At 46.1% G+C, this 288,358-nt stretch overlaps 4 protein-coding genes, 2 non-coding genes and 1 pseudogene across 7 annotated transcripts; 4 read left to right on the plus strand and 3 right to left on the minus strand.

Annotated features, from left to right (window-relative positions):
• Positions 1-7,989: 7,989 nt before the first annotated feature.
• On the minus strand, positions 7,990-8,193 carry LOC130034294 (small nucleolar RNA SNORA73 family). The gene has a single exon (XR_008794069.1). It is a non-coding gene; the product is annotated as a small nucleolar RNA SNORA73 family (small nucleolar RNA).
• A 29,308-nt stretch (positions 8,194-37,501) lies between these two features.
• Positions 37,502-37,608, minus strand: LOC130034353 (U6 spliceosomal RNA). Its single transcript, XR_008794118.1, has one exon. It is a non-coding gene; the product is annotated as a U6 spliceosomal RNA (small nuclear RNA).
• A 13,798-nt stretch (positions 37,609-51,406) lies between these two features.
• SEPTIN6 (septin 6) lies at positions 51,407-174,408 on the plus strand. 2 transcript variants are annotated; one of them, XM_056125730.1, is made up of 11 exons: positions 51,407-51,636; positions 83,461-83,575; positions 97,245-97,440; positions 122,544-122,730; positions 126,207-126,368; positions 135,257-135,353; positions 144,130-144,298; positions 153,463-153,595; positions 158,443-158,633; positions 162,035-162,079; positions 169,551-170,200. In XM_056125730.1, exons 1-10 carry the CDS (start codon positions 51,607-51,609, stop codon positions 162,036-162,038), a joined length of 1,284 nt encoding a protein of 427 aa, XP_055981705.1. In that variant the 5' UTR covers positions 51,407-51,606; the 3' UTR covers positions 162,039-162,079; positions 169,551-170,200. The 2 variants fall into 2 exon arrangements, with proteins under 2 accessions (XP_055981705.1, XP_055981704.1); XM_056125729.1 differs by lacking the exons at positions 162,035-162,079; positions 169,551-170,200 and adding an exon at positions 173,404-174,408 and having other exon boundaries at positions 51,416-51,636.
• On the plus strand, positions 99,292-99,410 carry LOC130034290 (uncharacterized; annotated as a pseudogene).
• A 13,342-nt stretch (positions 174,409-187,750) lies between the features above and the next one.
• Positions 187,751-206,741, plus strand: NKRF (NFKB repressing factor). The gene is made up of 3 exons (XM_056125753.1): positions 187,751-188,050; positions 202,177-202,310; positions 203,748-206,741. Exons 1-3 carry the CDS (start codon positions 187,785-187,787, stop codon positions 205,703-205,705), a joined length of 2,358 nt encoding a protein of 785 aa, XP_055981728.1. The 5' UTR covers positions 187,751-187,784; the 3' UTR covers positions 205,706-206,741.
• An 8,571-nt stretch (positions 206,742-215,312) lies between these two features.
• Positions 215,313-231,125, minus strand: UBE2A (ubiquitin conjugating enzyme E2 A). The gene is made up of 6 exons (XM_056125806.1): positions 230,942-231,125; positions 230,671-230,751; positions 230,161-230,186; positions 220,474-220,563; positions 218,110-218,198; positions 215,313-216,634 (listed from the first exon to the last, which is right to left on the minus strand). The coding sequence occupies exons 1-6, from the start codon at positions 230,983-230,985 to the stop codon at positions 216,506-216,508; spliced, it is 459 nt and encodes a 152-aa protein (XP_055981781.1). The 5' UTR covers positions 230,986-231,125; the 3' UTR covers positions 215,313-216,505.
• A 23,212-nt stretch (positions 231,126-254,337) lies between these two features.
• Positions 254,338-273,550, plus strand: STEEP1 (STING1 ER exit protein 1). Its single transcript, XM_056125807.1, has 7 exons — positions 254,338-254,536; positions 256,394-256,511; positions 264,309-264,350; positions 266,073-266,211; positions 268,300-268,389; positions 270,830-270,922; positions 272,986-273,550. The coding sequence occupies exons 1-7, from the start codon at positions 254,413-254,415 to the stop codon at positions 273,046-273,048; spliced, it is 669 nt and encodes a 222-aa protein (XP_055981782.1). The 5' UTR covers positions 254,338-254,412; the 3' UTR covers positions 273,049-273,550.
• Positions 273,551-288,358: the final 14,808 nt, after the last annotated feature.

Genomic DNA, 288,358 nt, shown 5'->3' on the forward strand with positions numbered 1-288,358 from the left:
AATGAAAGGTGTTTGGGACTGGAAGGATAGGAGAGGGGTAAAATGTTTTCCTTGCATGTGACCAACCCCAATTGATCCCTGGCAACCCATATGGTTCCCTGAGAATTGCCAGGTGTGATCTCAGCTATTAGAAGTAAGTCCTGATTACTGCACAGTATAGTCCACAAACAAGACATTTCTTTTGTTGGTGGGGGGAGCCCACACCTGACAGTACTAAAGTGCTGCTCCTGGTGCTGTACTCAGAAGTGACACCTGGAAGTGTTTGGGGGACCATATGTGGTGCTGGGGATCAAACATCTTACCCACTGCACTATATCTCCAGCCTAAATCACTTCTTTTTGTTTGTCTTTACACCCTACAGTAGTTTTTGTTTGTTTTTATTCCCTACACTACTCAGGAGTTAACTCCTGGCTTTGCACTCAGAAATTACTCCTGGTGGTGCACAGGGGACTATATGGGTTGCCAGGATTGAACACGGGTCAGCTGTGTGCAAGGCAAGCACCTTATGTGCTGTACTATCTCTCCAGCCTCCAGGATCAATTTTTATTTTATTTTATTTTATTTTTTTGCTTTTTGGGTCACACCCAGCCGATGCTCAGGGGTTACTCCTGGCTCTGCACTCAGGAATCACTCCTGGCGGTGCTTGGGGGACCATATGGGATGCTGGGAATCGAACCCGGGTCGGCCGCATGCAAGGCAAATGCCCTACCCGCTGTGCTATTGCTCCAGCCCCCAGGATCAATTTTTAAAGGCTGCACAGTATTCCATTGTATGAAGACACCATGCTTTATTGAACTAATACCCTGTTGGCCATTTAGGTTGTTTTCAACCTTTCATTACATACTGTTTCAATACATTTCTTCCTGTTTATACCATTATGTGTGAGTGATTCTTTTCTTGAAACAAATCTTCATGGGTAGAATTATGGGTTCCAGCAGTATAAACATTTAAATTGTGTTTTCCCTCACAAAAGGCACAGGACTTTGTCCAGAAAGGACCCCCCACTATCACCTCAGCCCTAGAAAGTATAAGAGCTCTCACTTTCTTTCATCCTTGTCCACATCGGGCATTTTTAATCTTTTTAACCTTTGCCAATCTACAAGTCCAACAGGGTAAAATACTGTTTCTTTAATTAGCACTTAAAACTGTTCTCAAGGTTTAAACATTCATGTGGCAAATACAAATAGAATTCAAGATTTACTAGGTGCCAAATGCTGAATCAAGCAGCAGGGAGACAATTGTGAATAAAAGTGGCCACAGACTTTGATCTTCGGGGGAGCTTCCGGTCTCATGGAAGAGACAGACATTCCTTACACAATACCGGAAAGAAAGCTACAACTGCAATGGTGAAAAGGTCATGAAGAAGTACAAAGACCTCCAAGAACATGAGATAGGGGAGGGGAGCAGCTGTCCGCAAGGGCTTCCTGAGGAATTAATTGATGAAGTGAGTCATGGAAGACAGTGTGGAGCCACTAGGAGAAGGAGAGAGAGAAACATTCCAGAGAGGCAATGGCCTGTCCGTGCACAGAGTCTTAGGTAAGAAGGAGCATGACCTGGCAATAGAAAGCATTGCTGTAGGCTCTGAGTTCAGAGACATCCAGGGGTCAAGGCAATCTGACCACTCTAATGGATGAAGGCTTTTGATCATTGTCTTGAATCCAAAGGGAACTCATTGAAGGGTTGAAAGAGAAGGGTGATATGATTGGATTGGCAGTAGGAAAAGATCACTGTGGTTTTGTTAGCATGAACGTGTATTTTCTTGTGCTCGTGGATTCTTGAGAATTGTGTGGAAGATTTACATACAAAACTCAGAAGATTAAAAGTTAGTTTATTTTACAGATAAAAGTTTAGCAGTCTGGGTCCCTTCCCAGATTCCCAGGCCTCTCCTTTACCCATGAACAATGTCACGAGTCCTGTCCCATGCAGTCTACTTCCTCTCGTGAATGATGGCCAGGTCCTCTCTCTTTGCTTCTCTATCTCATGTATGCTTTCCTAAGTCTCCAGCCATGGCCACATGTATGTGGGTGAGACCCCTTGATCAGTACCTTGTCACTACCTGGATGCTCAAGCCCTGCCTGAACCTGAGCTTTCTTGGGCTTCTATCTGAATCCTGCCTATATTCTGCCCCTGTCTGACCCCGAGGGTCCCATATCTTGATCCCTGCCTAACCTGATCCAGGATGTCAAGGGACAGAGAAGAGTCCAGAGTGTGTGGGAGAGAGGGGAAGAAGGGGAGAAGGGGAGAAGAGGAGAGGGGGAGAGGGGAAAAGAGATGGGTGGTCTGTGGAGTTTTCTTTTATATGGTGCCAAGTCCAACCCCAGCTATCCTATTATCTATTCTGATTGGCTACCTGTTCCATGAGCAGAGATTTAAAGTGACTGACCTGGTGTTCCACACACCTTAGCTCCCGCTATATAGACTCTAGGGTAAAGAACAGATTGGTGTGGAATTTCAGTACACACAGCTCGCCATCCAAGAGGGTGGCGACTGAGATGCTAACTGTGGCTGAGGTTTTGTTGTTGTTCTTTTGGGCCACACCTGGCAGTTCTCAGGGGTTATGCCTGGCTCTGTACTCAGGAATCACTTCTGGCATGGTCGGGGATTGAACCCTGGTTGGCTGTGTACAAGGAAAGCACCTTACTCACTGTATTATCAATCCAGCCCCCATGGCTGAAATCAATGTAGTAATCTTGTAGATGGAGCTCCACACATTGTCATAAATTCTGGGATTTCAAGGCACATACCTTTGAACTAAGAACAAGGAAAAGATGAACCATCCCTTGCATGCGACTGACTTGCATTCAATCTCTGGCATCCCATATGGTTCAGAGCACTACCAGGAGTAATTCCTGAGTTCAGAGACAGGAGTAACCCCTGAGCATCACCAATTGTGATCCCAAAAGCAAAAAAAAAAAGAACCAAAAGCAAAAATGAACCATCTCCCTGGGCCAGAGTGCAATAGGTAGGGGCACTTGCCTTGCACATGGCTGATCTTGGTTCAATCCTCAGCACCCCCTAGGGTCCCCTGAGACCTGCCAGGAGTGTTCCTTGAGAGAAGAGCCAGGAGTAAGCTCTGAGCACTGCCATGTGTGGCCCAAAAACCAAAGGGAAAAAAACCAAAATATGTATGAGTACAATGAACAGCATGTGAAACTATTTTGTTGTTGTTGGGGGGAGGGTGTGGCACACCCAGAGCTGTTCAGGGGTTATTCCTTACTGAACTCAGGAATCAGTACGAATAGAGGTTGGGGGACCATATGGGACAACAGGACTCAAATCAGGGTCGGCTGCTTGTACTATCTTTGGACCTAGCAAGTGGAAACTCTGGTGAGCCCATATGCGGACACCACAGCCACATTCAGTGGAGTCCACACAGTAAATAGTGTGCCTCAGACCCAGAGAACACATGCAAGAATCTGATTAGACGAGCACCGCCACCTTCAGGGCACCTCCCTTTCATGAATCCCACCAAGAGGGATGTGCCTGCACCTCAGACTGGGGTGTATGTCACCTTACATCACCCTGATATAATCAACAACAGTGATAGGAGGGGAAGGAGAGAGGAATATAAATGGATTTGTTAATGTATCACGTTTATAAAGGGGGAATCTGGCTCCTTAGCTGAAAATAGAAAATTAGAATCATGCAATTTGTGCTTTATGTTTTATAACTGACTTCTCTCCCTTAGGATAATGTGTTTAAAATTCATATGTGGTTAGCACCTATCAGAACTTCATAATATAAAAAAATTTTTTGTTTTGTTTTTTGGGTCACACCCGGCAATGCATAGAAGTTATTCCTGGCTCATGCACTCAGGAATCACTCCTGGCGGCACTCAGGGGACCATATGGGATGCTGGGAATTGAACCCGGGTCAGCGGCATGCAAGGCAAATGCATCACCCACTGTGCTATCGCTCCAGCCCCCAGAACTTTATAATTTTTACATATTTCATTTTCTAATTTTTAATTGTGTTTTTGAGTCACACCAAGTGGTGCTCAGGGGTTACTCCAGGCTCTGGACTCATGAATCACTCTTAACTGTGCTTGGAGGACCAGATGGATGCCGGGGATCAAACCCACATCGACTGTGTCCCCTACCCGCTGTACTATTGTTCCAGCACCAAGTTGTAGGATTTTTGTTGTTGTTCTTGGGTCACACCTAGCTATGCTCAGGGTTCACACCTGGCTCTACACTCAGCAATCACTCCTGTAAGTGCTCAGGGAATCGTATGGGATGCTGGTGATGAAACCTGGGTTGGCCACGTGCAAGGCAATTGCCCTACCTGCTGCTTTGTAGCTCTGGCACCTTTATGACTTTTTATTGCAGAATATTCCATGTCTACCACAACTTATTTATTCATTCATCCCTTGAGGGATGTTTGGGCGGTGCCTATGTTTTTAACTATCACGATTGATGCTGGTAGGAGCATTCAGGTACATGTTTGGAGATATTGCCTAATGCCAACTGGATTGGCACCTTCGACCTCCATCCAACAGGGATTGGTGGCAGAGAATGAGACAGACACAAAAGGACTGTCTTTTAGGTTTAGGGTCACCTCAGCAGCTAAGACTGGTCTCATAGGCAGGCCATTTATTTAATGCCATATTGCTCCCAGACCTGAGGTCTCAATATTTGAGCTGATAGAGACATTAAGGAAAATTACCAAGTACATCAACATACAATAGGTACATGAAGAGTGGGGTATTTTACAGTCAATCAGCAAGCACCCTTAAATTATAAAAGTCTTTTTAATTTTTTAAAATTAATTTTTAATTTTTTTTTGCTTTTTGGGTCACACCTGGCGATGCATAGGGTTTCTCCTGGCTCATGCACTCAGGAATTACTCCTGGCGGTGCTCAGGGGACCATATGGGATGCTGGGAATCGAACCCGGGTCGGCCGCGTGCAAGGCAAATGCCCTACCTGCTGTGCTATCAATCATTCCAGCTCCAAGTCTTTTTAATTTTTTTTCTTTTTGGGTCACACCCAGCAATGCACAGGGGTTACTCCTGGCTCCGCACTCAGGAATTACCCCTGGTGGTGCTGGGGGGGTGCCCATATGGGATGCTGGGAATTGAACCCGAGTCGGTCGCGTGCAAGGCAAATGCCCTACCTGCTGTGCTCCAGCCCCTCCCCCTGCTTCTAAAAGACCCTAAACAGTCTTATTCTATGCTTGACTGGTGCTGATGGACTGGGGAGGGGGGGGGGAATATAACCTGGTTTGGCCATGTGGAAGGCAACCGCCCTCCAATGTACTAGCCCTCCAGCCCTATCTATTCTATTCTTTCCTGCACATTTGCAAACCCTTTGTATTCTAAAACCTAAACTATTTTACCTAGGGGAATATCCCAATCTCTGGGATTTTTTGTTAGGGGAATGATTTATCACACGATATTTTCATTTTTTCTGGGACAGACAGCTAGGAAATTGCTGGATCCTATGGTAACTCTATGCTCACAGCTGGAGGAATTGCCAGGCTCCTTGCCAAAGCACACACACGCATACCTTCTAGTCCACCTGGGAATGAGGCCGTCTACTTTCTTGTCACGGTTTTTCAGTGTCCCTCTCTTGCATTATAGCCATTTTGGAGTTGTGAAGAAATTACAAGGCATGCTTTTTCATATACCTCTTCCTTTAGGTTAATGGACATTTTCATACACTTTCCTTTTTTTGGAAATAGATATTCAAATATGTTGTCTATTGGGGTAGGGGAAGTTCCCTAGGAGTGCCTAGAGCCTCTCCTGATACCACATGACCAGCCAGGCCAGGTGGTTCAGTGTGGTGACCAGAGAATGTGGAGCTGCGCTCAGACCCTGCATGATGTTGGTGAGGCAGGTGGGTAGATAGGAAAGGGCCCCCATGCCAATGGCATTCCTGTAAAATAATAAAACCTATATCCTGAAGGCTGCAAAAAGCCCACCACTTGAGGAACACAGGAACAAAGGCCTGGTAAGACCTTCCTAGTGCCAGAAACAGACCCTGAGGTGGCTGGACCCAGAGAGACTAAGATAAGGACTTGAAGGAGATTCACCAAAAACTTCAAAGTCCTTCTTTTATGATAATATCTAATCAACTATCACCTCCAGCAGAAAACTCCAGATGAAGGCAAATCCTAATATTATCCAATAAAAGCCGGTATTAAGCATCATTTAAGGATCTCTCCATTTTTGGAGAAGTCGGCCCAGCTTTCTCTCTTGAACACATTACTCCATCTTTCTCCCTCCTTCCCTTCCTCAAAAGGCCTCCAAATAAAATCTGTTTTTACTTCACTGCACATCTCCTGGAATTATTTTCTGTGGGAAAGACAAGAACCTGGAAGCCCTGGGTAAGGCATAGGGCTGTTTTTTGTTTCTCGTGCAAAGAGCAAATCCTTGCTGCAGCCTGAATCCACAGCTCCCCCAAAAATCAGGTGGTAGGGATTAACTCCCATGCTGAGGATAAGTAAAAATCAAGAGTGGCTAGATAGCTACCTAGCGGGGTTGGCAGGACTCTGGTTCATGGTGCACTGGGGCTCATTGCAGATTTTATCAGTCCTAGACTTCCCAGCCAGACGCAGAGTGGCAGAAGTTGATCAGGAGAAAGTGTTATCTCTCCTCTCCACTTCACGTAAGTCACCTAGGGGGCCCATGGACTTCACTGGGGATACAGGGTCACATCCAGCCCTGCTTGGGGGCTGCCTGTAGCCTGGTTTGAACAGATATCACACATGTAAAACAGGCTTCAAGGACTGTAATGCAGACTCTGCATGCAGGAGCCCCAGGTTTGATCCCTGGCATCACATGTTCCCAAGATCATGGCCAGGTGTGACTCCCAAGGATCATGACCACTGCCATGGTCGACTCCAAAAGAAGTAAACAAATCACTGGGTTATCTTCAAGTCCCTTTTTGGGTCACACCTCGCAATGCTCAGGGATTACTCGTGGCCCTACACTCAGGAATTAATCCTGGTGGTGCTTGGGGGAACATATGGGATGCCATGGAATAAACCTTGTCGGTCGCATGCAAGGCAATATCCTACCCACTGTACTATCCCTCTGGCCCCGCAGTCCCTTTTTGGACCAATTTTTTTAAATTGAATAACCGTGAGATACAGTTACAAAGCTTTCATGATTGAGTTTCAGTCACACAGTGATCGAAAACCCAGTGTACATTTTCCACCACTAGTGTCCCCAATATCCTTCCCATCACCCCCATCCCATCCCAGTCCCTGCCTCTATGGCGAGCACTTTTCTTTTCTCTCTCCTTTTGGGTATTATGGTTTGCAATACAGATAATGAGAGGCCATCATGGTTTTGGACCAATTTTTATGGTGCTGGTAATTGAACCCGGGATTCATACATGCAAGGCAAGTGCTCTACCACAGAGTCCCAAGACCGGCCATACTGAGGCTCATTTTATTTTATTATTTGTTTGTTTGTTTTTGAGTCACACCCAGTGATGCTCAGGTATTACTCCTGGCTCTGTGCTCAGGAATTACTCCTGGAGGTGCTCGGAGACCATATGGGATGTTGGGGATCAAACCCAGGTTGGCTGCATGCAAGGAAAACACCGTACCCACTGTACTATTGCCACATTACTCGACGAAATAAACTTCTGTCCTACTCCCCTTCTGTTTTTTGACTATCTCATTCTGTTATAATAAACTCAAGTTGTAACAACCTCGTATGGTATCCCCAGTCCACCACAATTGATCCCTGAGTGCAGAGTCAGGAGCAAGACTTGAGCATCATTGGGTGTGGTCCCCAAACCAAAAATGTAAATAAAAATGAGCTTAACTAAATATTGTCTCTTTGAAAAAAATCCAGAAAAGTGACAAATCTCTGGACCAGAGAGGGCTTAACAGCCTGAGTACAGGTTACTCAGGTAGTGGGCCCAAGTTTCATTTCTGGCATTGTGTGGTCCACTGAGCACTGTCAGGAGTCACCCCCACTCTTTGCCCCCTGCACAGAGCCAGATGCAAAATCAAGCACACAAAATATAGGGTTCCCACCTTCTTCCTGAGTGCTTTGTCTCCCCAGTCATCTTCCAGAAGACTCTGAGAAGCTGTAGGAATATGCAGGTGCAGACTCAAGGCTGGTTTGATGTCCAATGGTGTGGAAAGGAACTGTAAAACACAGGATAGAGCCCTATACTCCTCTGTAATACCTGGAGAGTGCCCAGGGAAGAGTGACCTCCTAGGATATCCGTGTTGGAAAGAGTTTTGTGGCTTTGGTACTTACCTTTAAACACTTGATTCTTTTTAGGAGGTGGGAAAATACACGATTACGCTAACAGAACCACAGTGATCTTTTCCTACTGCCAATCCAATCATATCACCCTTCTCTTTCTACCCTCAATTAGTTCCCTTTGGATTCAAGACAATGATCAAAAGCCTTCATCCATTAGAGTGGTCAGATTGCCTTGACCCCTGGATGCCTCTGAACTCAGAGCCCACTGCAATGCTTTCTATTGCCAGGCCATGCTCCTTCCTACCTAAGACTCTGTGCATGGACAGGCCATTGCCTCTCTGGAATATTTCCCTCTCTCTTTCTCCTAGTGACTCCACACTATCTACCATGACTCACTTCATCAGTTCCTCAGGAAGCACTTGCTGAGGGCTGCCCCCTCCCCTATATCAGGCTCTTGGAGCACTTTGTACTTCTTCATGACCTTTTCACCATTGCAGTTTTATGTAGCCCAGAGATCACTCCTGGTGGTAGCTAACCAACAGTTCAGTCCTAGGGCCCAAGGTGCTGTTTAGATCCTGTAATGCCAGGGGACCATCTGGGGTCACCTAGCAGTGCTTTGGGACCTCCAGGGTTACACCCACTGATGCTCAGGGGCTCTGAGGATGCACCAGGAAGATTCTGGACACCATATGTTGCCAAGGATAGAACCTAGCCTGAGCATATTCAAGGCAGGCTCCTTACCTCTGTCTATCTTGCAGTCTCCCAGGCTACTACATTTGATTTTATTTGGGTCTTGGGCCACATCAGGGTATACTCAGGGGTTTCTTCTAGATCTACACTCAGGAATCACTCCTGATGGTGCTTGGGGGACCATATGAGATGCTGGAGATCAAAATTCTTTCGGTCACATGCCAAAGCATGCACCCTACCTAAGTTTAATTCTTTTAAAGTCCCTTTTTATAGATTCTAAGTGGGAGAACTCCTACTTTTCTTTCTTTATTTTGCTGATTATACCCAGTTACCCAAGTTTAATTTGTTGTTTTTTGTTTTGGGGGTCACACCAGGAGGTGCTTAGGGTTTACTCCTAGCTCTGTGCCCAGGGATTATTTCTGGTCATGTGGAGTGTTGGGGATCAAACCTGTGTTGGCTGCATGCAAGGCAAGAGCTTATCTTGTTTTGCTGGTGCGAGCCATGAATGAACAGAGAGAGACACCTCAGGACAGGATAGTAAGTTTGTTAGAAGCTCAGCGCTGAGGACCCCAAGTCAGAAAAGAAAGAGATGTTTTGCTGAGTAAAAAGAGCCCTGTTTGCTGAGAGGGTCTCTCTTTTATCCTCTTAGAGTGGACTAGAGTCTACATAGCTTCTTATCAGTGATACAGGAGATAAAGAGATAATCGGTAAAAGATCCAATCAAGTTCCGTCTATAGTCTACTCTCATCATGATTGCTACTCAATGTCTCTTTTGCAAACCACAGCACTCAAAAGCAGAGAGAGTACAAAAGGGAATGCCCTGCCACAGAGGTAGGGTGGGATGGGGGGATGGAATGGGAGGGATACTGGGACCAGTGGTGGTAGAGAATGGGCACTGGTGGAGGGATGGGTATTCGATCATTATATAACTGAAACCTAAGCACAAAAATTTTTAAGTCTACAACTGTACCTCACGGTGTTTCACTAATAAAAATTTAAGAAAAAAAATAAAATCAATCTTCCATTCCCCCCCCCCCCCGCAAAAAAAAGATCCAATCAAAGCGTCTTTTCCCTATGGTATGGCCTTCAGGCACCAAAAGCAAAACAGTCCGTGACAGTATCTCCTACCCATTTTGCGCCACCCTCAGGTGTCATCTCTGGGCATTCCAGTAAATTCATCAGGTCAATACACTCCCATAAATCTGGTGGCCTGGAGGGAGTAAAAGGAATCTTTCTTCCTCCTTTCTCTTGTTTAAGGTAGGCTTCTGTTTCCTGTTTCCCAGTCCCCATTATATTTTCTTAGTTCACATTACAGTTTCATCGGCCATGTTGGCCACGTGCAAGGCAGACGCCCTACCCGCTGTGCTATCGCTCCAGCCCCTTTGCAGTTTCGTAATTCTTATTAAATTTAGTTTCTTACTTATCATTACATACCCTTTGTATTATCTCTCTGGCCCCTCAAGCTCTGTTTGTTAAAAGGACTATCTATCTATCTATCTATCTATCTATCTATCTATCTATCTATCCCTATGTATTTTTCCATCAAACCAAGGGCCTCACACATGTATGTTCTACCACTGAATCACATCCCCAACCTTTAAGACTATTCTTATTCTTGGCACTTCATTGCTTCATCTTGACACACTTCTTGAAAATCCATTCACTATAAATGAGAGGGTTTATTTCTGTCCTCTTAATATATTCCATTGATCTATTTATGTCCTTCTATCATGACCCAGCTGTCTTCATCGCATAACTTTGTTTTTTAAAAAAGCTTTAAAATAGGGAAGTGTGAGTCATTCAACTTTATTTTTTCTTTTTCAGGACTATTCTGGGTTTTTTGTATTTTCTTCTGAATTTTAGGACTAGCTTATCAATTTTGGTTCCCAAAAGGCAGCTGGAATTTGGATAAGGATTTTATTGAATTTTTAGATTAGCATGGGGAATATTGTCATTGTAATAATATCATCTCCAAACTTATGCTCTTGATTAACAAAAGCATATTTTCATTTATGTAGATCATCTTTAATTTCTTTCAGTAATGTTTTGTAGTTTGCAGTATATAAGCCTGACACTTCTTTTGTTAAATGTATTTCTAATTATTTCATTCTTTTTTATGTGCTTCCAAATGGAATTATTCTCTTTAATTTCAGTCTCTTATTGTTTGAGTGTATAAAAACACAACTACATTTCTGTGTTCTTGCATCCTTCAGCCACCAATAAAAGAATCTTCTAGAGCCTGGAGAGAGAGATAACGCTGTAGTTAAGGCTTTTGCCTGTGTGTGACCAGGTCAACTCTGATTCAATAGCACACTGCATATAGTCCCTTAAGCATCTGTGCACGGCCCAGGACTAATCCCTGAGCACTGAGGTTGTGGCCCAAATACTCCCAAATAACCCACTTACTTCTCATACCTATCTCTCCTTTTTCTCTGGTAAGCACCATAGTTTTCACTGAATAAAAGAGTTTTGTTACTTTTTGCTAGTTTGTTTATCTTAGTAATTCATATTCCACATATACTCATCTAATAATTGTTTTTCACTTTTGTACTCTTTTTACCTAGCATAGTCACCTCATAGTCTATTTGTTTTGTCCCAAATTATGTGATTTCATCTTTAGTAGTGGCAGAGTAGTATTCCATTGGCTATCTGTACCACAACTTCCTAATCTAGTTATAACTTGGCCAAATGGATTCATTAGCTACAAAAGTTTCTAGTAGGTTCAGATTTCCTGCATATTATATCATATCTTCAGTACATAGAGTTTGAACTTTTCCATTTCTGATCTATATGTTTTTTTGCTTAATTGCTCTGACAAGTACAATGTTGAATAAAAGTAATGATGGCATTGGGAACTCTTTTCATTGGAAGTTTTTGGATTACTGATTCAAATGCTTTCTTTATTATCTTTATATTCATATTTTCACTTTTCCTTTGGGGTGGGTTGTTGGGCCACACACAGTGGTGCTCAGGCTATACTTCTGTCTCAGGGATCACTCCCGGCAGGACTCAGGACTGTATGGGGTGCTGAGGATTGAACCCTGATTGGTCGTGTGCTAGGCAAGTGCCATACATGCTGTACTATTGCCCTGAACCCCCAGATTTCCATTTTTTCTTGGAAAAAAACTTTTATAGTTTGTGCTTTCCTGGGAATTTTCCCAATGACCTAAGTTACCTAATATATTCAAATACTGTTCATAGTGGGCTGGAGTGATAGCACAGCGGTAGGTGTTTGCCTTGCCCGCGGCCAGCCCGGATGAGCTGGGTTTGATTCCTTGGCCCCTCTCGGAGAGCCAGGCAAGCCACCGAGAGTATCTTGCCCGCACGGCAAAGCCTGGCAAGCTACCCATGACATATTTGATATGCCAAACACAGTAGCAACAAGTCTCACAATGGAGATGTTACTGGGCCCTCTGGAGGAAATCGATGGACAACGGGAGGGCAGTGCTACGGTGCTACTGTTCATAATATTTCCTTATACTTTTTTAATTTGGGGGTTATACCCAGAAATGCTCAGGAATTACTACTGGATTTGCACTTTGGAATTACTCCTGGGGGGTGAGGGATAGTATTGGAGCCAAGAATTGAACCCAGATTGGCAGAATGAAAGGCAAGCACCCTACCTGCTGTGCTATCTCTAATATCCATAATCATCTTTTTTTAGGTTTTGGGGTCACACCTGACAATACTAAGGAGTTAGTCCTTGCTCTGTGCTCAGGAATCATTTCTGGTGAACTCTTTGGATCATATGGGATGCTGGGGAGACTGGGCAAATGCCCTACCCATTGCAGCAAGGCAAATGCCCTACCCATTGTAGTTTCTCTCTGGCATGGACCCATGATCTTTTAATTTTTTTAATCTTGACAGTAATGTCCCCTCTTTCACTCCTGTTTTCAGTAAGACATAAAAACACAATTTTAAAAGAAACAAACAAAAAAACACTTTGTGGGGCTGGAGTAATAGCACAGCAGGTAGGGCATTTGTCTTGCATGTGGCCGACCTGGCTTCGATTCCCAGCATCCCATATGGCCCACCTAGCATAGCCAGGAGTAATTCCTGAGTGCATGAGCCAGGAAAAACCCCTGTGCATCACCGGGTGTGACACACACACACAAAAAAAACCTCAACACTTTCTCTCTTTTCTCTTAGTCTTGCTGAATGTGAGTTTTGTTGAACTTCTCAAAGAAACAACTTTTGGTTTCATTGATTTTTTTTGTTGTGATGAAACTAAACTAAACTTGACTTCTTCTTTAAGACCCTGAACGATCGGTTTGAGGCTCTTCATGTTCCTAGAACGAACAGACGCCATTGGGCTACACTAGCACGCGACAGGGACAAATGGAGATGTTACTGGCGCCCGCTTGAGCAAATCGATGATTAACGGGAAGTCAAGTGATCAATGAAACTATTTATTGAAAACTTCAAACTTCCAAAATTTACCCCAAATAACATAGATAAGGGCTGGAGCGATAGCACAGTGGTAGGGCGTTTGCCTTGCACGCAGCCAACATGGCCGACCCGAGTTCGATTCCTCCGCCCCTCTCGGAGAGCCCGGCAAGCTACCGAGATACAGAGCCTGGCAAGCTCCCCGTGACGTATTCTATATGCCAGACACAATAACAACAAAGTCTCCAATGGAGACGTTACTGGGCCCGCTCGAGCAAATCAATGATCAACGGGAGGGCCTTTACTTACTTTACTAACATAGATAAACTGAAGAATCCAAAACGTTATTTTTTCCACAGAGAAATAAGATCAGTTAGAAAAAACTAAATATAAATTTTAGAACTGAAAACTATAATATCTGAAATTTAAAACTACAAAAAAATCAAACAGTTGTAACAAGAAAATAATTATTAAACTTGAAATTGGGGTACCCAAGCCAGAGATATAGATATATAGTGGGTAGGGCACTTGACTTACTTGTGGCTGGCCCAGGTTTGAGCCCTAGTAACCTCATATGGTCCCTGAGCCCTGCCAGGAGTGATCTCTGAGCAAAGAGCCAGGAGTAAACCCTGGCAGCTGCAGTTTATGATCCAAAAACAAACTAGAAAATTATTTTCCTGGATGGAGAGAGAGTACAAGGTCTAAGGTTCTTGATTGCATACTGGTGACCTGGTTCCATTCTGAACAACACAGGGATTGCTCCTGAACACAGAGCCAGGGATAGCTCCTGAGCACCTCCTGGTGTGACTCAAAGGGCACTCCCACACCCTAGTAAAATCTTGTCCCTATTCATCCTATTCATTTTTGACAGGTACATAGGGAGATTTTTTAGGTTTTTTTTTGTTTCTTTTTCTATTTGGGGGCCACACTCAGCTTGTGTTCAAGGCTGACTTATGGCTTTGCTGAGATCACTACTGACTTAGGGAACCATATGGGATGCCGGGGACTGAATCCGGGTCAGTTGTGTGCAAGGCAAACATCTTACCTTTCATACTATCTCTGTGGCTCCACATAGCAATATATTTTTGAATTATCAAAACATAGATCAACAAAAGTCAATTTCTGATAATTGTTATATCTCAAAATGGTGTTACTGAAATCATTGTCAGGATTTACTGAGCTGGTTGGTGCTAGTTGAGAATTCTGTGTTACTGTTTTTGTTCATTGAGCGTGGTAGTCTTTTTTTTTCTTAGTTTTTTTTTTTTTTTGTTCATTGAGCATGGCAGTCTTTTTTTTTTTTTAGTTTTTTTTTTAATTTTTATTAGCGAAAAACAATGAACGATCAGTTTGAGGCTCTTCATGTTCCCAGAGCGAACAGATGCCACTGGGCTACACTGGCACGTGACTGGGACGAATGGAGACGTTACTGGCGCCCGCTCGAGCAAATCGACGACTAACGGGAAGTTAAGTGATTAAGTGATTAAGCGAAACACCATGGGGTACAGTTGTAGACTTACAAATTTTTGTGCTTGAATTTCAATTATACAATGATCGAGTACCCATCCGTCCACCAGTGCCCATTTTCCACCACCACTGATCCCAGTATCCCTCCCACCCCCAATCCCCCCATCCCACTCTGCCTCTGTGGCATGGCATTCCCTATTGTTCTATATCTCCTTTTGGGTGCTGTGGTTTGCAAAAGAGGCATTGAGTGGCAATCATGTTCAGTCTATAGTCTACTTTCAGCATGCATCTCCAATACTTGGAGGATCCTCCCAACACCCTTTATTTGGTGCTCCCTTCTCATGTGAGCTCCCTTTTCCCCTAGCATGTGCTGCTGGCCTCCAAGCCATGGAGCAAACCTCCTGGTACTTATCTCGGCTATTCTTGGGTGTTTGTCTTCTATTTTGTTACTTTATGTTCCCCAGATGAATGCAATCATTCTATGTCTGTCCCTCTCTTTCTGACTGATTTCGCTTAGCATGATACTTTCCATGTAGTACCACTTGTATGTAAATTTCATGACTTCATCTTTTCTAACAGCTACATAGTACTCCATAGTGTAGATGTACCAAAGTTTCTTGAACCAGTCATCTGTTAACAGGCACTCAGGTTTTTTTCAGATTCTGGATATTGTAAAGAGTGCTGCAATGAACAAACAAGTACCAACGTCACTTCGACTACACTTTTTTGCTTCTCTGGGATATATTCCCAGGAGTGGTATTTCTGGGTTAAATGGGAGCTCAATTTCTAATTTTTTGAGAATCATCCCTACTGTTTTCCAAAAGGACTGAACCAGTCGGCATTCCCATCAGTAGTGAAGGAGGGTCCCTTTCTCGCCACATCCGCGCCAACTCTGGTTGCTTTTGTTCTCTTGGATGTGGGCCAGTTTCTGTGGTGTGAGATGATATCTCATTGTGGTTTTGATCTGCATCTCCCTGATGATTAATGATGTAGAGCATTTTCTCATGTGCCTTTTAGCCATTTGGATTTCTTCTTTGAGAAAGTTTCTGTTCATTTCATTGCCCCATTTTTTGATGGGGTTGGATGTTTTCTTCTTGTGGAGTTCAACCAGTACTTTGTATATCCTTGATATCAACCTCTTGTCGGATGGGTATTGGGCAAATATCCTTTCCCATTCTGTAGACTGTCTTTGTATTTTGCTCACTGTTTCTTTTGAGGTGCAAAAGCTTCTTAGTTTAAGATAGTCCCATTTGTCTATATCTGTTTTCACTTGCTTGGCCAGAGGGTGACATCTTTGAAGATACCATTAGCTTCAATGTCATGGAGGGTTTTGCCAACTTTGTCTTCAGGGTACCTTATGGATTCCGGTCTGATGTTGAGGTCTTTGATCCATTTTGATCTTACTTTTGTACTGGTGTTAGGCAGAGATCTGAGCCCATTTTTTGCATGTATCTGTCCAGTTTTGCCAGCACAATTTGTTAAAGAGGCTTTCCTTGCTCCACTTCACATTTCTTGTGCCCTTATCAAAGATTAGATAAGAGTGTGGTAGTCTTTGATGCAACTTTTCCATAAGATTTGCTGTGATACTACTGGGCTGACAATACTCTGAAATTTGGTGGTATCACACAGCCAAATATGTCCCTTGCATGGCTGAGAACTATGAACTGGAAAGATTTGGTGGCTTGGCAGCTTGATGAGGTTCAGTTATGGATCTGGATTGTTTCTATGGTGGATGGTATTGAATGTGGCTTCAGGCTACTATGCCTTTAGACAGAAAGAACAATTTGCCCTCACCCATTCAGAAAAGGCCCCAGAGTTGTGAGTCTGGACTGGTCTAACTGGGAAGATTCAGAATTTTTAAAAAATATTTCAGAACTGATTTTATTTTATTAGATTTGGATATCTTTGCTCTTCAGTACCAGGAGATAGAGAAGACTCTTACTGGCAAGTTCCATTTTTGTCGAATTCTGACCTTAGATTACACTGAATGTCTTAGCATCCTTGAATACACGGTGCTTTTTGCTTTCTTTCAGTCTTTGTAGAGAACACAGATCTTCCATGATGTACGATGGCCTTATAGTCTGATAAACCCATATTAAGTTGAAAATAAGATGGGTTTGTTTCTCTTGTTTTTGCTTTGTGGTGGGGGGACACAACAGGTAGTGCTCAGGGGGCTCAAAGAACTTTGTGTGGTGCTGGGGATTGAATCCATGTCAGTTGTGTGCAAGTCAAGCACCCATCCCCACTGTTTTATCTTTCCAGACCCTAAAAATATGGACTTTAATTGAATGCTTTTCTTTTGTGGGAGGGGGCCACACTTAGTGGTGCTCAGGGCTTAATCCTAACTCTGTGCTCAGAGGTTATTTTGACAGGACTCAGGTGATATTATGGGGTGCCTGGGTAGAACCTGGGTCAGCTGTGTGCAAGCCAGGTATGCTACCCGCTGGATTATTGCTCCTCCAGCCCCTCAATTGTAATGCTTTTAACACGCCTGACTTACTGAAAATTCTAGCTTTGCTTAGCCCTCCTTAAACATGCTCCAAACACTTAAATTAGCTTAAAATTGCGCAAAATCGGGGGACACAAACATCCATTTTAGAACAAAGCTTTGGCTATCTCCTGTCATTTATTGAATGTTGGACTGAAAGTGGGAAAACCAGAATGGTTGGACAGGTTTTCATCAGTAATGTACATAGATGAAAGCACACTGAGCTGGAAGAATGTTTGAACATTGAACTAAAAATTGCTAGATGACAGACATGTTACAGCCAAAGGAGCCTTTCTTTCTCTTTTGTCTGATGCTCCAAATAGCTATTAGGAGGTGGTTTAGCCCCTGGATTGCATGACTGACTGAGCGCTATGGCTGGCAGCTGCTGCTCAGCATTGTGAAAGAATACAGACCTGGTGATTGCTAGTCTGGGTAAAGAGTCCATCTCCAAGTCTGCTTTGCACTCATTGTGTTTCGTTTTTACACCATAGCAGCATCCAAAAGTAGTAGGTTGACGCCACCTGTACTCTTTTAAGGTGTACAGAACCACCTGTACTCTTTTAAGTATCTCAAATATCACATCATAGGGATGGCAACAGTGGGTAAGGCTTCTATGCATCTGACCCAGGAATGATTCTCTGGCACCCCATAGAATTCCCCCAACCTCCGGGGGTATGGTGCCACCAGCAGGTCAATCTGTACCTGTGAGGTGATTGCATCAGCAGCCTGATGGCACCTTCAGACTTCCAGATACCCCCAAATTGCTGCTGTGCCTTTGGCCAGACCCCCAAAACTTGGGGCAAACTTTACCAAGAAAGTAAATGGCCAAAAATTAGGTATGTGGGAAACACAGCCACAAACCACCTCCGGCTCAGCTTTATAATTGGAGGCATGGCCTCTCTGGTTCCTGATTGAACTGCTTAATGGCCATGATCCCAGACACTCAGAAACAAATCTTGAAACCCAGCGGCTTTTGGCAGAAATGCGTCTGGTCCCTGCAATAGGTTAGCAGTGCTGGGCCAACCCTGGTGGGAATAGGTTTCCTGCCTTGGCCTGTTCCCCTGGCGGCCCGGTGGCGCCATCGTCCAGAGGCCAATGGACAGTCAGGTTTGGGCCCGCAGCGACGAGACATGCAGGGTCTCACGGGATGGGGGTAGAGCCGGTCCTGTCCTCCCCACCCCAACGAGACCCCAAGTCATCGCTCACGAACAACCTCTCTGGCTCCTGATCAAGCTGCTTAATGGCCATGATCCCAGAGACTCAGAAACAAATCTCAAAACCCAGTGGCTTTTGGCAGAAATGCGTCCATCCAGACCATGCAGCAGGTTACTGTCGCCGGGCCACCCCAGGGGGGAAAGGGTGTTGTCCCTCCGCCTGCTTCCCCCTGGCGGCTCGGTGGCCATCAACCTCCAGAGGCCATCGGACAGTCAGGTTTGGGCCCACAGTGACAAGACATTTTGGGCCTCACGGGATGGGGGTGGAGCCGATCCTGTCCTCCCCACCCCAACGAGACCCCAAGTCATCGTCCACGAATGACCTCTCTGGCTCCTGATCAAGCTGCTTAACGGCCATGATCCCAGAGACTCAGGAGCAAATCTTGGAACCCAGCAGGTTTTGGCAGAAATCCCTCCAGATTTAAGTGTTAAAATTTCGGAATTTTAAAATTGCACAGCCACTACTGCAGCCACGCAACATCATAAGTTATTCATAACTAGCAATAGAAAACAAATTGTCTACTGTTGCCTTTTCAGCAGATCTGAGTGTTGGGGTAAAATCTCAAATAATAATGGTGGGCCTGGTGTCAAAATATTGAATGTGATCAAAGTAGAGAGAGAATAATGTGGAAATCATCTGCCCAACAGGTAGGGGGAGGGTGTGGGATGGGGGTATACTGGGGTTGTTTGGGGTGGAGAATGGGCACTGGTGAAGGTGTTTCATTGTATGACCGAGACTTAGACCCGAAAGCTTTGTAACTGCTCTCACGGTGATTCAATAAATAAAATTATAAAAAATGAAAAAAAAAGAATCCCCCTCCCCGCCAACCTCACCAGGAAAGATCCTTGAGCTCAGAACTAGGAGAAAGCCCTGAGAACCCCCTGGATAGAGGCTCAGAAAACAAAGAAAAGGGGACTGGAATAATTAATACAGTGGATAGGGTGTTTGCCTTGCACATATCTGACCTGGGTTCAATCCCTGGCATCCCATATGGTCCCCTGCGTGCAGAGACTGGAGTAAATCCTGAGCAATGCCAGATGTGGTCCTTCCCCCCACCCCTGCAAAAGAAAAACAGACAGACAGACCGGAAGAGGAAGGAAGGAAGGAAGGAAGGAAGGAAGGAAGGAAGGAAGGAAGGAAGGAGGGACGGAGGGGAGGGAAAGATGGAGGGAGGGGGGAGGGAAGGGAGGGAGGGAGGGAGGGAAAGGAGGGAGGGAGGGAGGAATGGAAGGGAAGGGAGGAAGGGAAGAAAGGAGGGAGGGAGGGAGGGAGGAAAAACACAGCTGTGGGGCTGGGCATTTGGCTTGCATGCAGGAGACCCAGGTTTGATCCCCACAGTGGAAAACAACAACAGCAAAACCACATGTGTTGTGCCATAAGTAGCTTAATGGGAGAACACAGGTTTCCAATACATGTGGACCTGTGTTCAATCCCCAGCATCCAGAACCAAAAACAATGCCAGACATTGGAAATTGGAGAGTTAGGAGGGAAATGGACTGAGCAGCATATTGATCTTGTTGTTGGGGGAGAGGTGGTTCTCAAGGCTTATTTCTGGCTCTACGTTCAGAGGTCACTCCTGGTGGTGCTCAGGAGAACCTTATATGGTGCCAGTGATCAAATCGGGGTCATCTGCCTGGCAAGGCTAATGCCTTTACCCAGTACCTCTAGCCCCCTAACTTTTTTGGCTAATCCCCAGGAGTTTGTAGGATGCAACCAGCTCAAAGGACTTTACAAGAGTTTTCAACATGGAAAAGTGCACTCAGATTTCCATGAAGCATCTGCATTTGAAAGGCAAACAGGATTTAAACAATGTCTTGGAGCCAAGAGAGATTTGGTGAACACAGCTGTCATTGTCTGCCGCCTCCTGCCAGGCGGTTTGCAAGTTGTGTTTACTGCAGGATGTAACAGAGTGAGCCATGAAGATCTTGTATTTTCTCTGCACTCATACCTTTATTTGTTTTTGGTTTGGGGGCCACACTCAATAGGGATCACTCCTGGCGGACTTGTAGTGGGATGGAGTGGGAGGGTATGCAATCCTGGGATTGAACCCGGGTCAGCCACGTGCAAGGCAAGTGCCCTACCCACTGTATAATCATTTTGGCCCCTCCACACTCATGCCTTTTAACCACGAGCAATTTATGAGCTCCTTAGATGAGACTTATTTCAAATATGGAGATTTATTATGATGCCATCTCCCATCAAGGACATTGTGAAATAAAGAAGTCTCCCAATCCAATTGCTCAGCCCTCCAGTGATTCAAAAGATTCTATTTTCTTACAGCTGTAACAAGACATCTGAACACATTGAACTCAAAACCGCGGGGGACAAACAAAAGCTCTCTTGATATGTTCAAGGAAGTGCAGGCTCCAACGAGATATGCGGATGAGGCAGATGGTAAGGAAAAACCACCCATTTTCCATTGCCTAGATCACTGGGGCTCAAAGCATTCATAGATTTTGAAGAATGCTGCACTATGCTTGGTGGAAATGAAGTCTCCATTCTGCCAGGGTTCCGTTTCCTGGATGCTGTGAGAGGGCTGCAGAGGACATCAACATACACATGCGCAACCAAACTGGATCTGAAAGCCAAAGAGCACAGGTTGTAACAGTTCTGATAACAGCAGAATCAAGTTTCTGGTATGAGATCTGTTGGGCAGGTATCAAACATGGTTGATTGTCCTGCATTTTGCCTACCAGCCTTCACAGATTATGGAAGGTCCAGCTGAGTTTGAAGCACAGGCATGGGATGGTCAGAAGAGGTTGGTAGACTGTGTTCTTTTGATTTGGGGGAAAAAGCACGGGACCACAATCAGCAGTGCTCTGGGGCTCTTCCTGGCCCTGTGAATGGAACTGACCTCTGGCAGTAATCAGGAGACCGTAGTCAGTTTCAAGAATTGAACCTGCAGGGCCAGAGCAATAGCACTTACACGTGACCGACACTGGCATCCCATATGGTTCTCCCACGCACTGCAGGAATGATTCCTGAGTGCAGAGCCAGGAGTAACCCCTGAGCATTACTGGGTGTGACCCAAAAAGCATAAAGAAAAAAGAAAGAATTGAACCTGGATCAATGACATGCAATGCGAGCAACTTGCCCCTTGTTACTATCTCTCTGACCTTCTTCTAGAAAAACAGGTTTTATTTTGGTTTGGGGCCACACCCGGTGGTGCTTAGAGCTTACTCCTGGCTCTGTGCTTAGGGATCCCACCTGGTTGGCTCAGGGGATCGTATGGGTGCTGGAGTGAAACCCCAGTCAGTCATGTGCAAGGCAAGTGCCCAACTCACAATATTTTCTCTCCTACCCCAGAAAAGTTTTATTAAGCCTGGCAAGCTCCCCGTGACGTATTCGATATGCCAAACACTGTAACAACAAAGTCTCCAATGGAGACGTTACTGGGCCCGCTCGAGCTCGAGCAAAAGATAGATGCTGGAGTGGCTGGAGTGATAGCACAGTGGGTAGGGTGTTCTCCTTGTACGCGCCTGACTAAGGTTCGATTCCCAGCATCCCATATGGTCCTCTGAGTACCGCCAGGAGTAATTCCTGAGTGCATGAACCAGGAGTAACCCCTATGCATCGCCGGGTGTGATCCCCCCACCCTCACAAAAAGCCAAAAAAAAAAAAGACAGATGCTGGGGAGTATAGTATAGGAGGGAAGGAAATGTCTCTTTTGTTTTTCATTTGGGCCTCATCCAGGGGCGCTCAGAGTTTACTTCTGGCCCTCAGGAATTCCTGAGTGTAAGAGCCATGGGGGAGTATATGAAATACCAGGGATTGAACTTGGGTCGCTGCATCAAGGTAAGTGCCCTATTCGCTGTACTATCAATCAGCCTTCGAAGGCATTGTCTTGCATGCCGCAGACCACAGTTTGATCTCTGGCATTGCCCAAGGTTCACTGAGCACTGACAAGAGTGAACCCTGAGCACAGAGCCAGGAGAAGCCCCTGAGCATTACTGGTTGTGACCCAAGGTAAAAAAAAATCTGGGTAAGTTACCTGATTTACAGGTTTTAATTACCATGATTCAGTCATTAACGATAGACATTTTGTTATTTTCATAAACAAGCAGACTTTTTTTTGGTCACACCCGGAAATGCACAGGGGTTACTCCTGGCTCACGCACTCAGGAATTACTCCTGGCAGTGCTCAGGGGACCATATAGGAAGCTGGGAATCGAACCTGGGTCAGCCGCGTGAAAGGCAAATGCCCTACCCACTGTGCTATTGCTCTAGCCCTAGCAAACTATATTTGATGTTTTCACGATTGTCTTAGGAATACAGATCCTAAGTTATTCTTCATTTATTAATGCCCTGCCTTTGAAGACCTGACCACTTCCATTTGTGTGTGTCCAAATTGAGCTCCGTAAACTGAGTCCACTAAGAGCTATCCAGGTGCAGATATAGTAACTTCCCAGGAGAGATAGTACAGTGGGTAAAGAATTTGCTTTACATGTGACTGACTGTGGGCTGGAGCGATAACACAGCGGGTAGGGTGTTTGCCTTGCACGCAGCCAACATGGCCGACCAGAGTTCGAGTCCTCCGCCCCTCTCGGAGAGCCCCGCAAGCTACCGAGAGTAGAGCCTGGCAAGCTACCAGTGATGTATTCGATATGCCAAACACAGTAACAAGTCTCACAATGTTACTGGGCCTGCTGGAGCAAATGGATGAACAATGGGAGGACATTGATACAGTGTGTACAGTGACTGATTGGGGTTTGATCCCTGACACACAAATAGTCACCTAAGCTCTGCCAGGAGTAATCCCTGAGTACAGAGCCAGGAGTAAGCCCTGAGCCTTGCCAAGTGTGGACCCCAAACCAAACCAAGCAAAAAACAGAAACAAGAGTTCTCCAGGTGCATATTATCAGAACTTCTTGGATTGCCTTGCCAAGGTTAAGTCGTTTTGAAAGGGGTTTCTCTTTCTTGGAGCAGCCAAATTAGAAACTTCTTTCTGGAGGCTATGTCTGGAGTCAGCAGGAGTAGGGCTCACCTTGAAGAGCTTCAGTGATTCCAGTGTATTTGGTCAATAGTCGTGTTCTGCCCACATGGCAGAGCCGGGCAAGCTATCCGTGGTGTATTCGATATGCCAAAACCAGTAAATACAATGGCTCTCATTCCCCTGACCCTGAAAGAGCCACCAATACGGCAGCGTTAAGAAGGATGAGGAAGGAGAGGCTGATAAAATCTCAGGGCTGACTAGGCTGCCAAAACAAAGAAGGACAAAAATGACTGTCTGCACTTTCAATGCATCTATGCTGGCATCGGTTGCATCCATCGAGGACCTGCGTGAAAGATCAAGTATGACATTATTGGTCTGACTGAGACGAGAAGGCATCAATCACATCACGCCATTTTCGACACTGGGGAAGAACTGTTCCTCAGAACATGTGACAGAGGAGGCATTGGTAGTGTTGGTGACTTTGTCAACACGAACTTGGCCATAAACATTGATTCATTCAAATGCCTAACAACCCGAATCAGACGATTACACTTGAATAGATGTGGCTCACTGCCAGCAGTTTCTATCTTTGTTGTCTACACACCAACATCCAATTATGATGAAGGAGAAATTGAGAAGTTCTACATGGAGCTGGAAAAGTTCTATAAAGAAGACCACACCTTCTACAAGATCATTGTCAGTGATTTTAATGCCAAGATAGGACCGAGAAGATCAGCTGAAGAACTCCACATCAGGACCCATGGCCTAGAATAGAACAACCAGGGTGAGAGACTGAGTTCATCATGTCAACCAAGACCATCCATGGTAACTAACAATTCCAGAAGGCCGAATCTAAACATTGGACATGAGAGTCTGCCGGTGGATGGTTCCACAATGAAATTAAAAACATCATATTCAATCGACGGTCTTGCCTGATCAATGTCGCTGTTGTCCCAAAATTCTCTTTGTGCAAAATTCTACTTCACAGAGCAGGGAGAAAGGGCTTAAAAGTTTAAGAAGAGAACTCACAGAATGACCACCAATTGGGAGTTCTTTGGCACTATTGCGACAACATGGGTAGATGCCGTCTTTGACAACATTGATGAGGAATACAATTGACTGTTCAGCACCTCCATGATTGTGTGAAAAATGCCAAGAGAGAGATAGCCACAAAAAGACGCTTGTCCATCACTGGACGGGTACATGCAAAAAAATAGGCTCAGAACTCTGCCTAACACCATGTACAAAAGTAAGATCAAAATGGATTAAAGACCTCAACATCAGACCAGAAACCATAAGGTACATTGAAGATAAAGTTGGCAAAACCCTCCATGACATTGAAGCTAATGGTATCTTCAAAGATGCCAAGCCACTGGCCGAGCAAGTGAAAACAGAGATAGATAAATGGGACTATCTTAAACTAAGAAGCTTCTGCATCTCCAAAGAAACAGTGACCAAAATACAAAGACAGTCTACAGAATGGGAAAGGATATTCACCGAATACACATCTGACAAGGGGTTGATATCCAGGATATACAAAATACTGGTTGAACTCCACAAGAAGAAAACATCCAACCCCATCCAAAAATGGGGCAATGAAATGAACAGAAACTTTCTCAAAGAAGAAATCCGAATGGCAAAAAAGCACATGAGAAAATGCTCTACATCATTAATCATCAGGGAGATGCAGATCAAAACCACAATGAGATACCATCTCACACCTCAGAGACTGGCCCACATTCAAAAGAACAAAAGCAACCGATGCTGGCGTGGATGTGGCGAGAAAGGGACACTCCTTCACTGTTGGTGGGAATGTCGACTGGTTCAGCCCTTCTGGAAAACAGTATGGACGATTCTCAAAAAATTAGAAATTGAGCTCCCATTTGACCCAGCAATACCACTCCTGGGAATATATCACAGAGAGGCAAAAATGTATAGTCGAAGTGACATCTGCACTTGTTTGTTCATTGCAGCACCCTTTACAATAGCCAGAAACTGGAAGAAACCTGAATGCCCAAGAACAGATGACTGGTTAAAGAAACTTTGGTACATCTACACAATGGAGTACTATGTAGCTCTTAGAAAAGATGAAGTCATGAAATTTACATACAAGTGGTACAATATGGAAAGTATCATGCTAAGCGAAATGAGTCAGAAAGAGAGGGATAGACATAGAAAGATTGCATTCATCTGGGGGATATAAAGTAACAAAGTATGAGATTAATACCCAAGAATAGCTGAGATCAGCACCAGGAGGATTACTCCATAACTTAGAGGCCAGCCGGATATCCTAGAGAAAAGGGCAGTTCAGATAGAGAAGGGAGCACCAAATAAAGGATGTTTGGAGGATCCTCCCAGGAGGGGAGATGCATGTCGAAAGTAGACTATGGACTGAACATGTTTGCCACTCAATGCCTCTTTTGCAGACCACAACACCCAAAAGGAGAGAGAGAATACAGGGGATTGCCCTGCCACAGAGACAGGGGGGATGGGGGGATGGGGGTGGGAGGGATATTATCCATGGTGGTGGAAAATGGGCACTGGTGGAGGGATGGGTATCTGATCATTGTATAATTGAAGCCAAAGCACAAAAAATTGTAAATCTACAACTTTAAAAAAAAATAAAATAAAGGGGGAAAAAAAAGACGCCTGTCTTCGAAAACTCTCGAGCTCATTCACCAACGTGGCTTGGTGTAAGCCTCAGGCAACCGCAAGAAAATGTCCGAGCTCGCAAAGCAGTGCAGAGAAATGATAGAGGAGGACCTGAAAGAGAGAAGAGCAGCAGTGCTGGCAGATGTGGCAGAAGCTGGGAAAAGCATTCGCAACGCCTGTCCTTTGCCAACTACAAGACCAAGATAACTGCCCTCCTACGTCCTGATGGATCTATCACATCTTCCAGAAGGGCGATAGAGAAGATTATCCATGATTTCTACTCGGATCTCTTCGATAACACGTCCACCAGTCCACATACCAAATTCTGCAGAATGGATATATTGTTCCCAATGTTCTCCCTTCCGAAATCTGCACTCCATTTTGTCGGTAAAGAAGTGAACAGCACCGGGCCAGACAAGGTCAGACCCGAACACCTGAAGAACCTGCCGTCAGTACTCATCAATACACTGGCTTGGCTCTTCACAGGCTATCTGTCTGAATGCAAGTTTCCATCCCAATGGAAAACCAGCAGGACTGTACTACTGTACAAGAAGAGAGACATCCACGGCATTGGCAAGTATTGCCCAATCTTTCTGTTGTCTGTCGTCTACAAGCTATCGACTCGAGTCATCCTGAACAGGATTGGCAGAACACTAGATGAAGGACAACCATGAGAGCAAGCCGGTTTCCAAAAAAGATTCATCATAATCGACCATATCCACACGATAATCAAGCTGGTCGTGGTCCTGACGATAATCAGCCCCTGCGCCTGGCTGTTCCTCGCCGGGGTCCCTTGGAGGGGAGCGGGTTGAGCTTTCCTCCCCGCCCCGACCAGGGCTCCGGCAGCAGAAGACCTCCAGGACCAGCCACCACCATGCCGAGACCACTCTCCGCACACATGAAGGTACTGGCAGAGGGACAAAGCCACGCGGGTTCCAGGACCGAGATCTCCAAGCCTACTCGGATTGGAGTTGAGCATCCTCCACCCAGATCCTCCAAATTCCAGTAGGCGGGGGTCACACCCACCACCTGGCCCCCTAGCGCCATGTAATCCCATCAGTGGCCAAGACTCAGAGACTATAAAATTCAGCTCCCGGAACCGCGCGGCCGCATTTGTGGCTGTGCGACATCTTATCAGGACATCTTTTTATGACATCTTATTATCTCATTCCTACTTTGGACAAACTTGCAGGCTATCGAATGTAGTCTGCCCACAGGGCAGAGTCTGGCAAACTCCCCGTGGCGTACCAAATATGCCAAATACCAGTAACAATGATGGGTCTCACTCTCCTAAAGAGCCTTGAATATAATCTCAGGGCTAGGATGAAAGAGACGTTACTGGGGCCTGCTCGAGGCAATCGACGAATAACAGGATGAATGAATGAATGAATGAATGAATCAAGCTCATTGAAGTTTCTCGGGATTTCAAGATGCCTCTCTGTCTAATGTTCATTGATTTAAAGAAGGCCTTTGAATCTGATGAGACTGAAGCGGTCATCGAGGCCCTAGACAAACAGGGCGTTCAAACTCAATACATCAAGATCCTCTGTGAGCTGTATTGCGGATTCACTACCAGGATCTTACCATTCTACAGGGAGGTGACTATTGATGTCAAGAGAGGTGTTCAGCAGGGTGATACCATTTCACCGAAACTCTTCAGTGCTACCCTCGAGAATGTCATGTGACAACTGGAATAGGAAGGAATGGGGGTGAAGATAGACGGTCGGCAACTACACCACCTCCGCTTCGCTGATCCCATCGTTCTAATAACACCAAACATCAGCCAAGTGGCACAAATGCTGGCAGACTTTGACCATGAGTGTGGAAAGGTCGGACTACAGATGAATCTCACAAAGACAATGTTTATGAGAAATGGTTTCATTCCTGACGTTCCATTCGCTCTGAATGGGATAAACATCTCCGAATGCAACAATTATGTGTACCTAGGTCGAGAAGTTAACATGACAAATGACCTGGCACCCCAGTTGCGCAGGAGGAAGAGAGCGGCTTGGAATGCCTTCAAGAGCATTGAAGAAATAACTAAAAAGAACCTCCAGCTACGAGCACATCTCTTTGATTCCACTGTTCTTCCTTCATTAACATATGCCTCAGAGACCTGGATCCTACGAAAACAGGATGAGAACGCTATTCGGGTCTCTCAAAGAGGAATCGAAAGAACTATGCTTGGAATATCACAATTCACTCAAATGAGAGATAGAATCCGGAGTTCTGATCTTCGTCAATGCTCAAGAATCAGGGACGCTGTCTCATTTGCCAAGACATCAAAAATCAGATGGGCTGGACACGTAATGAGGTTTACAGACAACCGCTGGACTAGAGCCATTACTGATTGGATTCCACGGGACATCAAAAGATCACGTGGACGCCCACCTACAAGATGGTCAGACTTCTTCGTCAAGACCCTGAATGATCGGTTTGAGGCTCTGCATGTTCCTAGAACGAACAGATACCATTGGGCTACGCTAGCATGCAACCGGGATGAATGGAGACGTTACTGGCACCCGCTTGAGTAAATCGATGAATAACGGGGATTAAGTGATTAAGTGACTAAGTGATTTCTTGGGTTGGGGAAATAGTACAGGAGTTCAGATACTTGCCTTGTATGTGATCGATTCTAGTTTAATTTCAGTCACAACAAGGTCCCCTGAGTAACACCTTATGTGGCTCCAATCCTCCCTAAAATAGTTTTTTTTTAATTTGGTTTTTGGCCACACCCAGGTGTGATTAGGGTTTATCCTTGCTCTGTGCTCAGGGATTACTCCTGGCAGGGTTCAGGCTGTGTGTAAGACAAGTGCCCTACCAGCTATACTATCTCTCCAGCCCCTGAAATAGTTTTCTTGATTTGATTTATGACCCTAATGATAGGGCAGCAACTTGTCACCTTTGTGAAGGTCTTAGAGAACCAGTAGTCTTAGTGCCATTGTCTATTGAAGGCTAATCCCATTATTTTGGAACTCATCATTATTTTGACTTGGAGAGTTCAGAAGGTGGACCTTTGGTATCTTCTAAATAGGAGATTTGAGAACCTAGGTCATGGACACCCCCATAGGCTAGGCACCACACACCACAAGTGCTTCTGGGAGTCTGTGCTCCACAATACGGTGTCTGACATTCACCAGTTAACTTGCCATGGACATAAAAAAACCCTCATTGCTCATCCAGCTCCCTCAACAGTCCATGAACCCTTGCTGGGGAGTAGGTGGGGCATGCCATAAGGATGTCGACTACCATGGAGGCGATTTGTCTTTTCTAGCAAAATCCACCTGCATGGATATTTGGGCTTTTCATCCTTTCGATATCTCTTCATAGTTCCCAGGCATTAAATATCTGAGGGGAGAAATAAAGGCTCTTTATGTGGGAATCCTTTCCCACTCCCTGCCCTACTCATTACAACCTGGCCTGTAAGTATAGCCAGGCTCACTCTCAGTTTTGTTGTTGTTATTGTTTGTTTTGGGGCCAGACCCAGCACTGCTCAGGGCTTAATACTGGCTTTGCACTCAGAGATCACTCCTGGAAGGCTTGGAGGATATTCTAGGGTGCCAGGGATTGAACCCCATCAGTTACATGCAAGGTAAGAGCACTGAGATAGTGGATTCACACCCCTGAGCCTTTGTTAATTGATTGGCCTTTCTCGATCCATTTTCAGTTCTGTGGACTTTCTCCTTTGTGGTGCTACTGTTGCATTGCTGGCAATCAGGCCCAGGGGTGCCAGGTATTACATCCTGGGGTCACAGTCCAGGCCATTCTTGGCTTTGATTCTTTGACCTCATCCTGAGTTTTCTTAAGTCCAACTCACCCAACCCACCCTTTAATTTTTTTTATTGAATCACTATGAATGACAGCTTTACAAAATTCCTCAGGATTGAATTTCAGGCATACAATATTCTAGCATTAATCCCTTCCCTTCAACAATGTCCTCAATTTCTCTCCTGTACTGTAGTACTCTATGGCATGCACTATTTGTTTGTTTTGGGCCATACCCAGCCATGCTCAGAGGTTACTCCCGATTCTGCACTCGGGAATCCTGGTGGTGCTCTGGGGACCATATGGGATGCCAAGGTCAGTCACGTGGAAGGTAAGCGTCCTGTCTACTGTATTATCTCTGCAGCCCAGCAACGGCAGGCACTTTTTTCTTTTTATCTTTCCCCACTCATTAGACACTGTGGTTTACAATTACAATGCCTCCTTTCAGCACCTAGTCTGGTCTAGAGTGACCACTTCCTTCTATCATTTTTGTAGTTCACCCAATCCACTCTTAACTGCCATTTAGACCTCAATTTAGTGATCAGCACCTTTGGAAAGTCCTGCTCAATTCAATTACCTGAGTCTGAATTAGGTTTCCCTCCCTGAGGGTGCCAGAACTTTCCATCTTCTTTAGATCAGTCAGGATAATAAGGATTTGTATGTCTCACTCTCTCCACTCCAGCTTCTAGTTTCAGTTCCTTACCAGTACTGGTTCCTGTAACCCCATAAACTACAGCCTGGGATGGGGGTGACACCTGGGTCCCCTCAACTAGACTTGGGAGGTTCCCCCAGCAGTTCCCATGGCATCAGTTTCCAGCTCAAGAATCAAGTATTGTACGCCACGGTACAACTCTATGCAATGCACGCTCAACCCTTCTGGAAGAAATCCACTGTAGCACTGTCCTCCCGTTGCTCATCGATTTGCTCGAGCAGGCCCAGTAATGTCTCTATTGTGAGACTTTGTTGTTAATGTGTTTGGCATATCTAATACGTCACGGGTATCTTGCCAGGGTTTGCCGTGCAGGCAAGATACTCTCGGTAGCTTGCCGGGCTCTCCGAGAGGGGTGGAGTAATTGAACTCGGGTTGGCCGGGTCGGCCGGAAGAAATGAATTAAGTGAATTTATTTCACTGGCTTACCCCATCCACTTCAGTAAACCCTGGATGGCTCCTTGTTTTGTTTAGTTTTGTGGGCACACTGGAAGTGCTCAGGGTTTCCTCCTGGGATCACTCAGGGATCACTCCTGGTGATCCTAGGGGCACCAGGAATGCAGGATGCCAGGGATCGGACCTGGGTTGGCTTCGCTCAAAGCAAACACCTCACGTGCAATGCAAAGACTCTGCCTTCTGTACTATCTCTCCAGGCCCCAGGCTAGTATTTTAGTACTAAGGCCCAAAGATGAGGTGCTGCTAAGGATCTGCAGTGTTGGGGACTACCTAGGTTACTCTGGTTGTGCTTGAGGAGGCCTCCAGTGCCACACTCAGCAATGACCCTGGGGACCATGTGGTATGGGGCAGATCAAATACCTGTATAACCTCACCAGCACCTGAGTTTTTTTTTTTTTTGAGAGAGAGATTGGGTCACACTAGGTGGTGTTCAGAGAACTATTCTTTTTGTTTGTTTTTCAGCCATGCCCAGCAATTTTCACGTTTTATTCTTGACTCTGTGCTCAGGGACTACTCCTGGTGGGCAGTGCAGGGGACCCCAAGGGGTATAGGGGATTGAACCTGAGTCTGTCGCGTGTAAGGCAGGAACCCTACCCACTGTACATTGCTCTGGCCCCTCTGGAGCTATTCTTTTTTTTTTTTTAGTTCACACCCAGTGATGAACAGGAGTTACTCCTGGCTTTTCACTCAGGAATTCCTCCTGGCAGTGCTCAGGGGACCATATGGGATGCTGAGAATCGAACCTAGGTCAGCCATGTGCAAGGCAAATGCCCTACCCACTGTAATATTGCTCCAGCACCACTCTGGAGAGCTCAGATTCTTGACTTTGTGCTCAGGAGTAACTCCTGGAAGTCTTTAGGAGACCTTATGTGGTTCCAGAGAGGGAACCCCAGGACGTGGCTTTGTGCTAGGCAAGTTCCTTAAGTACTGGCCCCCCACCTCAATTTTTTATTAAAATACTTTTGTTTGTATTTTAGGCCACACCTGGTGCTGTTCAGGGGTTACTTCTAGCTCTGCCATCAGGAATCACTCAGCAGTACCCGGGAGTCCATACGAAGTGCTAAGGATCGAATCGAATCTGGGTCAGCTGTGTGCAAGGCAAAGAGCTCTGGCCCCTCAAACTTTCTTTCTTTTCTTTAATTTTTAGGTCACATCCAGAGTTGAGTTGCTCAGGGGTTACTCCTGGCTGTGCCTGGAGGACCATATGGGATTCCGGGCATTGAACCTGGGTCGGCCGCGTGCAAGGTGAATGCCTTACCCACTGTACTATCACTCTGGCTCTCAAACTTTCTTTTATTTGAAGAGGGGGAAGTGCTTGCTGTGGTGCTCTGGGAAGGGAGTGCTGGGGATGGAACCCAGGACCCCACACACGCAAGGCTTGTGTTTGCCTTTGGTGGCTGTGAAATGGCTGATTTTTCAGTAACACAACTTTCTGGGGAGTCAGAGTGGGAATTAGTTGTCAGGCAATAGAGACCCTTCGTGACTGAACTGACGTTATTAAGGTATTTCTTATTGACCAGTTGAATATGAAAAATACATGTCAAAGTCAACAGTGTCCCTTTTTATCTCAATTATTTTAATAAAAACAAGTGCTGTTGCTGATTCTCTTTGGTGGTCCCTCTTGGCAGAGATGAGAGAATCATGCCATGGGCTTATTAAAGGCACATGTGTCTGTTTCTCAGATCAGGAAGACAGTCCAAGTGGTGGAAATGAAGATTCCAAAGGATAGGAGAAGGGGCTGGGTTGATAGTAGAGTGGCTAAGGTGCATGCCTTGCATATGGTTGACCCAGGTTCAATCCCCAGCACTTTATATGGTCCCCTGAGCCTGATTCCTGAATGCAGAGCCAGAACTATCCCCTGAGCATTGCTAGGTGTGGCTCCCCACAAACAAATATAAAAGGATGGTAGGAGAAACTTTAAAAGCCCAGGGAGGAGGAAGAGTCAGACTCTATTCAAGGATCTTGTTATAATATTTGCAATAATCATTCTCAAAGATGTGAGAGGGGTTACCAGGCCACCAAGAGTACTTGTAAGAGGCGAGTTCCCTGGTGAATGAACTGCCATCTCTTCTTCGGCTTTGTAATTTAGCAAGGCAAGCTCATTCATTAGAGTCAAATTCACATTCATCAAAGCAGAGTGCCAATTTGCTGATCTACAATGAAATGTAGAACCTTCAGGGAAAAATAATAAAAGGAAATTGAGAATTTGACTGTAGAAAAATATTATGTCCTTCTGTATGTGTGTTGTGGAGATATACACTCAATAGTGCTTAGGGGCTGCTCCCAGCAGTGCCTGGGGGATCATATGGGGCTCAGACTCAAATTCAGAAATTCTGCACGCAAAGCATACGTTCAGTCCACTGAGCTCTCTTTCCCTTCTCTGTCTCTCTGTCTGTCCCTCTCTCTCTCTGGACCCTTGACTACATAATTTTTAAATTTATTTACTTACTAGGGGCTGGAGTGATAGTACAGAGGGTAGGGCATTTTCCTTCATGCGGCCGACCCGGGTTCAATCCCCAGCATCCCATATGGTCCCCCAAGCACCACCAGGAGTAATTCCTGAGCACAGAGCCACGAGTAACCCCTGAGCATCGCTGGGTGTGACCCAAAAAACCAAACAAACAAACAAAACCCTTACTAATGCCCTGCCACAGAGGCAGGGTGGGATGTGGGGGATGGGTGTGGGAGGAATACTGGGATCCGTGGTGGTGGAAAATGGGCCCTGGTGGAGGGATGGGTATTTGATCATTGTATAATCGAAACCCAAGCACAAAAATTTCTGAGTCTACAACTGTACCTCATGGTATTTCACTAAAAAAATATATAAAAAAGAGTAGATATAATAAAATAATAATTTTAATAGCATAAAAGTTTGTCAATAAAATCCTGACTCAGTACATTAAAACAACAACAACAACAACAACAACAACAAAAAACCCTTATAACCTTATTATTTGGGTGATCTCCCAAGTGTTGCCCAGGGGATTCAAGGTCCCTTCTATTGATTCTCTCTTTGTCAAATGGTGGGTAAACGTAAGGGCCCAAGGATATAGTATAGTTGTGGCCCTGCATGTGGGGGATTGTCCAGGCTACTCTTCAGTAGTGTTTGGGGGCGCCCAGGGACTCATTCTTTTACACACAGGGTGACAACTTGGTGCTGGGTCTTGGACTGGGATTGGCTGCATACGAAGTACGTGCTTTAACCCTTTAACTATTTTATTGACTTTATTTTACTTTTATGGCTTTTAGATCTTATCTGATTGTGCTCAGGCCTTAGTTTTGGCTCTGCGCTCAGGGTTCACTCCTAGCGGTGCTTGGGGGAACATATGGGGTGCCAGAGATGGAATCTAGGTTAGTTGCATGCAGAGCAAGTATCCTGCCTACTGTACTATCTCTTTGGTCCCAACTGACTTTAACTTGGGAGGTCACCCCCAGGTGGGTCTCTCCCTGTGGTTATTGGGGATCACGTAACTCCAGGGTTCAATCCTGGGCTTCCTGCATACAAAGCATGAGCTCAGTCCTTTGGCATATTTTATTCTTTTTATTTTTTCTTTTTGTATTTTGGGTCACAACTGGTAGTTTTCAGTGCTTACACTTTGCTCTGCACTCAGAGGTCACTCCTGATCGGGTCAAGGAACCAAATGGAGTGTTAAGGTTTGGGTTGGCTGTCTGTAGGACAAAGACAAATTCCTTACCCACTGTACATTTTAACTATTTCTTCGCCCTATATAAATATTTTAAATTTCTCCCCCTCTCTTCTATTTTTTGTTTGTTTGTTTGTATGCGGGCAGCACCTGGAGATGCTCAAGGCTTACTCCTGGCTCTGTGCTCAGAGATCACTCCTGGTAGTGCTCAGGACAGACACCATGCCAGTGATTGAATAGGGGTCATGTGCAAGGCAAGTGCTGTACTACCTCTCAGGCTCCTCCCTTTTGTTGTGGTGGTGGTAGTTCTAGGAGGCATCACACACTTGATTGCAGTACTTGCTCAGACTTGGTTTGTCATGCACCAGAGATCATACACTTTGTTGTAACACCAGGTATCACCAATGGCTGTTTTGTTTCGACTGCATTCAACGCATGGGGCAGTGCCAAGGCTCAGCTCTTGGCTTCATGCCTGCAAGGCAGGTGCTCTACCACTGAGCTGTCCCCAGGCTCCTATTCAAATTTTTTTCCTCAAGACCCACCACAAATGACAAGGGATGAATGCCAATAGTATAGCAAGCATTTATATAAATTAACAAGCAAAACAGCATTTTACTATGAAAGGACACCTAGACGATGTTCATAAAAGGAGAGTACAATTGGTTGAGCATTTTAATCTTTTATTCTCCTGTCAGTGGTATGCTGGAACCTCTGTATAGGCCTTGAGACCTCCTACGGGAACTTGAAACCAATCATGGTGAGAGTATTTTATATCATGGAAATCAGCAAATGCTTCCTATCAGGGTTGCTATTTTTTTACTCAGAGAGCCATTTGTTAAACAATCACCAGCACACTACTGTGTGTATTCAATCATTCCCTATCAACCTGGATTCTTTCCAACTGCATTTAAGTAGTCTCAGTTCTTCTCTGCCATCTTTAAAGAAGCCCCATTTTTTGTATCCTTTTCCAGCTACCCTAACTCTCTGCCTCCATTCACAGCAAAACCTCTTCAAAGAATTGCCTCCTTACTGCTTCTACTTTCTTCTTTCCTTATTGTTCATCAACACTTGCAAGTCCCCTCCCTTTGGGTGGGGCACACTCAACTGGGCTCAGAGCTTTCTCCTGGCTGTGTGCTTGGGATCACTCCAGGCAGGGCTCAGGGAACGGTATGTGGTGTCAGGGATAAAATACATGCAAGGCAAACAGCCTATTCGCTGGCTGTACTAAGTCTCCAGGCCCTAGTAACCTCCATCTTAATAGCTTGCACCACTAGAGAGAAGACAGGATCTTAAATATGAACTTTGGTATCTCTGTCCTTCTCATCAGAAATGCTGAGTTGTTCTCACCTTTGATATTGCCCACTCTTGATGAGTCTTCTCTCCTTTATTTCCATTTCCACCATCTTAGTGCAAGCCTCCATGGTCTTTCTGCTGAAATAGTTGCTATTCTGCTCACTATCTTCTGTCTCGACCCTTTCCTCTCTCTCTTCAATCTGCTCCATACTAAAGCCAAGTGAATTTTTCCCTTTTTGCTTTGATTTGGTGGTCACACCCCGCAGTGTTCCCTGACTAGTCCTGACTTAGTGCTTGGAGGTCGCTCTCAGACGTGATCAGTGGACCCAGCGGTGCTCAGGGTTATACATGAGACTCTTTCCTGCATGCAAAACCAGTGCTCACCACTGAGCCTCTTTGAGTCATCTCCTTACTCCAACACAAAGGCAGTTTACAAAACACCAGTGTGATCACAACATACTCCTGTATTCACTTTATTCCCTCCCTGGCCTTTGTATATTTATAGGTAGAGGTCATAAATGGTAGTGCCATATGGACCACTGGGCCAAATCACACAGTGCTGGGGACATATAGTGCTGGGGTGTGTATTTTCCTAAGGGCATCAATGTTCTATCTTTCTTGCCGCTTGCATTCGGTGGTCTCTGCTTCCCCCTCCCCAGGGAAGCCAACGGCGATGGGCAGGCAAATGAAGGAATGAGGGCCAGGCTGGTCGGTATCAACTGCAGTTTACTCCAATCTCCTCTCCCTTTTCCTCTGATTCCCCTCCTGTTTCTCCCTCTCTCAAGCCCCCTTCATTCTCCTTCATTCTCCTTCTGGCTACTGAACCTGACTCTGCCCCCTTCCACTCTTACAGTTTTAGTTTATATAGCAATCATGTAGGGTGGGGATACAAAAGCGGTGTTGAACATTAACAAATCAACAACAAATCAACAAAGAGAGGTAAGGCCACTCATCCAGGACAAATTCTCATCTAAGGAGATTTCTCCAGATTACTAGGAGATCTACTCAAGGGTGGGATACCATTCAGGGTATGTTGCTTTCTTCTTTCCTCAGCTAGTATTCCACTTAAATAGTTGTAGTAAATCTACTAGCACAGCGGTAGGGCATTTGCCTTGCGCACAGCCAGCCTGGCCTAGCCAGATTCGATTCCTCCGCCCCTCTTGGAGAGCCTGGCAAGCTACCGAGAGTATTCAATATGCCAAACACAGTAACAAGAAGTGTCACAATGGAGATGTTACTGGGCCCGCTCGAGCAAATCGATAAACAACGGGAGGGCAGACAGTGGACAATATTTCTAGCAATATCATTCTGTATGAGCACAGTAAGAAATATAAATTTAAGGTTTGGTTCTTCCTGAAGACATCGCACTTTATGTTCCAGACCACAGACCTCAGGTCAGGTTAGTCTTCCTAACCCCAGCAGGGTCCTAATCTCATTATTACTTTTGGGTTATGACAGCATTTGTCCATGATCATGCCCTCAACTTATAGTTGAGTATTGTGGTGTTTTGGCCTGGCCAACTTCTTTTTTCTTATTAGTGAAACACCATGAGGTACAGTTGTAGACTCACAAACTTTCATGCTTGGGTTTCAGTTATACAATGATCGAGTACCCATCCCTCCACCAGTGCCCATTCTAAAAATATGGAACGCTTCATGAATTTGTGTGTCATCCTTGCACAGGGGCCATGTTAATCTTCTCTGTATCGTTCTAATTTTAGTAGATGTGTTGCAAAAGCGACCACTGGCCTGGCCTATTTCGATGCCACGGTAGCTCACAGCTTTCCCTGGGTCCATTCAGTCCCTCATTGGGACCCTGCTTTTGGGGTGCTAGGAACTAAGGGCAACTAAGTCAAGAAAGCAGATGCCCAGGAATAAATATTGTTAGGAGTCAATCAACTCCCTAGTTAAAAAGCATAATATTAACTGTCTTCCTGTGTCCATACAGAAAGAATGTTGCTTTAAGGTAAACTATGTTAAAGACATAACTTACAAGTTCAGTGTCCTTAGAAGGATCTGATCTTACAGGTTAACAGAATCTGATTGGTGGGAAAGGTGATTAGCTGGTTGGGGAGGAGAGCACAGAGAAGAGTTTACAGATGAACACAGAGGAATGGGAGTGACTCAGGAGCACTGTGATGGGTATAACCCGATAAACCTAAGCTCCCTGTGGCAAGGGATAAAGGATAAACCAATGTTATCCTACACTGGGGATCCAAATCAAGGACTTGTACATGCTAAGCATGTGCTCTTGAACACATCTCCCCAGACCACTTTTCTTCTTTTTTAAATAGAGGGTGCTCCATCTTTTTTTTTGCGGGGGACAGGTAGGCCACACACAACTGTGCTCAGGGCTTTGGCTTGGCCCTGTGTTCAGGAATCAATTCTGGCAGATCTTGGGGGAAGCTATGTGGTGTCAGAGATGCAACTGAGGTCAATCTTTGCACCCATCCACATGAGCACATTTATAACAAGTTAGCTGGCACACAGGTGCACTCTCTCTCTTTGTCTTTCTCTCTCACATGCATGCACACATACACATCTTATTCTAATTTTGGTTTCATGGGCCAATAAACTAGGACTAAAACATGAGGAGCCAAAGAGAGAATTCAAGTATGCTATTTCGGGTGGGAGGAGATAATTGCGGTGATTAAGTTTTAACTATGATTCTTAGCTTCCTGGAAGCTGGAACAAAAGGACAAAAAGATTAGCAGGCCTAGGGTTATGTCATTCCCAGAGGGATTCATGAATCTCAGGGTTAATGCAGTTAACCCTGGGCACGCAGTCATAGATTTGACTAACTGCTAGAGAACATCAGTGAAAATTCAAAGATGATTTGACTCCCATCTTGATGAAACGGGCTAGAGCGATAACACAGCGGTAGGGCGTTTGCCTTGCACACAGCCAACATGGCCGACCCGAGTTCGATTCCTCCGCTCCTCTCGGAGAGCCCGGCAAGCTACCGAGAATATCTCGCCCGCGCGGCAGAGCCTGGCAAGCTCCCCGTGACGTATTCGATATGCCAAACACAGTAACAACAAAGTCTCCAATGGAGACGTTACTGGGCCCGCTCGAGCAAATCGATGATCAATGGGAGGGCCTTTACTTTACTTTACTTTACTTACTTTACTTGATGAAACACAAGAGCTAGTTGAAGAGAGAGTTGGCAATCAAATGCAGGGGTGGGGGGGGGAAATCTATAATAAGAGCAGAGAAAGAAATATTTATTGGTGTCCTTAGAATCTAGAAGAGTATGCAGTGGGAATGCAGGATGCACTTCATCTACTGTAGTTGTGGTGGTGGGGTAGACGTTACATGGAATAAAGTGCTGTTTGCATGGAGATTTGAAGATGAACTAGGAGTCAGCAAGATGAAGGGAAGACAGGAGCAAGAAGAGGGTTACTGGCCAAGGGAAGAACATGCATGATGGCTCTGCTCCAGAAACAGAAAGATGGACTGGTCTACTCTGAACTGAGGATATGTGCCTGGAGCAAGATCACTCAGGGCTTGTCCCTGAAAGAAGGTGTTTTCCGATGCTAAACAATAGGAACCACTGAGCAGATCACTCTCACTCCTTGGCAAAGTGCCTGTCTTACACGTGTGAGGCCTAAACTTCAATCCCTTAGCCCTGCCTCCATGTGCAATAAAGCATGTTCCTGGGATTATTGCTTGATTGGGACTCCCTGGGCCACAACAAAGTGTGCTAACTCTGGGGTGCCATGATGAAATGTAGGACCCCCCTCCCCCACTTCAGCAAACACGTGTGCAAGAACTACAACCAGGTGTGTGTGACCTCTGGTCATTTCCACAGTAAAAATAAGGATCCCTGGCATCCCACATAGTCCCCTGAGCCTGCCAGGAGTGATTCCTGAGTGCAGAATCAGGCGGTACCCCCTGAGGACTGCCAGGTGAGACCCTAAAAGAATAATGCAAATAATAATAATGTGCCAAGTGTTGAGTGATTGATATAAACCAAGATGTCCTGTCAATGATCAATGGTTAATGAGGGTGAACAGCAGCTTGGAAAGTATCATTGTCATCTTTCTTCTATCTCCATGTCTCAATTGAATCCACCGAAGGGCCTTAAGTTTGGCTGTCTGGACACCTTGTTTTCCTAGATTTCCTTGTTCCCTGTCTTTAGGTTGTTGAATATTTGGTGTCCTTAGAATCTAGAAGAGTATGCAGTGGGAATGCAGGATGAGAGAATTTACTTTCAGAGAATTTATTTTCTTCTTTACCTTTAGGAAGGTTTTGTGGGGGGTGGAGAGTGGGGTGGAGCGATGATACAGAGGTGAGAGTAATTGCCTTGCACATGGCCAATCCGGATTGGATCCCCAGAATCCCAAATGGTCCTCCAAAGCCCTCTAAGAGTGGTTCCTGAGAGTCAATCCAGGAGTATCCCCTGAGCACTGGTGGGTGCAACAACAAAGTCATGTGGGGCCATAGATATGGCTCAAGTAATAAAAATAATGCCTAGCTTGTGTGAGACCCTGAACTGAATCCCTGGTACCTCATGCCTTGACTCTCTTGAACCCCCAGAAGTTGCCCTGGTGGCCTCAAGCACTGCCAACAGTGGTCTTTGTGATTTTGTGTGTGTATATACATGTGTGTGTGGTTGGGGATATGGCTTAGAGGCAGAGCCCTTGTCTTGTATGTTTGAAAATCAAGGTTTGATCCCCAGCAATGCCCCACCTCCCACTTAAAAAAGTTTTTGTGGGTAGGAGAGATAGTCCGGTGGGTGAGACATGCAAGTTTGAGCTACAGCAACCCATAGGGTAACCCGAGTCCCACCTGGAGTGATCTCTGAGCACAGAGCCAGGAGGAAGCCCTGTGCACAGCCAGGTGTGGCCTCCAACCCCCCAAGCAATCAAAATGAAAATTGTTGTAAAATCTAGCACTCCTCCAGGAGAGTATCAGCTGCTTTTTTTTTTCTTTTTCTTATTTTTTTGGGGCTTTTTGGGTCACACTCAGTGATGCACAAGGGTTACTCCTGGCTCTGCATTCAGGAATTACCCCTGGCGGTGCTTAGGGGACCATATGGGATGCTGGGAATGCAAGACAAACGTCCTACCCACTGTGCTATTGCTCCAGCCTCTTCAACTGTTTTGTGACATAGCAAACTCAGTATTTACATAGCCAATATCCACATGACCACCAGCAGGTTAAAAAGTAAAGCCTTGGGGACCGAGGTTACAGCTAGGTGATAAAACATGTGTGTCATATGAATGAGGCCCTGGGTTTGATTCCCTGACCCCACAAAAAGGGAAATAGAGAACTTTTCTCAGGTTACAGGACACCCAGGGTCTCCAAGCCTGAAACTAGACTGACAGGGGTCCTGGGGGAGGATAAGCTAAGCTTCCCCTTCCCCTTTACAATAAAGTTATTTATTGTTCCCTGTCTTTAGGCCAAAGAACAAAAAGATCAGTCACAGTCCTCCCGTTGTTCATCGATTTTCTCGAGTGGGCCCAGTAACGTCTCCATCGTGAGACTTGTTACTGTGTTTGGAATATCGAGTACATCAAGGGTGGCTTGCCAGGCTCTGCCGTGTGGGCGAGATACTCTCGGTAGCTTGCCGGGCTCTCCGAGAGGGGCGGAGGAATCGAACTCCGGTCGGCCATATTGGCTGCGTGCAAGGCAAACGCCCTACCGCTGTGCTATCGCTCTAGCCCAAAGAACAAAAAGGAAAAGAAAATTTATATTTCTTGTTTTTTTTTCTCCATGAAGGTTTTTTTTTGGCTACACCTGGTGATACTCATGGGTTACTTCTGGCGTTATACTCAGGAATTACTCCTGGCAAGCTTGGGGGACCATCTGATGTGCTGTGAATAGAGCCTAAGTCCGCTGCATGCAAGGCAAATGTTCTACTCACTGTACTATCTCTCCAGCCCTGGTATTTCTTGTCCATACTGAGTACTGGATGCTGTGTTTTGACATTGTTGATATTACTGCTTGACCATTAGTGCTTAGATAAATGGTCTTGCCTGTTAAATAGTAATTTCTTTAAGAAAGGCATCCACATTCTTTTGTTCTTTTTTGGGGGGTGGGTCATGAGCTTGGGCCACATCCAACAGTTCTCAGGGCTTATGTGGTCAGAATCCACACATTGGTGATTCTTGGGGGACCATACTCAGAGCCAGGGATCAAATTGGGGTTAGCCACATGCAGAGCAAGCACCTTAACCACTGTACTTTCTTTTTTGACCCTCAATATTTCTTTATATGCTCTGCACATGCAGTGCCTTAGGTGCAGTAGGTGTTCAGTTAGTTTAAGGACTATTATATTATCCCAGATAGTAATTGCCACCCCATGATCACTGTATCCTTTTATATTTTTGTTTTATTTGCTTTGGTTTGATTTGGGGGCCACACTCAGCGTGCTCGGGGGCTATTCCTGGCTCTGTGCTCAGGACTCACTACTGGCAGTGCTTAAGGAACTATACACTTTCAGGGGTTGTACCCAAGCCTCCTATAGGCACAGTACAAGTTCAGCACATGAGTCATCTCTCTGACCCCCCGCCCCAACACATCCTGTTCTTAAGTAATACCAGTACAATTTTTTAAAAAAGCTTTGCAAGTGCTTGACCCCACCTTTTGCCAAAAATGGCCTTTGTCATAAAATCTGTGCCATGGGGGACAGAGAGATAATACAATGTGTAGGTGTTTTCCTTGCAATCAGCTGACCCAGACACCCCAGGTGTTCCCCCAAAGGAGTGATTCCTGAACATAGAGCCAGGACTAAACTCTGAGCACAGCCTGGTCTGGGCCAGAAAACAACAACAACCTGTGCCCGATTATGTGGTAAAATGCAGTATTTCCTGTGACCCTGACAAAACCACCCAGGAAGAATTTGGAAAAACAAGAATTGCTGGAAGAAATACAAAAATCATCTCATTTGTCTAAAGCATGTGTACAAATTAGGAGATTCAGTAGTATATCATGAGGTGAGCAGGCAGCACAGCCTTCCCTAGTGTTCCAGCTCTTGTCCAATGTGTAAGGGCAGCCTGGGTCCAAACTCACCTGTCAGTTTCCCTATTCTTACTTTTGCACTCATCATCCACTCAGGTCTTCCTGAGGCGACTCCTCGATCAGTGTAAACAGATCTCACCATCAGTGCCACTGGAATGGGCTTCAGAAACAACCTAGCAAGCTTGCTACAAACTCACATGCAAACATTCTGATTTGGGGACCAAAGCATCTGTGAATGTAAGAATGACTAAAGGAGCTCTGACACAGTTGGTTTCAGAAACCAATTCATTAAGAAACCTAATGACTCTCCCTGCTAGAGCACCTGTCTCAAGTATTTAAGGCTCAGGGTTCTATCTCTAGCCCCATTTCCCCCTCCCCGATAAAGGAAACCCAACTCCAAAGTCTCTCTATTCCTACGGGTTGAAACTGCTGCATCCTTAGGATGGCAGAGAAAGCCCATAATGGATGATTCTTTTTAATGCTGACTCCGTCTTCTCTAGGTCACTCCACTCCAGTGTCAATGTCACCACCATATCTTTCTTGAATGATTATAATAGAGTTTCAACTCTCATGTTTCAACTACCTTTTTAAGAGGGAAGTGGGTATGAGGGGCTGGGTCACAACCCGCAGTGCTCAGGGTTTCCTCCTTCCTTTGTAGCTAAAACCCTGTAGTATCTCTCTGGTCCCCCAACTGCCTTGTATTTTGGTTTTTATTTTAGGCTGTGACTGTAGTCAGGGCTTACTCATTACTTTGCACCCATGCATTACTCTTGGCAGGGCTCTGATGATGCTGTTTGGTTCCAGGGATGGAGCCTGGGTTGGCCTTGTGTAAGGCAAGCACCTTACGCACAGAACTATCTCTCTACCCCCCAAATGCATTTTATTTTAAAATTTTACTTTTTTGTGAAGAGCTCATCTGGCAATGTTCAGGGGTCGCTCCTGGGCTGTGCACTCAGGAATAACTCCTGGCAGTGCTTGGGGATCCATATGGGATGTGAGGGACTGAACCCAAGTGGGCTCTGTGGAAAGCAAGCGCCCTATCCTTTATGCTGTCTCTCTGCTACCCCCAGCATCACCAGCTGCCTTTTATCATCAACCTCTGATTCATTCTTTTCCGCAAGCTGGAGCCAGAGTGAACATTTCAAAATTGCAATTTGCGGGCCAGAATAATAGTACAGCAGGTGAGTTGTTTCCCTTGCATGGTGCTGACTTGGGTTCGACCCCTACTATGGTCTTCTAAGCACCACTAAAGTGATTCCTGAGTGCAGAGCCAAGAATACCCCGCCCCCCCCCCCCCGAGCATTTCCAGGTGTGGCCCCCAAACAGAAAAAATTGTGATTTGGGGAGCCAGGTAGAGATAGCTCAAAAGGACTGATTGCATGTCACGCTTGCAGAACCTTGGCACCCCACGAGCCCAAAGGTGCACAAAGAGTGATTCTTCCAATACTGACACAGTCAGGGCACTGTTGGATATAATCACTAAATGACAACAAAATAAATAAAACAAATAAAATTGCAAGTATGTTCACATACTTACCACTCAAAAATTTTTCATTGGCTCCTTGCTGTTTAAGAGATGTTTTCAGCCAGCTGACCACAGAGCCCCAGCGTGGGAATGTCAGGATGTTTTTGACAGAGGAAATCGTGCCCTATGCAATAAAACACCTTTCCAAAGAACACTGGTGCCAGCAGAAAATATGTTTGCATTATGTGTGTGAGATGTGCAATCAGAGTCTCAAGCCCAGATGTCCATGAAGCGCACACACACACACACACACACACACACACACACACACGTATACTCACAAATGAAACTTGTGTAATTAATCATGATCAGTCCTGGGCCAGGCTGCTTAATATTCATCGGCTACTTGTTCATTTGTTGTGTGGCTTGTGAACAGAGAAGCAGGATCATCTGTTAAAGATTGAGAGAAAACGATAGTTAAAAATCTATTAAAACAGAAACATGTCTACCCATTAACAGATTTGTGTGTGAGCTTGGTGTGAGCATCCACTCTATTTGTGCTTGGCACGGTTCCAGACAGAGCAGGCACTGTCCCAGGAGTGCACAACTTGAAAACCCCCACTATTGAGCATATAAGCAGAGCTCTTGGACATGGCAAACACAAACCCTTCCCAGTCTGACCCCATCTCATCTTCGGCCTCAGTGAGAGCCACTGTTCTCTCCTCCACCACTCCCTTAGGCTGGAAATTCTCTGAATGCTTTGTTTCCCCTCCGTGATTTTAGTTTCCTCTGTTGCCCCACCCCACATTCCCCAATAAAATCCTGCCTCACACAGTCCGAGTCAATTAGTTCTTGGACACTTTGACTTGATGAGACACACTACAGAGCAACACAAGATTTCAGTTGTGGAACATTGGTTGTTCAACTTTCTCCCCTCTCCAACTTCTTTTTACTTCTCATTGTTTTGAGAAAACTCAGTCTAACTGCCTGACCTCCCCTCTCCTCCCCTCCCCTCCCCTTCCCTGTCCTCTCCTCTGTTCTTTGAGCTACATCTGGCAATGTTTAGGACTTACTCCTGGCTCTCTTTTGAGGGATCACTCCTGGAGGAACTTGGGGAATCCTATGAGATGCTGGGGACTGAATCGGGCTGACTTAGTGGAAGGCAAACACCTTACCCACTGCACTATTACTTTGGCTCCATTTTTTCTTACCTTACCCTTTCTTTTTTCCTTTTGTCTTCTTTTCATTTCATTTTGGGTCCACTCCCAGGGTGCTGAGGGCCTCCTCCTGGCGGAGCTGGAGATCCAATAGGTGTTGGCCCACATGTGAGGCTTAAGCTGTTCTTTGGACCACACCCAGCAATGCTCAGGGCTTACTCCTGTCTCTGTACTCAGGTATTACTCTTGGCAGTGCTTGGGGGACTATAGGGGAACCTGGGAATCAAATGTGCAAGGCAAGCACTGTACTATTGCTCCAGCCCCAGTGGATCTTCTTTAAGGTGCCCTTTTCCACACTCTGGGTCTCTTCTACCCCAATGTCTGACTGATTATATTACTCCCACATTACTTGTTTGGGGTGGAGGGGCTACCTGGCAGTTCCCTTAGGTGATAGTAAAGGTTCTTATCATCAGCTCTTTCTGGAATCCCGAGACTTTTAGCATCAAGGCTAATATGAGCGAGGGCTCCCTGCTATTTGGAAGACAAAGAAGTCAAACTGCAAAGGAGGCAGTTTCTTTTTAGAACCTGTCAGTTCCCTAGAGGGAGCCCTCTCCACCTTGCTGTTGGATGTCACACCGCAATCTCAGCCACTCTGGACTCTGAGGATGCCCTCTGTACAAATCCGCAAGGATATACCACTAATTGCTATGCACTAGGCTGCTAAACCTTGCCAGTCCAAGTGCCATTCTCCAGCATACATTAGAATTCCCTGGAGAAAATGTCCAAACTTAGACTACTAGGTTCCAGTCACACAGGCTAGGATTCTTTAGGTTGGTGGGTGAGAATTTGTGTTGCTAATAATTTCCCAGGCAATGCAGTTGCAGACAGACAACGATGGCCTTTGGGGAACCATTGGAATAGACCATTGGAAAAAATGAGGGGAGAAGGTGGGGGAGGCAGCAGGAAAAAATAGAGAAAGGAATCCTGGGTTCTTCTGGACTCAGCCCCTTAACCGAGTTCCTGATTCTATGAATGCAATCTGGATTGGGATCTCCTCACCCCCTTTTTATCCCTGTCAGTTTCATTTCATTCTTCTCCGCCAAAGTGCTGCTGTTACTTTTGCGAGGGTTTGCAGAATTTCTCCACTTTAGATCACCTCTAACAGCCTTCCCTTTCTCCTCTCATAAAGTCCACGATTTCAGGACCAAGCCCTTTCCGGAGCTCTTAGCTCACGGCCCTTTTCCTCCTCTCTGCACCCCCTCCCCACCCCCAACGCAGGCCGCCATCCAGTTTTCGCAACCCCTCCCCCTCAAGCGGTGAGCGACCTTTTGAAGCTTGGCTCCAATTAGGGGCCACTCCTATTGAGCCAAGTTGCCATTTCCCTTCCCCAGGGAGCGTGGTTCCACAAACACCATTAGCATGCTAATTACAGTCACCTGCTGACCCTGGGAAGTCGCTGCTGGCTCTGGCTTCCTTACGGCCAGTGAAAACCCTGCAAACACACTGACATGCTTCCGTTCATTCATTCACGCAACCAACCAACTCTTTGAGCATCTGCGCTGTGCTGGGCGGGAGACACCGATCCGATCCGGAGAGCTCACAACACCTCTTTGTTTTGGTGTGAATAGCCGGCAGTGCTCCCGGCTATCTCCAGGTTCTGTGGTCATGGGCCACTCCCGGCAGTGGTCTGGGGGCAGTAAATGGTGCGGAATTTGAATCTAGATTGGCCACATGCAAGGCAAACACCTGTCCTGTTTCTCCAACACCCCTCATCTGTTGAGTTTTTTGGAGGGTGTGGTCATATTCAGCAATTTTCAGGGCTTACCTCTGGCTTTGTGTTTTCTCCAGGATCATGCTTGGCAGGGCTTTGGGAATCAGATAGTGCTGGGAATTGAACTGGGGTTGGCCATGTGCAGGGCAAAGGCTGAACTCCTGTACTATCTCTCAGACTCACTACACTTCTTCAGCAAAATGCCACTCATCCACAGGATCCTTAAGGAAGAAACTGATCACAAGTGAGCCTTCTTGCCACAGTTGCCTGGGCAGTTAACCTGTATTCACAGTCCATGGGCAGTTGACCTGAGAACAGAAATGGGCAGACACTGACCCAGCATGTCTTCAAGCCTCTTTGTTGGAATAAGCATTAGACTCCTCACCTCACTGTCCTGACAAAGGTAAGGTGCTTAAAGGCTAGAGCACAGCGAGCTAAAACCTCCCCACCACAGATACAATGACACATATACCAATACATATTAATATGCATATGTGGACATCACCTCTCCATGTACACTACTTGGCACGCAAAGCAACACACACCAAAAAAATGACACACACACAGTGACCCAGCTAAACTGAAACACACAAACAAAGACTATCTAGGAGTACCAGAGCGGTAAAGCCTGGCAAGCTACCGTGACGTATTTGATATGCCAAAAACAGTAACAAGTCTCACAATTTGTTGTGAGACGTTACTGGTGCCTGCTCGAGAAAAATCGATGAATAGTCGGAGGACAGTACTACAGTGCTGTGCTACCAGAGCGGTAGCACATAGGGGGGAAGTGTTTGCCTTGCCTTGCAGTCCATCCTGCTTCAATCCCTAGCATCACCTATGATGCACACTAGGAACAGTCCTTGAGTACAGAGCCAGTAGTAAGCCCTGAGCACCGCTGAGTGTGCCTCAAAATCCAAAAGTGAAAAAAAGGGAAACAAAGGAATACATCAGACTAAGTATATGCCAATACACACATGGACACACACTGAGTCACAGAGACACAGAGCAGACACATACAAATGACACACAGAAATGCCCAAGTGGTCGCAAGTTATCATCAACCCACATCATGTGGAAATGTAAACACCTGGGCCCCAGAAGGGGCTGATAGTCATGGAGTATAAGGAGTACAGATGTTGGAGGGACCCGTGGTCACATGAGACTTGAATTACATGTGGTTGCAGTCTGTGAGTCCAGGACTTGGGGGAGGAAAATTCCAGGTGAACTAGAAAGGAGTTCATCCAGACAAACAGTCGGAGGAGGGGTTATGAGCGGGACACCAGCATTCTATCATCAGCTATCCTCCACCAGTGCTGGGGGCAAAAGCTATGCAGTCCTGCTGGGTACTGAGCGCCAAGCTCTGAGGGTCATTGTGTACTGCAGGCAGGTTGCCCAGGGCTCCCCATTGGTGCTCCCGTGCCACCTTTCTCCCTTTCCAGCATCCCATGCTTCCCCCATCCACAGGTAGCAACGTTCAGCTCTGGTTTCACGATACATGCATTCTGTTCTCCCTCCATTTAAACCTCAGGGCTGGGGATCCTTGACCCTTCACTGTTCACATCATGCCCCCAAGTCAACGAGGAATGGGGGCCTGAGATATTTATAGCATAGCAGGTAGGGTGTTTGCCTTGCACACGACCAAGACAGGTTCCATCCCTGGCATTCCATGTTGTCTCCTGAGAACAGCCAGGAGCGATCCCTGAGCATCACTGGGGTGGTCCAAAACCAAACAAATGAACAAACAACACCTGCCTCCCTGGTAAATTCCCCCCTCAGTCTGAAGCAGACCCTAGTCTCTACTACCTGTCCCCATCAGGTCCTTAACAAGCCTTTGAGCTCATCTCCTCATCCCAGGTGTCCATGCCACACCCCCAAACCAGAGTTGGGTGCTTCTCCCAGTTCCCGTGCCCCATCCCAGTCATCTCCTAGACATCCCTTCCCTGTTACCACCATCTGCCCTGCTGATCTGAGCCCTCAATGTCAAGGCCCATGTCTCTGATCATATCAGACTCTTCTTTCAGCCCCACCTCCACTCCCTCCAACAACTGGGGGCTCACAAAGATGAGAGTGTAGTGGGGCACCCTCAATATTTTGCTCTTCTTGGGGACAGAGTGATAGTACAGTGGGTAGGATGTTGTCTTGCATTTGTCCTACCTGGGTTCTATCCCTTGAATCCCATATGGTTCCCAAGTATCACCAGGAATAATTTCTGAATGCAAAGCCAGAAGTAAACCCTGAGCATCATTAGGTATGGTCCAAAAGCCAAAAAGAAAATTGTTCCCCTGGACTTCTCCCTTTAACCTCTTTCTTTTGTCCTCTTCCTCTCCTCCCCCACCCCACCATTCTATCCTCTGCATCTGTCTCTGTTCAGAAAATGCTTCACTGGTGCCTTTTTTTTCTTTTTTGCGTCACATCCGGTGATGCTTAGGGGTTACACATGGCTCTGCACTCAGGAATCACTCCTGGCAGTGCTCGGGGACCATATGGGATGCTGGGAATCGAACCTGGGTTGGCTGCGTGCAAGGCAAATGCCCTACCCGCTGTGCTATTGCTCCAGTCCCCTCACTGGTTGCCTTTTGGGTGCGAGATCAGGGAGTATGGGCATCTAGAAACGCACAAATGGGGTGTGCGTTTTGTGGCATCCTTAATCTCTATGGAAAGAGCTCCCAGATTAAGGCCGAGATTGGGGCTGGAGGGCAGGCTTCACCCACTGAGTTGAATGCTCTGCACTACCTGGTCCTGCCACTCGCCCTCCCGATACCCTCGAATAATCGCTGAGGCCAGAATTCTCCTCTCCCTGGGCTTCTCCACTCAGGGTCACCTCCCATGCACACTTCATCTGGGCATCCTTGAGGGCGCTTTTTTATTTTTATTTTTTTAGCCACAACAACGATGCTCAGGGATAACTCCTGGCTCTGCACTCAGGAATTACTCCCCACGGTGCTGGGGAGTGGGGGATGTCATATGGAATGCCAGAATGCCAAGGATGGAACCCAGGTCCTCCTCGTGCAAGGCAAGCGCCCTCCCCGCTGTACTCTAGCTCCAGCACCGGTTGATTTTTTTAGCACAAAATACCCCCTCCCGCGGTTCGGGATCCCCCACTCTACGTTACTCTTGGAGAACAGGGTACCCGCCTTTTGTGGGCAGCCTGGGGAGTGGAGGGTCCCAAGCCTTCGGGTTTTATTCATATCATCTCCGTCTGCAGAATGCTGAGCAAGGGACCACTTCCTGGGGCGAGGGGGGGAGGGTCAGGGCTGCGGGTGTGGGTCGGGCGAAGGGGCAAGGAGAGTCCCCGCGACCAGCCTGGAGTAAAGGAAGCAGGAGGAACGACACCCGCCTATGGAAGTGTCCGCCCTGTCCTGAAGGTTATGTAGAGGGACAGCTGAGAGCAGCACAGGTCCACTGCGCGCCATCTCGCTCCAAAGATCCAGGGAAGCTTGGCTCCCAAGCCTTAAGAGGCTTCCTCTGACGCCCCAGTAGGCTGGGTGTCTAGGGCTAAGTGGGTAGAGGAGGCGAGGGATCCGTGTCTATTAAGTACCCAACGGGCATGAGTCGACCTCCCACTACAGCCCGCAGCGCCAGACACAGAACACAGGACGCAGAGGACACTCTTCAGGATCCCTGGACTCTGCCTGTTACAGTTCAGTTGCAGAGCCGCAGTGCGGCTGTCCCCGCCAAGCACCCCGTTCCTAAGCTCCCCAGTGGAGTGGCAGGTGCTGCAGCTTCGCGCTCCTCGAAACCCTTCAGACCTCAGCAGCCTTCCAAGGAGTGGGGTGGGGGGTGTGTGCAGAAGCATCAGCACCCAGTGATCGGCGTTCCTATCTGTGAGCGCACAGATGTCGGTGGAGAAGGGGAACCGGGGGCGCGGGATGGGGAGAGGGATCCGAGGACCGCGGGGCCTCACCGCCCGCAGTGCGCGCTAAGGGGGAGAGGCGGGGTCTCTCTCCCTGACTCTGGGGTCTGGGGACTTGGGGATGTAAAGCGAGAGCAGGGGGGGGGTGTGACAATTCCGCAGAGGTCGGGATGTACCACGGAGCCCAGTGGAGGGGGGGGTCGGCGGCGGCAGAGGACGTGGTCACCGAGGGGAGCCCCTGCCCCCCTTCGCCCAGGCCTCGGGCTGAGGTTCGATGGAGAACTGGAAGTCGGTTCGCGGTGGGGACAATCAGCGCGTTCAATCGGCCCCCTCTCCGCATCCCCGAGGGGGTGGGCGATAGGAGGGGAGTTTGGGGTTGGCGCCGCGGCGAGGGGGCCCCTCCCTTGCACCTCCCCCCCACGGACTTGGTCGCGCCCGAAGTGTAACACTTTCTCTTTGTCGGAGGAGCTCCGCTGTTTCCTGTGCTTGGCTCTCAGCGGTGCCGGTGGTAGCCCTGGAGGACGCAGGAGCGATGGCAGCGACCGATATAGCTCGCCAGGTGGTGAGTTGCGGGGCTTGGGTGCCCGCACCCAGGCCGGGGCGGGCGGTCTGTTGGGGGGTGGGGAAGCCTAGGAAGGGACCGAAGTGATTTGATCGCCGGCGCCGCGGTGGCGGCGCTGGCTGCGGAGAGTGGGCCAGTGGGCAACATCCCGGAGCCTAGGTACCCCGGGACTTAAGCTCCTGGGAGTGAGCGGCTTTCGCCCTCACCAGACCCCCGTGCCTGTCCCAGGGATCAGTAGTGGCAGGCGGGTGGCGGGGTGTGGTGGTGGCACGGGGCAAAGGCTGCGGGCCCCGGTGGTTGAACTTGCAGTGCCCGAAGAACTGCAGCCTCGCTAGCTGCATTTTGCGGCGCCGCGGCTGGGGCGTTGCCGAATGAATGGCCTCACGAGCCGCTGAACATTCGGGAATCGCCGGGCACATTGGCCTGGTTTTCTCCCCTGAGGGCCCCGTCGCACCCCTGCGCACCACTGCCTGCTGCCGGCGCCGGGGACAGCTGGCTGGGAGGGTCTCGGGGCTAGGGTTAGCCCTGGGCAAGTGTCGAAGGGGGCGGGGAGGTGAGTGGCAGGGGGAGGGCTCCTCCATATGTATTACATATGTGACTGCGTCTGTGTGTGTGTGTGTGTGTGTGTGTTTTACTGGATGCGTCGGAGTGCAAGCGGCGCACGAGGGCCTCAGCGGGCGGGCACCGCCACCCCTGGGCGCCTGCGACCCCACACGAGTCCGCGTGTTTCTTTGCGTGGGCTCGCCCCCACCCTGAGTGTCCCTGTCCTCTGGACCTGTGTGCCTCTGGGTCCCGTGTGTGCGTCTTTGCGGGGTGCCCGCCTATTGGTGGCAGGCTGTTTATTTTGGCACAACTCTGAGCACCTGACCTAGGTTTGGCCAGCCTCTCACGGGGGTGGGGGCGGTTTGGATGTGGTGGGGGGAATCTGTTCTAGTTCTGGGTTCAGTGTAACTGGACTTGTGTGGCTAAACCTGTGAAGCTGGCTTCTTTCTCTGGGAAAAAAATTAAATGTGACTTTAGCAAAGGCGGTACTTATCTTTTGGTGTTGGCAACTGGTGTCGAGGGAGGGTGTTTTTTATTTAAACAACTTAAGTTTTCCAGCCTGAATGCAGAGAAGTAACAGCTGAAGTTGACCTGAGACTCCATGCTTGTTTGCTTGGGTTTTTTTTGTGTGTGTGGGGGGCACACCCAGCATTGCTCAGGGCTCACTCTTGGCTCTGCTCAGACATCATTCCTGGTGGTGCTTGGGGGACCTATGGGATGCCAGAGATTCAACCTGGGTCAGTACAAGGCAAAGGCTCTACCCACTGTACTATCAGTCTAACCACTGCTTGTGTCTATTTTTTACCTTTTAGGACAGGGGTGGTTGCTTTATTGGGGGAGAGGGGCAGCCTTGGCAACTTAGCCTTTCTACTCATATGCAGAAGTATGTGGGATTTAAAGAAGCCAACCCCTCCACCCCCACCTTGAGGCGGGAAGGAGAGTGAGTTGGAGGTAGGTCAAAACACATGACACCGAAGATTGCTGAATGGAAATTTCAGAAACGCAGACACACACATGTTTTTATACCTTGTGACTTGCTTATTTTTAGAGAAATCGTTTCTGCAGGGCAACTCTAGTGCCCCCAAAATAAATTAGCCTCTAGGTATTTGATGTAATTGAAATGGATTGGTTTGCATACAGGATCCACAGGATCTGTATCCACAGAGCATTTGTAGGCACTTAGCCCATTCTGTCCATGTGCAAGGAAAGCAGGGTTATTTCTTTGGAACCTCCTACAGCCCCTCAGATCTCAGCTCAGAGCTCCTGATGCTGGGGAAGTACCAAGAGAAGAGAGAGCAGGCAATGCTTTGTCTACTGAAATTTAAACGAACTCTCTTCCCCTGCAAATGAGCCCTGTAATATTTATTGCTTTAGTGTTTTGAGGGTTCCCAGAGTGCTTTTCTGCTCCTCGATACCTGTGTTTAAGAGATGCCATGGCATAAGTAGATGAGTAAGTCTCTCGGATTACACTTGCTGCATATTCAGTGACCAAAAATGACATGAACCCTTTTCTCCCCCTTGTTTGCTAATGAATTTGCTTCGACCTGTCTGTCTTGTGTCCCCAGTCGTCTTGGTCCAGATTAGGACAGATGTTGCAAGGGAAACCGTACTGGGCTGCTTTACCTCCCCCATAGCTCTGCTGCTCCGAGATCCCCCTTTGTTTTGCAAAATGGTGGGGGGAGTGGGGGTGTTCGGGGACTACTGCTTTTGCTCTGGCAGGCCTCACAGTAGTGTCAGATGAAGAACATTATTGTGTGCCAGATTCTGAAGCTGACGAGCAGCCCCAGCCCCAGCACTTGAGACCTTGTTATTGTGATAAATGGATTTCTGGGAAAACTGACGTCAGGCTCTATGCCCCCCTCCTCCAGCCTGTGAAGCACTTGTTTATGTGTCGTTTGTCTCAGCTCTCCTTTGTTGACTGCTAGAAGTTGTAATTCACCAGAGGAAGATGAAATTAATATATATAAGACCCTGGTACCCTGGCAGCTGGCTTCCTTCTGAGGAACGTGTTTCCAAGGTGTGAGCAGAGAAACCTGGAGGCCAACTCTCGCAGACCTTGCTTTTAGTTCTTTTTTTAATGAGCACTGACTAAGCCATGGCGACAAGCACTTTGGGCTCTGATATGTGCCGAGTAAGAAGAGGCTGTGGTTTCTGTGTCAGTGGTGCGGCTCTCTGGCCAGTAAGGTTGCATCATTAGTGACCAAAGCAGCCTTTAGAGGACTTATATGGACTCACATGCACCTTGAGAGGTTTAAAAAAAATTTTTTTTCATTGAATCACCATGAGATAGACCCTTACAAAGCTGTTTATGATTAGGTTTCAGTCACCAGTGTTCCAATACCCATCCCTCCACCAGTGTACATTTCCTAGCACTAGTGTCCCCAGTTTCCCTCCCATCATCCTCAAACCCTCACCCCAAGCCTGCCTCTATGATAGGCACTTTTCTTCTCTGTCTTTCTCTCCTTTTTTTGGGCATTGTGGTTTTCAATGCAGTTACTGAAAGGTTATCAGCACCTTGAAAGTTGAGCTCCTGTATACAGAGCAAAATCTGATCCCATTTGAATGAGCATGACCTAGAATTTGGGTAACAAAACCTTTTCTCCATTGTGTCCATGAGCTGTTTATTTGAATTGACCAAAAAAGCATCTGGCACTGTGATTAGCCATGGGCAACTAAAGAGTGGGTGAGCGGCTGGACTGATAGTACAGTGAGTAGTATGCTTGCCTTTCGGACAACCGTCCTGGATTCAATCCCTCTCACTATCAGGAGTGATCCCTGAGCACAGAGCCAGGAATAAGCCCTGAGCACCGCCAGATTTGTCCCCAACACCCTCATCCCCCAAAAAATTCAACAGTGGGGGAAAAGGTACACATAGTTGTTGGATCTTAAGTAGTCACATTGGGAGACTTAAATGGTGGCCCCTGAAATAATTTGCCAGCTATGGACAATTGGGGGTGCTTTCACCCTGCACTTTGTCTGAGAAGTAGGCTGCTACTCATTCATACCTACCCCTCAGAGGCCTCATGAATTGTCCCAGATAACCTAGTAAGGTGCAGAGAAGATCCCGGAGATGGCAGCTCCTGATAATTTGTTTGTTTTGGGGTCACACCTAGCAGCACTCAGGGCTTACTCCTGGATTTCTGCTCAGGGATCACTTCTAGTGGAGCTTGGGGTACCATTTAGAGTTCCTGGGACCAAACCTGGGTTGTCTTCATGCAAGGCAAGCATACTACCTGCTGTACTATCACCTCTCCAGCCCCACATTTCCTGATTATTGCATTTAAACTGTTTTGGTGTAACTTTTCTTTTTGGGTCATACCCGGCAACGTACAGGGGTTACTCCTGGCTCTGTGGTCAGGAATTATTCCTGGAGGTGCTCGGGGGACTCTATGGGATGCTGGGAATTGAACCCGGGTCGGCCGCGTGCAAGGCAAATACCCTTCCCTCTGTGCCATCGCTCCAGCCCCTGGTGTAGCTTCTGAAAGCCAGGGAGATAACTCAAGGGGCTGGAGGACATGTTTTGCATGCAGGGGGTCTGGATTTGATTCCTAACACTGTGTGGTCCTCTAGCATAACTAGTATAGACAAAGCACTGTTGGAGTGCCCCCCAACAAAACAAATCAGTGACATTTTTGGGTCCACATAGGAAGTACTGGCCCATAGAGAGAATAGCACATTGATTCTGGCACAATCCAATCCCTCAATATAGACAATAAAGCTTTTTCTGTTGAAAGCCAGGTCACATTCATTCTCCCTGATAAAAGAGCTTCTGCAGGCTAACTCTGTCCTAGTTCTGGTGAGCCTTGGTGACTGTTCCAGACTGGCTGTCGACACTCAGGGAGGACCCTGCAGCTGTATCTGTTCCAACTTCTGGTGCCTACACTTTGGTTCCCCCAGGAACTCTCTAGCCATCTCCACTGCCTGATACTAAATGTAATGTTAGACCTTGAGCATAAAACAACCTCCTAAACTTCACATATATCAACTGCAGATACAGCACAGATTCAGATGCTTGGAGATAGAGCAGCAGGTAGGGCACTTGATTTGCTTGCAGCTGATCCAGGTTTGAATCCTGGTACATATATGGTCCCTTGAGCTCCACCAGGAGTGACTCCTGAGCACACAGCCACGAGTAAGCCCTGAGCACATGTGTGGTCCAAAAAGCAGACAGACATATTCAGAGAGATGAGGCAGAGGGGTCAGGCAGCACTTACCTTGCATGCAGCTGAGCCTCGTTCAATTCCCTGAGGATCGCTGGCATCGCAAAAGGTCCCATGAGCCTCACCAGGAGTGATCCTTGAGCACAGAATCAGGAGTAAGCCTGGACCAGAGTCAGGTGTGGCCTAATCCTCCCAAAAGTCCATGGCATCAAGTATTAAAAATTCTTGAATATGGGCCAGAGAGATAGTATAGCAGGTAAGGCATTTGCCTTGCATGTGACTGACCTGAGTTCCATCCCTGATGCTGCATATGATCCCTGAGCACTGCCAGGATTGATCCCTGAATACTGTTCTAGGAGTAATCCTTGAACTCTGCTGGGTGTGGCCCCCCCACAAAAGAAATTCGGGGGCTGGAGCGATAGCACAGCAATTAGGGCCTTTGCATGTAGCTGACCTAGGTTTGATCCCCAGCATCCTATATGGTCACCCTGAGCCCTGCAAGGGGACTTATGTTGAGTGCAGAGCCAGAAATGACCCTTGAGTGACATGGGTGTGGCCCCCCAAACAAAACAATACAAAACAAAAAACCAAGAAAAGCAAAAAAAATTATTAAAGAGCCATGATTTACAAAGTTATTGATAGTTGCACTTAAGGCATACAGTAATCCAACACCAATCTCTTCACCAGTGTCAACTTCCCTCCAGCAGTGTTCCCAATTCCATCCCCATCCCAACTCCCACTCCACCGCACTGCCTGTCAACTTGACAGGCACATTACAAAGTTTCAGTGGTTGCTGCTTAGGTCTCATGTGTTGAGTTTTGTTCAATTTGTGTTGTGGATATATGGTTATACTAATCACTATTATCACTAGTATAACTGAAGCTCTGATACTTATTTGCCCATTGCTTCTCGTCCTCTTCTTCCCCTTTGATTTCTTTCCTTCTTTCTGTCTCCTTTCTAAACACTGGAGTGAAGGGTGATCTAGACATCCCCCTTTTACTGCGATACATTTTCTCATCCAATATTTTATATTTCACAGATAAATGACATTCTGTCTTTCTTCCTCTGGCTTACTTCACTCAACAAGATATCTTCATCTAGGTCAAGTATCTCTGAATGATCATGATACAACATCAAACTTTTCTGCGCATTGGGAACTCTTTAAAATGAAAACTTGGGGCTGGAATGATAGCACAGTGGGTAGGGCGTTTGCCCTGCACATGGCAACCCGGGTTCGATTCCCAGCATCCCATATGGTCCCCTGAGCACCGCCAGGATTAATTCCTGAGTGCAGAACCAGGAGTAAGCCCTGAGCATTGCCGGGTGTGACCCAAAAAGCAAAAAAAAAAAAAAAAGAAAAAAAAAAGAAAAAGAAAACTTGGAAGGCCAGAGAGGTAGGAGAGGGGTTAAGGCACTTGATTTGCATGTAGTTGATCCTGGTTTGGTCCTTGGCACTGGCACTGCAGAGTCTTCTGAGCACTGCGGGAGTTGATCCATGAGAACAGAGCCAGGGATAAGCCCTGAGTGCTGTAGCGTATGGCCCCCAAACCAAAGTAAGCTAACCAAACTTCCCAAATAAAACTTGGGGGATCAGTACACATGACCACTTCTGTGGAGGGCCTCCCCAACCTAGATGTTGAAGAAGATACAATTGACTAGGTAATTATTGTGATTCGTGTTGCTCTGCACCCTTCTCTAGTCACCTAGTAATGATCAATAATAAATAAATAAATGTGAGGAGCAGGAAGGTGAGCAGGGTCCTGAGGGATTCAACTCTAAGAAGGGTAGGGGTGAGTATGTACAGATTGACCTGTGTTACTGGAATGTGCCTTTTTTACTTGTTTGTGGGCCACACCCAGTGCTGCTCAGGGCTTACTCCTGGCCCTGCGCTCAGGCGTCATTCCTGGCAGGTGCAGGGAACCATATGGGGTGACAGGGATCGAACCTTCATCTGCTTCATGCAAGGCAAGCACCCTTACCTGCTGTACTATGCTTGGGCCCCTGCGCTGTGTATATTTCATTTGGTAATTAACACACTGGTGTGTTCGTGCACTTCCTAAACTTGTGTTTACTGGGCATTGATTCTGCCAGGCCTCGTGCCAGGGGCTGAAGATAGAATGGTGGCCAAGGCACACAGGGATAAATTCTATTTCCTTTTCCTACCCTCAATCCTGGAAATATGTGAGTGGTGTTATTGCAAAACTGCATTCTGGCCAAGAACTTTGTCCCTGTAGCATAAAGAGATTTGGATCTGCTTTCCTGTACATTGCCTGTACTTCATGAAGTCCCTGTTATACATTGCCCGTTAATTGTTGGCTTTTTTACCCAGCAGGCCTCTCCTTTGTACAAACTGGTTGCATTAACTTGAATAACATAAATTAGGAAGATAAGCCCCTGGAAAAAGGTGTTCCAAAATGAAATAGGACTGATTTCTGCGTTTGGCTGGGGTTCTCGATGACCAAGCTAAGCCATGGCTTAGCTTTAGCAGGAACAGATGAAAATGTGCTATCGCTGCATGTACAGTGAAACTCTGTTCCAAGGGCTGGGGAAATGGCTTAAGAGGCTGAGCACAGGAGGCCTGGGTTCAATCCCCAGTATGCACGATCCATGGAATACCACTGAGAGCGACTTCCCTAAGCCCCCTGCCTGGATTTGCCCCTGAGCATCACCGGATGTGGTTTGACTCTCATCCAAATATCATTCATATACAGAAATGAAAGAGATAGGAGAAAGAGAAAAAAGAAAAATAACATGGATAACATAATAAATGCAGCATGTTTCTTTTGAATCTTCATCTGTGTGATTTCAATTTCCCTAGGAGGTTGCTGGACAATGAGTATTGTTTTCATTTTGAGGGTGCAGGGAAACCAGGTGACTTAATTCCAAAATTCATTGCTGTTGGGGGCGACACAAAATACCTTCCAGGGGACACATTTTCAGCACTTTTTTTTTTTTGCTTTTTGGGTCACACCCGGCGATGCACAGGGGTTACCTGGCTCATGCACTTAGGAATTACTCCTGGCGTTGCTCGGGGGACCATATGGGGGATGCTGGGAATCGAACCCAGGTAGGCAGCATGCAAGGCTAACACCCTACCCACTGTGCTATCACTCCAGCCCCTCAGCATTCTTTTAAAAAATAATATTACAAAATATTTAGGCAGTCATTTATAATTCTGTTCACTGTAGGGTACATGCATAAAATGTTCCAGCACTGGGTATAATACTTCGCCAGAATGTCCATTTCTCTCCAACGTTGTTCCAGTGTCCCCCTACCCTTGTCATCCCCCTCCTCTGGTCCTCCGATGGAAAGCTCAGTTCGGTAGACCAGTTCTCAAATTCTGTTGCCTTTAACTACTTGTTATTTCTTTCTTTACTATGTTTTTTTTTCTTTTCGGGTCACACCCGGTGATGCTCGGGGTTACTCCTGGCTTTGCACTCAGGAATCACTTCTGTCGGTGCTCGGGGGACCATATGGGATGATGGGAATCGAACCCGGGTCAGCCGCGTACAAGGCAAACACCCTACCTGCTGTGCTATTGCTCCAGCCCCCTTTACTATGTTTCTTTATATTCCACTTATGAGAATAATTACTTTGTATCTTCTTCTCACTTGCTTCACTCAGTATGATACTCTCCAAATCCATCCTACCAAAAGAATTAATTATACAGATTCAGTGCAGTCCCTCTAAAATACTCGGATTTTTAAAAGGTATAGACTAATTTTTTAATTGAATTACTGTGATATACACAGCTACAAAGTTTTTTAACATTGGATTTTTAGTCATACAATGTTCCAACACACATCCGTTCACCAGTGTACATTTCCCACCATCGGTGTCCCCAGTTTCCCTCCTGTTACCACCCCCACTTGTCTGCCTCTATGACTCTATCACAGACAATTTTCTTCTCTCTCTCTCATTTTCTTTTTAGGCACTAATGTTTGTAATGGGCTGGAGCGATAGCACAGAGGGTAGGGCGTTTGCCTTGCAAGCGACCAAAATGCCCGACCCGAGTTCCATTACTCCACCCCTCTCGGAGAGCCCGGCAAGCTACCGAGAGTATCATACCCGCACGGCAAAGCCTGGCAGCTACCCGTGATGTATTGGATATGCCAAACACAGTAACAGTTTTCACAATGGAGACATTACCGGGTCCGCTTGAGCAAATCGATGAACAAGGGGAGGACAGTGTCAGTGACAGTGATGGTTTGTAATATAAGTATTAAAAGGTTATTATGCATATCACTTTACCTCTTTTCAGTACTCAGTTCTTGTCAAGAGTGATCATTTCCAACTATGTGGAAATCTATATGTCACAATAAAATCCCCAGAATAGCCAACACAAGTCTAGAAAAAAAAGATGGGAAGCATCTTTTTCCTCAACTTTATAATTTTTGTTTGGTTTTTAGGCCACACCCAGTGATACTCAGAATTACTCCTGGCTCTGTACTCAGAAATTATTCCTGGCAGTGCTCGGGAGACCATACGGGATGTCGGGGATTGAACCCAGGTCTGCTGCATGCAAGGCAAATGCCCTATTTGCTGTAATATCGCTTCGGCCCCAGCACTTTGTTTTTTGTAGTGCTGGCGTCTGATCTGTAGAGATGGCTCATTGGACAGGAGTGTAGGCTTTGCATATAGGAGGTGTGAGTTTGATCCCTAGCACTACATGGTCTCCCAAGTACCACCTGGAGTTACCCAAGCACAGATCTGGGAGTAGTACCTGAGCATCATGAGGTGTGCCCGCCACTCCCGAAGCCCCCAAATACTGGCTTCATGATATCGTTTTTGTTTGTTTTGGGATCACACCTGATGTTACTCGGCTTTCTCCTGGCTCTGTGCTTAGAAATCACTCCTGGCAGGATTTCGGGCATCATATGGGGTACTATGTATCAAGCCTGGGTCAGTCAGGTGCAATGCAAGTGGTGTACATGCTCTACTATCTCTCCAACACCTGTCTTCATGATATTTCTTTTTTTAAGTTGGGGAATACACTGGCAATGCTCAAGCGTTACTCCTGGTTCTGTGCTCAGGAATTACTCCTGTTGGTGCTCAGGGGATCATATTGGATGCTGGGAATTGAACCCCGGACTGGCCAGGTGCAAGGCAAGCGCCCTGCCCTGCTCTATTGTCACGTCAGCTCCTGGTTTCATGATATTTCTTTTTGTTTGTTTGTTTTTTGGGTCACACCTGGCATTGCACAGGGGTTACTCCTGGCTCATGCACTCAGGAGTCACTCCTGGAGGTGCTTAGGGGACCATATGGGATGTTGGGAATCGAACCCGGGTCGGCTGCGTGCAAGGCAAACGCCCTTCCCGCTGTACTATCGCTCCAGCTCCTACTATTTCTAAGAAATCAAAAATTTTCCGTGTCTTCTCTCTTCCCTCCTTTGACTCCACCCCCTCCTCTATATTCATGGGTCCAGGGCTTTGGCATTTCTTTTGGTCTTTATTATTTTAGTAGTTGCAGGATCACAGATACTAAAGCATCTCTCCTTGAATCCCAGTGAACACAAGCACGGGCTGTGTGGGTTTTCTTTCTTATTTTTCCCTCCCCTATTGCTTTAAATAAAATTCTTGGCGCCACCATCCATATAATGATGGATTTTATGTAACGCCGGGAAGGAGGGGATATGGAAGAAATGAGAAATACAGACCCTTCCTCCCAGGTTTGGCAGGAGGAGACTGAGGAGGGGATTTGAAAGTGTGTTTCTCTGCTCCCTTAGCCACAGGCCCGGAGGCCAAGACTAATGGAGCTGCTGCTTCTTGTCTAAGTCTGAGCAGGCTCCCCTGGGCTCCTTCCTCAAAGGTGACTGGGAAGGAGCTTCTCAAGCCGTTCTCTCGGACTCAGGTTTCTCAGGCTGGGCCCACTCTGACCCCAAGGGAAGGGCCCAGGGGGAACAGGAGCAGACTAGGCCCCCCGATGAGGTGTGAGGTGGTGTTGGATTTCTTTCCTAGCCAGAGGCCCCCAGCCCTGCCTGCTGGCGCGGAGGCAGGAACTGGTTTTTTTTTTTCACATCCCCATTAAACGAGACCAGATGGAGGCAGAGGCAAATTCAGGCTCCCCAGAGGACACTTGGGCATTCATCCAGAGGCCTGTGAGTCAACCTTCTTTTTCTTTCTTCCTTTCTTCCTTTCCTTTTCTTTCTTTCTTCCTTTCTTTCTTTCTTTCTTCCTTTCTTTCTTTCTTTCTTTCTTTCTTTCTTTCTTTCTTTCTTTCTTTCGTTTATGTAAAACACAAATGGGAGATAACAATGACCAGCACACCTCCACCACTCAGTTTCAGTAGCCTGATTTGAAAGAGAACGGAGGCATTTTTTATTTTGCAGCAAAAGAGGAGCCTCCCTTAAGCAGGGCTTGACCTTGGCCGAAGTTGAAGATATTTTACGTAGAATTGGCCTTTTTGGGCTCAGGATTCCTGGAGCTCTTGAGCAGAGCTAAGCAGTGGGCCAGGCTGCGGTGCAGGCCAGTTGGAAGAGGAAAATGGGAGGAAGAATGCAGAAGAGGAACCTCCATGGCTTGGACCACCTCCGTTGCCTTCTTGAGTGCAGCCACTGTATTGAGCTGACCATTTCCGGGGTTCTCTTCTGGGGTTGTCTTCTGGGACCCTTGGGCCTAGAACTTGTATAACTGTCCCACGTCCCACCAGCCCAACCTTCCCGAATGTTCATAGCAGAGAGAAGCAGCCTCTGGAGTCACTTTTTCCATGGGAGGGTAGCAGTCGATTTGACAGGCCAGTGGCTGCCACTAAATCACCCTGGGACTTGGACAACTCACTTCCTCCCTCAGAATTCTCCATTTCCCCTTTTGCAGAGCAGGCGGGTTGGATTGAGGTGCTCTGTGAGGGCGTTTCCTGCTCTCAACATTGTACGACTCTAAAGTTGCCTTGTTTTCCAGCCTAATTATTTCTTTTAGGTCCTTGCCTACTTCTGCTTCTGAATGAGGTGGCAGAATTCCACTCCACCCCTTCCCTGCTTTGCCTTCATGACCTGGGTGGGGAGAGCAGGGTAGGGAAGGAGTGTCTATGCTTTTAGCTCAGCAGGCCCTGTCAGGAGACTTGAAACAACCCATCATACTGCAGTGCGTCTGCTGTGTAGGTGTGTGTGGCTATGGTCTTCCTATAAAGACACAGGACGGCTGCATTTTCGTCTATTGAATCCTGTTTTAAATGTACGGGGAAAAGTGGCTATTTCATGCAAGCCTGCTGTGAATCCTTTCTTAGAATGGAAGGCTATTCCGGAATTGATCACATGTATTAAAATTGAGAATTTCATCTGTTGGATTAGCTCCAAATGGGCATTTCTCCTGTGTGGCAAGTAAGATCTTTTGGGGGCTTCTGCAGCATCCACTAAAGTGCTCCCCCATTGAAGGTCATAGTTCTGAGTCACTTAAGGTGTACCACAAGCTTTGGCAAACTTTATTTGTCCCTAGAAAGCCCTCCTCCCAAGTTCTTTCTTCCCAAATTCTTTCTCCCAGTTCAAGGCATCACTTCTTTTGTCATAATGTCAGCCCCTCCTTCTCCCTCTCCTCCCCGTTCCCCCTCCCTCCTCTTCCTTCTCCTCCTCCTCCCCCATCTCCACCTCCTTCCCCTTCTCCTCCTTCACCTCCTCCTCCTTCCCCTTCTCCTTCTACTCCCCCTTCTTCTCCTCCTCCCCCTTCTCCTCCTCCTCTCCTCCTCCTCCTCCCCCTCCTTTCCCTTCTTCCCCCTTCCCCCTTCTTCCTTCCTTGTCATCCATCTCCTCTTTTGTTTTGGGCCACACCTGCTGGTACTCCTGGCTCTGCACTCAGGAATCACTCCTGATAGCCTCAGTGGAACCATATGGATGCCAGGGATGGAATCCAGATCAGGCATGTGCAAGGCAAGCGCCCGACCTGCTGCATTATCTCTCTAGCCCCTGTCAGTTTCTTCTTCTTTTTTAAAATTTAATTTAGTTTTATAAAGTTGTTCACAGTAATTCATTACATTTAATATTCAAACACCAATCCCACCACCATTGCACATCCCCACCACCATATTTCGAATGTTTCCACCCCAAATCCCAAACCTTGTCCCCCAAAGCAGAACAGTTTCTTCTTTTTAAAATTTTCTAAAGTTAAATCACAGTGAGATACACAGTTACAGAGATGTTCATGACTGGATTTCATGTTCCAACACCATTCCATCACCAGTGTATGTTTCCCACCACCAATGTAATATCCCCAATCTTCCTCCTGCCCCTGTCACACGCTCCCATGGCTGGTACACTCTCTCTCTCTCTTTCTCTCTCTCTCTCTCCCCTCCCTCCCCTCCCTTCTTCCCTCTACCCCCTCTCTCAGTCTCTCTCCTTTTGAACATTATGGTTTACAACAGATACTGAAAGGCTATCATGTAGGGAAAAAAGAAAAGGCCAGGACGACTGGTCAGTGGTTGAAAGCTACCACAAGTGTGACAGGGGCAGAAGGCAGTTATGATAAAGAAGGGACTAGTATGACAATAATAGATGTCAGTTTCTTCTTAACCTGACTTAATCAGTCCAAAAGAAATCCTGACACGTGGTGGGTTGGGCATGTGGGAGAGTTTTTATTTCACCTCTGAGAATTTATCAGTGCTGTTGTGTTTGTTTTTTTTTTTTATAAGTTATTTCTTTATTGAATCACTGTGGGAAAAGTTACAGAGCTTTCGGGTTTAGGTCTCAGTCATGTAAATATCAAACACATTTCCCTTTACCAATACTTATTTTTAACCGCGAACCCCAATAGAACCCCACCTCCCACCCCTCCCAATTCCTGTGAGTTCTAGTTAATACTCTATCTACTTTGACTAGATACATTGTTTCGATAGAAGATGCACAATTATTGTTTAGAGTTTACGACCCCCCCCCAATCAGACATGCTGAAACAGCGTTGTGAAATGATTTGCTTTCTACAGCTTGCTTTATGAATAAAATGATGTCCCGCGGCCGCAATAGCGGCCGCGTGGTTTTGGATTTCTGCTATTTTACTTATTAACCCTGGAAGAATTTCTATTAAAAGTTAGATAGTTAAGAGATTGGTTTCTGTGCTCTGGAGTCGTGGCCGTGCTGGAGAGCCGCTCGTGGGGGGCAGCTGGCGACCTCGGTCGGGTGTGAAGGACGGCCCCTTACGCCCCCCTTCCCATGAGGTCCCTGCCGCTCCCACCACCCCCGGCTCAAACCTGCTGTCCACAAGGCTCCCGTGCGGCCGTCATCTTTCTTTCCAGAGAGGAGCGGGTGGGTGGATCAACACCCTTTCCCCTCCGGGCAGGCATGCTGGTGCGGTTTAACACATAGTCCATTTGCTTTTCTGCTCCAAGCGGGTGGCTCTCTGTGCTAAGTCCTTGTGCCTCCGGGGCCGTGGCCGTGCTAGAGATGTTGTGTTTTTTTAAAAGTGATTTTTTAACTTTTCTTTTTTAATTGAATCACTGTGAGATACACAGTTACAAATTTGTTCATGATTGGGTTTCAGTGGTACAATGTTCCAACACCCATCCCTTCACCAGTGTACATTTTCCACTACCAGTGTCCCTAGTTTCCGTCCTGCCACCCCCATGACCTCAGCCTGCCTCTATGGCAGCACTTTTCTCTGTCTCTGTCTCTCTTTACTTCTGGGTATTATGGTTTTCAATACAGGTATTGAAAGATTATTATGTATATAACTTTACTTCATTTCAGCACTCAGTTCTTATCCAGAGTGATCATTTCCAACTACCGTTGTCATAGTGGTCCATTCTCTATCCTAACTTCCCTCCTCTCCCTCTACTTGGTCCACAACATTACAGCTGTGGGCCAGGCTTCTGGACCCTTGTCGTTGGGTATTAGAATCATACTATGTTTTTTTTTAATATTCCACAAATGAGTGCGATTATTTTTTCTGTCCCTCTCCTTGGGACTCATTTCACTTAGCATGATACTTATTCTCCATGCTTGTATGGCTCTTAAGATTAATGCAGTGGCTCTGCTGATGGGTTTCTCTCCATTTGATGGTTTCATCAAGACTTTTTTTTTTTTGCTTTTTGGGTCACACCCGGCGATGCACAGGGGTACGCCTGGCTCATGCACTCAGGAATTACACCTGGCGGTGCTCCGGGGACCATATGGGATGCTGGGAATCGAACCTGGGTCAGCCACATGCAAGGCAAATGCCCTACCCATTGTGCTATCACTCCAGCCCCACATCAAAACTTTTTACTCTATAAAAGGAATCTGATTTGACCTCTGCTTCATAAATCCTTATGAGGAGAAGTTGTACTCTACAGTAGTAGGCTATGTATACAAACTACTCATGATTTGATTATAGTCTTGGTAAAATAAATGTTCCATGTACAATAAAAGTGCCTGAAAGCTGGGAAGTTAACTGAATATTCTGATTATCTGCAGCTAAAGTATCTTTTTGGTTGTATAGAGAATCCTTACTTAAGGTAACTAATGGGTTCCTTGAGATATTGTGCCTTGAAGCTAAATGAGGTGTCTCAAAAGCAGGTCTTTGAATAACTTAATGCTGTTTGGCATCATGCAGCTTCCACACCCTTTCCCCCCTTAAAATGTTATAAGAAAACAACCCTGGGGCTGGAGCGATAGAACATCGGGTAGAGCGTTTGCCTTGCAAGCGGCCGACCCGGGTTCAATTTCAATTCCCAGCATCCCATATATCCCTGAGCACCGCCAGGAGTAATTCCTGAGTGCATGAGCCAGGAGTAATCCCTGTGCATCGCTGGGTGTGACCCAAAAAAGCAATAAAAAATAGAAAGAAAACAACTCTGAACATAACAACTTATTGGAGGACCTTTGGTAACTGAGATTTTGTAGGGCGTTTGTCTTGCACGCAGCCAACATGGCCGACCCGGGTTCGATTCCTCCGCCCCTCTCGGAGAGCCCGGCAAGCTACCGAGAGTATCTCGTCCTCAGGGCAGAGCCTGGCAAGCTCCCCGGGACGTATTGGATATGCCAAACACAGTAACAACAAGTCTCATGATGGAGACGTTACTGGGCCCGCTCGAGCAAATCAGAATGCACATTCCTGCTTAGGAAAGTATCACTACAGAATCCTTTTCTTAAAAATACGCCTGTCAGGGCCAGAGCGATAGTATAGCAGGTAGGGCATTTGCCTTGCACACGGCTGACCCAGGTTCAATTCCCGGCATACCATATGGTTCCCTGAACACCGTGAGGAGTAATTACTGAGTGCAGAGCCAGAAAAAACTCCTGAGCATCACCAGGTGTGACCCAAAAAGACAAAAAAAACCCTCAAAAATGTGCCTATCAAGGTGGTAGATGGGGGGATGGAGGGGTGGGTGGGAAAGAACCTGGAAACACAGGTGGAGGGAATTTATAATGTTGGTAGGGTTGATGTTGGACCATTGTCTGTCTAAATATCAGCTATGAATGACTCTGTAAATCATGGTACTTTAATAAAGTGTAAAAAATAATTGGACACTGGAGAGATAGTATAGTGGGTAGGGCTTCCCTTGCATACTTACCTTTCATAGGGCCAATCCAGGTTTGATCACTGGCACCTGATATCGTTCTCCAAGCCCTGCTAGGAGGAATCCCTGAGCCCAGATCCAGGAGTAAGCCCTGAGCATGCTGCCAGGTCTGGCCCAATTATCAAAATATAAAAATAAGTACAAGAAAATAAAACTAGGCCGGCTGAGTTAGCAGCACTCACTCAGAAAGATGAAACCAAAACCGAAGTTGAACACTTAACAGGCAATGATGGGCTCAGAATTCAACTTTCTTCTCTGGCCACGACATGAAGATTCCAGCAAAGGGCAGGAACACTCAAGAACACCAAAGGATTCTTTTCAGTGGTTCCATGTATTCTTGCTTAAAGTTCCCTCATGGTGTGATTTGGGGAAACCCTGAGTGGTGCCAGGAATTAATTAATTAATTAATTCCAGGATTAATTCGGGGTCAGCCATGTGCATGGGAAGTCCTTAGCCTCTGTCCTATCTCTCTGGCCCAGTCAGCCTAGTTTTAAAAGGAGGCATGGGGAGCTCGGGATGTGACTCAGCAGTGGAGGACTTTCTTTGCCTGTGTGAGGCCTGGTGTTTTCTTTTTGTTTTGGGCCCACACCTGTCCGTATTCAAAGGTTACTCTTGACTCTGCCCTCAGGAATGACTCCTGGAGTGTTCTGGGGACCATGTGGGATACCAGGGATCAAACCTGGGTCGGCCGCATGTAAGATAAGCACTTTACTCGCTGTTCTGTCTCTCCAGTCCCAGAGTTTGGATTGATCCCTGCCTCCCCACCCCCATCTCTCTCTCTCTCTCTCTCTCTCTCTCTCTCTCTTTCTCTCTCTCTCTCTCACACACACACACACACACACACACATACACACACTAAAATAGAGGCTGGGGAGATGTCTCAAAGGGCTGGAACAATGCTTTGCATGAGGAAGCTCAGACTCCAATCTCCCTTAAGAATAAACAAAACTGGGGCTGGAGCGATATCACAGCGGGTAGGGCATTTTCTTTGCACGTGGCTGACCCGGGTTCGATTCCCAGCACCCCATATGGTCCGCCAGGACCGCCAGGAGTAATTCCTGAGTGCAGAGCCAGGAGTAATCCCTGTGCATTGCCAGATGTGACCCCAAAAGCAAAAAAAAATAAAGAATAAACAAAAGGGAAGACTGGGTACAGCTTATGAACTCAAATGTGCCTTGACTTCTCAATGGCCTTGACCACTGCTTGCTTTCCTGTGCCTCAGTGAGTAAGTAAGTTGTCAGAGGATGGGCCAGGGATGTGGCTTTGTGGTGGGGTGCTGAACTTTACTGCATGAGGCCTTGGGTTTGACCCTCAGTAGCCTCCTTCCACACACACACACAAACACACACACACTCACTCACACACACTCACACATATGTCATCAGGTGGGGGTTATACATAAGGTTTGGACACTCTTTTGTTTAGTTTTTTTTTAAATTTTTTGTCCACACGTGGCAATTCTCGGGTTACTACAGGTCCTGTGCTCAGGGGTGATGCCTAGCAGACAATATGGGCTGGCTGCGTGCAAGGCCCTTACCGGTTGTACTATGGTTCAGGTCCTGGCTTTGGCCACTCTTAGGCATTTTTGACTGTCTGTCAGAATAACAACTATGAAGAAAGATGAATAATTGGAACCGCCTTTCCTCGCTCTTCAGCATGGGACCTTCTGAATATTCAATTAGCACAACGAAATTGGTGTGTGTGCGTAGGGGGAGGAGGCGGAAGGGAAAGAGCAGGGCTTCTGCCTGTGATATGAAATGTGGTATAACGCATTTCAAAACCGCAGGTGACTGCAGATGAGGCGCAAACAGGAAATGTAATTGGGGAGGGGAGGGGGGCCTCTCCCAGTTCTGAGGAACAGTCTTTCATTTTGCCCACCTTTTAGCTCCTCTTAGACTCCCTGAATCCAAATTGCCTCTGCTACCAAACCAGGTGCCATTTCTCTTTTCTTGTATTCTAGGTGTTTTGTTTGTTTGTTTTGGGTCCACACTCAGCGGTACTCAGGGGGTTACTCCTGGCTTTACACTCAGGAATCACTTCTGTCGGTGCTCATGGGATCCTATGGGATGCCGGGGATTGAACCTAGGTCGTCCACTTGCAAGGGAAGCACCTTACCTGCTGTACTATTGCTCCTGCTCCTCAAAGTGTTTTTGAATCATCCAGACACAGTGTGGGTACATTCATGCTGTGGGAGGATCAAACCCTGTAGAAACATAGTGGTGATAGAGAAAAGCAAGAGACAGAAACGCAACATCTATAGCCCCTCCACCAAAAGTCATCACGGTCACCATTTACTGCAATCATTGGCATGAGCCTCCATAGTCAGTGTTTTAGGGATTTTTTGGGCCAGACCTGGCAGTGTTCAGGGCTTCCTCCTGGCTCTGTGTTCAGGGATGATGCCGGATGGGGTTCTGGGGACTCTATAGGGTTCTGGGGATTGAATCTGGGTTGACCATGTGCAAGGAAAGAGCTCACCCTCTGCATGAACTCTCCGTGTTCAGGAAACCCTTATATTTCTATTCATCTGCCTGGAGGTATCCAAGTTCTTGGTTTGATGGCTGTCTTTTTTTTTTTCAGTACCTCCTGTCAATCCCTTCATGTACAGCTTACTCAAATAAACACATATAACAAAGTTTTCTACATATATAGGTTCATATTATGCCTTTTCTTCTACAAGATCTCTTTTCTACATTTTAATCAGTCTCGGGCTGGAGCGATAGCACAGTGGTAGGGTGTTCGCCTTACAAGTGGCCAACATGGCCGACCTGAGTTCGATTCCTTCTCCCCTCTCGGAGAGCCCAGCAAGCTACGAGAGTATCTCGCCCACACGGCAGGGCCTTTCAAGCTCCCCGTGACGTATTCGATATGCCAGACACAGTAACAACAAAGTCTCCAATGGAGACGTTACTGGGCCCACTCGAGCAAATGAATGATCAACGGGAGGGCCTTTAACTTTAACTTAACTTTTAATCAGTCTCAGAGTTGGTCACATATGTAACTGGAGACTTATCGCTTTCTTCTTTGTTTTGGGGGCCACATCTTGTGGTGTTCAGGGTTTACTCTGGCTCTGCACTCAGAAATCACTCCTGGCGGGGCTCAGGGGTCCACTTGTGGTGCTGGGGATTGAACCCACACCAATCAGGCAAATGCCTTACTTCCTATACTATCTCTCTGCTCCCGATTCTTCTTTTCTGTTGCAGACTTCTAGAATAAACATGTACCTTCGCCCTGGGAGGGGAAGGGTGTCTGTCCCTCCACCTGTCCCCCTTTGCAGCGGCAACATGGTGGCCTGCATATTTTAAAACCTAATGAACAGCCAGGTATGAGACTGCATTCACAAGGCACATGGGGCTTCATGGGATGGGGGTGGAATCGGCCCTGCTCCCTGCCATGACAATGCTTCAGGTTGCCACCCTCAAACACCTCCTCCGGCTTCTGACCGACCATGATCCCAGAAGCACACATACCAATCTCGGAACCCAGGGGCTTCTGGCAGTAATCCCTCTTGTTTATTACTAAAATATCCGAAATCCAAATTCACGTGGCCGTTATTGTGGCCACACGACATCATATGCTCTTCATAATCAGCAATAGAAAACAAATTTTCTAAAGATGTCTTTGTGGCAGGTCTGAATATTGAGGAAAATTCCAAATAACAGTGTTGTGCTTTTTGTCATAATATTGAATGTGATCAACGTAGAGAGAGAGAGAAAGTGGAAATCTGCCACAAAGGCAGGGGGTGGGTGGGAGGGGGGTTATACTGGGGTTCTTGGTGGTGGAAAATGTGCACTGGTGAAGGGACGGGTATTTGATCATTGTATGACCAACTGAGACTTGAACTGAAAGGCTTTGAGACTGTTCTCACGGTGATTCAATTAAAAAAAAAGAATGAGCATGTACTCTCATTCAGTGAAATATTTTACTTTTGTTAGACATTTCGGTCCCCTCCTTCCCCCTAGTTTCCCAGTCTTTGCAGTAGTGAATGTTAGTTACAGATGTGAATTTCTACAGAAGATGTTTGGGAGAGAAGTTACAGAAGTCCCACATAACAGTTTGGCATGTGTGGTCTTTTTAATGTCAATTTGAAGCCCTAAACATGGTATAATGATGGCTAATGATGAAGATTACCTGAAAGTTTATTGTTTTTCTGCTTCTGGGACTTCAAGCCACAGTTTCATCTATTCAAGTCTTGAACCTCATCCCCTAAAACTTGAAGTTTTAGAATCCAAATGTGCCGGGCCAAGATGTCAGTTCCACCTCCTCTTGCACACATTGTAATCCAGGGAGCATTTAGGGCTGGATTCAGCATTTGATTGCATAAACTGAAAATCAAATACAATCAAATAGTTAAACTGCAGTTTATAAGGGCACCTTTTGGAGAGGGGAAAAAATTGATAAGGTATCAGAGAAGTGTAGCGAGGGGCAGGGGCAGAAACTTCAGGAGTCCGTCATGGGGTTAGTGTACATTCAGTCTAATGTGATGTCCTTTCTACCTCTATTTATTTAACTTTGAACAATGAGGAATGATTTTTCATAACAATGACCTTGGCATTTTATAAGATTCATTAGCCAAAAGTGAATGGTGCTTGCTGGACAGGATTTCCTCTTGTGGAAAATGCATTTTTTAGCCTTATTCCACACTATATACAAATGCCTTTTTTGAGCCCTATTACACGGTAAGTCTTAAGATCAGAACTTTGCTGCTTAAAAATCTTGGCTAGCAAGAAACTCATATTAGCCAAATCCTTCCACCCCTCAGTCTCTAATCCTGCCAGTTGATGGGGGGTGATTAGACACTGGGAGGAAAACATAAGAATTCTGAAAGTCACCACTGACCTTCCCTAAATCCAGATTAATAACTGTCATCATAATTCTTCCTAATTTTTTTTGGGGGGGGCATGTTTGGGCCACACCCAAATGTGCTCATGATCTATTCTTGGCTCTGTGCTCAAAGTGAGCCCAGCTGGTGCTTGGGAACCATATGTGGTATTGTGAGTTCCAACTAGTGTTATCAGGATGCAAGGCAAGAGCCTTAACTCATGTATTATCTCTCCAGTCTGCCCTACTTTCAACTTTGATGTCTGGTGACAAAATGGTTGGGCCATGTCACACTTTTCTAATCATTTAACCCCTCTTGGAAGAATCCTTTTCAATTTCTCATTCCTGACTCATGGCTATTGCCTATGTTCTGTCTGTAGCACTTTTCACGCATCCAGTTTCGTTCCTCTCACATCTAATTTTATTCCTCAGTTCTGATTTCCCCAAGCCTATAACCCCATATTGCTAAGTACTTTCTCATTGTAAAATGAAAATTATAAGGGCCAGAGAGCTAGCACAGGAATAAGGTGCCTCTCTTTCATGCAACCAAGCCTGGTTCCATCCCTGGCACTGCTAGGGATCACTGCTGAGCACAAAACCAGGAATAGCTCCTGAGCACTGCTGGGTTTAGTCCAAAAAGCAAAAAGCAAAAAAGATTAAAATGATATCATTTCCCTTAATATATAACAATGTTTTCTTTTATAAATCTGGAAATCCAGATAAGAAAAACAGACATTCACCTTTTCAAAAATAAACAAGGGCATTAATAGCAACTCACCATATGTTACCTAAATATACTTGATCACTTGATATCCCGTTACTCATCGATTTGTTCGAGCGGGCGCCAGTAATGTCTCCATTCGGCCCTGTCGGGTGCTAGTGTAGCCCAATGGCATCTGCTCTTTCTATGAACACGAAGATCCTCAAACTGATCGTTCAGGGTCTTGACGAAGAAGTCTGACCATCTTGTAGGTGGGCGGCCACGCGACCTTTTGACATCCCATGGAATCCAATCAATAATGGCTCTAGTCCAGCGGTCGTCTCCAAATCTCATTATGTGTCCAGCCCATATGATTTTTTTTTTGCCTTGGCAAACGAGACAGTGTCCCTGATTCTTGAGCGTTGACGGAGGTCGGAACTCTGGGTTCTATCTCTCATTTGAGTGAAGCATGATACTCCAAGCATAGCTCTTTTGATTCTTCTTTGAGAGACCCGAATAGCGTTCTCATCCTGTTTTCGTAGGGCCCAGGTCTCTGAGGCGTATGTTAATGCAGGAAGAACAGTGGAATCGAAAAGATGTGCCCGGAGCCGGAGGTTCTTCGTCCTCTTAGCTATTTCTTCGATGCCCTTGAAGGCGTTCCAAGCCACTCTCTTTCTCTTGCGCAACTCGGGTGCCAGGTCATTCATCATGTTGACTTCTCGACCTAGATACACATAATTGTTGCATTCGGAGATGGTCGTTCTGTTGAGAGTGAATGGAACGTCAGGAACAAGACTGTTTCTCATGAACATTGTCTTTGTGAGATTCAGCTGTAAGCCAACCTTTCCACATTCATGGTCGAAGTCAGTCAGCATTTGTGCCACTTGCCTAATGTTTGGTGTTATTAGAACGATGTCATCGGCAAAACGGAGGTGGTGTAGTTGCCGACCATCTATCTTCACTCCCATTCCTTGCCATTCCAGTTGTCACACGACGTTCTTGAGGGTGGCACTGAAGAGTTTCGGTGAAACCTACATATACATACATGCACATATGCATGTGCACAATAAATATATAGTTGGTGTTTACCCTCATTAATATGATGCAAATGAAGGGATTGGATGTTCCTTTCCAGTGGTTCAATTCGTAGTTGTTTCTCTTTTTGTTTGTTTTATTTTGGGACCACACCCCACTGTACTTAGGGCTTACTCCTGGCTCTGTGCTGGTAGTGCTCACGGGACCCATTGTGGTGTTGGGGACTGAACTAGGGCCAACTGCCTACAAGACAAGTGTCTTATAGTCATGTACCATGTCTCTGGCCTCCAGTTTTTTGTTGGTTGGTGTTGGGCCACTCCTGGCAGTGTTCAGGCCTTATTCCTGGTTCTGAGCTCAGGGATCACTCTTGGCGAACCCTCCCTGGCCTTTTCCCTTCCTGTCCCAGTGACAAGCTTCCTACTAAGCACCAGTTTAGCTCTTTATTCCCATTGATTTGGGGTTTTAGTTATTCCCCTAAAATGTTTCTTTTTAAAAAAAATGTAGGAGAACTGCTATTTATTTAGCCATTGATTGAATTGGGCATGAACTCCACTTCTTTTTATTTATTGAATCACTATGAGATAGTTACAAAGCTTTCATGTTCGATATTTAGTCGTACAATGATTGACCATCCATCCCTCCACCAGTACACACTTTCCACCACCAGAGTCCCCAGTATATTCCCCTCCCCCCATCCCAGTCCTCACCCTGTCTCCATGGCAGACAATTTCCCTAATACTCTCTCTCTACTTTTGGGCATTATATTTTGCTTCTTTCACCACTACCATTCAAGCCTTCCTGCCAGGGACAGATGCTAGATAATTTATTGTCTCTTGCTCATTTTTAATATCATGGATGTCCCGGCCAAGCACTTCTGGAATCCTAGATTGTAAATGGTTGGGTTCCAGAGACATTTCTGTATGGCAGTAATCTATTTTGGGATTCAGCTGGGCATCTCTGGACCAGAGCTGTTGGTGTACCAAAATAGGAGGCACATAGTGGGCATGACAGCCAGGGAAGGGACATCCTGGCGCCTTTGGCGCGATTCGGTGTGGAGATTTAATCCTGAAACCTACATACCTGGGCCTTGCTTGTGGAAGTTCTTGGTTGCCGTGATTCCATCTGGAGTAGGCGAATATGTGTCTTTATATCCCACATATAAATGATATTATTCTATACCTCCTTCTGACTCATTTCACTTAGCATGATAGTCTTCAAATCCATGCAGTATTAGGAAATTGCACGACTTCATCTCTTCTTATGTATTCCATAGTGTATATGTACCATACTTTATTTTTTTAATTTTTAAAAAATAATGTAGGAGTACTGCTATTTGTTTAGCCATTGATTACGTTGATTGGATTGGGCATGAACTCCACATTATTTATTTATTTTATTGTATCACCGTGAGATAGAGTTACAAAGCTTTCATGTTTGAGATTCAGCCATACAATGATGGAACACCCATCCCTCCACCCATGCACATTTTCTACCACTGGTGTCCCAAGTATCCCCTGCCACATCCCATACCTAATCCTGACTCTATGGCAGACAATTTCCCCAATACTCTGTCTCTAATTTTGGGCATTATGTTTTGTTTGAATTTTCCCACCACCATTCATGCCTACCTGCCAGGGGCAGATGCTACTTAATATATTTTCCATAGTTCATTTTGAATATCACAAGAGCTCTCACAGCCATGATTGTAAATGATTCAGTTCCAGAGACATCTCTGTATGGCACTAATCCATTTTGGGATTCAGGTGGGCGTCTCTGGACCAGGGCTATTGGTGTGCTATTATGGCGACTGGAGGCACATTGCGGGAGTGACAGCCAGGCTGATGAGTTGGCCGGGACCCGGAGAGGGACAGCCCAGGTCCTCTGCCACCATGCAGCCTAGAGATTCAGTCCTGGAACCTGCATACCTGGACCTTGCTTGTGGAAGCTCTTGGTCACCATGATTCCATCTGAAATAGGCAGGGAGACTGCACCTGCTCCATTTGGGGTGCCCCAGTGAAATTGGCCTGGTACGGGTCTGTAAGAGATCTTCGGCACTGTGGTGTCTTCTGGGACTGGCTGCTGTGCTCTGGGCCAGGGCTGTTGGTGCGCTAAGATGGTGCCTGGAGGCAGATTGTGGGTGTGACAGGCAGTATCCTGGGTGGACGGGGACTGAGTTATCAGCCTCCATGCAACCTGGAGATTCAGTCCTGGAACCCGCATACCTGGGCCTTGCTTGTGGAAGCTCTTGGTCACCAGGATTCCATCTGGAGTAGGTGGGTAGAGCACACCTGTTCCATCTGGAGTGCCCTGGTGAAATTTGCTCGACCATTTTTTTAAAACTTCTTTATCCTTTATCCAGTCATCTGTTTTTGGTACTTGGGTTGTTTTCAGATATTGATTATTGTGAATAGTGCTGTGGTGAACATAGAAGTCCTGTCATTATATAAAAACAACTCTGTTTCTTTTTTTGGGGGGGCACACCTGTCTGTGATCACTGGTTACTCCTGGCTCTGTACTCAGGAATTACTCCTGGCCTTGTTTAGGGGACCATATGGGATACTGAGAATTGAATCCTGGTCAGCCGCATGCAAGGCAAGCACCCTATCCATTGTACTATTACTCTGAGCCCTAAAGATGATATTTTAAAATAACTGTAAGTCACCTGCTCATGTTCAGGTACCAAGGTTGCACCCAGTGGTGTACAGGAACACCATCCGCTACTGGAGTTTGAACTTAGTACTTTGCTAAGCATGCACTTTACTACTGGAGCTATTTCCTATGCCTTTTTTTTAAATTTTTCCATTTTCTTTTCATAAGATTATTCACATTAATTGATTACATTCAATATTTCAACACCAGTTCCGCCAGCACTACACCTTCCCACCACCATTATTTCAGATTTTCTCACCACCGTTCAAGCCTGCCTGCTATAGGCAGATGCTAGATAATTTATTTTCTATTGCTTATTATGAATATCATGAGAGGTCTGTAATTCTAAAATTGTAAATGGTTTGGGTCTGGAGACATCTCTATAGGGAGCTAATCCATTTTGAGATTCATTTGTGAGTCTCTGGATCAAGGTCAGGACCCCAAAGTGGTGGGGAGACAGGAAGGGACGAATCGTCCTCGCCTTTACCATGTGGCCTGGAGTCTTCAGTCCCTGGTCCCCGCGTACCTGGGGTTTTCTTCTGGAAGTTTGTGGCAATTGGGGCTTCATCTTGAGTGGGCAGAGCTCATACACTCTCCATCCCTGAGGTGCCCCCCCCATGAAATAGGCATGTCACGAGCTGCTGTCTTCTGGGATTCACTGCTTCTTTCACTGCTGAGTCTCTCCGAAGCCTTTTTTATTATTAAAAAATTTTTTAATAGTGAGAGAGCATGAGGTACAGTTGCAGACTTACACATTTTTGTGCTTGGGTTTCAATTATACAATGATCAAATACCCATACATTCTTTTCTTGTTTGTATTGAGCCACACCAGGTGTTGCTTTGGGGTTCCTCCTTCATGGGGTGCTCAGGAGTTGCTTCTTTGTGATGATCAGTGGACCATGAGGTGTTGGAAATCAAACCCAGGCTTATTGCACGCAAAATATGATACTCGATCCCCTTTTCTTTGGGTGGGGGCACACTTGGCTGTGTTCAGGAGTTACTCCTGGCTTTGCACTCAGGGATCACTCCTGGAAAGCTTATGGAACCATGTGGGGTGCTGGGTATCGAACCTGGTTTGGCCGTGTTCAAGGCAAGTGCCCCACCTGCTGTACTATCACTATGACCCAATACTCTACTTTGATTTATCTCCCCAGCCCTAAATGACCTCTTTCTGTTCATAGTGCCATCAATTCCAGGCATAGAAGCTGGAGTCCTAGGCAGGAGTGATAGTACAATAAGTAGGGCTTTTGCCTTGCATATGGCTGACCCAGGTTTGATCCCTGTCATCCCCTATGCCCCCCCCAAGCACCGTCAGGAGTAATTCCTGACTGCAGAGCCCTGAGCATCACCAGATGTGACCCAAAAAGCAAAAAAAAGAGAAGCAGCTGGCCTCCTCTGTTCAGTCCCTCAGTAAGTCTCATTACTTCCTTTCAGGCATGTCCTGGGGGGGGGGGATGTGGGTGTTTCATTCACACCCAGTGGTGCTCAGAGCTTACTCCAATCTCTGTACTCAGAGAGCTTGAGATTCCTGGCAGGGTCAGGGGACCCTACATACATAGTGCTTGGAATCAAAGGCAATGCAGGGCAAGTACCTCAACCCTTGGACTATCCCTGCAACTGAACAATTTAGTAAATCTTTAAGAATAAGGTATCTGGAGCCAGAGCCATAAGACAGTGGGTAGGGCACTTGCCTTGCATGTGGTCAACAGGGTTTGATGCCTGGCCCTACCAGGAGTGATCTCTGAATGCAGAGCCAAGTATAACCCCTGAACATTGCTGGGTGTGGCCCTAAAACAAACAAAAAATAAGATATGAGGAAGCAGAGGTGGGTGAAGTGTTGGAGAGTTCATGCTTTTTATGTGGCAGACGCTAGTTCAATTTCCAGCACTGCACAGTCACTGGAGCACCACTGGGAATGACCCCAAGCGCAGAGCTGGGAGTAACCCCTGAGCACCACTAGGTGTGGCCAGACACTCCCCTCTGCTCCCCAAAGAGAGTAAGGTGTGGCACTCTGTTCATTGCCCTTCAGGGTCTGCAGTTTCAAACTTCCCTTTCCTCTCCTTGTGGCACTTGGACCACTTGCAGTTTCCTGGTGCTGAATTTGGAGACAGGAAGAGGCAGCCGGGGCGATAAAATATGGCTTAGGAAACCTCCGCTCTGCGGCGGTTGCAGTTTCCGATGCCTGCTATGTAGGAGGCGCAGCCGAGAAAGCATCTTGGCTCTGCACGTCTCCAGCTCCCCTACTGGGTGGAGCAGCAGGAAGACACAGTGGGATACTTGGATTGGAGCGTGCTTTTATGAAAAATGAGGTGCGTGGGGGGGGGAGGGGCAGGAAGGGCTGCCTGGCCAAGATTCCCCATGGGTGTATGCTAGGGGCAATTTAGCCATCTTCAGCTGTCTCCCTCCCAGAACCCTGAAGATGCCAACCTGGGCAGATGGTTGTCTGTCAAGAATCTTCCACTGGGAGTGTGTGGGGCGAGATGTGTGAGGATAATGAACTTGCCAGATGGCATTCACCGGCAGAGCCGCTTGGAGTTTCTGACGACACCAAGGAGAGTAGGACCCCCAAACTTGCTTGGGGCCTCTCTAGGAACCAAGTTTGACATCACGCTCTGAGAAGTTCCCTCAATCCCCTCTTTTCTCCCCATCACAGCTCACCTCTTTAAACATGTCGTCTCTCCCCTCCCTTCCTCTCCCCTTCCCTCCCCTCCCCATTTTTATCCTCCTTCCCATCCTTTCCCCTCCCTTTCCCTTTTGGTTTTTGGGTCACCCAACTGTGCTCAGGACTTCTTCATAGTCCAGACTCAGGGATGACTCCTGATGTAGCTCAGGGGACCCTCTGCAGTGCTGGGGATCGAACCCAGGTCTGCTGTATGCAAAACAAGTGCATAACTGGCATGGGCTATCTCCAGCCCTGAAACACTTATTTTCATGGACCTTATCTCCAACCAGGTCTAGTCCTGCCAGAGAGCTGGCTGGTGACACAGCCCAGGGTGCGGGCGCAGGCCTCCTGCACTAGCCACGTCCTTCCTGAATTGCTGTTGGCATGTTTCCGCCTATGGAAACCTTTGAGGCACCCTACGCAACGGAAACTCTGACTCCCTCCAGAGACTTTAGGCCAGCTCCATACGCCCTTCTTCTTTTCCCCCCACTTTATGGCTGTTGGCAGTTAGCACACTTTTAGGGGGTAGGAATGAGGGGCGTTTGGACCACACTCGTCGGTGCTCAGAGACTGCTTGAAGCTCATAGCTTGCCAGTTACTCCCAGTGGTGCTCAGGGGACTGGGCGGTGCTGGGAATAGAATCCAGGGATCCCACATGCAAAGCCTGTGCAATCTCTTTATGCCATCCTTATGCCATCTTCTCCCCCACACCACTCAGTTCATTTATTTTTCTTCTATTTTTCTTTTTTTTTTTTTTGCTTTGGGGGCCATGCCTGGTGGTACTAAGGGCTTATTCCTGGCTTTTCGCTCAAAAGTTACTCCTGGCAGTGCTTGGAGGACATTATATGGTACCCAGATTGACTGTATGAAAAGCAGGTGTCTTAGATGCTATACTATCTCTCCAGCCCTCTTTTGTTTTATTTTTAGGCAGTACCCAGCAGTACTCAGGGTTTACTCTTGTCTCTGTGCTCATGAGTGATCCTTGGTAGTCCTCAGAAGACCCTCTGTGGTGCTGGGGATTGAACTCGTGTTGGCCATTTGCAAGGCAAACACCTTAACCCCTGTACTATCTCCCCAGCCCACTTAGCAACTTGTTTTTTGTTTGTTTGGGGACCACACCTGGTTGTGCTCAGGGCTTACTCCTGGCTTTGCACTCATGCATCACTACTGATAGTCTTGGGTGACCATATGGGGTACCTGGAATTGAACTGGGGTCAGATGCATACAAGGCAAGTGCCCTACCCACTGTTCAATCTCTTTGCCCCCCTTCACTTTTTTTTAAAATTTGGTTTTGGAGCCACAGTGGGTGGTGCCCAAAGCTCTGTACTTAGGAATCATTCCTGGTGGGACTCAAGACCCTTTGAACCCAAGCACCTTCCTCACTGGATGACCCATGTAACACACTTCTTGAGAACATGCACGGCCCCTTTATTCCTCTTCCGGATCCTTGGAGTTATGCTCCTGTTGGTTTTGCCTGGTCTTTTAATATATTTACTAGTAAGAAGCCTTGGGACTTGCCTATGAAGTGCAAGGCCCTTTACTTTCCAGGACTGAGAGGTAGGGAGTGGGAGTGGGGGCAACTTGGCTGATTGTTGTGGAGACAAGGCAGCTGAGGGAGCATGAAGGCAGCTCTTGATGGGTCTCAGTGTCCCGTGGCATCCTGGTTTCTTCTGGGGGATTCTAAGTGCAAGGTTGCTTTCTGGATGGGGTTAGGTTTCCTGCCTGTGATGCAGCAGCCAGTGCTTCAGAATAGCTTGTGTCATCCTCATTCTAGTTTTTCAGATTATAGACAGGGAACATGACCCCTATTAGAGTTCCAAGGACCAGGGGCCAGAGCTATAGTCCAGTGGGTAGGGGATTTCCCTTTCACATAGCCAACTTGAGCTCAATCCCCAGCATCCCATATGGTCCTCCAAGCACCTCCAAGAGTAATTCCTGAGTGCAAAGCCAGGAGTAACCCTTGAGCATCACTTGGTGTGACCCAAAAAACAAAAAAAAGAGTTCCAAGGAGCCTGGGACCCATGCAGGGGCCAGAGGCCCTAAGATGGAAGGAGGCAGGATACAGACCCTGACTACTTGATTTCAAAATCATTGTTTTCTGGTAATACCCATTTATTTTGTTGATTTTCTATTTCAGTAAATATTTAGGGAAAATAAAGTCTCCATTTAACATTTAATTATTTTTCATTTTGACTTTTGGACCATATTCAGCAGAGCTCAGAGGTGACTCCTGGCTCTATGCTCAGGGATCACTCCTGGCAGTGTTTTGGGGACCATATGGAATGGCAGGAATTGAATCTGGGTTGGATATGTGCAAGGCAAGTGCTTTAACTGCTGTACAATCCCTCTGACTCCTCCATTTAGTTCAAATTTTGGTCACACCTGGGATGCTCAGGGTTTACTTCTGGCTCTGCACTCAGGAATCACTCCTGGGAGTGCTCAGGGGACCATGTGGGATGCTGGTGATCAAACTCTGGTCAGCTGCATGCAAGTTAAATGTTCTACCTGCTGTACTATCCCCCGGGTTCTCTTTCATTTAATTTTTTAAAGAAAAATTTTTAGAGGCTGGAGAGATAATACAGCTGCTAGGGTTCTTGCTTTGGACGCGACTAGCCCAAGTTTGGTCTCTGCATCCCATATGGTCCCCTAAACACTGCCAGGAATAATTCTTGAGTGGAGAGCTGGGAGTATTCCCTGAGCACTTCTGGGTATGGCCCAAAAACCAAAATAATTTTGTTTTAAATTTAGGCACCGTGATTTACAAAGTTACTTATTTTGGGTTTCTCTTCGAGAAAGGATACTTAGTGATGTTTGGGGTGGGGGGGGTCACTTCTGGTGGTGCTTGAAAGACCACGAGGTCCTGTGGATCAAACCTCAGATTCCTGCAATAGAAACCCGCCCTTCATCCAGCCCATTTCACTCTTTCTCCAGAGCCCCTGAATTCAAAATATCTCATTTCTAAGCTCTCCTACCTTTAACAAGTCCCAGAAGCTCCTAGTGAGGACAGTATCACCTCCCTTTAACGTGAGTATGATGGGTTCAGTGAGTTGGATGCTTGCCTTGAATGTGGCTAATCCAAGTTCAGTCAATCCCCCTCTCCACACTAATCAAGTCTCCTGTGTCCCCCAGGAGTGATCCCTGAGTCCAGAGCCAGGAATAAGCCCCGAGCACTGCTGGGTTTGGGGAGACTACTCCTAGTTCAGTGCTTGAGTGGTGTTCCCATTGGTTCTTGAGTAGTAGGTGTTGCCAGGAATCCAACCTGGGGCTCCTCCATGCACAACATGTGCTCCAGCATATTCAGTTTTGTCCCTGACACCTGCCTCCTTTTCAAGTCCCTTTTGATATTTACCCAACACTTTTGACTGTACTGGGCAATGTGCACCCATATCAGACTGTGGGCAGCTCCCAGTGCCCCTGTCGGATAGGTCAGATTCTCTCTGAGGACAGATGAGGGAGGAAACTGAGTCTCCAGGAGGTTTGCCAGCTTAAAAGACATTGATTTGACAGTCCAGCCAAGTCTGTGAAACATCAGTGCCAGCATGACCATCCTGGCCCCTCCCATCCGCCCCTGCATTTGCTCCATCTGTCATTTGCTCCATCTGCACGTCTGGGGACTTTCATCATGGAATCTCATTCATCCATGACCGAACTGGAAGCTGGGAGGCGCTAAGCAGAAGCTGAGCTCCTCAACCTGCGTGGATGTCACTTCCCAGCACCGAGAGTCTTTGCTTGGAGAAGCGAGCCCTAATGTTCTCCCTTTCCTCTCCCCTCCACATTAGGGTGAAGGTTGCCGAACTGTCCCCCTGGCTGGACATGTGGGGTTTGACAGCTTGCCTGACCAGCTGGTGAATAAGTCAGTGAGCCAGGGCTTCTGCTTCAACATCCTGTGTGTGGGTGAGTATTTCCATAGCAGGAAATTCTATTCCAGAAGATGGATCCTTAATGGCGGGATGTGGCATTGCAGGTAATTAGGTTAAATAATGTGTCATTCACATCTATTGGTAAGACTGTTTCTCTCACCTCCACCCCTCCTTTGATCCCTCAATGTGTTGTTTTTATTTTCCTTTCTGTCTGGCAGTGCCTGGGAGATGTGCACAGGGCCTCTGAAGGCACAGCTGCAGAGCAAACACCCTACTGTTGAGCTCCATTCCTGTCTCTACCTCTGGTTATTATTATTTTTGGGGGCTTGGGGGGGTCACATCTGGTGGGGCTCAGGGCTTACTCCTGGCTTTGTGCTCAGGGATCACTCCTGGAATGACTCAAGAGAGCATATGTGGTGCCAGGGATAGAACCTGGGTCAGCTACTTGCGAGGCAGACACTCTACGCACTGTACTATTCTCCAGTGACAACCCCTTTTTTGGCTTTTGGGCCACACTCTGTGGCACTCAGGGGGCTTACTCCTGGCCTAGGGATCATTCCTACTGGGGCTCAGGGGATTATGTATAATGCTAGCAATCGAATCCGGGTCAGCTATGTGCAAGGCAATTGTCCTATTATTGCTCCAGCCCCTGGGTTTTTTTTTTTTCGTCTTTTTGGGTCACACCCGGCGGTGCTCAGGTGCTACTCCTGGCTCTGCACACAGGAATTACTCCTGGCGGTGCTTGGGGGACCGTATGGGATGCCGGGGATTGGACCTGGGTCAGCTGCATGTAAATCAAACACCCTCCCCACTGTATTATTGCTCCGTCCGCCCTTTTTTGGTAAGTTATCATGATATTTTTTTCTGACCGGACTGTACCTTCAGGGCAGCTAAGTTGTGTGCAACCCAGTGGAAATTTGGGGAGGGAACTGGCTGGTTTAACGCCCACTGTTAAGTTCATTTCAACTGCAGGAAATGGGGAGCCAGAGTAGAATTGGGAGGGGAGAGTGTGTATGTGCCAACATGTGTGCCCAGCAGCTGTGGGTAGTGGCTGGAACTGGATTTCCTTTGCCCCCACCCCCTGGTGCAATGATCGCCTGGCAAAGTTCTTTCTTCCCTTTAAGTACATCTTGCCTGGATCTTTAGTCACAAGTGTGGGGCTCCCCACGTTCCCCACTGCTGTGCTGATCATGGTACAAAGAGAATGCACTACTGTTTGCCAAGTGAACGAATGACTTAACCTCACAAGACCCACTTATAATTGACATTTTACCACGTGAGTCCTTTTGCTTCTCCCTGGAGCCTGTGAAGTGTGCCAGAGTGAATGGCATTGGAGACCTAAAGACACGGGTGAGAGAAGACTCTGTCTGGAGCTTGAGGCCCAAGGAGGATCTAGGTCTGGCTGACTCTTTTGTCCCTCCATTGTTTTTCCAATCGATGCCCAGCAACATTATTTGAGTGCAGAAGAACACTTTGGAAACGGTCAAGCACCAATTGAACAAATAAGAGGGACGCTGGTCCTTGACAATTTTGCATGCATTTGTGCATGTGTTGTCCAGGATGTAACCCAGAGGACTCATGCATGCAAAGCATACTCTGGACAGCAGAGCCACATCCTAGGCCTTTTCATGACTGTCACTGTCACTGTCCTCCCGTTGTTCATCGATTTGCTCAAGCGGGCCCAGTAACATTTCCATTGGAGACTTTGTTGTTACTGTGTTTGGCATATCAGTACGTCACGGGTAGCTTGCCAGGCTCTGCCGTGTGGGCGAGATACTCTTGGTAGCTTGCCGGGCTCTCCGAGAGGGGCAGAGGAATCGAACTCGGGTCGGCCATGCATGCAAGGCAAATGCCCTGCTGCTATGCTATCGCTCCAGCCCCTCAAATCTTTCATAATCCCACACCTGAAAAAACTCCAGATTTGCTTATCATTTTTCCCTATACAGTGCAGTAAAGTCATAACCTGCGTGTTGTCTTATTTATTTATTTATTTATTTATTTATCTATCTATCTATCTATTTATTTATTTATTTATTGGCAATGGCAAACCCAGTGGTGGTCAGGGCTTATTCCTGGCCCTGAACTTAGGGATCAGGGGTAAGGGATGCATGAGATTGAACCCAGGCTTGTTGCCTGTAAGGTAAGCACCTTACCCTTTGCGCTATCTTTCCAGCCCCATACCTGCATATTTCAGTGACTTCTAAACCTTAATAACTGTATAAATACACGAATAAAGTTGGCTTTCACGCTGGCTGGAACACTCAAACACTTTTGCTAATTGCCCTTTCTTATTTTTGTTAGAACATATGGGGAACTCATTCATGGCGCTGCTCCGCTTCACAGCAGAATTGGCTATTTTTCACTCTTGAATGCAGTCTAGATTTCTGTTTTCTAAGTAGGGCAGCTCATTTTTTTGGACTTTTTGATTTTTGTCTTCTTTTCTGTCCCCAGCATTCATTTATAGATCATTTTGTTTCCCTGTAGGAGAATAAGGTCACACGCTAGGACAAATAGAGAACAATAAAGCCACATCTAAATAAGGATGACAGGCAGTCAGCTAGGCATAACCGTGGGCTAAATAGTCCTGTCCTACATGCTCTAGAACCTCTGCGATGAACACATGGGCTCCCCCAAATTCCACATTAGGTGTTCTTAGCATCCAGATCTCAGCTGTTTGTTCTTGTAGTACCAGATGTCTACTCTCGATCCTGATTAGCCGCTACTAGGAGAGGGAGAGAAAAATAAGTAGAAGTCATGATGTTCAACTCGAAGATCAAATGTGATCTGCCCCAACATTTGTGCAGCCATATCTCCCATCTAAAACACACAAAGCTTCCATTTTGGGCTGAGAGCCAACAAATTGCACGTAATATTTGATTACCGAAAACTTGCCACACAAACATATTGGCTTCCTTTGGCATTCTTCCCAGAGCCCAGTGTGACATATACTTCCGTAGAGATGAAAACTGAAATGACAGACTCCTTGAAGCTGCCTTTTCTCCCAGTGCAGTGGTGGTGCTCTAGGCCTGCTAGTAGAGGAAGGCTGTGCAAATTCTCCTAGCTTTCTTCCTCTCTCTATAATCAGGCACAAGTACGAGCTCCATCCACACATCATTGGATGTGTGGGCTCCTCTTGCGGCCCAGAAAAAGAGGCAGCCATGTCCAAGTGGCAAAGTGAGTGGGAACAATAATCAACTTTGTGTTGTTTCTATTTGCATAGACTGAGATGGAATTGGCTCAGTTCCTTGGATAGGGGTGGGGAAGAGACCCTGCCACACCCCCCGCAAAGAAGTCACTTCTTTTTTCTCTCCCTTTGTGTCAAGTTTTAGGAATCAGCAACCCTCCTGGTTCTGCAACCATTGAAGGCACCAGGCTTGACTGGGTAAAAGACTTTTCCCCAGCTCCCTGCTGAAACAGCTTACAGCCTGCTGCATCTTGTTCTCTGGCTTTGTTCACCATCCTGTCACTTCTCTCACAGGCCTGATTTGGGGTCAAGGTCAAGTGTGGCTTCGACTTTGAGTGGTTCTAAGTCTGTAAGCTTAACCCAGCCTTGACCCTGGAGCCTGTCACCACCTGGGTGAGGACAGGCTTAGTGTTGGGCTGATGAAGCTGACCTCTGTTTCAGGAGTAGGGGTGACCACTGTTTGATGCCTACTGCCTGTCCAGTCACCTATACGAACGTAACACGTCTATAAAACGATTCTCTATATGTATATGCTTGTATACATACATCTAAGGGGAACTGTTTTCTCCAAGTTAAAGTTATGTCAATTATAGGGGCTGGAGCGATAGCACAGCGGGTAGGGTGTTTGCCTTGCATGCAGCCAACCCGGGTTCTATTCCCAGCATCCCATATGGTCCCCCGAGCACCACCAGGAGTAATTCCTGAGTGCATGAGTCAGGAATAACCCCTGTGCAATGCTGGGTGTGACCCAAAAAGCAAAAAAAAAGTTATGTCAATTATATATGTCAATATAAATAGGTAAAGGCCCAGCGGGTAGGGCGTTCGCCTTACAAGCGGCCAACATGGCCGACCCGAGTTCGATTCCTCCGCCCCTCTCGGAGAGCCCGGCAAGCTACCGAGAGTACTCGATATGCCAGACACAGTAACAACAAAGTCTCCAATGGAGACGTTACTGGGCCCGCTCGAGCAAATCGACGATCAACGGGAGGGCCTTTACCTTTACCTTAATATAAATAGAACAAGTTTAAGATGGCATATAAAAGCATATGTTTATAGACTATCATTTATAGAAAATACATAATAAAGAAAATCAAGATTCAAATATTCAGAATCAAAATTTAGATATGCAATCTAAAGTACAGACATTTACTCTTGATTTGGGGGTTCATTCAGTAGTGCTTGAAGGTTACTCTAGGTGTGGTTTTGAGGGGTCACTCCTGGCTGTGCTCTGGGGACCATGTGTTGGGGATGGAATCCAGGACTCTGGCATGCAAAGCATGTGCTCCAGCCCTTTGAACCATCTCCCTGACCCTAAAAGAGTTCTCTTTAGGGATACATTATATATCCTCAAAGGATGTTTTCTATTCCTGATAGGGCATTTCAGTGTAAAATTTTGGTCTCTGGTTTTGATTATTAAAAAAACTAAGGGTGGGGCCAGGCTGATAGTACAGCTGGTGAAGCAATTTTCTTGCATGCCAACAACTGAGTTCTGTCCGTGAAACCACATGTGATCCCCTGAGCTTGACATTAGTGATGCCTGAGTGCTGGGGACCAAACCTAGGTAAACAGGTCTGAAGATAGGGCACCACAAGGATTAATGAGACAGACATAAAAGAGGAAAAAAAGCATGGGGTCATGGGATTCACTGAGAGCCCTGATTCTTCATCACATTCTATATTTATTCTCTTAGACCAACAATCTTAGGAAGAGCAAGCGTAAACACTTACAGACAGTTGCCCGTCTATGGTAATCTAACAAAGTTAAGCTTTTGCATATCAAAAGGGACAGAGCAGAAATGTTCTATAGTGCATTTATCTCAAAGAAATCTTCTCTGCAAGAGGTAGCAGAGATAAAAGCTGTTACAGGACCCCCACCAAGGGAGCTGCCCCCACTGTGGTGCTGGCTTTCCAGGAAGTAAAGTTCTCATAATCTATTTATTGAGCCCCTCTGCTTAGTCTAACTAATCCTTTAAACTAAATGTAATCATATTTGGGACTGGAGTGATAGCACAGTGGGTAGGGCATTTGCCATGCATGCGGCTGATCCGGGTTCGATTCCCAGCATTCCATATGGTCCCCCGAGCACCTCCAGGAGTAATTTATGAGTGAAAGATCCAGGAATAACCCCTGTGCAACACCGGGTGTGAACCAAAAAGATAAATAAATAAATAAAAAGAAGTGCAATCATATTTATATTCCAGTATATGCATATTTGACACCTGAGCACAGAGTAAGAAATGAGCCCTGAGCATAGCTGGATGTGTCCCAAAACAAAATACAAACAAAAAGACTAGAAATATTTGGGGAGGAGTTTGAACCACACCAGGAGCTACTCCTGGCTTTGTGCTCAGGGCTCACTTCTGCTAATGCTTAGCGGACCATGTGGTGCTGTTGAATCTGGGTTCGCTGCTAGTAAGGTGAGTATCTTAACCCCTGCACTATGTCTCTGGCCCTGACCGAGAGTACTGTTACCTCGATAATGTTTATTCTGTGCTGAGCTGCTGTTCGTAGACCCTAGCCTGGCAGAGAGAATCCCCCACATTCATATGTGCTTACCTGCATTTATGCTATTGTGTGACTGCAGGTATTAAGAGAGACTGTTTATGAGACAGAGCCCAATTTGTAAGATAGTGTCCATAAATGGCACCCACTGTGATTATTTTTAGATAGTTGGGTACAACGGTGTGATCATCTTATCACAAAATCTCATCAACAAAATCTCTGGTGTTGATAACAATTAGTGAATAGACTGAGGTTCCTCTCTCCCTATTAAGGAACACTATCTGATTGGAATTATAGTACAGTGGGTAGGGCCCTTGCTTTGCATGTGACATCCCCATCCCCCTTAAAAAAACACTAACAGTGGCTTGAGAGATAGTACAGGGGTTAAGGCTTTTGACTTGTATGTGTCCAACCTGGGTTCAGTCCCTGTCATAGAGCCTTGTAAGCACTGAGTACAGCCTCATGTGTCCCAGGAACTAGAACAAAAGTACTATGGACTAGAGCGATAGAACAGCAGGTTGGGCACTTGCTTTCATGCAGGCCCACCCACGTTCAAGCCCCAGCATCACCTATGATCCCATGAGCCCTACCAGAAATGAAGAGCCAGGAGTAACTCTTGAGCACAGTGGCCGAAAATCCAAAACCCAAAACCAAACCACCCCCCAACAGTCACTCTTAGCCCCTGAGCTTAGGAGATCACTAGGATAGAGCATATACCCAGATTTTGGAGAACTGGGCACCCCTGGAACCAGCAGTACCAATGTTCTGGGGCCCTTTGCTTTGACCTGTTTGGAGAGAACCCTGGGGGGACTTTGTTCTCTGAGTATGCCAGCTGCCTGGAATGCCTGAGAGCAGCACAAAGGGTCACAATGATAATATTTACTTTGAAGCTGCTTGGAATTCCAGGCTCAATTGAGCTCTGTTGAACTTGGGATGGCGGGGGGGGGGGGAGTGGGGGGATTGTGGGGGTTGTGGAAGGCCTACAAGACAAGGTATTGTTGGGGGTTTTGGGGACCCCATAATCAAGTGTCAGGGGCTATAACTGAACATATATATAGCTGCTTTTCCTCCTCTTTCTCCTCCTCTTCTTCCTCTCCCTCTCTCCCCCTACTCTCCTTCCTCTCACCTCCTCCTACTTCTGCCTTCTCTTCTTCTTATTTTTTTCTCCTCCTCCTCCTCCTCCTCCTCCTCTCTCTCTCTCTCTATATATATATATATATATATGCTATAATATAACATAACCCCTTAACCCTTGCTCAATACTGGGGTGGGGGCATTGCTTTTCATAGTGCTCAAGGGAGACCAAATAATGCCAGGGATGGAATCCGGGGCTCCTGCTTGCAAAGCTCCGTGCTCCAGCACACTGAGCTATTTCCTGGCCTGGGAGAAGAGGCAGTAAGGTCAGTCAGTGGTGGAGGATGGGCAGAATGGCTGGATCCTCTGTGGATCAGGGCTGCATGGCTCTGTATCTTCGGGGAATGCAACTGCTGCACATGTGTTGGAAGACAGTCTACGTGTGGTGATGTGCGGGAGAGGCCCTGACAACCTGCTCTTAGGAATCCAATCATCACAGTCGGGACATTGTCAGTTCCCATGGTATTATCACTCCCACCACAGGTGTTGGGAAGGATGCTGCTGAGAAGGGCAGCAAGGAACTGGGAGTGCTGGCTATAGCCTGCCACATTTCACAAGTCCAAGCAGAAGAGGGCAAGGAGACAAACTAAAGCATGACCTTGTCCCTCCCCAGAGCTAGCGCTTTCCTTTTCTTCCTCTTTCTCCTCCTTCTCCTTCTCCTCCTCTTCTCCTCTTCCTCCTCCTCCTCTTCCTCTTCCTACTTTTCCTCCTATTCGTCTTCCTTCTCTTACTCTTCCTACTCTTCTTCCCCTTCCTCCTCCACCTCTTCTTCCTCTTCCTCGTCCTCTTCCTCCTATTTCTCTTACTCTCCTCTCCCCCTCCTCTCCTTCTCTCCCTGCTCCTCCTCCTCCTTCCTTCTCTCCTTCTTATTCTTTTTGTCCTCCTCCTCCTCATCCTCGTCCTCCTCCTCCTCGTCCTTGTCCTCCTCGTCCTCCTCCTCCTCATCCTCATCCTCTTCCTCCTCCTCCTCCTCCTCGTCCATCCCCGTTGAACTTGAAAGTATTTCTCTCAGTTCATTCTAGCTTTCAGAGCTGAAGAGACTGTTTTTTTTTGCTTTTTTGGGTCACACCCAGCGTTGCACAGGGGTTACTCCTGGCTCATGCACTCAGGAATTACTCCTGGCAGTGCTCAGGGGACCATATGGGATGCTGGGAATCGAATCCGGGTCAGCCGCATGCACAGCAAATACCCTACCCGCTGTGCTATCGCTCCAGCCCTGAAAGCTGAAGAGACTTTAGCGGCAGGTCACCCTGGAGAGCAGGGCCAGGGGCTGTTCTAGTGCATGGCTGAACTGTGCCTGGCTCATCTTAGGTGCCTTCTCAGTGCCTGGTGAATGCCTGAACCAACCAATCTAGCATGCCTATGAGGACACACTGCAGCATTTTGGTTAGAAACCCGGCCTCCAGCGCCAGACTGCATGGGTGCAAATGGTGACCCAGTCACATACTACTTTGTGGCCCTGCACTAGAGTGACATTAGATGTGGAATATAGATGCCCAGAGACCCAAGAGCTGAGCCAACTCACATAACTAGAAATTGGCTTGGCAAATCCATTTGTAAATCAAGGAAAAATAATAGTATCTACCTCTTAGGTTCATTGCGGGGTATAAGGGAGAAAATCTCTGCCAACTATTGGTGGCAGAGTGTGGCACACAGCAAGAACATCACAGCAGTTGCTATTTTATTTTGGTTTGAGTTTTGGAATACTCCTGGCTCTGTGCTCAGGGAATCACCCTCCTGGAGGAACTCAAGGGACCCTCTGGAGTGCCAGGAATCAAACTGGGGTTGACTGTGTGCAAGGCCAGTTAGTGCCTTAACCCCTGTACTCTCACTCCATGGTTTTGTTTTATTTTATTTTTATTTTTCGGGCAACACTCAACAGTGATCAGGGCTAACTCCTGCTGCTCTATCACTCCGGCCCTTCCATGTTGTAAATGTAAATTCTTTTCAAATAGGGTGCTTGAAGCACTGCCTGCTTGAAGCCAGGGGAGAACACTTGGCGGAAATGACATAAGAAGGGTTAAGAAGTCCTGGGGGTGGGGAGGAGAAAGATTGACTGCTGGAGACTCCTCAGAGTTCCTGCTGGGATCTGTTTCCAAGTGTTTCCACCTTCTAGGGCGGAAGAATTTGCTGCTCCATCCATGTTAGTGACCAGCAACACCCTCACAAACATACTGGCCCCAAGGCAGTATGGGAGAGGACAGCATCCTCGGCTCAGGCTGGATCTGTGCCATCCATGCAGAGGGGTGCCCTCCCCCCACACTGATGGCACAGCAAACCTGGAGCAGCCTAGAGCCAGAGCCTGAGTTCGGGGGATTCTCTGCAAGCCTCTTCCTACCTGCTGTTCCCCTGGACCTTTGCACTGGCAGGTTTGCCCACGGGGCCTTTCTCCTGCTGCCAGCTTGCTGTGCCCTGCCCTCCAGAAGGGGCCTCTCTGGCTCCAGCTGTGCAAACATGGTGAGCCCCTCAACTCTACATGGATGTTTATGAGACAGCACCCCTTCCATGCCCTGGTGTGTTATGAGAGAGAGAGAGAGAGAGAGAGAGAGAGAGAGAGAGAGAACCACACAGACACAGACATATTCCTTATCTTGCTTAAGTCTGTCCCTTTCCATACCGATAGATCCAGCTCACCTACTTTGCTTTGCTTTGTTCTTTTTTTTTGCTCTCTCTCTCTCTCTCTCTCTCTCTCTCTCTCTCTCTCTCCCACCACGCACACCTCCCCTGCTCCACTACACTATTCTCTTTTCTTTTTCGGTCTTGGTTTTGGGACCACGCCCAGTGATGCCCAGGAGTTACTCCTGGCTCTGCACTCAGGAGTTACTCCTGGCAGTGCTCAGAGGACCATATGAGATGCCAGGAATTGAACCCGGGTTGCTTTGTGTCCAGCCCCTCACCTAGCTTTTCTTTCTTTGGACACAAACACACTCCCATCCCATTCCTTTAGGGAGAAAAAAAGGGGGGACTCTATTCTGGGAAAACACTTGCTAGGTTGAGCAGTCCATGAGTCACGTGATGGGATAAGGAGGAACCTTTGCCAGCATCCCAGCGGTGAGCCACATGAGTCAGACCTGGCTATGATTTGTGTGTGTGTGTGTGTGTGTGTGTTTGGGTGTGTGTGTGTGTGGATAGCCAAACCCAGTTGAATGTTTTCCTTGTTCTCTCACTCCTGCTCTCTTCCTCTCCTCTCCGCCTCTCCCCTCTCTCCCTCTCTCCCTTTTCCCTCACTCTCTCCCTTTTTTTGTGGATCACACCCAGCGATGCTCAGGGGTTGCTCCTGGCTCTGCACTCTGGAATTACTCCTGGCAATGCTCAGGGGACCATATGGGATGTCGGGGATAGAACCCGGGTCAGCCGCGTGCTAGGCAAACGCCCTACCCGCTGTGCTATTGCTCTGCCCAACTCCCTTTCTTTTTTTAAATTGAGTCACCATGAATGTGAATTAAAATCTCCTTTCTTCTATGTCCCCTCCTTGATATTGTCACACCGTCCTCCCCACTCTCTTCTCTCTCCCTCTCTTCCCTTCCCTTCCCCCTCTCTCTACCTCTCCCCTCTTTTTTCTTATTTTTATTTAATTGGGGGTCTCCCAAACTGTGCTCAGGATGCCTTAGGGGGCCCTTTCAACAATTTTCAGCCAACTGGGCAGTTGATTCAGGACCTGAGTATTTATTGCTATTTGAGGCCCTGCAATGCCAGGCAGGGAAACCTGGGAGGTGCTGGGGGGTCTCAAGGGTGAGACCCAGAGATACTCAAGGGACCATGTAATGCCAGGAATCAAACACAGATGCATGTTAGACACGTGCCTAGCCACTGTACCATCTCTTGGCTGTTTTCTCTGGTGCTTATCTCCCCCATCTCCTTCCTCCTTTCCCCTCCCTCCTTTCTTCATTACTCTCTTCTCTCTGCCCCTGCCCCTCTTCACTCCACCCCTCTTTTCAGGGTGCCGCCTCCAAGCTCTTCACCATAGACACATCTTTTCAAAATAGGGGCCAGAGAGGTGGTACAGTGGGTAGCGCACTTACCTTGCACGTGACTGACCTGGATTCACACCATACGAGTACCCTAGCCCTGCCAGGAGTGAAGCCTGGCATAGAGCCAGGAGTAAGCCCTGAACATTGCTGGGTGTGGCCCCAAAACAAAACAAAACAAAATATATCACTTCCATAGGGAGTGGGGCAGGCGTAGAATGATCGCAGTCATTTGTGGTATCTAAAGAAACAATAGGAGAATAATACGCAAAGACAATAGAAATGAAACCAGGAGAATTGGTTCTTAGAAGGGAACCTGTCACAATGGTGGGGAAGTAGGGCGGATATTGCAGAGAAGAGACCTCTATGACAAGATAGTGGGATGTGATCATTGTGGATGAGAACTGCGTGCTGAAAGGAGGTAAAGTGATATGCATGATACCTTTTCAGTAAAAGTGTTGCAAACCACAATACCTAAAAAAAAAAGGAACAGTGTCTGCCATAGAGGCAGGCTGGGGGAAGAGAGGAAAACTGAAGACATTAGGGGCTGGAGTAATAGCACAGCGGGTAGGGCGTTTGCCTTGCATACGGCTGACCCGGGTTCGAGTCCCAGCATCCCATATGGTCCCCTGAGCACTGCCTGGGGTAATTCCTCAGTGCAGAGCCAGGAGTAACCCCTGTGCATCGCCGGATGTGACCCAAAAAGCAAAAACAAAAAGAAGAAAAAGAAAACTGGAGTGCTTAATGGATGGAGTGGACACAGGTGAAGGGGTGGGTGTGTATGACTGAAAGTCAATCATGAGCAACTTCGTTTCTCACTGTGATTCAATTAAGAAACAAAAGATCACTTCCACAATTCTTACCTCAAGGGGAGGTGGCAAGTACAAAGCTAGACACTCCAGTGGATGGAGGGGAGAGGGCTAAAAGCTCTTTGTCGATGAAGACCAGCCCTGGGAGGCCCTGTAGGAATGTTTCTGCTGTGTTGTGCTGAGCTGTTCAGACAGGCCTGGACCTGCCCAGTGCAAACCCCCTCCTCACTGTGAAGGCAAGTCCATGCCCACAGCTCAGGGATAGGAGCAAGGGAAGAGGAAAGACGGTGGTAGGAGCAGAAGAGCAGGGCATCTAGATGCTAATTTCTCCCTCTCCCTGAAAGAAAAGAGTTCCTCTTTTTTCGGATTGGTAGAATTGGTTTTGGGCTCTGGGTCTATATTTCTATGGGGGGTTGGGGGAATGTGAGAATTCCCAGATCCTAAACCATTAACTATTAACCCTACCAAAGAGCAACGGTCTCCTTTTCTTGGTGGGGTTTAAGGGGGCCTCTCTGTGATCCTCAGGGCTTATTTTTGGCTCTGTGCTCAGGAATCACTCTTGGTGGTATTTGGGCGACCCTATGGATGTTGGGGATTGAACCTGGGTCAGCCGCATGCAAGGCAAGCACCCTACCCACTGTACTATCACTCTGGCCTGAAATGGTCTCATTTTGCACAGCAGGGGAAACCTGTATTGAAAGAGAAGTTGAAGGTTATGAATAGTTAACTGTCTGCTTTCTGGTAGTCCCAAATGGCCATGGCTAGCTATTATCTGGACCCAGTGGGAGTTCATAGAGATGGGAAGCAGTGCGCATATGTCCCATCTAGTTTGTTGTCTTATGCCACATGACCTTACCACCAGTTTTCCTTCCACATTCTCAATTCCCAGGTTCCTGCCAGTACCTAGATGAACTTTGGGTTCCTCATAAATGAACTTCAAAAAGGTGTCACCCACAGTTCTTCCTTCACTTATTTCCCTGCTATAAAAGTCAAGACTTCTGAAATTCCAATAACTTAATTTATGAGCATCTTACAGCCTGTTAAACAAACCAGTGAGTGACCTTGCTGAAAGACTTTGGAACTTGATGTTTCCTCCTCCTTCGCTGGAAATGGTCTCACTCAAGAACTGAGCCAGGCCATACCTTGTCTCCTTAGAGTTTATTACGTGTGGATATCTGAAGATGTCTATACCTGGAAGAGAAGTCAGATGAGACAGAGAGGAGAGAATATTTATTTGATGTAGGACCACTTCCACTTTTCTTGAAATCTGAAATAGCCCTTGAATACTAAAGCTCCAGATGTTCTTAGAGAATTTGGAAAAGATAGAAAAGCCTAAAGAAAAAAATGCTTAATTGCACCACCCAGAGATGGTCATTGGCAAGAGTGGATGGTATGGCCATCAAGTCTTTATCTTTCTTTATGTTTTGTTGTTTTGGGGCCCCACCCAAAAATGCTCAGGGATTATTCCTGGCATTGAGATTAGGGATCATTCCTGATGGTTTTCAGTGTACATATGAAGTGCTAGGATGGAACCTGGATTGGCTAGGTGCAAGACAAATGCCCTACCCACTGTACAATCGCTCGAACCCCACATCCAGTCTTTTTCTAAGCTTAACCTTATATCTCCATCACTGCTTCTAGTATTGTTACTTTTAAGCGATTATTTTTAAAATTTTGTTTGAAAAATAAAAAAATATTATTTGGCTTACAATATATTAATGCCAGTTTCTCATGAACATAATTTCAACATCACACCCGTCACCAGTGTATCCATCTCCCTCACCCAAGGGAACTTAATTTTCCTGACTCACAAAGCAACACACACTCCATTTTCCAGTGACCCAGAAAATGCAAAGAATGAAAGGAGAATGGCCCAACCTCGATTCCCTTTCTCTGTTGATGACTCCTGCTAATGTGAGACTGTCGTTCCCTTACAGTCTTAGTTTTGCCCTGAACTTGAGATCATTTCAGTGCATAAAGAAAGGTCTAGAGATGTTTGACTTTATGTCTTCTGTGCTCTTTCTTGGGCTTAGAAATATGCACTAAAACAAGGCTGCTGGATCGTTGTGTGTGATTGCACCCTGATATCTTCCTTTGTTTTTTTCAGGAGAAACAGGTTTGGGCAAGTCCACGCTGATGGACACCCTATTCAACACCAAGTTCGAGGGCGAGCCAGCCACGCACACACAGCCTGGAGTCCAGCTTCGCGCCAGTACCTATGACCTTCAAGAGAGCAACGTGGGGCTCAAGCTTACCATTGTTAGCACAGTGGGTTTTGGGGATCAGATCAACAAAGAGGACAGGTAAGGGGAGTTGTAGGAGCCGGAAACTGGTAGGAGGCCAGGAGAATGAGATGATCCCCTCTCTGTATGGGGTAGGCAGGCCACATATACCTCACAACATAACTTCCACCTGAATCTTTAACTCCAACAACCACTCTACCCCATACACTTTACCAGAAGGAGGGTGTCTCTTGAGGCAGAATGATATACAGTGGGTAGGGCATTTGCCTTGCATGCAACTAACCTGGGTTGGTTCGATTCCTAGCATCTCATATGGTCCCCCAAGCACCACTAGTAGTAATTCCTGAGTGTAGATGCAGGAGTAAATCCTTAGTATTGCTAGGTGTGCCCCCTCAAAACCAAAACTAAACAAAAGACTGGTAGTCAATAAAAAATAAGGGTGTCTTTCTTGGCTCATAGAGATAGCATTGTGGCTAAGGCACTTGTTTTGCACTTACCTCACTTTGGTTCAGTCTATGGCTCCAAATTATCCTCTGACCACTGCCAGGGAGCAACCCCAAACCCAGGGTTTGTTCTGGGTATTACATGTGGGTCCCCAAGCAACATTAGGAGTAAACCCTCTATACAGAGCCAGGAGAAGACCTTGAGCACTGCCAGGTGTGGCTCCCAAACCCCAAAGTACAAAGCCAAACAAGCAAACAAAACCATTTTCAAGGGCCAGAGAGTTAAGATAGGGATTAAAGCACTTTGCATATAGCCAACGTCGGTTCAATCCCTGGCACTGCATAGGGTCCCCTGAGCATGGCAGGAGTGATCCCCAAGCACAGAACTGGAAGTAAGCCCTGAGTCCAGCCAGGTGCGGCCCAACCTTCCTCCCTAATACAAGAAGGTGCCTTTTGAGTATACCTAGCCAGGGTCTTTAGTGCATGGAGCAGACACTTTTTAAAATTAAATCACCATGAAATACACAGTTACAAAGTTATTCATTACTGAGTTTCAGTCATACAATGTTCCAACAATCATCCCTCCACCAACGTACATTTCCTACCACCAATGTCCCCAGTTTCCCACCCACCAACCCACACCCAGCCTGTCTCATTGGCAGACACTTTTCTTCTCTTTCTCTTTAGGCATTATTGTTTGCAATACAGGAAGTTCAAGAGTGAAACAGCTACTGATATAGGGAAGAAGAAATAGATTTGATCAAGTCTACACATTTGAATCAATGGGACTTGCTCAGGACTTGCACTGGGGTGTAAAGGCAAAATAAGTACTTAGAATGAGGTCCAGATTTCTGACTTGGGACAAATGTAGAGTTAATATAAAGTTGATAGAGTTAATAGAGTTAATATAAAGAGAATTAGGATTTTTTTCTTTTTCTTCTGAATTTTGGGCTACATTCTGCTGTGCTCAGAACCTCCTCATGACTCTACACTAGGGACTACTGCTGGAGGCATTTGGGGGACCCTATGTGGTGCTGGGAATCGGACCCAACTTGGCTGCATGCATCTTCCCTGCTGTACTACCTCCAGCCCTGAACTAGTTTTTTGTTGTTGTTGTTGTTGTTGTTGTTTTTAATAACAAAAACTCTGTTCTGGGACTAGAGAGATAATACAGGGGTTTAGGTGCTTGACTTCACATGGCTGATCTCTATTCATTCCCTAAACTGTATTGGGTTCCCTAAACACTGCCAGGAGGGAACGCTGAGCACAGTCCCATGAGTAAACCCTAACCCTGCAGATATAGCCCCAAAACAAAACAAAAAAAAAACCTTTCGTTTTGGAAGGCTAAACCCAAGTGGTCTAACCTATGGAGAAATAGGAGGCTCTTCCATGGCAGGTAGATGAATATATGGATTTAGATAGCAAAAGAAGGTTGGAGCAACCGTACATTTGTATGTACATACAGATGCACAGTATCCATACCACTCTGAACGCGCCTGATCTCGGCTGATCTTGGAAGCTAAGCAGGGTCGGGCCTGGTTAGTACTTGGATGGGAGACCGCCTGGGAATACTGGGTGCTGTAGGCCTTTTGGGGGCTGGAGTGATAGCACAGTGGTAGGGCGTTTGCCTTGCACGCAGCCAGCCCGGCAGAGCCAGGTTCGATTCCTCCGCCCCTCTCGGAGAGCCTAGCAAGCTACCGAGAGTATTCAATATGCCAAACACAGTAACAAGAAGTCTCACAATGGAGACGTTACTGGGCCTGCTCGAGCAAAATCGATGAACAACGGGAGGACAGTGGACAGATGCACAGATAGTACATGTTTGGTATTACAGATAGTATAGGCATCATGTGTTTATCCTTCTTCTAGCTTCATTTAACATGTCATCTTCCAGTTCCATCCGTGTTGGCTGCAAATTGCAAGAGTTCATCGTTCCTCACTGCTGTGTAGTATTCCATTGTGTATTTGTACCACATCTTCATAAAATTTAGATATCCAGGTTGATATCGACCCGGCTCACCCAGGTTCGATTCCTCCGCCCGTCTCGGAGAGCCCGGCAAGCTACCAAGAGTATCTTGCCCGCACAGCAAAGCCTGGCAAGCTCCCCGTGACGTAATCGATATGCCAAACACAGTAACAAGTGTCACAATGGAGATGTTACTGGACCCGCTCGAGCAAATCGATGAACAATGGGAGGACAGTGACAGTGACAGGTTTATATCAAATTCTAGTTATTGTACTGAGTGCTGCATACTTATGCTTTTTTATTAGACTTGTTTATTGTTTTGACCCTGATTAGTGACCAGTTGCTTAGGCCCTGGAGCAAGGGAATGGTTACATCACCAAGTGAGTACTTACTGTCAGCTCTCCAAGTTCTCTTGCTAACTTACATGGGAAACACCTTAGAATGTTGGTTTGTTTGGGGGGCCACACCTGGCGGTGCTCAGAGGCTATTCCTTGTTCTTTGTTCATCAGTAACCCCTGGTGGTACTCAAGGGACCCCTATGTGGTGCTGGAGATTTGAATTAGTATTGACAGGAGGTAAGGCAAGTGCCTTAGATCCCCTCGACTATCTCTGTGGCCCCAGAAATGCTTTGATATCAGAGGTTTGAAAGAATGGAACTGTTCCGGCCCCTTAAGAGTCTAATCTACTGTTTCCATTATATTTTAATATCCTTCCTGTTTGTCCCAGTTACAAATACGATGCATATACATAGAAAATCAAATAATGTAAACTCAAATAAGTCAAAATTAAAAGGCTTTCTGCAGTTGGGATGGGGAGCAGGCATGGAGTAAACTCCAGGGATTTGTAATAAAAAGCAGCATTTTCCTGCCAGGACCATCTGGGCATAGATATGTCAGCGCAGCTGCATTGGAACTGGGCATCAGAATGGCCTGCTTTCCCCCAGGATGCCTAGTAAAATGGAGAAGAGTAGGAGCAAGAGTGGATTCTGGGGAAGCCTCTATTTAAAGGAAGCTGGAGAAAAAGCAACACAAGAGGGAAATAAAAAGATATGCTAGAGGGACCGGCACAATAGTACAGTGAGAAGGGTGCTTCGCCTTGTACGCGACCAACCCAGGTTCGATCTCCAGCACCCCATATGGTCCCCCAGCCTCCTAGGAGTGATCTCCGAGCTGAGAGCCAGGAGTAAACCCTGAGCACTAACGCAAGATGTGACCTAAAATGAGGAAGGGAGGGGGGAGGAGGGGGGGGCAAGAAAAGAAAGGCTAGGAAGGGGCATGCTTAGGAATGTACGAGTTTGGCTGCAGACAGACCTGGGTTCAAAGTCCCTTCTTCCATGTCCCTTTGTGGGAGATTACTAACCTTGCATGTGTAAGGCTCTAAGTCTGATCTCCTGCACAAGGAGGAAAGGGAGTGAAGGACTGAGTGAGGAAGGGAGGGAGAGAGAGAGAGAAGGGAAACTCCATTGTGCCACATAATAACATAGTAGCTCAGAGATCTTGAATTGGAGAGTTTAATTCTTCAAGTTTTAGTATTCTCACCTGGAATGATGCTATCACTACGATCTACATTTCCATTGCTATCTACATTGGATGGTTGTGGCAAAGCACGCGCTTTCTGTCTGTCTTTCTCTCTCTATATATATATATCACAAATCACAAATCACAAATCATCCTGTTATTCGTCGATTGCCTCGAGCAGGCTCCAGTAACGTCTCCTTCATCCTAGCCCTGAGATTATATTCAAGGCTCTTTAGGAGAATGAGACCCATCATTGTTACTGGTATTTGGCATATTGGGTACGCCACGGGGAGATTGCCAGACTCTGCCGTGTGGGCAGGCTACATTCGGTAGCCTGCCAGTTTGTCCAAAGTAGGAATAAGATGTCATAATAAGATGTCGCGCAGCCGCAAATGCGGCCGCGTGGTTCCGGGAGCTGGTTTTTATAGTCTCTGAGTCTTGGCCTCTGATGGGATTACACGGCGCCAGGGGGCCAGTTGGTGGGTGTGACCCCCGCCTACTGGAATTTGGAGGATCTGGGTGGAGGATGCTCGGCCCATATATACACACATATATGGCACATACACTTGACATATTTGGCATATGAAATGCTTCAGTAGTGTCTGACACAGAGTACTTAATGAACAATTGTCCTGATGATGACATTTTTTGGGAGAAAAATCGAGGGAGGTTATATCATGCAGTCTATGGGGGAGACTGATAAAGGACATTCAAGAAGATAACAACTGAAAAATAGCCATTGGCTTTGGTGACATGAAGGTCATTAACGCACTGAGTTAATGAGTTCAAGGAGAGTTGTGTGTAAAAGCTAGATTATACCATTATTGAGTAAATGGGAATTAAGGAAGTAAAGGCATCAGAACAATAAAAATACAATAGTGAGGAAAGTGAGTCATGTTTATACAAGAATTTAGTATGAGGGGGAAAATTTAGTATAGGAGGCTGGTTTAGCCGGTAGTGCACTTGCCTTGCAAGTCTGGGTTCAAACCCCAGTGCCACCTCGGATCCTCTAAGCATCGTTGGATGTTCCCCTTGTCAAAAAAGGAAAAAAAATCAGTATATCTAAGCTAGGGAAAATAAGGGACTGTTGAAGAAATGGTGCTGGGAAAATAGGCCATTCATTAGGAAAAAAATCAGAGGAGGCCTTCCCACACAGACATCATTCACAAAAATAGATTCCAATTGGATTAAAAACAAATGCTAAAAATATAAGGGAAATACAGGAGAACATTTTTGTAACTTCAGAAAAGAGAAGACTTCAAATCATGATACACAATCCAGCAGTCACAGAAGAAAAGATTAGTCCCCCCCCCCCCCCCGCCCCACAAGACCCAGAGACTCATACTTGGTTGGTTTGTTTGTTTGTTTTGGGCCACATCCTACAATGCTCAGGGTTTACTCCTGGCTCAGGGGTTATTCCTGGCTCCTCACTCAGAAATCATTCGTGGCAGTGATTGGGGGACCATATGGGATGCCGAGGATCGTAGCTGGTCAAGCACATGCAAGGCAACTGCCCTATCTGCTGTATTCTTGGTCTGCTCCCTGGAACCTCATATTTCTAAGGCATGTGCTGTACTATTTGAGCTATAACCCTGGCCTTAAACCCTTAAAATATTTTTACATATTAAAATGTTCTATGGGCTGGAGCAATAGCACAGCGGTAAGGTGTTTGCCTTGTGCGCAGCCGGCCTGGCTGAGCCGGGTTCGATTCCTCCACCCCTCTTGGAGAGCCTGGCAAGCTACCAAGAGTATCTCGCCTGCACGGCAAAGCCTGGCAAGCTACCCATGACGTATTCAATATGCCAAACACAATAACAACAAGTCCCAAAATGGAGATGTTACTGGGCCCGCTCGAGCAAATCGATGAACAGCAAGAGGAGAGGACAGTGACAGTGACAAAAAATGTGCCATAAGTGGAAGTAAAAACAATAGAGAGATTAGAATAAAACCCTTACAACCAATATGTACAGGATTTTATAAAATGTAAGAGAACTTCTGAATTTTTACCTGAAAAAATAACAAGTAATTGAAAGAAAGGGGAAATGTAAATGGCTGATAGCACAAGATGCTCATTTAGTTTCATCAGTGATTAAGGAAATGCAAAAGTAAACAATGCAATACTTTTTACTTGGTTTGCAAAAATGAGATTAAAATGGGTAACTTGGCTATCACGGCTGCTTCTCCCAGAAGGGAGCATAAAATGAAGCTCCCATAGCCATGCCATCAGACTCTACGCCAGGCTATTTTTACTTGGGGCGCCCCAGAGTGGGGCAGGTGAGAGCCCTCCCTGCCCCAAGGGACCCAGCCCCAGCAGCCCACCTCCACTACCCAACTGCCACCATGCTCCAGGCCGCTTTCACACATCATAAGACACTTCCTACCCATTTTCCATAATTACCACACCATATTTGATGGGGTTCAGACAGTAGGCAACAAATCATAGAGAAATATAATATATATGTATATATATATATATATATTTTTTTTTTTTGGAGAGTCCGGCAGGCTACCGAGAGTATCCTGCCCACATGGGCAGTGCCTGGCAAACTCCCTGTAGGGTATTCGATATGCCAAAAACAGTAACCATAACGGGTCTCATTCCCCTGACCCTGAAAGAGCCTCCAGTTATTGGAAAAGATGAGTAAGGAGAGGCTGCTAAAATCATGGGGCTGGGAGGAATGGAGACATCACCGACGCCCGCTCGAGTAAATCTGTGAATGGGATGACAGTGATACAGTGATACAACTTGGCTATTAGGCGTATAATTCATTCATTTTGGTGGGAGTATAAACTGGGAGGCAAATTTGGCCGTGTCAACTAAAATTTCATCTTATTATACAGTAGTTTGAATTATTGGTACATATACAGCCTAGAAAAACAATTGCATGTGTTCATGAAGAGCTCACAGAAAGGGTGATCACTGCAACATTGGATAGGGAATAAAGGCATTTTAAACAGTCTGAATTTCCATCATTAAAGCATCTAGATGGACTCTGGTCCAGCTATACCATACAGTTGTATTTGGTTGTTTAAAATTATGAGACGACCTGGGGAGATAGTATGTGGGGTAAGGCAATTGCTCCGCAATGTGGCACACCCCGTTTTGATCCGGGTGTCACATGTGGTTTCCTCAAGCACCACTAGGGGACACTCATGAGCAATGAGCCAGAAATAACCTGTGGGCATTCCTGAATGACTTCCACTAAACTTCAGACTTCTGAAATAAAAGACTATGCCTTTATTTCTTAGTACCCTTGGCACCTCACAGTGTACCTGTCATAAAAAAGAACCCCCAAACAACGACGAAAACGCTAAATTGAACTAGATGACACCCCCATCAAATTACTATCTTTTACAAACATTTGGTTCACACCAGGTATTCTCAGTGGTGCCAGGGATCAAATCCCAGGGGTCCTATATGAAAAGTATGCACTATCAGGGCTGGAGAGATAGTTCAGCAGGTAAGGCACTTTCATTGCATGCACGCAACATGGGTTCAATTCCCGGTACCCATATGGTCCCATGAACCTCATCAGGAGTGATCCCTGAGCACAGAGTCAGGAGTATGCCATAAGCACCACCGGCTATGAACCCAAACTGCAAATATAAAACAAATTCCTATATAAATTCTACAGAATGTGGTAAGTATAGTGACAGAGGCATATGGATGTGCACTATGGGACCAGAAAGAGTAACAAACAGTCCATTTAGCTTGATGGCTAAAAGATGCTGTAAGTGGAGAGGAAGTAATCAGGTATGGCTGAACTAAGTCTTTGAAATCCGGTAAGTTAGCAACCTGATGTATTGTGCATATGCAGTTATTATTTGTTGAATGAAAGAGTGAAAGTACATTCATGGCTGAAATAAAATGCCTTTAATTTTTTTTCATTAATCCAGAACTATCTATTCGTAGTATTAATCTGGATGCTGGTGAGAGTAGAAAATGGTATTTTATTTATTTTTTGGTTGTCTTTTCTGTTGTTGGTTTTTGGAACATAATCAGCAGTATTCAGGGCTTAACTTCCGGCTCTGTGCTCAGGGATCTCTCTTGGCAGGACTTGGGGGAAATTTTGTGGTGCTGGAGATAGAACCAGGTTCATCCATGTGCCGGACAAGCGCCTTATCTGCAGCACTACCTCTCTAGCTCCCACTCTGCAATGAAAATTAGAAACAGGTAAGGGGGCTGGAGAGACAGTACAGTGGGTATGGCATTTGTCTTGCATGTGACTGAGCATTGCTGGGTGTGGCCAAAAAACTAAATTAAATAAACAAATAAATAAGTGAATAGAGTGTTATTTTAGAAATTTTCTATCAAGTCCTTAAATATTTAAGCAGCACATACTATATATCAGACTTCACCCACCACCTGGCCCCCTGGCGCCGTGTAATCCCATCAGCGGCCAAGACTCAGAAACTATAAAATCCAGCTCCTGGACGAGACCAGTGCAGTCTCCTGCCCCTGTGCCTGGCTGTTCCTCACCGGGGTCCCTTGGAGGGGAGCGGGTTGAGCTTTCCTCCCCGCCCCGACCAGGGCTCCAGCAGCGGAAGACCTGCAGGACCAGCCACCACCATGCCGAGACCACTCTCCGCACACATGAAGGTACTGGCAGAGGGACAAAGCCACGCGGGTTCCGGGGCCGAGATCTCCAAGCCTACTCGGATTGGAGTTGAGCATCCTCCACCCAGATCCTCCAAATTCCAGTAGGCGGGGGTCACACCCACCACCTGGCCCCCTGGCGCCGTGTAATCCCATCAGTGGCCAAGACTCAGAGACTATAAAATCCAGTTCCCGGAACCACGCGACATCTTATCAGGACATCTTTTTATGACATCTTATTATCTCATTCCTACTTTGGACAAACTTGCAGGCTATCGAATGTAGCCTGCCCACAGGGCAGAGTCTGGCAAACTCCCTGTGGCGCACCAAATATGCCAAATACCAGTAACAATGATGGGTCTCATTCTCCTAAAGAGCCTTGAATATAATCTCAGGGCTAGGATGAAAGAGACGTTACTGGGGCCTGCTCGAGGCAATCGACGAATAACATGGTGGGTGCAGAAGACAAACTAAGCTGTGAAGGGAAGAAAGGACTCTACAGGACAATGATTGGAGAGAAATGTGTGGCTAAGAAGGATTGGGTTGGAGTAAGGTCTATTCTGGGTTTGTTATTTCCAAGAGGGAACATTAAGAACATTTAACTTTTGTTGGTTGAGAGGAAGCCCTGTGGGAGAACTGACTTAGGGAGGCCAAAAAAAATAAGGGAGGGTCTCAGGGACAATTAGTCCATTAATCCAACATGTGGTATAAATCTATTGAATTGGCTTGGCCTGGGGTTTAACCTCTGCCACACTGAATTTCATGGGAGTTCGGGTTAGGGTGTTGCTAGGGGGAACTGGGTTGGGATAATATTTAATGCTTTTGTGTACAGAAAACTGTGAGTCTAGTATTCACCTATAAAACCAGGTTCTCTGGGCTTTTTCCCCTCTGGAGAAGTCTGTTCTTTCTCGAACACACATCTCTCTCTTCTTTTCCCTCACATTGATCTATTTTTTATTGGCTTAGTTTTGGGGCCAGTCCTGGTGGTGCTCAGGTCTTACTCCTGGCTCCACGCTTAGGGATCACTCTTGAACCATATATGATGCCAGGGATGGGACCCGGGTCAGCCACATGCAAGGCAAGCAAACACCTTACCCACTGTACTATCTCTGAATAAAATTATTTTGCTTCACTAAAAACAGATGAAATCAAATAAATAAAACCAGGTTCTTTGCCTTTATCAGAAAAAGAATTCAAGGACAAGAGAGTGGGGTGGAGCCAGAGAGAGCTCGAAGGACTGAGCATAGGCTTTGCATGCAGGAGGCCTGGGTTTGATCCTTGGCACCTCAGGGTTCCCTGAGGACCAGGGGAAGTGTCCCTTGTGCACAGAGTTGGGAGTAGCCCCAAGCATTGCAGGATGCACACTCCTGAGAAGTGGAGTGCTGAGAAGTAGGGTCAGCTCTCTCAAGAGAGAGTAGCCCACTGGGTTTTAAGTCAAGGATTTTAAGGAATAAACTACCTAATAAGTATATTTAAAAATTTATTTATTTATTTATTTGGGGAGGGTAGGGGGGAGTTGGGCTACACCTAGAGATGCTCAGGGCCTATTTCTGGCTCTGCTCATGAGTGACCCCTGGTGGTGCTTAGGGGAACCACGTGTGATTGGGATGCAGAGGTTGTGTTGGCAAGCAAGTTTAAGTGTGCTTTACCTCCTGTATCATCTCTCCAGCCCCTGATTTTGTTTGTTCGCGGGCCACACGTGGCAGGCTTAGGGGATTACACATGGAATCGCTTCCAGAAGTGCTCAGAGGTCATTCTTGGAGGTTTTCAGGGATCCTACTTGGGGCAGGCAAAAGCATGTGCTCCAGTCCTTTGAGTGACCTCCTAGAGTGAGCTGACTCCAGAACTGTAATGTACTGGAAGGGTTGGCCTGAGCAGTATGTTTGGGTGGTGCTAAAGTCACACATGCATGAGTGATAGTACAGCTGGTAAGGCACTTGCCTTGTATGTGACCAACCCAGTTGGCTCTCCGGCACCCTATATGGTCTCCCAAGCCTACCAGGATTGAACCCTGAGCACAGAGCCAAGAGTAAGTTTTGAGCACCGTGGAAAGTGACCCCCCAAACCAAAAAAATTAATTAAAAAAATTAAGTCACACACGTGGACTGACTGCTCACTTGTTTTGACATTGTATGTATCATTACCATCTCATTATGCAGCAGGGGGTGTACATTAACAGGTATTTTAGGCTTTGAGGGGGAGAAAAATGAATTGGGGTCAGGGTTCTGTACTGTGAATATGCTCCAGTGATTGGTTGGAACGGATTTTCCAATGTCCTCTCTATCAGGAAATAATATCAGGAGGTAACCTTGGTTACCTCAAGGTTACCTTGTTTTGAGTCTCAGTGCCTTTTTCCTTTAGCCATATGAAATCTCCACTTAATTTCCTTTTTTTTTGGTTTTGGTCTTGGTGTTTTCAAGAGTTGGGTGTTTGGGGTTCACTCCATGTGGTGGTGAGGGATCAAATCTGGGCCTCTTGCGTGGAAATTCTGTGCTCCAACCCTTTGGGCCATCTTCCCGGACCACTCTTTTTGTTCCTTAAAGTAGTTTTCCACATTGCCTCTTCTAAAAGAGGTCAGTAGGAGCTGGGGAACTGTTAAATGAGCCAGGTTTTCAAAGAGGTTGAAAGCAAGGTGACCAACTGTACAGGGGGTGATGAGCCCTGGGAGAGATGGAGGACTCCTTCATCCGTAGATACTAGAGCTTTACAGGGAAGGGTTGATTCCCCCCTTTATTGAATCCACAAGATACATAGTTACAGAGTTGTTCATGATAGGGTTTTAGTCATACAATATCTCTACATCCATTCCTTCACCAGAGTACATTTCCTGCAACCAGTGTTCCCAATTTCCCTCCTACTTCCCAGCCTGCCTTTCTCTGTGTGTGTCTCTCTCTTTCTCACTCTATCACCCCCACTCTTTCCTTTTTTCCCTTTTAGGCACTGTGATTTGCAATTCTGTTACTGAAAGAATATCATGCTTATCACTTTACCTCCTTTGAACACCCAGTTGTGGTCTAGAGTGATCATTTCCAACCATCACTGTTTTAGCTTAGTGAGGAAGGGTTGATTTAAAAAAAAAAACTTAATTTGGCGAGGGGTTGGAGAGAAGATAGAACACCGTTGAGGGGTTGTTGAGGGGTTGGAAGGAAGATAGAAGACCGGGTTAGGTGCTTTGTCTTAAAAATAAAAAAACACATCTCTTTGGGGCCAGAGAGTTGTCTCCATGCTTAGGGATCACTCTTGGTGGTTCTCAGGGAACCCTGCATGGTGTTGGGGATCAAACCTGGGTCAGCCTCATAAAAGATAAGTGCTTTAATCTCTGAACTATCTACTCAACCCTATTATTATTATTATTAAGGCTTTAGGCCCCACTTCAGCTAGTTTGGTGCTTGGGGACTATGCAATGCCAGGTATAATGGAGCCCAGGGCTCCCTCATGCAAACCATGTGTCCAGAACCTTGAGCCACCTCTTTGGCTATATTTTATATTTGGCTTGTTGTTTAAGAGATCTCTCAGTGACACTCAGTTTGGCAATGCAGACCTGATGGTTCAATGCTTGTTCCAGTAGTGCTGGGCACCACCAGGGTTATAACTGGTGGTAATGGTATGGGGGTGGGGGACAGTTGGTGCTGGGATCGAACTCAGGGTTTCAAGCATACAAGGCATGAGCTTCAGCTTGTTTTGTTATTTTTGTTTTGGGATCACACCCAGCAGTGCTCAGAGCTTTCTCTTGGCTCAGAGATTACTCCTGTTGTGGCACCAGAGTCACTCTGGGGTACTGGGGATTGAACCCAAGCTGACCACATGCAAGGCAAGCCAACCTACTCACTCACTGCACCAGGTATCTGGCTCCAGCTTTTTAAGTCTTCTCCCTGGTCCTGATTCTGTTTTTGAAGTGAAAGATTAAAGCAGGAAATTGGAATAGTGGGAGCCTGGTGGTCTCAGTTCGCTTGGTACAGTTGTAGGTAAGGTGATCTCACAAGAGTAAGGGGTTCATGAATAGATTTTGGAACTTGAGGAAAATAGTGAACATTTGAATGGCCAATTGAAGCCAGTGAAAGGAGCCACTCAAGACCAAGGAAGATTTCCAGATTGTTCTGAAGCAGAGAGTGCCACATATCTTTGGCCTAACTGCACACTTTTTTAGAAAAAAAATTACTAGGTAGGGCTGCAGAGATAGTACAGAGGTTAAGGTCAACCCCTGGCTGATCCCTGACACCAAACATGGTGCCCTGAACACCATCAGGTGTGGCCCTGGAGCTTCCAGCAACCACCTGGGTTGGCCCAGGTAATCGCTGGAACCTCAGGGGCTGAGCAGCATCACATCCTTGCATTGAACTTTGGGTCCAGTTTGAGTTCAGGACTTGAGCTGCACCACTCTCGCTTTGAGCTCTGAGTCCAGTTGGCTCACCATAAAAACACTGATTCGTGGTGGGAGAGTCAGAGAGAGAATAAAGGGATAGGTGCTTGCCTTGCACACAGATGCTCTGTGTTTGATCACCAGCACCCGGTATGGTCCCCCAGCCCCGCCCTGAGTGATTACTGAACACAGAGCCAGAAGTAAGCCCTAAGCACCACAACGTGTGGCCCCCAAACAAATAAAACAAAAACCTAAACTACTGATTCTGGAGCTGGAGAATAGAACAGGATTTAAGACCCTTGTCTTGCATGTGGGTGATCAATCCCTGGCCCTGCATGGTACTATCACATGTGGAGATTCCCAAGCACAGAGATAGGTGTAACCCCTGAACACCATCCAGTGTGGTAAAAACTCCGGAAATCCTGAAAATCAGGCATCCCCTGAAACTATTCTGATCCCAGAGGTCTCGGTTGGGAGTCTGCATTGCTTTCTTTCAGGTGGGAGGGGTTGGGCCACATCCTGTGGTGCCAAGGCATCATCCTGGCTCTGGGAGTGACCCCTGGTGGTACTCTATTTTTTTCTTTTTTTGGGTCACACTCGACGAGTAACAGGGTTTACTCCTGGCTCTGCACTCAGGAATTACTCCTGGTGATGCTCAGGGGACCATATGGGATGCTGGGAATTGAACCCGGGTTAGCCGCATGCAAGGCAAATGCCCTACCCCCTGTGCTATCTCTCCAGCCCCCCACCCCAGTAGTACTCTTGAGGATGGCACCAGTGGCACTTGCACTGCAAAGCAAGAGCCCTAACCCAAGTACTGTCTCTTCCCTAAGTCTGTATTTCTAACTGGTGCACAGGTGGTCTTTGTGTTCCTGGTTGGTCTCAGGACTGAACTCTGGCAGTGGCACACATAAACACAGTTGTTTATCGTGGTACAGGGGTTTCAGGGATCTGTGGAAAGGTTTCTGTAGAACTTCAGGAGGATAAATTCACAGAGAATGGAGCAGAGGCTAGAGGAAAGGAGGGGCAAGATGAGATGAGAGAGTCACTGAGTTGTTGACCCCCTGACTACGGGATCATGGCTTTGATGTCTGACATGGTGTCAGCATGTCAACATGGTGGCTGTGAGCAGACTTTGTAGATTCACAACAGGGGAACCTCTGATGACCATGTTTGCCTGGGAGAGGAAGGAGACTTTGATGATTCATTTAGAGGTGTATTGGAAGAAGGACAGGAGGAAGCTGACAAGTAACTGGGGAGGGAAGGAATAGCCCCCATTAGGGATAAAGTGTAAGTCATCTTTAGATTGACAAGATAAGACGGTGGGCCAGAGTGATGATAGTAAAGAGAGTAGTTCCAAGCCCCAGTGGGAGTGATTCCTGAGTCCAGAGCCAGGAGTACGCTCTGAGCACTGCTGGGTGTGGCCCCAAACCTTTTCTTAAAAAGATGGTCCAGGATGGGACCTCAGATGCTGGCCAAGAATTCAAGCTAAGGAGAGAGAGGAAGTATTGTAGACAGAGGAAATGGTGTCAGTATAGACATGTCAGAAAGGAACTGACGGATTATCAAGGAAAGTCATCATATATATATATACACATATATATACATATATATGCTCAATATATGTCATAAAGTGAGAAATAAAATAAAAAAACTAAAACTAAAAGAAACCTACATTCAAATCGAATGAATGGTTATCAGAAGAAAAGGGTTGAGAAAATCTGGTGAAAGGGTCAATTGTTTGATAAAAAATAGAAATTTGTTGGTGAACTTTATTAGTATACACATGTTGACTTTCAGTCGTACACACCTCAAACTTAAACAGTGTGACAATGCAACGTTATTTCAATATTTTTATTTTTTTTTGTTTTGGAGGGGGTCATACCTGGCAGTGTTACTGGTTCTCTGATCAGGGGTCACTTCCTAGCAGAGCTTGGGGGACCATATATAGCACCAGGGATTGAGCTGGGATCAGCCACCTGAAAGGCAAGCACCTTAACTCTTTTTTACCACTCTGGCATCTCAATTTAAAAGTTTTTAAGCTCTCATTGAGAGATAAAATAATTCTTTTTCTATAATATGACTATTTCGAAAAACCCAAGGTAATCAACTGAAAGTAATTATAATAAAAATGTTGAGTAAAGTAGCAAAATTCAAAATAAAAATGCAGAAAGCTGTGGACTTCTGATCAACCAACAATAACCAATTAGAAAACAATGGGACGGCAGAGCCTATGATACCTTCCATTGTCTGCCCTCGCTGCCTTTCTCCTTTCATCTCTTATTATTCTTTTTTGTTTATTAAGGTGTTATTCATGTAACATAAAATTAACTAGCTTGAAGTGAACAATTCAGGGACATTTTAATGCATTCACAATGTTGTACCTCCAACAACTATTTTCAACACCTCAGAATGAAAACCCATAAACATTCCCCTCCTCTTCAACCCTTGGTAATTACTCTTTTTTCTGTCTCTGTAACTATTCTAGGTAGCTCTCATAAGTGGAATCATGCAATACTTGTCCTTTTATGTCTGGCTATTATAAACTTACGGTGTTTTTTATTTTTTTGCTTCTGGGTCACAGCAGGTGATACAGAGTGATATACAATATTTAAGACAACAGGAATTACCCTTGACGGTGCTCAAGGGACCAAATGGGATGCCGGTGATCGAACCCGGGTCGCCCACATGCAAGGCAAACACCCCACCCGCTGTGCTATTATGTCAGCCCCAAACTTCCAGTGTTTTTAAGGTTTATTTGGGTGATTTATTTTAAGGTTTATTTTTATCAGGTTTCTCTTCTCTTTAATGGCTTATTAATATTCAGTTATATGAATCCTCCATTGTCTTGTTATTCTGAATTTTGTTTATCCTTTCCCAGGTTGATGGACATCTGTGTTGTTTCCACCATTTGGCAATCATGGATAGTTATTATTATCATTGTTGTTATTACGGTGACTAGTTCACTGTTTTTCCTTCATTCACTAACACCAAGCCCTCTTGCCATTCTTCCCAAACTCTTCATTTGTCAAACTCATTTCTGCCTCAGGACCATCATATTTATCTGAAATGTTCTTCTGCCAGGTTTCTCTAAGGCTCTCTCATTGTCATTCCTGCATCTTAAAATGTTACATTCTCAGCGAAGCCTTCCCTGATCACTGTATTTAAAGTAGCTAAACCCTCAGTCACTGTAATTTTGTGTCATTATACTGTTTTATTGTTTTCACAGTACACATCACTATGTGAAATGAGTAAAAGGCATGGTCTAGCCAGGGGTTGTTTTGTGCCTTTGGTCTCTTTAGCAATCTAGTGAGGCCTACGGACTTGTTCTCAGAATAACATTTTAAATCCCCCAAATGCCACAGTGATACCAAAAATACAGTTACCAAGTTATTTTGAAATGGCAACTTGGTGGTCCACATGCCTTTCTGTTAATTCCTAAAATAGCAGGATCTATCTGCAGGTCTAATGATTATCATAATTCTGAAGCTGTGCTGAGTCTAAAATGCTACATTGCAATATTTGAGACAACTGCAATAGGAAACAAAAATGTATGATGGGCCAGAGAGATAGTGCCTGGCATGTGGCCAACCCTGCTTCTATCTCTGGCACCAGATGGTCCCCTTAGGCATTACCAGGTGTAGCTCTGATGGCCATCAAATACAACTGGAGCAGCTCTGGAGATCCCCGGCACCACAGGGCCTGAGAATGCTCCTTGGGCCTTTGCATTGAGTTGCTGGCCTTGTTGGCCAAGAATCATCAGGAGTGGCCCCTAGATATGAAGAACACTGCTTGGAGATCTCCCAAAATATATCGATGATTTCTATTGGTTATGAAATAACTGTTAATGCTCAAATTACTGTTAGGGCCAAGAGATAGCCTTGAGGTAAAGGCACTTTCTTTGCATATGGCTGACCCTGGTTTAACTCCTAATACCACATGGTCCTCCAAGTACTGCTGGGGGTTCATCTTGAGCACACAGAGCTGTGAGTAGCCCTGAGTACCACTGTGTACAGCCCTAACACCCCCTTGCAAAAACAACTTTAGATTGTTCTTGAAGAAATTGCTAAATTTCGGTTAGAGTTTAGTGAGAAAGATGTACTTTTTCCTATTCCTAATCAAGTTCATAGATCGTACAGATTCTCTCTACAGAAACCTTGGTGGTCTTTGAACCTCAGGTTAAGAGCTACCCTGCGGGACACTGATAACTGGTGGTGGATATGGATTTGGAACACTGAATTCCCGAACCACTGTTATTAAAAGCTTTATAAACCACAGTGCCTGTCACTGTCACTGTCACTGTCCTCCCGTTGTTCATCGATTTACTCCAGCGGACCCAGTAACATTGTGAGACTTGTTACTGTGTTTGGCATATTGAATACGTCAGGGGTAGCTTGCTAGGCTTTGCAGTGCAGGCAAGATACTCTCAGTAGCTTGCCGGGTTCTCTGAGAGAGGCGGAGGAATCGAACTCGGGTCGACCGGCTCAGATACATGCAAGGCAAACGCACTACCTGCTGTGCTATTGCTCCAGCCTACCATAGTGCCTAAGTAAGATAAATTAACAAAAGAAACAAGGAACCAGAGGGATAGTATAGAGGTAAAGAACTTGCCAGGCATGTGAACAACCAGGTTAGATCCCCAGCACCCCAATATGGTCTCCCAAACACCACCAGGGATGATTCCTGGGCATAGAGCCAGGAGTAAGCCTTGAACACTGCTGGATGTGGACCAAAAGCCTAAATAAATAAATTGATTAAATAAATGTGAAAAAACCTTTCTGCCTTGAATCCTCAGATGATGGCTTAGTGGATTTGGGGGCCAGATCTAGCAGTGCTCAATGGCTCTTCCATGCTCTGTGCTCAGGAATCCATGGCCGTGCTTGGGGGACTGGCTGTGGTGCTGGAGATTTGAACCAGGGTTTGTGAGATGCAAGCCAGATAGATGCTTTTAACCCCTGTACTATTTCTTGGGTGTGCTTTTCACTTTTCAATTAATTAATTGGTTTTTGTGGCCACATTTGTCTGCTTGGGAGTTACTCCTGGCTATGTGCTCAGGGACACATTTGGTAGTTCTCAGGGGCTACACTCCAGGCTCTGTGTTCAGGGATCTCTACTGACCATTCTTAGTAACCATATGTGGCGCTGGGGACTGAACAAGTGTCACCCATGTACAAGAGTCCTTAAGTCCTGTACTATCCTCTCTTTGGCCCCAAATATTTTCCTGGGGTCTGGGAACTCACCTAGTGGTACTCTTGGCTTATTTCTGGATCTGAGCTCAGGTATCACTCATGGCCAGGCTCTGGAGACCATATGGGTGCCAGGGATAAAATTAGGTTGACCACATGCAAGTTACGCTCCCTACCCACTGTATTATCTCAGCAGACCAAAATATATTGATAATTTCTATTTGTAATGAAATAACTATTACTGCTAAAATTACCGTAGGGGCCAAGAGATATAATGAGGCAAAAGACACTTTCTTTGCATGTGTCTGACCCTGGTTCAGTTCTCAGTACCACAAATACTCTAAAGCACTGCTGGGATTCTGTCCTGAGATAGGAACTGTGAGTATCTCCTGAGTTACACTGAAGCGTGGAGACATAGCCAGTGCCTTACCCCGGTGCTATCTCTCAGCCCCACTTTTCTATTTTTAGTCACTTGTGGTGCTTGGGATTGAACCAGGATCAGTAGCCTGAAGGCAAGCACCTTAACCCCTATACTATCTATCTCTTCAGCCCCGCTTTTAAAAAATAATTAGAAACAAATTTTTTTCGTTTGGAGACCACACCCAGCTATACTCAGGGCTTCCTCCTTCCTAGCTCTGTGCTCAGGGATCACTCTTGGTGGTTTTTGGGCACTATTTACAGTGCAGGGGATCAAGCTGGGGTGACTGTATACAAGGCAGGTGTACTATCTCCTCCCAACCAATAAATAACATTTAAGGGACTGGATTGATAGCACAGCGGGTAGGGCGTTTGCCTTGCACGCGACCGACCTGGGTTCGATTCTCAGTATCCCATATGGTCCCCCGAGCACCGCCAGGAGTGATTCCTGAGTGAAGAGCCAGGAGTAACTCCTGTGCATCACCGGGTGTGACCCAAAAAGCTATATATATATTTTTTTTTAAAGAAAAGGAAAGCCAGAACCCAGGGCAAGTGTGAGGATGTAAATTTAATCTTTTAATCTCCTGGTGTTTTGCTTGTGATAAGGGGATCCTGACCCACAATCCAGGATCCCCCACAAGGAAAATTTTTTTTTATTTTTATTTTTTTATTAGTGAAACACCATGAGGTACAGTTATAGACTTATAAATTTTTGTGCTTGGGTTTCAGTTATAAAATGATCAAGTACCCATCCCTCCACCAGTGCCCATCCTCCACCACCACGGGTCCCATGGTGGAGGAAAAAATTTTAAAGGAAAAAAAATAGAACTGCTGCTCTTAAAAGTGAAAGATAAATAGTAATGAGGAGGAGGAACAAGCTAGATTGGATTGGGGCTTTTGTAAGTCATAGGCGAGATTAGAGGAAAAGCAGGGAATAATGAGCTAGCGGGGGCCAGAGAGACAAGACAGTGAGTATGTCATTTGCCTTGCCTAAAGTGGATCTGGGTTTGAGCCTTGGCACCACTTATACCACCCCTTTCCATCCCCCCCACCCCCAGCCTGCCAGAAGTGATCTCTGAGCACTGTCAGGTGCGGTCCAAATCAAATAAACAAAAAGTGGTAGAGGAGAGCGGTTGTCTCTATCCTCTCTTGGAGTTTGGGGGTGGGAGATGTTGAAGCTTCCAGTATAGAAGGCTAGGTAGAAAACTCCATCTTTGTGGAACACTTAAGTATTGCTTAGAGAACCAACACCCTTCCTTCCTTCCTTCCTTCCTTCCTTCCTTCCTTCCTTCCTTCCTTCCTTTCTTCCTTCCCTCCCTCCCTCCCTCCCTCCCTCCCTCCCTCCCTCCCTCCCCCCTTCCTTCCTTCCTTCCTTCCTTCCTTCCTTCCTTCCTTCCTTCCTTCCTGTTTTTGAGTGACACATGCCAGTGTTCAGGGTTTACTTCTCCTCCCAAACAAACTTCATTTAAACACCATGGTGTACAAAGTTGTTCATGATGGTTTGTTATGGGAACTTAGTTTTCCAGTACCAATCCCACCACCACTGTCACTTCCCTTCACTACTGTCTCCATTTCCCAGTCACCTCTCAAGCCTGCCCACAATATTTTATTTTATAGTGCTTGTTACCCATAAACCCATGCAAGTCTCACAATGGAGACATTACTGGTGCCTGCTCGAGCAAATTGATGAAAAACGGGAGGACAGTGCTACAGTGCTGCCCATAAACAACTAAAAGAATGGTCAAAAATATTTCCTTAGAAGAAAATCAGTGAAAATTGTATCTCGTCATGCAGATATTAAGTCCTTGTCTGAGGGATTACTAAGTTGTTGCTACCAAATTAAATTCCTGTTTTAATGTTTTTGTTGTCGAGATTGGTTGGCTTCTACATCATACCTCGTCCAATTTGGTGTGCTACTACTGGATTGTCAGTTTTGAAGCTTTTGGAGATTTCGTGCAGCCGTGAATGCAACTGCATACTCCAGAAATTCCAGAGTTTTTAACTGGTCAGTCCAGCTGGAGTTAAATTTTTTGATGGCTAAGTTTACATATGGCAAAGGTGGTTCATGGTCATGATTTCCAGGGCTTCCAGAAGTACAAGATTGTGTGGGGAGGTAGCCCATCTCAAAGGAGTTTTCAGCCACAGGAACCCATGTACCTGAGGTTTCTGCACAGTTAAGTTCACTATGATACTCAGTAGTCCTAAGCAGTGGAATCTATCCTGGGGCATGGTGGGAGTTTTGGGGTGTGGAAACCCCAGGGTTTTGTTTGGGCAGACACTGGCCCGCACTCCTCCAAGTATGCCTCAGGTGTCTCAGCCATTTAGGGGTGTCTGGGAAGTTTTTGCAGCTAGTTGATCTCTTGGCTGATAAAGATGAGCTTACATGATGGTAGAGGTGGTTCATAGCTCAAGGCTTACTTCTAGCTCTGCATTCAGGGATCACTCCTGGCAGTTCTCGAGAATCCTATAGCAGGGATTGAACTCCAGTCCATCACAAGCACGGAATGTGCCCTACCGACTTTACTATCACTTGAGCCTGGAAATGACACATTTTAAGAGGATTTTGCCTAAAGGATTTTTGGACCACTGACGGGAATCTGATAAACACAGCAGAGTGGATGGTGAGGGGGGTACACCATGGGAAGACAGTCATTGGGAATGGGGTGAGGAGTGCTGCACAGACCTGTGTGTGGAACCTTTACTATATTCCAGATACATGCAGGACACAGAGGCTGGAAAAGGATGGAAACCTCAATGAATGGACCTGAGAGATAGATTATTCTTGGCAAGCAGGAGAATTGGGTTCGATTCTGTTCGACCCATGGTTAACTGAGTAACAGCAGGAGTGATCCCTAAGTACAGAGCAAGGAGTAGTTCCCAAGCACCACCAGTGCTTCGCCCTGTTCCCCAGCAAAAAAATGGAGCCAGTAAGATAGTATAGGGGTTAAGGCACGTGCATGAATCCAACTGTGGTTCGAGGGACCAGGGAGTTAGTACAGTGGGTAGGGCATTTGCTTTGCACGCAGCCAAACCAGGTTCAAACCCGTCATCCCATATGGTCCCACAAGCATGGCCAGGAGTGATTCCTGAGTGCTGAGCTAGGAGAAAACCCTGAGCACTACCCAATGTGACTGAAAAACAAAAACAGAAACAAAAAACTCTGGTTTAATCCCCAGCACTGCAGAGGTTGCCAGAACCCCACAAGAAGTGCTCCCTGAGCACAGAGCCAGGAGTAATCCCTGACCACATCTGGTTGTGGCTTAACCCTGCCCCCACAAAGAAATGAAACAACAATGAAGTACACCTTGAAGATAAATCAATATCAGTTCTCTTGGTCAATTGGCAGTTTGGCAGGTCTAATGCATCTCTACAGAGCCAGAGACAGCTACAAAAAGGATAGGTTCAGAGGCAAGGACAAACCTCCAAATTAAGTGATCTTTTTTTCTCCTCTGATGCCTTTAAGAGAGCCAGGAAAAAAATTAATGTTACATAACGGTGAAAAGAAAAGAAAGCAGTGTCAGGATCAGATCATTCAAGTCATCAAACAAGTCACCAGAAAATCAGTGGGCTAAGCTGAAGGAATGTGCTCCATTTCCCCTCTTCATTCTTTAAGAACTTTCAAAAAAACTTTATGGGTTCAACCCAGCAATGCTCACGGGTTACTCCTGGCTCTGTGTTCAGTAATTATTACTGGCGTTACATGGGGGACTTCATGGGATACAGGGGGATCTAACCCAGGTCTGGAACATGCAAGGCAAGTGCCCTAGCCACTGTATTATCTCTCCACCTGTCTTTGCCAACGTTTTAAGGCTCTTTGCCAACGTTTTAAGGCTCTTTGCAACAAAGAGATTCTTTGATGCTCTTAACTCTCAAAACAGTCTTTGCCTTGGGGCTGGAGCAATGGTAGAGAAGATAAGGCACTTGCCTTACATGTGGCCAACCCAGGTTTGATTCCTAGCACCCCATATGGTCCCCCAAGCCTGCCAGAACTGATCTGAACTCATAGTCAGGATTCAGACCTGAGCATTGCCAGTGCGTCCCCGCAAACACCAGAAAATAAATAAAAAAGAACAGTCTTTTCAGTCTTTGTTTCAGAGGCATGAAAAGAAGACCAAAAAGGTTCTATTAGTATAAATGTGGGTTTTTGTTTTGTTTTGTTTTGTTTTGCAGCGGCAGAGCTACCTGGTACCTAGAACTGCCAGTGCTCAGAATCTAGACTTCTGTGATTCTTTTCAAAGCTTTTTTCCCTTTATCTATGAGATGCATCTTTCCAAAAGGCTCAGGCTGGGAAGTGTTCCTCCTTTGATGATCTTCTTTTATGGCAATGCTCTGCAGGCTCTCTTGTGGGGTCAGATCATGGATCTCTTCCACCTACTGGGAGGAAGCACGGGATGGACAGACAGGGAGAGAACAGAGGCAGGGTTGAAGCTCAGCTGACCTAGTTAAGCAGAGAGAGGATGCAGAAAGAGTCTGTGAGGAAAGAGATTTTGAGCACAAAAAAAGAGCAGAGGAGAGTGGCTGTTATTCAAGAAGGCCTGTCAAGAAGCTGGACTGATAGTACAGTGGGTAGGGTGTTTTCCTTGCACACAGCTGACCGGGGTTTGATCCCTAGCACCCCATACTGTCTGCTGAGCACTAAGGCAGGAGTAAGCCCTGAGTGCAGAGCCAGCAAGAAGTCCTGAGTACTGCCGGTATGGCTCCCATAAAACCAAAACCAAAAACAAAGTCAAACAAGAAAGATAGCTCAGTGAGCTGAACCCATCCTGGAGGCCTGGCTTCCATCTTGTGTACTGCATGCTCCCAGAGCACCCAAAACAAAATACTCTTTTCCTTGAAAGGCCTAGCAAGATGTGAAGGCTATGAAGAAAAACTTTGCATATAACCAGCTTTTGCTTGTGGAGTGTGTGTGTGTGTGTGTGTGTGTGTGTGTGTGTGTGTGTATTGCTGGGGATGGCTCAAGGATTACATCCTTGCCAAAGATGCATCCATGCCAAACATGAAACAAGCATCTGCCCCCTGCCTTTGCATCATTATTATTTAAATTTGATTTGAGGCACTGTGATTTGTAGAACTATAGGTAAAGGTAAAGGTAAAGGCCCTCCCGTTGATCGTCGATTTGCTCGAGCGTGCCCAGTAACCAGTAACGTCTCCATTGGAGACTTTGTTGTTACTGTGTCTGGCATATCGAATACTCTCGGTAGCTTGCCGGGCTCTCCGAGAGGGGCGCAGGAATCGAACTTGGGTCGGCCATGTTGGCCGCTTGTAAGGCGAACGCCCTACCGCTGTGCTATCACTCCAGCCCTGTAGAACTATAACTAATAGAGATTCATGCATAACACGTTTCATCACCACACCTTCCCCCGGAGTGTCTACTTCCGTCCACCATTATCTCAGTGTCCCCCTTCTCATCCTATTTCCCCTTCCTTCCCTTGTGGTCTGCTTCATACTGAAACCCAATTCTCGGTTTCTTTTGCCTTTGGGTATTTATTATCCCCCTACTATGTTTCTTTATTTCCCACATATGAGAGAGATCATATTTTGGGGAGGGGAGAGGTTGATCAAACCGGGCAATGCTCAAGAATTACTCTTGGCTCTGCTCTCAGGAATCACTTCTGGGATGCAGAGGATAAAATCTGGGTTGACTGCATGCAAACTGAGCGCTCTACCCACTGGGCTATCTCTCTGGCCCAAAAATATTATCAATATTATTATTACTTGCTCAGCCGGGCCAGCCACACGCAAGGCAAACACCCTACCGCTGTGCTAAGTGACAGTGATTATTACTTGTCTGTTTGTTCTGGGGCTATACCGCCAGTGCTTAGGGACTACTTCCAGCCCTGTGGTCAGGGTGAGTATGGGACTATGCGGTGCTGTGCATCCAGCCCTTTGAGCCATCTCCTGGCTTAGTATCATGATTTTTTTTAAATACTAAGGCCACACCCAGCAGTGCTCAGGCCTTCCTGCTGTACTATTGTGCTAGTCACACCCCCCAGCATCATGATTTTTCTTGCCTGTTTTTGGATCATACCTGACAGTGCTCAGAAGTCAGTCCTGGTAGGGCTCAGCTGATCCTGTAGGATGCCAGGAGTTAAACCTGAATCTGCTGCATGCAATGCAAGCACTCTACCCACTGTACTATCTCTCCAGCCTCAGCATAATTTTTTTATGCTCCTGGAAGAAGCATAGAAGATCAGACCTTGGGGTAAATTTCCAATGGCTTGCTGAAGTGATTCATCAATTGGATCCCTGACATCCAGGGAGTACAAGCCTAGGGTGAGAGAGAGAAATCAACTTTCCAACCCTAAGGGGCACCAAAAGGCACGTTGGGCTCTTGTGGGGAACTAGAATATGGCCCCCCTTGATGAGGATTAGATGGAAGAATACAGGTGGAGAGGAAGAGGAGTCAGATTTGAGTTGGGGCATCTTAAAAGGGACTGTCTGGTGTGGGAGAGATAGTACAGTGGGTAAGGTGTTTGTTTTGCACATGGCCAACCTGGGTTCAATATGTGGCATCCCATATGGTCTCCCAAGCACCGCCAGGAGTGATTCCTGAGTGTAGAGACAGGAGTAACCCCTGAGCATTGTCAGATTATGAGACGCCCCCCCAAAATAAAAAGGGGTGTCTGAAAATTGTAGCTTTCAATTGTTCCATCCTTCTTCCTTCCTTTCCCCTTTAGCTACAAGCCCATTGTGGAATTCATCGACGCCCAATTCGAGGCTTACCTGCAAGAGGAGCTGAAGATCCGTAGGGTTCTGCATTCCTACCATGACTCCCGCATCCACGCCTGCTTGTACTTCATTGCCCCCACTGGCCACTCCCTGAAGTCGCTGGACCTGGTGACCATGAAGAAGCTGGACAGTAAAGTACGGAGGCAGGGCTGAGGGTGGGCAGGAGGCTGGGTTAGCTGGACTCATGCTTCCTGTTTTCTGGAGCCAAGCAGATGGCAGACTCCAAGCACTGTTTGGTGGTCTTCTCCTCTCTTTCATCCCCCATCCCTTCACAGAGATGGATTGTTGAGCCCTCACCTGCAGCATAGACATGGCAATGTGGTTGCCCATCATGAGTATGGCCTGTTCTTGCTGCCCTGATCCCTCTTGGGAATAAGGGCACAACCAAGCAAGATGGTGGCTTGGATCTAGACACTCCAGTTTTGGCAATGGAGAGGCAATGGAAAAATGGTTTCTTTCTTTTAACTGGAGAGGCCTAGGTTTTTTGTTGTTGTCGTTTTTGAACCACATCCAGCAATGCGCAGGGCTTACTTCTGGCTTGGGAATTATTCCTGATGGTGTTCCATATGGAATGCTGGAGATTGAATCTGGGTTGGTTGCATACAAAGCTTCCAGTACCTGCTGAACTATCACTATAGCCCATGCCTCTCCCTCCCCCTGTGCCCAAATAAACTTTTACCCATAATAGAGATTGGAGCAGTTGTTCACTTTTTCTAGCAGGGAGGGCCATCCTGCCCCACCTCCCCAGTGCTCCTGGTGTTCCAGTGGGTAGATGGGTTTAAGTGTTTAGTAATAGTGCATATTGGTGAGTGGTCATAGTGTACTGACAGCGATGTGGTGATAAGCTAGGAGAACTGCTCTGCCTCTGATCCTCTTAAAAATGACTTAGAGGGATCAGATCTATAGTACAGCAGGTAGAACTCTTGTCTTGCATGTGGTAGAACTGGGTTCCATCCCCAGCATCCCTTGTACTCCCTGAGTACCAGTAGGAGTAATTCCTGAGTGTAGAGCCAGGAGTAGGCCCTGAGTACCGCCAGATGTGGCCAAAAAAGCAAAATGACTTTGAATGGTATATCCCCTCACCTCCAGACATCAAGAGTGGTGCCTCTAAAGTTCAATATTTCGTTGACCTAGCATCAAAGTCCAGTGTGATTTCCAGGTGCTTGAAACAATAAGTGCAAAGGAAATAGCTCCCAGGCCTGCCCTCGGCTTCTCAGAGCTCTGACTGACTGAGTGCCATCCACACTGCATGCTCTGAGTTTGCTGGGAGAGAGAATTATGCCTTCATGGTGAATTCAGATATGCACCATCTCACCCAGACAGGTGCATTTTAGTTTTCTTCTTTTTTGAGAGGGGGGGGTGCATGAAGGGTGCCTCCCAAGTGGTATTTTGGAGGATCAGCCAATTGGGCCTGTGGTTCAACGCAAGGGCCCAAGGATGTGGTGCTGCTTGTTTCTCCAGCAGTGGACTCTGAGGCCTCCAGGTTTCACCTGGTGATGCTCAGGGGATCACATTGCTCAGGCATACAAGTAGGATTGGCTGCATGCAAGGCAAGCACCTTAACCCTTCTGATATCTCTGTGGCCTGCATTTAAAGTTTATATTCTGGTTGTAAACACCTTTACTGTTCTTGTAGTAATTTCCAGGAGAAGGGTTCAAGTGGATTGAACACTGGGAAAATTTTAGTTCCTCTTGCTGTCTGAAATTGGGTATTGTACCTATCTATTTGTTTATTTTGGTTTTGGGTCCACACCAGCGATGTTAAGGGGTTACTCCTGGTTTTGTACTATGAATTATTCTTGGCGGACTCAGGGACCATATCAGATAATGGGGATGAACTTGGGTCTGCTAGATGCAAGACAAGCACATTACCTGCTGTACTATCACTCTGGCCCTGTACCTGCTTTTTTTTGCTTTTTTTGGTCACACCCAGTGTTGCACAGGGGTTACTTCTGCTCTGTACTCAGGAGTTACTCCTGGCGGTGCTCGGGGGACCATATGGGATGCTGAGAATCGAACCCAGGTCAGCCGCATGCAAGGCATATGCCCTACCCGCTATGCTATCACTCCAGCCCCTGTTCCTGCTTTTTAATTGCTTTTTGGGCCACAGCCAGTGATGCTTGGGGTTACTCCTGGAAGTGCTCTGTGGGCCATGTGGGTTGCTTAGTTTGAATCTGGGTTGGTCGTGTGCAAGGCAGCTGCCCGACCCACTGTACTATCTCTCTAGCCCAGTACTCACTTATTTTTCCTGGGTTTTTGAGACACACCCTGTGGTGCCCAGGGTTTACATGCTTATTCTGTACTCGGGGATCACTCTTGGCAGTGCTCAGGGGACCCTGTGTGCTGCTGAGGATCGAGCCAGGCTTAGCCGTACACAAAAGTGCCAACTGCCCTCTGCTATCTTTTTGGCTCTGAATTTATTTTCTGTCCACAGAAATAAGTCAGTGAGAACTTTTTGCAGAAATTTCAAATCAGATCAGCAACTGAAGGGAGTCTTGTTCACTAACACCTCCTCATTGTTTGTTTCTTAAAAGAGGGCCTGGTGTGTGTACCTTCATTGCACCCTGCCTCACTTCCCCACCACAGTTTATGTAGGTCTCTGTCTCTCTCTGACCCTCTCTACATTGGAGGGGAGAGACCAAGTCTTGTTTTGTCAGCCATCAATTCTCAAGTGCCATCTAACTGCTTGGAACCATTTAGGCAGTGGTCTTGGTACTAAGTCATCAGCTAGATCAGGGAGAGGGCCCAAAAGGCCACGTTTTACATGCAGGAGATCTGGATTCAAGCACCAGCTCTACATATTTATTTCCCAGAGCACCACAGGAACAACCCCTAAGTTCTGAGATGGGAGTTGACTCTGAGCAACATTGGGTGTGCTCCCCTAAAAAGGAAACAAGCAAGCAAACAAAATATCACACAGCATATCAATTTGTATCTGAGTTGGGTGGTAGTTTATGGTTAAAGTTATGGATTTAAGAATAAGGCTAGGGGGCTGGAGTGATAGCATAGTGGGTAGGGCATTTGCCTTGCACAGGGCCAACCCGGGTTCGAGTCCCAGCATCCCATATGGTCCCCCAAGGACCGCCAGGGGTAATTCCTGAGTGCATCAGCCAGGAGTAACCCTTGTGCATCACTGGTTGTGACCCAAAAACAAAAAAAATAAGGCTAAAATTGGATTTGGATTCCAGTTCTGCTAGCTGCCTGATCTGAGGGCCCTGAGTCCTTTCCATGCCTCTATTTCCCATTGGGAATAAAGCAATAATAATAGCTCTAGGAGGAGTTTTATTAGGATTTATTTTGCTGATCCCTGGGAAGCACATAGCTCAGTGCCCAGCACAGAATCCTAAGCACTCGTTGTTTTTGGCATTATCCTTTCACTACAGAGGTGGCCAGCCTTAGGCATAGGTTTGTTGTTCATTTGTTGTTGGGTGGTGCTGGGGGTCAAACCCAGTATCTAATACTTGCCGAGGAACATTTCTGAAACGGAGCCACATCCCTAGCTTCCTTAACCCACCAGGTGTAGCCACTCACTCTGGGCAAGGGCTTAAGTCATGCTGTGTCTCCATTGCAATTTGCTCCCCATGATCACCCCTTTGCTCCTCCCTCCTCTAGGTGAATATCATCCCCATCATTGCCAAATCAGATGCCATTTCTAAGAGTGAGCTAACCAAGTTCAAAATCAAAATCACCAGCGAGCTTGTCAGCAATGGTGTCCAGATCTATCAGTTTCCTACAGATGATGAGTCGGTGGCAGAGATCAATGGAACCATGAATGTGAGTATTGGGGGGTGGGGAGGGCACAGTGAATAGACTCTGTGGGCCATTAGCTCTTGATAACGACTGCACTTTATCCTAAGCGGGTGGGAATGATGGGGTGGTGGAGTTGGTAGTAGGCTTGGATGTAATAGGAGGTACTTTCTCTTTGCTTAAAAAAGATAGCTTTAAGCACACCTTAAGGAGGTGTTGAGTGTTCTTTTTTTTCTGAAAGAAGGGTGGTAATAAGCCAATAAATTTGGACACTGATTCTGATGATGCTGGTGATAGTGATGTTTTCAGCTATCAAATCTCTTCACCTTTGGCTGAAGAGATAGTTCAGTTGGTAGGGTACTTATCTACTGAACTCATCATCACATATGGTCCTCCAAGCACCACTGGGAGTGATTCCTGAGTGCAGAGCTGGGAGTAACCCCTGAGCATCATCAGGTGTGCCTCCAAAAACAAACAAACAAAAAACCTTTTCACTGTTCAGGCAGCTTTTGATGTTTTGATCAAGGAACTGTGAGTGAGAATCAAAACCACTAAGCCTCCCTTTTCTTGGAGGAGCAGCCTCTTCGAACTCCTCAGAGATTGCAGAGATGACTAGTGGGCAAAGGGCAAGGAGAAGGGTGAGGTGAGGTTGGCTTCTGGGAAGTTCTGCAAGGGTGGAGGGAGTGTGAATTTCAGATCTCTCCCGAGAAAAGCCAGGAAACCACCCAGGTTGCCAGGAAAAGCAAAGAGATCTTTTGCTTGTTTGTTTTGGGGCCACACCCAACAGTGCTCAGGGCTTACTCCTGGCTCTGTTCTCAGGGATCACTCCTGGTGGTGGTCAGGGGCTCAGGGGACCATATGGGATGCTGGGGATTAAATCCTGTTTGGCTGTGTGCATGGCAAGCGTCTTAGACTCCTACATGCAGTACTGTTACTCCAGCCCCAACAATCTTTGTGTTCAACCCAGATAAGGTCCTGCCCTTGCTAAGCCAGCTTTTCACAGACAGGAGGGTCAATTGTCCTGATGGTCATCCAGCTCTCTACCTGGGGTGGGGTGAAGATGAATGACCATCCTGTCCCATTTGTTTGGCAAATAGAAAGAAGGAATGCTTTACAGTGTGTGTGTGTGTGTGTGTGTGTGTGTGTGTGTGTTGGGGGTTGGGGGTTGGGAGGTGAGGTTAGGCTGTGCAAGTGAACGAATAATGACGCTCTATTTGCTCTATTTCCTCTATATCCACATGCTCTATTTCCTCTCCTCGCCTGCCCACCCACATTCTGCCCACCCTTTCCCCGCACTGGAGGAATGAGTAAGGAATGAGGCTGAGTCCAGCTTCTCTGGCTGCTTCACATGGGGGTGTGCTCAGAGACTGCATCTCCTCTCGAGTTGGGAATGGAAGGCGACAGCGAATAGGGTTTAGAGAGCCACTGCCTTGTGAGCAGCTTTCTGCAGTGAGAGGCAACAGGTATTTCCTAATGACAAATACCTGTGCGGAACCAAATGCAGGGAAGCCTTGTCATAAAAACTATTTTTAGCCAGCTTGCCTGCTTCCCACTGCACCTGAGTTATCATTATAGCATCAGCTACACATTCATAGTTCACCCCCCTTCAAGCTATTGACTTGCCTGGCTTCCTGCCCATTTGTCTGTCCCTTTTTGTTTCTTCTCCTTAACAGGTTTACTCGTGGAAGTTCCTTGTCCTCTTGGATGCACTAGGCCTGGGAGTGAGGTTATGTGCATGTTGGGAGGATGGGTAGAGAGGGTTGGTGAGAGCCCCTGACCAGTGGTGAATATTGAATAACAAGGGACTGGAGAGAGAGTACAGCAGGTACAGCAATACAGCAGGTACTTGAATAACAAGGGACTGGAGAGATAGTACAGCAGGTACACTTGCCTTGCACGCTGATGACCCAGGGTTTGATCCCTTGCACCACAGAGTCCCCGGAGCTCCTCCGCAGGAGTGATGCCTGAGGGTAGAGCCAGGAGTAAGCCCAGAGCACACTTCTGCTTGGAGTGTTTGAATGGAAACCTCTCCTCTCCTCTCCTCTCCTCTCCTCTCCTCTCCTCTCCTCTCCTCTCCTCTCCTCTCCTCTCCTCTCCTCTCCTCTCCTCTCCTCTCCCTGTCCCCCAAGTCAGTCAGGACCAATCCCTGGGAACAGAGTCAGTAATAATCCCTGAGTACCACCCAGTGTGGCTCCAACCAAATCAAAACAAAAATAATTGAAATAAATAAATGTATTCCCCCACCCACCAAAAAAAATCAAAATCTGTGTTCCAGTTTAGGTAGTTACAGTATTGTTAGTGTTTTTGAAATTGTTATGCAAAATTAGTGCACCCCACCACTGAAGCGCCAATGACCCTCCCTCATCCACTATCCCCTTGTCACCTCTAGTCCAGTTCTCATTCCCTCTATCTCCTTCTCCCAATATTTCTCTTTTATTTTTATTTTATTGGCTCTGCACTATTGTCTCTGCACTCAGGAATCTCTCTTGACGGTGTTCAGAGGACCATATGGGATGCTAGGGATCAAACCCGGGTCAGACAAGTGCAAGGCAAGTGCCTTATCCAATGTGTTATCTCTTCATCCCACAGCTTTCACATTTTCAGTACAGTCCTTTCCCAGCAGAGCTGTGCCCTCGGCAATCCATGTGGTACTGGGGATTGAACTCAGGGCCTTATATATGCAAGGCATGCGCTTTACCACTGGAGCTATCCCCCATGCCTAAGAAATAGCCATACATGTTTTTTGAGTGGGAAAGAGAGCGGTTGTCTGTCTCCCACCAAGTATGCCTGGGTTTTGGCATGCCTGGCGCAAGGAGGCCTCTATGAGAATGCTCTGCTTTGTGTTTTGTGGACGGAAATAAAGGATGGGGGGTCACCACTGTGATCATGGAGCCTGCTGGCTCGCCACCGGAACAACTATATGAAAAGTTCCCTGGGTCTTTGGACAAGCCGTAATGCCTGAAGATGCAGCACCAGGAACCAGGGCTTGGGTGGTAGGAGGAAGGGGTGCTGGTCTTTCAATTCTGGATTTGACTCCAGCTCCACAGCCTCAACCACCCTAGCCAATTATCGTGGGAACTGGATCGCCAGAAATAAAAGAAGCATCTTGCCTAAGTGGAGAAGACCTACAACCATCGCTCTGCTGCCTAGTGGGGGATTTCATGGCAGGAAATGAAAGTGATGAGAGCTCAGCTTCCAGTGATAAGGGCTCAGGTTCCTGCTAGGCAAGAAAAAAGGAGTGAGAGGTTTGGTTTCACTTCTTGCTAATTTCTTTCTTTCTTTCTTTCTTTCTTTCTTTCTTTTTTTTTGCTTTTTTGGGTCACATCCAACATTGCACAGGGGTTACTCCTGGCTCATGCACTCAGGAATTACTCCTGGCAGTGCTCAGGCCCCATATGGGATGCTGGGAATTGAACCCAGGTCGGCCGCATGCAAGGGAAATGCCCTAGGTATATACTTTTCCTACAGAATGTTCTGTTGTTTCAGTTGATTGTTGGTCTTTGAATTGGTCAAACCATAGCCAGGGAGCAGGGTGTGAACCAACTTCCACAACTGGCTCTGAGGGTGATTTCTTGGCTGTAGTCCCCACAAAGGCGTTTGGGACCAGTAAGAGCACATGGCTGACCACAGGGGCACTGGGATATCCACAGGCCTAAGCCCATTTCTTCTTCAGAGACAACAATGTCATGGTCACTGCTCATACTTTTGTGGAACCCCTTCCCCAAAGATTGACTGGAGAAGGGATCAGGAAGTGCTCTTGTTCACTGGACAGTAGGAGCTGGAGATGGCAGCCAGTGTCACCAGCAGAAGGAATGACAAATGCTCTCTACCCTGAGAAGGAGACTCATCCCATGGGGGGATTATCAAGGGAGGAAGAAAGTGTTCTGAACCATCTTGGTATAAACTTTGAGTGTAATGGTTGTGGTAGGACCATAATAGAATCATTAATGTTAGTGGGGTCACTGAATAACTTTCTAGTGTTCTAGGAGAGGGCAGGAGAGAAAGTACAGGAAGGCCTGAATGTGATGACCCCAGTTCAGTGAACTGCATATGAAGGGTCCCCTGAGCACCATCGGGGGTCATTGCTGAGCACAGGAGTAGCCCCTGAGCACCACTGAGGGTGACCCAAAATGACCCCAAAGGAAATCACCCCATAAACCAAATATCCTAAGAAGGGTGTAAGGAAGTCATGAGTAAGAAAGAGTAAATCTGAGAACAGATTCCAAAGAGGATGGTTACTAGCTCATAGAGTTTCTTGAAATTGAGACCTCTGACATTTTGGGGCCCTCTCGGTGGTGGTCTCCTAGGTGAGAACTACAGGGACTCTGCAGAGAAGCTTGTCATATGGATTTTAGCAGCTTCTCTGTCTGGCATCTCTTGGGGTGTCCTTGAACTCATAGATACTAAGCATTACTCCTGTTCATCTCTCAGAAGGTCCAGAAAGTCAACTGGATGGTCTGGCTTTGAGGTTGGTGAGTTGGTGCAAGCACACTTAGGAGTGTGCTTGGTGAGGTGGTGGGAGTTTGTTTTCTCTGTCTGCTTGATCCTATCGGTTGTCTTTTGGATAGGATGCCGCAAGAGCAGCAGAGACAGGCCCAGCCATCTCCTGCCCTTCGTGGTCGGTTAGCTGACGTCCAAAGGATGACATCCTGGGTGCCTTCCAGTGAAGTCAGGGAGGGCAGGCACATTATATTCCCTGGGAAGATCTCGGCGTGGGAGCTAGGAACCTGGACAGCTAGAAGGGATAAAAATGTCAGCAGGGGAAGGTAGAAGGGAAGCGAGTGACCTTGTGATTCCCACTGACTGCTTTTGGGAGATAAAAATAACAGTCTCCAGGGAGTACTGACATTTTCTAATGTCTCGGTTCTCATCTTGGAGTTTTTCCCCTTTTTCCTCTTGAACTTCCCCCGCTCCTTCTAAGGCACCGTCCTCCTGTCACATTTAAGCTGAACACCCCAAAAGGGGATACCAGGAGAATGCACTGCCATCACTGTCCCTGGGTTCATTGGGGTGACATGTCTGAAGTCTTATTTGAGGGGAGAAGAGGGGTCTCAGTAAAAAGGGAAATGTTTTCCCAGGAAGTGTTTCGGAGCGCAGCTGAGTCTCTCAGCTTGTTTTTGGTCCCCAAGTAGGAATGTGCTATGCCCAGATAAAGCTGCTGGGGCAGGGGGTGGGGTGGTAGTCAGGCTTTTGGGAATCTAACACTCCCTCCTCCCCCACAGTGCTACATGTGTTGCACGCACAGTTACCCTGAAGGATCGATAACTCATTTCCCACCTCCTTGTGGCTGGAGACGCAGTACATTTGGGAAGGCACTTACATACAGTTGACCCGGGTTTCATTCAGGGGCCTGGAGTTCCCTCTGCACCACCAGGAGTGAATAATCTCCTGATCACAGTACTGGGCATAAACCTTGAGCACTATTGGGTGTGACCCAAACACTCCCCCTAAAAGTGTCCACATGGTAAGGGAGTTAGCAGGAGGGAAACTGGGAACATTGGTGGTGGGAAATATACACTGGTGAAAGGATAGCTGTCCAAACATTGCATGACTGAAACCCAATCATGAGCAACTTTATAACAGTGTATTTCATGGTGATACAAGAGAAAAAACCATCACCAACAGAAAAAATCCACTTCCAATAGCAGAGTTGTAAAGGTTCAGTGAAATGAGCTGGGGAAAAGGCTTAAAAGACTGGAGTACATTGGTTTGTATGTAGAAGCACCAAGTTTGAGCCTCAGCATCACATGATCCCAGGAGCACTGCTGGGTGTGGTCCCTAAGCCTTGAGTCGGGTGTAGTCTCCAAACCAAATCAACAAACTCAAAAGATTCAATGAGATGATGCAACACGGATTCCTAGAGCACAATACTTACAAGCTGAATATGAGGTGGAAGCCATAATACACAGTGGTAAAGTGCTTGCCTTGCACACAGACAACCTGGGTTCGATTCTCGGTCTCCTGCTCATTGCCAGAGGTCATTCCTGTGTGCAGAGCTAGCAATAATCCCTGAGCATTTTGGGGATATGGTCCCAAATCAAGAATCACAGTATCCGTGTCATCCTGTTCATCGATTTCCTCGAGCAGGCACCAGTAACATCTCCTTTGTCCTAGCCCTGAGATTTTAGAAAGTGCCACATTCGAGGATCTTCCAGGGTCAAGGGAATAAGACCCATCATTGTTACTGGGTTTTGGCATATCAAATACGCCACAGGGAGTTTGCCAAACTCTGCCGTGCAGGCAGGATACTCGGTAGCCTGCCAGTTTCTTCAAGAGTAAGAACTAGATAATAAGAGCTTCCGGCATCTAGGTTTTATATTCTCTGGGTCTTAGCCATTGATGGGATTACATGATGCCAGGGGCAGTTGATGGGTGTAACGCCTATGTTCAGACGAACCTCACACATGAAGAAACCAGCAGAGGAACCCAGGCATGCGGGACCCGGGACTGAGATCTCTAAGCCTGCTCAGATCGGGACTGGGTCTCCTCCACCCAGATCCCCCATCTTCCGGTAGGTAGGCGTTACACCCACCAACTGCCCCCCGGAGGCACCATGTTATCCCATCAACGGCCAAGACCCAGAGACTATAAAACCCAGTTCCCAGAAGAGAACAGCGCAGAATCTCCTGCCCCCGCACCTGACTGTCCTCGCCAGGGCCCCTTGGAGGGGGGTGGGTTGAGTTTCCCTCCCCACCCCGAGCAGAGCTCCAGCAGCCGAAGATCTCTGAAACCAGCCACAGCCATGCTTAAGACCACTCTCCACATGTTCGGATGAGCCTCACACATGAAGTAACTGGCAGAGGAACCAAGGCATGCAGAACCCGGGGCTGAGATCTCCAAGCCTGCTCAGATCGGGACTAGGCCTCCTCCACCCAGATCCCCCATCTTCCAAATCAAGAAAACAAGCATAGAGAACTGAGTACACTGCTGTGGTTGTTAATAAGAGTTCTATAGCTATTAATTATCTGGGTAACATTATTGTTAACTTCTGGGAAGCCTGCTTTATTTTTCATAAAGTTAATGACTCCTCAGGGCTAGAGAGCTATTACAGCAGGTAACGCGCTTGCCTTGTAGGTGGCCAACCTGGGTTTTATCTCTGGCATCCCATCTGTTCCCCTCTGCACTCACTAGGAGTGATTTCTGCGTGCAGAGCCAGGAGTAACCTCTGAGCATTGTCAGCTGTGGCCCAAACCACCACTACCCCCTAAAAAACCCACAGAAATTAATGTTCCTGCAGGGCTTAGGCCTTCACATGTCATCCTGACTTTCTGTATGGTCACTGTCGGCATGTGACTCTCCCTTACTTGCCAGACTGCACTCGCCTAGGACAATCTCCAACCTCTTTCAGTGTTGTATTCTTCTTAATACCTGGCACCTAATTGCAGTGAAACATACATTTCTAGAATGGAAGAAAGAGCAGATGGAGCAGAATATCTGATCTGCAAACCTTTTTCTCTAAGCAGGCTAAGAAAACTTATTCCTGTAGACCTGGGGCTGGTAATTGGAAAGCCCTTTGGGGTGAACTCCCTCCCCTTGGGATCATCTACTTTGTGAATTCATTTTTGTTTGTTTGTTTGGGAGGCCACATCCAGTGATGTTCAGGGCTCTATGCTCAGGAATAACTCCTGGCAGTTCCAGGGACCATATGGGATGCCAGGGATCAAACCCTGGTCTGCTGTATGCTAGGCAAATGCTCTACCTGCTGTACTGTTCCAGGCCCCAAACTTTTTGCTTGTGTTTCTTTGTGTGACCACACCTGGGTGAGTTCAGGACTCACTCCTAGTTTTGTGCTCAGAGGTCTCTCCTGACAGGGTGGGGGTGCTGGAATATGTTGTACTAGGGATTGAGCCTGGGTTGACCATGTGTAAGGAAAGAGCCCTGCTCAGCATGTCTCTCACTCTGTGAATTCTTTTTATTTAGTGGCTTCACTGGGTCAGGGGTCATTCAGCACTTAAAACCTGTCCAGCTCCTGGTAGAATAGGGTTGGCGTGGGCTGTGTTTCCCAGGCCACTCAGGAATGACTTGAAGACAGCTCCCTCTTCTCTGGCCCATGAAGAGAAGACCCTCAGACCATCTAGCTCCACTTTCAGTTTGATCCTGGGCTTCCTTCCTACTCCTCTTTCCCTGCTCCTGCCATTCAAAGAGTCTTTATTTAGCACCTACTATGTGTTGGGCAGGTGGGTAAGTATAGGTTGACAGCAAACTTCTAAGCCCAAGAGTTCAGAGCAAGCACGTGCTATAGGGCAGAATGAGATTGAGTTAGAGTCTCTTTGTGGTTTCAGTGTGTACCCACTTAAGGTACTCTCACATCCCAGGGCTGGGGGTGAGGGGGCTTGATCCCACCTCCTTTGCTTCCCCTCTAGTCTCTCCATTGAGACATAGCCCTCATATCTCCCTACCCTCCCTCCCTAACACTCTTCCCCTCCACAACAGCGAACACAGCACTGCTAGCTCATCTGTGTCACTGCTTCTGCTCCTGCCATTTTGTGGCTGTGTGTGTTTTGCCCTGCCTTGGATCATATCCTTGTTCCCTTTTTTTTTTCTTTTTGGGTCATACCCGGCGATGCACAGGTGTTATTCTTGGCTTATGCACTCAAGAATTACTCCTGGCAGTGTTTAGGGGACCATATGGGATGTTGGGAATCGAACCCGGGTTGGCTGCATGCAAGACAAATGCCCTACCTGCTGTGCTATCGCTCCAGCACCCCTTGTTCCCTTTGATGATGAATTTCTGAGTAGTGGAAGCTCAGCCAAGGCCACTCATCCCACACAGGTCTTGAGCAGAATCAGTGCCTGTGGTGTAGTGGATGGGGAGGCACTCTGTGGTGGGGACCATGGACAAGGACCTGTTGTCCATTGGGGTGCTCAGTGCCTTGCCCCTGGAGTTCTGAGCTTTTCTGGACCTTCTTTTTCAGGCCCACCTGCCTTTTGCTGTCATCGGCAGCACAGAAGAGCTGAAGATAGGAAACAAGATGATGAAGGCGCGGCAGTATCCTTGGGGCACAGTCCAGGGTGAGTGCATTTCTACAGGAGGGTTTCTGAACTCATAGCTCCTGTTTACCCATTCACTGTGCCATAAGTCCCTCATCTCTCTTCATTTGGCTTGGAACTCCAACAGCCATGGGTGGTGACTCTAGGTCAACCCTGGCTCCAATATTCTTGCTTCTCTGCTATAAGAGAAGCTTCCTTTTGTTTTAATGGGGGAAATGTTCAAGCCAAAACAAAGGCCCCTTGAAATTAAAACCATAATCAAGCTTACCAGGCAGTTAAGGGACCAAGAGGCAGGCTTTCGTCTTTCCATCTCTGAGAAGATTAAAATCAGAGCAAAATGGGGTCAGAGAGATAGTACAGGGCTTAAGATACTGGCCTTGCATATAACCAGTTTGATCTTGGGAACCTCATAAGGCAACCCCTCCTAGCCCCAGCACCACTAGGAGTGATCCCTGAACACTGCCAGAAGGAAGTTCGGAGCATCATTAGGTATGGCCCACCTCAAAAAATGAAAGCAGGGGTTGGAGAGATGGTACCTCAGGTAGGCTACTTACCTTGCATGATGGCCTACCTGAGTTCGAACCCCAACATCCCATATGGTCCTCTGAGCACCAGCAGGAGTAATTCCTAAGTGCAGAGTCAAGAGTAACCTCTGAGCATTGCTGTGTGTGCCCCCCAACCAAAAAAAAATAAATACAAGCAAAGCAAAAGAACTACAAAGCAAAAATGCTACTTATTCAAAACAAAGAAAGTCAGTAGAAATGAGGGCCAGGAGGACTGGTCTATAGTTGGAAGCTTGCCACAAGTGGGGGGAGGGCAATTAAGATAGAGAAGGGACCACTACAACAATAACAGTTGGAAATGAGCACTCTGGACAAGAACCAAGTGTTTAAAGGAGGTAAAGGAATATACATGATAACCTTTCGGTACCTATAATGCAAACCATAATACCAAAAGGATAGAGATAGAGAGAGGAAGAAGAAGAAGAAAACTGTCATAGAGGCAGGGAAGGGAGGTAGTGGGAGGAAAACTGGGGACATTGGTGCTGGGACATATACACTGGTGAAGGGACAGGTGTTGGAATACTGTATGACTGAAACCCAATTGTGAACAACTTTGTAACTGTGTATCTCACGGTGATTCAATTTAAAAATAAGAGCCAGGGAGCTAGGTCTCTTATCTCAGTACATGCTTCACATGTAGAAAGTCTGGTCTTTTAGAAACTTGTCCCCATACACAAAAGAATTTATTTTTCATTTGTGTGGGACAGGGCCTCCTAAACAGTGCTCAGGGTGACTGGGGGCCACTTCCGGGAATACGCGTTCATCAGGAGCATCAGATAGGAACTCAGCCAGGGACTGCAGTGCTGCTCAGACCTGATGATTTCGGGGACTGTGTGGGCCTCCCAGGTAGGACTCAGAGGACCATATGGTGCCAGTGTGTGCCAAGCATGCAAGCAAGCAAGCAAGCCAAGTGTGAAGATTTGCTGCTGCTGCTGCTGCTGCTCAATGCCAAGGATTACCCAGGCTGCACTGACAGTACTCGGGGACTGCCAGGGCCATCCCTGGCTATGTTCAGGTTAGGCATGCGCTCTATCTGCTCTACTGTCCCCCAAGCCCCTACCTTCAAAAATTTATTTTCCTTTTTTGTTCGTTTTGTTTTGTTTGGGGGCAATATCCCTGTGGTGCTCAGGGCCTACTCCTGATTCTATGCTCAGAAGTGACCACCCCTGGTGGTACCCAGGGTTATATGGTGCTGGAATGGAACAAAGTCCTTCCTTCCTTCCTTCCTTCCTTCCTTCCTTCCTTCCTTCCTTCCTTCCTTCCTCTCTATCTTTTTCTCTCTCTTTCTTCCTTCCTTCCTTCCTTCCTTCCTTCCTTCCTTCCTTCCTTTTTTTCTTTCTTTCTCTCTTCTTTTCGTTTTTCTCACACCTGGCTGTGCTCAGGGCTCACTCCTAGCTCCATATTCAGGGATCACTCCTGGTGGGCTCGGGGAACCAGATGGGGTGTGGGAGATTGAACACAGGTCAGACATCTGCAAGGAAAACACCCTAGAAACTGTACTGTATCTCCAGCTTCCCAATCATTTCTTTTTATTGAGAAAGTAGAAACTTTATCGGAAAATAGAAGATAAAGGAAAAGGAACTCCAAATGTGGGGAGGGACTTGGTATAGGACTAAGTTGCTCCCTGTCATTTCTTAATAATCAGAGTTATCTGAATCAATTCGAGAGCAATATCAGGGGCCAGAGCAAAAGTATAGCAGAAAAGACGCTTGCCTTGCACATGACTCACCCAAGTTCAACCCCCAGCATCCCATATGGTTTCCCAAGCCCGCCAGAAGTGATTCCTGAGTGCAGAGCCAGGAGTAAACCTTGAGCATTGCTGGATGTGGCATCCAAGTCAAAAATAAATAAATAGATAAAAATAAAAGCGACATTGCTTCCCAGTGCAGTGATAGGCTGTTGCAAAAACTCTTAGAAAAATGTCAGTAAAAGGATCTCATATTTTTTCTTTTTGCTTTTGGGGGTCACACCCAGCGATATTCAGGAGTTATTACTTTTACAAGATCCGATAATAGAGGATTGTTTAGAACAGAAAACAAACAAACCCCAAGCCAGCATATGATGTAGGAGCAGCAATGGAAGAAGGAGGAAGAGTGCAAAAAAGCATGTATGTCTGCTAAGTGCTGCAGGAGATGAACAAGAGCACTCTCGGTAGTGTAGTTCATAATAGCACTGATAGAAATAATCCAGAAAGCTATTGCAAATAGATTACAGGGTGGGAGAGCACAGGCATTAAGGCATTTACCTTACGTTCCACCAACTCCAGTTCGAATCCCCAGGGCCACATATTGGCCCCTGAGCACTACTAGGTGTGGCTCAAAAATGCCCCCACAAAAAGATAGGACTAATCCAGTTGAATATTCTGGAGTTTCTGAGGTGCATGACCACAACTTCCAAACTCTACAATACTAACATTCCAGTAGGAGCTCACCAAATTAGATGGGAAAATAACATAGAAGCCAACTAAGCTCACTAAACAAAACCATTAACACAGAAGGCTCAACTGGCAACAGCAGTTTTGTAAACTCTCAGACAAAGACTTAATGATCTCATGGTGAGATATAACAATTTTTTTTTGCTTTTTGGGTCACACCTGGTGATGCACAGGGGTTACTCCTGGCTCTGCACTCAGGAATTACCCCTGGTGGTGCTCAGGGGACCATATGGGATGCTGGGAATCGAACCCGGGTCGGCCGCGTGCAAGGCAAACGCCTTACCCACTGTGCTATTTCTCCAGCCCAACAATTTTCTTTTTTATCCCTTTTTTTCATTAACTGCACTGTAGCACTGTCCTCCCGTTGTTCATCGATTTGATTGAGCAGGCACCAGTAACGTCTCACAACAAATTGTGAGACTTTTTGTTACTGTGTTTGGTATATCGAATACGTCATGGGTAGCTTGCCAGGCTTTGCCGTGCAGGCAGGATACTCTCGGCAGCTTGCCGGACTCTCCTGGAGGGGCGCAGGAATTGAACCCGGGTCATCCACGTTGGCCGCATGCTAGGCAAACGCCTTACCCGCTGCACAGTTAAATAAACAGTTATAAAGTTGTTTGTCATAGAATCTCAGTCATATAATGTTCCAACACTGTCCCTTCACCAGTGCACATATCCCACCACCAATGTCCCAAATTTCCCTCCTGCCCACTTTCCCTGACCCCCACCCCCACAGCTTGCCTCTTTGACACTTTCTCTCTCTCTCTCTCTCTCTCTCTCTCTCTCTCTCTCTCTCTCTCTCTCTCTCTCTCCCTCCCTCCCTCCTTCTCATTTTCCTTTTAGGCACTGAGATTTGCAATACTCTTACTGAAAGAGTATCATGCATATCACTTTACCTCTTTCAATACTCAAAGTTCTCTTTTGCACTCCAAGCTTGTGCACCAGCCCTTTTAACCATCTCTCTAGCCCCTGATGTGACTTATTTTGGGGATGGACAAAAGTATTCGGGGGCCATACCAGGCCATGCTCAGGGTTTACTCCTGGCCCTACATTCAAGAGTTCAATGTTGATGGGGCTTAGGGGACCCTGTGTGGATCTCCCAATAAAACCCAGTCTGGACATGAGCAAGGCCAGCATCATACCTGCTGTACTAGCTCTCTGTTCCCACCCCCACCCCACACAGTTTCTGTTTCTTTTAGCAACTTCAAGCATGCAATACAGTTTTATTAATTGTTACACTGCCTTGTATGACACGTCCCTTTTACTTATAACTGGAAGTTTGTATCTCAGTATTTTTCCCACTTGACAAAGTTGTTCATGATTTGTTATAGACATTCACTATTCCGACACCAATCCCACCACTCCTGTCGCCTTCTCTCTACCGTTGTCTCCATTTTCAGAGCCTCCCATCAAGTTTGCCCCTGTGGTAGGCTCACAATGACTTATTTTATATTGCTTATAATCATAAAATGTCTAACAGAATGATTTAAAAAAACATTTCCATAGAAAAAAATTGTGAAAATTGTCTCTCGCCATGGGGACATTAAGTCCTTGTCTGAGGGTTTACTAAGCTGTTGTTGCAAATTAAGCCTTCTGTGTTAATGCTTTTGTTGGTCGAGATTGGTTGGCTTCTGTGCTACATCCCATCCAACCTGGTGTGCTCTTACTGGGATGTCAGTGTTGCAGAGTTTGGAGATGTCACACAGCCCACAAATGCAGCTGCACATTCCAGAAAATCCAGAATATTTAACTGGGCAAAATTAAACTGGGTGTGCTTGCCGGGAATGTGTGTCTGAGAAATTTTGGGGGCTACCTAATCTCTTTTCAGATTCATTTGAGTCTCTGGAACAAGGCTGGTAAATGAACTTACATGACAGTGGCGTGGGATATGGGAGTAGCTGCCGCCCCACACAGTTTCTAATACTAGCTTCTGGTCTCTGAAGTTGAGAGGCTTTATTCCAAAGTCAGGACCTCTTAAGCAAAAAAGGGGAGGCGGTCTGGGGGCATTGGCAAGATGACTCATATGACCTCCAGGTAGTCCGGAACAACCTTGTCCATCCCATCATCACACAACTCTCCCCGCCCCTTCTACTCATTCCCAACCCTGCAAAACAGAATCTGGGGCAAATGTGCTTGTTCATCATCTCATCCACAAACACCACCTTTCTCATTCAGTGAGCCAGGCCTGGAGACACAAGCCAGGGCACTGCTTACATGCTGCTGTACTCTAAGCCGAGTTCTTTTCTTGGTGAATTTGTTCCTTTCTCCATCTTGTACGGCCACAGTCACGGTCCTCCCGTTGATCATCGATTTGCTCGAGCGGGCCCAGTAACGTCTCCATTGGAGACTTTGTTGTTACTGTGTCTGGCATATCGAATACGTCATGGGGGGCTTGCCAGGCTCTGCCGTGCGGGCGAGATACTCTCGGTAGCTTGCCGGGCTCTCCGAGAGGGGTGTAGGGATCGAACTCAGGTCGGCCATGTTGACTGCGTGCAAGGCAAACGCCCTACCGCTGTGCTATCGCTCCAGCCATCTTGCACATTGGTCCAAAAGCAGGCTTTTGCTCTTCTACACTTTTTCTGTTTGGTTTTGGCACCACAACCAGCATTGCTTACGGATCACACGTTGTTTTGTTCAAAAATTACTCCTGGACACGCATGCTCAGATGACCCTATATAGTGCTAGGGCTCAAACAAGGGTTGGCTGCATGCAAGGCAAGTGTATGCATGCAACCCATTGTACTATCTCTCTGACTCTCTGACTCTGATTCTCTACTTTTTTGAGATCTGGGCTTGCTCATTCAGGTTGGAAAGTGGGGTTCACCGTGTCCTAGTGACCATGGCAAAAATCAGGTCCTTTGAAGATTCTCCCATCCAGATGAGCCACCGCTGCTTTTCACACTCTCATTTGTCACTGTCAGCTCTGCTTTTTGTGTCTGTATATATATATGTATATGTAATATATTCTTAATTGAATTAACATGCTATATATAGTTACAAAATTGTTCATTATTCAGTTTCAGTCATACGGTGGACATTACTCAGAAAACTAGAAATTGAGCTTCCATATGACCCAGCAATATTGCTACTCGGAGAATATATACCAGATGCCAAAAAACAATGCAGAAAAGCCATCTGCACTCCTCAGTTCATCACAGCACTATTGATAATAGCCAGAATCTAGAAACAACCCTAGTGCCTGAGAACAGACGACTGAATAAAGAAAGTATGGTACATCTACACAATGGAACACTACACAGCTGATAGGAAAAATGAAATAATGAAAATGCTTAGACATGGGGACATGGAAAGTGTTGCTGTCAACACTTGAGCTCCTGCTTCTTTTCTACCCTATGGGTACTTTAGACATAGTCATCCCTTGGCCTCTCCACTCCACTAACTCTGCAACTCACAAGCTCTACAACTGGCCTTACTCCACTGATGAACTGAAAGAACTTGATCCTGATTTGTCTTTCAATGCCTGATCTTGTTTCAGGTTGCCCTAGTGCAGTCTGTGCATTTAACTCTTCCAGAGGACTTGAGCACTCCTCTTCCACCATTTTCTGGATTGTCATCTCATCTTTGCCATATAAATCTCCATTTGCATAATTTTGATATTGTCTTTGGGCTGGAGTGATAGCACAATGGGTAGGGCATTTGCCTTGCGCGTGACCGGCCTGGCTGAGCCAAGTTTGATTCCTCTGCCACTCTAGGAGAGCCTGGCAAGCTACCGAGAGTATCTTGCCCGCACAGCAAAGCCTGGCAAGCTCCCTGTGACGTATTTGATATGCCAAACACAGTAACAAGTCTCACGATGTTACAGGGCCCACTCGAGCAAATTGATGAACAATGGGAGGACTGTGACCGTGATCGTGATATTGTCTCAGATTTGTTGTTATCATTCTTCCATTGACCCCTAAACCCCTGAGTGTAAGAGTCTATTACTTCAGTGGAGTTCATTCCCAATTCAGGCAGGTTAATCAATGGCTGAACAAATAGCAGTACTCCCACATTACTAAAAAATAATATTAATAAAAATAAATTTAAAATTAATTAATTAAATTTAAAAAAGAGTCTTTTTTAGTGAGACATCATGAGGTACAGTTGTAGACTTACAAATTTTTATGCTTGAGTTTCAATTATACAATGATCAAATACCCATCCCTCCACCAGTGCCCATTTCCCACCACCACAGATCCCAGTATCCCTCCCACCTCCCATCCCCGCCCCCGTCCCACCCTGCCTCTGTGGCAAGCCATTCCCCTCTGTTCTCTCTCTCCTTTTGGGTGTTGTGGTTTGCAAAAGAGGCAATGGGTGACAATCATGTTTGGTCTATAGTCTACTTTCAGCATGCTTCTCCCATCCTGGGAGGATCCTCCCAACACCTTTATTTGGTATTCCCTTCTCTATCTGAGCTCCCTTTTCCCCTAGCATGTGTGGTTGGCCTCCAAGCCATGGAGTAAAATTCCTGGTACTAATCTTGGCCATTCTAAAAAAGTCTTTTACTTCAGTGCCGGAATGATAGTACAACAGATAGGATGTTTGCCTTGCATACAGATGACCCGTTTTGATCCTTGGCACCCCATGTGGTCCTCCAAGTCTGTCAGGAGTGATTTCTGAGTGTAGAGCCAAGAGTAAACCTTGAGCAATGCCAGGTATGGCTCAATTTTTTTTTTAAAAAAAGCACTGTAACACTGGCCTCCCATTGTTCATTGATTTGTTCGAGCGGACACCAGTAACTTCTCCATTGTGAGACTTGTTACTGTTTTTGGGATATTGAATATGTCACAGTTAGCTTGCCAGGCTTTGCTGTGCAGGCGCGATACTCTGGGTAACTTGCTGGGTTCTCTGAGAGGGGCCGAGGAATCGAACTGGTGTCGGCCCGGGTGGGCTGCATGCAAGGCAAGCACCCTAACCGCTGTGTTATTGCTCCATATCTCAGCTCCCAGCACCATTGTGCAATACTAGAACAGAGATTCCATACATCATTCCATCATTCTTGGATACATGGCTTTGTTCTCGCTCTCTCTCTCTAAATATATATATATATATTTCTGATATATATTGATATATATGGCCCTTAGTAGAAGCAAATATATGCATTTTGAATATATTTGGGGCTGGAGAGATATATGTATATGTGGGGCTGGAGAGATAGTATAGCAGGTACTTGCCTTGCACAAAGTCAACAACTTAAGTTTGATCCCGGGAATCCCATATGGTCCTCTGAGCATGGCTAGGAGTGATCTTTGTACAGAGAACCAGGAAAAACCTTTGAGCATTGCCGGGTGTGGCCCCAAAACCCTAAAAGAGAGATAAGTGAGTTTTATTAGGCCGAGTGACAGTACAGCCATAGGGCATTTGACCCATATGGTTCCCCGAGCACTGCCAGGAGTGATACCTATTCAGAGAGCCGAAAATAACCTTTGAGCACTCCTGAGTGTGGCCCCAAAACCCCAAAATAAAGAAAAGTGAATTTTATTGGGCCAGAGTGATAGACAGTGGGTAGGGCATTTGCCTTGCACTTGGTCTAGCCAGGCTAGATCTCCAGCATCCCATGGCCCTCCAAGCACAGCCAAGTGTAACTCCTGAGTGTAGAGTCAAAAATAACCCCTGAGCATTGCTGGGAGTGACCCAAAACTAAAAAGAAGAAAGAGTGTAAATTTTATTATGGAGTCGAAAAACACATGAGCCAGGTGACAATGCTGTGAGAAATTTTTGCCTCTGACTGAGTCCAGATTTGCTGCTTTCGATCTTGCTTTCAATTTCCTTTTCATGTACCTGCCCCACCTGCCACACAGTTGAGAACGAGGCCCACTGCGACTTCGTGAAGCTGCGGGAGATGCTGATCCGGGTGAACATGGAGGATCTGCGGGAGCAGACACACAGTCGCCACTATGAGCTGTACCGCCGCTGTAAACTGGAGGAGATGGGCTTCAAGGACACAGACCCTGACAGCAAACCCTTCAGGTACCTCTCCCGCCACACCACCCCTTGCCACCTAGCAGCGTGGCAGCCTTGCTCCAGAGAATTCTAGGGGTGGGTGAGTCCCCTGGCAGATTTGCTCTCTACCTCTGTCTCAGGGAGCTGTGGTGGGGATGTTCCATGAGCAATGCAGGTACATATGTGTGCACCCATCCCCACGCCCTTAGCTGAGCTGAAATCATATTCAAAAACATGCACTTTGGCTGCTCTTCTGCTCCACTTCCTTCACCGGTCTCCTGGAAATCAGTCAAATGTCCAGGATGGGGGCCAGAGTGATACGACAGCAGGTAGGGCATTTGCCTTGCACGTGGCCCACCCAGGTTCTATCCCAGGCATCCCATATGGTCCACCACGCACTGCTAAGAGAGTAATTCCTGAAGGCAGATACAGGGGTAACCCCTGAGCTTCACCAGGTATGGTCCAAAAACAAAAACAAAAATATCAGATTTCCAGGTATCCTCCGCCCCATTATTTAATCCTTCCCAGAACCTGGGGAGCAGCTGGATGCAGACCAGTGAGCTGCAAGCTACCTCCTCAGTAGTCCTTGGTGTTTGCACTTTAGTGCCAAGTTTGGTTGTCACCCACACTGTCTTCCCTCTGTGTTAAGAATCAGGGATGTGGGGCTGGAGCAATAGCACAGCGGGTAGGGTGTTTGCCTTACACGCGGCAGACCCAGGTTCGATTCCCAGCATCCCATATGGTCCCCTGAGCACTGCCAGGAGAGATTTCTGAGTGCATGAACCAGCAGTAACTCCTGTGCATCGCTGGGTGTTACCCAAAAAAGAAAAAAAAAAGAATCAGGGATGTGCTTCACAAATCAGAATCAAAGATGATTTCAGAGAAGAAAGAGGGTTTGGCCAGTTCAGTGGGACAAATCAAAGCTCTGATTTGTGCTAGATTGTTATAGGGGTTAAGTTACATCTGCGGATCAAACTGCCAGGCACTATATACCCTGTGAGTCTCACCGATGTCTTGAGTTACTGAGTGTGGCCCTGGAGGCCCTGTCGGGTGGCCCTGGTGATCCCAGTACCACATCCTCAGGCCCTAGCACCGTACTGTCCTGCCCAATTGGCTGAGTAAAGCTAGGAGCGGCCCCCCACCTCCAAGCACAACTTTAAGGCTCTCGCACTTTCGAAGCTCTCGTCTGTATGCACAAGTGACATAAGCCCCACATTTTATTGTTTATTGTTTGCTTTGGGGACTGAACCTGGTGATACTCAGGGCCTACTCCTGGCTCTGTGCTCAGGGTTCACACCTGGCAGTACTCGGGGGACCTTATGGAGTACTTGGAATTGAAGCCAGGTTGGCCACATGCAAGGCAAGTGCCTTACACACTGTAATATCCCTCCACTCCGAGCCCAATATTTTACTTTTTGGTCTGGGTAGGGCGTCAAACCTGGCAACGCTCAGGGGTTACTCCTGCCTCTATGTTCAGGAATCAATCATGGTGGTGCTCAGGGAATCAGTAGGATACCAGGGACTGAACCCTGACCAGCTGTGTGTCTTACCTATATACTATCGCTCTGACCTGAACCCCACATTTTAAATAACTAGGTGGTACCCTTAGGGCTCCTTTTGGGGATTGTCAGGCCTGGCTAAATGAGGAAGGTGGTGACCTAAGAAAGCTTTCCAGGGACCTCTGAAATCCACAAGTCCTTGTTCACAGCAGAGACCGGATATTTGGGAATGATTGCTTGGGGGGGTCAGCCTCACTCACCTTTCCCTTTCCCAGACGGGCCCAGGGAGCTCCTAGGGCTGGACTCCCTGCTGGGCACTGCCTGAGCCTTAGCTCTCTCCCTCCACCAGCTGGAAGGAGAGGAGTGCTGCATCTAGTCTTTTCTCTGCTGTGCCAGCATCAGTACTCCTTTCCCATGAGTTCACCTCTGCTACCCTCTGCTGGCTCCTTTTAACATTGCATGTGAATATTCTCCACCCTGAAGAAACTCCACAGAATTTATGTGGATAGTTTGAAGGGCAGGAGTGCATGCTTTTGGGGCCAGAGGTCCACGTTCTATGCCCGGCCCTGCATGGTTCCCCAAACACCACCAGGTGGAGTCATAACTCAGTAGTAAGAGTGCATGCTCCTTGTCTACGCGGTCCCTCTACTTCCCCTAGCAAACTCTCCTGAGCTGGGGAGATTGTAGAGGGGTTAGGACACAGCTCTTGATGCTACTATTTTTTGTGTTGGGGCAACATCCGGTGTGCTCTGCTACTCCTCGCTCTGTGCTCAGGTATCACTCCTGGCGAGGCTTAGGGACTATATGAGGTGCTGTGGATTAAACTAAGTCATTCCATGCAAGGTAAGTGCCCTACCTGCTGTACTATCTCATTGGCCCCTGATGCTGCTTTGATCCCTGATGCCACACGGCGACCTGGGCATCACCATCTTTAGCCTGTGAGACCCGAGCAGTTGTGACCCTGGATGCCCTTCATTCAGCGAAGATTGCAGGAAGTCTCCTGAGTATTGCTAGGCTGCTCCCCACATATGAAAGAATCTGTCCCTGATTACTCTTCCTTCTCACCAGCCTTAGAAGTTTGGCTCTGAGTTTCTGAGTAGAAGGGAGAACATTGTCTACGTGTACTACCCTGACCCTTGACTCTAAAATGACTAGTCAAGGGCAGTCATTATCACGTTCAACGTCAAATAAATGAAGTTTTATACCCACCTTAAAAATTGTTTATTATAAAAACTGGAGGTGGAGTGATACTAAGGTGTTTGCTTCGCACGTGGCTGACCCAGATTCAATCCCTGGCATCCTGTAGGGTCCCCCAAACTCATCAGAAGTAATTCCTGAGTGCAAAGCCAAAAGTACAGAAATAACACCTGAGCATTGCCAGGCACAAAATCAAAAACCCTAACAGGAAAATAAACACATTTCCCACATTGTAGTCAGTCCAGCAGAGAGGCTGTGGGGCTCGTGCTCTTTGACTCTTAGCACATCCTGTAGGGCTTTGTTTACCGGTTCATCACTGAAGTTGTTCAAAGAGACTTGCTTTTCTGAGAGATAGTACAGTAAGTAGAGTGCTTGCCTTGTACACAGCCAACCTGGGTTCTGTCTCCAGCATCCCATATGGTCCATAGAACACTGTTGGGGGTGGCACCAATTTTTTATGAGACTTGCTTTCTTGCTTTTCTTGGCCAAAGGCATAGCGGGGCCATAGCTTGCCTGCACACTGGAGCACTCTCAGATTAGAATTGGAGAGGTCAGGGTTGGCCTTCTTCAGTTCCACATAGAATTTCTCAATGAAGTTCCTGGAGCCCTGGCAGCTGGGAGAGAGCTGACATAAATGGATGCAAATGTCATGGGAGTCAACGTGGCGCAGGCCCTGGGACTAGTTGCAGTTACCATCTCCACTACCTTCTTACCCCTTCCCTAATTTTATTTTTTATGAGCATAAATTTTATTAGTAAATGCTAAGAATGTCTCTGTACATGATCAGCTTTCGTTCTTTTAACTTTTTTGTTTGTTTTGGGGCTGCATCTGGTGGCACTCAGGGTTTACTCCCAGCTCACTCGGGGATCACTCCTGGCAGGCCTGGGGGACCCTGTTGAATACCAGGGAATGTATTAGCCACATTCAAGGCAAGTGCCCTATTTGCTGTTTATCTGCTCATCTCTCTGGTCCTTAACTTAATTTTATCAGTTGATGTACTGTGGTTTACAGTATCATTTTTAAAGGATATTTAAAAATTATTTTAATTATATATATTTTTGTTTTGGGGCCACACTTAGCAGTGCTCAGGGTTTACACCGGCTCTTCACTCAGGGATCACTCCTGGCAGGACTCAGAGGACTGTTAATGATATGGGGGATCAAACCCAGGCTGTCAACGTATAAGGGAAGCACCTTACAGTCTTTGCTATGACTCTAGTCATGCAATATTGTTAAGGATGGTTTCCCATATGCAGAATTCCAACACTGTACATTTTTTTCCTGCAAAGGATGGAACTTAGGGCCTACGATGTGTCTGTTCTACCTTTGAGCCACATTCACAAGCCAGATGCATCTTTATTTTTTTCTCTTTTCAGCTCAGCTCTAACATTCTCCCTGCTGCCTCTTTCCTATAAGATCTGTCTTCCTTTGGTTTTTCTGCTCCAAGGCTGACTGCTTTTCCTCCTCTTCTTCCTCCTCCACCTCCTCTTCCTCTCTCGTTCTCTTCTTGACCTCAATAGTCCACACTGTTTCTCAACTCATTCCTGTAGATGTCAGTGAGACCAGGAACATTCCTGAGAGCCTCTGGCCCTTTCACTCTCTGTTCTCTTGGGGGCTGGTTGTTGCTATTTTCACCACTGTAAGTACCAACCAGAAATAGATGATTTCCAAGCTCAAATCCATCTTGAGAGCTCCAAACCTATTGATCCAACTGCACCTGGCTATTTTCATTTGGCCGTGCCATTAAAGATGTCATTGAAGGCCAGCTGTCTAAATAATCCGGTCACCTTCTCCCCTTCTAAGCATACTCCTGCTCCAGTGTCCAATGTCTCTGTTCATAAAAAAAATAACCAGGGGTCTGAGAGATAAGTGCAGCTGGTAATGTGCTTGTTTGCCTTCTACACAGCTAAATAGGGTTCAACCCCAGGCACTCTGTATAGTCCTTCAAGCCCTGTGAGGAATTATATTTGAGGAGTAAGCCCTGAGAACAGCTGAGTGTGGCCCCCAAACAAACAAAAATAGAAATGATCATATTGAATTGGAGAGAATAGAACAGATAAGGCACTTGCTTGCCTTGCTCACAGCTGACCCACGTTCAATCTCTGCAGCACATAGAGTCCCCTGAACACACCAAGGATCATCCCTGAGCACAGAACCAGGATTGAGCCTTGAGCAACACTAGGTGTAGCCCAAACCCACACCCCAAGAAAGAAATAATTGGATCAATGCACACATCTCATCCCCGTTTGATCCCCTGCTCTGCATATGCTCCCCTGAGCATTACCATGAGTCACTCCTGAGCACAGAGCCAAGAACAAGCTCTGAGCACCACCAGGTGTGACCCAAATACACCTCCCCAGAAGAAAGGGAGACATGATCAGGCAGAAAGTGGGTTGGACATCTATCCAATGCAGCTGTCAGGGAAAATGAAGTCATGAAATTTGCCTATAAGTGGATGGACTTGGAGAGTATCATGCCGAGTGAAATGAGTCAGAAGGAGAGGGACAGATATAGAATGACTGAATTCTTTTGTGGTATATATAAAATATATAGTATATGACCAATATCCATGGCCAGGGAAAAACAGGGTTAGGAGGACTGGTCAATAGTTGGAACTAACCACAAGTGTGTGGGGGGCTGAGGGTAGGTAAGATAAAGAAGAGACCAGTATGACAATAATAGCTGGGAATGATCTCACTGGACAAGAACTGAGTGTTAAAAGTAGGTAAAGAGCTCTGCTCTTCTGTCCCTTATATCCTCTGAGATCCTTCATTCCCTCATGGTAATGTTAGCCCTTCAAAGGAAGATGCCGATACCTTTGTCTGGGCTAAGAATGTGGTTCGGTCTTAGTGTGCTTGTGTTGGGTGCATAAGGTCCCGAGTTTGGTCTCCAGCATGGGGAGCAAAAGCTTACATTGATAGATAGATTTTCTGTAATTCCTTAGTGCCAGAAGAATAGTACAGCTACAGCGGATAGGGCATTCTCCTTGTACATGGTCATCGAGGTCCCATCCCCAACACCCCATAGGATCCCCTGAATGCCACCAGGAGTAATCCCTGAGCACTGCCAGGTGTGGCTCAAAACCCCAAAAGGAAATCATTAAAAATCAGTTCATAAACTTTTATTATTCTTTCCCTCTCTCCTTCCTTGTTGTTTTTGAGGTGCTCACACAGCTGTGAGCTGTGGAGCTCATCTGAGTGTTGTGCCCATCTAATGACAGTGCTTGCCCAACTGATCACTTGTGGAGGAGCACATCACTCTATTGCAGCAATCAGATTCTGCTGGTGATGCTCGCTAAGAGTCACTGCAGTGCTCATTTGTTCAACTAAGAGTCACTGCAGTGCTCACTAGAGGTTCAACGTTCTTTTTTCACCATTTTTTGTTTGCCTGGGGACAACACCCAGTGATGCTCAGGGCTTACTCCTGCCTCTGTGCTCAAAGATTACTCCTGGCAGGCTTGGGGGTCCCTATGGGATGCCAGGGAACTAACTCTGGTTAGCTACATGAAAGGTACATGAAAGGCACATGCCCTACCCGATGTACTCTTTCCCGAGCCCCTTTAACTGTTTTTTTTTACCACTGCAAAAGTGGGAAATTATCTCTGGTGAACACTAAAACTAAAAGAAAAAAATGAGTGAGTGAACTTCATGGCCAGAAAGCACAACCTCAGAAATTTTTATTATAATCTTACTTTTTTGGGGTTTTGTTTTGTTTGGTTTTGTTTTGATTGTGGTTTTTTGGGGGGTCACACAGTGGTGCTTAAGGTTACTGCTGGCTTTGCACTTGGGGATCACTCTTGATGGGGTCAAGAGACCATTTGGGGTGCCAGAGATTAAACCTGGGCCCACCTTCTGCAAGTTATACATCCTGCCCATGATGTTCTCTCTCTGATCCCCCCCTTTTAAAACAATTTTTCTTGGGCTGGAGCGATAGCACAGCGGGTAGGTCGTTTGCCTTGCAGGTGGCCGACCCAGGTTCAATTCCCAGCATCCCATATGGCCCCCTGAGCACCACCAGGAGCAATTCCTGAGTGCAGAGCCAGGAGTAACCCCTGTGCATCGTGAGGTGTTACCCAAAAAGCAAAATAAATAAATAAAACAATTTTCTTGAAGTTCTGGGATTTACATACTGTTATGAAAGCATCATTCCAACACCACACCCTCCACCAGCGTCCCTCCCAGCCTGGCAACATTCAGGGCTTATGTGGTCAGAGATCACTTCTGGAGGGGCTCAGCGAGTGGGGGGAGGCGGGGAGAAGGACCATATGGGATATCAGGAATCTAACCTGGGTCAGATATGTGCAAGGCAAACACCCTACCCCACTGTACCATCTCTCTGGTCCAGTTTCAATGATTCTGAATATTTTTCTCATACCATGTTTCTTTGTATCTTACATATGAGAGATCTTTTTTTTTTCATTGTGTAGATGGTGATACCCATACACATAGAGAGGAATGAATTCTTAAGATCCCACAAAATTGTTAATAATAAATTGAAAAATATTTTTAAAAAACTTTCTCTTTGGGTAGGGCGTTCGCCTTACACGCGGCCAACATGGCCGACCCGAGTTAGATTCCTCCACCCCTCTCGGAGAGCCCGGCAAGCTACCGAGAGTATTCGATATGCCAGACACAGTAACAACAAAGTCTCCAATGGAGACGTTACTGGGCCCGCTCGAGCAAATCGACGATCAACGGTAGGGCCTTTACCTTTACCTTTGTGATTATATATAATTTAAAATTTAATCTGGTGGAACATATTTTAAAATTCCCATGAAATATATAAATCCTGCAAAATCACAATTAGGTAAAAGTGACAGCCCAAGAGATAATACAGCACGTAGGACACTTGCCTTGCACACTGCCAACCCAGGTTTTATCCCTGATACCAGGTAGGGTCCCCTATGCCCCACCAGAAGTGATCGCTGAGCACAAAGTCAGGAGTAAGCCCTAGAGACTTCCAGGTATGGGCCAAAAATAAAAATAAAAAGAACACAGAGGTGAGGATAATTAAGGAAAAATCTGAATAGGCTTATTAAAGTGTTTTTTTTTCTTAAAAGGGACTATAGATTTATGTTAAGAAATAAATAATGTAATACAGATAACATGTAATAAGTAAAATATTGCAGCTACAAGATAGTGTCATGAGTAGGGTGCTTTCTTTATATGATGTCAACCTGGGATCAATACCTGGTACCCTGGCCTTGCCAAACCTGATCCATGAGCACCACTGGGTATACCTCCTAAACAGAAAAAAAAAATTCTCCCAAAACAAGAAAAATCATTGCAATAAAATCCTTTAAGTGCTTTCTCATAATGGCATTCACTTATCTTTTCTTTTTTTTGGGTCACACTCGGTGATGCACAGGGGTTACTCCTGGCTCATGCACTCAGGAATTACTCCTGGCGGAGCTCGGGGGACCATATGGGATGCTGGGAATTGAACCCGGGTCGGCCACATGCAAGGCAAATGCCCTACCCACTGTGCTATCGCTTCAGCCCCTCATTTATCGTTTTAGTTGTGATGCTCACCAGGGGTTACTCCCATTTTATAGTACAGTTGAAGTGTCCTGCTCCACCCTGCATCTCAGACAGGCTGAAACAACAGCGCTGACAGGGACCGAACTTGGCATATGTGGGATGTTGGGAATTTGAACTTGTGAATAGGTGCTTGTAAGGTAGGCACTTGAAGCCACTATGCCATGACGCTGGCCATATGTCTTTTTTCTTTATTTGTGATTGTTGTGGTGCCGGGGATAGCACCCAATACCAGTCAGGGTTCACACTTTGTAGTATTGGGGGTGCTGGGGTGTCGAGCCCAGCGCTTCCCACATACAAGGCACATGATCTGTCATTGAGCCACATCACTGGGCCTAAGGCTGTTTTTTCTTGGATTTTTGAAGTTTGTCATTCATGCAACAAACAAAATGGATGCCTAGGATCCAGAGATCTTGTCCCTGTGGTGGCCAGGTCTTCCCAGGATAACTCAGCTGCCAGCGTCTTTCTGAGATCAGTCCTGAAGCTGCGCTGTTTTTCTGCCATTCTTATGGGTCTGATGTACATAGATACCTCCCCTCTACATCACCAGAGTGTCAAAGACCCTTGAGCAGTGTCTTGATGTTATTAGTAGCCCAGATCCTCATCCTCTCCCCCTCCATGCCTCCAGTTTCCCAGGCTGTCCCACCCCCTTCAAGCTGCTCTGTAATCATGTCACCTGCCATCCTCACTGCCAGTGGTGGTTCAGTTTTTGCATCTGAGAATTGGGGAAAGGAGAATGGGAAACCAAGGATCACTGGAACCAGGTCTGTGGGGTGTGTGTGTGTGTGTGTGTGTGTGTGTGTGTGTGTGTGTGTGTGTCTGTGTCTGTGTCTGTGTGAGAGAGAGGTGTCAGGGATCATGAAAAGTATGTGTTCTACTATTGAGCTACATTCCCAGCCCCTGTTTATACTGACCAGGGACCACTCCAAAGGCACTGAATTAACCTGACCTGTTTTTAGTTTACAGGAAACATATGAAGCCAAAAGGAATGAATTCCTGGGGGAACTGCAGAAAAAAGAAGAGGAGATGAGACAGATGTTTGTGCAGAGAGTCAAAGAGAAAGAAGCTGAACTCAAAGAGGCAGAGAAAGAGGTAAATGTGAAGCATGGTGCATAGCAGAAAGGACAGGAGGTAGCCACAGGGCAGGAATGCCCCACAGACTGAGTAGCCCTTTTGTAGCCTTATCTTATCTGACATGGCTGCAAGAGATGGATGTTCTTCATCCCTCCTTCTTCCAGACCAGGATGATTTCTCATTTGGTGTCACCTGATTCTCAGAGCTGTGCTATCCCATATAGTAGCCACTATGCACAATGTAGCTATTTAAAATGTAATGAAGTGAAAAAAAATAACTCTGGGGCTAGAGTGAGAGTACAGTGGTTAAGGCACTTGCCTTGCACTTGGCTGACCCAGGTTCCACCCCCAGCATCCTATATGGTCATGCGAATTCCACTAGGAGTGATTCCTGAGTGCAGGGCCAGGAGGAGTAACCCCTGATTACTCCAGGTGTGGCTGCCAAACAAAAAAAAGTAATAATAATAAAATAGAAAGAAGTGGAGATGAGATATGTTTTGTTTTGGTGGTCCCAGAGATCAAACCAGAGCCTCAAAAAGGCAAGGCTATAATCTTTCATCAGACCATATCCCTTACCCTCAAATTTGATGAAATGTAAAACTCTCTTCTGCCACTGTGTTCAATGTTTCATCCTCATGTGACCAATGAGTGGCATAGAGAACAGCACAAATAAGAAACTTCCAGGGCCAGAGTGAAAGTACAGTGGGTAGGGTGCACACGACCAACCAGAGTTCAATCCCAGCACCACATATGGACCCCTGAGTCCTGCCAGAAGTGATCCCTGAGCATAAAGCCAGTACCACCAGGAGTGGTGGTACATAAGCCCTGAGAACCACCAGGAGTGCCCCATACCCCACCAAAAATTCTTTTCCAGAGAGTCAGAGAGACAGCTCAACAGGCTAGAGTACATGCCAAAACCCCAAATTTGATCCCTGGCTCTGCATGGTCCCAGAGCCCCAGAATTGCTGCTGTGCCTTTGGCCAGACCCCAAAAACTTGGGGCAAAGTTTACCAAGAAAGTAAATGGCCAAAAATTAGGTATGTGGGAGACACACCCACAAACCAACTCCGGTTCAACTATATAATTGGAGGCATGGTCTCTCTGCTTCCTGATCGAACTGCTTAACGGCCATGTTCCCAGAGACTCAGAAACGAATCTCGGAACCAAAAGGCTTTTGGCAGAAATGCATCCTGTTCCTGCAGTAGGTTACTAGCGCTGGGCCAATCTAGGTGGGAATAGGTTTCGTGCCTTGGCCTGTTCCCCCTGGCAGCCCGGTGACCACCATCCTCCAGAGGCCACAGGACAGTCAGGTTTGGGCCTGTAGTGACGAGACTCACGGGGCCTCACCAGATGGGGGTGGAACCGGCCCTTTCCTCCCCATCCCAATGACACCCCGAGTTGCCGCCTACAAACAGCCTCTGTGGCTCCTGATCAAGCAGATTAGCGGCCATGATCCCAGAGACTCAGAAACAAATCTCGAAACCCAGCGGCTTTTGGCAGAAATGCATCTGGACCGCATACAAGGTGGCCGCTGCCTCAGAGCTTATAGGAAAGGCAGGTATGAGCCGGCGGTGACAGGGCAACTGCAGTCTCGTGGGAAGGGGGGGCAGTATTGGCTCGTCCTTCACGCCCTACCGGACTTAATCCAGAGCCCAGCAGCTTGTGGCAATAAAAGTGAGTGGACCACGCGTTAAACTATGGTGCCATGCCTCCCCAGGAGGGAAAGGGTGTTGCTCCCTTCCGCCTTCCCCCCCCACTCCCCCAGCAGCAAGGTGGCCACCACCTTGGAGCTTATTGGAAAGCCAGGTATGAGCGGGCAGTGACGGGGCAACTGCAGTCTCATGGGAAGGGGGACAGTACTGGCTTGTCCTTCACGCCCTACCGAGGTCACGAGTTGCCCCCCACAAGTGGCTCTTTGGCATGGTCATGGCTCCAGAGGCAAAAGGACTTAGTCCAGTGCCCGACAGCTTGCGGCAGAAAAGTGAATGGACCATGCATTAAACCACGGCACCATGCCTCCCCAGGAGGGAAAGGGTGTTGCTCCCTTCCACCTCCTCCCACCCCCAGCAGCAAGGTGGCCACCGCCTTAGAACTTATAGGAAAGCCAGGTATGAACGGGCAGTGACGGGGCAACTGCAGTCTCATGGGAAGGGGGACGGTACCGGCTCTTCTTTCACGCCCTACCGAGTTCACGAGTTGCCCCCCCCCCCCCCACACGAGTGGCTCTCTGGCACAGCCATAACACCAGATATACAGAAACCAATCTTGTAATTATCTGGCTCTTTGCAGAAATCCAAAATCATTATATGACATTATATGATTCTCATACCAACCATAGAAAATAAAGTATTTCACAATGCCTTTTCAGCAATTCTGATTGTTGGGGGGGGGGGAATTCTAAACAATAATGGTGCATCTTTTGTCAAAATAATGAATATAATCAATGTAGAGAAGAGTTAAGTGGAAATCATCTGCCTCAAAGGCATTGGGAGGGTTGGGAGGGGGTATATTGGGGTTCTTGGTGGTGAAGAATGAGTACTGGTGAAGGGAAAGGTGTTTGATCATTGTATGACCGAGACTTAAACCTGAAAGCTTTGTATCTTTTCCCACAGTGATTCAATAAATAAATATAAGAAGAAAAAATATATTGGATTGACTGGGTAAACTCTCAGTTCTGTGGTTTTCTGTTGCCTCATAAAACAGACCAGAATAGAGGCCAGAAAGCGAATACAGCAGGTAGTGTGCTTGCCTTTTAAGTGTCTGATTTAGGGTCAATCCCCAATACCCCATGTTCTCTAAACACATCTAGGAGTGATCCCTGAGTACAAAGCCAGAAGAAATCCCTAAGCCCTCTGGTGTGGCCCCAAAATCAAACAAACAAATCAAAGCAGAACAGAACAGAAAAGAACAGAACAGAACAGAACTTACTTAGGAGATGGTACTGATCATTGCATTACTACATTAAGCGTATCAACGTCTCGACCTGCCTTATGCCAAGCACCCAGGATATGGTATGCTGTAGCACTGTAGCACTGTCTTCCAGTTGTTAATCAATTTGCTCGAGGGGGATACCAGTAACGTCTCAAAAAAAATTGTGAGACTTGTTGTTACTGCTTTTGGCATATCAAACACGTCACAGGTAGCTTGCCAGGCTTTTCCGTGTGGGCGAGATATTCTCGGTAGCTTCCTGGGCTCTCCGAGAGGGGCGGAGGAATCGAACCCGGGTCGGTCGCGTGCAAGGCAAATGCCTTGCCCTCTGTGCTATTGCTCCAGCCCATGGTATGCTGCTATTCTGATGAAAATTTGGATTAGCCGTGTGTGGCATCTTTGGGGTGAGGGGACTCTCAGTAGTGATCAGAAGGCCCAGGAGGTCCACTGGTGGTTCTCGGCTAACTCAGCTCGCAGTTCAGCGCAAAGGGTTTGAGAATGTGTTGCTGATTCTCAGGCTAAGCAGTGCTATGGCTACCTAGGCCACCCTGGAGGTGTTGGAAACCTCCAGGGCCATGTGCAGTGGTACTCAGGAGAACATGTGGTGCTGGATATCAAATCTGGGTTGGATACATGCTAGGCCTGTGCTCTAACCACTGTACTATCTCCTGGTCCAAACTTTGTGTTTTTTGTGGGGGGACATGCCCCCCCCCCGATGCTCAGGGGTTACTCCTGGTTCTGCACTCAGGAATTACAACTGGTGGGACTTGGAGGGATCATATGAGGAGCCAGGGATCTAACCTGGATGGGCCACGCTCACGGCAAGTACTTTCCCCACCATACAATCTCTCTGGCAACTCCTGGCCCAACTTTCATTTTTTTTGAGGGGGCTGGAGCAATTATACAGCATGTAGGGTGCTTGCCTTGCATGTGTCTTTTCTGGGTTCTATCCTTGGCACCCCAAGATTGATTCCTGAGCCTAGAACCAGGAGTAAGACTGAACACCATTGCATATGGGCCAAAACAATAACATCAACAAAGAACCAACATTTACTTTTTGTTCCGTAGCCCTCACTCAGCAGTATTCAGGGCTTACTCCTGGCTCTGTACTCAGAATCACTCCTGGTGGGTCTTGGAGGATCATATGGGATGCTAAAGATTGAACTCAGAATAGCCGTGTGCAACATAGCCCCTTGCCTGCTGTATTGTTCTTCCAAGCCCGCTTTAATTTTTTTATTTTGTCTTGAGACCACAACTATCTGTGCTCAGAACTTGCTCTAGGCTCTCTTCTCAGAGATCACTCCTAGGGGTGCTGGGGATAGAACCAGGGTTGGCTATGTGCCAGAAAGTGTCTTACCCCTGGTCCTCTTTCTCCCACTCCAAATTTTATTCCATGCCTGGTGATGCTTGTCGTGGTTGGGGGACCCTGTGGTGCCAGGAATTGAACCTGGGTTCACTGCATGCTAGACACATGCTTAAAGCATTACTATCCCTTGGCCCACTTTTTACTTACTTATTTCTTTACTTTAGGCCACACCCATTTGTGCTCAGGCCTACTCACACCTTGCTTCTTGAGGATCACTCCTGGCAGTGCTCAGGGAATTGTGCATTCCCAGAGTTCGAACTCAGGCCTCCAATATACAAAGCATGATGCCCATACATGAAAGCCCTGAACTCTCTGTGCAGCTCAGAGGTCACAGAGAAAGTGTTCTGGGGAGAGAGGTAGTTCAACGTTCTGGCACACAAAGTTCCCCAATCAGCTTTAGGAGCAGACACTTGCTAAAAGCATAACAAGAGAAGGGAACTATCCAGAATGCAGTGCTCACTGGCCCCATCTGAACAGCCTTGGGTAGGGAACAATGACTTCTAAGTTCCCCCAGGCTAAACCTCCCCTTCCTGGCCTCAACTCCTCCTCAGTTCCCTTTGCTTCTTTGACAGTTGCATGAGAAGTTTGACCGTCTAAAGAAACTCCACCAGGATGAGAAGAAGAAGTTGGAGGATAAGAAGAAATCGCTGGATGATGAAGTGAATGCTTTTAAGCAGAGAAAGACAGCGGCTGAGTTGCTCCAGTCCCAGGGCTCTCAGGCTGGAGGCTCCCAGACTCTGAAAAGGGACAAAGAGAAGAAAAAGTAAGTGGAAGGGGGCCAGGAAGGTAACTGTCTCCTCGTCCCCTATGGATAGACTTGGAGGGTTGAAGGGGCCAAGAGTTGGTGTCCAGATGTAGGATGTATGGGAGAATCTATACCTGTTCTCTGTGGCCGAGTAGAACTTTTTCTTTTGGGGTTACGCCCAGAGATGCTCAGGGTATACTTTTGGCTCTATGCTCAGGGATCATTGCTAACAGGGCTCAGGAGACCCAATGCAGTCAGTCCCAGGGATCAAACCTATGCTGCAAGATAAGCATCTTTTCCACTATACTACGTCTCCGGTCCCAGGACTTTGCTTTTTAAAATTTTTTGTTGAGTTTTGTTTTTTGTTTTTGATGGGCCAATGGGTCACACCCAGTAATGTTCTGGGCAGTGATTCAGTGCTGGGGATCACTTCTAGCAGTGCTCGGGAGACCGTAGGGTACTGGTGATCACACCTGAGCCTCCCACATGCAAAAACCTGTGCTCCAACCCTTTCAGCCAGCTCCCTGGCCACAACAAAACTTTCAGACTCCCTGAGTTGAGGGAGCTGATATGAATTGGGGTGTGGTTCTAAAGACCCAAACCCCTCTGTTGGACCTACTGCAAACAATCCTGAAAAAACTCAAGACCAGAGAAAAAGAAAGATGAAGAAAAGGGCCAGAGAGGTAGTACAGAGGGTACAGGACTTGCCTTGCACATGCTGACCAAGGTTCAGTCTCTGGCACCACATATGATTCCCTGAGCCTGCTGGGAGTGAACCCTGAGCGCAGAGCCAAGAGTTAGCCTTAAACACCACCAGTTAAGCACACTCCCCCGCCACACACACACCAAAATAAAAGAATAAGAGGAGAACAGAAGGAATGTGAGGAGAAAGTAAGAGAGAGGTGACCCAAGAAAGAGCCAACTGAAAAATCAGATGATAGGAATGGGAGAAAGAGAACACTTTGCAGGCGGGGGTGGGGGCCTTCCAAGCAATGTTCAATGCTCTCCAGGGGATCTACGGAGGCGATTCTCAGCCAATTAGGCCAGTAGCTCAATACAAGGGTCCTAGTCCTCATTGTTGCACAGGCTCTGCAGTTCTGGGTCACCAAGGCGCCAACCTGGGGGACCACACCTAGCTGAGGATCAAGACATGCACCCTAACCCCCCACACTCTCTCCCTAGCTTTGTATAGGAGCCTCTGGGCACCCTGGATCTCCCCCAGAGGTGGGTGCTGATGTGGCTTCCAGGAACACTTCTCTACTGGTGCTGGTTCAGCTCTCCAGGCTGGACCACCCTGCACTCCACTTCCTCCTCTCGGCTCTGGTTCGGGCTTTGCTCACTCGAGTGACTCCCTCCTTGTCCCTGAGCCACAGCCCTTCTGATGGGACCTAACCACTCTGAGCAAATCACCAAGAAAATTGCCGCATGGGCTCTTATGTACTGCTTTGTGCAAAGAGCCCAGAGAAACCCCAGATGGCTTGATGGCCCCTGTGCCCTTAAAGGGACCGGAGCATCTGGCCAGCTATGGCTATTGCTTCCAGTTCTTTATATTTTGGGGGTGGGGGCATGTCACACCTGGTGGTGCTCAGGACTTACTCCTAGCTCTGCACTCAGAGATCACTCCTGGCAGTGTTCAGGGGACCATATGGGTATCAGAGATTGAATCCAGGTCAGCTGCCTGCAAGCTGCTCTACACACTATATTATCGTTCCAGCCCTTGCCTCCTGTTCTGAGCCGCTTTCTTCCAGATTTAGCTAGTGAACATTTTCAAGATGGAGAAAACATCTTCCTTCCTTTAAGCCTAAATTATCACTTAAGAAATACCACGGGGCCAGAGCCATAGCACAGCGGTTAGGTGTTTGCCCTGCTTGCAGTCGACCTGGGTTCAATATCTGATACACCAGCATCCAACATAGTCCCCCAAACTCCTTTGAAAGTGATTCCTAAGCCCTACCAGGTGTGTCCTAACAATTTTATATGTGTGTATATATATGTATGTATACATATATGTATATGTGTATAAATATATGGCGATAACAGTGATGGGCCGAAGTGATAAGACAGTGGGGAAGACACTTGCCTTGCAGGTGGCCACCCCCAGTTTGATGTCCAACACTCCATAGGGTCCCCTGAGCTCCACTAGAAGTGATTCCTGAGCACAGAGCCAGTTGTAACTCCTGAGCACCACCAGATGTGGCCACACGACACCCCCCAAAAAAGAAATACAGCCATGACTCCATGCTGTCGTTATCTATCTTACATTTGTAGACACTTCAGTTTTGCTATCCAATTAGGCTTTTATTCCAAAGCGTCATTAGAACATTTTCACCTGTGAGTCCAGAGTTTTGCTTCGAATCAGGATTCTATTGGCTGCATTTGCACCTGAGTAGCTTTGGGGGTCCTACCTGATGGATTTAGGTTCAGCTATCCAAGGGACACAAAAGCCTTGCAGACACAGTGCTCTTAGTAATTTGTCACAGTGTCTGGGGTGCAGGGTGGGTAGCAGCAAAAATAGATTCCTGTTTTCTAGATCAGATACATTTACATTTGGAGCTGGAGAGATAGTCCAAAGGGGGCACATGCTTGGCATGCAGGAGGCCCAGATTCCATCTCCATCACCTCATGGTCACCCCAGGCACGGCCAAGAGTAACCCGCCCTCCCCTCAAAAACCAAGCTTGGGGTAACTCTTGACTACCACCCTATCTAGTCCACAAAACAAAAAAATCTAAATTTGTCTTTTCACTCGAGCATGCACTGTATTGGGAATGAAAGAGACCCATTAGTTTGAATCCTGCCCATACAAAATGACCCTTGTTCCTTGTTCTGATGTCCAGTGGAAGTTCCTCCTCAGCCCTCCTTGTTTCATGGTGACCTTAGATGAACTATAGTTCCAGATGTGAGCCCAGTCCTGGGCACCTATGTAATTCTATTACCACTGGGCTAGCATCTGGAATGCCCACCATGAATGCTGAACTCTCCTGTACTCACAATGGTGATGGGTTTTGTGGTGTCTTTCGCGGGTGTGGGCACAACTAATGATGCTCAGGGCTTACTCCAAGCTCTGTGTTCCTGGTTCACACCTGGCAGGATTTGGGAATCCAAACAGTGTTTGTCAATAGGCAAGGCAAGTGCCTTAGCCTATCTATCATCTCTTTGGCCCAGTGGTGTTGTGTGGACCGTGGTAACACTCAGCTCTGGTAGCATCACATATTCACAAGTTTCTTTGCCCTTCATGAGGTTATGAAAAGGTCCCACTGTCTTAGGGGAACCTACCAGCCTACCCACCTTCCACAGCCCTCCCCAAATCCTCCTAATCTCCTTTATTTAACCTCTAACTTTTCATTGTTGGTGACAATTCATAATAATGGATTTATCCTCAAGCTTGCTCCCATCTTCATCAGCTCTTAATGTTTTACAGTTAACTCTGCTGTTTGCTGCATGCTGCATGAGACCCGGGGTCCTGGTAAGCTTTATTAACTCTAAATAGAACTGGCAGTAGCTCTTAGACCACATCTCCCCAAATCTTGTGCTTCCTCAACATAGCTAATCAGAAAACAAGTTACTTCATGGTCTGAGCTGATTTCTTCTTGTGACTTCAATTATTAATAGTCCAGTATATTTTTATGTAGAAGGTTTGTGACTTGACAAAAAGTGGCAGAGGACTACGTGTGTGTGTGTGTGTGTGTGTGTGTTAGGTTTGGACTTGCTACTAGAACAGCTGGGTAGCATAAGAAGATTCTAATACCGGGGATGGAGTGATAGTACAGCAGGTAAGGTGACTGCCTTGCACGCAGACAACCCCAGATTGATCCCCGGCATCCCAATAGTTCCCTGATCCACACCAGGAGTGATCCCTGAGCACAGAGCCAAGAGTAACCTTAGAGCATTGCCAGGTGTGGCCCCAATAACAAAAACAAAAGTTAATGGAATCGTGACAAAGGAACGCTTTGGGGCTCACAAGCTTTGTCCTGTGTGTCACATTTGACATTGACTCCCAAGTTTCAAACCAGTGGAAATTTGATGCAGTCTGTTGACTGTTTTTTATCTAAAGAATTCAAGTTATCAGGTTTCTTTAAGCCATGTAAAGCCCCCTGCAAATCACAGTAGAAGCAGAAGAAAATTGAGATTTTAGAAACTCTGTAAAGTTCCTTGGACTGGAGAGATAGCACAGCGGGTAGGGCGTTTGCCTTCCATGCGGCCGACCCATGTTCGATTCCTCCGTCCCTCTCGGAGAGCCCAGATAGCTACCAAGAGTATCCTGCCTGCACGGCAGAGCCTGGCAAGCTCCCCGTGGTGTATTTGATATGCCAAAAACAGTAACAAGTTTCACAATGGAGATGTTACTGGTGCCCACACGAGCAAATCAATGAATAACAGGAGGGCAGTGATACAGGACAGTGCTGTAAAGTTCCTTATACTTTGCATTATAATATCTGCTTCATGATCACCTTTGAGAGGTGGTAAGCACATTATCTATGGTGGAAGAAAAATGAAGATTCCAGATATTCTTGAAAATTCCTTACACTTAAGTTTACAGATACCTATTTCATGACCACCTTTGACAAGGAGGTAAGCAGGTAACCTTTGGTAGAATGAAATGAAGATTTTAGCTGTTCTCAAAAATTACTTACACCCAGGGCCAGAGTGATAGTACAGTAGGTAGGGTGTTTGTCTTGCATGAAGCTAACCAGCTATGATTCTCACCACATATGGTCCCCTGAGCACCACCAGCTATACCCCTCATCCTCAAAAAGAGAAAAAAAGAATAAAACAAAAAAGAAAACAGAAAAGAAAAATGAAACCTTAAAGGAAAAAGAAGAAAATTAATTTTCCAAGTACCTTCTTTAAGACGCTATTGATAAAGAGATTAGCAGGTAACTTGGTAAAAGAATTCATGAAGGCCATTGTGTCTACAGCAGTGAGGAAAGCAGTTCCTGAATCAAATATTGATTGGAGGTTGATTATAATAAGTGGATTAGAGTATCCCTTTTATCTCTTGTCTTGGACTCAAATAACGAGTGGAGAGGGACCATAGATAGATTAGGCTTATTGCTATTTTTCAAAAACTTTACCATGGAAACCTTCATATAATAACAAAAGGGAGAGGGCTAGAGTGATAACACAGCAGGCAGGGCACTTGTCTTGCATGCGACTAACCCGGGTTTTGATCCCTGGCATCCCATTTGGTCCTCTGAGCAATGCGAGGAGTGATTCCTGAGTTCAGAGCCATGAGTAACCTGAGTATTACTGGGTTGACCCCAAAAGAAAAAAAAGTTCAATTTACAAAAAGAAACAAAAGATTGGGATGGTACACCACAATCCTTTGTCCTCATAATCCAAACAGCTGTCAACAGTCAGTGTGTCCTGTCTAATCTCTTACCGACAATGTCTGGATTCTTGTAAATAAAACCAGCATCATTTCATCTGTAAAGACTTTTCTCAAGTCTTCCTAAGAGATCATGACACATCCAAAAATTTCAAAGGCTTTAATGTAAACTCTGTAGCCCTATGAACACAACTACAGAAATGAACAATTTGGAGACACAAGCTGTCTCCTGCTGGTTATCTTTCTCCTAAACATCTTTTATATCGGGCTGGTTGGAGACAAGATAGAAAAAAACACTGAGTGGGGGCCAGAGCAATAGTATAGCAGGTAGGATCTTTCTTTGCCTTGAGTGCAGCAGAACCAGGTTCAATCTCCGGCATCCCATATGGTCCCCCGAGCATACCAGAAATAATTCGAATGCAAAGTTAGGAGTGACAATTGAGCATCGCTGGTTGTTGCCCCAAAATGAACAACACAGTATGTAGGATGCTTTCCGTACATGCAGCCTACCCAGATTTGATCCTTGACACCCTATATGATTCCCTGAGAGTGCTAGAAGTGATCCCTGAGTGCAAGAGCCAGGAGTGAACTCTGAGCACAGCCGGGTGTGGCCCCAACCCCCCCCAATAAATAACACAGATTTCTCCCCATTTATCAATGTAATTCATGAGTTTTCGAGGGAGGTGGGCATATCCAGTGGTGCTCAGCACTTAACTCCTGGCTCCTGTGCTCAGGGATCACTCCTGCTGATGTTCAGGGGACTCTAAATGGAGTGCTGGGAATTGAACCCAAGTTGACTGCATGCAAGGCCGGTCCCTTACCTGTAGCATTATCTCTCTGGTCCTGTAGATCATGATTTAAATGAAACTCCTGCTATCAGTAAGCCACATGCTTGCTGGAGCCAATGTGCAAAAGGCTCCAGGCTGCTGACAAAACAACCAACTTTCCAGCAGAGTCCCAAGTGGGAAGTCCATAGCGGCTTCGGAAACAGAAGGCCCATGAAATTGAGCCAAAGAAAACAGTCTTAAAAGGACAATGAACTGATTTATGTTCTGGTTTAAAGGCCAGTCTTGGCGGCCTGATGGCGAACATGAACGAAACAGCTGTTTTTCATGTAAATTTAAGAATCTCCCGCTGCCATTGTTTTTCATCTTGCTAAGTGACTTATACTTGTAGGCCTGGTTTCTTGCCTGTTTTTGCTCCCCCTCCTTTCCTGATTTATCTTGTCTTTGATTCTGGGGGCTGAACCCAGGGCCTTACATGCCAGGAAGTGCTCTTCCACTGAGTCACATCCCTGTGGTTTCCCCCACTTTTCTTTTCTCTCTTTCTTTTGGGGGTCTGGCATCTAACCCAGGTCCCATGCCTGCAAGGTGTGCTCTTTGTCACATTCCCGGTCCTTACGCCTCCGTTTTCTTGTTGGTTGGTTTGGGGGCCAAACAGTGCTAACAGGAAGCATGGGCTACTCTCTGTGGTGCCCAGAACATCATGGAGGACTGGATATCCAACCCAGGGCCTCATGCATGCAGAGTCTGAGCTATCTCCTGTGCCTTGATGCCCAGATTCCCTTTTTAAAAAAATTATTCTATTTTATCTTGATTTATTTATTTACATAAGTCCTGTCCGGTTGTGATCGGGGCCACACCTGGCTTTGTGGGCAGAAATCACTCCAGGCAGCACTCAGGGCATCATATATGTAGTGCTAGGGATTAACCTTGGTGAGCCACATGCAAAGAAAGCACTTTCTTCATCTGCACTTTTTCTTGTTTTGGGGGCATACCTGGCAGTGCTCAGGGGTGTCTCCTGACTCTACACTCAGAAATCACTCCTGGTAGATTTGGGGGACCATAAGGGATGCCAAGGATCTAACCCGGGTCAGCTACGTGCAAGGTTCGACTATCCCACTGCCCTGTTTTCAACGAGGAGGGCAGGTTTGCTAGAGCCTGGTTAGCTTTCCACTGATGTGAGTTCCACTGTGCATGGCTTGGCATAGTCTGGTCCAGGCTGTGCTGAATAGATCTTTGTTTGTGGCCATTACTGAAATGAGTTCCGATGTGAAGCTAGAATTAAAGCCATATTTTTAAAAAATGTAAGGTAGTCGGCAAGCAGTGAACACAACTAAGCCTAAGACCAAACAGGTTAGTTTTTGCTGTCAGGCTTCCTCCAGCTGACCACAAAAAGAATGCCATTTCACCAGCCAGCAGTGATCCTTGAGTGCAAACCTAGGAGTTAAGCCTTGAGCATTCCTGGGTATGACTCCAAACCAAACAACAACAAAAGCCACTCCAAACCGAATGAGGGATGGAAGGCAGAATAGGAGAGGCAGCCTGTCCTCTCTCGAGCCACCCCTCATTCACTAGGGCACAGACAGAGTGATGTTTGCTGTTCCTCGTGGCCTTTGTAATTGTTTGATGCACTAGGAGCAGCTGTCTGCAACTCTCAGGGAAAGGCAGCTATGGACTGCACAGACAGGCAGGTAATAGGCATCAATGATTACCTGCCGTTGGATCACTGTGATGTGCAGTTGATGGAGAGCATGCAGGTTTACACTGCTTACCAGAGTATCTCCATTTGCTAGTCTTTGGTATAGGTTATGGTAAGGGGAAAAATTATTGTTCGTTTTTGGGAGGATGTGGGTTCAGGGATTACTCTTAGCTTATTGCTCTGCGATTGCTCGGCAGTGCTTGGAGGATGATGCAGTGCTGGAAATTCAACCCAGGGTCTTGGTCTTAACATTGAAAATGTTAAGTCATTTGCCTAGCATGCAGCTGTGACCATCACCCTCGTTTGAATCCTGGCACCACCACATAGGATTTCCCCAAATGCTTCCAAGTGTGGTACCTGAGCACAGATGCAGGAGTGGCCCCTGAGCACTGCCAGATGTGCCCCCTCCCAAGAAAGAAAAACAAAAAACATAACACTAAAAAATAAACCCGAGGGTGTCACATACAAAGTGAATGCTCTACCACTGAGCCACAGCCTAAGTCCCTATATTTATTTTTGGTTTGGGGCTGCACACAGCAGCACTCAAGGCTTACTCCTGGTTCTGTGCTCATAAATCACTCCTGGCAGAGCTCAGGGATCCTAAGTGGTGTTGAGGGTCAAATCTGGATTAGCCTCATGAAAGGCAAGTACTCTACCAATATACTGTCACTCTGACCCTGTGTAACTAATATTTTTCAAGCCCATAACATTTATTTTTATTCATCTAATTAATTTTTGCCTTGAAGCCCCATCTGGCAGTGCTCAGGGGTCGCTCCTGACTCTGTCTTCAGGGATCACTCCCGGCAAGGTTTCAGATGCCTGGGATTCAAATTTGGTTGGCCACACTCTGCCTGCTATACTATCTTTCTAGCCCCAAGCCTATAACTTTTTTTTAAATTAAACACAGTTACAAAATTGTTCACAACTGGGTTTTAGTCATACAGTATTCAAAACACGTATCCCTTCACCAGTGTACATTTCTCTCCACCAGTGTCCCCAGTTTCCCTCCAGCCTGCACCACCTCCTTCCCCCCAACCAGGCTGCCTCTGTGTCAGCACTTCTCCCTCCCTCAAGCCTATAACTTTAAAAATAAGCTTTATAGGGAGGTCACACATATAGGTAATGCCTAGCAAGCCTGAAGTCATTCTGAGCAGATCTTGGCCTGGCAGTGATATTGGAGAGGCATGCAGTGTCAGGGATCAAACTCAGGGTCTTGTGCCAGTTAGCTATGTGTGTCCCCTGGCTTTGGCTAAATTCATATTGGGAAGGTTTGGCTCCTTTCCATACTCTCCCAAATGACCTACTAAATCAAATCAATAGGATTGCTCTGCTTACAGATAATGAAGATGGTGGGATCCTATGCATGGGGCTCTGAGGATTGAAATGCAGGCTTTGTATGTGGGAACCTTACGTTCCATCTCTGGCACCACATGGGTCCCTAAGCACCACCAGGCAGTGGCCCCAAATCTATCCCAAACTCAACCATGTCAGTCTTCCCCTTCAAGCTGTTGTTTTGTGGTTGCCCTACAGCAGTCCCATGAAGGGAAGAAGGCAGGCATCATCTGACAAGATGAGTAGATGAGGCTGGAGAGAGAGGATAGAGAATAGGGTATTTGCCTTGCATGTGGCTGACCCGAGTTTTAGCCCCTCGCACCACTCCCTTGAGGCTTGCAGGAATGATCCCTGAGCATAGAGCCAGGAGTAAGCCCTGAGCACTGCTGTGTGTGGCTCCCAAACAAAAACCACCACAAAAATCAAGATCAGTACATGGAGGAGCACAGGATTTCAGGGAGTGAAGCCAAAGGGTCACCCAATAAATGACTGGCAGCTTTGGAGCAAGAGCAAAGAAGTCCTAGTCTGCAGTGTAAATTGTCCTTTACGTGTGTGTGCGCACGCGCATGTGTTTTGCTACAGGAATTAAATCTGCATAAGCCATTTTTGTTTATTTGGTTTGGGGCCACACTCTGTGTTGCTCAGGGATTTCTCCTGGCTCTGCACTCAGAAACTACTCCTGGCTGTGCCTGGGAAACCATATGGGATGCCAGAGATCAAGCCTGGTCAGTTGCATGCAACGCAAGCACCCTATTCACTGTACTATAACTCTGGCCCCTACATATAGTCATTTGCGGTGTGCCTGTATATAGAGATATTAATTCCCAGGCTGACTCTCCAGACATATACAACAACCTTTCCTAGCCCTTTCAAATAGCTCATTGTTATCATTTCATGAGATTTATTTATGTGATTCCGGTAGTAATGGGCTTTGATGCACAATGTAAGGTGCTTTCAGCTACATTGTGTAGGGAGAGAGTCTTGATGAACCCACTGATGCTGCATTGTGTGTTAATGAAACCACGTCCACGAACTATCAGTGGTAGTCCTGGTGTTTACCTCTATAAACAGCTCAATAAAGCCAGGCTGTGCCCATGTGTCCCATAAAGTCATGTGTGCCCATGACCACAACTCTGTCTGGATGGTTCCACAGGCAAGTCCATTCATGTCTTATTTCTCAGTCTTTGCATATGTCAGATGGGGTTCCTCAATGCCCCATTCATGGCAGGTGACGTTTCCACCAGAGAAAGTGTCAGTGCTCTGTAAACACAGACCCTAGGCCAAGTTCCCTCTTTCCAGTTGTAGGGTTTTCTCAAGCTACCATCTGCAGCCACTTCTCCACCAGCTCTTACCCTGGGGGTGTGCTACACGCAGGGTCACCCAAAAGGACACCTTAGCCTCCTCTGCTCTAGCTCGTGGCCTGAGACCACCTGGAGGTGTCCTGAAAAGTATTTCACCCAATGTGTGTGGGAGGGAAAGGATTAGACAGGACCTAAATCATTTAGAAGAGCTAAAAAGGTTTTTGTGACTGTTGAAAATCATCATGTTATCTAGTGCCATGATTCCTGGTGCTCAGTGGTGTGTGTGTGTGTGTGAGAGAGAGAGAGAGAGGAGAGGAGAGAGAGAGAGAGAGAGAGAGAATGCAGGAGCCAGTGCAATTAGGATCAAAGACTGTCTAATAAAGTCCCCTTCTAATCTACTCATTAGTCGCTGGGACTTCAACAATTTCCTTCTAACTTTTTTTTTGTATATTAATCCGTCCATTCATTAATCCAAATTCTCTTTTCATTTTCAGTTTGGGCTTCCTGTAAACACCCCTATCCTGCGCAACAGAGCCAAGCCCTTCTTTCTCTAATGCCCCCATAACATGTCTGGAGTGGGGGGACACACAACCTAAACCCTCTCCACTTCTTCCTGCCAAAGTTGGTAGATTCTGAGGAAGGTGTTAGACCTTCGGTCAAGAAACCAGCAGCCCCATAGCTTGGAGATGCATCGAGTAGCCAAGCCCCTGCATGCAACACACACAGAACTCTTATTTCTAATTACCCTACCCTACCAGTTTGACCCTCACTTTATCTGTTCTAACTCTCATTGCTACTTGCTTCCCTAAGGTTTTTGCACCCGCTATGGCTGGGTGTACCCCAATGAGCCTGGCTGCCCCCCTACTCCATATACCCAAGTTTCTGGTCCCCTACCTTCAAACAAGAGCCACAGTGCCTTCTCTGAAGACCACACAGGATCTCTCTTGGGGGCCTTTTCCTTCTGGCCTCTTCACTCAGCCTTTTTCACTTGGATTTCTAGTAACTGCCTGCCAGCTGTGTGAAAAATCCAGAACGAGGTTATTTCCACTCAAATCCTTTCCAGAAAACACAACTACTCACCGCAAATGCATGCATTTCTCCTCTAATCCCGGGTACCCCACAAATGTGGAAAGGAGAATAAACTTTACCAACAGTGATTACCAGCCTAGTGTCTTGAATGAGAGATGTAGCGGAATTCTTCTGAGGTGTCCCAAGCCCCATCCTACCCCACACAGAAAGCAGGGCCTGTAGTGGGGCTAATACTCCGTTGTAAACAGTTATGCTAAGCACTTGTCTACTTCTGGAGTCAACATGATGGTGACTTGTCATACCTATGTCCCTTGTGTCCCTCACCACTACACCTCCCAGAAAGAAAAGGAAAAGGAAGAAGAAAAAAGGGGGATGGTCCATCTTGTAAGGGCATTCCTTGATCTGATGTCTTAAGAATTTGTTATTGAAAATACACCTGCCCCCATTTCTGCTCAGGGTCCATCCACTTCTGGTTTGGGGAATGCCTTTGAAGCAGACAGGGCCGATAAGATGCAGGGCCCTGTGGTATTTGGAGATGAGCTGGCATTGATCTGTGGCTAACATGCCCTTTCTCTGCCCTTCCTTTACAGTAACCCATGGCTGTGTACTGAATAGTAGCTCTGCTACAGCGGGACTGGACTCCACTTAGCCTTTTGAGCAACGGTTCTTATTTTAACTGACAGTTTTCCCAGTGAGGGCAGCCAGCCAGCTAGCTTCTCCCCCTGTGATTTACTTCCACTTCCAGGCTGCCTCTTTTCCCCAGTATGCCTCACCGTTCCACTGGGCACTGACCCTAACCCCCTTTCTTTTCTTCTTTTGATGTTTGGGTCACATCGGATGGTTCTCAGTGGCTACTCCCAGCTCAGTGCTCGGAGGCCACATCCAGAGGGGCCGGAGATTGAGCCCAGGGCTCCTGCAGGCAAAGCATGCACTCCAGCCCCCTGAAACATCTCCCTGGCCCTTCTTTTTTTGAAATTGCTTCTTTTTTTCTTCATTTTTTTGTTTGTTTGCTTTGTTTGTTTTTCAGTCACACCCAGCAGAGCCCAGGGGCCACTCCCAGCTCTGTGTCCTGGGGTCGCTCCCAGTAGTGCTCAAGGGACCATGTGGTGCCAGGAATCAAACCCAGACCTCCAGCATGCAAAGCCTGCACTAAGCCCATAGAGTGATTTCTCGTGGCCGAGATTGCTTTTCCTTTGAGTACCTTTTACCAAAACACACAATGTCAAATTTTCAGAACTTCTTGAAGGGTTGACAGTGCAGGACAGGGGTTCTCTTTGCCAGATCAGATAATAACAGTAAGTGAAAAGCAAGCAAATTGAAAAAGCAAATTTCTGGTGCACACTTTGTCTTGTCAACCCAGCCAGGTTGCAGTTTGAGTAGGTTAGTTTGACGAATCCCAAAGGCAAGAATGCTGCCAAGCACGAGTTAGTTTCTCTAGACAATCCGCACCTTAGAAGCTGGACATTGTATTTTTTTGGCTACACCTTGCAATGTTCAGGAATTGCTCCTGGCCAGCTCATGGATGTCGGGGATCAAACCTGGGTTGACTGCGTGCAAGGCAAGCAACTTCTCCACTGTATTATTGTTCTGTTCCCAGAAGTTGGGTGTTTTAGAAGTTTCTGTGCTTGGAAATGTTTTGCCAAACACAGATACTCTGCTCTGAGAGAGGCTAAATTCGAACTGTACCATCTCCTTGGGTATCTTAGTTGTGGCTTTACTGTTTCCACGGCTTCCTCTGGATTCTAAACTCAAACAACCAACTGATCTCTATCCACCAGGGTAGTTTTTGCATTCTAAATCAGATGCCTCCTGGGGCTGGAGCGATAGCACAGTGGGTAGCGTGTTTGCCTTGAATGTGGCCGACCCGGGTTCGATTCCCAGCATCCCCTATGGTCCCCTGAGTGTGACCCCCCAAAAATAAATAAATTGGATGCCTCCTCATTTGCACTTGTTTGCAGAGGAACCTCCTGGAGCTGTAATAACTCTGTTGATTAACCTTGGAGAGGCCTTTGCAGACCCAGGGAGGGGTGGTGAAATGAGGAAGACATTTGGGTCCTTGAGATGCTTCAGACTTGCTTCCCAAGAGACCCCGAGAATGAAGGGACATGCCTATGGAAACCAGATGAACCACAATGACCAAGGACTCCTGATCCATTTTCACAAATGGATTTAATGTCTTCTTATATGTGACTGGAGATGAAGTCTTGGGGTGTTAGGGGACAATCAAATAGCTGCTATAAGAGCGCCTGTCAGGGGGGGCATTCCCCATTGAAAGAGATTCCACAGAAGCAGTAGCGGAGAGAAAAGTAGTGCCTAATAAGCAATATTAAATCATTCTTTTCAGGGCCAGAGCGATAGTACAGCAGGTAGGGTGTTTACCTTTCATGAGATCGACTCCAGTTTAATCCCCAGCATCCCAGTGGGCCCCCCAAACCCGCCAGGAATAATCTCTGAGAACAGCCAGGAGTAAGCTCTGAACACCACCAGGTGTGGCCTCCAAACAAAATAAAATAATAAAAAAAATCATTCCTGTCACTGGAACAATTTGGTCATAATCAACATAGCAGAAAAATAACCAACACTATCAAAGAAATTTAAATACTTTTCCTGGGTAACTTCTTACAGGAGACAGAAATATTTTTTGGTCTCTTTAGGGAGAAGGTTTTGTACTTAAGCCAATTGTTCCTTTTATGGTTTTTTTGGCTTTGGGACTCAACTGACAATGCTCAGAATCATTTCTGGCATTCCTGGGAGGACCCTCTGTAGTGCCAGGGATTGGACCTGGGTCAGCTGTATGCAAGGCAACAGTCTTACCCACTGGAATATCTCTGGACCCCTTTTTCTTAATTTGTTTTTTTTAAGCCCCAAAGTGGTTTGTTTACTTTGGAAGAAACAAAAGCAGTCATTAGAAGTGGTCTTTGTTTAAATTTCTCAGACTGTAATGGAATGGATTTTATGAAAACTCCCTAAAGTTTGTGTACACACACACACACACACACACACACACACACACACACACACTTTCCTTGCGTCCATGCATATCTTTCTCCCTTTTTTCATCATTTGACATCCATACATGGCTGTTAATATGTTTCTTTAATTAAAACAAGAAGCTTGAAACTGATGTGTGGTCTCCTTCCAACCTCAGCATCTTCCCTAGGGTGATGGTCCATTCGGTGGACAACCCCACCTCTAACCTATCTTCTCCAAGTATAATCTGTGCTACTTCATGCTGCCCATGGGCTTCACTCTGTCTTTGAACAGCCTTTTTCTGTGGCTAATTTCATGTTTTCTTTCTCTTTCTCTCTCCCTCTCCAGCTTTTTTTAATCTTGTCTTCAGCACCTGCACTAAGTCTCGCGGAGAAGACTGCCATTCTAGAAGAGTTAGGGTTCCATATTGTCTCCAAATACACCCAGCAGTCCCCTCTCCCTCCAACTGCGTGCGTAGACACCCATATACACCACACACGTGCTCACGTGTCCCTGTGTCCAGGCAAGAAGCTCTTCTTACTTACATGGTCTTTTCCATGGAAGTGTCTTGTCCTAATCTACCAAGGCAGGAACAGAACTATCAGAGTTGGAGGAAATGGACCCAATGTCACCCCCAAAGAACCCATTGCAGGAACAACTCACCCAAGTGTAAGTGCCTGGGGCAGGATACCTCAGCTGTGGGTGCCAAAATGCTGGTCACAGATTTGGCTTTGAGTTCTTTTTCCATTTTCAACCATCATGGGTTGACGCTTTATGGCCACTCTTCTGAACATGGAGGTGCAATCCCAGTGATATTCAGGTCCGTTTCATACTTTCTACATCTGCAAAGTTCCAGCAAGGGGGGAAATGGATTCAGCCACTAGTTTAACCTTGAGGGAAGAAGGCGGAAACCAGAGGGGGCCTGGGGAATCAGCTCAGAGTAAAATACCTCCAGACACTCTTCCAAGGCCAGCAGGGGTTTCAAGAGAGGAGAGGTTTCTGCTTCTCCCAGGGATCTGGAAGGAGAACTTCGAGATGGTGATCGAATGGCCTTGATTCCAGTTGGCTGCACTGGCGTCAAGACCCCAACTGAATGTGCTCCTTCCTGCTGCTCCCTTCAACTGTTTTACTGTCCCTGTCTCTTGAGAGAGCCTCTTTGCATGTGTTCCTAAAATCTGTGTGTGTGTTTCCCTCTCTTCTTTGTTCTTTTTTTTTGGCTCAAAGGTGTGACCAGTTCACTGCCCCTTGGGGCTTTCATTTACCAGGAGAAGCATCCCGAAACCAGCACTGTTGAGCTTGAGACCTTTCTAATGTCTGTGTCAATTTTCAATAAAACTCAAAAGAAATCCTCAATGGCTGTGTATTCTGGTCTTCATTCATTAGGTGTGGCCACCCACTAAGGTTTGCCTTCCAAGCCAGTGGCCAGAAGGACTCAGGGACATACTGCCAGTCTCTATGCCCCCTTCTGTGATGGGCAGCTGTATTGTGCCTACCTTCTCTCCAGGGAGATCTAAAATGTCCACCACATGGTTGGGATAAACAGGAAGTCCTCTGGTTACCTTCCTTGGTATGGATTTAAGCGAACCATTGAACTCAGGGTAACAAAGGAAATGGTGAGCCAGAGCTGACAGAACAAGGTTCTGGTGAGTTTTAATTCTGAAAATATCTGACAGAACAAGATTCTGGAGAGTCAATTCTGCTCAAGAAAGCACTTGCTGCTCTGTCTTCTCTCATTAGCTCCGTGGTGTGAAAAATCTTCGCCACCCTACTTCCCTAAATCATGGACATAACTGCTCTGCATGATTTGAAACGTTCTAGGGATAAAAGATAGTATTTTTGTATCCTGGGTTCACCTAGGAGGGAAAGCCTCTTCCAGTGCCACCCCAACATTCGGTGGAAAAGAGGGAAAGTGAAATTTTCTTTCCCTTCCCTTCCCTTCCCTTCCCTTCCCTTCCCTTCCCTTCCCTTCCCTTCCCTTCCCTTCCCTTCCCTTCCCTCCCCTCCCCTCCCCTCCCCTCCCCTCCCCTCCCCTCCCCTCCCCTCCCCTCCTTCTTCTTTTGCTTTTTGGGTCACAAATGGCGTGACTGGGGGAACCATATGGGGTGACAGGGATTGACTCGGTTAGCCACATGCAAGGTAAGTGCCCTACCAGCTGTGCTATCTCCCCTGCCCCGGAGTGGACAGTTTTCATAATTCTGGTTGCGCGCGGCTAAGGAGGGGTTTTCTTTCCTCAGCCTCATTTCCCAAATGGTCAGATACTGAAGACAAGAGTGATCTGAATCCTCTCCATACCATAGGCTTGGAGGCCTCTGGAGTCTCAGAGACGACAGTGGCTTGTTCACGGCTCGTACACCAGGGAGCAGCCGAGAGCGAGCACGGTCGCCTGTGACGTCACCACGGTGCGGAAAATTACTGACTTGCTAGCCCTGTGTGTGCCCTGGCGCCAAGTTGTGTGAAAAATTTATCTGTAAAAGGAGACTACCAGTGATGGCCTGGCCGGATGATTAAAGGGTACATGAGGTTATGTAAATGAACAGCCTGGATGTATGTCGTGAAAGACTGAATTCACTATTAGCAATACCTCCAATCTACGGTTTCTCCACGTGGACTTTGTGGCGGGTCTGTCCTGTGCCTCGTAGCATGCCTAGCAGCGTTTACCCACTAGATGTCAGTAGCACGCCCGTCCTGTCTTCCTCTTGACTCCCAACTATCTCCCTGTGTTACCTTAAGTGCCTCTAGTTGAGAGAGCACTTCTGCTAGATCAGGGGGTCTGGAAAATTTTTTTTGTTCTGTAAAGAGACAGCGGGTAGGGGTCGGAGTAACTGTATAGCAGGCATGACACTTACCTTGCACGCTGTCCCCATCACGTATGTTCCCCTGAGCTCACCAAGAATCCCTGAGCCCAGGGGTCAGTAGTAAACCCTCAACATTCCTGGGTGTGACCAAAATAAAAGAGCTAGTAAAACATCTGAATTTTTTAAGGGGGAGTTTGAGCCTCACCTGGCTGTGCTCAGAGGCAATTGCTAGCTCGGTGCACAAGAGTGACCTCTGGTGATGCTGCCCAGCATCAAACTAGGTTCACCTTACGCTCTGTACTGTCTGACTCCCTGGTAAAATATTCTAAGCTCTGCAGATCATGTGGCCTCTGCAACCATTCACCTGTAATTATAACTTGAAACCTGTCACACATAATCCATAAAAGGATGAGCATCACTTTGTAAAACTGTACACGATTTTGAGATTCACATGTGAATTTATTTTTCACATGTGCTGGATTATTATTTTTATGGGGGGGATGTAACACACCAAGCAGGACTCTTCCTGGGGGTCCAGAGTCATAATCTCAGGGCTGTACTCAGTGGTGGTTGGGATCCCTTGCAGTCCATGCAAGCCATGGGTTCTATTCTTGATTTACATAGATAGCCCCTGAATGATCATTCTTTTCTTGGTTGGCAGGGTATTGGGGCTACACCTAGTGGTGCTCAGGGGGGATATTCCTGACTTGTAGCTTGGGGGACCCTATGTGGTGCTACGGATTCATACTGGGGTCAGCTGCATGCAAGGCAACCACCTTACCCCCTGGATTGGCTCTCTGGCCTGATCATTCTTCTGAGTTTTGTTTCTGTCACGTGCAAACCATTTTTAGTGTGAGGTTCATAAAATTTTGGTGAGGGCATGGCATCAGCCCAGTGAGCCAAAGGTTCACACTGCATCTCTAGTGCGTATTGGTGCTGTGTATGCACTGGAGTGACTACAGCCGCTAGGAGCTGTTTTCTCAGTAAGTGCCAGTTCTCAAGGAGGCACCACATGTCTGAAAGGGAGGGCACCGAAAAAGATACTTAGAAACAAAGGCCAATGGCTAAAGTGTTTGTCAGTGCAGGTTATTTTGTACATGGGGGTGGGGGGGATGGAGTTCATTAAACTTGGCTTACAGGTTTGCTCGAGAAGGAAGGCCTGCTGCTTCCAGGAAGTGCACAGTAGGTAAGGCCTTCACACACTGCTGACCTAGGGTTACTCTCTTGCATGACAAAGGGTCCCACACACACTGCCAGTGATCCCTGAGCTCAGAGCCATGAGTACTGCCAAGTGTAGCCTAAAATCTACCCTCCCCCCACAATTTTATTTTATGTTTGGTTTAGGGATCACATTCAGATGTGCTCATAGCTTATTCCTGACTGTGCACTGAGGGATCACTCCTGTAGGTGATCTGTGGACCATATGGGCTGCTGGGGATTGAATCCAGGTCAGCGGAATGCAAGGCAAGTATCTTACCCACTATACTATCTCTCCATCCCCAACCCCCAAATTTAATTATTTTTTAAAATTTCATTTTCTTTACTGTGCTGGCGATTGAACCCAGGAGCTCCTGCATGCAGGAAGGTGCTCTGCCACTGAACCACATCCACACACTCAATATTGCTTTAAGTTTTCATTGATTTCATTTCCTCTACCTCCAACCCTTCCTTTGATTGTTTTTCTGTGTGATTTTTTGGGAGGCACACCCAGTGGCGCTCAGGACTGACTCCTGGGTCCGTGCTCATGGCTTACTCCTGCCGGGGCGTGGGAAAACATGGGGTACTGCTGATCAAACCTGGGTCTACTGCATGTAAGGCAAATGCTTTGCCCACTGTACTATTGCTCCAGCCCATCTGTCCCTCCGTTCATCCATGTAGTTGATGATGTTCTCATGATGGCTAAGGGTTCCACACATGCCTGACTTTGGTGCATGCATTTCGCTGTGGCTTTCACCTGGAGAGGTCACACTTCAGGTGGCGGGGCTCACACACTGTGGTGCACACCAAGGGTTGCACTCCTCTAGTTTGGAGTTTGACCGTGTGCTTGCCAGGGTGGGCTCAATCAAGTTGAGGCTTACAAGTTAGGATTGTGGGACCAGAGAGAAAGTAGAGTGGGTAGGATAGGATAATATAGCCTGCCTTGCACACATCTGATCCAGGTTCAATCCTGGGCATCTCGTAACACCACCAGGAGTGATCCCTGAGCACATAGTCAGGAGTAAGCCCTGAGAACAGTGGGTCTGCCCCCACCACACACACACACACACACACACACACACACACACACACACACACACACCACACTAAAAGCAAGAAAAAACAAAAAATATGTTCAGGTTGTGGTGCTTGCCGGGTTCCCTGCAGGGCTCACACACGCTTACCAGAAATCACATGTCATGCTGTGGTGCTTGTTTATTTGTGCTTGTGAGAAGAAGGGGGTATCACCCCTTTTTGTAGTGCCTGCACACCTGACTATATTGTAGCCAAGGCCACAAACAGCAGAGCTGCCAGGATTGTGTTCAGTGTATGTTGGACACGAGGAATTTGAACCCATGACCATATGTTTGCAAAGTTGGAGTCCTCAGCATTGCACTAAATCCCCACAAGTGTTTGTTGACATTATTTTTTTCTGAAGAATTTGGTGATCATTTACATGAATCATGGCCTTTTATCCCTACAAATTCCAGTGGTACTTCCTAATAACAAGGAAGTTCTCTCATATAACCCATGAACTGACCAGTACATTTCACATTATTAAACTTCTTTATTAGTTGAATGTCATTACTTTTTAGTTTTGTTTTGGGGCCACAACTGGCGGTGTTCAGGGCTTACTCCTGGCTCTGTTCTCAGGGATCATTCCTGGTGAGCTCGGGGACCATATGGGGTGCCAGGGATCAATCCCAGGTTGGCCACGTATAAGGCAAGTACCCTACCACTGTACTATCACCCTGGCCATACCTTATTACTTTTCTTTATTTTCTGTACATTTGCAGCTATCCCTGGCTCTCTGCTCAGAAGTGACCCCTGGAAGTGCTTGGGAGACCATGTGTTGCCACAGATTGAACCAGGGTCAGCCACATGTATGGCAAGCACCTTACCCTCTGTACTATCTCTCTGGCCCTTCTATTTTTTTTGTAAGGAGGTGCTTTCTAGAGTGCTCAGGAATCATGAGGCCACTCCTGGTGATATTCAGCCGACCCAGGGTGGGCCTTACACTGGTGGTCAGGCCCAGCCAATGCAGTACTGCTTGGCCTGGCAATGCTGTGGGAAGGAGGCACTGGGAAGACACTGAGTGGTGCTTGTGGGCCATGTGGAGCCAGGGAACACACTCAGGGCATTGCATATGCCAGGTATGTAATCTTCCAATTTATGCTATCTCTTCAGGCTGGAGTAATATGCTTTATAGCAATTTCCCCCCTTGCCATAAAGGACTTGGCCTTGGCTCACCAGTGATGTCCTATGCTGCTAATATCTAACTTGGAACAGGTCTTTTGGTTTTTGTTATTCTTTTTTTAGGGGGTGGGAGTACAGCTTGGACCATGCCTGGAGGTGTTTTGGAGATCATTCACAGGGTATCAGCAACATTTCAGGGCAAGTCTTAGCCCTGGTACTATCTCTCCGGCCCCTCTTTTTGTCATTTTATGACAAGGATATTTGTGAAACCCCACTGCATAATTGGTTTCTTTAGGGCGGGGGGTCAAAGTGTTGTTCAGTTTCTACCCTATATAATTTACTGTTTTTAAGTTCTTAAAGTTTACTGTTTTAAAGTTCTTATGATAAACCATGAGTGGGAGAAACTTATTTTTTCTTTATTTGGTTTTGGTTTGGTGTCATACCCACTCCTGACTCTATGCTTCTGGTGAGATCTTATGGGGTATTGGGGATTGAATCTGGCTTGGCCATGTACAAGGCACGTGCCTGCTGTACCATCTCTGGCTTCTCTGAGGAGAAATGTTCAAGTCCATGCAAATATCCTATTGCTCATTTCCCTATTAGATTTTATACCCTATTGATGGTTCTTGTCAGAACTAACTTAAAAAATAATGATGGTTCAACTCCATGACTCCCTTCATATTTACTAATAAGAAGATGGTATTCCTTTGTAAGCAGAGGCTTAGCCTTCTCCCTCATTATCACCTTTTCTATTTCCAATTGTTGTGGATTTAGAGCTTCTTTTTTTTATCCTTAAAAAAAGTTTCACTCAGCTTTTATTTTATAAAAAACATTTATTTTCAATTAGATGACCAAAAGGGATTGGGGAAATTATGGCGCTAGTGTGCCATGATATTTGAAAACTACATAGTTTGCATTGAATTACACGCTTTCTTTTGCTTGTTCATAAAACCATGTACTTCCAACCATTCTTTTATGATTTCTTGCATCTTATGTGACTAACACTTTTCTTCTTTTTTTTTCTTTTTGGGACACACCTGGTGATGCACAGGGGTTACTCCTGGCGATGCTTGGGGACCATATGTGATGCTGGGAATTGAACCCGGGTCAGCCACGTGCAAGGCAAATGCCCTCCCCACTGTACTGTCACTCCAGCCCCCCTGATACTTTTCTGCTTAAGAAGAAAACTTATAAAACGTTCTTCTCCACCAGCTCAGTATAGAACTCAGGCATCCCCCCACTTCCTGAACATTCTTTTTTTTATTAGTGAAACACCATGAGGTACAGTTATAGACTTATAAATTTTCGTGCTTGGGTTTCAGTTATACAATGATCAAGTACCCATCCCTCCACCAGTGCCCATCCTCCACCACCACCACGAGTCCCAGCATCCCTCCCACCCCCCATCCCCCCCCCGTCCCACCCTGCCTCTGTGGCAGGGCATTCCCCCTTGTTCTCTCTCTCTTCTTTTGGGTACTGTGTTTTTCAAGAGAGGCATTGAGTGGCAATCATGTTTGGTCTATAGATTACTTTCAGCATGCTTCTCCCACCCTGGGAGGATCCTCACAACACCCTTTATTTGGTGCTCTCTTCTCTATCTGAGCTTCCTTTTTCCCTAGCACGTGTGGCTGGCTCCAAGTCATGGAGCAAAATTCCTGGTACTAATCTGAGCCCTTCCTGGGTGTTAGTCTCCCGTTTTGTTGCTTTATGTTCCCCAGATGAATGCAATCTTTCTGTGTCTATCCCGCTCTTTCTGACTCATTTTGCTTAACATGATACTTTCCATGTAGTACCACTTGTATGTAAATTTCATAACTTCATCTTTTCTAACAGCTACATAGTACTCCATTGTGTAAATGTACCAAAGTTTCTTTAACCAGTCATCTGTTCTCGAGCACTCAGGTTTTTTCCAGATTCTGGCTATTGTAAAGAGTAGAGCTTCTTTTTGTTGCTGTTTTTCAGGGCCACACTTAGCAGTGCTTCTTGCTCTACACTCAGGGATCATTCCTGGCAGACTTAGGGGGGACCATATGGGATGTCCGGGATTGAACCTGGGTTGACTGCAAGGCAAGCACCCTGCCTGCTGTACTCCACTTCCAGGATTTAAGGTTTCTTATTTGGTCAACATATCATCCCTATCTCTGATAATCTGCGCTCAACTGATCTACGTGGGAATTCATCCTAGCTGTTTTTAATTCACTACTAAAATACTGTTGCAAAATATTTCCATCAAGAATTGTTGGTAAACTAATATGGGGGATATATTTTTGGGAGTGATACTTACTAGGCTCCATATTTCCCTTTTTTATGCTCCATAGGAAAATAAATGGAAGGAAGTGTGTGTGTGTGTGTGTGTGTGTGTGTGTGTGTGTGTCTGTGTGTGTGTGCATGCACACACAATGGCAGGAACCTGAGCTAGAGAAACATCACAGAGGGAGGATGCTGAATGAATAAATGACGTTTTTACAAGGGTCAGTACGAATGGTGCACGGTTGAAAGCTTGCCTCAAGGGCTGGGGCAGTTGGAATAGAGAAGGCACCATTATGTCAATGATGACTGGAAGGGATTGCTCTGGATGGGAGAAGTATGCTGAAAATGGACAAAGAACCAAAAATTATAGCCTCTGAGTATCTGTATTGCAAACCACAATGTCCAAAAGGAGAGAGAGAGAGAGGAAGAGAGGGAGAGAGAGAAGAGAAGTTCCTTCCATAGAGGCAGGCTGGAGTGGGGTGGCAGGAGGGATATGGGGGATATTGGTTGTGGAAAATATACACTGGTGGAAGGATGGGTGTTGAAACATTGTGTGACTGAAACTCAACCATGAAAGCTTTGTAACTGTATCTTACAGTGATTCAATTTAAAAAATATAAAAAAGGATGTTTCTGGATTGTCTTGGAATTATAATGGCTGCCTTTACCACCATGCTTCTCTATAGCTCAGACATATATTCCGTTCATCAAAGAATCTACATCAGCTTAGAGGGTTCCAACTCCTTCAAAGTAAGAAACTGTTGTCTGTGAGAAGAAAATGGGCTGACATAGGCTGAAGAATGTTTTGATCAAAAGGAATGCAGCTATCTGACTGTTCCAGAACAAAGAGCCTCTAATATGTTTTCTTGGGAGGCTCATCTTATCATCTAATTCTTACACTGGAGAACCTGGCAGGTTATCAAAAGTATCCTGCCCACACGGCAGAGTCTGGCAAACTCCCCATGTCGTATTCAATATGCCAAAAACCAGTAGCAATGATGGGTCTCATTCTCCTCACCCTGAAAGAGCCTCGAATATGGCACTTTTTAAAATCTCAGGGCTAGGATGAAGGAGATGTTACTGGGGCCTGCTCGAGGCAATCGATGAACAACAGGATGACAGTGATGTTTTCTTGCCTTTTATGTTATAATCATCAAGAAAAAGTCAGATCACAATTCTCTTTTCCTATATGATGACACAATCTTTTTTATCTACTCAAATGCTTTTCTAGGAAAAGTGTCTATTGATTACAATACCGCTTTTGATGATGGCTGGCAATTTAGGTTGAAATGATTCCAACTGTCAAATAACAAATCAATTTAAAATATAGGCTCCGGGGGCTGGAGCGATAATATAATGGTAAGGCACTTGCCGGGCAAGCAGTGAATTTGGGTTCAATCCCCAGCACCCCATATGGTCTGTCAAACTCTGCCAGGAGAGATCCCGAGTGCAGAGTCATGAGTAAGCCATGAGTGCTACCAGGTGTGACCCCCCCCACCAAAAAACCACAAATAAAATGTTGGCTCCGTGTTCTGGAGAGAGTACAGCAGGTAGGTTGCTTGCCTTACACATGGCCAATCAGAATTCTAACCTCGACACCATGGATGGTCTCTTGAGCCCCACCAAGAGTAATACCTGAGCACAGTGCCAGGAATAAGTGCTGAGTACTGCCAGGTGTACCCCTCCAAATAAAAAGATAGGTGTTGTTGGGACAGGAAGAGATAGTACAGAATTTAAGGTACTCTGCCTTTTATGTGGCTGGCCTTGATTTGTTTCTGGCAATACATGGTCCCCATGTATCACCTAGTAAAACAGTGGAGCCCCCAAGCACAGTTGTGGTGCTCTGAGTAATCCACAGCACCACAGGACCAGGAAGCACCACATCCTTAGGCCCTCCCATTGAACTGCTGGCCTAGTTGGTTGAGAATCACTGGGAAGGCCCCCAAGTCTCCTGGGCACTGTTTGGTAGCCCTCCAAATGAGTAAAATAAAATATAGGTTCCAATAAAATGCATACCAAGACATTGGAACAATGGAAAGAACTTTTATCCATTCAATAATTCCTTGAAATCAGCAATTCTCTTATACATAGATGGACATAGATGGAGAGTATCAAGCTAAGTGAAGAGTTAGAGGGATAGGGACAGACATTGAATGATTGCGCTCATTTGCAAGGGTATAAGCAAACACAGTATGAGACTAATACCCAAGGACAGAAGAAAAGAGGGCCAGGAGAACTGGTCCACTGTTGGAAGCTTGCCACAAGGTGGCGGAGGGGGGCCCATAGGGCAGTTAGGATAGAGAAGAGGCCTCTGACAATAGGTAAAGGTAAAGGCCCTCCCATTGATCGTTGATTTGCTCGAGCGGGCCCAGTAACGTCTCCATTGGAGACTTTGTTGTTACTGTGTCTGGCATATTGAATACTCTCAGTAGCTTGCCGGGCTCTCCAAGAGGGGCGGAGGAATCGAACTCGGGTCGGCCATGTTGGCCGCTTGTAAGGCGAACGCCCTACCTGCTGTGCTATCGCTCCAGCCCTTCTGTGACAATGATAGTTGGAAATGATCACTCTGGACAAGAACTGAGTGCTTAAAGCAGAGAAGAAAAGTGTCTGCCATAGAGGCAGACTTAGGGGGAGAAAAACTGGGGACATTGGTGGTGGGAAATATACACTGGTAAAGGGATGCCTGTTGTAAGGAATAACTTTGTAACTGTGTATCTCACAATGATTCAATTAAAAAATAAATCCGCAATTCTTTATGGAGCACCTAAAGGAGTCATGGGTAGGTGCTAAAAGCAAAAACAACACCCCTCATCTTCATAATGCGGATCACATCCTATAGGAGGAGCAGTCAAAATGTAAAATATAAAGTCTGAAAGGTAAAATATAAAGTCTGAAAGGTAATGTATGCTGTGAAGAAAATAACTAAAACAAAGGCCAAAGCCTTTGTTAGTACAGAAGGTAGAGAGTTAGCCCTGCATGCAACCGATACAGGCTCGAACCCTCATATCCTATATGGTCCCTCAAGCCTGCCAGGAATGACCCCTGAGCACTGCCAGGTGTGCCACCCCCCCTAAAAAGAAAAGAAATAAGAAAAGTAAAACAGGGCATTACATTGGTTAAATGATTGAGGGAACTTTGAGGAGTCAGGTTACCTTGATTCTTTTTCGTTTGGGGGCCACACATAGCTATGCTCAGGGCTTACCCCTGCCTCTGCACCCAGGTATCACTCCTGGTGGGCCCAGGGAATCATATGGGATGCCAGGGATTGAATCTTGCTCAGTTGCGTGCAAGACAAGCACTCCACCCACTGTATTACCCAGATCACCTCTATTATACCCGGACCAGCAACAACCTTCAGGATATGCCTCCTGAGCGGATTTTTCTCTTTTCTCTGAAGATGGTTTGAATTTAGTCTAAGTTTCTTTCTTTTATAGTGGTATTAGATCTGATGGTTCAAGACTCATTTCTTTGGGGGACAGAGCAATGGGACAGCGAGTAGGGCATTTGCCTTGCACGAGCTGACCTGGGTTCAATCCCTGGCATCCTATATGGTCCCCTGAGCACTACCAGGAGTCCTGAGTGTAGAGTCATAAATAACCCCTCAGAATCGCTGGATGTGGCCCCCACACATCAACAAAATTCCTAATTTCTTCAGTAAACACCAGTACTGTCCAGAGTCAAAACCAAAACCTGGGCCAAAAACATAGTCCAATGGGGGTAATGTGCTTCTTTTGTACAAAGGCCCACCCTGATTTGATCTCTTGTACCACACAGGTTCCTATGAGCACACCAGGAGTGATCCTTGAGCACAGAGCCAAAAGTGATCCCTGAGCACCGTAGGGTATGGCCCAACCCCTCTCCTTTCCACTACCACCCTAAATAAAACCAGTCTGTATAGTGGAGTGGGAGAGAAGACCTTGGAAATAAAGCATTACATAAGAGTGTCAACGTATCATAATCCATTCTTCACAGTCCAGTCTGCTGTTCTAGCACAAGACATAATAAAAATGAAAAATAGGTCATTGAAAACTTACAGAGGACAATGGGCCAAAGCTACCTCATGGATCTGGGGGGTGCATCTCAGTGGAAGAGAACATGCTTCAAATATGTGACACCCTGGATTTCTTCCTGAATCTTCCAAAGCTGCCTTCTCCAGTGGTTCAGCTAACAGTGCATCATTAGTAATGAAAACCTAAGTTTCCTTTCCTTTCTTTCTTTCTTTCTTTCTTTCTTTCTTTCTTTCTTTTTTCCTTTCATTTCTTCTTCTCTTCCTTTCGTTTCGTTCATTCTTTCCTCTTTCTTTTCTTTCTTCCGTTCGTTCTTCTTTTTCTTTCATTCATTCATTCTTTTTTTCTTCTTTTCTTCCTTTTGTTCTTTCTTCTCTTTCATTCTTCCTTCCATCCTTTCTTTCTTTCTCTCTTTCTTTGAACCTAGGATCTCACACATATGTGGGTGGATGCACTGCGCTCTGCCACTGGGCTAAACCCTGGCCATTTTCCCCTTTGTTTTTATACTATCTTGAGTATCCTGCAGGTGGTGTATGAATAAATCTGTTACGATTCATTAACTACTCAATCTCTTTATTTGGGCTATGAGGGTCTTTTTTTTTCCTTAGGGGAAGGTTTGGGTAACATGCGGCTGTGGTCAGGGCTTGTTTTTGGCTCTGAACTCAGGAATCACTCCTGGCAGGCTTGGGGGACCACATGGGATGCCCAGGATAGAACGTAGGTCAGCTGCATGCAAGGGAAGCGCCTTACCTGCTCAACTATCTCTCCCACTATGGGCTTGGAGAATCTTGGGGTGCCTGTGGAGGTGGAGGGGCAAGAGGCAGGGACTGGAACTTGGGTCTCCCATATGCAAAGCCTAGTTACATCAGCTCCTGCACCCTATTCACTAATAACTTCAATAACACAGGTTGGCAGATAGAGATTGAAGGAATTGGTCAGAGCAGGTGCATGTCTGGAAGCGTAAGTTTGGTTCGCAGCAAACTAGGTGGCTTGCTGTTTGGAGGGGGAGGAGTCACATCCTCTGTCCTCGGGGTCGTTCTGACTGGGGAATCACACCCAACCTCCTGCATAAATAGCATGCATTCACCCTTTACCTGTCTTAATCCAGCTGCGCAATTTTTCATCATCTTTTTGGGAGCCCCCCCCTTTAGGTTTCTGGTACTTGGCAGGTATTTTGAAATTTAATATAATCTATTTTATTGGGGCAGGGGAGCTGGACTACACCCAGCAGTGCTCAGGATTTGCTCCTGGCTGTGTGTCAGGATTAATCCTGGCTGGGCGTGAGGGCCGGGGGAACAAATTCACCCGGCATGTTTTGCATTAATCTATGAACTGCAGCTCTTTGCAATCTCGATGGAAACGTGGGAATGAACAACGCGCCCGTAGTTGTCAGCAACTGAAATTTGAGAAGGATGATTTTCTGGGAGAGTGTTTCTCCACCCCTGTGTTTTCACATAAAACACAAAGGTAAGGAGGAACGGATGCGCAGAGCTAGTCAAGCTCTCTTCTGAAGAAAAGGCACCTGGGGGAACTGACGCAAGGAGGCGTAGAAGTCCTTCCCAAAGAACACCGACGTGCCTGGAAATCTAGAAATCCAGGAAAAAGCATCCGGCGGGCCCGCCGCTGCCAACAATCACCTGAGGGCGCCTTCCAGGGATTTCGTACAATTAGGTACCCGAACACTGGAGAACCTTCCACATTTTTCCTTTCTGGAGTCCCCGCCCTTGGTTTAGACTGTCACCACCGTGCGTCAACCGGGGGGTGGCGTCATGGGAACGGGGGGGGGGGGGGAGGGAAGCACACGTCGCGCGAGACTGAGACGGGATTTTGAAGTTAAGGAACCGCCGCGGCGCACGCGCACTGGCCTCACAACCTCCGGGCTGCACGCGGGGAGGTAGGCTTGAGCCCTGAGGAGGGGGAGAAAAAGACGTGCCGGCGGCTATTGCTTCTCTCCCCGTGGCGCGCCTGCTTCCGAAGGGTGCAGGCTCTTCCTGGGGTGGCCCGGGTGCGCTCGTGCGGGCGGTTGGCACCTCCCCTTCTTCCGAAGTCGGGAGTGTGGCGGGCTTGCTCCCGCGTGCAGGACTCGAGCTTCGCTCTTTTCCTGAGGCACCGCCAACCCCCGGCCCGCGCCCCCGACACGCGCCGGCCTCCCGCGACTGCTCTTTCCCCCCTTCTCTCCCCAGCCTCTTGTCTCCCACAGCCCCCGATCCCGATCCGATCGTCCCCGCTGCCTCGCCTTGGGGGAGCCGCCGCAGCCCCGGGGTCCCGGCTTGGGGGCAGAGAAGATGGCTGGCGGGCGCCTGCTGTTGGGGGGCGACTTCCTGTCGCCGCCGCCGCTGCCGCCCCTCCCGCCGCCGCCGCTACCGCCCCTCCCGCCGCCCCCGCCCGAGCCCGTGCTCGAGCAGTGGCGCTATAGCCACGAGAGTGACTGGCACTGGGCTCTGCGGCGCAGCTTCATCTGCCGCCACCTGCACAGCTACCCGGGGGCCGCGCTCGATCAGCTCCTCGCGCTCTCCGCTGCCTGGACCAACCACGTTTTCCTGGGGTGTAGGTGAGTCGGGGAGATCCGAGCGGACTCGGCGGCGGGGGTAGGGGTGGCACCGAGGACGCGGACTCGGCTGGGGGGGTGGTGTCGGGATAGGGACGGAGACGGGTGGGGGCGGGGGGAGGTGGCGGTTGGCGAGCACTGGGGGACTGCAGAGGGTTTGCTTTGGGCCCTGAAAGCGGGGGGCAGGGGAATCCGGCGGTGAAAGGAAGCCGTGGATGACAGTAGGGGGGGAAGGGTGCCGGGATCACGGGAGCGGCCCCTCAGAGGACCCGGGTAGGGAGCCGGGAAAGGACGGTGAGGAGGGGGCTCCGGAGGGAGTGGGAAATGACAGATCGCGGGCCTTGAACCTGTGTAGGGTCCCTAAGCTGGTGGTATTTCTAGAGAATTCTGGAGGGTCTGCGGTGCGGTGGGGCGGGGGAAAGGAGGGGGGCAGGAGCTGAGCGGAGTGGGAGGAGACGCTGCAGTTCCTAATTCTATTCTCCCCATGATCACTTAAATCAGCCACCCCAGTCCGCCCGGCTTCTCCTGAGAGCTTGGTTTGTCTTAGGTCTGCCGGCTTCAGGGTTTGCCTTGCTTTTCTTGCCCTGCTTCGAGATTTCCGCATAATGTGGATGCAAACAAAGACGAGAATATAGGTACTGTTAAAACCGTCTGTCCGCCTTTCTCTTAAAAAAAAAGATATGGTTAGGATTGACGGTTGGTCTCTGGGTAAGGTTTGCAGCTCTCTCTCTCACTCTCACTCTCACTCTCTCTTGCTTGTGCGCTCTCTCTCTGTGTTAGTATGTGTTCGTATGTATGTGTTTGCAGGGAGAGTAAGAGGGGCACCTTTTCCATACATCCTGGTCACTGTTTGCTACATGCTTCTGGAAAGCTCTTTGCCTTTATTGGAGACTGCAGTGTGGTTCCAAGGCGGGTTTTTTTTTTTTTTTGGTCAAATCAGACTCCTTGGGTCTCTACCCTTCTAAAATCCCAAAGCAGCCCTAGTCTCATCATCATTCCATTGATACACTTAAGAAGCTGCTGCTACTGTTTTTTCCCTCTTTTCATGCTTCTGCCTCATGGTGAATTTTTAATTAGGAAGGATGAGAACTACTGGAAAATGATCAGATCAAATTCTGCCACCTCAGTTCCAGAAATGACTATAATGGATCCAGACACCTAGAATTGTCCACTCCTGTCCTTCCTTATGAATGTAGTATTCCAGGGTGTTGCTGGCATCACCAAATAGAGAATTTCCCCTATGCTATCTAGGTTGGTGTAATCTCTGACCCCAGAGAGCATGATTAGGTCCCTGGAGGAATTGATGGCAGCCAGGAAGTCTCTGTAATCTGGTCAGATATGTCAAATTGATCTTCACTTAATACTGTTCTTCCCTTCGACAAGATACCTTTATCCTCTATTCATAGACTGTCATAATATCCCAGAAAGCTATACGGAATCTCATTCCCCCCACTCCAAATCATACACAGGGGAGGAGACTAACCAGCCTTTGTGGTACTAATCAATCTCACCTTCCCACTAAAATATAACCTCATTTGGGGGAGAGGGCTTGCTTTCCTGATCACACCTTTATCCTCAGTACCTATGTAAGTGCCTCCTGCATAATAACCACTGAATAAGTATGTGTGTGAAGTGAATGAGTGATGAGTTTTTTTTTTAATTTTTATTAGTGAGACACCATGAGGTACAGTTGTAGACTTACAAATTTTGTGCTTGGGTTTCAGTTACACAATGACCAAATACCCATCCCTCCACCAGTGCCCATTTCCCACCACCACGGATCCCAGTATCCCTCCCACCCCCCATGCACCCCATCGCAACCTGCCTCTGTGGCAGGGCATTCCCCTCTGTTCTCTCTCTCCTTTTGGGTGTTGTGGTTTGCAAAAGAGACATTGAGTGGCAATCATGTTTGGTCTATAATCTACTTTTAGCGTACTTCTCCCATCCTGGGAGGATCCTCCCAACACCCTTTATTTGGTGCTCCCTTCTCTATCTGAGCTCCCTTTCCCTCTAGCATGTATGGCTGGCCTCCAAGCCATGGAACAAAATTCCTGGTACTAATCTTGGCCACTCTTGGGTGTTAGTCTCCTATTTTGTTACTTTATGTTCCCCAGATGAATGCAGTCTTTCTATGTCTATCCCTCTCTTTCTGACTCATTTCGCTTAACATGATACTTTCCATGTAGTACCACTTGTACGTAAATTTCATGACTTCATCTTTTCTAACAGCTACATAGTACTCCATAGTGTAGATGTACCAAAGTTTCTTTAACCAGTCATCTGTTAACGGACACTCAGATTTTTTCCAGATTCTGGCTATTGTGAAGAGTGCTGCAATGAACAAACAAGTGCAGATGTCACTTCGACTATACTTTTTGCTTCTTTGGGATATATTCCCAGGAGTGAGTGGTATTGCTGGGTCAAATGGGAGCTCAATTTCTAATTTTTGAGAGTGATGAGAGTTTTTTAATGTACAGAATCCTGTAAGTAATTCTGTATCCCCCTTTATGCAACATCTCAGGCTTAGTCTCATTTTCTCAGCATAATCCATGGAGGTCAAAAAGGGATGTGACTTCCATGCCATCCAATGTTTGGGGCTCAGTCTCCTGTTGCCTCTTTCCAGGAAGACACAGATGCTAATATTTGGCAAGCATGAGCCAAAAGGGACAGTAAGTAATGCTGATCACGAGAGTAAACACTGAGCAAGTGATCAAACAAAGCTGATTTTTCCCCAATCTTCTAAAATTAGGGGCTAGAGAAATAGCATAGCCTGGAGGGCACCTGCCTTGATGAGGATGATGTCAGTTTGATCCCGGCACCCCATATGGTTTCCCCTGAGCATCCCCAAGAGTGATCCCTGAACATAGAGTCAGAAATAAGCACTGAACACTGTCGGATTCGGCCAAAAAAATGAGGGATTTGGGACTATACCCAAGAGTGCTCGGGACTTACTCCTAGCTCCTTGCATAGGGATCACTCCTGGCAGAGCTCAGGTAATTTTTTTGGGTGCCAGCAATCAAACGTGGGTTGGTCCTGTGTGAAGCAAGTTCCCATGTTTTGTTTTTGTGCTCTCTCTCTCCAGCTCCAAAATATTGTCGTTCCCTCCCCCCCCCCCCCAAAAAAAACCCCAGGCAACTGGGAATCTCAAGTAGCTAAAACTGTTTCTCTTCACTCTTTTTGTTTGTTTTGGGGCCTCACCTGGAAGTTCTCAGGAGTTACTCCTGGCTCTGCACTCAGGAATTACTCATGGCAGTGCTTGGTGAACTATGTGGGATGCCAGAGATCAAACCCCGGCTGACTGAGTGCAAGGCAAACACCCTACCTGCTATACTGTGGCTCCAGCTGCATCCCGTATTGTCTTAATCTAGGTTGAGGCAAGACTGATGTTCCAAGATAGGCACAGGTTACAGAAGGTGTGGAAGCTCTAGGAAGATGGAGCTATCTTTGCTCTGTCTGATGTTCACTGCTAGGAGTCTTGGGGCCACATACATAGTCTTATGTATCTTATGTATACATAGTCTTATGTGCCCAGCCAGATACAGTCTTAGACTTGAGAATCATTTTTCAGTTATTTTTAAATCTCAGCTATTTTTAAAAATTTGGACTGAGTGAGGCAGTTGGATACATATTGGAAACATGTCAAGCATCTATTCTTGGACATTTATTAAATAGTAGATTTCTATTTAATAAATGGCCATTGTGTAGCAGCTGTACAAGCATATGCACTTATCTTTGTTCAAGACTGTAAGATTACTATCACTGGAGTGATAGTAGAGTGGGTAGGGCACTTGCCTTGCACGTGGCTGACCAGGGTTCGATCCTTGGTATCCCATATGGGTTCCCCGAGTACCATCAATGTGCCAGGTGTGGGCAAAAACAAAACAAAAAAACCCAAAACAAATTAAACTCAAAACTATAATATTCTGGAAGAAGTCATGTCTTTGTCTATTAGAAGCCTTCTTTTATTTCCCTGGCCTGGTCGGATGGTTGAATAATATCTTTATTTCCAAAAGCATTGGACATTATAATATACTTTTGGAAATCCTAAAGGCCTGTTGGGGTTTGTTTGGTCTTATTTGAAGCATTTATAACCATATTTGTTAATTATCTATAGTTTATCTATAGTTTAAATTATCTAAACTATAAATTAGACTTAACCAGTACACACACATCACACGTTTACTCCAAGACTCTCCATGGTAAAGAGATAGAGCAATAGAGAAAGAAGAAAAGTGCCTGCCATAGAGGCTGACTGAAGGAGGAGAGGGTGGTAGGAGGAAAACTGGGAACATTGGTGGTGGGAAATGTACACTGATGAAGGAACGGGTGTTGAAATACTGTATGACTGAAACTCAATCTTGAACAACTTAACTGTGTATCTCAAGGTGGTTGATTAAAAAAATGACTCACCTTAGTAACAGTATTTTGCATCATGACACTGCCATAGATGGGATATTGGGAGACAGAGAGTACAGCAGGTAGGGTACTTACCTTGCACGCTGCCAACCCAGGTTTGATCCCCGGCATCCCATTTGGTTCCTCAGCACTGCCACAAATAATTCCTGAATGCAGAGGTAGGCGTTAACCCTCAGCATTCCCAGCTGTGGCCCCCAATCAAAAATAAGATGGGATATTATAAAGTCATTAAAAGTTATATGTTCATGGGGGCTGGACCAATAGTACAGTGCGTAAGTCACTTGCATGCGACAAACCCGGCTTTGATCCCTGGCACCCCATATGGTCCCCCACATACCTCCAAGAGTGATCCCTGAGTCTAGAGCCAGCAGTGACCTCTGAGCATTGCTGGGTATGGCCCTAAAACAAAGCAAAACAGGTTTGTATGTTCAGGACATGAATTTTGTAAAGCCATTAAAAGCTATTCACCTTCCATTCCAGTCAGGACATGTTGAAGAAACTTAGGATTTATTCAACTATGGACAACTTTCTTGGGTCAGAAAGCTAGAATAGGGGGTATGGCACTTGTCTTGCATACAGCTTACTCTCATTGTTCTCTGGCGCCACATTGGGTTTTCCTCTGAACAACACTGAGTATAGCTACAATTCTCCGCAGCCACACAGAACTACATTCTCCATTCTCATATTGGAGGGTGGGTGGGCCACATTCAGGACTTACTCCTGGATCTGTGCTCAGGAATCACTCCTGGAAGTGCTTGGGGGACCATATATGGTACTCAGGACAGTGTATGCCAGGCAAGTGCCTTTCCTGTTTACTAGCTCTCTGGTCCACAAGTACTACATTCTTTCCCACACCATACTGCAAATCAGTACACATGATCTGCAGGGAGAGGCCGTATGGGAAGTGTCATAAAAGGAAAAGTCACCCCCATGGTGGTATCAAGGTTACCAAGCCTTTGGTATGTAGGTGCTTTTCTTGGAAATTTCTCTCTCCGCTTTCCAGAGTGGTGGTACTTTCAAATCCACTTTGAAATAAAAGGCTGGGGTAAACTGAGTCATGGAAGCTTGACTGCTTGGCTAAATTCAAGTGTGTGCCTGCACCTGATCCTCTGGAGGGCTACTATTGGGGGGGGGGGGACTTTCAAAACATCATTGAAAGCCTCGTGATGGTCTTGTTTTTTGGGGCCACACCTAGCGGTGCACAGGGCTTACTCCTGGCTCTGTACTCAGGGATCACTCAAGGTGGGCTTGGGGCACCATATGGCTTACTGGGGATTGAATTCGGGCTGACTGCATACTAAGGCAAGGGCCCTCCCTGCGGTACTATCGCTCCACCCCCACAACACAAGTTTTGATCACATATGTTCAAGAAGACCATTATGAGGGGCCGAGACAAAGTACAGTGGTAAGGCACTTGCCTTGCATGTGACTGACCTGGGTTCAGCCCCAGCACCATCCAAAATGTTCCCTGCCAGGAGTGATTCCTATGAAGGAGTAACCCCCGAGCACCAAAGAACGGCCCCCAAACAAAGCTTGTGTTGTTCTTTGAAGAGTCATTTATTAGGTACACCCTGACCTTTTTCATGGCCATTTGCGCTTCTTTGGCATTAGGATTCCCTTATCAGGGCCAGGAAGCAAATTGTGTTGGCAACCTGTGCAGTTTTATTTTTATAGACTGGAAGACAGTTTTGTGGTGGAATGCTGGGAGGAATCTTGAGAAGTGAGCAAATGTTAGTGGCGGGAGCCCCCTCTACCACACTCATCAACACTGTGTACACACCTACCATTTACATTCTGTCTGGCACTGGCTGGCGCTGAAGGCCAGGGGAGTTTTGACTGGAATGGAAGGTGTGTAGCTTGTCTTGGTACCGATTTTAAGTCACAGAAGTGCCATTACTAATTGAAGGTGTGTAGATTTCATCTCACTTTCATGATCTTTTTTTGTGATGAGTAGGATTTGGGGCCACACCCCATTGGTGTTGACGGGGGGGGGGCATTCCTATCTTTGTTCTTGGGGGTCACTTCTTCAGGTGGTATTGGATCAAACTGGTGTTGGCTGCATATAAGACAAGCACCTTGGGGCTGGAGTGATAATACAGTGGGTAGTGCGTTTGCCTTGCTCACAGCCAGTACAATCTCCAGCATCTCATACAGTCCCCCAAGACAGTCAGGAGTGGTCCTGAGCACAGAGCCAAGGGGTAAGCCTTGCCAGGTGTGGCCCCAGAACAAAAAGATAAGCACCTTAATTCCTGTACTGTCTCTCTCCCTCTCCTCCCTCCCCTTTGTTTACTTCTCATTCCTTGAGAAGAGAACTCCTCAGTCAAAAGAGAGGTAATATATAGAGTATATGACTTTGGGGACAATGCTTTCTCATATTTAGGTACAAGGAAAGGAATATAAGATTTTACTCGGCATTTGTGTGCTGATGTCTGTTTCTCAGTGGCACTTAAGTCAGTGGAAAATGCAGATCCCACTTGGTCTGGCTTCTGGAAGTTTGTTGATGAAGGGCTTCCATGTCCAACCACTCAGTTCAGCAAGGTGAATGGAGATGAGGATGGAGCCTGCTCTGACAGACCTGAAAAGGGCTACCCTCCTTCAGGTTCAGAGTCTGTTCATGTAATGGTGTGGTAGTTAATTCACCTTTTGAACTTTCTTCCCAAACACTGGCATGGGGGCCAGAAGCATCAGAAACGTGAGTACATACCCTTGGTATCCAAAACATCACTCAATTCCATGTTTATGTTTCTCTTTAATAAAGAATGATTGTCATTCTGTTCTGGCATGGTCACTGGCCTGCCCACAGTGACCCAAGGGGGTACCCTGGTGCTTTCGGGGTTGAACACCAACCCCCTTGGCTAGCCTATGACGATGGATGAACAAAGGAATGGGGACACCAGACTGGTTGGTAATCAGTGGCCAATTATTCAAGTCTCGTAGCATTAGTTGGTAATCAGTGGCCAATTCAAGTCTCGTAGCATTAGTTATAGAGAAATCATTAAGGACTGGGTATAACAGTTACGCATAGGTGTGGTAGAACATTATCATAAACAATGAAAAGAAGTAAAGCCTCTTCAGGGTAAGTTCTTCTAGGGATACTCAAGGACAAAATCTTACCTAAGTACTCAGTACTCTAGATTTCTGCTAGGAGATCTGCCCAAGGGTACAATTCCATTTAAGGAAGTATTGCTTTCTCCTTTCCTTAGCCAGTATCTATTTAAACAATCATCTTAAATTTACTTAATAAATATTATCATTCTAGTCATTTTGTATGGACACAGAAAGAGATATGTTAAGCTTAAATGGTAGCTCTTCCTGGGTACATCCCGCTATATATCCAAACTACAGTCCTCAGGCTAGGTTATTCTTTTCTAACCCCAGTAGGGTTCTTATTCAATTACTTCTCTTTAGATGACAGAGTTTGTTCCATGACTGTGCACTTAATATACTTCTAATGGCACTTAGTCTGTCCCATTTTGATGCCAGGGTAGCTTATGACTTGCCCTGGGTCTATCTAAGTCCTTTGCTGGGACCCTCCCTTTAGGGGTGTTAGGAAGTAAGGGCAAATGAGGCTTAAGTCAAGTAAATATGATGGATGCACAGAAGTAAATATTATTCAGAGTCAGTTAACTCCTGTGCTACAAAAGCATAATATTAACTGTCTTCCTCTGTCTATACAAAAAGGACTATAGCACTGTAGCACTGTCCTCCTGTTGTTCATCGATTTGCTCAAGTGGGCCCAGTAATGTCTCCATTGTCACACTTGTTATTGTGTTTGGCATTTCGATAACATCATGGGGAGCTTGCCAGGCTTTGCCATGCGGGCGAGATATTCTCGGTAGCTTGCCAGACTCTGAAAGGGGCAGAGGAATCGAACCTGGGTTGGCCAGGTCGGCTGTGTGCAAGGCAAACGCCCTACTGCTTGTGCTATCGCTCCAGCCCGCAAAAAGGACATCGCACTAAAATAAACTATGCAAAGGACATAAGGAAAAGAGAAACGCAATATATCACATGCACAATATAGCGCAATAAACGCAATGTATAAAATCCAAAGCCCTCAGAAGAATTTGACTTTACAAGTTATAGGGTCTGATATGGGAATATAAGTGATTAACAGGAGAAGAAGAGCACAAAGGAGAGGGTAAAGACAAACATAGAGGATTGGGAGTGCCTGATGGAATTGTGTCTTGGGAGCACTGTTTTGGGAGTAGCTTAATAAACCTAAGCTCCCTTGGGGGGGAGAAAGAGCAAACCAGTGTTATTTCTTAAAATGTTTAGAACTGTAGTCCAACAAATGATATCCTGTCAAGTAGCTGGTCTGTGTCATAAGGCCCTCCCCTTTATTTGGTTTGGGGGTCCCACCCAGTAGTGCCCAGGGGACACCACACCTGGTTCCGTGCTTGGTGGTCACTCCTTACATTGCATAGGGGACCATGTGGTGCTGTATAGCAGTCCTGGCCTTCCTATGTGCAAAGCCTGTACTCAGCCATTTGAGCTCTCTCTAGCCCCTCTTTTTACAATTTTTTTTGTTAAAGCACCATGATTTACAAAGTTATTCATAGTTGAGTTTTAGACACGTAGTGCTGCAGCACCAATCCCACCACCAGTGTCAACTTCCCTCCATTAATGTTCAAGAGATTACATCCCATAGTCCCCCCCACCCTCCAGCCTGCCCTCATGACAGGCACCTTTCTAAGTTCCCTTGTTCAAGTGTGTTGACTCTCTTTTTCACCTTTTTTGGGGGGAGCGGTAATGTTCAGGGGTTACTCTTGCTCAGGTATTACTCAAGTGCTCAGGGGACCATATGGGATGCTAGGGGTCGAACCTGGGTCTGCCACATGCAAGGCAAATGCTCTACCCACTGTACTATCCGTCCAGCCTTTCCACAACCCCTTTCAAAAATCTTTTTTTAGGGATCCTGGTGGGCTAGAGCGATAGCACAGCAGGTAGGGCGTTTGCCTTGCACACAGTCAACGTGGCCGACCCGAGTTTGATTCCTCCGCCCCCTCTCAGAGAGCCCGGCAAGCTACCGAGAGTATCTCACCCACAGGGCAAAGCCTAACAAGCTGCCCGTGATATATTCTATATGCCAAACACAGTAACAAGTCTCACAGTGTTACTGGGCCCACTTGAGCAAATTGATGAACAAAGGGAGGACAGTCACAGTGACAGGGATCCTGGGAACATTGATGGAGGGAAGTTGACACTGGTGGTGGAAATGCTACTGCAATATTGTATTCTGGAAACTAGGTTATGAACAACTTTGTAAATTGCAGCACCTTAACAAAATAAATCAATATTACAAACAGACTCAGAGCAGAAGTAGAAATCTATTGACATTGAATCAAAGAAAGTTCTTGTGTTTGTTTTTAGCACAGCGGTAGAGCATTTGCCTTGCGCACAGCCAGCCTGGCCGAGCCAGGTTCGATTCCTCCTCCCCTCTTGGAGAGCCTGGCAAGCTACTGAGAGTATTCAATATGCCAAACACAGTAACAAGAAGTCTCACAATGGAGACGTTACTGGGCCCGCTCGGGCAAATCGATGAACAACGGGAGGAGAGTGTCAGTTCAAAAAAATCTATGTTTATTTGGGTGTTTGGGCTTACTCCTGGCTCTGCTCAGGGATCACCCCTGATAGGGTTTGGGGGACTCTGTGTGGTGCCAGGTTGAATGGGGGTAGGGTAGCAGCTGCAGTTAAGGCAAGCACCTTATCCCTCTGTGCCCTCTGAGCATAGAGCAAGGAATAATCCCTGAGCTCTTCTCAGTGGTATGTTAGGGGCACTCTGGGTGTTTTTTCTGGAAAGGGAACAGTAGGGAGTTGGAGAAATAGTATAGGGTTTAAGGCACTTACTTGCATACCACTGACCTTTGATTGAATTCCCAGCATCTCATATAGTCCCCCGAGCATTGTCAGGGGTTACTCCTGAGTACAGATCCAAGACTAGCCCCTGAGCTCCATTGGGTATTACCCCAAAATCCGAAATGTGGGATTACAGTAAGCCAAACAAGTGAAAATTGTTTCTTTTTTAGGTGTCTATACTCTTTTTCTCTTGGTTTTGGGACAAACCAGGGCGTATTCCTGGCTCTGTGTTCAGGGGTCATGCCTGCTGGTGTTAGGGGGACCATACATGGTACTGGAGATAAGGTGTAGTTAGCAGCATGCAAGGCAAGTCCCTTAACCCCTGTACTGTCTGTGACCAAATCCCCCTAGCCCTGCTTCTGTGTTCACACTCTATCTAGTGCCTCTATGTCCTAGTTAGTGTAGGATATTTGGGGACACATCATTGGTTGTCTTTTATTTGGGAAGGCCCACACTTGGCAGTGCTCAGGTCTTTCTCCTGTCTGTGTTCTCAGGGATCACGTTCCTGCCGGGCTCAGGAAACAATATGGGGTGCTGGGGACCAAACCAGGGTTAGCTGTGTGCTTGGCAAGTGCCCTACTCACTGCACTATTACTCCAGCCTCAAATTCTCTTGTCAGGTTTTTGCGAAGCTTTTAAACTTTTTGTTTTGGTTCTTTTGCTTTCACCTGACAGTGTTCAGAGGCTATTTCCATCTCAGTGCTCAGGCTCCCTCTGGGTGTTGCCAGGGATGGAACCCAGTCACTCCCTCATGCAAAGTCGGCCTTCCATTTCTTTGAGCCCTTTCCTAAGCTCTGAAAGGTTTTTTTTTTATTCTATTCATCTTTCTTTTTTATGGATCATACTTTTGGTTTCAAGTATAAGAACTGTGTACCTAGCTCCAGTTCTGTGTATGTATATTTTTGGAGGGAGAGGATGTCCCAATGGGGGCATGTAGTAGCAGGGTTCCAGCCTGGGACTTTCTTCAGTATTCAAAATATGCACTCTAGTCCATTGAACTATCTTCCCAACCCCTAGCTGTAGATCTGGAAAATTTCCTTCTTTGTTTATATATAAACATTTTGTAGTTTCATTTTTTGAGGGTGGGGTGTCACAACCGGTGATGCTCTGGGGTTACTTCTGGCTCTGCACTCAGGAATTACTCCTGACGTTGCTTGGGAGACCATATGGGGAATGCCAGGGATCAAACCTGGGTTGATCTGTGCAAGCCCTACCCACTGTACTATTACTTCGGCCCCTGTAGTTTCACTTTTTAAGAGGAGGTATATTGGGACCACACCCAGTGGTACTCAGGGGCTGATCCTGTTTCAGTTTTGGGGGGTCGATCCTGGAAGTACTCAGGGGACCCAGTGGTACTACGGACTTAACCTGGGACAACTACATGCAAAACTTGTGCTCTGACTCCTGGGACTTTACTTTTTGGTATTGGTTTATGATACTTTGGAGAGGTTGTTTTGGGGCCACACCCAGTGGTTCTCAAGGCTTACTCCTGGCTGTGTACTCACAGTCATTCCTGACAGGCTCAGGAAACCATTTGGGGTACCCGGGATTGAACCTGGATCAGCCGTGTGCAAGGCAAACACCCTCACTGTAGTATTGCTCCAACCCCTATGATCCATTTTTTTAAAATTGAATCACCGTGAGATACAGTTACACAGCTTTCGTGTTTGAGTTTCAGTTATAGAATGATCAAACACCCATCCCTCCACCAGTGCACATTTCCCACCACCAATGTCTCCAGTATTTCCCCCAATCCCACCCCTTCCCCTGCCTCTATGGCAGACAATTTCTCTACTTTTGGGCATTACTGTATAGTACAGATGGCTTGCAGTACAGATACTGAGAGGTTATCACGTTTGGTCCTTTATCTACTTTCAATACACATCTCCCATCCCAAACTACCCTTCCAACCATCATTGACTTAGTCCCTATGATCCATTTTGAGTTCATTCATTTATCTTTTGTTTTTTCTTGCTGGGGACCTAGGGAAATGGGGAGTCAGGACCTCACAGTTGCCCATGATACATCGTAAGCCAATGCTTATGATGTATCCTCTGGAACTTTTGTTTCCCGGGGATCCTGTCAGCAGGGTGGGCAGTGTCACCTCAGTGCCTGAAGTTGGCACTGAGGTTTCAACTCAACACCTTGCACTGTCCAGGGAAGCACCTTAAGCCGTTGAGCCATTTTCTAGCTACGCCTTTTGCGACTCTGTCAACAAAAGCTGACATGTTTGTGTCTGGAATGTTTCCCCCACCAGCCTTTTGCATAATAGCTTCAGCGTTCCATCTGAGTAGCAAATGGGAATAGTTGTTTTCATTCCTTCAGTTCTCAGCTGGTAAAAGAGATTTTATTCCAGGGCTCTTTAGTTATTCTTAGCAACAGTTTGCATCAGACATGCTTATTTCTTCTGACAACCTGGTTTGAAGCAGTATCTTGATGTCTTCCCATCATCTAGTGAGTTTCTAAGTATTATCTAAGTATCATTCACAACTACAGGCTTTTTGAATGTTTTTTAAAATCTTTTTTGTTTGTTTTTGGAGCCACACACAGCAATGATCAGGGTTACTCCTGGCTCTGCACTCAGTAATCATTCCTGGTGAGGCTCAGAGGACCATACTGGATGCTGGGGCTCAAAACCCGATCAACCCTGCATGCAAGGCGCATAGCCTATCCCCTGTACTATTGCTCCAATCCTTTTTGTTTTTTGCTTTTTTTGGATTACTCCCAGCGATGCTCAGGGGTTACTCCTGACTCTGCACTCAGGAATTACTCCTGGCGGTGCTTGGGGAACCATATGGGATGCTGGGAATCGAACCCGGGTTGGCCACATGCAAGGCAAACATCCTACCCATTATGCTATTGCTCCAGCCCCTTCAGTCCCTTTTTGACTGGTTTTGATGTGTTAAAATCTACTGAATGAGTTTTCTTTTTTTTTCTTTTTGGGTCACACCTGGCAGTGTTCAGGGTTTACTCCTGTCTCTGCACTTGGAAATTATTCTTGGTGGTGCTTGGGGGACCATATGGGATGCCGGAGATGGAACCCGGCTGTGTGCAAGGCAAACACCCTACCCACTGTACTATCACTCCAGCCCCGTAATTGTTCTTATTGATCCTTACATTTTCTCCTTTTAAAAGCAGTCCATTGAGTTTGGCTCTGAGTTCCTTTAATGTGACTCATGTGGTTTGGGGGGGGTTCTTTTTTGCTTTTTGGGGGAGTGGTGGTGCCAAGGATGAAACCCAGAGCCCCAATATGTGAGATGCTGTACCACTGAACCCTCTCTTCAACCCTCACCTGTGGCATTTGACACAGGATTTGACACAGGCTCTGGATTTTCCTGTATTTCCAGGCCTACAGAGATCTGCTGGGTGCCTCTGACATTTTCTTTCCCAGACTTGGAATCAGCCATTTCTCTATGGATGCTGAGTCCTTTCCGATGGGAAAAGAGACACCACAGTCTAGATACTAGCTCAGCATCTCCCAACACCCTTACTGCTTCTCTACAACTGAGGATGCAGCTGTTGTCATAGAACATGCAGCTATGAAAGAGTACAGGACGGGGGTGGGGGTGGGGGAGCCTTCATTTAGACTGATACCTTAGAATTCAAGTCTTTTCATGAGATTTCTTGATTTTGATATTTGCATGTCTTGGGTGGGGGGGGAATGGTGATTCCCAAGACCAATAGTGTTATTTCCCATTGGGTATCTTGGTATTTTAGAACAAGTTCTTCGCACTATATAGTGAAGAGATTCAGTTGCTAAAGGTGGGTGAGAGTAAGTTCAAGAAGGCTTACTTAGAAGCTCTTGAGAAAAGCTATAGTCTTTCCTATTTTCACTACAGATTGTGTTCCTTCTCATAGGTACAGCCCACGCTTGATGGAAAAAATTCTCCAAATGGCTGAAGGTATTGATATTGGGGAGATGCCTTCCTATGACCTCATGCTGCCCAAAGCTTCCAAAGGTCAGAAGCGCCACCTCTCCTCATCCTGTGATGGTACGTATGTCCGCTTCTGCCAGACAGGCTTGAAGGGAGCAGTGTGGCTTTTAAAAGAAGTGCTGTAAATGTCGTAGCTGCCAGTGACATTGGCAACATTAATCCTTACAGTGATGTAAAGGCCTATTTTTTCCTTTTTGTTTTTGTTTGTTTGGGGGCCACAACCAGCAGTGCTCAGGATTTACTCCTGGTTCTGAGCTCAGAGATCACTCCTGGCAGGGCTTGGAGGACCATATGGAATACTGGGTATCAAACCCGGGTTTGCTGCATGCAAGACAAACAGCCTACCTGCTGTACATACCATCACTCGGCCCCAATCTATTTTTTTCTTTTTTTGGGCCATGTCTGGCAATGCTCAGGGGTTACTCCTAGTTCTGCACTCAGGAATTACTATTGGTAGTGCTTGGAGGACCATATGGGATGCCAGGGATATGAGGCCAGGTCGGTCACATGCAAGGCAAGTGCCTTACCCACTGTATTATCTCTTCAGGCCCCCTTTATCAATTTTTATGACCACACCCAGCAGTGCTTAGGGTTACCTTCTGACTCTGCTCTCAGGGATTACACCTGGAAGGGCTTGATGGCTTCTGTGGGATGCCAGGATGGAACCTGGGTTAGCTATGTGCAAGGCTAGTGCCTTCCCTGCTGCATTGTTGTTCCTATCCCTTAGTATTCTTAGTTTTTGGTTCCTCTTAGTGTGTGCCAAAAAAGCCCATAAATATTAAAAGGCCTTTGTTTCAAGGTGTTCTAGAAATAAAATATAGCCTGGTTCCTTTTTTTCAAAATGGATCAGAACCAAAGATTCTGATGCAAACATTGGGATTAATCATTTTGTTTCACTTTTGAGTGAAACCTTCAAAAGCACCATCACAGGGGCCAGAGCAATAGTACAATCCCTGTCACCCCATATGGTCCCCCAAGCCCTCCAGGAGGAAGCCCTGAACACAGCTGGGAATGGCCCAAAAACCAAACAAGCAAGAAAAAGGCACCATCATGGAGTTCCTCACCTCTGGTATAAGAAGAGAAAGGCAGTGTGAAAAGGCCCTGACTAGAGTCGCTCCATTTATAATCGTAAAGAAAAACGGGTCTTTGCAGTGCTGGTAGCACTTGACTCTGCCGGAACCACCTCTTAACTCTGACATCTGTTAGGCATGCATGGTGATGACCCGCATAATTGACTCAAGGGCATATTTTCTGTTAAGTCTCTTCCCTTTCTCTCTTCCTTCCTCTTGTGAGGGTAGGGAACATCCCTCCTTAGTCTAAAATCTGACACTGTTCACGTGAGTAGTCTGAAGTTTTTCTGTGTGAACAACCTTGTCCCCCTGATCTAGCTTGAATTTAGGATGGTTATTACTGGACCTTTTTTTGGTCCCTTCTTGGTGCTTTTGAAATAGTCCTCTTTATTTTAATGAGTTGTAAATTTCACTCATTCTGTAGGTCAGAATCCTCCAAAAAAACAGGCCATTTCCAAGTTCCAAATTAGACCACGTTTTGAGCCCGTGCACTTTGTCGCTAGTAGTTCAAATGAGGAAAGACAAGAAGAATCTTCGGGCCCTCCCACAAAGGAAGTCAAGGAACAAACACGGTCTGCCCAGATGCCAAGAAACACCTACCAAGATTATACTCAAGACTCATTCGGAGTCCAAGATGGGAATTCTCAGTATTTTGATTCGTCGGAATTTATTTTCACAAAAGAGCAATCTGTAACAGCCAACATGCATTTCGACAGCGGGAAACCCAGTCCCAGCAGCACACCACAGCCAGCAAAAGCCCAGACAATCCTCGAACCTTCGGCATCACAGACATTTCCTGAGTCAGTGGTAGCTGAGAAGCAGTTTTTCATTGATAAGTTAACCGCCACTATCTGGAAGAGCCTTTCAAATCCTGAGATGACTGCTGGATCTGATAAAATTAATTACACGTACATGTTGACACGCTGTATTCAGGCATGTAAGACGAATCCTGAGTACATCTATGCACCCTTGAAAGAAATTCCTCCTGCTGACATCCCCAAAAGTAAAAAACTTCTCATCGATGGTTATGCTTGTGAAGTCCGATGCCAAAATATCTACTTGACAACAGGCTATGCTGGCAGCAAGAATGGGTCTAGGGATCGCGCCACTGAGCTGGCCATCAAACTTTTGCAGAAACATCTAGAGGTGAGGGTGGTCCGCCGGAAATTCAAGCACACTTTTGGAGAGGACCTGGTGGTGTGCCAGGTTGGCATGCTTTCCTGTGACTTTCCTCCAGCACTGAAACCCCCAGAGGACCTGGTGGTGCTAACAAAGGATGCGACTGGGCAACCAATTCATAATGCTTCTGCCAAGCACTGGACCAATTTTATCATCACGGAGAATGCAAATGATGCCATAGGCATCCTCAACAACTCTGCCTCGTTCAACAAAATGTCCATTGAGTACAAGTATGAAATGATGCCAAATCGCACCTGGCGCTGTCAGGTGTTTCTGCAAGACCACTGCCTAGCCGAAGGTTATGGAACCAAGAAAACAAGTAAGCATGCAGCTGCCAACGAGGCTTTGAAAATCTTGCAGAAAACCCAGCCCACTTATCCATCAGTTAAAAGTTCCCAGTGTCAGAGTGGCTCATCCCCCCGGGGCTCGGGAAAGAAGAAGGATATCAAGGATCTCGTGGTGTATGAGAACTCTACCAATCCTGTGTGCACGCTCAATGATACAGCACAGTTTAACCGAATGACCGTAGAGTACGTCTTTGAGCGGATGACAGGTCTTCGGTGGAAATGCAAGGTGATACTTGAGAGTGAGGTCATTGCCGAAGCCGTGGGGGTGAAGAAAACAGTCAAATATGAAGCAGCCGGGGAGGCCGTGAAGATCCTCAAGAAGACACAGCCAACCGTCATTAACAACTTGAAGAAAGGTGCTGTCGAAGATGTGATTTCAAGGAACGAGATTCAGGGCCGCTCAGCCGAGGAGGCATACAAGCAACAGATCCGAGAGGATAACATTGGCAACCAGCTGCTGCGAAAGATGGGGTGGACGGGTGGGGGTCTGGGGAAATCCGGTGAGGGCATTCGGGAGCCCATCTCCGTAAAAGAGCAGCATAAGCGGGAAGGGCTGGGTCTAGATGTCGAGAGGGTGAATAGGATTGCCAAGAGAGACATCGAACAGATCATCCGGAATTATGCCCGCTCCGAGAGCCACACCGACTTGACTTTCTCAACTGAGCTGACCAATGATGAGCGGAAGCAAATTCATCAGATCGCCCAAAAGTATGGTCTTAAGAGTAAGTCCCATGGGGTGGGCCATGACAGATACCTAGTGGTTGGTAGGAAACGACGGAAGGAAGACCTATTGGATCAACTCAAACAGGAAGGTCAAGTCGGGCATTATGAGCTGGTTATGCCTCAAGCAAATTGAGCTCTCCTTAATTTATTTTGTGGAATACCCAATAAGGCCAATTAATTCAATAAATGCTACATGATTGAATTGCAAAGTATATCCATTCTTAAGATGTTTTGCTGTGTTCATTTCCTATAGTGTTTTAGTAACTCTCAAATCCCCACCCAGACCTTCCAGTCCACTTGTCACAAGCTTACTCCAGCAGATGACGTCTGCGCACTTCCCTGTGTGTGTCTTTGATACTGCTGTGTCCCTTTCATTTTAGTAGTTGGTATAAAGCCAGCACACACATCCAGAGGGATTTTAACTCCTGAGAAAAATTCTCACTCTGAAGGGCATAGCACAGCAACCTGTAACAATATGTACAATTGACATCAGCTACAGTCAGACTACATTCTTCATTCCAGACTTAACTGAAAATGTCAGATCATGTTTTGTATTACCTATTCTTTTTGTGTAGAGCCGGTTCTAGACTGTTTTCTGAGTCCCTTGTGATGTGCGTGTACACGTCCTTCCCAGTTAACTGGTGTAAAACTTTCCTAAAGTAACTTTAATGTTCATTTATTTATAACTTCTCCCATGTGATTTCCTCACAATTGGAAGCGACTTACTGTCTGTGGTGATAGATGGTTGTTGTTTTTCAATTTTTAACAAATCTCTAGTCTTCATGCTGAGAGAGGACTACTTAAGAGATATTTGGAAAGTTGGGGAAAACTTTGATTCACTCTGAAGAAAGGAAGCTGGAACTGTCTGTTCTTGGTGCCTTGCAGAGAGACTTGCAAACCTCTCCGTCACCGTTTTTCCCTCAGTTTGGATGGCAGCACATCCAAACAGCCACCCTGTGGCAGAGCTCGGTCAATAAACTGCAGATAACATCAGTGATTTGAGGAAAAGATCAGTTGACTGGTTCCCCCTCTCAAACAGCTTGTCAAGCCCCAAGAGTCAACTTTGTAGCATATTTAAAATGGCTATTTTCGCTGGTTTCTGCAATGTACAAAAATATGTATAAAAAGATTTAGTGTATGCTTCCTGAATAAAAAGGAGCCAAAGGTGATTATGTCGGTTCTGCACTTTTTTCTGAGCAACAATCTCCAGGGAATACTCTGGGGTTTTTGGATAAAATAATAGCAAGGTGGGCAATGAAGTATCCCCAGACCTGAGCCCAGTGGAGCTGAACATCCTAATTGAGCAGGTAAAGAGGCACTTAGAGCCCAGCATGTTGGCCACAACCAAATATTGGACTGTTGGTTTTTACATGATTTGGGATTTTTTAAGTGAGAGATTATCAACGGTGGATGTTAATATGCAGAGTTTGTCACCTTCAGTGAAATGGAATTCAGAATTAATGGGTGCTTCACAGTGTCTTTACACATTTAACACCAGGATGGATCTGGTGCAAGCCCACAACAGTTATTTCCTCTCCTTAATATTATTGTGTCATTATTTTCTCTTTGGTTTGGTGGCCACACCTGGAGGTGCTCAGGGCTTACTCCTGAGACTGTTCCTGGTAGTTTGGGGGAATAGTATGGGATCTGGCTATCGAACATGCATTGACTGCTTGCAGTGAAAGCACCCTACCACTATACTATCTCTCTGGTCGTTGTTACTCATATTTTTCATGCATATATCATTCCAACACCACCTATCACCAGAGAGCTTGCGTCCCTCCAGCAATGTCCCAAGGGGCCCTCCCCCGCTTCACCCCCCATTCTTGTGCTCAGTTCTATAGATGAAATAGTTAATACCAATGACTTTTTATTCCCTTAGCTATGTTTCCTTTTTATTTCATATTTGGGATATCTTTTTTTGTGGAAGTGGTGAATATACAAGCATAAGTGATGGAACTAATCTGTAATTTCATAAAATTGTAAGTCAATGATAAAATCGTAATATAATTTCCCCCCAACTCATATTTTTATACAATTAAGTAATTTTATTTTTTCTGGTTATTTTTGTTTTTGTTTGGGAGTCATACCTGGTACCCAAGGATTACTCTTGGCTCTCAAGTATTATTCCTGTAGGGCTGGGGACCATATAGGGTGCCAGAAATTTGAACCCAAAATCACATGGAAGTCAAATGCCCTTCCTGCTATACTGTTGCTCCAGCCCCAATGACTTTTTAAAAAATCAGTGTTATGAATTAACGATGCTGATGCGTTTTAAGATTTACGTGAAACAGATAAATCCTACCAGTGTAAATTTTAGTAACAGTGAAGAGTTGAAAATGCTAAAGGGAGAATCTGAACAGGCCTGTAAGTATAAAGATGTCTTTTATCCTAAAAATGGAACTGCTGGCCTTGTTAGAAAACACTGTAATAGAGATACTGCTTAGTGTCTGCAATAATGAGGAAAAGATTGTAATTAAAATTCCAATAGATATAAAACATACACCTGATTTGATCCTGTTTTACCTGAAGAAGTTGCACATTGTAGTTAAAGCGATATTTGAACATTGCAAAGGTAAGGTTAACTTGGGGGCCTGGGGCTTTGCTGCTTAGAGTCACCTATGGTGATTACCAGACAGTGTAATACTGGATTTCTACTAACTTTTATCAGTATGTGTCAGTGCATGTTTATAGAAGAGAAATGAGGTGTGCCTTTATTTGAACCCTTAATGGTTTTAACAGTGGCGAAGGGAATTAAATTATTTTTTACCTACAAGGGAAAAATGCCAACATTTTGAGAACATGTTTTGCATGTGGGAGACCCCAAGTTTGATCCCTGGCACCAAATGGTTCTCCAAGCACTATTGGGAGCAACATTTAAGCACTGATGCTGGGTGTGTCCCAGAAGTGAACAAAAAGTCAAACTTGAGAAGTTCTGAATTAATTAGTGAGATGACCCAGCCCTCAGTTCAAAGTGAGGATGGAGCCATAGTACAGCAGGTTTGTGTAGAGACAAGAGTAACCCCTGAGCATTGCCAGGTATGACCTAAAGACCAAAAATGATGTTGGGGGTAGTACACTTGCATGTGGGATCAATCCCCAGAACCTCATAAGGTCTCCTTAAGCACTGCTGGGTGTGGCTCCCCCATCCCCCAAAAAAGCAAAGAATGGTGTTAGGGATTAAACAGTGGGAAAACCCTGGAAAAGTTCAACAGAACAATTAGAGGGTAACTCCCCCAAACGGTGCTCCAGGGACCACTCCCAGTGGTTCTTGGCCAACTGGTCAGCATTTCTTTTTAATTATTTAATTGAATCACCATGAGATAGTTACAAAGCTGTCAGTGACAAAGTTTTCATGATTTTCAGTCATAACAATGTTCTAACACCCATCTACCAGTGTACACTTCCCACCACTAATATCCCCCATGTCCCTCCTACCACCCCAGCATGCCTCTATGGCAGGCGCTCTCTCTCCCCCGTTACTCGCATTCCTCCCTCCACCCTGTTTGGGCATGATCCTTTGCAATACTGAGAGGCCATCATGTTTGGTCATTTGCCCACTTTCAGCACACATCTCCCATCCAGAGCGATCCATTTCAACCATTTTTTTTGTTTTTGTTTCTTTTTGCGTCACACCTAGCAATGCTCAAGGGTCACTCCTGGCTCTGCACTCAGGAATTACCCCTGGAAGTGCTCAGGGGACCATATGGATGCTGGGAATCGAACCTGGGTCGGCCATGTGCAAGGCAAACGCCCTACCCACTGTGCTATCGCTCCAGCCCCCATTCCAACCATTTTTGTCATAACGGTCCCTTCTCTGTCCCAACTGCCCTCTCACCCAGCCCCTGAGGTAGGCTTCCAACCGTAGACCATTCGTCCTGTGGTTCAGCATTTCAATACAAGGGCAATGTGGTACCAGTGCTGAGGAGCCTCTGGGTCCACATGCTGCAGTGCTAGGGAGACTATGAATGATGAGGACTGTGTCAGGATCAGACTCAGAGCCAGGGAGATAATAAGGAGTGGAAGGCACTTGCTTTACATGCAGCCAAACTTGGTTAAATCTTCAACACTGCATAGTCCCTTGAGCACCTCCAGGAGTGATTCCTGAGCACAGTAAGCTCAATACTGCCAGGTGTAGTCCCCCCAAAAAACAAGCCCCATCAAAGTATCAAATCAGGCTTATGCTCATGCGGGGCATTGAGTACATGCCTTAACCCTGTACTATCCCCAGCCTCTGCAGAATAGAATAGTAACATAGTTAAGATCACTCCAAATAGAACAAGGATATACAAATTTAAATTCTGAATTTAAAGGTGCAGATTTCCTAACATTTTCTATCGATGTGGGATTTTAACTGCTTGGGAATAAAAAATGTGAAAAGGATTTGACAATGGGGCTGGGTGACAGAACATAGTACAATGGTTAGGGCACATCCGCCCAACCCAGGTACAATTTCCAGCACCATATGGTCCCCCAGGCATCAGCAGATGCAGCCCTAGATGCTCTCAAAAATCACTGGGGTGACTGGGATATCCCCTGCACTGTAGAACTCTTAACAGCATCACATCCTTGGGCCCTTGCCCCAAATCCTGGATCTGGTTGGTGGAGAATCAACAGTGGGGTTCCTGAGCCTCCTGATCATCACCTGGAACCCCTCCCCCAATAAAGTTTGGCAAGAATGAGCTGCTTTCACTATGTGCTTCTATCTCTTCCCCATTTTTTGGTCAAGTTCGTTATTTTCTCTTTGCAATAGCAGTTTTTGTTTTGTCCTGGAGTTTTGGCCAAACCCAACTGTACTCAGGACTTCCTCCTGCTTTTGTGCTCAGGGATCTCTCCTGACTGTGCTCAGGTGACCCACCCTATGTGGTGCCAGGAATTGAAGCCCTGGCTGGCCACATGCAAGGTAAGTACCCACTGTTCTATCTCTCTGGCCCTAATGTCATTTTTTTCTTTCTTTTTTTTTCTTCCTTTTTGGGTCACACCCGGCAATGCACAGGGGCTACTCCTGGCTCTACACTCAGGAATTACCTATGGCTATGCTCAGGGAACCATATGGGATGCTGGGAATCGAAACCGGGTCGGCTGCGTGCAAGGCAAACGCCCTACCCGCTGTGCTCCAGCCCCTGGCCCTAATGTCATTTTGAACTCAGGGCTGGAGCGATAACACAGCAGCGAGCATGGCCGACCCGAGTTCGATTCCTCCGCCCCTCTCGGAGAGCCCGGCAAGCTACCGAGAGTATTCCATATGCCAGACACAGTAACAACAAAGTCTCCAATGGAGACGTTACTGGGCCCGCTCGAGCAAATCGACGATCAACGGGAGGGCTTTTACCTTACCACTTTGCTATAGAAGACCTGCATGAGCACTTTTAAGTTTTACTTGAAAGTTTGACATAATTTTTTCCCCCTGCCCTTTGATTGCAAAATTGAATGAAAATACCATGCCATCGCCCAGGATTCTTTTTTTAGTGGTATACAATGCATTCACTTTGCTATGAGTAACCCCTGAAGCTGGAGACGGTGCCTAAATAAAGGACTTTAATTACAACTTTGTGATGAGGCTCTTCATGATTCTCCCTTTCCCATATCAGCAGGTGCAAAACTGAAGACAAGTTCAAATCTGTGTTAATCCAATCACCACTGTCATCATTATTATATGCAGGCAGTCTGTGGCATTTCAAATATCATAAAGAAAAATGGGAAAATTTGATTCAGACATTCAGTTGAATGTTTTGTGGTCCCTTGGACCATGAAATATGATGCTTTAGAACCCCAGCTTGCTGTGAATCTGTTTGTTTGGTTTGGGGCCACACTCAGCAATGCTTAGGACTTACTCCTGGCTCTGTACTCAGGGATCACTCCTGGTGAGACTTGGAGGATCATATACAGTTCTGAAGATCAAGCCTGGATTGGATGTGTGCAAGACAAGCACCTTCCTTGCTCTATTTTAATCTCTTTACCCCCATGTTGTGAGTTTTTTAAAAGGAATGCACTTTGGAGAAGACCATGTTCCCATTTGAACGTGTCTCTCTCTCCCCTCACGTATCTTTAAGTAAAATCTTTAAAATAAAACTATTTGGTGGCCAGAGAGATAATACAGTTGGAAAGGCACTTGGTTGTTTTGCATGCAGATTACCTGGTTTTGATCTCCAGCACCACATATGATCTCCTGAGCACTGGCAGCGGTGACTCATGAGTACAGAGCCAAGAGTAACCCCCAAGCCCCAAAATAAATAAAAGCTATTTTATTTCAGAAAATAAAAGAATTTTTGAGGCCAAAGGGAGAATGCAGGCAAGGGACTTGCCTTTCATGCAGCCACAAGAGCAGTAAGGCTGGTTCAAATCCCTGGTATCTTTTATGGTCCCCTGAGATCACCAGGGGTCACTCCTGAGCAGAAAACCAGTGCCGCTGGTGCACTGGTTAACCCCAAACCCTCCTCCCCATAAAAATAATAAAGGATTACTTGATGAAAGATATTGAGGAATGGTTCTCAGTAAGTATGCAAGAGAAAAAATCTATTAAATCTGCACATTTCTACTCAAGTATGATTCGATATTGAGATTTAAGATTTCCAGCCATGGGCTGGAGAAATAATACAGTGAGTAGAGCACTTGCATGCGCCTCACCCAGGTTCGAATCCTGACACCATACGCACAAACACAGAGCCAGAAATAGTCCCTGAGAACCACTGGCTGTGACCCAAAAAGAAATATTTCCCATTTCCATGGTGCCAGAGGCATAGTGCACAAGGGTTAATTCAGGCACTTCCCCTGCCTACTGCTAATCCCAATTAGATTCTTTGCACCACATATTGTCTCCTAAGCTGCACTGGCTGTGTGTCCTCCCACTTCTGCCCCTGATAAAGATAATACCTAGCCAGAGGAGCAATGTAGCACTGTCCTCCCATTCATTGATTTGCTTGAGCGGACACCAGTAATGTCTACATTGTGAGACTTGTTACTGTTTTTGACATATCAAATATGCCATGGGTAGCTTGCCAGGCTCTGCTGTGCTGGTGGGATATTCTTGGTAGCTTGCCGGGATCTCCAAGAGGGACGGAGGAATCGAACCCAGGTTGGCTGAGTGCAAGGCAACCGCCCCACCCGCTGTGCTATTGTTCCAGCCCCCTAGCCAGAGTAAGTGAAAAAAATAAGCAAAACATCTACAACCAAAAGACAAATTGAGAGGCCATGGAAATAGTACAATGGTCTGCAGCCTCATGCTGGCATGCTGAAGACCCAGGAACACGGAATTATGTCATCCTTAAGCCACACTGGGCAAGATTTCCCACCCCCAATAACACAGTCTGTGCCCCAAACCAAAGAAAATAGATTAAATAGTGTTCAAAATTTGGGGGGGGGGGTGTTCGTCACATCTAGTGATGCTCAGGGCTTACTCCTGGCAGTGTGCTCAGGAATTATTCCTGGCAGTGCTTGGGGGGGCATATAGAGTGTTGGGGATCGAACTTGGGTCAGCTGAATGCAATGCACGTAAATGCGCTACCTGTTGTACTATTGCTCCTGCCCCATGGATTTCAAGTTTGATGCAGAAATTAACTTAAGCCCATTTTGTGATTTTGCTTCTAAACAAATTCATGTGTATCCAGTATAGAATGAATCACTCTGAGGGGTCCTTAAGTCCATAATTTAAGAGTTAAGGGACTTTGGGCTTTAGCACTGAACCCCCATCAGGTTGGCTGAGTATCACTGGAAGTGGCCCCTAAGCTTACTAAGCATGCCTTGAGGCCCTGCGCCCCAGAAAAACCTGGTTTGTTGTAATAAGATTGAGGAAGACCGAGGAGAGGAATCAAAGGGTTGGAGAGCAGAAGTACCGAATCTCCCCATAGCTAGTTCATCCTCAGCACCTCATGGTTTGCTAGCACTTCTGGGCATGCCCCCACAAAGAACACTAAGGACACCTGGACTCCTACTTTGTACTTGGAACTTACCTGGGTATAGCTACATATCCAAAACATAGTGCAGGGGCTTGAGAGGTAGTGCAGTGGGTAGGGTGCTTGCCTTGCACATAGCTGACCAGGGTTTGATCCCTGGTATCCTATATGGTCCCCTGAGCCCCACCAGGAGTGATTCCTGAGTGCAGAGCCAGAAGTAAACCCTGAGTACCCAAAATCAAAAAAAAAATTAAGGTACCTCAGAGTCAACAACACTGAAAATAGATCCAAACTACAACGACCAAACTTTAAAATGTGTCTGTCAAGGTGGCAGGCTGTGGGGGGTGGGAAGGAACTTGGGAACACTGGTGGAGGGAAGTTGACACTGGTGGCAGGCTTGGTGCTTGAACAGTATGTCTAAATCTCAACTATCAAAAACCTTATAGATCACTGTTCTTTAATAAAATTAGAGACTTTTCAAAATACCATTTAAGGGGCCTGAGAGATGGTACTGTGTGTTAGATACTTGCTTTGCATGCAGCTGACCCGGATTTGGTCCCTGGCATCCCATATGACCCCTCCCCCCGCCAAGCACCAATAGGCGTGATTACTGAGGACAGAGCTGGGAGTGACCTCTGAGCATTTCCAGGTGTAGTTCCACAACAAGCAAAATATCTTTAAGGGGGTGAGGAGGTTTGTTGAGTAGGGGACACCCTGGTGGGAGGTAGGGTATTGGAACACTGTATGCAGAAAACCCTATCACGTTGTAAATCACAGCATTTTAAATGCAAAAATTTTTTTAAAAGTATCATTTAGTAAGTTTGTTACTGTTCCGAAAGTGGGCAATAGGGGCTGGAGAGACAGTACACCAGGTAGGGCACCTGTCTTGCACATGGTTGACCCGGGTTCAATCCCTGATCCCTGGTACTCCATGATGGTCCCCTGAGCCACACCAGGAGTGATCACTGAGCACAGAGTCAGAAGTAAGCATTGAGCATCATCAGGTGTGGCCCCAACACAAACAAAAAACCCAAATGGGCAATATTTGTCCCTTTCTCCTCCCCTCCAAGCACTGGATCAATGCAGGTGTGGGGTGGGGAGGGGTGGGGGCACAGGAGGAGCCTTGGGTGTGGGTCCAGGGTGCTGATTTTGTTTTGCAAAAAGGCAGATTTTCATGGAGGCATTGGGTTTTTTTTTCCTGAAAATGGGGAGGTAGGTCAAGTAAGTTAGCAAACTTCTGCATTAGGTATTGGTCAGAGGAACTACCAATGCCCAGACTTGTTTATTGTCCCTATTATCTAATATTACATTGCCTTGATTAATCCATTAAGTAACTTTGTTTTAATATAGTTTTAGCTACTGCAATGTTTTTTGTTTGGGGGGCACACCTGTAGATGCTCCTGGCTATGTACTCAGGGATCACTCCTAGTGGGACTCGGATAACCTTATGGGCTGCTGAGGATCGAACCCAGGTTGGCCATGTGTAAGGAAACTGTCCCACCAGCTGTACTGTCATTTCAGCCCCTACAATTTAAAAAAAATCAATATATTGCGAAAGAGATAGTATACAAGTTATTGTACTTGCCTTGCACACAGCTGACCCTGGTTTGATCCCTGGCATTTTGTATGGTCCCCTGAACACCACTGAATATGGCCCCAGAATCCAAACCCCAAACTAACATGACCTGAAAGGAAAAAAAATCATTTACTCTTTCGCGTCTCCCCAAATATGTACTTTTGCTTTGCAATGTTGATTTTTAATTTTTTTTGGAGGGAGCAGTATGTATAGAAGTGAGAGCCCAATACTTCAAGGTCACATTCAGCTAAAATGTAATTATACTGACTACAAAATTTTAAGGTTATTTTTATTTACAACTTTTGAAAAATGTACATTTTTTTACATGGGTTACTTGTGCAAACTTCGATTTAGAAGAGTGGTAGGTGCTGAAAAGATAACAAAGGAACATCAGATAGAACATTTACAAGCCTTGTCCCACACTGCTACTTAAAGTTACTGATTTTAGCAAAAAGGATAAATACTCAAACAAAGATAGCTAAACAGTGAGGGCTTTACTCTACGGAACGCGAAGAAACGTAAGCATGCAGTGTGAATTCAGGTTGTGAGTGGGAAAAGTTTGCCACAGAGAGCTTCCCTTCCTTGAATTCAACGTCTGAAAAATAGATGGGGGTCATAAAGTTGGTGATTCAGGGTAGCACTGTTCCTTTAAAAAGTTGCAAGGCTCTCCAACTTCCCCTAGCTTAGAAAGTACTTCTTTTTCATTCCTCTGTTTCCACAACTCTTTGAAGGGAAAAAAACCCTCCAAGATATGTCCCATTCTGAAACTTAGCTTGGGAGTGTGTGTATGTATTCAGTAACTATCTGGGAAGGAGAGGATGTATCAGTTACTACAACTATGGTACTGTACTTGGGCTGAGTTCTTTCATAGTCTCCTACCAGTGAAGAAAAATGCCTTGTAGTTCTGATTGGTTATTCTTTTGATCCCAGTATTTTGAGCTTCCACTGTCCTTTCAAAGAGGATGTTTATAAGGGCCTGTTTCATGGATTCCTGTTGGCCATATACCTAGTAAAGTGGAATCCCTTTGAATCCAACACGAGCAAAGGATCAGCCAGGATAAAACACAGCAGTCATTATGTTGTTACAAGTAAGATCTTTGTCATCTAGCTTTGTCTAAAGCACCTCCTTATATGACAACCCATTTTCAAAACTTATTGTCAAGTACAGAAACACCCTACTGCCCCCAACTGGAGATGAGGTACAACAGACTCAGAATTAAGCATCAGTCATTATTGTTTTGCACATAACCCAGGTACAGCACATTTGATTCAAAACAGGGTGTTTTTGGATGTTCCAGGAGAGTATAGAGGGGTTGGAAAACCTTAGCAAGGGAACACTGAAACAGCACATCAGCTATTTTGCTTTTTAATAAAGTAAATATAATGACACCAAGGAACAGGAAGATGGCAAATATATCAACAGGTATTTTTCTTATAACGAGCCTCTTCTTGCGTGCCACTCAGGTCAACAGTCACGCCAGCTCTGTTCTACAATTGCAGAAACACGCTTTTCGTATTCCCGCTTGTTCTCCTGGTACAGCTGGGCAGCCTGGCTGTTTGCTGGACTATTAGGATTCGGTTCATCCAAAAGAGACTAGAGAGACAGTATTTTAAAAGTTAGGTCCTCAATGAAAAAAAAAACACAAATACATGTTCAAAACAAACCTATTTTACTTTTTAATTTTTCCCACTCTTACACTGCAGTTTATAAAGTTGTTCATCATGATGTGTTACAAGCATTCAGTATTCCAACACCAATCCCACCAACACTGTCACCTTCCCTCTACCACTGTCTCCATTTTCCCAACCATCCCTCACTCCTGCCCCTGTGGTATGCCCACAATAATTTATTTTCTATTCCTTGTTACTACTAAATGGCTAATGGAATCATCAAAAAAAATTGTTGTATCTTACCATGCAGTCATTAAGTCCTTGTCTGAGGGTTTACTAAGCTATTGTTGCTAGTTAAACCTATTTTAATATTTTGTTTTACCTTTTTATACATTTTTTGCTTCTCAATTATACTTTAGTCAAATGTTTTCAATGGTATCTGTTCAGTTACTGGAGTTTTAAGAACTTTGAAAAAGTCAGACAAATATGGTTTGCTTTTTTTTTCCTGTGATCATATTTTATAAAAAAATAATTGATCCAGGTAACATGGTACTGATATTGTCCATGTTTATGGCAATAATGTACACGTTACGTTACTGTACCCCCATCACCACCATTCCAAAAGTTCTCAAGATTCCCCTTTCCCTTGCTATCCCTAAATCACCTCTCATTCACTTCTTTATTCCTACCTTGCCCCCCCCCAACACTGTGTGGTAATCTGAGTTTTGTAATCCAAGGTCAAGAGCTTATCACTGTTCAATAATGCTATTTCCTCCTTTTGTCCCTCTCTAGTCTCCAGATGAGTGAGATCATTTGGTATTAAAACAAATAGCAATTTTATAAAGTAGTGACCCTCAAGTGAATTGTCCTAAGTTAATAGCTAAATTTGCTGAGTTAGCACAGTAACCTAAAGATGCATTAGCCTAATAGTATAGAGGTCCCCAAATGTATTTGGTTTATGGTCCCCTTTTCAGAAAAAAAAAAAGCATTATTCAGCAACCACTCAGGGAAATCTACCTTCTTCAAGCAAACAAAAAGCCCCCCCAATTGTGCCCATGCCTTTATGGGCTGTGTGTGATATCACACACATTGGGAAACACTGCATTTATTAGCATATATGCAAATGGATTGATGAAGTTTTAAACTCTTGAATATATTTAACACAATATAAGAGACGACTATTTCAACATGAAATTTAGTATATTAATGTTATATTTTGGGGTCAAATCTTTAAAATACTGCAGAGCATATTTTTGACAGGCAGCACACTTTTAAACACAATATATGGGGCAGGGGAGATGGCTGAAATGGTGGGGCAAATGCCTTCCATTTGTGAGGTCCTGGGTTTGCTCCCCAGCTCCCCAAGTATGACACAAAGGTGGCCTCCACAACTAACAAAAAGCATCCTGCTCCGATAAATAACATATCAAAGGCCATAGTCACATTAGCAAAACTCACCTGTATGGATGTCAAAATGGATGATACATCATAAGTTGGGCTCCAGCGGTTCTGCAGTATGTCCAGACATATACTGCCATCAGCATAGACTGAGAGCAGAGAAGTGGGGATGTTAAACACAGCAAACCAACAGTTTTCACATTAGAGGCAAGTTACAGTGAAGTGGAACACAAGGTGTCTTAGATTTCAAAAAATACTGATGGGCCAGATAGAGGACAGCGGGGAAGGCGCTTGCCTTGCAATGTTTTTGACCCGGGTTCAGTTCTCCAACACCCCATAGAATTCCCTGAGCCTCACCAGAGAGTAATTCCTAAGCACAGAGCCAGGAGTAAACCCTGAGAACCACTAGATGTAACCCCCAAACCACCCCTCAAAAACAAACCAAACCAAAAGGATGCGGTAACTTCTAAGTTAACTTATTCAACCTAGAAGTCAGCAGTAATTACTATTTAAAGAAATCAGGATGCACAGAGAATGTCAATTGCAATCGAATAATGCTGGAAGAAACTCATGCACATTCTGCTCATAAGACAGTCTTATGACTTAGGAAAGTATGCACACTTCCAATCGGGGTACCACACCAATCAGACACTTGTGGGAAACGCAGTCCATCGCATGTGTAAACTCTTATCTCCTGTTATAAACAATAGAGCTCTGAAGGAGCTTATATTTTGGTGTAAAGAAAAAACTCTAACACCCTGGAAAATAACAGGGCTTTTTTTTCGGGGGGGGGGGGGATACTTGGCAGTGCTCAGGGATCACTCCTGGCAGGGCTTGGAGGATTTTCTGTGGTGCCAGAGATTGAACCCTGGTTGGCTGTGTATAAGGCATATGCCCTGCCTGCTGTATTATCTCTCCACTCTCGAAAATATTCTTATTAACCTAAGCAAGAGGCGATCAAGTCTAGAACTGCTACTAGAAAGAAAAAAAATCACCCAAAGTATTTTAACATCTATTTTCTAAGCCCTGAGTACAGCTCCACCCAGCTGTACTCAGGACTTACTCCTGGCTCTGCGCTCAAGGATACTCCTGGTGGGCTTAGAGGGACCATATGGGGTGGCAGGAATTAAGCCCACATCAGCCACATGCCAGACAAGCAACTCACCTGCTGTTTTATTTCTCTGGACCCTCTATTTTCGTTCTAAGTCCTTTTTTGGTGGGAGGTGATTTTAGACTCTATCTGCTGGTATCCAGGGGCTACTTCTAGTTCTACATATGCAGTGCCCAACACTTGAACCAAGGTGGGTTGCTGAAGTGGCCAGAGGCAAGGCAAGTGCCTGTGTACCAGCCTTCTGTACTATCTCTCCTGCCCCAACAACAAGCATCTGGACAGTAAGCACTGCACTTGCTAGGGCCAAAACTGGGGGTTCAGGTCATCATCTCATTCCAATTTTGTGGTTTCTTTTTGTTTGTCTTTGCAGGGCCAGAATTTTTTTCAGTTTTGTAGGGTTTCACATATGCAAGGCAAGTGCTTACTACTGAGCTACATCCCAGCCCTTGGCCAGAGCTCTGAATTTTCTATTTTGTCTCTTTTGGGCCACACCCAAGCAGTGCACGACCATGTGTGGTGCCAGGGATTAAACCCAAGTCAGCCACGTGCACGGAGACCACACTACTCACTGTATAACAACTCTGGCCCAAGAGCATCCAAATACTTAAAACATTCCACAGGGCTGGAGAGCTAGCTCAAAGAGCTGAAGTTCATACTCTGGAGGTGAGAGGACTTGATCTCCTGTACCACATAATCCCTGGAGCCCTTTCAAGGAGTGACCCCTGAGCACTAACCAGGGGTGTTGCCAACCATACCAACCATACCAAGTTCCATAGGAATTCTAATATCCAAAGTTGAAAACCCTTGCTCGAAAAGTGAGAGGGACCAGAGTGATAGTACAGTGGGTAGAGTGTTTGCTTTGCGTGCAGCCAACCTGGGTTTGATCCCCAGCATCCCATATGTCCCCAAAGCACTGCCAGGTATAATTCCTGAGTGTAGAGCCACGAATAACCGATGAGCATTGCCAGGTGTGGCCCAAACCCATCCCCATCCCTCAAAAAAGTGAGAGAAAATAATCACTGGATGACCCCAATCTGACCCAACCTTAAAAGGAAACCCCCATATGTGGCTCCTTGGTTGCATTTACTGTAGGCAATGAGGATGATCACCAAAGCCAGACAGCTCTGAAGCCTCCCAAGCAAAGGCAAAGTCTGCTCCCGGCTGCAGCTCATCAGGAACAAGTGTGGTTTTCAGCAAAGAGCGAACTGCCTTAAACAAAACACTCAAATGCTACACACAAGTAAGCAGGCAATGTGGATGCCATCTCCCCAGCAAACAGTGGAGCCCATGATGGCTATCAACGTGATACTTACCATTTGGATGGAACATCTTAGAGACAAATCTAACAGTAGGTGGCTTATTCGGATATTCCTCAGTGAACTCGATAGTCAGTTTAAATGTGCCTGTGGTTAAAAAAGAAAGGGTTAAGAAAACACATTCAACTCTTTATTCCCAAGCACTTTGTTTTTCACCTGGTATGACTTGGTGTGAGTATTCAATGGCGAGAAAGACCAGGCAAGAGATTTTTCTCCCAGGGCCTGCTCTGACCATGGACAGATACCATCGGAACCACCACCCAAAGAGGAACTGGTTTTTCTTTTGCTACTCGTCTCTCCTAAATGGAAACCCAATCATCTTAAACACAGACATCTTAAAGCTCAAAAGGACAAGAAATAAGGGCCCAAATGTGGCCTTTTTCTCTCATGGAGAATGGGAGATCTTCAAAGTTTGTTCCAAGCCGTGGCCACCTTAACCTCTCCAGTGATTTTTACTTTGGGCCTTCTCTGGCAGTGCTCAGGCCTTACTCCTGGGTCTGTGTTCAGGGATCACTCCTGGAGGTTCTTGGAGAAACTGATGGAATGCTGAGGATTGAACCTGGGTTGGCCACATGCAAGGCAAGTGCCCTTCCTGCTGTACTATCTCTTTGGCCTGGCTTCAGTGATTTTGATTTTCTTAAATCAATTTCTTGTTTTGGGGGATATGAGGACCACACCTGGAGCCCTGGTGGGGGAGGATAATCCCAGGCTCTGTGCTTGAGGTTGCTCCAGCAGTGCTAAGGAGGACTGCACTACTGGGGAATAAACTCTGGACTTCTGCATGCTAACCATGTGCTCCAGCCCTCAGGTCCCTCCAGTGATTTTTTTCCTCAGAGGACCATAAAGAAAGAGACCTCATTGAGGTTCAAAAATCAACACTACAGGGGGTCGAAGTGATAATACAGTAGATCGTGCACTTGCCTTGCATGAGGTGGAACCAGGTTCGATCCCCTGCATCCTTTATGATACCCTGAGCCCCGCCAGGAATAATTTAATGCAAAGTCAGGAGCAGCCTCTGATCATCGGTGGGTGTGGCCCCCCACACAAACACAAAAACCAAAATTAACACTATTCAAGCTGGAGAGAGCACACAAGGAGCTTCACACATGCTTTGCATGTGGGAGGTCCTGGTTCCATCCCCACTGTCTGATGCTCCCTCCAAGCACTGCCAGGAGCAACTGCTGAGGACTGCTAGGACTGGCCATCCGCCCCCCACCCTGGCCACAGTAAAAAAAAAAATCAATCCACTGACACTAGCTATCCAAGTCAATTATCATATCATTGTGAAAATTGAAAGGAACGAGTACTGCAGTGTTCTTTTCATGTAAGAGTGCCCCTATAATGAAACCATAATTGAATGCTTGCCAGATAAAAAAAATAAACTTCAGTCCCTCTCAAAACCCGTAAGTATGAGTCACAGGGTACTTCGCTGTAAAATCAACTCAATTATTCACACTAATGGAGGGAATTTAGGACAGAAAGGATTTAAAAATCACATTAGATTGCATTCACGGAGCCCGCCAATTTATCTAATGATGTTTATTTAGGCTACTATTGAAATACATTCCTTCTTCGTGAACTAAGGTAGCAGGAAGAGACTAAAGAAGCGCACACTCTAAAATGAACATGGGCAAAGGAGCTCATACAAAGAATTGTAGGATGGGGCCCGAGAGATAGAAGAGTGGGGAGGGTGCATGCTGTGCAGACTTCAATCCCTGGCATAAGAGGGTCCGCAGAGTCCTACCAGGTGTGGTGCCTAAGCACAGAGCCAGGAGTAAGCCCTGACTACTGCCAGGAGTGGCCCAAAATTGAGGAGAAAAAAAAGGAATTCTAAGATGCTATGACTTGGGGAGATTAGGATGCCTTTGAAATGTCATTTTAAACTCAGGGGAATAACTTCACAGGAACAATTGGGCAGCTGTTTGGGCAGTTTCAACTGACTGAAAGTTCCTCTAGTGAGCCTCTGGAAATAGTTACTTCCTGGCCTAAGAGGCTGCACAACGCACTGTAGTACCATGCACCATTTAATAAATTACTTATTCTAAGAAAAGAGACCACACTTCAGGTCAAGGAGAACTCGTTACTCTTCTGTTCAGAGTTAGTCATTATTCCTCCTGGCATCCATTAATAGGCCTCTCTCCACTTTTGAAAAGAAAAAGGGAACACTGTGACCGTTCCCTTCCTCTCAGATAATAGCACCATCTCCTGACTAGCAAGCGCTTGAGAACACATTTCCGAAGTTGCCCTTGGTACAACACCTGCGGCTCCAAGGTTCAACTCAGGAGCCGGGAGTCAGCATAGCCATTAGGGTGCATGCGAGGCATGTCTCTGAGCCAGGAACCACTCCCAGCACCACCTGGGCCCCCGAACATTGGCAAGAGCAATATGAGCAGTGCAGGAGACCCCAGAATACCACTAGGGAGGCCTGGCACCTCATCCTCAGGTCCTGGCATTGAACTGTCTGCTGGTTTGGCTGAGAATCAGCAGAGGGACCCTCTAAGGGACTCCTGAGCACTGCTCTGATGTCCACTGAGACACACTTGAATTATTTGAAAGTCAGACCCGAAGATCATATGCAGCATAACCAACACCCAAAGGGGAAAAAAACTATTTTGGAAAAGACATCATGGCAAGGTCTATCAAAAGAAACTTTCTTATCCAGCACCTGGTCACAATTCTTCCTCCTTTTGTTAAAGCAGAAAACAGGGACTGGAGCAAGAGTACAGTGGGTAAGGTGTTTGCCTTGCACACAGTCAGTACAGGTTCGATATCCAGCATCCCACATGGTCCCGAGCACTGCCAGGAGTAACTCATGGGTTCAGGGTGGGAAGTAATCCCTGAGTATTACTGAGTGTGGCCCCAAAACAAAACCCAATAAAACATAGTTCTTTCTTCTTGCTACTGCTTGAAAGATACTAAACACAAAAAAGTGGGAATGGGGGATATTATTTTAAAAAAATCAACAGTGGGATGAATGACTGTTCAAAGCTTTGAACTTCTGGGTCCAGCCAGAGAGATGATACAGTGGGGAAGGAGCTTTCCTTACGTGCAGCTGACCTAGGTTTGCTCCCCAGCACCACAAAGGGTTCCCCAAACCCTGCCAGGAGTGATCCCTGAGTACAGAGCCAGGAGTAGGCACTGACACAGGTGTGAGGTGGCTGAAAGGCTGGAGTGCACGTTTCTCCAGTGCTGCAAAGTCCCTTGAGCACCTGCAGGTATGGCACCCAAACAACAAAAATACAAACCTCTGAAATTCCTTATATGACTCAAGTGTAAACAAACACTTTAGGGGCAAGGCTGGTATCTGACCAAATTCAGGTAAGAGACATACTATCAAAGAATTGCTCTAGGAGCTGTAAAGATCAAAGAGTGAGTAAGGGGATCCCTGGCATTGCAGAGGGTCCAGCAGATAGAATGGCACACAGCAATCCCATGCACTTTATTTATATCTGGGGTTTTTTTTGGGGGGGGGGGCACACCCAGCAGTGTTCTGGGTTTACTCCTGGCTCTGTGCTCAGTAATCATTCCTAGTGGGGCTCGAGGGACTATACGGGGTGCTGGGGATCAAAGCTGGGTTGGCTGTGAGCAAGGCAAGCACCCTTTCCACTGTACTATCATTCTGGCCCAGATCCCATGCAGTTTAAATGAAAATCATCACTAAAACTACCTGTCTGTGGTGAAGACACATACACAAGGCAAACCCAAATGCTCTATGAACTGGAGACATGATTTGAGCTCTAAAAATTCAAGCATTCTTTGTGCAGGCCAAGCTGAAGAAATCCATCACCACCCCTCTCCCTAACATTCACACACTCCAAATTTCATTCTTAGTAAGAAATAGACCCGGTCAGAGAGATAATATGGGGCAGGGGTGTTAAGGGACTTGCTTTATGTATGACCAATTCTGGTTCAAATCCCTGATGCCATGTAGGGTGCACCAAGCACCACCAGGGATCACTCCTGAGCACAGTGCCAAGAATAGCCCTGAATACCACAAAGGGCATAACCAAACAGAGAGAGAGGGAGAGGGAGAGAGAGACTCTGAAAGAGACTCAGAGAAGGGCAGAGACTCCAGAGAGAGCAGAGACTCTGAGAGAGAGGGAGGGAGAGAGAGAAGTTACTGATCTCAAATATTAAATAGGGACCAGAGAAACAGTGCAGAGGGTAAGGCATTTGCCTTATATGTCACTGAGCCTGCATCGATCAGCCACATGGATCACTCCTGGTGGTCATTGCTGAGCACAGTCATGAATAGTCCCTAAGTACTGCTTGGGTGTGTCCTCAAAGTCCAAACAAACAAACAAACAAAAAAATCAAATATGAACTGGGATTCTCTTTCTGACCTGCTGCAAAACTCGGGCACAATGTAGGTTGATGACATATGGGTTGCGGAGCCCCAAACTCTAAAAAGCAATTGCCCAAAAATTCAACGTGTGTTTACTGAACTGCCAAAAGCAGTTATACCATGGGGCTGGAGCAATTGTACAGTGGATAGGGCATTTGTCTTGCACATGGCTGACCTGGGTTTTATCCCCAGCATTCCATATGGTTCTCTGAGCACTGCCGGGAGTAATTCCTGAGCATTGCTGGGTATGCACCCCACACATACACAAAAAAATGACCAAAAAAAAGGAAGTTGATCAAGTCTCATCAAACAGCATTGACTTTACCGAAGAACTAAATCCATCTGCTTCTGGATGTCTGCATAGAGACTAGGGCCCAAACCTTCCCTGAAATGCACGTTCAAAGGTGGGGGAACGGGACTATCTCACATTTTGAGCCACATCCAACAATGACCGCCTCCGTAGCAGCCAGCCCTCTATGCAATTTCTGAGATTCAAAACAAATGTTAAGAAAACTGAAAATCCTAGTATATGCCAGCATGAAGACTACTGTTTTTCCTGTGACTAATCAGAGAAGGCTAGGTTTTAAAGCAGGGGTAAGGAAGCTTGCTTCTGCCAAGGCCTATCTGGATCTTAATCACATCATCCAGGGGCCTGACAATATAGGCAGACAGGCTGCAGGCAAGTAACCAGAGGAATCTGTCTCCACAGGATTTCTCAGGCCATACGTGGCCCACAGGCCAGGCATTCCCCCTTTCTTGCTTTAAGATCACTGAAATCCAAAGCCTAACTTTTGTGGGTGCCTATTTTATCCATCTTTTCTGAGACAAATCACTGTAAGGAACAGATCAGTGGATCTATCTATATGCAGAGGGCAGGACAATTATGTGCATACATCTAGTGGCTGAGAGATGGCAACAAGGACCTATGTGAGAGGGTGTAGGCCCTACTCATTCAAGCCACAAAATCCAGGTATTTGAAAAGAAGTTGGGAACATATCCTCCTCCACCTCCTCAAGCATTTCTTGCTGGTGGGCCACCAGTTTGTGGACCCCATAGGATAAAACAGCATAAACTCTTACAGATTTGGGGTATGGCCACACTCAGTGGGGTTTAGGGTTCCTCCTGGCTTTGTGCTCAGGGGTCACTTCCTGGAGGGGCTCTTGACACCCCCTTGGCTTAACCACTGTCCCAGCTCTTGGTCCCAAGCCCTTCCAAGTTTGTCTGCTGACTGGAAAAATCTGATATTTAAGATAATGTCTGCCTGGCTCTGTATCTTAGTATTGACGTAAGTATTGACAGTCTTCATTAATTGCAACCCATTTCTTTGTAACTATTCCCCAAATTCTTAAGAACACACTGATTATAAAAAGCAAATACTAGTACATTGGGGGGGCACAGCCTGTGATGCTCAGGGGTTACTCCAGGCTTTGCACTCAGGAATTATTCCTGGCAGTGCTCAGGGGACCATATAGGATGCTGGGGATCAAACTCAGGTCAGCCTCATGCAAGGCAAGTGCCTTACTGGCTGTACTATCACTCCAGCCCCAAATACTAGCATCGGATGGGGTGTGTTAACAATTTTTATATTTGTTTATTGGCTTTGGGGCCATACTCAGCAGTGCTCAGGACCTACTCCCAGATCTGCACTCAGGAATCACTCCTGGCAAAACTTGGGGACCATATGGGGTGCTGGGGATCAAACCCAGATAAATGCTTTACCTACTGTACTATTACTTTGGCCCCTGTAAAAGTTTTTAGCTGATGTGATGAAGACTACTTTCTACTGCAGCATTTCTAGTCAGCACGCACATCCAGATATCAGGGTAAGGGGCAACTGGCCCTTCCCACTGACTGGCTGGGATTACAAACCATGGCTGGGATTACAAACATATCTCTCTTCAAGTGGGTCATGCAGAATCAAAATACTTTGAAGGGTTTTTTCTTAAGCTTTTTCTCTTTTTCATATGCTATAGATCTTGCGAGTTCAAACACTTTCCCTACACATGGTTTACAAGGAAGTAGTACAAGTAGTCTGGGAGCTGTTGCTTTGAAACACATTGCTGGAATAAAATCATTGATGCCCCTTGTCCCTCATCACTCGTGCCCAGTATATTCCCTGCCTGCACAAAGAAGTGCTTTCCCAAAGGTCAGAGAAAGTTATTTTTTGTTGTTGTTGGCACGATCAGTGTTCTAGAAACCCAAGAGAGCCATCCCTGGATAGTGGACTGCCCAGTGGAATGAATCAAACAGTCCTATCATTTGGCCTGAGTAGTTCCTTTGAATAATGCCAGAATAGTGAGCCCTGTCATCCAAAAGAGAGCAAGTAATGTCCAGCTGGAAGGCCTAGGTAGATAATGGATTCTGTAAGTATCTTCTCAACATATCCCACTTAAAACAAGATATGCACCCTTGAAATATTTAAGTAGCCATCCCCCAAGAAAGCGATGTACTATTAATAAGGCTGTGTCCAGCAGACAGCAGTCAGCGTAAATCAGGAGGGATTTGAAAAAGGCCAATGAAAACAAAGCTTGCTCGAGTTAACGCAAATGCACAGCTTCAATCTGCCCATACCACTTAGAATGGGAGGTCTACCACTACGTTCTAGGAGAATAAAAGGAAGACTGACTAGCTCTTGCAAGAATCTGTTCAAATGGTTTACTGCATCAAACCCATGTGCCTTTAGAATCTTTCCTTCTGCAGTAATAGCACTAAACCACTGGGATACTTACCCAGTGGTGAAGGCAGATGTATAGCTGTCAACAGTCTCTTAGGAACAGGCCAGAGTGATAGGAGAGCAGGTGGGGCACCTACCTTGTACACAGCTGATCTGAGTTCGATCCTTGGCACCCCAAAGGGACCACAAAGTGATCCCTGAGCATAAAGCCAGCCCTGAGCAATGCCAATTGTGGCTCTTCCCCAAACAACAATAACATAAAAAAATCAAACAGCACAATCATTGGGGCTGGAAGAATAGTACAGTGGGTAAGGTGCTTGCTTTGCATGTAGCCGACCTGGGTTTGATCCCCGGCATCCCCCTGAGCACCAGAGTAATACCTGAGTGCATAGCCAGGAGAAACCCCTCCGCACTTCCGGGTGTGGCCCAAAAGCCAAAAAGCACAAGTCTCCTAGGAATATCTGTGTATTTGAGACAAACAATAGAATCGGTTGATACTAGCCTACCCCACATCTTGGAAACATCAAAAGCAATCTGAGAGGCCAGAGACAATATGGTAAGGTGCTTGTCTTGCAAGAGGCTGACCGGGGTTCAATTCCTGGTACCCCAATATGGTCCCCCAGCCCACCGGGAGTGATCCCTAAGCACAGAGGCAGGAGTAAGCCCTGAGCACAGAGGGGTGTGGCCCCTAAACAAAAACAAACAAGCACAAAACAAAAGCAATCTGACTTGACAAACCAAGTATGTGCTTAGGAGTTGCACAAATGTTTCTGTTTCTATTCCCGCTTTCAGGCAGTTTCAGGCACACACAAAATACTACATATCCAAAGGGAAAAAACGTGACCAAGATATTTTTGTTTTAAGTACCTCAAACAGTAAAGATGCTAATGAGTAGTTCAAATACTTTCAATCACATTTTAAATGCTATAAACGTCCAGAGAAACACAACTACACACACACTCAAAATTGAGTGCACATAAAACTCTACAAATGTCAATTTCCTCGTGGTATACTGTAACAGGCCATGTTATCAAAGGAGAGAGGGAAAGGGAGGTTAAGAGCATACAGGTTCTCTCTGTACTATTACTGTTTTTACTTGTGATTTTGGGACCACACCCAGCTGTGTTCAGTGATCATACATGGTACCCAGGATTGGGCTGGGGGTCTGCTGCATATAAGGCAAATGCCTTCATCCCTATATTAGCTCCCTGATCTCTGTATTACTAATTGCAATAGCATGTGAATCTATAATTACCTCAGAATAGAAACTGACAACAGGGACCAGCAAGATAGTACAGCAGGTAAGGCACTTGTCTTGCATGTCTTGCCCAGTGCAATGGACTGAGCACATTTTCTGTATATGGGAGTCCTGGTTATGGCTCACCAGCAAGGCATGGTCCCCTAAGCACCAGCAGAAGTGACCTCTGAGCAATTCTGTGAGTGCCCCCTCCCAACATAAACATAAGTCAACTACATATCTGATTTTATTATTTTGTGGAAAGTTAAGGCCCCACCCAGTAGCTTTGGGGGCTACTCTCAGTTCATGGGAGACCACACAGTGCCAGAAATCTAATCCCTGGCCCTTTGGGCTATCTCCCTAGTCTATATGTTTTGGGAGGAGAAGGTCAGAACTATGGGCCCCCTCCCAGTGATTCTCAGTCCAGTCCCATAAAATATGTTTTTAAAAGTAAAACATGGAAGACTAGGAGGATAGTACAGGGATTAAGGTGCTTTTGTTTCCCAGTACTGCATGGTCCCTGAATACTGTTTGGCCCCCAAGTATGAATGGCCTCCAAGCATACTTCTAGGTGTGACCCCAACCACCCTCAAAATAGTAAAACTTAGGGGAAAGAGTTCAAGGGCCTGAATGCATGATTTGTATATAGGAGGTTCAGGTTCAGTCCTGCCATCACATAGTCATTTGGGCACTGCAATGAATGACTCTCCCCCATCAAAACAACACACAAGAAAAAAGTAAAACAAATCCATCTAAAGCCACATACCTACAGATACACCTAGTCCCTTCAAGTCTGGAGACTGGTTGGGTGTACATTAAGGCTAACCTCAATTCTGAAACTGTTTTGAGATCGCTGACCACAAATGCTAGATGAGAGCACATGCTGAGAAGCCACTTGCACATAAGAACCAAAACTTCTACTCAAACTGGTATGGAAGGGGCCACAGACAACTGACAGAGTTAAAGGAGGGAGAAGGCAGTCCTTTCCACACCAAACCCAAGAACCTGATTTCAGTTCTTGCTCTTGAGGGTACAATTCTAAGCCAGAAAGCCTCTGCAGTTGCTCTGACACTACCCTCAAATTTGGCTTGGTCAAGTCCCCAGTGCTTAGACGCTCTCCTCACACGGGGGGTGGGACAAGGGCACTGATGAAGAGAGTAAATTTCTCAGATCACAAACTCCAATATCAGTGCCTAGCAGTTCCTTTGAAAAAGTGACTCATCTACGTTATTTATTTATTTTTTTCAGTAAGCAAGCAAAAAAAAGGCGCGTTTCTAGTGAAGCACATAGCCTGAAGCGCCTGCCACCGACTGGAGCCCATACAAAGGTCTAGTCGTTTCTGAGGACAACCGGGGTTCACTGCTAGAATAACTGAAAACTCTTATCCTACCTGAGGTGCCTAAAAGGTATAGAGGGAAACTTTCTTACCATCCTCAAATGGGGTTCCCTCCGGCCTGGAACACCGCGGGGCGCGGGTAAAAAGGAAAACAAGAAAACAAACGATCAATTCCCACAGTAGGGGCTCCCGGGGCACCCCCTTCCTGATTCTATGGGGATGATCTTTGAGTCCCAGCTCCACTTTACTCCCTCCCGATCTGGTTCAAGCCCGAGTTTCCTCGGGAGGCACCACCCGGGCTTGAAGGTTTCAGGTACCGAAATCTTTCGAGCCACCGCCACCGCCCCTAACTGCCACCACTCCCCGCCCCGCCCCCCTAGATCCCCAAACGGTTCCCCTGGCAGCGGGAACCGAACTAATCGAGGCACAGGCTCCCAGCAGGCACCTAGGCCCGAGTCAAACCCAAATATTTCCCTTAGTACCCCTCAGTCTTCACCCGGGAGCCTGACCCGAAGCACCGTTGGCGTGTCCGGGTGTCCCCCTCCCCCTCCCCCTCCACTCCCATCCCCTAGCCCCGAGCGTCTCTAAGAACGCGGACTCACCCAAAAATGACCGCGTTCCAAACCATTATGTTATTCTCAGACGGAGCCCCGCTGACTCCGGCAGGAGGATCCTCCTGCAACCTTTGAAGAAACAGACAAGGGTCCCACAATCCCATACCCGCGTCCGCTCCGGGTGGCCCTCCACCCCGGCTCCCCCCTACTCCGCCACTACCGGTCCGCCTCCGGACCCGCCCTGTGGCCAGAAGCCGGCCCCCCCAGCCCAGTCCCCCGACACATACACACACCCCGACCCTGCTGACGGCTGCCTTACCTCTTGAAGTCCCGCATGAGGCGCCGCCGAGCCGGGGTGGACATCTCTCGAGTGGGATCAGGGGTGGGGCATACACCGAGGTTGTTGGTCTCCGGGGACGCGAGGGGCGCTGAACCGGTAGCAGAAGTCGAAGCAGCTGGACGGGTAGAGCCCAGAGGCACAGCACTACCCCAGCGAAGTCGAGGGTCGATCTGGCGCCGGCTAAGCACCACCCCGGTGTAGACGGGGGCTGAACCAAGCTGCGAGGAACGGAAGGGGGTGGAACGTCGAACGCCGGACAGGCCGTACCAAGTCGGGACGCGCGAGGGGGGGGGGCGCAGAAAGTTGCTTAGGTCATTAAACGCACCACCCCCCCCCCCCCGCGCGCGCGCCCGCGCGATCGAGGGCCGAGGGGCGAGTGCCCCGGGGGTTTCCTAGAGGTACGGGGATCCCTAGCCCCTGGCCCATCTCCACATCCACCCTGGGACGCTGTTTTTCCCTTTCCTGTTTTTTTTTTCCCTCGCTCTTATAGATCCCCTTATAAAGTGTTTACCCTGGACCGGGCTGAGAAGTCCCGGCGGAGGAGGGAGTGGGAGGAGGCAGAGCGCGTTTTCTAAAAGCGGGAACTTTAGGGCACATATCCCCCGCCAGCAAGGCACTGGAGACTGGAGCGGCCGTGAGTATGGGTGACTGGTTAAAATAAACAATCGCCTTCAATCAAAAGAAGAAACCGGCCTCAGCAAGCAAAGAAGGTCCTCAACGGCCTTGAGCACATGCTCTGCATGTTAACATGCCCGCTTGGGTCTCTAGCACCGCATGGTTCCCCAAATACCCCGAATGACGCCCAGCAGAGAGCCACGAGGAGCCCCCAGAAACGCTGGGTGTGGCCAAAAAACACAAACAGAAAGAAAGGGCTCTGGGTCTCTTTTCTCTAGGATGAACATACGGGGATTTGGGGGCCCGTATTAAGGTCAGTGATCACTCTGCAGAGCTGAATTGGGGTGGTGTGTCCTGAGAGAGGGAATGAGAGTTTCAGGGCAGCAGAAGGTATTTAGCTCTGACCACTCACAATTTGCTTTTCGAACCACATTTTTCCTTGGTAGTTAAGCAAGCCAACAGAAGAACAGGCTGCTATATGTTCAGGAGAACCCAAGGTAGGAGAATATCTGAGCGCAGAGAATTCCAAGGGCAGTGAGTTGGAAGTGAAAGGAAAGCTGGATACACCGAGAAAGCAGCCGGTTGCTGGGACAAGAGTCCTGATTAATAGAAGGACCTGCAAAAACAAGAACAGTTTTCAGGAACAACATTTTTAAAGGCCAGTCTCTAGAAGGTGGGAAGAATACACGTTTACAAATTAAGGAAAATAGGAGGAAGGTGAATTGGGGTTAAGTCATGGAAATGTTTGAACGGTAAGCAAATGGATTCCTAGGAGTTGGTTGAGCAGAGAAATTACATGATTACAGCTGACCTCATCAGAGATCTATCCCAGGAGAGTAAGTAGGAAACTCTTCTGGTAGCCTAGGCAACAGATAACTGAGCCAGGCAGTGGCAGTACAAAGGAATGACCACAAAACAGACATGTTTGGCATATTTGAGATCCTGGGTTCCATCCCCCCTCCCTCCACCCTCTATACACACCTATACATGGAAAGGGATGGGGACAGGGATGGGGATACAGTTAAAAAGGCTAATGCAAGAGATCTGCATTCAATCCGCATCATTACACAACCCTGTTAGGAGCTTTCCCACTGTTAGGAGCTTTCCCAAACCCTGAGTAGACCCTGGGCAATGCAGGATGTGTGAGTAGACCCTGGGCAATGCAGGATGTGGTCCCTAAACAACAAAACTGTAGAGTTGGGGGCCTGAAAGATTGTGTAGTGGGTAAGATGCTTTCCTTTCATGTGGGAGGCCCTGCCCAGCATCCCCTGTGGTCCCTCATATATTGCCAGGAGTAATTCCTGGGTACACAGCCATGAGTAACCGCTGAGCATCACTGGGTATCGTCCTAAAAGCCAAAAAAAAATTAGATTTAGGGGAGACTGTACAGCTGATAAGGTGCTTGTCTTGCATGTATCCTCCTTTCGATCCCTAAAATCCCATAGGGTGCCATGAACCCCACCAGGAGTTTTCCCTGACTGCAGAGCCATGGGTAAGCTCTAAACACTGCCAGGTGTGGCCTCAAATAACAAAAAGAATGGACACTTAGTAAAAAATGACTGGCTAGGGGGAGAAAATTAACCAAGAATTAGAGTTATAGGGGATTGGGCAGACATAGTTGGGCAGGCAAGAGTTAGGGAACTCGTCTTGCAGGGACCTCATGATTTAAAAAAAGTTGTTTTTGGGTCATACCCACCCCCCAATGCTCAGGGGTTACTCCTGGCTCTGTGCTCAAAAATTATTCCTGGATGTTTTTGGGAGATCATATGGGATGCCAGGTATAATCCCCGCTCCCCCCCCCCCCCCCGCATCAGCCACATGCAAGGCAAGCACCCTACTATACTATTTCTCTACCCACACCTTATGATTTAAGGAGAGAAAGTTAGGGAACTTACTGCAATGATGAGACTGGCAAGACATCTATATGAAGATGTCCAGAAGCTATCAGATCTGCAAATTTGGCAGAATTTTGTTTCGATCAAATTTATGTCTTGGTTTTGTTTTTGAGCCACAACCTTTGGTGCTCAGGGCTTACTCCTGACTCTGCACTTAGGGATCACTCCTTGTGGTTTTAGAGGAACATCCTGACTTCTGGGGAGTGAACTTGGGTTGGCCACAGGCAAAGCAAGCATTGTAACCACTGTACTATCACTTTGACCCCTATCATATTAATGTTTTTTGCGTTTTGGTCCCACAATTCATACAATAGCCAAGATACGGAAACAACACAATGCCCAATTACAGATGAATGGATCTAGAAGTCGTGGTATAAGCTCCCGGGAATATACCCTAGGGACCCAAAAACACAATGCAGAAAAGCCATTTGCACTTCTTTGTTCACTGCAGCACTATTCCCACTAGTCAGAATCTGGAAACTACCTGAGAGCCTGAGAGCAGATGACTGGACAAAGAAAAGATCTATTTTATATACACACCTATTCATGGAAAGGGGTTGAGATGGGGAAACAGTAGAATGGAATACTATGTAGCCTCCAGACTTCAAAAATGAAGTAATGAAATTTGTTTATTCATGGATGGACATGTAGAGAATCTTGCTGAGCAAAATGAGTCATAGGAAAAGGGACAGACAGAATGATTGCACTCATTTGTGGTAACATAAAAATACATAGTGTGAGACTAATACCCAATTACAGTTGAAAAGAGGGCCAGGAGGACAGATCCATAATTGAAAGCTTACCAGGAGTGTGGGGGGGAGCAGTTAGGATAGAGAAGGGACCACTATTACAATGATAATTAGAAATGATCACCTTGGACAAGAACTGAGTGCTGAAAGGAGGTAAAGGAATATACATGATAACCTATCAGTACCTGTATTGCAAACCATAGTGCCCCAAAAGGAAAGAGAGAGAGAAGAGAGAAGTGTCTGCCCTAGAGGCATGGGGAAAGGGGGAGGAAAAATGTTTCCACTGGTAGTGGGAAATGTACAGTGGTACATTTGGTGAAGGACAAATGTTGGAACATTGTATGACTGAAGCTCAATCAAGACCAACTTTGTAACTGTGTATGTCAAGGACATTCACTAAAAAAGAAACTGTGGTGTATGTACACAATGGAATACTATCTAGCTCTGTTTAAAATTGAGTTCATGATTAGGCTTCAGTCATACAATGTTTCAACACACATTCTTCGCCTGGTTACATTTGTATATTTCCCACCACTAATGGCCCCATTTTTATTTTTTTAATTTTTTTTTTTTTGCTTTTTGGGTCACACCCAGCTGATGCTCAGGGGTTACTCCTGGCTCTGCACTCAGGAATCACTCCTGGTGGTGCTTGGGGGACCATATGCGGTGCTGGGAATCGAACCCAGGTCGACCGCATGCAAGGCAAACTCCCTACCCTCTGTGCTATTGCTCCAGCCCCTAATGTCCCCATTTTTAAAGGAACAGCTTTATAAATAAAGCTGTTTTATTCTGTTTTATTCTTAAAGCTATGCAGATTTAAGCATGCATAGCTTTAAGCATGCATTTAAAAGCATGCAATTTTCAACAACAGGGATGGATCTTCATACTGAGTGAAGTCAGAAGGAAAAGGATAGATATAGAATGATCTCTGTCATATGTGGGACTTAAAGGGAACCAAAAGGATCAACATAATGGGAGGACTGATTTACATATCTGAGTTGGGGGTTTCAGAGGGAGAGGAGTTGATATCCTTATGAACGACAAGTAGGTGATGGGTGTGGTGTTGGAATTAAGTGCATGAGAAACCATTATTCATAGTATTGTAAACCATGGGCTGGAGCGATAGCACAGCGGGTAGGGCGTTTGCCTTGCACGTGGCCGACCCAGGTTTGATTCCTGAGTCCTTCTGGGAGTTCCCAGCAAAATACCGAGAGTATCCTGCCCGCACGGCAGAGCCTGGCAAGCTCCCCGTGTCATATTCAATATGCCAAGAACAGTAACAATAAATCTCACAATGGAGACGTTACTGGTGCCCACTCGAGCAAAATGATGAACAACGGGAGGACAGTGCTACAGTGCATTGTAAATTATAGTCACAATCGAAAACTTTTTTTGCTTTTGGTCCACACCTAGCAATGCTCAGGAGTTAATGCTCCAGCCCCTCAATCATTAAAAAAATTAAGAATTTTTTTCTAATGCATGAATTAGAAGGTACTTGACAATGGCATTGATATTAGCTGCAGCTTTATGCACCACTACACCCATCCACAGCCAAGCATGAGCAAGAGACCAGTTTAGGCAAATCTCCCTCATTGCATCTGATTGTGGCCATCATGGAAACGTGGTACTCAAAATGTAAAAAACCTCTTTCACCTCTCTCAGCTAGGAAGTTGCAGTCATAGAGTCTCAATAAAATCAAGATGAAAGGTCTGGAGAGATAGTAGAGCAGGTAAGGAACTTGCCTTGCAAGTCGCCGACCTGTGTTCAATCCACAGTAGCCTATATGGTCCCCAGCAAAACTGCCAGGAGTAATTCCTGAGTGAAGAGCCGGGACTAACCCCTGAGTAACGCTGCCGGTTGTGCCCAAAACCAAACAAAAAAGCAAGATGTGCAAGAGTAAGTGCAATGGTTTTTCCATTGCTTCTGAAAAAATGACCACAAGTTTTGTTGTCCAACGTCAACTCTTTGTAGTGGCGAGACTCAGACCCCCATTTTCTTGCTCACTACCAACCAGAGACCATTCTCAGCTTCTAGAGGTGACACATACTCCTTGCCATCTAGCTTATACTCTACCTAAATAAACGCCAGCAAGAGAGAACTAATTTCCTATGAAATCCCTCCCATACTTTGCATCACTTGAGGAAGAGCCCAGAAGCTCAGGGACTACTCCCAGCTCTATGCTCCAGTATTGCTTCCAGCATGTGCCGGGGATGGAAGCCTGGCCTCCCATATGCAAAGTCTGTACTATCTGGTCCCTTGGTGAGAGGCCTTATCTATCTCATTACATCTGGTCCACTTGGGTTGTCTTCTGACCTTCAATATCCATCTGCAATAGTCTGGACATATATAGTACAATGGTTAAGGTGTTTATTTAGCATACTGTGGTGACTGCAGCCCTGGTTTGAATCCTCACACCTCATTTGGTCCCCAGACTAAGCAGCACCAGGAGTGAACCCTGAGCACAGAGCCAGGGTGAGCATCGCTGAGTGTGGCCCCCAAATCAAACTGAAAGCGTCCAGAGAGATAGTACAGTGGGTAGGGCACTTGCCTTGCACACAACTGACTCAAGTTAGATCCTTGTCACCACATGAGGTTCCCTGAGCCCACCAGGAACTAGAGGTGACACATACTCCTTGAGCACAGAGCTGGGAGTAAACCCTGACCACAGCTGGGTGTGTCCCTCCCCAAACCCAAAAAATCCATCTGCCTGCCTTGGGACCTTAATTACATATGTAAAATTTCTTTACAGGAAACCTTGATGAGTGTTTGATTTAATAAGGGAAGGAAGATGTGTGTATCTTAGCGACAAGGAAGCTTGAGGGAAGAAATAGTAATCTTCGAAGTCAGCAGATCACAGCAGCAGAAAGATACACAGAAGAAGCCCAGCATTTGGCAAAAAGCACTATGCTGGGCCAAAGACCGGCTTTCCCGTCATGGGTCTCTTTCTGCTTTTGTGAAAAGGCCATGAAATCAGGCCCTAGTTTGAAAGAACTTTAGCACTTACTATGAGGGCAATAACCTAAGCAACATCAGGGATCATTTTTGGGGAAGAGTTCCAGCTTGAGAGTGATGACAAGGCAGGACCAGGGCTATCACCCCAGAGGTTGGAATGCATGCTTTGTGTGCAGGAGGTCTCAGGTTTGCTCCTGAGAACCTCGGGACAATTGAATCTAATCAAAATGCTCACTGATACAAAGTTGAGGAATTTAGCCTTGATTGGTAGCCTTTGGGGATGGAGGTTGCGGGTACATCTGGCAGAGCTCAGGGGTTACTACTGGCTCTGTGCTCAGGAATCACTCCTGGTGGTGCTTGGCAGATTCTATGCAATGCAGGGGATCCAACTGGAGCCAGCCGCGTGCAAGACAAGCCCCTTAACCACTGTGCTATCTCTTTGGCCTCAATTGGCAGCATTTTCAGGGGTTTGAACTTGAGAAAAAAATTAATTTTCATTTTTTTGAGTCATCATGAGATGCAGAGTTACAAAGCTGTCCATAGTCAAGTTTTAGTCGTATTGTGTTCCAACACCCATCCCTCCACCAGTGTGCATTTCCGACCACCAATATCCTGTTTCCCTCCTGCCACCCTCCCCACAGCCTGTCTCTATGGCAAGCACTTTTCTTCTTTCTTTCTCTCTGTCTCTGTCTCTCTGTCTCTCTCTATCCCTTTTGGGTCATTATGGTTTGCAATAAAGGTACTGAGAGGTCATCATGTTTGTTCCTTTATCTGTTTTAAGCATGCAGTTCTTATCCAGAGTGATCATTTCCAACTATCTTTGTCATGGTGGTCTCTTCTCTATCCCAACTGCCTTCTCCCTCATCATTTGAGAGACATTTTAGAAAACATATTCTGGGTTTTATGTGGGGAAGGGTATTGGGGACACCTCTGGCACTTCCTGGCTCTGGACTCAGGAGTGAACCCTGGTAGTCTTAAGTGGATCTTGTGTAATTTCAGGGAATTGGACCAGGGTTGGTCATGTTCAAGGTGTTTGCCTTAACCTTGTACTATCTTTCCAACCCCTGGAAAACATTCTTGATGGGAGAGAAGGATTCAGATTTGCTTGCACTAAATCCAAATGTCTGAAACTCAAGGAAGGCCCGAGTTATATTTGGGTTTATTGAGGGCTGGTCTGTTGACTTTAAATGTAAAATTTAGTATGTTTAGTGCATGTATATCATTATGAAGCCATCATCACAATTAATATAATGAACCTATCTATTACCTCCCCCAAATTTCTTCCTTCCCTTTTAATTTACCTTTTTGTTTTGCTTGTTTTGTTTTTCTTTTGGGGGAGTTGGCCCACACCTGGCTCAGGGCCTATTCCTGGCTCTGTGCTCAGGAGTTACTCCCAGCAGCACCCAGGGGAACCTATGTGGTGCCAGGGACTCGAACCAGGATCACAGGCACTGCAGCTGCATCCAAGGTAATTGCCTTCTTTCCTGTCCTAACTCTGTAGCCCCTCCTTTAGAATTTCTTTCACCTGCTCCATTCCTATTCCAATTTACCACTAATCTGCTTTGTGATATTACTGATATAAATGCAGTTATTCAGTACGTTCTCTTTCCTGTCTTGTATTTTTGTTTCATTTTTTGCCACACCAGGTTGTGTTCAGGGTTTACTCCTGGCTCAGTGCTCAAAGATCACTCCTGATGGTGTTTGGGAGTCCCTATTGATGCAGAGGATCCAACTCAGGTTGGCTGTATGCAAGACAAATGCCATAACTGTTGTACTATCTTTACGGCCCGTCTTATAGTTTTAAAAAATCTTGTTAATAAGGCACCATGATTTACAAAGCTGTTCATAGCTGAGTTTCAGATATACAGTGTTCCAGCATCAATCCCAGCACCAGTGTCAGCTTGCCTCCACAAGTATCCCCAGGTTCTCTACCGTACCCCAGCCTGATGCCTTGACAGACACATTTTAGGTTTGGTGGTTGTAGTTTGGATCTCTTGCTTTCAGCATTGTTGACTCTGGTTTGGACATAGACATACACCACCCTTCTACACCACCCATGTACCTGAAGCCCTTGACCCTTGCTCTGCTCCTTGCTTACAGCCTGTCTGCCTCTTTTTACTTCCTCCCTCAATTTCTTTCCTTCACGGATCACTAAGAAAAAGATGGCTGGAGGAACCGGTCGGGATGAGAGATGTGTGCAGAAAGTAGATAAAGGACCAAACATGATATAACCTCTCAGGGTCTGTACTGCAAACCATAACGCTCAAAAGTAGAGAGAGATTATGGGGAATCATGTCTGCCATGGAGGCAGAGGGAGGGTGGGAAAGGGGGGGTATACCGGGGATATTGGTGGTGGGGAATGTGCACTGGTGGAGGGATGGGTGTTTGATCATTGTGTGATTGTAACCCAAACATGAAACTTTATAACTATCTCACGGTGATTCAATAAAATTAAAAAAAATTCTTTCCTTCCCTGTCCTACTTCTTCCTAAGTTATGGGATTTTTTAAAAAGAACGAACATATTGGCTTGCTCTCTCAGGCCCACATCTTTCTTAAACACGTATCTCTTCCTTGCTTGTCTGTATGTATCTACTTGCTGCTTAAGCCCATGTTCTTTCATAAACACATGTTTTCTCACTTTCTCTCCCTTCACATCTTCCTATGTGAATAAAAAATAAAGAAAATAAAAATGAAAATGGGGTAATGGAGTAACAGTACAGCAGGTAAGCTGCTTGCTTTACATGTCGCCAGAACTGGAATCAATCCCTGGCACCTTATATGATCCCCTGAGCATCTCCAGGAGTGATACCTGAAAACAGAGCCAGGATTAAGCTTTGATCACTGCTGGATGTGGCCAGAAAACAATAAATCTTTTTATTACTATAGTTTGGGTACTACTGTTACAATATTGTTAAGTTTATAGAATTTTTGTTGTTTTGTTTTTGGTTTTTGGATCACACCCAGCTATGCTCACAGGTTACTTCTGGTTCTGCACTCAGGAGTTTTTCCTGGTATTGCTCAGGGGACCATATGGGATGCCACGATTGAACCAGGGTCAGCCACATGCAGATCAAATGCCTAACCTGCTGTACTATCACTCTGCCCCTTAAGTTTATAGTATTGATGTGCAAAGTTAACTGCATCCCCCTGCCTCACCAAAGTTCCCAAGATGCTCCACCACAGTCTTTATATCACCACTATGGTTTGTTTTCTGAAATTCCTTTACTCTTTCTTTATCACAACATTCTAATCAAAGAATTCAGGAGCAAAGCCAGAGAGATAGTACAGTGGGGAAGGTGTTTGCTTTGCACATGGTCAACCCCAGTTCCGTCCCCTGCACCATATAGGGTCTCCCTAGCACTACTATGAGTGATTCCTGAGCACTGCCAGATGTAGCCCCAAACTAAAATTCCCCAAAATTTCAGAAGCATGAACCAAAGAATTTTGGAAGCCCTATGTCATCAGGGTGTGTGTGTGTGTGGCTGGAGGGTGGGGGGAAGGGTGGAAGCATTCTCTGCCTGCACACACAGGGAAAATGCTGTGTCCCTGCATCCCTCATCAGAAGCAGGGCTACGTAGCAAGCAGCAACACAGAAGATGATTCTCTGACATAAACAGTTATCAGTCTAGGCATGAAGTTCAGGGTTAAGGCAGAAGTATTGCATGTGTGAGGCTCTGGGTTCAATTTCTGGCAACACACATATCCAAAATATCCTCTATAGTAGAGTTAGCAGTGCGTTCCCTCCATCTCCTTCTCACTTTGACATTTTGAAGAAATTCCCTTTTCCCAGAGAGATAGCACAGGGGATAAGGTTCTTGCATTACATGTAGCTGACTCTAGTTTGATCCTGGGAACTTCAGAGGGTCCCTGAACACTGACAGGAGTGACCCCTGAGCACAGAACCAAGAATAGGCCATGAACACTGCCAGGTATGGCCACTTCCCTGCCCCAAATACCTTCTTCCAACCAAAAATTCCCCCAGCCCAAGAACAAGGACAAAAAAATTAGAAGTATTTTTCACTCTAAACAAAAGTGTAAAAGCACTACAGCTGCAGGAAAAACTTTTAAAATCCATACTGTACATTGACAAGAATTTAAGAAATTTTCTAACAACAGAGACTGTGAATTATGAGCATATATAACTAGAGAAATTATGGGATTTCATTCATGACAACTTTAAAATACAGACAAAGTTATCTATCTGCATTTTATTTTTGTGGTTTGTTTTTGGGGGCACACCTCGTAATGCTCAGGGGTTACTCCTGTCTCTGCTCTCAGGAATTACTTCTGGCGGTGCGTGGGGGACCATATGGGGTGCTGGGGATTGAAGCCAGGTTGGCCATGTGCAAGACAAACACCCTACCCACTGTACTATCTTACCAACACTTCTGTTTGCATTTTAAAATCACAATTTTCCTGACATGTTTTGGATGAATAGGAGAGACCACATAAACAATTATTTCCTGCTTTATGAGGCTTATGTCTGTCTGTTAGCTAGTGGTGGTGAAAGAATTTTACTTTCTTATTTTCCATCTTATTTTTGGGGGGGAAGTCACACCTGGGGTCACTCCTGGTGGGTGCCCGGGAGACCATATGGAATGCTGGGGATTGGCTGCATGCAAGGCAAGTGCTCTGTACTATTTCTCCATTTTCTATTTTCTTGTCTATGTACTATTTGTCCAGCTCCATCTTCCACCTTTATAACATTAAGTACAAACTTAAGCCTTGGCTTAAACATGAAGTCTGAGATATAGTACATGCTCCCTGGAGCACTGCTAGGAGTTATTCCTGAGAGCAGAGCCAGGAGTAACCCTTAAGCATTGCCAGGTGTTGGCCTAAATGAATAAAAAAAAAGAAATAATAGAAAATCAAGTCAAAAGACATTTGGGGGAAAGAGGGAAAAATTATATTTGGGTATGGTGTTTGGGCTGCACCCAGAAGGGCTTATTCCTGCTTCTATGCTTAGGGATCATTCCTGGTGGTTTTGGGGACCATATATGATGCTGGGAATCAAACACGGGTTAGTCTGGTGCAAGGCAAATGCTTCCTAAAACTCTTGTAGTATCTCACTGCTCCCACCAAAAATGCCAAAAGGACTTTTGAGGGGTTCACATTTGCTGACGCTTGGATACTTGGGCTAATTCTAGCTCATTGCTTGGGGACACGACAGTGCCTTGGATAGAACCTGGGCTTCCCCTCCATGCAAAGCAGGTACTCCCACACTTTGAGCTATCTCCTCAGACTCCAAATTTTTCTTGATTCCATTTACCTCAGAAGACAAATCAGAATTGTTTGCTGGAACAACATTATGTGTTTTTGGTGACAAAAGTGGTAATATGGGGGTGGAGAGATAGTCTACTTGCCTTGCATTTGGCTAACCTGAGTTCAATCCCTGGCACCTCACAGGGTACCCTGAGCACAGAGCTAGAAAGAATCCATGAGTACATAGTCAAAAGTACATCCTAAGCACTACTCGGTGTGACACAAAAACAAGCAAAAAGCAGGGAAATCAGGGTCATGAACATAAGATTTCACTTCCTGTTTAATAGATGGTTCAAAGGAAACTGTTTCATGGCTTGTTTCACACACACTTGTGTGCCTCCTCCCTCTGGACCGTCAAACCCGCATCTCTAGTATCTATGAGTATTTTGTCTTATATGGCAAAAGGATCTTTGAAAAAGTGGTTAAATGAAAAATCTTGCAGCAATTCTCAGGGATTAAGTGGGTAGGCCTGATGATATAATCTTTGGGTACTTTGAAGTGGAATGGGGAGCCTGAGTTCAGATGAAAGGCCCCGTGAAGTCAAAAGTAGGATTGACTGATGCAGCTATCAATTCAGGGGCCAAGGTGGGGGGACTGGCATTCTCTAGCTGGAGCAGGCAGAGAACGGAATGGATTCTCCACTTACTCTTAAGAAGCTACCAGTTCTACTTATTTCTGCTACGTAAAACTGAGTCTGAATTTCCTGTCTCCAGTAATTTAGGTACAAATTTGTGTTTTCTGAATCTCCTCAGGCTGTCACAGTTGGTAACAGCACTGATAGGAGACATGGTGCTGGTGTTGCTCATGGGAATTCCATCAAACCAGTTACACCCAACATCAAAGGGCAACCAAATATAGCCTGCCATCTTTTTTTCTGTGTCCTGCAAGCGAACAACATCTGTCTCAGTCTGTATATATTATGTTTGTTTTGGGTTTGGGGGCCACACCCAGTGGTACTCAGGGCTTATTCCTGGCTCTGTGCTTCGGAATTACTCCTGGCCATGCTCAGGAACCACATGAAGCAACAGGGAACAAATTGGTTGCCGTGTATATATTCTTTAATAGTTAAAAAATCAAAAGGAATTTCATGACTTCATCTTTTCTAACAGCTACATAGTACTCCATTGTGTAAATGTACCAAAGTTTCTTGGGATAGACATAGAAAGATTGCATCCATCTGGGGAACATAAAGTAACAAAATAGGAGACTAACACCCAAGAATGGCCGAGATTAGTACCAGGAATTTTGCTCCATGGCTTGGAGGCCAGCTACACATACTAGGGGAAAAGGGAGCTCAGATAGAGAAGGGAGCACCAAATAAAGGGTGTTGGGAGGATCCTCCCAGGATGGGAGAAGCATGCTGAAAGTAGACTATAGACCAAACAGGATTGCCACTCAGTGCTTCTTTTGCAAGCCACAACACCCAAAAGGAGAGAGAGAACAAAGGCAGGGTGGGATGGGGGGGATGGGGGTGGGAGGGATACTGGGATCCGTGGTGGTGTGAAATGGGCACTGGTGGAGGGATGGATATTTGATCATTGTATAACTGAAACTGGAGCACAAAAATTTATAAGTCTACAACTGTACCTCATGGTGTCTCACTAATAAAAATTTTAAAAAATTTAAAAAAAAAGAACAGAAAAAAACAAACACAAAAAGAAATCAAAAGGAAGAGTATTATTACTAAGCACGGTCCTCCCGTTGTTCATCAATTTGCTCGAGCGGGCCCAGTAACGTCTCCATCATGAGACTTGTTACTGTGTTTGGCATATCAAACACGTCACGGGGAGCTTGCCAGGCTCTGCTGTGAGGGCGAGATACTCTCGGTAGCTTGCCGGGCTCTCCGAGACGGGCAGAGGAATCGAACTCGGGTCGGCCATGTTGGCCACTTGTAAGGCAGATGCCCTACCACTGTGCTATCGCTCCAGCCCATTATTACTAAGGCCTTATAAAATATAAGGATGGTATGGAATTTCAAGTTTAACAACTGGAGAGAGTATATGGATTAAGGTGCTTGCCTTGCTTGCGGTCAACCCATGCTCAAAACCCTGCAGTGGTCCCCTGAGTGCCGCTAGAGTTAGATACAGCCCCTGAACACTGAGAGATGTGCTCTAAACTCACAATCCCCAAATCAAAGTTTAAAGTCTATGAATAAGGTTTATCTGCAACACAGCTTCACTCTTTCATTTCAGTATTGTCTTTAGCTGCTTTTGTGCTGAGAAACATTTGAGTAGAGTTAGGCAACAAACTGTTATGTGATGCTTTCACCACTTAATAGTATTGGCTAGTGTACTACAATCTCAGGGATACATAATATTGATTCCAAACCCACAGTAAAGTAATGGGGAGAAAAATCAAGAAGTTGAAAATGGCGTCGGAGAGAACTTACAGGGGTTAAGGCATGTGCCTTGCATGCAGCTGACCGTGGTTTGATACTAACACTACATATGCCCCCCCAGCACCACCAGGCATGACTCCTGAGCACAGAGTCAGAAATAGGCCTTGTACATACTGTATAATCCACCCCCCCCAAAAAAAAAGAAAATAAAGTGGAATATTTCATTGTTATGGAGGTAGGGAGCTGGGAATGGTCAGACCTCTGACAGAGCATATTACACCATAATTTACATATAAGAGCTAATTAAACCTAGTTTGCATAGACCTCATTTGCACAGGAGCATTTGTACAGACCTCATTTGCACAGCGGCATATGAGATTACGTTACACATCCATATAAATTCACATGCAATCTGCCTGTCCAAAATCACCCTTAGCCTAATTTTGGTTGTTCCAATCAGATGACCTCATAGGGTATTTAATCCGAAAGCAGAAACAACTAAGGGATGGGGCTCAGTTTTACACCATTTACAAACTCAGGTCACTGCATAAAATGGATTGGAGATTGGGTATATGTATAGAAGAGGAGGTGCTCTCCAGAACACTGGGCATCCGGCTTCTGCTGTCCTATCAGCCAGCAAAGTTAAACCCACATGAGTCATGAGATAAAAGATCTGTTAAGTTACAGTTAAGACTGCTGACACTGTAAGAATTTCAGTGATTAATGTGATAATTTTACATGTCCACAATAAACCACAGCAAATCTCAAATTACTGTAAGCAGAATTCAGAAGGAAAATTAAAAATGTAACAGGTCCTGGGAATATGTCCCAGAGAGGCAAAAAAGTATAGTCTAGTGACATCTGCACTTGTTTGTTAATTGCAGCACTGTTTACAATAGCTAGAATCTGGAAAAAACCTGAGTGCCCGAGAACAGATGACTGGTTAAAGAAACTTTGGTACATCTACACAATGGAGTACTATGTAGCTGTTAGAAAAGATGAAGTCATGAAATTTACATACAAGTGGTACTCCATGGAAAGTATCATGCTAAGTGAAATGAGTCAGAAAGTGAGGGACAGACATAGAATGATTGCATTCATCTGGGGAACATAAAGTAACAAAATAGGAGACTAACAGCCAAGAATAGCCGAGATAAGTACCAGGAATTTTACTCCATGGCTTGGAGCAAGCTGCACATGCTAGGGGAAAAGGCAGCTCAGATAGAGAAGGGAGGACCAAAAAAGGGTGTTGGGAGGATCCTCCCAGGATGGGAGATGCTGAGAGTAGACTTTAGACAGAACATGATTGCCACTCAATGCCTCTTTTGCAAACCACAGCACCCAAAAGGAGAGAGAGAACAAAGGGGAGTGCCCTGCCACAGAGGCAGGGTGGCATGGAGGGGATGTGGAGTGGGAGGGATACTGGGATCAGTGGTGGTGGAAAATGGGCACTGGTGGAGGGATGGGTATCTGATCATTGTATAATTGAAACCCAAGCACAAAAATTTGTAAGTCTACAACTGTACCTCATGGTGTTTCACTAATAAAAATTTTTTAAAATGTAACAGCTGGGGACTCTTACATGTTCAGCGGTATAGCAGACAAATTACATAGGTGAGGCTCTGGGGTCTGTTCCCAGCACCCAAAATAGAAAAGAGATTTTTATTTTTTATTTTTCACATTTACTTAAACACCATGGTTTCCAAAGTTGTTCATGAGATTTGTTACAGGCATTCAGTATTCTAATATTAGTCCCACCACCACTGTCGCCTTCTCTCCACCAATGTCTCCATTTTCCCAACCACCCAGAAAATAGGCTTTCAAAGCTAAAAATGAGACTACAGCTGTAGTAGGTGTCTAAGTGGCTTATTTGTTAACCAAACAAGGAAAACTACTGCTGAAGTAATGTTTGATTTCACAAGTCAAAGAAAGAAAATGTGTCCTAAGAAATAAACTTTAGAGTCTACTGAACTTTTAGAAACACTGGTGACTCGAAGAGTTGAGAATGTTTAAAATCAGTCACAATAGCAAATTTAAAAATCAGGCAAACTACTTCATAGAGTTTTCTTTGATGCTTAGTGAGGTGACAAATTTGTTACCAGTGCGGCCTGATTGTTTTTCACTAAAAGAGACAATGCTGTTCACTCAAAAGTTAAATTGGCAGGAATGAATGGACTGTGAGGGACAATTACAGATTAAATTTTTCCCTCTTTTTTTGATTTTGGGGCCACACCTGGTGATGGTCAGGAGGTACTCCCAGTTTAGTGGTCCATAGTCACTTCTGACTGTGCCAGGGTGACCATCCCTTACCAGGGAAGGAGTCCAGGCCACCTGCATGCTTTGCATGTATTCCAGCCCTGAATTCCAGACTGCACAACCTGAAACAGTCTCCTGAGGTGTCTTAGGTTTATGTATGGAGTAGAGAGTAGCTTAGCTGAACAAATGTACTAAACGTGTGGAAATGTACATGTTTAAATGGTGAAGTTACAGGAGCTGGGCAGATAGCTCAACAGTCATGCCCTGGTTCCTTCCCCAACACTGCATGGTCCCTTGCGCATTGGAATGACCCGCAAACGCCAGAAGTGGACCTGAATATTTCTGGGTGTATCCCCAGCACCAATGAAAACATTCATTGTAATGTTATAAGTATCAGTTGGTGCTTTGCTGGACACTATTTAAATCTATCATGCATTTTTGCATTATTTTAACATTTGGATTAGTACATGAATTTTACTCCCTCTTATCAGTTTCCTGAATTTTTATCAGAAATAGAAAGCGATTATTCTTTTAATTTTTTAAAAATTTGGGGCTGCAGAATCTGGAAAAAACCTGAGTGCCCGAGAACAGATGACTGCTTAAAGAAACTTTGGTACATTTACACAGTGGAGTACTATGTAGCTGTTAGAGAAGACGAAATCATGAAATTTACATACAAGTGGTACTACATGGAAAGTATCATGTTAAGCGAAATGATTCAGAAAGAAAGGGATAGACAGTGAAAGATTGCATTCATCTGGGGAACATAAAGCAACAAAATAGGAGACTATCACCCAAGAATGGCCGAGATTAGTACCAGGAATTTTACTCCATGGCTTGGAGGCCAAGCACACATGCTAGGGGAAAAGGGAGCTCAGATAGAGAAGGGAGTACCAAATAAAGGTGTTGGGAGGATCCTCCCAGGGTGGGAGAAGCATGCTGAAAGTAGACATGATTGTCACCCATTGCCTCTTTTGCAAACCACAACATGCAATAAGAGAGAGAGAACAAAAGGGAATTCCCTGCCACAGAGGCAGGGTGGGATGGGGGGATGGGGGGTGGGAGGGATACTGGGATCCGTGGTGGTGGGAAATGGGCACTGGTGGAGGGATGGGTATTTGATCATTGTATAACTGAAACCCAAGCACAAAAATTTGTAAGTCTGCAACTGTACCTCATGATGTCTCACTAATAAAAATTTTTTAAAAAATTGGGGGCTGGAACAATAATAGTACAGTGGGCAGGGTGTTTGCCCTACACCAGCCAACTTGAGTTTGATCCCTGGCACTTTCATATGGTCCGTCAAGTCCACCAGAAGTGATCCCTGTGCGCACATCCAGCGGTAAGCCCTGAGCACCACCGGTGTGACCCCAAAACCAAAAGAATTTTTAGAAATTTTAGCTTTACTTTGGTTTTGGTGTCACACTGGTGGTGCTCAGGGCTCACTCCTGGCTCTGTGCTCAGACATCACTCTCTGGCTCCTTGCTTTGTCCTGTTTAGCTCACTGCCGAGGTTGAAAATGTTATTTTAGTTATTTATAATAGTTTTATTAGATTTTTGGCATTTATTTAAAAGTTTTTGAGATAGAAAATGTTCTGAGGTGGCCAGAGTGACAGTACAGCAGGTAGGGTGTTTGCCTTGCACGCAGCTGATCCGTGTTCAATCCCCAGCATCCTACATGTTCCCCCAAGCACCACCAGGATTAATTCCTGAGTGCAGAGCCAGGAGTAACCCCTGACCATCACCAGATGTGACCCAAAAAGCTAAAAAGAAAATATTCTAAACATAAGAATAACCCCCCAACAACTTTTATGAATACTGAACGGTTTTTGAAAGTAGCTTTTACTGTAACTTAATAACATTATTCAATGAATTTAACAGAAAATGACAAGGTCAAACACCCCTTATCAGTTAAATGACAGTAAAGTCATTTTAATGGAAGCTAACCTTCTGGGAATCACAAGTAATGTTGTTACTTTAATCACTTCCTGTGCTATTGAAAGTTAAAACAAAAATCAAGGAGCCGGAGAGATAGTATAGTGACTAGGGAGATTGCCTTGTATGAGCTGACCTGGGTTCCATCTCGAACACCACATAGTGTCCCTTGAGCACCACTGAATGGGTCCTGAGTATACAGCAGTAAGCACTTTTAGGGTGTGGCCTAAAAGCCAAAATAAAAAATAAAATAAACCAAAAAAAAGGACTGGAGAGATAATACAGCAGGTATGGCACGTGCCTTGCACCTGGGTTTGATCCCCATCACTCTATTTAGTCAAACTCACCAGTAGTGATCCCTGAGCAATGCTGGGTGTGGCCCTAAATTGATAAACAAAATTCTTGAGGACTAATATCAATATCAGGCAATACATATTGTGAAAACTTTTCAAAGATGAATTAACAGGATCTAACAAAATATTCGCAACTGATTTTTTTCTTTTGGTGGCTTCACCCATAGGTGCTCAGGCCTACTTCTGGCTCTGTTTTCAGGGATCACTCCTGGCAGTGCGTGGGGGGCCCTATGTTGTGCCAAGAATTGAAACCAGGTTGCTTGTGTGCAAGCCAAGCACCTAAACCTCTGTATTGTCTCTTCGGCCCATTATTTGGGTTTTGGCAGTGCTGGGAATCAAATGCAGAGCCTCACATAAACAAGACAAATGCTCTAACATGGAATTTGGAATAATTTTTTAAAAAACATTTTAAATTTAATTTTATTTTTATAAAGTTGTTCACAATAATTAATTACATTTAGTATTAAAACACCAATCTCACCACCATTGCACCTTCCCACTACCATAAGAGGAAACTATGTGAAGATTGTGTATTTCATCCTTGAGCCATTAAGCCTTTGTATAAGAGATTACAAACATCTTAAACCCATTCAAATATGTGCTACTTTTGGTACATCAGTAGTGTAGAGTATGAGAGGTTGTGGCTGCACGCTTCAGGAATTCTAAAATTTAGAATACGATTATACAGCAGATTCACTCATGGGTGAGGCCTATGTCGCTCTCTTCCAGGAGCTTTGTTTCTGAGTCTTTGGATCTTGGCCATTGATGAGATTATATGGCACCAGTAGCAGTTTGTGGGTGTGACTGTCAAACTACTGGTAAACTTGGGAGATGGGGAGAGGAGGCCCATTCCTGATTTGAGCGAGCTTGGAGATTTCAGTCACGGGTCCTGCATATCTGGGCCCCTCTGTAGATTTGCTTGTGGGTAAGGCTCGTCAGAGCCTGTGGAGAGCATCTGTGAGCATGGAAGCAATTGGGTTCTGGAAGTTTTGGGCTGCAGGGCTCTGTTGGGACAGGGAGGGAAACTCAACCCACACCCCTCCGAGTTGCCCTGATGAAGACCCAGACTTGGAATTACTTTTTAAAAATTATTTAAGACTTCTTTAAGTGATGTTTTCAGTTTGTGGAGCATTGGAAAAATGAAACTGTAAACTTTTCTCGAACATTTAAAATCAGGAGCCAGAGAGATAGTAAAGTGGGAAAGGCGTTTGCCTTGAACACATCTGACCTGGGTTGGATGCCCAACATTTCATATGGTACCCTGAGTCTGACAGGCGTGATCCCTAAACACAGCTAGGAGTAATCTCTGAGCACAGAAGGGTGTGGCTCCAAAACAAAACAGAAAAAAATGAGTTTCTTTTAAAAGTCTCCACTTGAACAAGTATGAAACACTTTTAAAAGAATGTTTTTTGGGGGTTCTGGTCCACACCCAGCATTGCTCAAGGGTTTCTTAGGGGACCATATGCAATGCTAAAGATAGTACTGGGGCTGTCCACTAGCAAGGCCTGAAACTGTGTATTATCTGTCCAACTATCCCCAACTCCATTTAAATACTTTTAAAAGTTAATTGAGATACTTGCACAGGGACACTCATTTGAACTCCAATTAAGTTAACTATACCCCTCCATAAAAGAATGCCTAGTAGACCTGTATTACAAAAGCATGTTAATTACTATTACATTTAACTAGTAATATAATGAACAATAACATAAATAGATAAAATTAGTACATTGAATTTCAACAATAAAATGTTTGTGAAACCTTTATGTCTCTCATCAAATATACTAATTGTGTAGGTATATAATGCTTCTGATTTTTGCTCTTGGTTTATCTAAAATGCCTTGTAGAGAAAAATTCCTCCTACTTGAACTAACTTAAGTCACTTGCAGGGGATGAGACTATTTATAATGGATCACTGTATAACCTGTCTATAGCACAGTGTCTGACTCAGAGCAGAAGATCAATACTACTGAATAACACTTTTATAATGATGATTGAGGAGTAAAACCTGTGATTTTAAAACGAGGAGCAAATGCTGTGATTCTATAAGACTTGGATTGATATTTTTAGACTTCATTTAACTCAGATCCATTTAAAGTTAGCAGATCACTTAAAATTTCCATTGGTTGATATTTTCTGTATCTTGAAATCTGTACGTTGTAGGGATATGGTGTCATTTTACTAACCACAGTTCCTATTTTCAGTAAGTTCTCTGTTAAAAATTCACTCTTCTGATATCATCAATTAAATTTTTGGTTTTATTCAATGTAAAATATCTTAGTGTCCTTATTCTGCACTCCAAAGAGTATTCTGGGAGTGTTTCTGAGTTGGAAAACAACAGTGAAAGATGCTCCTTCTAACTGAGGATTGTTAAGATGACTCTTTCCAAATCATTTACATGATTAGGGTGTAGATTCTCGAATATACAGTAAACTCTTACAATTCAGGGGCCATAGTAATAGTATAGCGGATAGGGCATTTGCCTTTCATGTTGCCAATCCAGGTTAGATCTCAGGCATCCCATACAGCAACCCTGAGCCAGACAAGAGTAATTACTGAAGCAGAGTCAGGAGTAATCCCTGAGCATTCTTGGGTGTGGCCCCTAAACAAACAGAAAACCAGTCTTACAGTTCAACAATTAAATTACAAATAATCCAATTAAAAATGGACAATAGATGGGGCTGGATTGATAGCACAGCGGGTAGGGCGTTTGCCTTGCACGTGGCCAGCCGACCGACCCGGGTTCAATTCCCAGCATCCCATTTGGTTCCCTGAGCACCACCAGGAGTAATTCATGAGTGCATGAGTCAGGAGTAGCCTCTGTGCATCACCGGGTGTGACCCAAAAAGCAAAAAAAAAAAAATGGACAAAATATTTGAATAGACTTTGTCAACGACTTATAAATTACTGATTAGCATATGGGAAGGCTTAACTCATTAGTCATCAGGGAAAGGCAAATCAAAACCACAATGAGATGCCACTCCACATGGATGGCTGTAAAACGAAAGACAGACAATAAAATTTACTGGTGAGAGAACCATCATCGGCACTCCTATGTTTATTGCAGCACTAATCACAATAGTCAGAATCTGGGAACAACCTGAATGCCCTAGCACAGACGAATGGATAAAGAAATGATGACACATTTACACAATGGAATACTACACAGCTGATAGGAAAAATTAAGTCATGAAATTTGCCTATAAATAAATGGGCATGGAGAGTATCATGCTGAATGAAATGAGTCAGAAGGAGAGGGACAGATATAGAATGACTGTATACATTTTGGTAATGCTGGAGCGATAGCACAGCGGTAGGACATTTGCCTTGCACGCAACCAACATGGCCGACCCGAGTTCGATTCCTCCGCCCCTCTTGGAGAGCCCGGCAAGCTACCGAGAGGATCTGGCAAGCTCCCCGTGACATATTCGATATGCCAGACACAGTAACAACAAAGTCTCCAATGGAGACGTTACGGGGCCCGCTCGAGCAAATCGATGAACAACGGGAGGGCCTTTACCTTTACCTTTGGTAATGCATATTACCATATATATAAGAAGACTAGAACACAAATATCCATGGCCAGGGAAAAGAGGGCCTAGGAAGACTGGTCAATGTTTGGAATCAACCACAAGTGTGTGTGCGGTGGAGGGTAGGTAAGAGAGTGAAGTGACCAATACGAAAATAATATCTGGAGACTATCACGCTGGACAAGAACTTAATGTTAAAAGTAGTTAAAGGGATATACCAGATAACCTTTCAGTATCTGTATTGCAAACCCCAATGCCCAAAAGGAGACAGAGAGCAGGGGGTGAGGCGGCGGGGGGGGGGGGGGGGGGGGGGGAGGGGAAGTGCCTGCCATAGAGGAAGACTCGGGGGAGTGATGGGATACTGGTGCTGGAAATGTATACTGGTGGAGGAATGGGTGTTGGAACACTGTATGACTGAAACCTAATCATGAACAGCTGTAAGGATCATGTAAGGATCTATCTCATAGTGATTCAATTAACAAATTTTTAAAAATTTACTGGTTCAGATATGAGGCAAGTGGGAACTGCCCAACCCTGCCTATGCACTGCTGAAAGAACTGTAGAATAGTAGTTTCTGAAAAAATGCTCTTTTGAAAGTTTCTCAAAAGATTCAACATAAATTTATATGACCCAGGAATTTCCCTTCTAAGCATATACCCAGGAGAACAAGAAACATGCTCTTACAAACACTTGTAAACCAATCATTTATAATATTGGGAATTATATCCAAAATGTTGCAGTAACCTAAATACCTATCAACCAAAGACTGTATAAACACAATGTGGTATAGTCCGTAGAAAAGAATATTCTTCGCTCATAAAAAGGAATGAAGTTCCTTTTTACCAAATCTTGGTTACTTTTTCCTTTTAACTACATGAATGGACCTTGAACATTTTGATGTTAAAAAGCCAAACCAGCAACATTGACAGGAAATGTACAGAAGGTGCAACTCCATGTACACAGAAAGTAGAATCGTGGCTGCCAGGGTCTGGGAAAGAAGCTTGGAAACTGCTAATGGGTATGGAATTTCTTTTGAGGAGGTTGAGAATGTTCTACAATTAGTGGTGGATCGGTTAAAACGCACTGAATTATACACTGTAAAAGGGTGAATTTCAGGTTCTGTGAATAATGTCACAGCCTAAAGTTCTCTACTTCCCTAGGAAATTAGTCAGAACATAGCCATTCAAGTTAAAATCACACTTAAAGGTACACAAAAAAGCTGTGTAGTATGAAGAACATGCACTAGGAGGTCTATTATGTTAGGTTTCATATATTTATAAACGCTTAGACAAGTGCATATGTGGGTGGAAATACAAGGGAATGACTGAAATAATAGGAAGCCTCCCAAAGTGAAGTTGTCCGGCTCAGACCAAGGCAAAGGAGGCTGGGGTGATGCAGGGCGTCCCCCGCAATTATCAGTTGAATGGGACGGCCCGGAAGTTCACGTGCCGACGCCTTCCACGTGACCTGCGTTATCCTAGAGGGAAAGGCTCAACGCGATTGTGACGTCATCACCGCGCGCCTTTGTATCTTGCAGGACACTTAGTTGCCATACCTGGGAACTATGCCAAAAGTAGTATCGCGCTCGGTGGTCTGCTCTGACACCCGGGATAGGGAGGAGTATGATGACGGCGAGAAACCCCTCCACGTCTACTACTGCTTGTGCGGTCAGATGGTCTTAGTGCTGGGTGAGTAGACGGGGAGTTGGAGAGGGTCCGCGTGGAGCAAACCTTTGACTTCGCGCGGGGGAGTTTCCTGGCTCCTGCACTCCTGGCGTTCTTCTGGGTCGCTGTGGCTATGGGTGGGCTTTCCCTCGCCCGCAGAATACCACTGTTCTTTCCACACACACCCCATCCACCCAACCCGTCTGGGTCCTCTTTTCTTTCTTCAGATCAGTGACTGTGCCTAGATTAGTTTTGATAATCAAAATGTGTTTGCTCATTTCTCTGCCGCTGGTAGTAACTTAGCAGTCTGATTCGAGGACGTTGCAGTGATGTGAAGGCAAAATACCACCAGTCCAGCATAAGCATTACCCGCCGGTTTTAAGTTATCATCTACTTTTCTTTTAATAGCAAAGATCTGAGGCACCAGAGACCTAGTATACAGGGCAAAGTATATGCCTTACACGCAGCGAACCCTGGTTCGAGCCCTGGCACTGCATAGAGTGCCAGGAGTGATCCCTGTACACAGAACCTGGAGTATGCTCCGAGCATATCTGGGTGTGGTACAAAAACAAGCCTAAAGAACAAAAGGAAAAGTGACTTCTCTTGTACACAGAGCAAACGCTTTACCTCTGAGCCACATCTCTAGCCACAGAATCATTCTTGATATCTTTCTCATCCAACCAGCCCTTCAAAAAATGCGCAGGGGCTTCCTTGAAACTCAGAAGCTGCTGCCTCCTTGCCATTTCTACCACTTTGTTCCAAGCCCCCATCATTTCTTGCTTGGATTGCCACAGTAATCTGTCCCTGGTCACTTTTTCTCCCCGCTGGTCTATATTCCAAAAATTATCAATAGAGTGCAATTTCAAACCAGTGACTTCTTATAGTTCTAAGAAGAAAACTAGGTACTCACCATTCCCCACACCTTGCATTTTTTAGAAGAAAACTCTTCTCTGACTACCTGATCAAAAATAACACCCTTGTCATTTTCTCTTTGGCCTCTTACCCTGTCTAAATTTTCCTGGTTGCCTTTATGCCTCTCATAGGCTCTTGTTTATTCTTTTAAGGTCTTTCCTAGTTTTTTTTGTGTGTGTGTGTGCAGCAAGAAAGTTTTTAATGAAACTTATTTAGAAAGATGTAAGAGGAGAAAAAGGGAGAAGTACACATGCAAGAGAGAACAGGCTTTTGCAGAGTGGAAACAGGCAAGCAAAGAAACACAGACAAGCAAATGAGATACAGGGATTGAGGAGCAAGCTAGTTTTTTTAAATTGGCACTTGGCATTAGCCTACATCATATCATATAATTATTTCAAACTTTTCTGTATCCTGCTTAAATGCATCCTTAATTTTCTTTTTGTTGAATTCCCAGCACTGGTTTTTGTTTTATTTGGGGGAGGGTCAGGGTTTGGGCCATACCCTGTAAGGCTCAGGGCTTACTTAGGATTCTGCTCAGGGATCACTCCTGGTAATGCAGAGTGCCAGGTATGGAACTGGTAAATGCCTTAACCTCTATACTATATCTCTGACTCCCAGCACAGTGTTTGGACTGCGCCTGTTACTTAGAGGGCCTGCATGTATTTGTTGTGTGAATGAATTATTTTGAATTACCTTTTTCCCCAAGCCCCACCCCAGAATTCTTTTTTTGTGGGGGAGTGGGTTTACAACTGGTGGTGCTCGGGGCTTACTCTAGCTTTGTGCTCAGCGATCGCTCCTCTGGGCTTGGAGGACTGTATGGGATGCCAGGGTTTGAACCTGGGTTGGCTGCTTGCAAGGCAAGTACCCTTCCAGCTGGACTATCGCTCTGGGTCTCTCACAATAAACTTCTGAATGCTTTAGGGTGTATTCATGTGTCTTTGCTGACCAGATTCTTCTCTGTGCCTACAGATTGTCAGTTGGAGAAATTGCCCATGAGGCCCCGGGATCGGTCACGGGTGATTGATGGAGTCAAACATGCCCACAAGTTCTGCAACACAGAAGATGAGGAGACAACTTATCTTCGCCGGTAAGAGAATGGGCTTATCTGTTGAGGATTTCCTGGTGTCTTGGTTCTAGGCCCATAGACAATTAAAAAACCTATCTTGCCTTAAACAGGTCACTTTCCTGGGGTATATTTGGCTCAGGAAATATTTGGCCACCCTGAGTGTGCTACAGCAGTGTTCTCAGGTGACAGATTGCTTTATTATTTTTTATAGTTTTTTTTGTGTTTTGGGTCAGACCCAGTGTTGCTCAGGGTTTACTCTTAGCTCTACAATTAGGGATCACTCCTGGTGGGCTCGGGGTATCATATGTGGTACCAGTGATCAAACCTGGGATAGTCTTGTGCAAAGCAAATGCCCTGCCTACTGTATTATTGTTCCAGCCCAAGATAGGCTACTTTATGGGAAGGGGGTTCTGGACAACAGGGATAGGATAATGCTGAGGTGGACAAGTTTTAATATTTTGAGGTTTGTATTTTGGGTCATGTTTTGCTGTGCTTACTTTCGGCTTGGTACCCAGGGGTGACTCCTGGTAGGGATTGGGGGCACTCTGTGGAATGCCGAAATCGATGCCAGGTCAGCCATGTGCAAGGCATACACCCTACCTGCTTTTCTACCTCTCCAGCCCTGGATTATTCTTTGTAGCTCAGTAGCCATGTCCTTTGAAGCAGCTATCTGGCATGGTCTGTCATAGATGAGCGGGGGAGTCCTTGGCTTATGTGGGATTCCTGACTTCTCAGGAGTTGGAATCTGGGACGAGAGACATGGTTATAGAACAAGTGTGGGGCAAGGGGCCGAGCGGGCCAAAAGGATGCTCTGCGGAAATGTTGCCCTTGAAAATGCAGATAAAAGAAGGGGGCTGGAACCAGGACAAGCAGGTGAGGTGGGGAACAAGAGGAAAGAGTGTTGAGAAACATATGCGCTGTGTTGCATAGGATGGTCATCCATTGGGACCACGAGCCACAGAGAGGTTAATCCCAGGGAACTTGAAATCCACACAACACCTTGGCTGCACTACTGTATTCATTTGCTAGGGCTTTTTTTCACAAAGGACCACAAGTAAGGTGACTTGATGGGAGTTCATTGTCTCACAGTTCTAGTGGCTGGAAGACTGAAATGAGAGTGAGGGTAGGGCCATAGTTCTCTCTATTTAGTGTAAGAGTATTTCTTGCTTTGCCCCTTCCTGCATTTCTGGTGTTTGTTGGCAGGCCTGGAGTCGCTTGGCCCAGAATTACCAGTCTCCCTCCAGCACATCGCCTTTGCCCGTCATCTCTGGCTCTTTTCTTTCCTTTATTATTTTTGGTTTCGAGGCCACACCTGGCAGTGCTCAGGGCTTCCTCCTTGTTTAACCTCAGGAATCGCTCCTGGTGGGGTCCTGGGAATTGAACCCAGGTCAGTTGCATTCAAAGAAAGCACTCTACCCAATTGTACTATCTCTCCAATCCCCATCTTTCCTTTAAAATAATTTTTTTGGGGGAAATGGGTCACTCCTGGCAGTGCTCAGGTCTTACACCTGGCTCTGCGATCAGATACCATTCTTGGCAGGGCTCAGGGAACCCTAATCAGTGCCAGGGATTGAACTTTCATCGGCCCTGTGCAAGGCAAGCACCTCAGCCCACTGTCCTATCTCTTGAGTTGCAAGTGTGTTTCTTCTTTCACAATAAATTAGACTGGATTAAGGGGACAGTCTTCACCTCTATGCCTCACAGTTAAACATTTTTTTCAGTAGAGGCCAAAGAGGTCATTCTAAGTGTGATCCATGGCCCCACAGGGCCCCAGGAGCATGGCCTGGAAAAACCTCACTGGTTTCTGTGGTCTCAGGCCCTACTGGGCCTGACCATCAACCAGCCATCCTGGTTGACTGAGAATCACAGGAAAGGCCTCTGGGGGGCCTGAGCTATATTTGGGAGATCTCTCCCCCCAATTTTGTTTTGGCCTCTTTGGCAGTGCTCAGGATTTACTCCTGGCTCTGCACCAAGGGATCACTCTTGGCATGTTTGGGGTACCCTGTGGGGTGCCAGGATTGAACCAGATTGGTTGCATACAAGGCAAGTGCCCTACCTGCTGTATTATTGTTCTGGCCCTCTTTTTTGTTTTGTTTTGGGCACATACCCAGCTGTACTCAGGGCTTACTCCTGACTCTGTTCTCAGGTTTCACTTCTGGGAAGGCTTGGGAGTCCATAAGGGGCGCTAAGAATTAAATACAGGTCATCTACCTGAATGGCATGTGCCTTAATTGTTGTACTGTCTCTCCAGCACCTTTCTGCCCCAACTTTTAAAAACTTGAACCTTGTCCTATGACCTCCTTTAAACAAGGGCATTTTCTGAGGTTTGTGGATGGACATGACTATTTCAGAGGTAAGTGGGGTTAGACCACATTCAAGGGTGCTCAGAGATTACTCCTGGCTTAGTGCTCAGGGATCACTCCTGGGGTGCTTGGGAGTACCCTATTCAGTGCTGGGATGGAATTCGGGTTGGTCACGTGCAAGGCAAATTCCTTCCCCACTGTCCTATCTTTGGCCCACAGACATGACTATTTAAGGGGCATTGTCTAACCCAGTTCCAACAGTAAACAAGAAAAAATCTCTGCCATTATGAGCTTATATTGCACTGTGAAATGGAAAAACCCCATGGACTGACATTTGCTCTGCTATTTAAGAAACCAAAGAAGTGGATATACATGATTACCTTTCAGTGCCTTTATTACAAAATATAATGCCCAAAAGGAAAGACAGAGTGAGAGTGAGAGTGAGAGAGAGAGAGAGAGAGAGAGAGAGAGAGAGAGAGAGAGAGAGAGAAGAAAAGTTCCTGCCATTGAGGCAGGCTGAGGGGGCTGGTGGGAGGGAATCTGGGGACATTGATGGTGGGTAATATACACTGGTCAAGGGACAGGTATTGGAACACTATGACTGAAACCCAGTCATGAACAACTTTTTAACTGCATGTCTCACGGTGATTCAGTTAAAAAATTAACCAAAGGACATATATATATATCTCACAACTTCTTAAATCAAAAACAAAAATTAAAGGATAAGTTTTAAAAAAAGAAACCAAAGGGCAGGGTTCCGGCTAGAGTACAGTGTGTAGGCCTTGCACAAGCCAACCTGTGTTCTATCTCTGGCACATCATATGGGTTTCCCAAGCCCTGCCAGAAGCGATCCTTGAGCGCAGAGGCAGGAATAAGTCCTGAACACCGCCAGGGGTGGTTCAGAAACCAGAAAAAAAGAGGCTGGTGGTATGGCATGAAAGGATGCTGATTGTGATTATGGCAGCACAGAGGAAGGAAAGCGAGGGTTCCTGCAATGAAGCCCATGATCCTCTCTGGGGAGCCTGTCGGACTTCATGCTATTTAAAGTGAGACCAGAAAGCTGAGAGCATGACAGCTGCGGCAACTGGTCAGAAGAACATTCCAGGTAAAGAGCAGAGTCTATGTGTGAAAGGTGAGAGCATGCTTGCCTGTTCGATGGAACAGGAGGAATTCAGCATTGGCTAGTGCTGGGGGTGAGGCAAGGGGCTGGAGGCAGTGAGCCAGGGACCCACATATGTACCTGGGTAAGACAGCATAAGGAATCGGGTTTTTGTTTTGTTTTTGGTCTATACAAAGCTGTGCTCAGGGCTTACTCCTGGTTCTGCCCTCAGGAATCACTCCTGGCTGTGCTTGAGGACCCTATGTAGTCCCAGGGATCAAAACTGAGTTGGCTACATACAAGGCAAACACCCTACCTGCTGTATACTATTGCTACTGCTGGAATAGGAGTTTTCTAAAGACTGGAGAGGTAAGGTGCTTGCACTGCATATTGCAGACCTGCTCTGATCCCTGGCACCACATTAGATCCCTTGAGTACAGAGTCAGGAGTGAGCCCTGAGTACAGCCATGTATGGCCTCAAATTGAACAAATGAAAAGAACCCCACCAAACAAAGGAATTGGGGTTTTCCCCAAGGGATCTGAAATCACACCGTAGTTGAAGCAGATTTTAGAGTAAGCATACATTCAGTTTCTGATTCGGACTTAAAGTGGGGAAGACTTAAGTCACATACACACACACATACACACACATACACACATCCTACCCATGATGGGTATGCCCCAGAAAAGTTTCGAAGTTATGCGAGGGGAAAGCAGTCAACGACAAAGGTCAAGTTGTTATATTTGTAAGGCCCTTTTCACATTTGCAGTTCTCCTTACTATAAAATTCTGACATAGTCGACCAAGATTGTGAACAGATGGGGGGAGGGGGGAGGGGAGGAGAGGAGAGAAAGAGAGATTGAGAGAGAGAGATGGAGGGAAGGAAGGAGAGAGAGATTGCGAGAGAGAGGGAGGGAAGTAGATGGAGGGAAAGAGAGAGAGCAAGAGAGCACTCAGCTGGCTGAGTGCAAACTTTGCCTTGGGGAGACCTGGGTTTGATTCGTGACACCACAGGTTCCCCCAAGCACCACTGCCCCTGGTACAACACTGAAGCTAAGAGTAGCCCTTGGGCATTGCCAGGTGAGGCCCCAGGGATGTAGCTCAGTGGTATAGTATAGTGTAGGCTTTGCATGTCTAATATCCCAAATTTGAGCACTGCTGCGCCCCCATACACACAAATGCCTATGAAGTACATGAATCTTTGATTCGCCACTACACATATTTCACACACATCACACAAACACATGTGCATACACGTGGTTATTAAGAATAAGAAGCTGTGCGTAACCAATCTTTGGTTAAGGTGCATGTAAGGATTGCAGTCCACCCCTAGTTCCCTTCCTAGCACCACATGGTTCCCCAAGTATCACTGAGTGCAGTGCTGGGGGTGCCCCAGCACTGTAAGGCCAGGGCAGCCCTGCATTCCATTTGACTGAGTCCCCCAGAGAGGTCCCTGTGTCCCCTGAGCACCACTTTGGAGGCCCGATTTTCAAAAATGCAAATGTGACATCTGTTTTCTCAAGCGTCAGTTTGGCAGTGATGCCTTTCATTTTATTTTGTGGTGGAGCCATACATAGAACTCAGGGCCTCACACATGCAAAGCAAGTGCTCCACTGCTGAGCCATATTCCTGCAGTAATGCCTGTGAATAACCTACCCTAATGGAGAGACAGTGGGGTGGGGGGTGCCAGGAACTCTCACAGTGGAGGGGCTGTGAATGTGGAGTCAGCTGCTAGAGAGCAGTTTCGTAGCATCCATCAGATAGTTCCTGTCCATCCAGCAGGTAAAGGACACTGAGGTGCAATCACACACAGCAGTGTGTAGCCCTTACAAAAGCTGGAGTGGTTCCTTGCAACATGGACAGAGCTGAGGATACCGTGCTGAGTGAAGTCAGAAGGAAAGGGATAGGCACAGAAGGATCTCACTCTAGGTGGGACTTCACAAAGATACACAGCAAGGGAGCAGCAAAGGGCCAGAGGCAGCACAACAGGAGAGCTGATCTACACAGCTGAGTTGGGTGGGAGGGGATTGGAGAGTGGGGAAGAGGGGTGGAAAAGGAGGAGACGGAGGTGGCTACACTGGAGATGGGTGTGGTGTTGGAATTATGTGCACGGAAACCATCGTTAACAGCATTGTAAATCACAGAACCTCATTCAGTTACAAAGTTAAATAAAAATTGAAAAATGATAAAAAAAAAGGATGGAGTGGCTCTTTACCAGTTCATAGGAAAGGATCACATACATGTGTGTTAAACTAAGAATGTGTGTTTGTGTGTGTGTGTGGTGTATACTTTTGGAGGGGGGGCATGCCATACCTGGTGGTGCTAATGGACTCTTCCTTGCTTGGTGCTCAGGGCATCACTTCTGGCACTGCTCAGGGGACCATGTGGTGCTGTGTATATATTTGTTTTTGTTTATTTTTTGGGGGGGCGAACACATCTGGTGATACTTAGGGGTTACTCCTGGTTCTGTGCTCAGGAATTACTCCAGGCAGGCCTCTGGAACTATATGGAGTGCTGAGGATCAGATCCTCATGCAACCAAGTGCCCTACCTGCTGCACTCTCTCCGGTCCCTCCGGTCACTTACATTTCTAAGTGAATGAATGGGTAGAGACTAGTGTAGGGCAGGCTACATCATTTAAGAAGAAAAACAACAAAAACATATTTTTGTTGTATACCACCAAGAATGTTTGACTTATTACTGCGTTGTCTATATCTGGAAGGGAAAGAAGAAAGCAGAAGTAGTATTTACCTCTGGGGAAGAGAACCGGATGGGGTGAAGGGTAAGTGGGAGGCTATTTATATGCCTTTCATTATGCATACTCTTCTCAAGACTTCTAACTTTGAGTACAGTACAGTAGATAAGTGTTTGCCTTCCTTGTGGCTGACCTGGGTTCAGTCCCCAAAACCCCATATGGTCCCTTGAGCACCAGTTGGAGTGACCCCTGAGCACCACCTAATGTGGCCCAAAAACAAAACAAAAAAAAGACATTGAAACTTAAAGGGGCTACCAGGGGTTGGGGTGGAGGAAAATACAGGCAACTGTCAACACGGTCTAGGGCAGAGGTAGAGGTGATTGGGCCCAGAAGATGGCAGGAAGCTGAGGAAAACGGCTCTAAGGTTTTTGTTGTTGGACAGAAGTCCACAGAATTGATTGATGATGTAGGTGTGTAAGACAAGGGAATGAGAAGCGGCCAGGATGAACTTCCAGCTTCTGCTAAACAACTTGGAAGCAGAAATTGTCTTTGTTCCCTTTTGTTTTATTTCTTTGGGCCACACCGGCTGTGCTCAGGGTTTACTCCTGGCTCTATTCTCAGGGATCACTTCTGGTGAGCTCTGAGGACCACATGGGATGCTGGGGATTGGCCGCATGTGAAGTAAGTGCCCTACTCTTTGTACAATCTCTCCAGTCCCCTCTTTTTTCCCCTTAGAATGGTGCCTGGGAAAACCCACTAGGAGTACTAGTGTGTTGGGAACGAGGGACTCGAATATGCAGTGCAAATGCTCTACCCCTGAGCCATAGCCCCCAGCACCCAGACTTCAATTGACAATTTTTAAAAATTATTTAAAATTTTTTTCAGTTGACTTTTTAATTTCTTAGTTGGTCGTCTAAGGCAGTGCTGTGTGTGCTTTTGAGCTTGCATTCCACCTGCTCTACTAACTCTAGTGACTCCACTAACTCTAGTGACCTAGGATAGAAGCTTGTGTTGGCTTTGAGCTTAGTAGCTGTCCTCTGTCAAATTCACAAATAGGCATCTGATGTACCATACGGGGTTGTGGGAAGAGTAACAAAGGATAAATGAGTTAAGAAAAAAATCATGGGCTGCAGTGATAGTACAGCGTGTCAGGGCATTAGCCTCACATGTGGTCGACCATGGGCACTCGAGCCTTTGCATTTCATATGGTTCCCCCAAATACTGCCAGGTGTGATTTCTGAGCACAGAACAAGGAATAACCTCAGCATCACCACATGTGGTCCCCAAACCAAAAAAAAAAAAAACATGGAGGGAGTTTGTTAAAAATGGATCTGAGGGACCAGAAAGATTGTACAGTGGGCAAGGCACGTGCCTTGCATATAGACAGTCCAGCATATTTTTGTTTCTGTTTTTTTCCCCAGTCCCACACCTGGCGGCACTCACGATGGTGTGGTTCTGGGCATGGCACCTGGGTCTCCCACATGCACAGCCTGGTCTCCACCCTCTGAGCTATCTCCCTGCCCCTAGCTCTGTAAATGTCTGGGGAAGGAAGGAAGAAAGGCTGGAGCTGTAAAATCAGTATGTGTGTAATCAGCCAGTTGCTTTCTGAGATAAAGGCCTTTGAAAGGCACTGCTGATATTTGAAGGAATGAGCTTGTGAGGGTGGGAGGTTTTGAGATTTGATCTTCCTTCTCTCCTTTTCAACATCTGTTTTCTGTGCAGGCCCGAAGGCATTGAGCGGCAGTACCGGAAGAAGTGTGCAAAGTAAGTGATTGAACATGTTGTCTTTGTTCAGGCATAAATCCACTGGGAGTCCTAGTGTGTTGGGAAAAGAGTGTTCTGACTCTTAAGGCTTCCCTGTTTCTCTCTCCTTATCTGCAGCATCAGGGACACAAATCCAGCAAGCTGCCTGAGGAGAGTCAGTGACTTTCCTTCTCTGACCTGCTAGGTCACCAAAAATGGGGTGTAACACAGTGTTAATTGCAAAATGGAGAAGGGGCTGGAGAGAGCGCACAGCAGGTTGGGCACTCATCTTGCATGTGGGCCACCCAGGTTCCAGCCCCACCAGGAGTGATCCCTGAAGGCAGAGCCAGGAGTAAGCACTGAGCACCAGTGAGTGTGGCCCAAAACCAAACCAAAAACTCAAGTTGCGAGAGTATTAATGCAGATACACACACACACACACACACACACACACATATACTCACACACATACTCAAAATTTGGTTAAGGCAAATCCACACACACATATAATTTACAGTGAGGATTAGTTGAAGCAAACACAAATCCTCACTATATTTTGGTGGGAGAGTGGGAACAGTCTTTGGGCCACACCTGGCAGTGCTCAAGAGGACCCTATGTGACATGGGGGATCAAATCTGGGTTGACTGTGCAAGGCAAGTGTCTTCTCCTCCCTTGTACTCTCTCTAGCTCTCAGTCACTGAGAACAGCCTGAAGCTTCAGGTATATAAATTTCTGGCTTCAGTGTTCATAGTAAGAATGTTAAACTATAGTAGAACACCACTTAGATCCAGCATCTCAGAAGGCTCAGCTTGGGAGAATAAAAGTGGGGATAACAGGATGAGGAGGTATATTGATTCAGGGACACCCAGGACTTGTGAGTTTGTGTGCTGTATAGGACTAAATAATTAATGCCCATAAAGACCAAGCCAAGGTGGGGGGTGGGGGTGGTGGTGGGAGGGATACAAGGATCATTGGTGGTGGAGAATGGGCACTGGTGGAGGGACGGGTACTCAATCATTGTATGACTGAAATGTAAGCACGAAAGTTTGTAAGTCTCTAGTTGTACCTCATGGTGATTCATTTAAAAAATTTTAAAAATTTAAAAAATTTAAAAAAAAGACCAAGCCAAGGGGCCAGAGAGATAGTACAGCAGTAAGGCACTTGCCTTGCCTATGGCTGACTCGAGTTTGATCCCCAGCATCCCATATTGTCCCCTGAGCACCACCAGGAAGGATCCCTGAGCACAGAGCCAGGAGTAAACCCTGAGCCCTGCTGGATATGACCCAAACACACCTCAATCTCTCAGTCCTCTCGGTTCTGTTTTTAACAAACTCCCTCCATAATATTTTGTTCTGTTTTGAGGCCACACACATCAGTGCTCCTGGCTTACTCCCTCTGTGATTCTTCTGAGTTTTTTTTTTTTGTTTTTGGGTCACACCTGGTGATTCTTAGTGGTTACTCCTAGCTCTGCACTCAGGAAATACTCCTGGGGATGCTCAGGGGACCATATGGGATACCAGGGATCAAACCCGAGTTGGTCATGTGAAGGCAAGCACGCTATCTGTACTATGACACCAGCCCCATCTTCTGAAGTTGTTTGGGGAAGCAGTAGAAAAACCAGTCATTTGTTTAAGCAGCTAGCATAGCTGTTCCCCAAGTCCAAGCACAGATTGCCAGTCATGGTTGGGGGCTGAGGGGATTTGGATTCTAGGACATCCCAGAGATCTATCACACTCTTTGCAGGTGCGGTCTGCCTCTCTTCTACCAGACACAACCGAAGAATGCAGCTGTGACCTTCATCGTTGATGGAGCGGTAGTCAAGTTTGGTCAGGGTTTTGGGAAAACGAATATATATACTCAGAAACAGGAGCCACCGAAGAAGGTAAAATTCCCATTGATGGAGCGAGACTCTGGGTCTGAGAACAGCGACAGCATTAGCCCTCAGTTTTCACTAAGACCAGAACTGCCCTTTTGTGCATGCCGTCCTGATTAAGACTGACATTTGCAAGAACCTGGGGAGCAGGCGCAAAGGACTGAATGCCAGGTGTGGATTCCATCCCTGGCCTCCCCAAGTTTGGTGCAGTGAAGAGAAAGAAAGAGAGAATGGCAGTTTGTGTTTAAGTTGCTGTTCCCAAATTGTTCCATCTCTTATGCATTTGCATTTTCATTCACTTTGATTTCACTTGACATTTCCGTCTGTTCATTGTGAGTAATTAAGAGTGGAATGAGTTGGACTAATTTTAAAAGCCACTAAAAAGCTCTTGGTGGCCGGGGAGCTGTACATTGCTTTGCATGAAGGAGTCTGGGGTTCAGTCCCTCACACTTGGTGCCCGTGTGTTCCCTGTGTACCTCTGGCCATGACTCAAAGTACAGAGCCAGGAGTAACCTTTAGCATGGCCAAGTGTTGGTTGGAAAAGCAAGAAAAGAAAATGACATTTTGGAGTTTAACAGGTTGATCTGGGTGCTATATTGTGTGTTAATTAAGCCACACCTAAGTGTGAACAAGTGGGGGGATGCACCAGTGTCACTGTATTAAGCAGCACTATCAAGTTGCATCATTGATTGATTTATATGTGCTTCCCCCCCCCCCATATCAGCCTGAGGAATTGTGAAGAAATTGCATGGTTTTATTTCACTTTTTAAAAGATGTCTTTCATTATGAGTGATTAGAAATGGAGGGCTGGGATCAGAGAGATAGCACAGCGGGTAGGGTGTTTGTTCTGCATGCAGCTGCCCTGGATTCGATCCCTGGTATCCCATACAGTCCCCTGAACACCACCAGGGTGATTCCTGGGTGCACAGCCAGAAGTAACCGCTGAGCATCACTAGGTATGGCAAAAAAAATGGAGGACGAGAGAGACAAGCCAGTAGAGGGGTTAAGGTGCTTGCCTTGCATGTAGCAGACCTGAGTTCAATCCCTGCCACTCGCATGTGGTTCCCCCAGCACTGGAGTGACCCTTGATCCCTGGAAGATACAGCACAAAATATAGTTTTTCCAAAAGGGATCAAGGTAATTTTAAATATACTTTAAATGCCAGAGTTATGGCGTAAAGCACTGTAGCATATACTTTGCTTACCAGAGCTGTAGATTTGATGCCCAGCGTTAGCCATTATCCTATCCCCAGAAGGCTCCCCGAACAGTCAGGAGTGAATGCCCTAGCATTGCACTGGGAGTAGCCTCTTCTCAGCCCCCATAGTAGGAAGATGTATAATTTGTGGGGCCAGAGAGCTAGTGAATAAGAGTTAGTGAATAAGGCACTTTCCTTGTATGTGGCCGGGTTTGATCCCCAGCACCCCATATGATCCCCCACCAGGAGTTATCCCTGGGCATCACCAGGTATGGCAAAAAATAAAATGGAGAGCCATAAAATGGAGAGACAAGCCAGTATAGGGGTTAAGGTATAAGCCCTGAACACTGCTGGTGTGGTGTATTCTCTCTCTACCTCTCTCTTTGTCTCTCCCTATATACACATATATAATGTATATATATATTTCATATATATAAAATATATCTATTTCGTGTTCCTGGAGCGAGCAGATGTCATTGGGCTAACACTAGCTTGTGATAGGGATGAATGAAGACTGGTGCCCGCTCAAGCAGCTGGATGAGCAATGGGATGACAAGTGATGACAAGTGATAAAGTGATATATATGTGTGTGTGTGTGTGTGTGTGTGTGTGTGTGTGTGTGTGTATAGGAAAGGAAAAGTATAAGGCTTGTTGGTGTGTTAGGAAAATACAGCATAAAAGAATCAGCCTTATTGGTATGTTAGAAAATTACAGTGTAAATGCCACCACGGCTCTTTGGGAGAGGCCAGCTTGTCCCAAAGAGCTGGGCATTTCCCCAGTGCCTGCTCTCTTCCCACCCTACCCCCCATACCCTGGCACAACTTCCTCACTAGTGACTCCTGCCCACTGCTCGCAGAGATGCTTGTTGTGAACTGGACTGATTTCTCATTCTTCCACTCTAGGTGATGATGACCAAACGGACCAAAGACATGGGCAAGTTCAGCTCTGTTACTGTGTCTACTATTGACGAAGAGGAAGAGGAGATTGAGGCTGTAAGTGTTAATGGCTTTGGGGCAGGGGAGCGGTCAGTGTAAGGCCAGGGCACACTAGAGTCAGGTTAGAGTGTGCCATGAGGCTGAGCAGCCTGGCATATAGACCCCACGGTGCAGCTTCCTGCTGGCCTGGCTTTGTGGTGGCCTCTGAAATATCACACGTCAGGGAGTTGGCTTAGGTCAGGGGTTTTTGTCTCCTACTCCAAACACTTCCCTCCATTTTTTAAATTGAATCACTGCAAATTACAAAGCTACAAAGATATTTATGATTGAGTTTTAGGCATACATTGTTCCAACACCAGTCACTTCCCCAATGAACACTATCCTCCACCAATGCCCCCAGTTTCCGTTCTTCCCCCCCCCCCCCCCCCCCCGCCCAGCCTGCCCCTGTGGCAGGCACTTTTCCCCTCCCCCCATTGTCTTAGTCTTCCCTTATATCTCTCACCCCTGCCCTAGTGCCAAGCTTCCTACTGGAGACCAGTTCTCCTGCGCTTCATTTCTATTGCCACTGGGCATTTGATATTCTTCTAAAAGGGTTCTTTATATCCCACATACGAGAGAGATCATTCTGAGACTATTCCTCTCCCTCTGACTGATTTCACTCAACATGGTATCTCCAGATCCATCCATATTGCAGCAAATTGCATGACTTTATCTTTTCTTAAGACTATGTAGCATTCCATTGTGTATATGGACCACAATTTCTGGCAAATTCTTCGAGGGAGCAAGTAAAGACCCTCATTCAACCCTCATTCAGTGGATGTATAGAAGACCACCTAGGGCTGGCAAGGTGGTCCAAAGGGTCAGAGTGCATGCATTACATCCTGGAGCCCCTCTAGCGCCATTATGTTAGTGGTCCCAGAAAATAATTCATTCATCCCTCCCCCCACTCAGCAAAGCTATTGCTCTTAGGCACCAGGGACATGGCCCAAAGTGCTGGAGCACATGCTTTACATGTCAAAGCCCAGGTTTGAACACAAACCTACATAGTTCCCTTCCCCCCACCCAAGCACTGCCAGGGGTGGCCTCTGAGCACTGCTGGGTATGATCCTTCATCCTCTAAAATGGTTGTACTTTGAACCTTCGATGATGGCACACAAGTCTTACAAGGCAGAAACCCTGTTTGTTCCCTGACACCAACCTGCCCACTCCCTCTCCCAGTGCGAGATGTGGCACCCAAACAAGGAGGGGCACAGCCAAGTACAGTGGGTAAGGCACTTGCCTTTGCACAGGGCCAACCTGGGCTAGCGCCTAGCACCCCATAGGGTCCCCTAGAGCCAGGAGTCTAAGTCCTGAGCATTGCTGGGTGTGGTACCAAAATCAAAAAAAGAGAGGGGTGTGGAATATTTGAAATGATTCCATACAACACTTCCTAGTCGCTTGTAGGCTGGCTGAGATGGTTTGTGATGCTGTCCTTAGTGGTTGTACCTACCCCTTCCTGGTCCTTAACTCTAGTGATGAGTACATAGAGAGAGGTGGTGTCTGGTATATTAAGAGAAATAGTGGGGACTGGAGTGATAGTATACAGCAGGGAGGGTGTTTGCCTTGCATGTGGCTGACCCGGGTTCAATTCCCGGCATCTCATATGGTCCCCCAAGCATAGGAGTAATTCCCGAGTGCAGAGCCAGGAGGAACCCGAGCATCACCGGGTGTGACTCAAAAAGTGGGGAAAAAAAAGCAATAGCAGTGGAACCTGACCCCTCAGGCATCTCTGCCACCAAAAAGCATTGAAAAGAATTGGGACTGGGGAGATAGAATAGGGGTTAAGTAAGGCTCTGGCCTTGCATGCTGGCTGACCCAAATTCCCAAACCGGCACCATGTAGGGTCCTCCGAGTCCTCCCAGGAGTGATCCCTTAACTCAGAGCCAGGAGTAAGCCTTGAGCACTGTAGGTTGTGCCACAAGCCATTCACCTCCCAACCAAAAAAATTAGTTGAAAGGGAGCAGAGTTGGGGTGGTAGAGATAGTATGGGGTTTAAGGCACTTGTCTTGCATGTAACTGACCTGGAGTTGAACCCTTGCACCACCAGACTCCCCTGTGCCTGGCCTGCAGTGATCCCTGGGTGTAGGTGGGTATGGCCACCCCCAAGCCAATTTTTTTTTTAAAAAAGAGAGGGCTGGAAAAAATAGTACAGCAGGAAGGGCTTTTTTTTTTCAGGTAGGGCTGTTGTGCAGCTGACCCAGGTTCAATCCCAGCATCCCATAGGTCCCTGAGCACTGCCAGGAGTGATTCCTGAGCATAGAGCCAGGAGTAACCCCTGAACACCACTGGATATGGCCCAAAAACCAAAACCAAAAAAAAAAACTGCAAAAGAGCAGAGTCATGCTACTTGCAGGAGGAATTTCTGACTTTGAGCTGAATAGAGGGTTGCTTACTTGCTTACTTTTGTTCCTGAGTGAGAGTGTGGGGTTCACTGCAGTGTTGTTTTTTTCTCTCTCAGCGGGAAGTTGCCGATTCTTATGCACAGAATGCCAAAGTGATTGAAAAGCAGCTGGAGCGGAAAGGCATGAGCAAGAGGCGTTTGCAAGAGCTGGTGAGTGGCTATGGGGAGGATGGGGGGAGCAGTTGCCAGGTGGGGTGGAGCGCATCTGGCACACCCTTCAGGGCCTAGAGGGAATCTTTTTGCAAGTCTGGTGGTGTGGGGGTTGGTTCTATGTGTGTGTGTGGCGGGGGGAGTTAGATACTCAGGGGTGGGGAGCCCTTACTAGTGACCCAAACTAGAATGATATTTTCATCTGCTGCTTGGGACACCGGCCTGTGAGTGTCAGATTGGGGTTCACAGCCACTCCTCCAGAATGTGGGGGCCCACGAAAGCACTGACTTGGCAGCCCAAGAACAGGGGGGGGGGGGGTTTGTGTTCCTCCTTGCTTCCTGAACCCAACTGGCGATTGCCCTCATTACCCTTGCTATGCAGGCCCGTGTTTCAGAGGGCTAACTCAGGGTGCTTCAGAACAAGGGGTAGTAGGGGCCAGAGCGACACTACAGCAGGTAGGGTGTTTGCCTTGCACACGGCTCACCCGGGTTCGATCCCCTGCATCCCATATGGTCCTCCGAGCACTGTCAGGAGTGATTCCTGAGTGCAGAGCCAGGAGTAACCCCTAAGCATCGCCTGGTATGACCTCCCCCCAAAAGGCAAAACAGAACAAGGGGTAGCACACTACTTGATTAGCTCCCATCTTCTGGATGTTTGGGGGGTCTGGGGTGCTGCATGCCTTTGCTATAGCAGTCTAACCCCTGGCTTCTTAACTTGGAGGCTGTGACCCCCCCATTTCAGGAGATTTAACTTTTTTTCAGAATGTGTTTGAGATAAATTTCCTTGTGGTTTCTTATTAGTAAATGTTGGACTTGGATACCCATTTTATCTCTCTCTTCCCAGGGTTACTGAGAAGTTTGTCAGGCCTGGGGCTAGACTGTGCAGTGGAGAGGGCGCTTGCCATTCCCACAGACAATGCAAGTTCTATCCCCCTCAGTGCATAGGGTCCCCGCCCTCCGAGTCCTACCTGGAGTGATCCCTGAGCAAGAGCCAGGAGTAAGCCCTGATCTCCTGGGTGTGGCTCCCAAACAAACAAGCCAATGGCTCCAGCAAAAAGACTGGAGCCAATGGCTCCAGTCACAGGTGAAAAGAGTCTAGGATGCCCCATAGAGATCACTGTTTACTGCAACAAAGTAAACAAAGGCATGGTGTTTGCTGCTTTTTACAAAAACTGCTTGTTTTACAAAACTGCTTGTTTTGTTTTACAAAAACTGCTTGTCTGCTTGTCAGGAAACAGGATTCTGCGGGCTGGGGCTGGGGGAGCCTTTAGCATTGACCGCTGTTTATTCCCTTGCTGTATTTCTTTACACATCACATATGAGCAAGATCATTTAGTGCTCATCCTTCTCCCTCTTGACTCCCTTTGCTCCTCATGACACCCTCCTGTCCCATCCAAGTGGCAGCAAGCTCCATGCAAGCCTTGCCCTGTTTTCCCAGCTGTGCTGGCCCAAGTTTTGTACATATCTTGGATGAAACTGCCCCCCCACCCAGTTCAAAGGGCTAGTGAGACACTACACCGGGTAGGGTACTTTCCTTGCATACAGCCCTGGGTTCAATCCTCGGCGTCCTTTTTGGTCCCTGAGTGCTATCAGGAATAATTCCTGAGTGCAGAGAAAGTGTGACCACTAAGCACCACTGGTGTGAGGCCCCTCCAAAAAATTTACAAAACCAACAGCTCATAAACCACACACCTTTAGTAGTACAGGTTCCCTTGAGCAGTTTGTTCTACAGTGAGTGATCCCACACTTCAGTGAGTGGCAGGGCACGAATTTGAGTATGGTGACCCCTGCTGGAACCTGGGGCTATAGCATCCCAGTCCTGAGCACCTTGGACACCAGCCTCCCACATCTTGCTCCCATTTTGCCACAGAAAGTAGCATTGTCTGTACACGCTGCAGCAGCAGAAAGGTTACAGAGGCCTCTGAATTCATTAGCGTTGGAAACCATGCTCCAAATTGGTTCAAGAAGGGAGCATTCAGGGAGAGTCTTTGGGACGACTGAGTAAGGGAGGAAGAGTACAGTTGCATGTCATGCTTCAGGACATCTACTTTCCTTCCTTTGCAGGCTGAATTGGAGGCCAAGAAAGCCAAAATGAAGGGGACACTGATTGATAACCAGTTCAAGTGACCAAGACCTTGCTTTGAGGTGGATAGAAGCATTTCCAGCAAGAAGAAAAGAGATTTGTATGATTTTTATTTCCTCTTTTTTATTTTAAAGAATTGTCATTTTCCGGGGGCTGGAGCACAGGGGGTAGGGCGTTTGCCTTGCATGCAGTTGAGCCGGGTTTGATCCCTGGCATCCCATATGGTCCCCCAAGCATCGCCAGGAGTAATTCCTGAGTGCAGAGCCAGGAGTAATCCCTGAGCATCGCTGGGTGTGGCCCAAAAAAGAAAGGAAAAAAAAAAGAATTGTCATTTTCCTGCCTCCGTGGACTGCTCCTCCTATTTATGCCCCAGCAGAAGGCTCTGTGGGGCTTCTGATGTGCCTACATGCAGTAGGGCCCGTGAGGCCACCTGATCTGCTTTTTAGAGATTTGAGCTTTTGGAAGCATTTCTGTATATGTTTGCTTTGCGTTTTATTGGATTCCTGTGATGTAAGCTTCTTAAGCTGTATAAACACTTTGAACATATAGATTCTGGACTGTCGGTTCTTATTTCTTGAAAAATAAGAAAATGTCAGAATAAATGGATAAACATCGAAAGTATCATGCTGAATAAAATGAGTCCTGAGAGGGACAGTCATAAAATTATTTCACTCATTTGTGGGATAAAAAAAAGCAGTATGAGACTAATACTGAAGACAGTATAAACAAGGACCAGGAGGACTGACCCACAGTTGGAAGATTGCCACAAGTGTCGGGGGAGGTTGGTTAGGCCAGAGAAGGGACCACTATGACAACGATAGTTGGAAATGATCACTCTGGACAAGACCTGAGTGCTGGAAGTGGGTAAGGGATTATGATAACATTTCGGTACCTGTATTGCAAACCATAATGCCCCAGAGAAAAGACAGAGGGTGGAGTGAGTGAGAGGGGGCTGAGAAAGAGAGAGGGAAAACAGAGTAAAAGTGCCTGCCATAGAAGCAGGCTGAGTACGGGGTTATGGGAGGGAAACTGGGGACATTGGTGGTGGGAAATACACACTGGTGTAGGGACAGGTGTTAGAACATTTTATGGCTGAAAGCCAATCATGAACAACTTTATAACTGTATCTCACTCTGATTAAATAATTAAAATGATGGGGAGAGGGCTGCTAACAGTGCTCAGGAGATCCAGCACTATTCTCAGGGACATTCAGCCATTGAGGCCAGACAGTTCAGTGCTCAGGCCTAGTGATGCTGGGGCCATATGGTGCTAAGGATTGAACTCTGGCCCTCACACGTGTAAGGCATGCATGCCAGTCGTTTGTATATTTCCCTGCTCTCAAAATGTTGAAAGATTAGGGGCCAGAGCCATAGCACAGCAGGTAGGCTGCTTGCCTTGCACACAACCAACCTGGGTTCTATATCCACCTATACCATATGGTCTCCCAGCACCGCCAGGAATAATTTCTGAGTAACGAGCCTGGAACAACCCCTGAGCATCACTGGGTGTGGCCCCAAAACAAAATAAAATGCTGAAAGGTCATTCACTGCTGGTGGGAATGGTGACTGGTCCATCCTTTTTGGGAAACAATGTGAACACTCCTCAGAAATAGGAATTAAGTTCCCATATGACTCAGCAGCAACTCCAATTCTGGGCATCTACCCCAAGAACCACCAAAAAACTATTCAGAAAAGCCATTGGCATTCCTGTGTTGATTGCAGTACTGTTCACATAGTCAAAATCCGGAAACAATTCAAGTACCTGGATAAAGAAACTACCAAATATACACAATGGAATAATACTTGGCTAGAAGAAAAGATGAAGTACAACTCGATGCTATGTGAGTAGATCTGGAGAGTAGCATGCTGAGTGAAGTTAGTCAGAAGGGGAGAGAGACAAACACGGAATGATCTCTCTCATATTTCAGATATAAAGAAACACAATCAGGGTATAACAAATGCCCCAAAGCAACAGAAGCCAAGAACTGGCCTTTTGTAGGAAACATACCACAGGGGTAAGAGTTGGGAGGGGGCCACTAGGACAATGATGAAGGAAAGTGGGAACTTGGGGAGAGTGTAGTGAAATGAAACAGTATCATTACTAGTATTGTAAACCATGGTGCCTAAAATAAAATTAACCAAAAATAATGTTGAAAGATCTTTGAAGAAAATCCTACAAGGACTGGAGAGAGAGTTCAGTGGACTGAATGCAGACTTTCTCTGTAGGCAGCCTGGCTTTGACACCTTTTCACCTCATGGTCCCTCGAGTACCAGCAGCAGCAACCTGCAAGCACAGAGCCAGAAGTAGCCCCTTGAACACTGCAGATTGTGGCCCTGAAAATGAAACAAATCATGCTGTATCATAGGGGAAAAAAAGTGGCATGAATTCTATTTAAATTTTCAGTGCCCTAAATCCTTTGCACTGATACCCTTGTCTTTCTTTGGGGGGCAGGGGTAGAGCCATATCCAGAAGTGTTCAGGGGTTATTCCTGGCTCTAAATGCAGGAATTACTTCTGGCAGGCTGGGGGACCCAATGGGGTGCTGGGGATCAAACCTGGCTGCCACATGCAAAGCAAATGTCCTGTTCAGTGTAGTGTCTCTCGGGCCTCCATGACACCCTTTCTTTAGGCTGCCAGGTACTAGCAAGGGTTTGACTCTCACCTATCAAAGAAAAGCCATAACAATCCAGAGTTGGACTGGAGTGATAATACAGCAGGTTGGGTGTTTGCCTTTCTCGTGGTCAACCTAGATCCAATCCCTAACATCCCCCATGTGGCCCCCTGAGCCAACCAGGAGTGATTCTTGGGCACAGAACCAGGAATAAGCCCTGAACATCACCAGTTATGGCCTCCAAATAGAAAAATCCAGAATCTAGGGGCTGGAGAGGGATACATCAGATAAGGCACTTGCCTTGCAGTCCCCGGTTTAATCTCTGACACCCCATAGGGTGTCAGGCCCCACCAGAGTGATCCCTGAGTGCAGAGCCAGGAGTGCTTTCAATGGAATCATGATGGTAGGGTCTCAGTAAATCACTTACTGTTACCACCATGCTGGCAAAGTAGCTAAGAGGAAGTACTGCTTCCAGGAGTGGGCACACAGGAGGGAAAATGCTCTAGAGTAAGTATGAGACAGGACCAGAGAGACAACACCAAGGACTGGAGCATAGACTGCATGTGGAAACCCCAGAATCCACCCCTGACACCTCAGTATTCCCTTGAACACCACTGGGTGTGACTCACACTGGGAAAAAAAGATACTGAGGGGCCAGAGAGAGAGGGTTTAGGGGTTATGGAACTTGCCTTGCATCCTACTGACCTTGGGTTGAATCCTCAATACTGCATATTGTCTCCCAAGCAATGCCAGGAGTGAGCATCTCCTTGAGCATCACCAGTTTGGCCCAAACTCTCTTCCTTCACACCAAAAAATGATACTGAGGTAAATATAAATATAATCCCATAACTGTATGGTATCAACAAAAGTATCTGGTGGTTTTTATTTCAAATTTTCAATTTGTGGAGGATTGTTCACTATATAAATATTATCTCATGCTGCTTTAGTGATAGCAGTATATAGTGTTTGTATCAAAGTCTATTTTTCCCCACTGGTGCCAGGGATGGAACCCAGGAATTTCCACTTACAAAGTGAGTACTACTGAGCTTTGGCCCCAGCCTTGCGTCCACATCTTTCTTTTCGGCTGCAGGGGAGTTGTATTTTGGGAGGCCATACCTGGTTATGTTTAGGGGTTACTCCTGGCTCTGCACTCAGTAATTGCTTTCTTGGCAGTGTTTGGGGGACTCTATTAAACCTGGATCTGCCACATGCAAGGCAAGTGCCCTACCCACTGTACTATTGCTCCACCCCCAGCGTCAACATTTTTCTCTCTTCACATGTATTTTACAGGTGTTGGGAAAGAAGAGTGTTTTAACTTCCTTGTATGCAGTCAAATGCTCTGATGGCACTTAAGTACCTAAGAAGTGGGTGTGAGGTGTTATAGGGAAATAACAGGACATTGAGTTTCCCCTACCCCCAGTTCCTTATTTGGAAAGAAAAGTCAGTTTGTGTGAGCTATCAAGAACTAGGAGGGGGGCTGGAGCGATAGCATAGCGGGTAGGGCGTTTGCCTTGCATGCAGCCAATGTGACCGGCACAGGTTCGATTCCCAGCACCCCATATGGTCCCCTGAGCCGCCAGGAGCAATTCCTGAGTGCATGAGCCAGGAGTAACCCCTGAGCATCGCCGGGTGTGACCCAAAAAGCAAAAAAAAAAAGAACTAGGAGGAAGAGGAGTGGGGGACCCTGGAGACCCCAAGGTGCTTCTCGCTATCACCTTGACATTTATTCTTCTCCACCCAATGGGAACATGTCACTGAACTTTTCTCTGCCTAATTTTGGGGTCCTCGTTCCAAGGGATCATTTAGCAGCATTTGGATGACCAAGCATGTCCTCTCGGTTCCCTTTTTCTAATTGTCAAGGTGGTTGTAATGAAGTTAAGATGGATATAATGGTGTTAATGTCAATGATTTGGCTGTAGTTATTCATTCCACCATTGATGTGCCACCTATTACCCTCCACCACTGTTCACAGTGTCACTTCTAGTCCTCCTCTGCCTTCTCTGCCTTCCCCTCTTCTCTCTGCTCTCGATAACATCAGTTGTGTAGTGGAAGTTCAGCACCACAGATGAGCAAGATAATTCAGCATTTGATATGCTTCCTTTGACTTATGTTGTTTAACACACCAGTCTTCATGTCTACTCAGGTAGCAAAACATAAAACTTCACCTTTGCTTATAGCTGAGTAGTATTCCAGTGTGTATATATATTACACACACAGACACACACCATCACAATTCCTTCACCTGAACTCCAAACCCCCAACTCCTTCAAGTTCCAGACATTAGTCTCAACTCCAAACCTTAACTTTTATTCCACTTTATTTTGTTCCTGCAGTGCTTGTGATTGCACTTAGTATGTGGGCAAGACTGGGAATCAAACCCTAGGGAGTGCTCTCAGAGCTATGTTTCCCAATATCCCAGAGTCAGTGAACAGTAAGGCCAGAAATGTGACAATATAACTATGCTGCACTGCCCTGGTAACTGAGGAAGAAGTTCGGTGGCATCAAGTCTGGGAAACGGCTTTAGACTCAGGATCGCCACTGTGCCATCCAGGTCAGAAGTCCCCACAACCATGCACTTGATCTCTCCATAACTCACCATAGACATTCAAAGACTAACTGTAGGCACTTAACCACACAACAACACACAACAAACAACTAACAAATTGCAAAGGTCACAATGGTAAAGCAATGCAGAAAAGCAGCAGGCTTAGTGAGTGAAGATGGTAGTCCAGAAGACTCAACCAGTAATAATGAGCTATATAACTTCTCTGATAAGGAATTTAGAGTGTAATTGCTGGGAATGTATAAGGAGCTCACAGAAACAATGGAATGCACCACCAATAAAACACAAGAAGCAGGGCTGGAGTGAGAGCACAGCCGGTAGGGTGTTTGCCTTGCATGTGGCCAAACCGGGTTCGATTCCCAGCATCCCATATGGTCCCCCGAGCACACTACCAGGAGTGATTCCTGAGTGCACGAGCCAAGAGTAACCCCTTTGCATTGCCGGGGGTGTGACCCAGAAAGCAAAAAAAAAAAAAACCCGAAACACAAGAAGCAATGAGAACAGAAATGGAGAAACTACGAACAAAAATGAAATCTGAAAAGACTGGTAGGTGAAAGGAAAAGCTCCCTGGAAAGCCTCAACAGCAGAGAAACAGGTGCGGAGGACGGAAGCAGTGAGCTCTAAGAAAAGGTGCAGATAATCTGCAGACAACAGCAAAAGATGAAAAAAACAATGTCAAAATAGACCAACGGATGACAAGAGAACCTAAGGATGCATTGAAGAGTGAAAACATAAGAATCATCTGAGTCCTAGGATGGGAGGAAGATAATCTTGATGAAGAAGCAATGGTTAAAGACATCATGCTGAGAAGTTCCCAGATTCGAAGAGTGCATGTACCCAGACAAAAGAGGCCTGAAAGAGAAAAGAAATTCAAATAAATATACTCCAAGAGACCTCCTAATCAGAATGATGAAAACCATAGAGATATAATACTGAAAGCAGCAAGATCAAAGAAGGACAATTTATACAAAGGAGTGTTCTTAAGATTTACAGCTGACTGATCCTCAGGGCCCAAAGAAAGTGGTGAGACATAGTGAAAAAATCACTTGATCACTTGACATCCCGTTACTCATCGATCTGCTTGAGCGGGAGCCAGTCACATCACCATTCATCCCCCTTGAGTGCTAGTGTAGCCCAATGACATCTGCTCGCTTCAGGAACACTAAGAGCCTCAAACCAATCATTCAGGGTCTTCACTCTTCTAGTGAAAAATAAAATTAATGAAATGAATGCCTCACCAAGAATTCTTTTCACAGTCAGATTCTCATTCAGATCTGAAAGAACAATACATACATTCACAGATAAGCAACTCAGGAACTTCACAAACTCAAAACTATCATTACAAGAACTAAATGGACTACTTTAGGCATGACAAGCTCCACAAAAATACCAAACTCATGCAGAAAGATGGTTCAAAACTCCATAAGAAAATCTCTCTCAATGTCAATGGGCTAAATGCACCAATTAAGAGATACAGAGTGGTAGGATGGATTAGAAAATTGAACGGAACACTTCTGCCTGCAAGAAACACATTTGAACAGTTAGAGCAACATAGACTCAAAGTCAAAGGTAGGAAGACAATTCTTTAGCCAAACAACCTCCGTCAGAAAGACATCAGGGCCCAATAGGGTCTCAAACTCTGTTAGATTCTACCAGTTGGATATCTGTTGGCAGGCCAATGATCTCTTGATGTGCATCTATTCCTGCATTGTCCTGGTTGACACTAGATTTTATAACAAAAATATTGTGTTTCAGGCGATAGTAACATCATTTCCTCATTGGCATCCAAGGACAAACTCAAGTGAGTCTTTTGTCCAACTTTCATGTTGAATTCCATTAATATCTAAAGGACATTCATGGTTGTATTTATATTTTGACCAAATATCCATGACTTCAGAGCCTCTTGTCCTATAGAGGGCAAAGTCCTTCTGGTGGGGGAGAGGGGGTGCCCCTTTTAAGCTTGAATATCCACATGCAACTACAGCATCAGGGCTCACAGCAACATGTTTAGTGATATCACAGTGACACAACTTTGGGTGCCATGGTGATGTGGGTGACCTCAGGATTGAACCGCGAAGGTCAATGTGGCTTCTGGATGGGGCAGTATTCTTAGGGGACACAAAGGGAATAAATCATATCCTTAGAAGAAGACAGGAACTCTCAAACATCTGTGAACACAAAGGTACAGATGTCTACCGAGGCCTCTGTGTACGTGTGCAGAGGGTTATTATAAGAAGAGCCAGGAAGAAGTAGCTTTCAAGGCATTTGGGTGGCTGTGGAGTCAGGACAAAGAGATACATAGTGAGGGAATAGAGAAGCAGTAGCCCCTCAAGTCTAGTCTAGGCAGTGAGAAATGGAAGGATGAATGTGGTCTAGTGTGTGTGAGGAGAGAAACTAGGTCTTATCTCCCATCTTGTAAATTCGCAGGAATCTCCCTCTTCCCTTCTCAGAAACTGAGCGCATTGCTCCACCCACTGTGCTCTTTCATCCATCATTTCCCTCTAAATATGCCATTTTTCTATTACTCTATGAAAGCAAAGGTGGGAAGAGGCTCTGCTAAGATTTAGGATGCAGAGCTCTTATGAAATGAACCTGAATTGTTGGGTATCTCTTGATTATAGATTGGATTCATTTGTGAGAGAAACAATTTATCATGTTTGGAGTGCAATCAGTGGCCTATTATACATCTAGGAATTGAATTCATTTTGCTTTTCCAAGAAGGGAACGAGCACTACTTCAAATAAGCTTAATGCTATGGTCAAAATTACACTGACCCCAAAACAACAAGAACTCCACAGAGCCATAGCCAATTACCTTCATTCAAATGGCTTTGAACAGGCACATTCCAATTTTAAAATGGGAGCTGAATTGGATATGAATCAAGAATCAGATAACAAAAGTGCCAGCCTTTTGGAAAATAAATGCACATCCATTATTTGTTTACAGAAGATGGTTATGGATTTAGAATTCAAACTAAACCAAATAAAAGAACCGAAAGCAAATGTATGCCTTGGACAGAGACAAGATCTGATAGAATGGCACCCCCTTGTTTTAGAAAAACATGCATTGGATGGCCAGAGGAGCCCTGTTACTAGAGTGATATTCCACCCTTTATTCACTACAATGGTTTTGGCTTTGGAAAATGCTGCAATTAGAGCATGAGACTGTGAGACAGGAGCATTGGAACAAACTTTTTTGGCTCTTTGGGTCACACCCAGTGATGCTCTGGGAGTTACTCCTGGCCCTGCACTTAGGAATTACTCCTGGTGGTGCTTGGGGGACCATATGAGATGCTGGAGATTGAACTCGGGTCAGCTGCGTGCAAGGCAAATGCCCTACCCACTGTGCTATTGCTCCAGCCCCTGGAACAAACTTTTGAAAGGCCATACACTCAGTTCAGGATATTTCATTTGAGCAAAGTGGGAAATTGCTGTCCTCCTGCTCTGCAGATACTGCCACCAACGTGTGGGAATCTCAGAGTTGTCTCTGCATTAAAACCATCTATAGACATGATCACAATGTTTCTTCAGTGGCTGTCATGCCCAGTGGAAGTTATGTAGTGTCTGCCTCCTGGGATACAACATTAAAGGTGTGGAATATACATGCTTGGCTACAGCCTGAAGACATTCAAAGGCTTCATAAAGTGGGGATGTATGGTGTGACCAAATCAGGATGGCATGCTGATAACAAGGTGTTCCCATGACCATACAGTGTGTGGTTGGGTTGTAACAGCTATGCAGCTCAAGTTTGAGCTTTGGGAACATCAGCATGTTTCATAATGCATTTCCTGGACTCTAGAAAGTGCACAGCCTACCACTGTGGAAGCAACGGGTTTTGATACAGAAAAAAAGTGTTCAGCCTGGATCTTTTTTTACAATCTGGATCTAGAGATAAGACAATAAATACGTGGAATGTCAGCACTGGCAAAAGCCTTATGACCCTCGTGGATCATGATAACTGGGTACGTGGGGTCTGGTTCCATTCTCTGGGGACCTTCATCTTGAGTTGTGCTAACAAGCCCTTGTGTTTATGGAATTATAAATATTCATTTACATACTTGGTCTAGAAGTACTGTAGGTTTTAACAACCTGGGCAGCAAAGAGCAGAATTGGTCCTTAGTAGAAAGCTTGCCACTGGTGAAGGGGGTGGAGGGAAGTGTGAGAGTTCAGGGAATGGTATTATTACAATATTATTATTGTAATGGTATTACATAATAATATACTGTATATAATAATATACATATTCACTGTCCTCCCGTTGTTCATCGATTTGCTCGAGCAGGCCCAGTAACGTCTCCATTGGAGACTTTGTTGTTACTGTGTTTGGCATATTGAATACGTCACGGGTAGCTTGCCAGGCTCTGCCGTGCAGGCGAGATACTCTCGGTAGCTTGCCGGGCTCTCCGGGAGGGGCAGAGGAATCGAACTCGGGTCGGCCATGTTGGTTGCGTGCAAGGCAAACGCCCTACTGCTGTGCTATCGCTCCAGCCCAATATACATATTAATACATGTATATATTAATAGTATATGCGTTGTATATTAATATTATTACATATTAATATGTATATATTAATACACAATATAATGTAATGGTATTATTACCTCTATTACAATAGTAATCTAGGTCCTGAAATGAGATAGAGTGACAAGCATGTTGTTACCTACCAGTAACAGTATTGGAAACAACAGTGCAATAGAGGGGAGGAGGAAAGAAAAAGAAAACAGTGCTTGCCATAGAGGTAGGCTGGGGGACAGGAGGGAAATGGGGGACATTGGTGAGGGAATGAATGGACACTGGTGGTGGGACTTTTGTTGGAAAATTGTATGCTTGAGACTCAACTCAAAATTGTATGCTTAGAAACTTTGCAATTTATAGATTCAATAAGAATATTTTTAATTGAAAAAATTAAAATCTGGGTTTCTTTGGTCATACCAGCTCTACGAAGGTAGTAGTTAAATTAATTGAATTAGAACACTAAACTGAATAGTTTACAGTACAGTGTATTTTTAACGTTGAATTATTTATTCCTGTCTCTCTTTCTGCTGTTTGTTCCTGACTGATGGTCTCATGTGGGTAAATTGGTGATTAGAAAGATTTTTTCTGAAATGTGGATCTATGTAAAATCACTTAAATCCATTTATAAATCATCTTTAAGGATGATAGTAAGGCTGTATCTTCTTGTGGAGTAGCTGTGGAGATAGTACAACAGGTAGGATCCTTGCCTTGCACATGACCTACATGGGTTCCATCCCTGGCACCCATTATTGTCCCCCCAGCAATACCAGGAGCGATCCCTGAGGTCAGAGCCAGAAGTAGGTACTGAGCACTGTTGAGTATGGCCCAAAATTAAATAATAAAACAAAACCAAACCAAAAACTTCTGCATTATTGGCGTAACTATTTGAGATTACACATTTCAATTTTTGTACTGACACATTTGCCAAACCAATAGGAATCATTTGTTTTGGAAATCTACTAATGAAAGATTCAGTTGCATATTTTTGTGAGAAAATGATTGCATATCTCAGATGCTAATAGAAAACCATTTTCCATATTAGAGACTTCTAGTTGTGTTCTCCTTACATTAGTCTGTACAGTAATATGATTTCCAAGTTGAATTTAATCTTACATCAAGGGTTTCATGATATAAACCACTATTTGTCTCAGATGACATTTAGGGTGCGCAATGTACATTTCAAAATATTTTAAATTTAAAATATTCAAAATATATTGAAAAAGCTATTTCTGGCCTATTAAGGTAAATGGAGATGTGTGAGCTTGATTTTTCAACATGAATCTAAGAGCAGTTTCAACTGTGCTTATAAGCTAAAAAGGCAAGGTTTAATGAAGCATGCATAAAATGTACTGTGTTTTATCTATATAAAATGGTTGCAAGTATTTGGGCCTATCTATAATCTGTAATTATCATACACACACATGCACGCACACGCACACACACACACCAGCATGTCTTTGGGTCTTGAATTTTTTTGTAAAGTGCTGAATCTTTCTTTGGACTACCATGCTTAAGAAAAAATGATTTTTGAAGATACAATGCATCATGTTAGATAAAGGTGCTAAACATAGTAATTAATCCCACTCCTTTTACCAAAAATTGCCTTGAATGACTTCATGAAGCAAGAGGACAGAAATACTAAGCCATTATCATTTAAGTATCCGTAATCACTTCCTGTTGATCTCATCTATAATATCTGGTATATATTTAAATTACTCTTTGTGATCTGTCATTTAAAGATATATATTAAAGCATATTTTGTAACTTGCATATGCATCTAGGCTTGTTATATTTTGTTGGTGAATCATACTTTTGTCATTAACTACTGGCTTTCTTCACCCTCCGATGATATTCTTTGATCCAAAAGATATTTTTGCCTAATATAAAAATACCTTTTAAAGAAGAAAAAATCATTTTTCAATCCTGAATAATTTGAAAACTAGTTCTGATTGGGAAATTTTTTCAGCTAACAGAAAACTACTTCCATTCCCCTCCTTGCCCCCAAATTTGGTTGTTTAGCAGTTGACATATCCCTTATGTATTGTGATACAGTGTTGCTAAAAGTAGATCTGTAGGAATTTCTTAATATGTGACTTTGGGTAAAATATTCTATCGCAGTTTATTAATAAATTATTTCATTGTTTGCTAGCCAATGGTGCTTTGTTGTTGTTGCTGGGCTACACCTGGTAGTGATCAGGATATATTCCCAGTTTTGTGGTGAGGGAGTGGCTCCTGATGCTGCTTGGGGAACCATGTGCAATGCCATTAATGCAACCCTGGCTGACTACATGTAAGGCAAGTGCCTTACTCACTGTACTAGCTCTCTGGCCCTAACAACAGGTGCTTTCTCTTTTTATTTTTTTACTTTTTTAATTTTTTTGCTTTTTGGGTCACACCCGGCAATGCACAGGGGTCACTCCTGGCTCTGCACTCAGGAATTATCCCTGGCGGTGCTCAGGGGACCATACGGGATGCTAGGAATCAAATCTGGGTCGGCCACGTGCAAGGCAAACGTCCTACCCGCTTTGCTATCACTCCAGCCCCTGGTTTCTCTTTTTAAAAGGAGGTGATTTTCCTCTATGTACCTAATGGATTCAGGTCTGATATTGAGGTCTTTAGTCCACTTTGATCTGCCTTTTTTTGCCTGGCATTAGACAGAGGTCACTGTTCATTTTTTTCGCAGGTAGCTGTCCAGTTTCCCCAGCACCACTTGTTGAAGAGACTTTCCTTGTTCCACTTCACGTTTCTTGCTCCTTTGTCAAAGATTAAGTGATCATATATTTGGGAGTCTGTAACACAATATTCAACTCTGTTCCATTGGTCTGTGGGTTTGTTTCTAGTCCAATACCATGCTGGGCTTTTGTTTTCTTTTGTTTTGTTTTTTTGCTTTTTGGGTCACACCTGGAGATGCACAGGGGTCACTCCTGGCTCTGTGCTCATGAATTACCCCTGGCGGTGCTCAGGGGACCATATGGGATGCTGGGAATCAAACCTGGGTCGGCCGCATGCAAAGCAAACACCCTACCTGCTGTGCTATTGCTCCAGCCCCCATGCTGTTTTAATTACTACTGCTTTGTTTGGAGATTGGGTAGGTTATGCCACCCATCTTCTTTTTCCCAATGATTGCTTTAGCTATTACTGGGGGTTTATTGTTCCATATGAATTTCAGGAATGTTTTATCTATTTCTTTGAAAAATATCATGGGTATCCTGATAGGGACTGCATTAAATTTGTATAGTGCTTTAGGCAGTATCATCTTTAAGAATGAAACACCACTGACCAAGCAAGTGGAAACAAACATAAAAGGGCCAGCAAGCTATGGAGAGTATCCGATTGGCAAAGCCTGCCAATATGCCAAACACAGTAACAACAAGTCTCAAAATGGAGATGTTACTGGGCCCGCTGGAGCAAATCAATGAACAATGAGAGGACAATGTGTTAGAGTGTTACATCAAACCAAGAAGCTTCTGCATCTTCTGCACTTCAAAAGAAACAATGACCAAAATACAGAGAGAGCCCACAGAATGGGAAAGAATTTTTACCCAATACCCATCTGATAAAGGATTAATATCCAGGATATACAAGACACTAGTAGTATACAAGAAAAAAACCCTCCAACTCCATCAAAAAATGGGGAGAAGAAATGAACAGAAGCTTCCTCAAATAAGAAATACAAATGGCCAAAAGACACATGAAAAAATGCTCCACATAGCTGGTCATTAGGGAGATGCAAATCAAAGCAACAATGAGATATCCCACACCACAGAGACTGGCACACATTCAAAAGAACAAAAGCAACCAGTGCTGGCTTGGATGTGGGGAAAATGGGATGCTCTTTCACTGTTGGTGGGAATGCCAACTGGTCCAGCCTTTTTGGAAAACAATATGGACAGTCCTTCAAACACTAGAAATTGAGCTTCCATATGACCCTGCAACACCAATTATGGGAATATATCCAGAGGGTGCAAAAAAGCAATGTAGAAATGACATATGCACCTATATGTTCATTGCAGCACTGTTCACAATAGCCAAAACCTGGAAACAACCCAAGTGCCCAAGAACAGATGACTGGTTAAAAAAACTTTGGTACATCTACACAATGGAATACTATGCTGCTGTAAGGAGAGATGAAGTCATGAAATTTGCTTGTAAGTGGACACCCAAGGACAGTAGATACAACGGCCAGGAAGATTTCTTCATAGGTGGAAGCCTGCCTCATGAGCGGGGGTGGGGGGCGCGGGTGGGAAGGTAGCTGGAATAGAGAAGGGATCACTAAGAAAATGATGATTGGAGGAAAAGGTCGGGATGGGAGATGTGTGCTAAAAGTAGATAAAGGAGCAAGCATGATAACCTCAGTATCTGCATTGCAAACCATAAAGTCCAAAAGTAGAGAGAGTATGGGGAATATTGTCTGCCATGGAGGCAGGGGAAGGGTGGGAAAGGGGGGGTATACCAGGGATATTGGTGGTGGGCAATGTGCACTGGTGGAGGGATAGGTCTTTGATCATTGTGTGATTATAACTCAAACATGAATGAGATATATCTTGTAACTATATCTCACGGCGACTCAATAAAAAATTTTTAAAGGAGGTGATTTGATACGTTGATACAATGAAATCATAAAGGCAGTTTCACTTAATCACTTAATCACTTAACTTCCCGTTAGTCGTCAATTTGCTCGAGCGGGCGCCAGTAATGTCTCCATTTGTCCCTGTCGCGTGCTAGTGTAGCCCAATGGCATCTGTTCGCTCCGGGAATATGAAGAGCCTCAAACCGATCGTTCATGATCTTGACGAAGAAGTCTGACCATCTGGTAGGTGGGCGGCCACGCGGTCTCTTGACATCCCGTGGAATCCAATCAGTAACAGCTCTAGTCCAACGGTCGTCTTTAAATCTCATTACGTGACCAGCCATCTGATTTTCGACACCTTGGCAAATGAGACAGCGTCTCTGATCCTTGATCGTCGACGGATGTCAGAACTCCGGATTCGTTCTCTCATTTGAGTGAAACGTGATATTCCAAGCATGGCTCTTTCTATTCTTCTTTGGGAGACCTGAATGGCGTTCTCATCTTGTTTGCATAGGGCCCCGGTCTCTGAGGCATATGTTAATGCAGGAAGAACAGTGGAATCAAAGAGATGTGCCCGGAGCCGGAGGTTCTTCGTCCTCTTAGCTATTTCTTCGACGTTCTTGAAGGCGTTCCAAGCCGCTCTCTTCCTCCTGCGCAGCTCGGGTGCCAGGTCATTTGTCATGTTGACCTCTCGACCTAGGTACACATAGCTGTTGCATTCGGAGATGGTCGTTCCATTGAGAGCGAATGGGGCATCAGGAACAAGGCTGTTTCTCATAAACATTGTCTTCGTGAGATTCAGCTGTAGTCCTACCTTTCCACACTCACGGTCAAAGTCGGCCAGCATTTGTGCCGCTTGGCTGATGTTTGGTGTTATTAAAACAATGTCATCAGCAAAGCGGAGGTGGTGTAGTTGCCGACCATCTATCTTCACTCCCATTCCTTCCCATTCCAGTCGTCGCATGATGTTCTCGAGGGTGGCACTGAAGAGTTTCGGTGAAATGGTATCACCCTGCCGCACCCCTCTCTTGACATCAACGATCACTTCTTTGTAGAATGGTGAGATCCTGGTAGTGAATCCGCAATACAGCTCACG

This window comes from Sorex fumeus, unplaced genomic scaffold (genome assembly GCF_029834395.1).
Source record: "Sorex fumeus unplaced genomic scaffold, SorFum_2.1 ptg000058l, whole genome shotgun sequence".
Classification (NCBI taxonomy): domain Eukaryota; kingdom Metazoa; phylum Chordata; class Mammalia; order Eulipotyphla; family Soricidae; genus Sorex; species Sorex fumeus.

Bases quoted from the DNA above. Each gene is read 5' to 3' on its own strand.
- SEPTIN6 (XM_056125729.1), top strand. From the start codon at position 51,607: ATGGCAGCGACCGATATAGCTCGCCAGGTG. The intron at 51,637-83,460 runs GTGAGTTGCGGG...CCTCCACATTAG, and splicing joins CCGATATAGCTCGCCAGGTG to GGTGAAGGTTGCCGAACTGT. The intron at 122,731-126,206 runs GTACGGAGGCAG...TCCCTCCTCTAG, and splicing joins TGAAGAAGCTGGACAGTAAA to GTGAATATCATCCCCATCAT.
- NKRF (XM_056125753.1), top strand. From the start codon at position 187,785: ATGGCTGGCGGGCGCCTGCTGTTGGGGGGCGACTTCCTGTCGCCGCCG. The intron at 188,051-202,176 runs GTGAGTCGGGGA...TCCTTCTCATAG, and splicing joins CACGTTTTCCTGGGGTGTAG to GTACAGCCCACGCTTGATGG. The intron at 202,311-203,747 runs GTACGTATGTCC...CTCATTCTGTAG, and splicing joins CCTCTCCTCATCCTGTGATG to GTCAGAATCCTCCAAAAAAA.
- UBE2A (XM_056125806.1), bottom strand. From the start codon at position 230,985: ATGTCCACCCCGGCTCGGCGGCGCCTCATGCGGGACTTCAAGAG. The intron at 230,752-230,941 runs GTAAGGCAGCCG...GTTTCTTCAAAG, and splicing joins CTCATGCGGGACTTCAAGAG to GTTGCAGGAGGATCCTCCTG. The intron at 220,564-230,160 runs GTAAGAAAGTTT...TTTTAACCACAG, and splicing joins GGGAACCCCATTTGAGGATG to GCACATTTAAACTGACTATC.
- STEEP1 (XM_056125807.1), top strand. From the start codon at position 254,413: ATGCCAAAAGTAGTATCGCGCTCGGTGGTCTGCTCTGACACCCGGGAT. The intron at 254,537-256,393 runs GTGAGTAGACGG...CTGTGCCTACAG, and splicing joins TCAGATGGTCTTAGTGCTGG to ATTGTCAGTTGGAGAAATTG. The intron at 266,212-268,299 runs GTAAAATTCCCA...CTTCCACTCTAG, and splicing joins AACAGGAGCCACCGAAGAAG to GTGATGATGACCAAACGGAC.